This window comes from Pseudophryne corroboree, chromosome 4 (assembly GCF_028390025.1).
Source record: "Pseudophryne corroboree isolate aPseCor3 chromosome 4, aPseCor3.hap2, whole genome shotgun sequence".
Lineage (NCBI taxonomy): Eukaryota > Metazoa > Chordata > Amphibia > Anura > Myobatrachidae > Pseudophryne > Pseudophryne corroboree.
The window spans coordinates 733,652,695-733,875,650 of record NC_086447.1 but is presented as its reverse complement, the minus strand read 5'-3'; the positions used below and the strand labels follow the sequence as shown (position 1 = coordinate 733,875,650).

The 222,956-nt window shown below is 46.9% G+C and overlaps 1 protein-coding gene and 2 pseudogenes across 4 annotated transcripts; 2 read left to right on the top strand and 1 right to left on the bottom strand.

Annotated features, from left to right (window-relative positions):
* Positions 1-14,825: 14,825 nt before the first annotated feature.
* LOC134912863 (5S ribosomal RNA) lies at positions 14,826-14,944 on the bottom strand (annotated as a pseudogene).
* An 18,027-nt stretch (positions 14,945-32,971) lies between these two features.
* Positions 32,972-33,090, top strand: LOC134912862 (5S ribosomal RNA; annotated as a pseudogene).
* Positions 33,091-40,727: 7,637 nt separating this feature from the next.
* On the top strand, positions 40,728-179,878 carry BUB1 (BUB1 mitotic checkpoint serine/threonine kinase). 4 transcript variants are annotated; one of them, XM_063918086.1, is made up of 25 exons: positions 40,728-40,940; positions 43,712-43,771; positions 44,077-44,218; positions 44,371-44,567; positions 46,124-46,170; positions 52,323-52,414; positions 52,932-53,002; positions 67,042-67,235; positions 80,114-80,250; positions 80,939-81,123; positions 81,204-81,256; positions 81,714-81,848; positions 114,715-114,828; positions 115,865-115,964; positions 134,753-134,816; positions 148,485-148,662; positions 149,487-149,583; positions 150,517-150,782; positions 151,003-151,149; positions 171,077-171,189; positions 171,283-171,444; positions 171,960-172,117; positions 177,501-177,678; positions 178,734-178,840; positions 178,965-179,878. In XM_063918086.1, the coding sequence occupies exons 1-25, from the start codon at positions 40,918-40,920 to the stop codon at positions 179,158-179,160; spliced, it is 3,216 nt and encodes a 1,071-aa protein (XP_063774156.1). In that variant the 5' UTR covers positions 40,728-40,917; the 3' UTR covers positions 179,161-179,878. The 4 variants fall into 4 exon arrangements, with proteins under 4 accessions (XP_063774156.1, XP_063774154.1, XP_063774155.1 ...); XM_063918084.1 differs by having other exon boundaries at positions 80,717-81,123; XM_063918085.1 differs by having other exon boundaries at positions 80,114-80,256.
* Positions 179,879-222,956: the final 43,078 nt, after the last annotated feature.

Genomic DNA, 222,956 nt, shown 5'->3' with positions numbered 1-222,956 from the left:
AGTTTGTAAGCCATTGGCGGTGGCAGCAAGCAGCGGCTCAGGGCAAGTAGCGGGCATTGGCTCGGCGGCGGTAGGGGCCATCGGCAGGATTCGGCGGACATTATGGCTATAGTGCCTCACCAGCCACTGACCTCACCGCACGCCACTGATATATTAAAAGAATTTAGTAGCTGGTAAGTATTCTTCTCATGGGGTAATTCAAATGTCACTGTTGAAAAATGACATCCAAGAAAGTAAGGTGCTTCTGGGGGAGCTAAATAGAGTGTGTAGAAGCAAGTGGAACCCACTCCAACGTCTAATCCACTTATACTGTTCTTGTGGCTTGGATAGCCAGACCCATGCAGCTAAGCTGGCTGGAGGCAAGCCAGAAAGCAATATTGTGTTGGTGGAAGGACCTGGAAAATAGTGAATTGATCAGGGCTAATGATCCAGCTTAGAAGGGAGCTTCACAAGGGCAAAATGTATACTGACCACCAGCAATCACAGGTGGATGGACAGTGCAGCAGGAGTAGGTCAACCAGAGGATTCTCTGCAAGTAGGGAGCATACTCCGATCATAGGCACAGGAGACTATCAGTAGGTAGTGCACTTCGAACTGCTGACCGCGAGTAAAATGAGCAGTCTGGAGGCCACATGAACTGGCAACGGAGAGAAGTGTCCCTAGATGCATTCTCCATCTAGCATACAAATGCTGGGACGGCCCGTTGTAACAGTAAACACTACCTCGGAGTCTCAGGTGGTTAATTTGCCAGCCAGCGGTGGGCACCCGGAAGTACCTGCCAGTCAGAACAGATGACAGTTTCTGGTTTGCGTTCCACAAATTCCAGAAGCCTTATGAATTGCTCCAAGAGAGCAGAGGGGAGTATGTGACCAGCCAAGCGGGTACCTTCCCACTTTCCCGGCGGACCAATCCATCCCTGCACTGCAGGCATATTTAATATGTTGGGATGTGTGCATGTATATAGATAAACAGATGGAAAGAGATGATACAGCAGATATCCTGTATTATAAAAAGCTAACGCTGCTCCTCACCTCTCTGGGGGGGGGTGGGGGTCATTCAAGTGTTTTGAGTGTCAGCGGCCACTAGATAGCACCAGACAGAACAATTCAATTGTTGCTCCATTCGGCAATGCACAGCCGCCGGAGCTGACATTACTGTTATGGTGTTCCTTCGGTTGGTAACAGATAGATAGATAGATAGATAGATAGATAGATAGATAGATAGATAGATAGATAGATAGATAGATAGATAGATAGATTCACCGATCAGCATGCTGACAGCCATTCACTGTCTGGCTGCACGTTGGGAGGGAGGTAGAGAATGCTGTGACCACCACCCACCACTGCTTAAAGGCCCCTAGAACTGTGGAGCTCTGGGCCGGGGTGTAGCCAGAACTTTGTGGGCCCCATAGCAACATTTTGAAGGGGACCCTGTCCCAATGCTTCTAGAGAGACACTAGCAGCAGTTAATTGTATGCACTATAATAGTGCTCTAGTTCATTTTCTGAACCATAGTAGAACTTTATTTAATAAGTTCACTCTATGTCACATTTCAGAGCTGCCAGTACACATTATGCCGCACAGTACCCCAATTCACATTATGATATATAGTGCTCCCTGTGTCAGGCCTCGGAGCCTTACCTCCGGCGGGTGCTCCCATGGGTCACCGTCCCGCTGCTTGGCGTGGCTGCGGCGGCAGGGAGTTGCTGGCGGCTGTCCTTCTGGACGGATGTGCGGCTGCCAAGGGCCGGGGGCCGAGGGTCTGGAGAGCCGGGCGCTGCGGCGGGGATCACTGCGGTAAGGTCCTCTAGTGGTGACACAGTATAGTGTGTCAGAGACAGAAGCTGGCTAAAGCTGTGTGCTAGCAGCTAAGTATGTCTCCTGTGCTGGGGGAGCCATGTTGGAGACCAGAGTATTACCAATGAAGTTCCCAATGTGTGTCCAGCCAATCCTGCGTGTTCTCCCCTTACAAAAGGGGGCTGGCTCAGAGGGAGAGTGCCAGCGCTTCAAGTTGCCTCCTTATGTAAGGTTCTCCAGCTCTGTGCTCCCAGGTTACTTCTGGTTCCCGGGTCCTGGTTGCTCTCATCCATCGGTTACCTAAACGCTGCTGCAGTCCTGCTGTCTAAGTCCGTTGCCACTCGTGGAAGTGCTCACGGGGTCCCAGGTCGTAGAGGAGCTCCAGGTGCTAACGGCGGTTCCCGCAGACGTCTTCATTTCTTCAAAGTCCAAATTCTTCAACCTCGCCTTTCAATCACAAATCACAGTCTTCATTTCTTCAAAGTCCAAGTTCTTCAGCCTTGTCTTTCAATCACAAACACAGTCTTCATTTCTTCAAAGTCCAAGTTCTTCAGCCTTGTCTTTCAATCACAAACCACAGTCTTCATTTCTTCAAAGTCCAAGTTCTTCAGCCTCATCTTTCAATCACAAACCAATCTTCATTTCTTCAAAGTCCAAGTACTACAGCCTCGTCTTTCAATCACAAACCACAGTCTTTAGTTCTTCTTTACCGGAGTTCTTCAGCTTCACTCTTCAAGTCATTTAACCATAGACTTTAATTCTTCCAGTTTCTTCAATTTCTCCAATATTCGTGTACAGCCTGATTATTAATTAAAACTACAGTTATCTTCCTACGAAGTCCTCCTTTTCTTTACGCCCTCCGGCCAACGTTAACACTTAGTTTGGCTTCCACCCCATGAGGAGGAATTACATTCAGCCACCTCGTTTACTCTCCTCACAGGTAGCTGTCCCTTCAGCCAAAACTCGGTTGTCGGAACCCCAACTTACGCCGAGTGTGACACCCTGTTCCTATTGTGCCTCATTACAGTGCCCCAGTTCATATTATATAACATTAAAATGCCCTCCAGATCATTTTATATCACACTACAATGAGCAGGTCCAGGGGCTAACCCAGATATATTGCAAGCCCCAAGGAAAATCATACGTACCACTGAATGATGAAAAAATAAGATTTTACTTACCGGTAAATCTATTTCTCGTAGTCCGTAGAGGATGCTGGGGACTCCGTAAGGACCATGGGGATAGACAGGCTCCGCAGGAGACATGGGCACTTTAAGAAAGAATTTAGTTCCTGGTGTGCACTGGCTCCTCCCTCTATGCCCCTCCTCCAGACCTCAGTTAGAGAAACTGTGCCCAGAGGAGATAAACAGTACGAGGAAAGGATTTTGTTAATCCAAGGGCAAGATTCATACCAGCCACACCAATCACACCGTATAACTTGTGATAACTACCCAGTTAACAGTATGAAAACAACATATCATCAGTTCAAGACCGATGCAACTATAACATAACCCTTATTGAAGCAATAACTATATACAAGTATTGCAGAAGAAGTCCGCACTTGGGACGGGCGCCCAGCATCCTCTACGGACTACGAGAAATAGATTTACCGGTAAGTAAAATCTTATTTTCTCTAACGTCCTAGAGGATGCTTGGGACTCCGTAAGGACCATGGGGATTATACCAAAGCTCCCAAACGGGCGGGAGAGTGCGGATGACTCTGCAGCACCGATTGAGCAAACATGAGGTCCTCCTCGGCCAGGGTATCAAACTTGTAGAATTTTGCAAAAGTGTTTGAACCCGACCAAGTAGCAGCTCGACACAGCTGTAGTGCCGAGACCCCCCCAGGCAGCCGCCCAAGAAGAGCCCACCTTCCTAGTTGAATGGGCCTTGACCGATTTTGGTAGCGGCAAACCAGCCGTAGAATGCGCTTGCTGAATCGTGTTACAAATCAAGCGAGAAATAGTTTGCTTTGAAGCAGGGGCACCAATCTTGTTGGATGCATACAGGACAAACAGCGCTTCAGTTTTCCTGTCTCTAGCCGTTCTGGCTACGTAAATTTTCAAAGCCCTGACCACATCAAGTAACTTGGAATCCTCCAAGTCACGTGTAGCCACAGGCACCACAATAGGTTGGTTCATATGAAAAGATGAAACTACTTTTGGCAGAAATTGCGAACGGGTCCGCAATTCTGCTCTATCCATATTGAAAACCAAATAGGGGCTTTTATGTGACAAAGCCGCTAATTCAGGCACTTGCCTAGCCGACGCCAAGGCTAATAACATGACCACCTTCCACGTGAGATATTTCAACTCCACCGTTTTAAGTGGTTCAAACCAGTGTGACTTTAGGAAACTTAACACCATGTTAAGATCCCAAGGTGCCACCGGAGGCACAAAAGGAGGCTGAATATGCAGCACTCCCTTTACAAAAGTCTGAAATTCTGGGAGAAAAGCCAATTCTTTTTGAAAGAAAATGGATAGGGCCAAAATCTGGACCTTAATGGAACCTAATTTAAGGACCAAATTCACTCCAGTTTGTAGGAAGTGAAGGAAACGACCCAAATGGAATTCTTCCGTAGGAGCATTCTTGGTCTCACACCAAGAAACATATTTTCGTCATATACGGTGATAATGTTTTGCTGTTACTTCCTTCCTAGCCTTTATCAGCGTAGGGATAACCTCAACCGGAATGCATTTTTCTGCTAGGATCCGGCGTTCAACCGCCATGCCGTCAAACGCAGCTGCGGTAAGTCTTGGAACAGACAGGGTCCCTGTTGCAACAGGTCCTGTCTTAGAGGAAGAGGCCACGGATCTTCTGTGAGCAGTTCCTGCAGATCTGGATACCAGGCCCGTCTTGGCCAATCTGGAACAATGAGGATTGTTCTCACTCCTTTTCTTCTTACTATCCTCAACACCTTTGGTATGAGAGGAAGAGGAGGAAATACATAGACTGACCGGAACACCCACGGTGTCACTAGGGCGTCTACCGCTACTGCTTGAGGGTCTCTTGACCTGGCGCAAAACCTCTGTAGCTTTTTGTTGAGGCGGGACGCCATCATGTCTATCTGTGGCAGTTCCCACCGACTCACAATCTGTGCGAAGACTTCTGGATGAAGTCCCCACTCTCCCGGGTGTAGGTCGTGTATGCTGAGGAAGTCTGCTTCCCAGTTGTCCACTCCCCGGAATGAACACTGCTGACAGTGTGCTTACATGATTCTCCGCCCAGCGAAGAATTCTGGTGGCTTCCTCCATTGCCACTCTGCTCCTTGTGCCGCCTTGGCGGTTTACATGAGCCACTGCGGTGATGTTGTCTGACTGGATCAGAACTGGTCGGTCGCGAAGTAAGGTCTCCGCTTGACGTAGGGCGTTGTATATGGCCCTTAGCTCCAGGATGTTGATGTGAAGACAAGTCTCTTGACTTGACCAAAGACCCTGGAAATTTCTTCCCTGTGTGACTGCTCCTCAACCTCGGAGGCTTGCATCCGTGGTCACCAGGATTCAGTGCTGAATGCCGAATCTGCGGCCCTCGAGAAGGTGAGCATTCTGCAGCCACCACAGTAGTGACACCCTGGCCCTGGGGGACAGGGTGATCAACAGATGCATCTGAAGATGTGACCCGGACCACTTGTCCAGTAGGTCCCATTGGAAAGTCCTCGCATGGAACCTGCCGAAGGGAATGGCCTCGTATGACGCCACCATCTTTCCCAGGACTCGAGTGCAATGATGCACTGACACCTGTTTTGGTTTCAATAGGTTCTTGACCAGAGTCATGAGTTCCTGGGCCTTCTCTATCGGGAGATAAACCCTCTTCTGGCCCGTGTCCAGAATCATGCCCAAGAAGGGCAGACGAGTCGTAGGAACCAACTGCGACTTTGGAATATTGAGAATCCAGCCGTGTTGCTGTAACACTTTCAGTGAAAGAGATACGCTGTTCAGCAACTGCTCTCTTGATCTCGCTTTTATGAGGAGATCGTCCAAGTACGGAATAATTGTGACACCTTGCTTCCGCAGGAGCACCATCATTTCCGCCATTACCTTGGTGAAAATCCTCGGGGCCGTTGAGAGACCAAACGGCAACGTCTGAAATTGGTAATGACAATCCTGTACCGCAAATCTTAGGTACGCCTGATGAGGTGGATAAATGGGGACATGAAGGTACGCATCCTTTATGTTCAGTGACACCATAAAATCCCCCCCTTCCAGGCTTGCGATGACCGCTCTTAGCGATTCCATCTTGAACTTGAACCTTTTCAAGTATAGGTTCAGAGATTTTAAATTCAATATGGGTCTGACCGAACCGTCCGGTTTCGGGACTACAAACATGGTCAAATAATAACCCCTTCCCTGTAGAAGGAGGGGAACCTTGACCACCACCTGCTGAAGATACAAATTTTGTATTGCGTTTAACACTATTTTCCTCTCTTGGGGGGAAGATGGTAGGGCCGATTTGAAATACCGGCGAGGAGGCACCTCTTCGAATTCCAGCTTGTAACCCTGAGACACAATTTCTATTGCCCAAGGATCCACATGGGAGTGAACCCACATGTGGCTGAAATTCCGAAGACGTGTCCCCACAGGGCCCGGCTCCGCCAGTGGAGCCCCAGCGTCATGTGGTGGATTTTGTAGAGGCCGGTGAGGACTTCTGTTCCTGAGAACTAGCTGCGTTGTGCAGCTTCTTTCCTCTGCCCCTACCTCTGGCAAGAAAGGACGCACCTCGGACTTTCTTGTTTCTTTGTGAACGAAAGGACTGCATTTGATAATGCGGTGCTCTCTTAGGCTGTGAGGGAACATAAGGCAAAAAATTTGACTTTCCAGCTGTAGCTGTGGAGACCAGGTCCGAGAGACCTTCCCCGAACAATTCCTCACCCTTGTAAGGTAAAACCTCCATATGCCTTTTTGAGTCCACAGGACCCTTCTGGCAGAAATCGACATAGCGTTTATTCTAGAACCCAGTAGACTAATGTCTCTTTGAGCATCTCTCATATATAGGACAACGTCTTTTATATGCCCCAGGGTCAATAATACAGTATCCTTATCTAGGGTATCCAATTCCTCAGATAAGGTATCCGTCCATGCCGCTACAGCACTACACACCCAGGCCGACGCAATTGCCGGTCTTAGTAAGGTACCCGAATGTGTATAAATGGACTTTAGGGTAACCTCCTGTTTGCGATCAGCAGCATCTTTGAGGGTAGCCGTATCCTGGGACGGCAGGGCTACCTTTTTGGATAAGCGTGTTAAAGCTTTGTCCACCCTAGGGGAGGATTCCCATTGTAACCTATCCGTTGGCGGGAAAGGATACGCCATAAGAATCCGTTTGGAAATCTGCAGTTTTTTATCTGGAGATTCCCAAGCTTTTTCACATAACTCATTCAGTTCGTGTGAGGGGGGAAAAGTAACCTCAGGCTTCTTTCCCTTATACATATACACCCTCTTGTCAGGGACAGGGGTTTCCTCTGTGATGTGCAAAACATCCTTTATTGCTATAATCATATATCGAAGGGATTTAGCCAATTTTGGCTGTAACTTTGCATCATCGTAATCGACACTGGAGTCAGAATCCATGTCGGTATCTGTGTCAACAATTTGGGATAGTGGGCGCTTATGAGACCCTGACGGTCCCTGCGACATAGGGTCAGGCATGGGTTGAGACCCTGACTGCCCCAATGCATCAGCCTTGTCAAATCTTTTATGCAAGGAATTAACATTGTCATTTAAAACCTACCACATATCCATCCAATCAGGTGTTGGCGGAGACACCACATTCATTTGCTCCCGCTCCTCTCCCACATAGCCTTCCTCATCAGACATGTCGACACAAGCGTACCGACACACCACACACACAGGGAATGTCCTTTCTGAAGACAGTTCCCCCACCAGGCCCTTTGGAGAGACAGAGAGAGAGAGTATGCCAGCACACACCCCAGCGCTATAATATCCCAGGAATAACACAGTAACTTAATGTTAACCAGGTAGCTGCTGTATGTTATAGTTTTTGCGCCTAATTATGTGCCCCCCCTCTCTTTTCAACCCTCTTCTACCGTGTATCAGCAGGGGAGAGCCCGGGGAGCTTCCTCTCAGCGGTGCTGTGGAGAAAAATGGCGCTGGTGAGTGCTGAGGGAGAAGCCCCGCCCCTTCGGTGGCGGGCTTCTGTCCCGCTTAAACAGTAATTTTGGCAGGGGCTCATACATATATACAGTGCCCAGCTGTATATATGTGTTCTTTTTGCCAACATGAGGTCCCAAATGCTGCCCAGGGCACCCCCCCCCCCCCCCCCTTGCGCCCTGCACCCTTACAGTGACCGGAGTATGTGTGTGGAGCAATGGCGCACAGCTGCAGTGCTGTGCGTTACCTCTAGTGAAGATCATGAAGTCTTCTGCCGCCTGTGATGTCTTCTTTTCTTGTCATACTCACCCGGCTTCTGTCTTCCGGCTCTGCGAGGGGGACGGCGGCGCGGCTCTGGGACGGACGGCGAGGGTGAGATCCTGCGTACCAATCCCTCTTGAGCTAATGGTGTCCAGTAGCCTAAGAAGCAGGACCTAGCTTCAGAGAGTAGGGCTGCTTCTCTTCCCTCAGTCCCTCGATGCAGGGAGTCTGTTGCCAGCAGAGCTCCCTGAAAATAAAAAACCTAACAAAATACTTTCTATCAGTAAACTCAGGAGAGCTCACTGAAAAGCACCCAGCTCCTCTGGGCACAGTATCAAACTGAGGTCTGGAGGAGGGGCATAGAGGGAGGAGCCAGTGCACACCAGGAACTAAATTCTTTCTTAAAGTGCCCATGTCTCCTGCGGAGCCCGTCTATCCCCATGGTCCTTACGGAGTCCCCAGCATCCTCTAGGACGTTAGAGAAATGTATATAATAGAGATGAGCGGGTTCGGTTTCTCTGAATCCGAACCCGCACGAACTTCATGTTTTTTTTCACGGGTCCGAGCGACTCGGATCTTCCCGCCTTGCTCGGTTAACCCGAGCGCGCCCGAACGTCATCATGACGCTGTCGGATTCTCGCGAGACTCGGATTCTATATAAGGAGCCGCGCGTCGCCGCCATTTTCACACGTGCATTGAGATTGATAGGGAGAGGACGTGGCTGGCGTCCTCTCCATTTAGATTAGAAGAGAGAGAGAGAGAGAGATTGACCTGATTTACTGGAGATTAGGAGTACTGTAGAACTGTAGAGAGTGCAGAGTTTACTAGTGACTGACCACAAGACAGTGCAGTTTTATTTAATATATCCGTTCTCTGCCTGAAAAAAACGATACACAGTGACTCAGTCACATACCATATCTGTGTGCACTGCTCAGCCCAGTGTGCTGCATCATCTATGTATATATCTGACTGTGCTCAGCTCACACATCTTATAATTGTGGGGGAGACTGGGGAGCACTGCAGTGCCAGTTATAGGTTATAGCAGGAGCCAGGAGTACATATTATTATTAAAATTAAACAGTGCACACTTTTGCTGCAGGAGTGCCACTGCCAGTGTGACTGACCAGTGACCTGACCACACTGACCACCAGTATAGTTAGTAGTATAGTATACTATATTGTGATTGCCTGAAAAAGTTAAACACTCGTATCTGACTGTGCTCAGCTCACACATCTTATAATTGTGGGGGAGACTGGGGAGCACTGCAGTGCCAGTTATAGGTTATAGCAGGAGCCAGGAGTACATATTATTATTAAAATTAAACAGTGCACACTTTTGCTGCAGGAGTGCCACTGCCAGTGTGACTGACCAGTGACCTGACCACACTGACCACCAGTATAGTTAGTAGTATAGTATACTATATTGTGATTGCCTGAAAAAGTTAAACACTCGTCGTGTGACTTCACTTGTGTGGTGTTTTTTTTTTTATTCTATAAAAAACTCATTCTGCTGACAGACAGTGTCCAGCAGGTCCGTCATTATATAATATATACCTGTCCGGCTGCAGTAGTGATATATATATATTTTTTATATCATTATTTATCATCCAGTCGCAGCAGACACAGTACGGTAGTTCACGGCTGTAGCTACCTCTGTGTCGGCACTCGGCAGTCCGTCCATAATTGTATACCACCTACCCGTGGTTTTTTTTTCTTTCTTCTTTATACATACATACTACTACTACATCTCTTTATCAACCAGTCTATATTAGCAGCAGACACAGTACAGTACGGTAGTCCACGGCTGTAGCTACCTCTGTGTCGGCACTCGGCAGTCCGTCCATAATTGTATACCACCTACCCGTGGTTTTTTTTTCTTTCTTCTTTATACATACATACTACTACTACTACATCTCCTTATCAACCAGTCTATATTAGCAGCAGACACAGTACAGTACGGTAGTCCACGGCTGTAGCTACCTCTGTGTCGGCACTGGGCAGTCCGTCCATAATTGTATACCACCTACCCGTGGTTTTTTTTTCTTTCTTCTTTATACATACATACTACTACTACTACATCTCTTTATCAACCAGTCTATATTAGCAGCAGACACAGTACAGTACGGTAGTCCATGGCTGTAGCTACCTCTGTGTCGGCACTGGGCAGTCCGTCCATAATTGTATACCACCTACCCGTGGTTTTTTTTTTCTTCTTCTTTATACATACATACTACTACTACTACATCTCTTTATCAACCAGTCTATATTAGCAGCAGACACAGTACAGTACGGTAGTCCACGGCTGTAGCTACCTCTGTGTCGGCACTGGGCAGTCCGTCCATAATTGTATACCTGACAAGGACCTGACAACGATTACGGACATGTCGTCTACTGTCACTGCATATGATTCTCTCAACATTGAAAGAATGGTGGAGGATTATATGAGTGACCGCATCCAAGTAGGCACGTCACACAGTCCGTACTTATACTGGCAGGAAAAAGAGGCAATTTGGAGGCCCTTGCACAAACTGGCTTTATTCTACCTAAGTTGCCCTCCCACAAGTGTGTACTCCGAAAGAGTGTTTAGTGCCGCCGCTCACCTTGTCAGCAATCGGCGTACGAGGTTACATCCAGAAAATGTGGAGAAGATGATGTTCATTAAAATGAATTATAATCAATTCCTCCGCGGAGACATTGACCAGCAGCAATTGCCTCCACAAAGTACACAGGGAGCTGAGATGGTGGATTCCAGTGGGGACGAATTGATAATCTGTGAGGAGGGGGATGTACACGGTGATATATCGGAGGATGATGATGAGGTGGACATCTTGCCTCTGTAGAGCCAGTTTGTGCAAGGAGAGATTAATTGCTTCTTTTTTTGGGGGGGTCCAAACCAACCCGTCATATCAGTCACAGTCGTGTGGCAGACCCTGTCACTGAAATGATGGGTTGGTTAAAGTGTGCATGTCCTGTTTTGTTTATACAACATAAGGGTGGGTGGGAGGGCCCAAGGACAATTCCATCTTGCACCTCTTTTTTCTTTTATTTTTCTTTGCGTCATGTGCTGTTTGGGGAGGGTTTTTTGGAAGGGACATCCTGCGTGACACTGCAGTGCCACTCCTAAATGGGCCCGGTGTTTGTGTCGGCCACTAGGGTCGCTTATCTTACTCACACAGTCAGCTACCTCATTGCGCCTCTTTTTTTCTTTGCGTCATGTGCTGTTTGGGGAGGGTTTTTTGGAAGGGACATCCTGCGTGACACTGCAGTGCCACTCCTAAATGGGCCCGGTGTTTGTGTCGGCCACTACGGTCGCTAATCTTACTCACACAGCTACCTCATTGCGCCTCTTTTTTTCTTTGCGTCATGTGCTGTTTGGGGAGGGTTTTTTGGAAGGGACATCCTGCGTGACACTGCAGTGCCACTCCTAAATGGGCCCGGTGTTTGTGTCGGCCACTAGGGTCGCTTATCTTACTCACACAGTCAGCTACCTCATTGCGCCTCTTTTTTTCTTTGCGTCATGTGCTGTTTGGGGAGTGTTTTTTGGAAGGGCCATCCTGCGTGACACTGCAGTGCCACTCCTAGATGGGCCCGGTGTTTGTGTCGGCCACTAGGGTCGCTAATCTTACTCACACAGCTACCTCATTGCGCCTCTTTTTTTCTTTGCGTCATGTGCTGTTTGGGGAGGGTTTTTTGGAAGGGACATCCTGCATGACACTGCAGTGCCACTCCTAAATGGGCCCGGTGTTTGTGTCGGCCACTAGGGTCGCTAATCTTACTCACACAGCTACCTCATTGCGCCTCTTTTTTTCTTTGCGTCATGTGCTGTTTGGGGAGGGTTTTTTGGAAGGGACATCCTGCGTGACACTGCAGTGCCACTCCTAGATGGGCCAGGTGTTTGTGTCGGCCACTAGGGTCGCTTAGCTTAGTCATCCAGCGACCTCGGTGCAAATTTTAGGACTAAAAATAATATTGTGAGGTGTGAGGTATTCAGAATAGACTGAAAATGAGTGGAAATTATGGTTTTTGAGGTTAATAATAATATGGGATCAAAATGACCCCCAAATTCTATGATTTAAGCTGTTTTTTAGGGTTTTTTGAAAAAAACACCCGAATCCAAAACACACCCGAATCCGACAAAAAAAATTCGGTGAGGTTTTGCCAAAACGCGGTCGAACCCAAAACACGGCCGCGGAACCGAACCCAAAACCAAAACACAAAACCCGAAAAATTTCAGGCGCTCATCTCTAGTATATAACACATGTAACTTTGACAGGGAAGGTGGCCCCTCAGCTCTGGGCCCCATAGCAGCTGCACTGCCTGCACCTATGGTAGCTACGCCCTTGGCTCTGGGCAGCGTCGTAGTGTGCCTATATCTTAAAATGGCCCTGGCAGGGCATTGGAAAGCTTCTGAAGACTGGCGACCAACAAGATTGGCAAATACTTAAAATCGGGAACATCGATGGTTGATAACCATTGGCTCCTGCTGTTAATCTCTAGGCCAGACTAGGAGGGGGGAATCAAGGAGGAGGAGAGGAGGCAGTCACTGGGGGGAGGGGGGGGGGGGCACAGCTTTAATTAATCGATTTGGATTGAGTCTGATGAGAGGCCGCAAAACAACACCATTTCTACATAGTGATTTCTCATCACTCAGAGAGCACCGCAGCAATTTGTATATGGAGTATTAGGAGTGCCAGGCTCACTTGGACTATATATATATATATATATATATATATATATATATATATATATATATTAGCTGTTCTATCCGTTCTTTGCACTGGAGTTTCTGATTTTCATGGTTGTAAATATAACTGAGTAACTGAGTTTTAAAAATTTGGTAAATCTATAGAGCTGTAAATTTCAGACGTCTTAATGTAAGTAAATATTAATCCATCGTTATTGGTGTTACCCGAGGAGCACCCGTAGCAGATACTGTAAAAAGTGACAGGACCATTTTTGTAGTTTACTAAATTCTACACACTGGAGGTGCAATCTACATATTGATCCGATTGTCTGTTTGGGCGTTATCTCTCCTGCAACGCAAGTCACACATTGGTAATGATGTCATTATGTCAACACCCTTTTAATCCTTTTAGGGGAGGTTTTTGAAAATTCTTATTACTATTTCCCACCTGAAGAATTCCTAGGTTAAATTTCATCTTCATAACATATCGGAAAGTAAGAGATTTAGTGATGAGTGAGTGAGGGCTTTCGCATTTATATATATATATATATATAGTAGGGGGATAAGGGTACCGGCGACTATTGTTGTGTGAGTACGCAAAAGGTTACTGTTAAAAGGTATGATTCATGAGCCAAAAAATATAAAATTTGAACAAACAGTTTTAATAGCACATATAGATAAGATGTTTAAAAAGGTCATAAAACATCCAAAGACAAGTAAAAAAGGTAAAAAGGTAAGGACTTAGCTTTTTAAAATAGGCAAGGGGGTCACTGCAGGGAACCCAATGCGTTTCATCACATCAGACTTCTTCAAAGGGTAGGGACAGAGTGAAATGGCATGCCTATTTATAGCCCCAGTGGTAACTGATATGGGTGTGTGATGACATCATCGGTCATGTGGTCAGAAAAAAGCAATCAAGGATATTTAACATAAGTATAATCAGGACATTATATCAGAACATGGCCCCAGATAGTGTGGGTCACAGTAGCCAAGTTTATGTGGAAAACGAGTGTTCAAAGTTGTTCAAAACGTTTCAGAAAGACTTTAAAACAGTAAATTGTGGCACTTCCGCCACACTTCCGGTGACGGAGGTAGCGCGTCACGTGACCTCCGATACTTCCGCCCCACTTCCGGTTCGCTAGTGCGCATGCGTCGGCGGCGATTCGTGTATGTTCAGGCATGTGCCTGTTGTCTTGTTTAGGATGGCAGCAGACGATCTTCTTGAGCTCAGGGATAAAACTGTATGTCCATCAACCGGCGCATCATAGCGGCCATTTTGCTGGGGATATGTTCCATAGAATATACATGTATTACGGCGGCCATCTTTCCGGAGTTTGAGGAGGCTCAATACTTGTAATTTTGCGGTATCCATGGCAATAGTCATATGTTCATAGAACAAGAGAGAACACGGTGAAATCCATGTAGTGGTCTTTTCTCATTGATATACAACTTATTAGTTTGAATAGTTTAGATAGCCACACATATAATCGTGCAAGATCTGAATCATAATTTGATAACAATTAGTGAGGAGATGAGGAATGCAGGATATAGTATGGGAAGTGCAAAAAGTGAACCATGTGCAAAGTGAGACTTCATACTGTGTGAATACATACTTATTTGGTCCGGTATCTAAATAATAATAAAAATAATAAAAATAAAAATAAATATAAAAATAAAAATAAATAAAAATAAAAATAGTAATAAAAATAAAAATAAAAATAAATATAAATAATAATAATAATAAAAATAATAATAAAAATAAAAATAAAAATAAAAATAATAAAAATAAATAAAAATGATAAAAATAATTATGAAAATATATAACCTAATATGGTGATTATTTTTCGGAATAACTATTAACTAAGGGAAGAGTGTGTCCTCCCTAGTTAAGGTGGTAAAGTGACATGTGCAATATGAGACATTATATGTGTCAGGTGATGATAGACCGGTTACTGGTTGGCTTGACGTCATTTGTCAGTCCTTACAGTACCCGATCTTCCCGGATGGTCACCCTCTCTGGTACTGATCGGGCCCAGACACTGCTTAGCTTCCAAGGTCGGACGAGATTGGGCGTGCCAGTGTGGTTTGACTGTACACACCGGTAGACGTCGTAACACCAGCACAAGATCGCATAACACCTGAAGCATATCTTTATTCGTGATTATGGATGCAGGCAACACAAACACAAGGGGGGGGGGGGTTTAAAAAGAAGATACGGCACCTCATAAGAAGGGTGCAATCTCATATCCCTCGTTCAGACCCCTTGGTTGCAGGGTCTGTAGCTGGAATATCCAATACATCTCCCTCCTTGAAAGTTTATTCGCAAGGTCACCTCCTCTTTCTCCCAAGCAGACAGGCTCGATGGCCTTGAATGTGAGATCTTCAGGATTGGAGTTGTGCCGTGCCGTAAAATGTCTTGAAACAGTGTGGCTCTCCACCTTGTTCTTGATGTTTCGTATGTGTTCCTGGATCCTTGTTTTTAGTGATCTTTTCGTCTTTCCCACATATCTCTTTTTGCAGGGGCATTCAAGTAAGTAGATCACTGACGTACTATTGCAATTCATGAAGTCTTTTATGGTGTATTGTTTCTTGTCATCTGTGTCGCTGAATGTTTTCCGGTTAGGATGCAGGTATTTACAGATGTAAGGACTGACAAATGACGTCAAGCCAACCAGTAACCGGTCTATCATCACCTGACACATATAATGTCTCATATTGCACATGTCACTTTACCACCTTAACTAGGGAGGACACACTCTTCCCTTAGTTAATAGTTATTCCGAAAAATAATCACCATATTAGGTTATATATTTTCATAATTATTTTTATCATTTTTATTTATTTTTATTATTTTTATTTTTATTTTTATTATTATTTTTATTATTATTATTATTTTTATTTATATTTATTTTTATTTTTATTTTTATTACTATTTTTATTTTTATTCATTTTTATTTTTATATTTATTTTTATTTTTATTATTTTTATTATTATTTAGATACCGGACCAAATAAGTATGTATTCACACAGTATGAAGTCTCACTTTGCACATGGTTCACTTTTTGCACTTCCCATACTATATCCTGCATTCCTCATCTCCTCACTAATTGTTATCAAATTATGATTCAGATCTTGCACGATTATATGTGTGGCTATCTAAACTATTCAAACTAATAAGTTGTATATCAATGAGAAAAGACCACTACATAGATTTCACCGCGTTCTCTCTTGTTCTATTTACATATGACTATTGCCATGGATACCGCAAAATTACAAGTATTGAGCCTCCTCAAACTCCGGAAAGATGGCCGCCGTAATACATGTATATTCTATGGAACATATCCCCTGCAAAATGGCCGCTATGATGCGCCGGTTGATGGACATACAGTTTTTTCCCTGAGTTCAAGAAGATCGTCTGCTGCCATCCTAAACAAGACAACAGGCACATGCGCGGTGTACACGAATCGCCGCCGACGCATGCGCACTAGCGAACCGGAAGTGGGGCGGAAGAATCGGAGGTCACGTGACGCGCTACCTCCGTCACCGGAAGTGTGGCGGAAGTGCCACAATTTACTGTTTTAAAGTCTTTCTGAAACGTTTTGAACAACTTTGAACACTCGTTTTCCACATAAACTTGGCTACTGTGACCCACACTATCTGGGGCCATGTTCTGATATAATGTCCTGATTATACTTATGTTAAATATCCTTGATTGCTTTTTTCTGACCACATGACCGATGATGTCATCACACACCCATATCAGTTACCACTGGGGCTATAAATAGGCATGCCATTTCACTCTGTCCCTACCCTTTGAAGAAGTCTGATGTGACGAAACGCGTTGGGTTCCCTGCAGTGACCCCCTTGCCTATTTTAAAAAGCTAAGTCCTTACCTTTTTACCTTTTTTACTTGTCTTTGGATGTTTTATGACCTTTTTAAACATCTTATCTATATGTGCTATTAAAACTGTTTGTTCAAATTTTATATTTTTTGGCTCATGAATCATACCTTTTAACAGTAACCTTTTGCGTACTCACACAACAATAGTCGCCGGTACCCTTATCCCCCTACTATATATCCTTTAGGCAGCATTGTACTAGTGTTGCAACCTTAAGGGGTGGCAGACACCTTTAACAAGGTGGTTGTGTTTTTAATTAATTTTTTAGCATACGATTTTCATCACTGAGATTTTAATCCACAAGTGGCGCTGTATCATCCTTCGCATTACTATTCTTTTTTGGTACATTGATATAGCAGCCTGGTGAACATAATATCCAGTACTGAACTCATAGATCAGAATGTTTAGAAACACTGACCGCACGGACAAAAGAAATGATTTATGCCAAAAAATATTCAATGAAAACAAGCAGGTGGACGCTCCTGCACCCACACAAGACCTTGATGACTTATTCTGGGGCATGGAGAAACTTCTTATTAAAGAAGTAAAAGCCTGGTGGGATGTGAAAGGACTCGAACACTACATTTCAGTCAACCGAGTACCCAGGGGCTTAAGATTACTCAAACAACCCACGTCAGGTACGATGGACACAGCCTTCATAGATGAATGGGACTCCATCCTACACAGGTGTTCAATAGACCTCATGAAACTCCTCATCCGCAAAAAGAAGGCTGTTCTGGCGGAATTAGAGGTTGAAATAAAGGCAAAAGAATCTGAGTTGGTCGAGTTCAAGGATAAAGAGGATTACATCATTAATGAAAAGGTACTTAACAAGAAATTAGAGCATATAGAAGGGGATGTCATCAAAGGGAAAGAAAAGAAGTTTCTTCGGGACAAAAACGACTACATTCAAGGACATATGAAAAATTGGAGCAGATTCAAGGCCCCAGGCCATCCACCTAATGGAACAGTGAAATATCAATGGAAAATGATACCGAACAAAGGGAAGAGACCCAGGATCAATAGTGAGGACTCCCCATCCAATCCACATGTGAGAACTACGAACAGATTCTCAACTTTACAAAGAAGAGACTCCACGGGGGACCAGGATTTTTTATCAGTAAGGACGGGCGCAAGAGCCAAAGACATGATAAGAAACGCAGTGAGGGAAGACAGCAGACAGGCTTCACCTATGAAAAGAAGACTAACAGAGGAAGAGGAAAACGGGGCGGTAGGAGGAAGAGACCAGAAAAGAAGAAACCTGCAATAGCCGGACCAAGGGATAAAGGTATATTCAACTTGTCTAAACACGTTCTAACAGACCCAGAGCTAACATTACTCAGCAGAGGTTTGTCTTTCGCACCCACGAGCGGTTTGAATAAATTCGAGACTTTCATTGACCTTAACAAGTTTGTGAGAAAACTTACACTAAAGAGACACTTCCTGCGCAAAGAAGACGCCATCATTAGCAACTATGAGGAACGTTCCAAGTCAGGCCTGAAACCAATATCAAAATACTATCCCTTAGAATCCAAGGGAACGAATGTCAGTTTTTTTTACGACATGGTGAAGAAGGACCTGTGTGAAACTGAACAGAAACCGGCTGAGGGAAAGAACTTGGGGAACCGTGAATGCGAAGCACTGAAAAAACTGCAGAAAAATAACAACATAGTCATAAAACCGGCTGACAAAGGGGGGGGATTGGTTATCATGGACCATGACCTCTATACCAAGGAGGCATTAAGACTGCTGGGAGATACTAACTCATACATGCCACTACAGGGCGACCCGAAGGAACCATTCGTGGAAGAGTTGAGGACCAAACTCTTGCATGGCCTTCGTAATAATGTGATAACTAAGGAGGAATACCAGTATCTCTTACAATCCAATCCCATTACCCCCATTTTTTACTTCTTACCGAAGGTCCATAAATCCATGACGAACCCGCCGGGGAGACCGATAGTGGCAGGCATAGGTTCTCTGACCTCCAATCTATCGGAATATGTGGATATTTTTTTGAAGAAACATGTAACAGCGTTGTCATCATATCTTAAGGACACGACATCGATACTTAACGCACTCAGTACGGTAGAATGGAAGGACACATACCTGTGGGCGACTGTGGATGTCCAATCTTTATATACCTGCATCGAACACTCTAAGGGCATAGCTGCATGCAGGGAATACTTGGACGATGACCCAGATTTGACCCCCGTCCACCGAGATTTTATTTGTGATCTTATGCTTTTTATCCTCAGCCGCAATTATTTTAAGTTTCTTAACCAGTTTTACCTACAACGCTGTGGCACAGCTATGGGGACTATTTTTGCCCCGAGCTTTGCTAATTTGTTTATGGGACGTTGGGAAGAGACACACGTCTATAACTCCAGTGCTTTTAAGAATGTGATATTATATAAACGCTATATCGATGACATTTTAATTATTTGGAACGGCTCTGCAGAATCTTTTAATGAGTTTTTAAACACTATGGGAAGCAATGACCTCAACTTAACTTTCACCTCAAAACATGATGCTAAATCTGTTGAATACCTGGACCTGATTCTTACCGGTGAAGATGGAAGGATCACCACTAAGAACTTTATCAAAGAGGTGGATATGAACAGCTATTTGCATTTCCAGAGCAACCACCTCCGGAAGTGGAAGGATAACATACCAGCATCACAATTTTCAAGGGTGAAAAGGAATTGCACGAATCCCAAGGATTGTGAGGACCAATTGGAGATCTATAGCAAAAGGTTCAAGGACAAGGAGTATCCGGGACCCATTATAGAGGAAGCCCTAGCAAAGACAAGGAGAGCGGACAGAAAGGACCTCCTGAAATATAAACAAAGAAATACCAACATGAATTCCGTTGCCTTCATTGCCACCTATAGCCAACATGAGAAGACCATCAGGAACTCGCTTAGGAACCACTGGAATATCCTCCTCATGGACCCGGTACTCAAGGACATCCTACCGCCCGAACCTGTTCTTATTTTTAAGAAATCCAGAAACCTTAAAGACCACCTTGCTCCAAGTCTTTTGAAGGAGAACCAGACCAGGAACAACATGATGCCCAAATGTGTGGGGTCCTTTAAATGTGGGAAATGTAACATCTGTAAATACCTGCATCCTAACCGGAAAACATTCAGCGACACAGATGACAAGAAACAATACACCATAAAAGACTTCATGAATTGCAATAGTACGTCAGTGATCTACTTACTTGAATGCCCCTGCAAAAAGAGATATGTGGGAAAGACGAAAAGATCACTAAAAACAAGGATCCAGGAACACTGACAATGCTAAATTCCTTTGTCGTATAACAACCCTTTATGAAGTCTAAGAACACTGTACGCTGTTTACTTAAGAAGTTCCGTAATGGTACGCTATTTGCGTAACGATCGCTCAGCAGTAAGCGAGACGCTCAAGCGTCACGTTCGCTCACGGCCCAGTGATCACAGGACACGTTATTGGCTATGACTAGGGGAATGATTCGCTGTAGCGTAGCGTGCGCTCGAGACCACGAGGAGGTCACCAGCGATGCAGACGCTCACAACACTATACCTTTATGATAAAACCTTATACCAATGAAATACACTGAATACCTTAATGTGAGTACAGGGTGTAAGTGCAACCTTGTGTAACCTGACTAACTACAAAGCTGCTTGAGCGTCACCGACGCTCAAGTGAACACTTAACACTATAGGAAATACACAGATGCTGGTTTAGGTTCCAAAGCCTATTAACTGTATTATATCTAATATACTTGTAAAAGGGGATAACAGTACAAATGATACACTACAATATAACAGAGACTTCCTAACCACAGAACTAAACAATAAATACAAAAAGACAATACTACACTGACCTAAATGCAATACAATACAATACTATCTAATACAATACAATACTAGCCTAGTCTAGGGGAGATATGAGAGAACAGAACAGAGAGAGAGAGAGAGAGAGAGAGAGAGAGATGAGATGAGAGAAATTGGCTCACAGAAAGACAATGATTACGGAGAGAAACTTACGCACAAAGGGTATGATCGCCTGCGCCTCGATATCCAGCTCCCGGCTATCAGCAGATAACCGTTGATGAGAGAGTGAGAGCTGGATGTGGTCGGCCTGCCTATTTATGCCCCACACACAATGCAATCTCCTGGTCCTACAATCCCATTGTCCATTGGCCGAAGGAATTCGGCCCTGCATCATAACAAAAGGTCATAGGGTGATTCATACAGGTGGGCTGTGACGATTTCCAACAGCTCAGGTGGGTGGGAAACTGGGTTTCCCGCCGCATACCTGAGTATGTGTAAATAATAGAAATGGACATAAACTTCTTATGTCCATAACTATTCGCACGAGCGATTAATACGCTCCAAACCAACACCGGAATATTGCTAATTAAATACTCTTCCGATGGGTACCAAACACTGCTGTATGATTCCTGTTAGACCCTTCGTACGATATAAAGAGGGATTCCTCAGCTCTGGGACATTGTATTTTAACCAAACTTTCAGAATCTATCAAAGGGACCATGATCTATAAACTACATTAATTGTGAAAATATGTAACGAATGAGTCGCACGCTACGACTACATAAACTCTACCGTAAATACGCATACCGCGCCTGCGAGTGCACGCTATTGCGGGTATGCGCCTCCACGGGAGAGCGTACGCACGCGCAGCGCGGACCAGTGTGCGGTGCAAATATGGCAACGTGCATTGAGACATTTTTCTGACTTTGACAGTCCACCCTTTGGCAGTCAATAATAACTGCCACAAAACATTTAAGGAGAAAAATGTAAGTCAGGGGTTAATTGATTTCCATGGTGGGGTAAGGAAGAAGAGAGGAGTAGGTGTGAAAAGGGTATGACCTAGTGAGAAAGTAGAAGCATGTGTGTATGAGTCCATGTTTGGAGGGTCATGTATCATCGTGCCGTACGTGTGGTAAATCAAGCTTCGAGGTATTGCGAAGTATACATTTGAATTCCTTCTTATCCCGTACTAAGGGTCTGTGGATGGGCTGTCAAACTCTACCGAGCTCATTTCGGCTGTGGTTGCAACAAAATGGGGATGCACATTTTAGTTGATGATACATGAATGGGGGAGGTATGTGGTTGCTGATATCTGTGCCTGTATTCCCTATCGTCTATGTGTGTTATTACCTGAGGGTTGTAGAGATGAAGATAAAGAACACTTATGGAAAAATGCAATGATATTCTATGTCAGGGAAATGTACATCTGTCGTCGAAGTTGTGTTCGGTATCTGTTGAGAGTCGTCTTCTTTGCGCTGTATTGCTCCTTAGGCATGAGCAAATAGCTTTGTCTGAGCCATCAGATTTACAAAAAAATGTTGGGCTAGCGTGAGTTTAAAAGTACTAGGGAAACTGGGGATCCATGGCAAAGTTCATCAAGTGTCCATTTCTCAAGTGGTCAAAAGCTTCATCTTTGGTCTTGTCTGTTGTCTTGTCTGTATACCGTCTCGTCAACTTCCTCGTCCAAGGGGTCTTTGTATCTTGGAGAAAAGCAGAAAAACAGGTGAAAGAAACGGACCGTATAATCGCATTTTCATCACATTCTGGTTTCTATCATTGGGTCATAAATCAAATCCAGGTTAATTACGGTTTCCTCGCTCCTCAAGCTCATCACTTTTGTACTTTGTTTGCACCTCATTAAAGCCTGCCCGCATCTAAATATCAATCCAATAAATATAACAACACCCAAAATACATAGGAGAAACTTTCCAACATCCATTATGACTCCTTGAGCCCAGTCTCCTAAACCGGAGAACCAATTTCGCGGGTTCAACCATGACACCCAACCAGTCAGCTCATTACCTACAGCAGCAAGGGTGAGATTGTGTTTTCGACGAAATTCCCACTTTAATTGGAGAATATCATCCATCTTTTGGTCTATGACCTCTACCGGATCCTCGGTGCTATTTGTGATGTACGTGCAACACTTTATGCCGTACTGTGTTGCCAATGTAACACAATATCCGCCTGTTACTGCTGTAAGATAATTAAGAACCATCCTATGCTGAACTAGTTCTGTTTTGTAAGCTTGAAGTTCTCTTCCAGTGTATCTAAACGTGTCATCATACATTTCAGTGATATTATCTAACAAATTGGCGAGTGCGGAAATGTATTTATAATTCATCACACCTCGAGCGGTGCGAGTGAAATCTAACGCTACCAGAACCTGAATCCCGGTGGATTCATGGATAAGATCAGAGGCCGGATGCTCTAACCTTTCTGACAGTTGTCTTTTAACTCGGTGCTCGTAATGAGTGTGAGTATAAGGAGCTTGGGCACCACGGTGTATGTCCTTCATTTTGTCATGTGTAACAGTCATCACTTCAGGCAATACTTTTCCAATATAACACAATCCTTCAGAGTTTGGGGCAAGCCACTTGTACGCCTTTCTCCCGCATATGAAATATGCATCATCGGGGAGAACATAAGGTACGGAGAAGGACATGACCATGTTACAAACCTTCCAGGTGAAATCTCCTGACCCTAATTCTTCCATCTGCCTAATGCACGTATCACTTTGTACGATATGTGCACAGTATCCTGGTGATACCTCTCCAACTCTAGTAATCCTATTTCCTAAGGTATATCGATACCGAAAAGATTTTCCTCTACTGGCTATATGGCGTACGAGCTCTGTATCTGTAGGCATTCTATCTGCTCTGTGTGAAAAGGTCATGGTAAGGTTGCTCCACGACACTTCCCAATTTCCCGGTTTTCTGGGATTGGAGATGTTGAAACATAAGAGGGACCTATCCACATGGTATTGGTGGAGCTTCAAACTAGGAGGGCTGGAGATGTTAAACCTCCGATCCACCGGTCTCCCACCACTTAGCTCAAGTACCTCCCCTAACGTTAAAGGAAATGGTACTAGCCCTGATTTGCTGTGACCCTGAGGTACTTGAGAGCATACCCAACAATCTGTTTGGTTTAACACGTTACCCACTAAGGAGTGATAGTCACTCAATGGATGCCGGTCTATATGGATATTAAAACTAGATTGGCATTTCTTTATGCATCCATCTTCAACCAGATTATCACAGAGCCTACAGATACAATTTTCTTCAGCTAACAATCCATCACAATTTCTTCTATCGGATCGTTTTCTGATACTCGCCTTTGCTTGTTGGTTTGGTTGATCTTGGAAAACTACGCCTCCATCATCATAATCGGAACCCATTCCAGAACCTCTCTCGACCTCTATGGTACTCTCGCCGGAACAGACTGCTCTGGTCAACATCATGGTTAACATCAAAATCCGGATCACAGTCTCTTGGGGCAAGTCCATCTTTGAGGAGGAAATAGAGAAGAATGAGAAGGGGGAAAAAGAAATTTTAAGGGAGAGGGGCTGGGAAGTGGAGAAAAACAATAAAAGGGAGAAGGGAGTCGACAACTGCTTTCGGTCTTCAAGGCTCAGGTGCCGCCTCAGTCCTCCTGGAACAGACACTCCAGTGATACAACCTCTACCGTCTGTTCCTTATCACGGGACTTCTCTGGATCGGCAACCTTTTTGCAGTGGGATGAATGGACCCAAGTCTCTCTCTCAGCAACCTTCAATGCTGTGGTGCTAGTCAATAAGACCTGGTATGGTCCTTCCCATCTATCAATAAGACAACCTGAGCGTAGAAAATTTCGTATCATTACATAATTCCCAGGTTCAATGTCATGACAATTACTATCTGGTAAATCAGGAATCACCAACTTCAGATTATCATTTTGATTCCTCAACTGTTTACTCATGTTAATTAAGTATTTTACAGTTACTTCATTGTTACATTTCAAATCATCCTGAGGGTTAATCATGACATGCGGTTGTCGACCAAACAAGATTTCAAAAGGAGACAGATTAAGGGGGGACCTGGGAGTGGTTCTGATGCTATACAAAACAATGGGTAAAGCTTCTGGCCACGTCAATCCTGTCTCTGTCATTACTTTACTCAATTTATTTTTAATAGTGCTGTTCACTCTTTCGACCTTCGCACTCGCCTGTGGACGGTACGGAGTGTGCAGCTTACTATCAATTCCCATCAACTTACACATTCCTTGAAAGACATCACCTGTAAAATGGGTACCCCTATCACTTTCAATGATTCTAGGGATACCATATCTACATACAAATTCCTGCACAATTTTCTTAGCTGTAAACATAGCGGTATTTGTAGCTGCTGGAAAAGCTTCGACCCAATTCGAGAAAACATCTATACAGACAAGTACATATTTCAAATTTCGACATGGGGGTAATTGAATGAAGTCAATTTGTATTACCTGAAAAGGGCCGCCGGCAGGTGGGATATGGGATGGTTCTGTAGGTATTGCTTTTCCAATATTCTTTCTCAGACAGGTAAGGCATGACATTGCTCTTTTACCCGCATGAGAGGAGAATCCTGGGGCGCACCAGTATGCTCTTACCAATTTGCACATCCCCTCCTTGCCTAGATGAGTCAGCCCGTGAGCTGCTTCAGCCAGACATGGAAGGTATGCCCTGGGGGCCACTGGTTTACCATGTCCATCCGTCCAGAGCCCTGAGGACTCCTGGCCATATCCCTTTGCCCTCCAGACTGCTCTTTCCTGTGTGGAACACAAATTCTGCATCTCACACAACTTCTGTGTGTTGATGGTATTAAATACCATCAACTGTGTGGTGTTTGTCCGTGTGGGGGTAGCAGCTGCAAGCTTTGCGGCTTCGTCTGCTCGGCTGTTACCAAGGGATACTGGGTCTTGGCTATATGTATGTGCTTTACATTTGATAACAGCCACTCTGTCGGGTTCCTGTATCGCTGTTAGAAGCCTTTTTATGTGAGCTGCATGCGCTATCGGTGTACCAGCTGCCGTCATGAAATTTCTGAGACGCCATAGCGCTCCGAAATCATGTACTACCCCGAACGCGTATCTAGAATCGGTGTAGATATTGGCAGACTTACCCTTAGCCAATTCACATGCTCTGGTTAGGGCGACCAGTTCAGCAACCTGGGCTGAGTGAGGTGGGCCTAGCGGTTCCGCTTCTATGGTGTCTTGGTCATCTACGACTGCGTATCCAGTACACAAGTCTCCCGAGTCTGACTGTCTGTGACAACTACCGTCCGTGTAGAACGTGAGTTCTGCATCTTCCAGTGGATTGTCACTGATGTCAGGCCTTGCGGTAAAATTTTGGGTCAAATATTCCATACAATCATGTGTATCTTCCTTTGCATTAAATCCTCCTTCCCCATCACTCTCACCTTCCACCCTTTGTGTCTGACCAGGCACACCTGGGAGAAATGTTGCAGGGTTTAATGCACTGCATCTCCTTATGGTGATGTTTACGGGGGCCATTAATGCCAATTCCCATCTTGTAAACCTTGCTGATGAGACGTGTCTGGTTTGGGCAGAATTCAATAAGGCAGATACCGCATGCGGTGTATGGATTGTGAGGTTGTGGCCTAGCACAACATCTTCGCTTTTTGTCACTAGCAATGCTATCGCCGCAACGCTACGCAAGCATGTGGGGAGGGATCGCGCTACCGTGTCTAGCTGAGCGCTGTAGTATGCAATTGGCCTGCTGGCATCACCGTGTTTTTGTGTTAGTACACCTGCTGCGCACCCAGCACTTTCTGTTCCGTATAGTTCAAAGGGTTTCCCATAGTCTGGCACACCTAGTGCTGGTGCCTGCGTTAGACACTGTTTGAGTCTCTCAAATGCTGTTTCGGATTCGTCTGTATGCGAAATCCGATCAGGTTTGTTTGAGGAGACCATTTCCTGCAAAGGTAGCGCCAATATGGAAAACCCTGGGATCCAATTACGGCAATACCCACACATTCCTAGAAACGTCCTGATCTGTTGTTGGGTTTGTGGCAGTGTCATGTCTCTAATGGCTTGGATTCTATCAGCGGTCAGGTGTCTCAGTCCTTGTGTTAGACAGTGTCCCAAATATTTTACCTTAGCTTGGCATAATTGCAACTTGTCTTTGGAAACCTTGTGACCTGTGTCTGAAAGATGAAACAGGAGCTGTTTCGTATCCTTCAGAGATGCTTCCAGTGAATCTGAACACAGTAATAAATCGTCCACATACTGTATCAATACTGATCCACTGTCTGGTTGGAAAGACTGTAAACAATCATGCAAAGCCTGAGAAAATATACTTGGACTGTCTATGAAACCTTGGGGTAACCGAGTCCACGTGTATTGGACTCCTCTGTATGTGAATGCAAACAAATATTGGCTGTCAGGGTGCAGAGGTACCGAAAAGAAAGCGGAGCAGAGGTCAATAACAGTGAAAAATTTGGCAGTGGGAGGAATTTGCATTAGGATGACAGCTGGATTAGGCACTACGGGGAACTGACTCTCAACTATTTTGTTAATCCCCCTTAGATCCTGCACTAGCCTGTAACCCCTCCCCCCACTCTTTTTAACAGGGAAGATGGGACTATTTGCTGTGCTGGACGTTCTTACTAGAATGCCCTGTTGTAGCAAGCGCTCTATCACTGGGAAAACTCCTAACTCCACCTCTGGCTTCAGAGGATACTGTGGGATTTTTGGAGCTATCCTACCATCTTTTACTTGTACAACTACTGGAGCTACATTTGCCATTAATCCAGTGTCCTGTCCATCTTTTGTCCAAAGTGACTCTGGTATCTGAGATGTCATCTCTTCTACTTGGGATGGATTCCTATTTGTCATAATGGTGTGTGACATTAATTTTGATGGGGAGTCTAGCATGTCTCGTACTTCCTGAGCGTGATTCTCAGGTATGTCCAAGAATACACCTTCAGGAGTACAATAAATGACGCAACCCATTTTACATAGTAAGTCTCTTCCCAGGAGATTAGTTGGTGCCGATGCAGCCAGCAAAAAGGAATGCTTGGTATGCAAAGGCCCTATTGTAATCTCGGCTGGTTTGCTAACAGGGTAGTGCTGGACTACTCCTGTTACTCCCATGGCTGGAATTGTCCTACCAGTGGTTCTCATGCCCACTGTCGAATTTATCACTGACTTGGCCGCCCCTGTGTCTACAAGAAAGTTTAAAGTTTTACCAGCCACATTGATTGCAATCTCTGGTTCGCTTCCAAGACTGGCAATCAACTTAACTGGCTGCAGATTACAGGTATGGCCACACCCCTATTGGGTATGCTGACCTCCCTGAATCCCATTGGCAGCGACTATTTGTGGGGGAGTTAGCTGGGAACTACCAGAGGCATGCCAGTCTCTGTTCGGGGGATATCTTTTTGTTTCCCCTGTATGTGGCTCAAAACTCCGCCTCTGTGGACCCTGCTCCCAATGTCGTGTGTTGTGTTGTTGTCTAGGGGGTTGAAAAGATCTTTGTACATTCTTTGTTCTACATTCTCGTGCAAAGTGTCCCGGTCTGTTACAAGAAAAACATGTTATTACACTTGCCTTACCCACAGGATTCGGTGGTACATACGCAGGCTGCCTTGTGGTCAGCGCCTGTATACTTACTGACATCAACTTATCACTTTGCGACTCCCTGTGCCTAGTGATGTTTCTGTCGTGATCAATAGCAGCCTCTCTCAATGTGGACACTGACAGACCTCGCCAACATGGTTGTGTGGTCTGTACCCTAGCTTTTAATGTTTCTTTCAAACCATCCATCAGTACAGATACTGCTACTTCTCGATGGTTTGGGTTGGTCTTAATGTCTTCTATACCAGTGTACTTTGCCATTTCTAATAGTGCCCGGTGAAAATATTCTGTTGCCGTTTCGGACTCCTTTTGCTTAATGGAAAATATTTTATTCCATTTAACAACGGCTGGGAAATACTCCTTTAGCTGTAAATTTATCCTTTTTACATTATCCTTGTTGTACACGTCTGTAAGCGGTACATCTTTATCCAATGCACAGTCAGCTAAAAATTGAGTTGTGTCAACATTGGAAGGTAAACAAGCTCTTAGCAGTATCTGCCAATCCTTGTTGTTGGGTTCTACAGTGTTACCTAGATCCCTGATGTATTTTTGGCTAGCAACTAAGTCCTTTCTGGGGTCAGGAAATTCGGACACTATTGTTCTTAATTCCATTCTGGAAAATGGAGTGTACATGGCAATGTTCCTTATGGGAGTGGCTCCAGACACATCTGTTTTTCCATTGGGAACTGCTATTACCCTTACAGGAGCAATTCTAACAGCCTCTTCCTGTGTAGATTCTACAGCTTGTTGTGGTACAATTGTTTCAGTGTAGTGCATGGTGCCGTACTTACCCGTTGACACGACCTCACCTATCCCTCCGCTAGGGGCTTTCACTAATCTCGTGGGTGTCGCTGTGCCTACTGTGGTCTCTGCTATGGTGGCCGCAAGAGAGAGAGCTGAAATTGTTGCCGAATCTTCTTCTTGATCACACTCCTGAGGAAGGTTCAAAACAGGGTACAACTTGCACGGGTTAATACTTGCATGAGTTATTTGGTTAACATCATTAACATTTACAGTGTTACTAAGAGTTTGTGTTTTACAACCCAGTGCGTTTCTCTCCGCAATCAACTTCTCTCCTGCAATGTATGGTGGAGGAGGAGCTGTGGCAATCAACTTCCTGACTGCCCCAGATCCTGCCGCCAGAGCCAAACCTCTCTGTATCTCACCTTCCTGGTGCCATAACTGTAAACAATCATGATGTTGAATTCGTCTCTTTGTTGATTTTACGAGACATATCCTCCTCCTTAAATTTTGTAACACTTCTGGACTAAAGCTACCTATTCTTGGGAATTTGTCCCTGTCTTGTACAGTCATTCTCTCCCATTCATCACATAAAACCTCTGTGTGACTACCGTATTTTTCACACATTACATATCGTGCCGACCCAACTGGTCGGTTCTCTGAATCAACCCGAACCGAGGTTGATCGCCCCCTACCTGAACAAATGGCCCCCATAATCTGCAGGCGTTGCTTATTCCTCCTTGGATCTTTATCTCAAGGTTTTCAGCTAACCCTTACAAACAAACCAAGATGTCCTTGGGCAGGCCGGCGGTGGTGGTTTATCAAGTACCCCACTTACTTCTCGCCCACGTTGGCCAGTACTGCAATCACTGTAACCAGAGCTGCTGTACCCAACCTAGGGCCCCTGTGAACCTTTATTTACTGGGGCGCGTTCCCCAGCAAGTATCGGTTGTTGGATAGTTCCTGAGTGACCAGCGAACTTCCCTTCCAAAAATAAAAAATTACACAAATCACGTCAGAATGTACAAATAGCGTTTGTGACCACTTTACTCCAATGGTATTAGGTCAGATTACTAACTACTGCACACAATTACGTGCGGTCCAATCGTTCAGTACACAAGCACTACTTGTTATGTACTGAAAGATCAATGGAATCGATGTTTCCGGCCGCGATTCCTTCAGCAAGAGCTTATGGCCTATATGGGTTCTGCACCAACACCCCAGGCGTTGTGCCACTGGACTTTTATAGCGGACCTTTTACCTTACGACCTCCTGGTCTTGTTACCTTATGGTCCGCTATATTCTAATGCTCAAATATTATTTAACCAGGGATGCCTCCCTAGCCACCGTATATGTCACTTACACGTATGTCCCTTGACGAGTACCCGGCTTTCCTTTTGGTTCCACCTTAAAGTTATATAAACTTTTGTATACAAAACACACTCACTCAACACATGTACACTTTTGTTTCTATATCTATTTCTGCGCAGAAATTGTCTTCAGTCCAACAGTGTTACCAATTAGGAGCAGGATCTGTTAAACTAAATTTCAGATTTTTTTTTTTTCCAAAAATAGATTTGCGTTGTTTACCGCTTCGCGTTATCTACCGCTGTGCGTTAATTATCGCCTTTGCGTTACTTCACTTTATCACAACTTGAGCTACGTGGGCGTAACCGGACGCTACGTTGCGTAATGTACGCTGCGTGCGTCTGCCTTTTGGATTGCGTACGCTAGTCTTTGTTAGCGACACGTGTACGCAATGCAAAGGATCCTCCGTAACACAATATATACTTTTATCAATGTAAATGATCCCTGATCATCTACCGCAATCCACACTGACTGCCTTGTCTCCTAGACAAATCGTGTGTTGTTCTATACTTTAACTATTACCTTTACTATGAAATAACAGCAAATCTCTTTTTAGCACTTTCTATCAACTATAAAAATTGGCAAACAGGAATAGTGATATACGAAATTGAAAAAGAAATGCAGATAAATGTATGCGTGCGTGTATACGCAAGACAGAAGAGAAATAAAACAGTTTTTAAAAGACACAAGCGTTTTGTTCTTACTTCCGGTTCCCGGATTCCTTCAGCACTCTTTATCTAAGCGAAGCAGACGCTTATCCCGTCAGCACTGGGAGACAACCTCCCACCCTTTGCTGGGGGATAATGTCTGCTGATCTACCTAGTGCAGATATGAGAAGGATAGGACGAGTCCCCAATTGACAATGCTAAATTCCTTTGTCGTATAACAACCCTTTATGAAGTCTAAGAACACTGTACGCTGTTTACTTAAGAAGTACCGTAATGGTACGCTATTTGCGTAACGATCGCTCAGCAGTAAGCGAGACGCTCAAGCGTCACGTTCGCTCACGGCCCAGTGATCACAGGACACGTTATTGGCTATGACTAGGGGAATGATTCGCTGTAGCGTAGCGTGCGCTCGAGACCACGAGGAGGTCACCAGCGATGCAGACGCTCACAACACTATACCTTTATGATAAAACCTTATACCAATGAAATACACTGAATACCTTAATGTGAGTACAGGGTGTAAGTGCAACCTTGTGTAACCTGACTAACTACAAAGCTGCTTGAGCGTCACCGACGCTCAAGTGAACACTTAACACTATAGGAAATACACAGATGCTGGTTTAGGTTCCAAAGCCTATTAACTGTATTATATCTAATATACTTGTAAAAGGGGATAACAGTACAAATGATACACTACAATATAACAGAGACTTCCTAACCACAGAACTAAACAATAAATACAAAAAGACAATACTACACTGACCTAAATGCAATACAATACAATACTATCTAATACAATACAATACTAGCCTAGTCTAGGGGAGATATGAGAGAACAGAACAGAGAGAGAGAGAGAGAGAGAGAGAGAGAGAGATGAGATGAGAGAAATTGGCTCACAGAAAGACAATGATTACGGAGAGAAACTTACGCACAAAGGGTATGATCGCCTGCGCCTCGATATCCAGCTCCCGGCTATCAGCAGATAACCGTTGATGAGAGAGTGAGAGCTGGATGTGGTCGGCCTGCCTATTTATGCCCCACACACAATGCAATCTCCTGGTCCTACAATCCCATTGTCCATTGGCCGAAGGAATTCGGCCCTGCATCATAACAAAAGGTCATAGGGTGATTCATACAGGTGGGCTGTGACGATTTCCAACAGCTCAGGTGGGTGGGAAACTGGGTTTCCCGCCGCATACCTGAGTATGTGTAAATAATAGAAATGGACATAAACTTCTTATGTCCATAACTATTCGCACGAGCGATTAATACGCTCCAAACCAACACCGGAATATTGCTAATTAAATACTCTTCCGATGGGTACCAAACACTGCTGTATGATTCCTGTTAGACCCTTCGTACGATATAAAGAGGGATTCCTCAGCTCTGGGACATTGTATTTTAACCAAACTTTCAGAATCTATCAAAGGGACCATGATCTATAAACTACATTAATTGTGAAAATATGTAACGAATGAGTCGCACGCTACGACTACATAAACTCTACCGTAAATACGCATACCGCGCCTGCGAGTGCACGCTATTGCGGGTATGCGCCTCCACGGGAGAGCGTACGCACGCGCAGCGCGGACCAGTGTGCGGTGCAAATATGGCAACGTGCATTGAGACATTTTTCTGACTTTGACAACACATACGAAACATCAAGAACAAGGTGGAGAGCCACACTGTTTCAAGACATTTTACGGCACGGCACAACTCCAATCCTGAAGATCTCACATTCAAGGCCATCGAGCATGTCTGCTTGGGAGAAAGAGGAGGTGACCTTGCGAATAAACTTTCAAGGAGGGAGATGTATTGGATATTCCAGCTACAGACCCTGCAACCAAGGGGTCTGAACGAGGGATATGAGATTGCACCCTTCTTATGAGGTGCCGTATCTTCTTTTTAAAACCCCCCCCCCCTTGTGTTTGTGTTGCCTGCATCCATAATCACGAATAAAGATATGCTTCAGGTGTTATGCGATCTTGTGCTGGTGTTACGACGTCTACCGGTGTGTACAGTCAAACCACACTGGCACGCCCAATCTCGTCCGACCTTGGAAGCTAAGCAGTGTCTGGGCCCGATCAGTACCAGAGAGGGTGACCATCCGGGAAGATCGGGTACTGTAAGGACTGACAAATGACGTCAAGCCAACCAGTAACCGGTCTATCATCACCTGACACATATAATGTCTCATATTGCACATGTCACTTTACCACCTTAACTAGGGAGGACACACTCTTCCCTTAGTTAATAGTTATTCCGAAAAATAATCACCATATTAGGTTATATATTTTCATAATTATTTTTATCATTTTTATTTATTTTTATTATTTTTATTTTTATTTTTATTTTTATTATTATTTTTATTTATATTTATATTTATTTTTATTTTTATTTTTATTACTATTTTTATTTTTATTTATTTTTATTTTTATATTTATTTTTATTTTTATTATTTTTATTATTATTTAGATACCGGACCAAATAAGTATGTATTCACACAGTATGAAGTCTCACTTTGCACATGGTTCACTTTTTGCACTTCCCATACTATATCCTGCATTCCTCATCTCCTCACTAATTGTTATCAAATTATGATTCAGATCTTGCACGATTATATGTGTGGCTATCTAAACTATTCAAACTAATAAGTTGTATATCAATGAGAAAAGACCACTACATAGATTTCACCGCGTTCTCTCTTGTTCTATTTACATATGACTATTGCCATGGATACCGCAAAATTACAAGTATTGAGCCTCCTCAAACTCCGGAAAGATGGCCGCCGTAATACATGTATATTCTATGGAACATATCCCCTGCAAAATGGCCGCTATGATGCGCCGGTTGATGGACATACAGTTTTTTCCCTGAGCTCAAGAAGATCGTCTGCTGCCATCCTAAACAAGACAACAGGCACATGCGCGGTGTACACGAATCGCCGCCGACGCATGCGCACTAGCGAACCGGAAGTGGGGCGGAAGTATCGGAGGTCACGTGACGCGCTACCTCCGTCACCGGAAGTGTGGCGGAAGTGCCACAATTTACTGTTTTAAAGTCTTTCTGAAACGTTTTGAACAACTTTGAACACTCGTTTTCCACATAAACTTGGCTACTGTGACCCACACTATCTGGGGCCATGTTCTGATATAATGTCCTGATTATACTTATGTTAAATATCCTTGATTGCTTTTTTCTGACCACATGACCGATGATGTCATCACACACCCATATCAGTTACCACTGGGGCTATAAATAGGCATGCCATTTCACTCTGTCCCTACCCTTTGAAGAAGTCTGATGTGACGAAACGCGTTGGGTTCCCTGCAGTGACCCCCTTGCCTATTTTAAAAAGCTAAGTCCTTACCTTTTTACCTTTTTTACTTGTCTTTGGATGTTTTATGACCTTTTTAAACATCTTATCTATATGTGCTATTAAAACTGTTTGTTCAAATTTTATATTTTTTGGCTCATGAATCATACCTTTTAACAGTAACCTTTTGCGTACTCACACAACAATAGTCGCCGGTACCCTTATCCCCCTACTATATATCCTTTAGGCAGCATTGTACTAGTGTTGCAACCTTAAGGGGTGGCAGACACCTTTAACAAGGTGGTTGTGTTTTTAATTAATTTTTTAGCATACGATTTTCATCACTGAGATTTTAATCCACAAGTGGCGCTGTATCATCCTTCGCATTATTATATATATATATATATATATATATACAGTGCTCGAAGTGGGGCGGTATACAACGGTCCCCAGCAGCACAGACAAGCTCCATCTGCAGCGGCTACTCTGCCTACTTGTGGCACTGGGAGTGACGCTCCCGGACCTCAGCACCCAGCACTGCTCAGTGAGCCAGCTAGCGCAGTCCCCTTGTGTGCGGCACACTCAGGCTGCAGCGGGTCCGCCTGCCACTGCACTGGGAGCCGTGTGTCAGGCTCTGTGTAGTTTGTGTTCCCGGAGAGGGCACTAGTGGGTCAGTGGAGATGGGATGTAGAAAACGATGAGGCTGGATAAGATTCCTGCGCATGTGCACTATGTTGTTTATTTAGCAATTGATTCAAACAATATGGCAGCAGGAATACTGATGACATCAGAAGATATGCAATTGTGGGCTGAAAGTCTATGGCAAAGTCTGTGACGTGAGCAACAATCGATCAGGGGACCGATGTATCGGTATGGGAACCGATGGTTCCTGGATCGTGGAGCACAGCAGGGATGATGGTGGGAATAGCGAGCCAGATAACTGTTTGCAGGAGACAGGAACAAGTGGTTTAAATCCTCAGTGCAGGTTGGAATAACACTGGCAGCTTGCAGGCTGACGAACAGGTGTAGGTTAACAAGATGCACCTGGAGGAGAGTCTCTACTGCAGAGGCCTGGAGCACACTGTAGCTGGATAAGGTGTGAAGCTGATCACAGGTACCCGGGTTGCTGGTGCTTGTGGTTCCACGGCAGTGCAGGACCAGACTGGAAGGCAGAGCAGGTACAAAGAGGAACTAGAGAATGGAGCCAGAGACACAGGTCAGAGGAATGACACGAAGTCCAAGGCAAGGAGTGACTCACCCTGCTGCTCCTGATATACCCCCCGGTCTGCAGGTATTGGTTGTGAGTGAATGGGAGGTGCGGCCAGGCTCTGGATTGGCTGATGTGGAAGAGCTGATGGGGACTGTCATGGCGGCGCCCATGCCGTGGTTTGGCGGGAATGCGGCGTGCGTGCACGCCTGCTGACAACAGGAGTGTTCTTAGGCTCAGAATGGCATTTAGCGACAAGGTGACCAGTGGCAGCGAGACATGGGAGCCTCAGACGGAGGTTGCTTCGGCGGACAGCTGCAGCGGATTTGGGACCAGGCCAGCTTTATCTTTGCTGTCCCGGTCTTTGTGTCGTGAATCGGCCTGCCAGTGTTGGTAGAGCGGTACAGGGACAGGGTGGTCCGGGCCTTTGTTACGTCACCGGGTGTCTGCCTACAGGAGGAAGAGTTTCTCTTCAAGAATTGATCCATGAGACAATCAGCCGCATGCTGCCCGGGCAGCAGCAGCAGCGTGAGGAGAAGGCCGGCCAGCCCAGCCAGCAGCTGCTTCTTCCATAGCCAAGCGGCAGCAGCAGCAGGTATTTTTCTATGGGAGATCATCACTAATCAACCTGTTGAGGAAAGCTGGGTGTTGCTGTCCCCTCCCTCCCATTCATCCACGCTGCGGTGTGTTGCTGCTGAAAATGACAGCCCTGCTTTGTGTCAGGGTAATTTGTTTATCTACTGCGTGCAGCCCCCACCACTTCCTCCTCTCTGTCCTGCTGCTGCCGTTTCCCCCTCTCTCCCCATCCTCCTCACGCAGGAGGCCTACATGGCAGCCCGAGTCCCTCAGTACCCTCTCCCGCGGCTGCGCCTCGCCGCCTTATCTCATCGCTGCTCCGGAGAGCCGCGGACACGCAGCTAGTGAAGGTAGCAGTACATGGCGCTGCCCCGGCTTCTGGTGACATCTTTCCTGCAATTTTCCCGCAGATCATGCTTACTGTCACACACACGGAAAGTGACGGACGTGGGACATACAGTATATAGGTGACTGATGTGGGCTGACTCTGCTGCGGACAGTGGCTGTGGGCTACACTACTAGGGGAAGTGTCAGCTCCACTTGGACCACAGCAGGATCCTTGTGTGCCCTTGGAATGGAACTCTATGACCTTTCAGTGCGACCGATGGAGTCCAACTAGGGAAAAGGTGAATAACTGGGCGACAGTTACTTTATCTGTTAATGATTTTTTGATTATTTTACAGTGTAACCACGCAGGGTGAAGAGCAAAGGCCTCTCACGGAGATGTCATTGGGACAGTTGTTTCTATAGTGTCAGCTCCACAGAGGGAGACATCCTCAATGCTCAGAGGTAACTGTACCTTGTACCCTGTACCCCATGCTGGCCTCCATTGTGTCACTTAGACTGTCTGTTTTGGGGGAACTAGTGACATCATGTAACCGTGGATAGCACTACCATTAGGTGGAACTAGGCAGTTGTATTGGGCACAGATACCACACAGATACCACTTGGTCACATAAACCACTAATGTCACTCATCTAGTTATTTAATTGCATCCTACATAAAAGAGATGCAGCTCCTCATGGTCAGTTTTATGCTGGTTGTGTTGCACTTGGCTCTGATATAACGTGCCCCATTGCCATGTCTGGCATGTCACGTGGAACTAACCCCTGACAATGAGCATGAAACCCCTGACAATGAGCATGAAACCGCTGGCAACGAGCATGAAACCGCTGGCAACGAGCATGAAACCCAGGGCATGAAACCATTGGCAATGAGCATGAGACACCTGGCAACGAGCATGAGCCCCTGGCAATGAGCAGGTAATTTAAAAATAATTAGAGGCCTTACTGCGGGCATAATTTGTATGAGACATTGTGTGGAGCATAAAATGGTGTCAGGGGCATAACTGTATGTGGCATAATGTGTAATGGGCATTCCAGTGTGTGGCATAATATGGAATGGGCATTACGGTGTGTGGAATAAAGTGGAATGGGCATTATGTTGTGTGGCATAATATGTAAGGGGCATTACTATAAGGAGCAAAAATTACAAATAATGTAAAGGGCCTGCATGAATCAGTTTTTTTGTCCTGTGTTTTTGTTTTTCCTGTGTTGTATAGGGGCTCTACGTGGCGTAATGTGTAAGGGGTACTGCTGTGTGGTGTAATGTGACTGATGGACACTACTGTGCAGTGTAATGTAAATTGGTACTATTCTGTGGTCACGCCCCTTTCCCATGAAACCACACACCTATTATTTTTGCGCGCCTTTTTAGCGAACTAACCTTTTCCTTTTTCCTTTTTCCATACCCCTATTCAAAATTTCCACTTCGACCACTGTGTGTGTGTGTGTGTGTGTGTATATATATAATATATAGCAAAGTCCATGTCCACCTGAGACATAACAAGGTCCAGAAAAATACGGATAGCCAGCACACCAATTAATATGCACTTAAAAAAGTTTTAATTCCATGTGAAGCAGAAATGCATAGACATCATGATTATAAAAATCAGAGAAATGCAGTCAATATTTTGGTCATAGCATATTCACCCATTCCTTCAAAGTATGCAATTTGAAGCAAACATCAGTCAACGAATCTGTTTCGGTGGTATCAGCCACCTTCATCCAGGACTGCCTGTCTTAAACTGCCAGCAAAGCCTCTATATACCTGCACCAGATGCACTTCCAGCCATTCAGGATCAAGCAATTAAACATTTAACTTGTGTGCTCAATTAGCTCTCCATATATGGACTTCCACAACACATACCTCAACATCACGTGACCACCTCTCGTAACGTCATCGCCCATACACAGCTGTGCCAGATACTCCATATGAGCATCACCTCTATGTTACAGAAATGACATGTCCGCAATCAGGACGGAGCTCACGGCACTGAGGCGCATGACGCGGCGCGCGTCACCGGAAGACACGCGTCCATGTGGTCACTTGGTTTTCGGAAGTCTGCATGTTGCCAACCACTCGCGTCACACAGGCACAAACGGGGACAGCTGTTCACAGCAGCCCCGCTGCGTCCGCTACCGCGGGTAGTGCAACATGACAGCCAGGCACATATAGTGAAGGTATACACACAGCAGCAAAAAAATACAAATAAAGACATTAGCTATATGATTGATAAGACAACAATACTTACCTTTTCAACTGCATGAGGCCTGTTTGATGGAAAATATTGTCTAGAAACATTGCCTTAGGAACACATTTTTGATGAAGATACACCCCTGATGAAGTCTATCTGACGAAATGCGTTGGATATTGTTATGTTTAGATGTCACCTCCAACCTGTATCATTGGAAGGAGGATCTCAAGAAAGAAGCAATCTGTTCATCTATGAGAAATCAAACCTCCATGTTCTGTGAGGAGGTTGTCATCTGTTAATGCATCTATGGATATAAGGACATAATTGATATTTTAACAATGTCTTAATAAAAAATCTGTATATTGGAACTCACTGTGTATTTTATGCTCTTTGTAAGATATATTGAAAAAGATACTAACATAAGAGGGGTCAGGAGTATACCTTCCCTAGGGCGCCAATTTCACTATTGTGTTTTAGATATATATATCTATCTATGGGATACGTTTAATTTGCCAGCTGGCGGGATCCCATACGGACGCTGGAATCCTGATAGACGACAACCGGTATACCAGGGGCTATTCCCACTTGTAGGTGTCCACGACACCCATAGAGTGAGAATAGATTCTGTGGGTAGTGCAGTGCTGACAGATACTGACAGCCAACATCCCGTCCGCTGGCAAATCATATGTAAACCATCTATCTATCTATCTATCTATCTATCTATCTATCTATCTATCTATCTATCTATCTATCTATCTATCTATCTATCTATTTAACATAACCTTAATTCTTTTTTATCCTACAGAGTCACATTTAATTGTAGCATGCCTGCACAGTTTTTCCTCCTTCCAAGTTAGGAGATAAGTGTAATACTATCAAATTTCTGGAGTAATTTCATTCATTTATTAGACCTGCTGCGCGCACTGCTTGATTCGTAAATTTTCACAAATTTCAAAATCAAAATGTTTATGTAGTACTTCAATTGGTGTAACTATTGTACACTATGTACTGCAGCTATATACAAAAGTTAAGATAATAACATTTATTATATACAGAGGCGTATCTAGGGTAGGGCGAGTGGGGCACGTGCCCTGGGCGCCTTGGCAGGCCCAGGAGAGGGGGGCGCCGCCGGCGACCAGGGCATCATGCCCCACTTGCCCCCGTCAACCCTAAATGTGAGGGGAGGAGAGCACAGCGTCTCTCCCACCCCTCACCGCCGCTGCCAGCACTAGCAGCGCTGCTGTGTCCGGTCTCCGGCGCTAGCCAATCAGAGCTTGCGGACTGGCTCCTGATTGGCTGCCGGTCCGCGAGCTCTGATTGGCTAGCGAACCGGCGCCAGACAGCCGCCGGAGACCTGGAGCGGTGAGGGGAAGGAGAGGCGCTGCGCTGCACTCTCCTCCCCTCACATAGAGCAAGCGGTATGTGACGGGGGGGGGGGGGGGGGGCGGCGGGCTTGGCGGCACAGTGGGGCATGTATCTGGCACCAAATGGGGCATATGTAACTGGCACTGAGTGGGGCCTGGCACTGTGGGGCATGTAACTGGCACTGTGGGGCATGTAACTGGCACTGTGGGGCAATGTAACTGGCATTGTGGGGCATGTAACTGGCACTGTGGGGCATGTAACTGGCACTGTGGGGCATTGTATCTGGCACTGTGGGGCAATGTAACTGGCACTGTGGTCCATTTTCACTGGCCACACCCCTTCGGGGCGCGCACATACTTCTTTTGCTATGTTTTTTTTGGGGGGGGCGCCATTTTATATCTTGCCCTGGGCTCCAAAAACCCTGATTATATATATAAAAAAAATATTCAAAATGCCGTTTCCACGAGCTATATTAAAGTTTCCTATTACTAAGTTGCATGAAAAGCCGTCTTAAACTATAAGAAAACAACCACAAAGAGCAATGTTGAATGTTTTCATGCAAGATTTTTTTATTAGATGATCTGGCAGTTTCAGTGAATGTTTTCTTCCCTGCGTCAATGTAGTCAAAAGGTCGGTGAACTGAAGAACCCTCCTTATCGCAGTTGCCAAACAAGTACTCATTTTTTGCCCTTAACAAACATGGCAGCGGCCGCCGATCACGTGTAATCTGTAGTTTTTTTATTTCCTCCTTTCACTTCCGTCTTGTTTCGCTTTGAATGTCATTGGCTGGAAGCAATAGCGTGTAGACCAATGGCTGCCGCACATTTCAAACTGACGCTTGCGAGGATAATTTGAATGTATTGAATGTGCTGCAGAGGAAGAGAACGAAGAAGTGGCGGTGGAAGTCCGTGTATGTACGTAGCGCTGCTCATCGGAGCCGGGATCGCCCAGCAGCAAACATGGAGATCCAAAACTGTATGCAGTAAGTGTCCGGATTCTGCTCCGTGCAGCAGGCAGACTGGTTATACCGTTATTGAGGCACCCTTTCAGTGCTTTCACTTGCTGGCCCTTGTAGTCCCACATCACCGTTGTGGGACGTCTTACTCCTGTATATGATGTAATGTGTGTATTGTTGGAACCACCTAGGTACCTTATACAGCACTTGTAGGCAGTATTCTTAATTTATACAGCTACTGTCAAGTCTCCATCAGCCTTCCTGTAAATGAATCCTATGGAAATTCATTTCCCTCTGAGCATAGTTGAGCTATATGAAAGCCCTTCAGTTTACCTGGTATATCCCCCACAATTAGGCATCTGGGTAATAAACTGCTTCACATCTCCCAACTGGTAAGATTATTATTATTATTACTACCAGTTATTTATATAGTGCACACATATTCTGTAGCGCTTTACAGAGAAGATTTGGCCTTTCACATCAGTCCCTGTCCCAGTGGAGCTTACAATCTATGGGGTACATTTACTAAGCAGTGATAAGAGCGGAGAAGTGAGCCAGTGGAGATATTTCCCCATCAACCAATCAGCAGCTCTGTATCATTTTATAGTAAGCAAATTATAGATGTTACTTTAGTGCTGATTGGTTGCCATGGGCACTTCTCCACTGGCTCACTTCTCCACTCTTATCACTGCTTAGTAAATGTACCCCTATATTCCCTATCACATCTTCACATCTACACACACATTCACGCTAGAGTTAATGTTGTTGGGAGCCAATTAACCTACTGTACCAGCATATTTTTGGATTGTGGGAGGAAACTTGGAGTACTCGGAGGAAACCCACGCAAGTACAGGGAGAATACACAAACTCCACACAGTTAGGGCCATGGTGAGAATCAAACCCATGACCTCAGTGCTGTGAGGCAGTAATGCTAACCATTACACCATCCGTGCTGCCCTTTCTTTATTAATACATGTTCTTATATCCCCTGCATTAAGTATATGTGGAGTCTGTGCTTAGTGTATTATCAGAAAGGGTTCTGATAAAGTCTCGCAACCACTCCATAGTATATGGACACTATACTGCAATAACACAATACACTGCAGTGATACAACGTTCTGAGTTCCAATCAATTAATAATACCAAATACTGTTTGCCTATTTACAGTAGTGCGGTATCACTGTGATATTTGCAAATATGTCATAGGTGTCTATTCATGAAGCAGTGAAAAGATGGAGAAGTTGCCCATGGCAGCCAGTCAACTTTGAAGTCCCATATTGTGTCCCTCTAGGACAGGGGTGGGGAACCTCCGGCCCGCGGGCCGTATAAGGCCCACGAAGCCATTTGGTCCGGCACACCCGCTCCTCTCAGTGAGACACGCCGCCGCACAGTCCGGCGGCAGCGTGTCTCAGCTGTCACCACACGGAGGAGAGCGCGGCTATTGTCGGCTGCCGGTCCGCGAGCTCTGATTGGCTCTCGAACCGGCAACTGGTTTCAAGTCTTACACGCCGCCGCCCAACATAGCCGCGCTCTCCGTGTCCCCGCCGAAAGGAGCGGGACGGGGGGGGGGGGGGGGCGGCATCTGTATACCTGGCACTGTGGGGGTCATCTGTATACCTGGCACTGTGGGGGGCATCTGTATACCTGGCACTGTGGGGACATCTGTATACCTGGCACTGTGGGGGGCATCTGTATACCTGGCACTGTGGGGGGCATCTGTATACCTGGCACTGTGAGGGGCATCTGTATACCTGGCACTGTGAGGGGCATTTGTATACCTGGCACTGTGAGGGGCATTTGTATACCTGGCACTGTGAGGGGCATTTGTATACCTGGCACTGTGAGGGGCATTTGTATACCTGGCACTGTGGGGGCATTTGTATACCTGGCACTGTGGGGGGCATTTGTATAACTGGCACTGTGGGGGCATCTGTATACCTGGCACTGTGGGGGCATCTGTATACCTGGCACTGTGGGGGCATCTGTATACCTGGCACTGTGAGGGGCATCTGTATACCTGGCACTGTGAGGGGCATTTGTATACCTGGCACTGTGGGGGCAATTGTGGATCTGGCACTGCACTATTGGGGGCATATGTGTATCACGTCCCATTTTAACTGGCCACACCCATTTTTTTGGCACGCGCGGGGCAGACTTGTATGGCCCCTGAAGGATTTTATAAATATCCAAATGGCCCTCGGTAGAAAAAAGGTTTCCCACCCCTGCCCTAGGACTACATAGCATTGTTACAGTGGTCTGTCTCCAATGTCACTCACTGGCTAAGCCACAGTTCTCTGTTGTGGGATGATCTACATTACAAACAAGTATTGTAGTAGTTTGAGAGCCAAAGCCTGTGTAGCACCTTCTATATACTGGGTGATTACTAGTGTGTCCCCCCCCCAAAAAAAACCCAACCAAACAAAAAAACAACAACAATACATTGAGTACAGGATTCAACCCTAAGGTTGAGATGTATTAATCAGTGAAAAGAGTGTACAAATTGCCCATGGCAACCAGTCAGTTGCTCTGTATAATTTTATAGTAAATTCTAAATGTCACTTCAGTGCTGATTGGGTGCCATGGGAGACTTATCCCCTCTTTTCACTGCTTAGCACATCTCCCCCTAAATCCTGCATAAAAACACTATTTTTCTCATCTTCAGTCTGATCTTCTGAAATGTCATGTCTGTGTGCAGATGACAGCATTGTCTCAATATTGTGATACTTTAGAGAGCTGAATTCTGCTACGAAAGCACAGATACACTGCATACGTATTGGTAACTTTGTTTTCTATTACAGAATGTTTGAAGCATACATTCAGGGATATAAAGGCGATGACCCTCTGGATCAATGGGACAGGTCAGCTGTCAACGCATCAGCATTTTATATGGAGCAATGATAAATGACTAATGGGGTTTCCACCAAATCTATATAACAAAACCACTTTCTTTGCCAATCATAGTACTTTTATTGGGTTTAGTCCACAGGTTCCAACTTCTACCAATATTCACTATAATAAAGAGGATCCTGGGACCTCTATATAACACATACTGTACTGTAAGAAAGTTATAGAATCAGTTGCATTTTTTTAAATGGAACCCGCCATTTAAGATTTATACACAAGAACAACAGCTATCACAGTTATGTATATTCTGCTTTTCCAGGTATGTTGTGTGGGCAGAAGAGACTCTCCCGCCACAGGAAAAGCGGCACATCCTGTCATTATTGGAACGCTTGGTTCGGAACTTTATAGATGATAAGAAGTACTGCAATGATGAGCGTTACATCAAACACTGCATCCGATTTGTAAGTTATCCTTCTGTAATCCTCCGCTTTGCTGCTAAAAATCTTCAGGAGATTTTAGCTCCTTATTCAATTTCTAGATCCTAGCTTGTGGCTTTTGTGGAAGAATAATCTTTATTTGCCTTGCTGATGGCCTCTTTTATCCTCCTCTGCAGGCTGAAACTATCAGTGAGCCTATACAGTTCTTTGATTACCTGTACAACCAAGGAATAGGTAACCATTCTGCTGCTCTGTATATAGTCTGGGCTCAGCAGCTGGAAGCTAAGGGAGATATGGACAATGCAAGAGTCCTCTACCATAAGGCGTTTGAAAGCTCTGCACATCCTAAGGATCTGCTGGAACATAACTACAGGTTAGAGTGTAAAACATTTTTTGTTGTCCCTACAATTAAATAAAATTGTCACACATGCCTGTGCACACGTCATTTCTCCAGCGCTTGATCCCGGGAATCCACTGTTCCGCTCAAATGTGTGCTGCTCAAATTAATGCAGACTTCTATGTGGTGCTAATAAGTTTCCTCCGAATGCTGCCGTATGTTGCCTTGAGTTCTTCTATTAGTGACACTTATAATGTAATTGAACTGTTTAACGATTATCTGTTTACTGTTTACCATGATACATTCCTTCATAATTCCATTGTTGATCTGTTCTTCAACTGATACCATCACTTGCCTGCTTTGGGTAGTATACACAAAGGGGGGGATACTGAGGCTATGGCTGTGTCTAGCAGGCAGACAGTGAGAGCTTGAAGTGGGCAGGGCCTCACTGCTGCTCACTATTGAGTCTGTGCTAGAGTGACGGTAGCAGAATTATATAATAGATAAATACAGATATTGGTCATAGCTGATTTAATATAAGAAAATAGAACATTGATCAGCACCTGAATTGTTTTTTTTTTGAGTCACAAATACTGTGTTATTTCTGAGGATTCGGTTCTCAAAGTGAAATAACTTTCTTGTCCTGTTTAAATGGGCTCGTTATGCATCTCTGACTATTGTCTATATTTAGTAAGGACCAGTGTTTCGGTGGGGGGGGGGGTGTTCTGAAATTATAGTGCTGGTGACCTCTCTATCGCTGACTTTGTCAAAAGTGCTATTGGCAAAAAAGGATGTGGGAGACTAACTTGGCACTTCCTGAAAATGTTCTGTCTATGAATCCCTCATATATAGGTCCTGCATTTATATATTGAAAAACAAAAAACTGTGTTAGGTAGAGTTTTATGGCTAGCTCTGTGCTCGCTCTCCTTGTTCTGACTGCTCTGTGCTCGCTCTCCTTGTTCTGACTGCTCTGTGCTTGCTCTCCTTGTTCTGACTGCTCTGTGCTTGCTCTCCTTGTTCTGACAGCTCTGTGCTTGCTCTCCTTGTTCTGACAGCTCTGTGCTCGCTCTCCTTGTTCTGACAGCTCTGTGCTTGCTCTCCTTGTTCTGACAGCTCTGTGCTCGCTCTCCTTGTTCTGACTGCTCTGTGCTCGCTCTCCTTGTTCTGACTGCTCTGTGCTCGCTCTCCTTGTTCTGACTGCTCTGTGCTCGCTCTCCTTGTTCTGACTGCTCTGTGCTCGCTCTCCTTGTTCTGACTGCTCTGTGCTCGCTCTCCTTGTTCTGACTGCCGTTCCCTGCAGATTCTTGCAAAAATGACCTCTCATGTTTAGAAACTTCTGAAATTAGCTGTAACTGTTTTGCGCTTTGTAACATCTCTTCACCATTCTGTCTTTTCTGCACTGCTAAATATTCTTCTTTGCCCCTGTAGGACTGTTTCAGTTATATCACTGTCTGTGTGCTTACATGTTGTTGTTGTTGTGTGATAGAGATATATATATATATATATATATATATATATATATATATATATATATATATATATATATATATATATATATATAAATAATTTTTTTTTTTTTTTTAATGTAATAGAGATTTTCAGATGAGGATTGCTCAAAAGAATCCACCAGATCGAGGAGGTAAGGTGCAATAGTGCTGAATGACTTGTCAATAAATCACACATTTTTATATAGATACTTGTGATTTCTCTTTACTGAAAGTAAACCCTAAAACATGAATGTAATAAAAGCATAACCTATTTATAGGTAAATTGAAAGAACAATAAGACAATAATATTGTAGACTGTCCAGGTCTTGAGTGCTTCTTTCGTATTCACTGCGTCCCATTTGCTGTTGCCGAACACCATAAAACCGCTTTTTGCTAGAAGAAACCTTAATGTGCTCCAGTGTCTGTGCTTTATCAGATGCAGGCAGTTCTGTTTGACTGTTCCCAGGATGCACCGCACCGCCTCCTCTATAACCCCGCCTCTGTGCACAGGAGCTCAGTTTTAAAGTTGGTTCCTGCTTTGCAGGTCACTAACAGGGAAGGCTGCGTTAGGCAGCCCTGATGAAAAGAAGAATAAAGCTTTGTGGAAGATACTTAATGGTCCGCCTCCCCACTGCAGCGCTGGGGCCTGGTTCCCGACGCTGGCGGCCTGGTTTCCGGGTATTTACAGCGGAGACGCACCGGTTTTCTGGCACATTGCCGCTGCACATCTCCAGGATCGCGTGCCTGCAGGACACGGGAAGGAGGTAAGAGGGTCCCCCAGGTGGGACCCGCCGGGCTAAATCGCGATACCGCGCGGTCTCCAGGAGACGGACCGTGCGGCTAGCGTGGACACTGTCCGCCATGGCAGCCAGAGCGCAGGTAGGTTTTCTTGAAAAACCGTTAGATAAAGGCTCCATAAGTACAGGTGGTGAAGTCCAGCGTGAGGTAATAAGTCGCTGACCTGTAGCCCCTCCCCCCAGCTCTGCCATCTTCCACAGGTGTTCCCGAGCTGGAGCTGCTTTCACTTTCTCCCTCACTCCCTGCAGAGGTCTGGCGCCATTTCTATAGCAAGGGCTGCTCTGCATATACATATCTATTGTCATTTGTAATTTGACTGTCCAGTGCAGTATTATTGTTATGCACTTTATATCTGCATTGTATTTGTGACTGAGTGTTCCTATAGCTGCTGTGTGTTTTCATTTAGTGTATCACACCCTTGCTATCACTATATTCTGTGCCCTGAGAGAATAAGTGCGTCGGGATATATCTACACAGTCTATACAGCTCAGTGTATTTTCTGTGTATTTCAGTCACCCCATACTGACTTAATTCTCTGTTTGTGTCCTGATTTTATTAGCACATAAATCAGGGGATTGTTATACGGTATTCTTATTGTCTGGCTATATTGTACTGTGTGCCCCACGGCTACATTCCTCATTATGTCTGACACACAGGGCGGGAATTCTGTGGACGCTCCTGCCTCAGGCAGTGCTGATCCCACGGATTTACCAGGGGGGAAACTGCTGCTGGGGACGTGGGTGCTGGGTCCCATACCTCTCCCATTCCACCTGTAGCTCCTGGGCTACCTTCTCCTGTATGTTAAATACATTGGTAACACGTCTTACGCCCCCTGTGGGACTACCTGTGCCATTACAGCCATAAATTGTCCCTGTAGCAAATCCGCCTTGGGCAGACACTCTGTCTGCCCAGATACAGATTTTGAATAAATCTTTGGTTAAACAGAAGCCTACACCTCAGCCCTCTGGGTTCAAAGGGCACTCCAAGCGTGTGGTTTCCTCCTCCCAATCCACTCATGTTTCGGATACTTCTAGTGATGATGGGACTTATACTGATCCGACTGACTCGGACTCAGCGGCCTTTGACGGGGAGCCTGTAACTCAGGTTGATGTCCCTGACTTAGTGGAAGCTATCAAAATGGTTCTCCAGATTGACGATGAAACAGATCCCACTACTGTGTCCAAGAAACCTGATAAATTCAAGCGTCAGAAGGTGGTTAAAGTTGTTTTCCCTCACTCTGACAGTTTAATTGACATACGTCAGGAGGCATGGGCTTCACCAGGGAAGAAATTCTCCCTCTCTAAGAAGATGCTAGCTCACTATCCTATCTCTACGGAGTTGAGTACCAAGTGGGAAACTCCACCTCCGGTAGACTCTCATGTCGCACGATTGTGGTGTCCTCTTCTCTGCCTGTCACCTCCTTGAAGGAACCGACAGATAAGCATGTGGAGGGATGCCTGATGTGTATTTTTTCACTAAATGGGGCGATACATGGACTATTGCAGCCTCCTGGGCTGCAAATGGTATCGAAGCATGGGTCCAGGTATTGGAGGATGAGCTACCTTCGGATATTTCTGACATTGCCAGACAGTGCCCGTCTCACATTACCACCGCCTCCCACTATATTCAGGAGGCGTCCTCTGAGACGGGCATCATGGCATCCAAAGCGGCCACTACGTCTGTTTTGGCTCGCCGTATTCTCTGGTTGCGGTCCTGGATTCCAAGAAGACTCTGGAGGTGCTCCCTTTTAAGGGAGACATCCTTTTTGGAGAAGATCTAAACAAGATCGTGACTGACTTAGCCTCTGCGAAGACTGCGTCCCTTTCTAACACTACTCCTTCTGCTCCCAAAGGCAAAAGTACTACTTTTCATTCCTTTCTGACTAAAGGAAAATCAAAGGGTCAGGTGTACTCAAGACAGCCTTGTGCTTCCAAGACCAGTTAGCCCAAATCTAAACAATCCTGGGCTGCCAGTCAGCCTGCTTCCAAGCAGGACAAGCCTGCAGCATGACTGGACAGGTCTCCCCCTGGGGGACCCCAGGGTGGGAGGCCAACCTCTGCAGTTCACCCAGGTCTGGTTAAGGACCACTTCAGACGTGTGGGTAAAGGAAGTTGTCTCTCACGGTTACGTGGTCTCCTTCAAGAGACGTCCACCTTGCCAGTTCTGCACAACAGTCATCCCATTGGACCCGTTGAAGGCGCAAGCTCTACACTTGGTTGTACAATACCTCCTGGAGACAGGTGTGGTGGTGCCAGTGCCTATCTCTCAAAAAGGAAGGGGCTACTACTCGACCCTGTTTCTAGTTCCGAAACCCAATGGTTCTTTCCGGCCTATTCTCAACCTCAAGTCACTGAAGAAATTTGTGAGAGTTTCCAAGTTCTGTATGGAAACACTGCGCTCCATTATAACGCCAAGGAACCTGGGGAGTACATGGTATCCCTGGATATACGGGATGCTTACCTGCATATACCTATTGCCATTTTACATCAGCAATATCTGCGGTTTGCTATTGGCAACCTCCATTATCAATTCAGGGCTCTGTCGTTTGGACTAACCACAGCCCCTCAGATTTTCACGAAGGTCATGGCTGTGATGACAGCTCATCTCCGTCAACAGGGAATCGGGATCCTGCCGTATCTGGACGACCTGCTGATCCTGGCAAGCTAATTCCTCACAGCCCACGGGTGGCTGATCAATTGGAAAAAGTCCTCCCTGGTCCCTGCGTGGCGCATGGTGCACCTGGGGGCTCTACTGGATACACACAGCCAGAGGCTGTTTCTCCGGAGAAGGTCCAGAGGCTTCAGGACAGGATCAGATACTTCCTCTCTCGCCCAAGAGTGTCCCTTCACTCGGGGATGCAAGTACTAGGCCTGATGGTGTCGACTTTCGACATGGTGGAGTATGCTCAATTCCATTCTCATCCTCGCCAACGGTTAATCCTCTCCAGGTGGGACAGTCTACCTCAGCGGATAAGGTCTCAAATGATATACCTGACTCCGGAGGTCCGCTTGTCTCTAGCCTGGTGGCTCCAGGATCAACAGTTGAGCAGGGGCTGTCCCTTCTGGATTCTTCACTGGGTCCTCTTGACTATGGATATCCGTCTCAGGGGCTGCGGCGCGGTGTTCGAGCAACATTCTGTTCAGGGTTGCTGGACTAAGGAAGGAGTCTCTCCTCTCCATCAACATTCTGGTACTGCGGGCAGTGTTCAATGCATTGACGCTGGCCCTGCCTCTGATAAGGAACAGGCCTGTTCAAGTACAATCGGATAACGCAACTGTGGTGGCTTACATAAATCATCAAGGCGGCCCTCGAAGCCGCACTGCAATGATGGAAGTGTCAAGAATTCTTCGTTGGGCGGAACGCTATCTGCCAGCAATATCGGCAGTGTTCATTACGGGTGTCTTCAACTGGGAAGCTGATTTCCTCAGTGGTCAAGACGTACACGTCGGAGAATGGAGCCTTCATCAGGAGTTCTTTTCAAATCCTAGTGGACAGGTGGGGCCTACCAGATGTAGACCTGATGGCGTCTCGACACAATCACGAGGTTCCGGTCTTCGGAGCAAGGACAAGGGATCCACAAGCAGCGTTCGTGGACGCACTAGCAATTCCATGGGAATTTCAGCTGCCGTACGTGTTCCCTCCCAGTGTCTCTCCTGCCCAGGGTACTGCAGATGTTCAGGCAAGGAGGAGTCCTGCTTCTGGTCACTCCGGCGTGGCCCAGACGGTTTTGGTTCTCAGACCTGCAGGGTCTATCGATGGAATGTCCTCTACTTCTTCCTCAACGCCCAGACCTCCTTGTTCAGGGTCCCTGTGTCTACCCAGACCTGGCCAGACTGGCTTTGACGGCATGGCTCTTGAAGTATCAGTCCTGAGGGAAAAAGGATTCTTTGAGGCGGTCATCCAAACTATGCTGAAGGCCCATAAACCAGCTTCGGCTCGGATTTACTACAGGGTCTGGAACTCTTAATTCACCTGGTGTGCTGCTAAGAACTACGATGTCTATAAGTTCAGAACGTAATGGCTTCTGGCTTTTCTGCAACAAGACCCGGACTTAGGCCTTTGTCTGTCCTCCCTCAAGGTTCATATTTGTGCCTTGTCTGTGTGGTTTCAGAGGAAGATTGCGTCTATTCCTGACGTTCATACCTTTTACTCAGGGAGGTTGTATCCGCATAACACCCTATGTCCCTGCTGTGGCTCCATGGGATCTGTCTGTTGTTCTTAACGCCCTGCAAGAGTCTCCATTTGAACCTCTTGAGTCTGTGGACCTGAAATGGCTTACGATTTAAGGTCCTGTTTCTCTTGGCTATATCCTCTGCTAGGAGGGGGTCGGACCTAGGCACTTGTCCTGTCGTTCACCCTTTCTGATATTTCACCATGACTGGGCAGCTCTTCGAACTCGCCCTGGTTATTTGCCTAAGGTGGTGTCGTCTTTCCACCTTAATAAAGACATTGTGGTTCCGGCCTTTATCTCTCCTGGTTTGTCCTCCAAAGAGTGGTCTTTGGATGTGGTACGGTCTCTCTGTATATATGTGGAGAGGACTGCTCTATCAGGAGGTCAGATTCCCTCTTCGTGCTGTTTGGTTTTTACTAACGTGGCTGGCCTGCAAACAAGTAAACCTTGGCCAGATGGATTAGAATGGTGATTACACAATCTTATGTGCAGGCTGGTCTCCCAGCTCCTGCTGCTATCAAGGCCCATTCTACTCGGTCTGTTGGACCTTCTTGGGCGGCCCGCCATGGCGTGCCGTTGAACAATTGTGCAAGGCGGCTACGTGGTCCTCTGTGAACACGTTCATCAGGTTCTATGCATTTGATACTTCCGCCTCCCAGGATGCTTCCTTTGGATGCAGTGTTCTTGTGCCCACTACAGTGCGTCCCCTCCCATGAGGAACTGCTTTAGGACAACCCCGATGTTATTCCCTGTGGAATCCCAGTGTACCCCGCTGCAGAAAAGGAGATTTGGTAAGACTTACCATGGTTAAATCTTTCTGCGAGGTACACTTGATTCCACAGGGCGCCCACCCTGACGCCCTTAGCTTCTTTGGGTTTGTATGGCATTAGCCGCTGGTCCCTTCTCCTGTTGTGAGAACGTGGTTCTATGTGACTAACATCTACCGTCTCTTTACCTGCTACTGCATTGGACTGGTTAACAGAACTGAGCTCCTGTGCATGGAGGCGGGGTTATAGAGGAGGCGGTGCGGTGCATCCTGGGAACAGTTGAAGCTTTTAGCCTGTTGGTGACTCGGATCAAGATCCAACTCTACACCCCGATGTTATTCCCTGTGGAATCCAGTGTACCTCACAGAAAGAGATTTAACAAAGGTAAGTTCTTACTATAAATCTCCTTTTTGCTTCACACCCTTGACTTACTGAGTCGTGTACCTTCAAATTGAAATTGTATACAACATTTATAAATTGTGTGTAAATATAAATGTTCATTTCATTGTATCTGTGTAGACATTTTGCCTATTCTAATTGATGTTTCTTCTCTTTCTCACTCCCTTAGCTCTTTCTGTGCAGCCGCTAAGAGATTCCCAGATTATAAATCAGATGGCACCGGCATCTGATACAGAATCCTTGTCACATGGCAAATGTCAGGTAACTAATGATTTCATAACCCCTTGTAAGGGTCACTCAGGCAATGTTTGACTAGTTGTATAATGTTAATTGTGAAGTCCTCTATGAGAAGTTTAATGAGGCAAACCAATCACATATAACATCTGTATTTAGCAACTGCAGATGAGATCACCCTGTGACAATCTGCAGATAGATGGTTATGTATCCAATGATCGTCAACATGTTGGAAATCTTCGATTCGCAGTTTTCAGACCCAAAATTGAATGGAAGCAGCGAGTCGGGGATTTCTAACATGTTGGATTTTGATAATCGCCCATCTGGGTTTTTCCCAATTGATACTGAATATGGGTCCCATAATTTGCTGACATGTTTTGTACAAGTCAATCTATTGTTGTGGTGTGTATAACTGTAAACTGCATTTATTGTGTACCTTGTATGGATGCGTAAAGACTAATAAAGAGGTAAAGAGTTTAATTATGCAATATGTATTGTAATGCTTTTCTGTTTGTTACTCCTTTCTTTCCTTCACACCATCTAGAACACTACAGGAATTCCGAATCCAATTGTGAAACCATCTGAAGTGCCCCTCTGTTCATTTGAGTCCAGGATGTAAGTGCTCTGTCCTCATTTCTGTTGATCATTCTTATCAGGAAACACTTAAAGTCCTTTTCTTTCTGTGCTGGTTGTTCTAAAATGAGCTTTTATGTACGGAATGTTCAGCTGCATTTTTAAAAATACTCAAATGTACAGTATATGGGAAAAGTAATAGTCTGCTACTTGCAGACATCAGCAAGATCATGGAGAGTGCCCAGTTTTTAAAGTGGCAATTATTTAAAAGGCAAACCCACCGTGGATTTGCCATGTAAATAACTGCCACCTTAAAACATTTGGCAGAATTTCCAGGATCTCGCTGATGTCTGCAAGTCGTATCCTATTACATTTCTACCATAGTATGAAGGTTTCACCTTTTTTTTTTTTGTGTGTTATTTGCTGGTTTTTGTTGTGTTCACACAGAGAATGTAATATAAAATGTGTGAATGCAGCAATCTCTAATGATGCATAATAAAGAGTGGCAACATAAGTTACATTGTGTTCTATGCATGTACTCTATATTGTCCCTATGTAACTGATAAACCAATACTTAGATGCATGAATACTGTATGTGTAGCACTAACATAAGTTATGGTTATCCCATTGGCCACTGTCTCTGTTCAAAACTTCATGGGAAAAAAAGAGGATTTTGGTACTTACCGATAAATCCATTTCTCTGAATCCTCTAGGGGACATTGGAGTCCTATACAGTAGGGGTGTGAAGCCTTGAACCGGAGGTGTGGCACAATCTAAAATTAACATTGTCTGCACAGCCAGCTCCTCCCCCTTCACATCCCTCCTCTCTCAGTTTGAAAAATTTGACTGAGAGAATAGGACATGACACTATAGCACATGGCGAGGAACCGAACCGTACAACATATCAAACAGCGGCCAAGAACTCTTAACCGAATAAGGAACGCTGTTTGTACGAACTGTTTAAAACAAGAACTTTGAACACAGCAGGTTGACAGCACCGAGGCGGACGTCCAGTGTCCCCTAGAGGATTCAGAGAAATGGATTGATCGGTAAGTACCAAAATCCTCTCTTCTCTTTCATCCACTAGGGGACACTGGAGTCCTATACAGTAGGGGACGTCCCAAAGTTTTCCCCCAGGGAGGGAGTGCTGTCGGTGGCCTGCAAAACTAAACGTCCGAACTTAGATTCTCCGGACGCAAAAGTATCAAACTTGTAAAATTTCGCGAACGTGTGGGCTGAAGACCACGTCGCCGCTCTGCAAAGTTGAGTAGTGGAAGCACCCCTGGCAGCCGCCCACGAGGCACCCACTGATCGGGTAGTATGAGCACCCGTCTGAACCGGAACCTGTTTGCCACAGGAAATATAAGCTTGCCGAATGGCAAGTCTAATCCATCTAGACAAAGACTGCTTAGATGCCGGCCAACCCTTCTTTGGCCCATCATAAAGAACAAACAAATGGTCCGACTTTCTGAAAGACGACGTAACCTGTACGTATACCCGTAAAGCTCGGACAACATCCAATGACACGTCCTCATCTGTGAGACCCTGGAAAGATGGGACCACTATTGGCTGGTTTACGTGAAACCCCGAAACCACCTTCGGAAGGAAGTCTGCTCTTGTACGGAGTTCCGCCCTATCCTCATGAAAAACTAAGAAAGGACTCTTACAGGATAAGGCTCCCAACTCAGAAACCCGCCTAGCCGAAGCCAAGGCAAGTAATAACGTGACCTTCCAAGAGAGCTATTTCAGGTCTGTTCTTGTCAACGGCTCAAAAGTCGGTGACTTCAAATATTCTAACACCAAATTTAAGTCCCATGGTGCCGTGGGAGGACGAAAAGGGGGTTGAATCCTCAGATCCCCCTGTAAAATGGTTTGAATCTCTGGCAAGGATGCTAGCCGCTGTTGAAAAAGGATGGAGAGAGACGAAATCTGAACCTTCAGAGAGCCCAGTCTGAGCCCTCCCTCTAGACCGGCCTGAAGGTAAAGTAGAAGTCGAGAAAAATGGAAGTTCGTTGAATTCCATCCCCGTTCCTGACACCAAGCCATGTACCGTCTCCAAATCCTGTAGTAGTGCCTGGCTGTGACCGGCTTCCTAGCGGCAATCATTGTAGGAATGGCCGTTCGTGGAATCCCTCTGTTTCTTAAGATCCGGGTTTCAATAGCCACGCTGTCAAACGCACCTTTGATAAAGCTGCCAAGTGACAGTGAAACGTATTAGGGGGGCCACATCTCCGACCAGGGCGTTCCTGAGGATTCCTGCAGGCGTTATACAGGACTTTGCCTTTCATCAGGAGATTCCAGTCCCTTCAGTGTGGGCATTAATAAAGGGAGAACCACGATCTTCACTGCGTGGGATAGAGAGATCACTCCAGAACCCCGCTAGGTGGGATACCCGGCTGAATTACCACCAGGGACTTGGTAACTATTCTTCACTACCTGGACGCCATTCCATTTATACAAACGCATGTGTTGCAGGACTTTTTCCATCTTCCAGTAATCAGTGGCATATGCCGGCAATTTTGCACAAAGACTGCCCTGAGTGAATAATTGTTGTCAGAGAGTGGCTTATTAAGGCTCAGTTTCAATATAAATTTTTTGGCATCATTAGTGCCGCATTATTTTAATATGTGTATGTGTATTTGTGCAATTGATTTTAATTAATATAAAAATTGAATTTATATGTCAGCGCAGTTGGTATTTCTTGTTTTGCTCATATTTACGCCGTCAAACGCAGCCTGTTCAGGTCGGGGTGTAGGAACGGTCCCTGAGATAGCAGGTCCTCTCTCTGAGGTAACCTCCAAGGATCTTCCGCAAGTAACCCCCGCAGGTCTGAGTACCAACTCCTGCGGGGCCAATCTGGTGCGATTAGAATGGCCCACGCTCGTTCCTGCTTTACCCTCTTCAGAACCCTGGGTATGAGTGGGAATGGTGGAAATATGTAAACCCTCCTGTAACACCAAGGAAGTGTTAATGCGTCCACTCCTTCTGCTGCTGGATCTCAAGTCCTTGACACATATCTGGGCAGCTGATGGTTTTGTCGAGACGCCATTAGGTCCACCTGAGGCAGACCCCATCTTCTCACAACCATGTTGAAAATCGTGGATGTAGGCACCACTCTCCCGGATAAACAAAGGTGTAAGACCCCAGTGTAGTGCGCTAAAGAGAGAACAATATGCAGCCAGATCAGAAATACCAACAACTAGAGGATTCCTCCAACCCCCACCACAAAACGTGTACAAAGGAAAAAAATGGGTATAACTTATCCAGCGCTGTTGTTTTAAATGTAGATTATATACAAGCAATTCTGGTATAGCTTTTCTTATGGCAATATCCAATGATTCAAACGATATATGAGGAAGAGAAAAAGGTATAATATAGTGAAGTACAATTTTATATGTTTTTAATGACTTAAAAAAATTCTCGCTCCATACAATGCATATACAGCAGTGTGTCCAGCACAGGTATAGTGAATGTAATTACCAGAGTCCTTTGAACTGAGCAAACAGTTCAAATCAGCATGTACAGAGCGAGTCCCGGGCACCCTTGATGTTAGGCAATGCTGCAGTGGATACTCCGGCGTCACAGTCACACATCCGTCCTGGGCGTTCTTTGCTGTCACCTCCAACGCGTTTCCACCCCCTGCACTGGGGTCTTTTTCAAGGAGTTTGTGTATGGAGCTTCCAGAACCATGAGTATTTAAAAGACCTCTAACCAATCAGAGCACTCTAATAACAGCTGGTCTCTATTACAATAATTCCCTAATTGTCCCACGACCAGCTGTACCCGTGGTGCGTTCCTATGGTTACATAACATCACTACCGGTCGCTGCCTTTAATGCACTACATTTCCCATAGTGCCTTGCTAGTCAGCTGCTGCCGTCCGTGTATTTCTATAGTGACGTGACGTCACTTCCGGTCGCTATCTTCAAAGCACTTCATTTCCCCTGGTGCCTCGTCAGTACACTGCGGCCGTCAATGTGTTGCCATGGTCACTTTATCACACTTCCGCTGACGGGCTACAGGGACACTACATCTCCCACAATGCTCCCAGTAGTGAATGTCCGTTTCTATGGTGATCTGCTACGTCACTTCCGTTCCGCGACTCCCTTATTAAAAACTAAATGTTTTATGTTTAATATCCTTGGAGCCGTGGTATTTTAACCCTTAGCAGTGTAGGCGGATGATCCCAGAAGCTGTTTTTGATAAAACATACAGTATGTAAGCGGGCAATATAGGTAAATAAGAACATATATTAAAATATACATTGCGGATATCAATTAAACCCTCCATTAAAAACATTCCCCACATAATATAGTGTAATCCATAATACAAAGTAACAGTGCTTATGGTAAAGTGCAAGTGCTCCATAATACTGGTGTCAATAAAACTGGTGTCAATAAAAAGGGGGGCGGGGAGGACATGTTGTACTGATGTCCTCCCATGGTGTCAGTGAAAAGAGGGCAGGGAGGACATGTTATATAAATGTCTAACCCTGGTTCAAGGTATTTATAAAAACCATTTAATTTCAAAATCGGAGTTGAGGCCCCCAGGTTTTAAAGTCCCCAACTCAAAAATTAATTTCATTTCGGCCTTCGCTAATTGGGCCGCCAGGTCCCTTTGTCTACGATGACCCTGTATGTGCCTTAAACCAAAAAATCTCCTAATTTCAGACGTTTTACTGTTGTGCTTCAGTCTGAAATCTTCGGATAGGGCGTGGGTTTGTAGGCCCTTCTTTACATTACGGAGATGCTCGCCTATTCTTACTTTAAGCGGTCTTGATGTGCGGCCTATATAATATAGACCGCAAGAACATTCTATCCCGTAAATTACATTCTTGATGTTGCATGTGATGAATTCATTGATTTTCTCTGTCTTGTTATTAATAGTTACTTCTACAAGTTTTTTATTATCTCCTTTCACTTCTTTGCATCCAATACAGGATCCACATCTGTAGAAACCTTTTGATTTTATGGAACCCGGTCTGGTTTTGTCTGATGGAAGTAGACTTTTGACGACCTTAGATCCAATAGTGGGCGCCCTTCTATAGATACATTTTGGTCTGGTGGGCAGAAGTTTCCCAATCACGGGGTCCTTCCTTAAGATCCCCCAATGTTTTGATAGAATCCTTTCCAGATATTTGTATTGGCTATTGTAGGTAGTGATGAAAGCCCAATTCTGGAATGATGGGTTGTCTTTTGATTTTAGTTTTTTCGTGAGTAGAGATTTCCTATCTATTTTTTCTACTTGGTGAGAAGCTTCCTCAATGACATTCTCCTTATATCCCGAGGCTGTAAATTTATCCTTCATGGATTCTGCCTGTTGGATGTAATTTTTCATTTTTTGAGCAGTTGCGTTTCAATCGTCTAAGTTGTCCCCCAGGGATTGATCCCAGCCAATTCGGGTGATGGCAACTCATTGCCTGGAGAAATGTGCCCGAATCAGTCGGTTTAGTGAAACACTTTGTCTGGATATGGCCATCTTCTATATACAGTGTGATATCCAGAAAATCGACTGTGGTTTCGCTGCTATTAAATGAAAATTCGATGTTAAAATCATTGGAGTTAAGGTAGAGGAAGAACTCCTCAAGGGATTCTTTACCGCCTTTCCATGTAAAAAACACGTCATCTATATAACGTGACCAGGACACCAGGTTCGCTTCGAAAGGGTTATTGTTCCATATCCTTTCATTTTCCCAATACCCCATAAAGATATTAGCATAGCTCGGAGCGAACCTGGTGCCCATGGTGGTGCCCACCTTTTGTACATAAAAATCATCATCATAAAGGAAATAATTGTTAGTTAAAATGAAGTGGACTCCTTCACTGATGAATTCCTGTAATTTAATGTCTAGTGGACTTCTTTCTAGGAAGTTTTTCACCGCTCTTTCTCCTCTTTCGTGGTCAATGATTGAATATAAGGAGCGGACATCCGCTGTTACCATGATGAGGCCTTCTTCCCAAGTGATAGTCTCTAAAGAATTTAAAAACTCTGTGGTGTCTTTAAGATGGGATTTATTTTCTAAAACCAAGGGCTGTAAATAAAAGTCAATGAATTCGGATAAATTGGCAGTGACCGAATTGATGCCTGAAACTATCGGTCTCCCCGGTGGGTGCGTGGGGTTTTTATGGATTTTTGGGAGGATATATAATACCGGGGTCATAGGTTCACTTTGAAATAAGAATTTGAATTCTTTCTCCCCTAATACCTTTATCTTCCGATTATTTGTCCATCAAGATCTCCAAGTTTTCGTGCCGATCCCACCGAAGGTATACTTAACAACTTGGAGATCTTGCTGGACAAATATCGGAAGATAAAGGTATTAGGGGAGAAAGAATTCAAATTCTTATTTCAAAGTGAACCTATGACCCCGGTATTATATATCCTCCCAAAAATCCATAAAAACCCCACGCACCCACCGGGGAGACCGATAGTTTCAGGCATCAATTCGGTCACTGCCAATTTATCCGAATTCATTGACTTTTATTTACAGCCCTTGGTTTTAAAAAATAAATCCCATCTTAAAGACACCACAGAGTTTTTAAATTCTTTAGAGACTATCACTTGGGAAGAAGGCCTCATCATGGTAACAGCGGATGTCCGCTCCTTATATTCAATCATTGACCACGAAAGAGGAGAAAGAGCGGTGAAAAACTTCCTAGAAAGAAGTCCACTAGACATTAAATTACAGGAATTCATCAGTGAAGGAGTCCACTTCATTTTAACTAACAATTATTTCCTTTATGATGATGATTTTTATGTACAAAAGGTGGGCACCACCATGGGCACCAGGTTCGCTCCGAGCTATGCCAATATCTTTATGGGGTATTGGGAAAATGAAAGGATATGGAACAATAACCCTTTCGAAGCGAACCTGGTGTCCTGGTCACGTTATATAGATGACGTGTTTTTTACATGGAAAGGCGGTAAAGAATCCCTTGAGGAGTTCTTCCTCTACCTTAACTCCAATGATTTTAACATCGAATTTTCATTTAATAGCAGCGAAACCACAGTCGATTTTCTGGATATCACACTGTATATAGAAGATGGCCATATCCAGACAAAGTGTTTCACTAAACCGACTGATTCGGGCACATTTCTCCAGGCAATGAGTTGCCATCACCCGAATTGGCTGGGATCAATCCCTGGGGGACAACTTAGACGATTGAAACGCAACTGCTCAAAAAATGAAAATTACATCCAACAGGCAGAATCCATGAAGGATAAATTTACAGCCTCGGGATATAAGGAGAATGTCATTGAGGAAGCTTCTCACCAAGTAGAAAAAATAGATAGGAAATCTCTACTCACGAAAAAACTAAAATCAAAAGACAACCCATCATTCCAGAATTGGGCTTTCATCACTACCTACAATAGCCAATACAAATATCTGGAAAGGATTCTATCAAAACATTGGGGGATCTTAAGGAAGGACCCCGTGATTGGGAAACTTCTGCCCACCAGACCAAAATGTATCTATAGAAGGGCGCCCACTATTGGATCTAAGGTCGTCAAAAGTCTACTTCCATCAGACAAAACCAGACCGGGTTCCATAAAATCAAAAGGTTTCTACAGATGTGGATCCTGTATTGGATGCAAAGAAGTGAAAGGAGATAATAAAAAACTTGTAGAAGTAACTATTAATAACAAGACAGAGAAAATCAATGAATTCATCACATGCAACATCAAGAATGTAATTTACGGGATAGAATGTTCTTGCGGTCTATATTATATAGGCCGCACATCAAGACCGCTTAAAGTAAGAATAGGCGAGCATCTCCGTAATGTAAAGAAAGGCCTACAAACCCACGCCCTATCCGAACATTTCAGACTGAAGCACAACAGTAAAACGTCTGAAATTAGGAGATTTTTTGGTTTAAGGCACATACAGGGTCATCGTAGACAAAGGGACCTGGCGGCCCAATTAGCGAAGGCCGAAATGAAATTAATTTTTGAGTTGGGGACTTTAAAACCTGGGGGCCTCAACTCCGATTTTGAAATTAAATGGTTTTTATAAATACCTTGAACCAGGGTTAGACATTTATATAACATGTCCTCCCTGCCCTCTTTTCACTGACACCATGGGAGGACATCAGTACAACATGTCCTCCCCGCCCCCCTTTTTATTGACACCAGTTTTATTGACACCAGTATTATGGAGCACTTGCACTTTACCATAAGCACTGTTACTTTGTATTATGGATTACACTATATTATGTGGGGAATGTTTTTAATGGAGGGTTTAATTGATATCCGCAATGTATATTTTAATATATGTTCTTATTTACCTATATTGCCCGCTTACATACTGTATGTTTTATCAAAAACAGCTTCTGGGATCATCCGCCTACACTGCTAAGGGTTAAAATACCACGGCTCCAAGGATATTAAACATAACATTTAGTTTTTAATAAGGGAGTCGCGGAACGGAAGTGACGTAGCAGATCACCATAGAAACGGACATTCACTACTGGGAGCATTGTGGGAGATGTAGTGTCCCTGTAGCCCGTCAGCGGAAGTGTGATAAAGTGACCATGGCAACACATTGACGGCCGCAGTGTACTGACGAGGCACCAGGGGAAATGAAGTGCTTTGAAGATAGCGACCGGAAGTGACGTCACGTCACTATAGAAATACACGGACGGCAGCAGCTGACTAGCAAGGCACTATGGGAAATGTAGTGCATTAAAGGCAGCGACCGGTAGTGATGTTATGTAACCATAGGAACGCACCACGGGTACAGCTGGTCGTGGGACAATTAGGGAATTATTGTAATAGAGACCAGCTGTTATTAGAGTGCTCTGATTGGTTAGAGGTCTTTTAAATACTCATGGTTCTGGAAGCTCCATACACAAACTCCTTGAAAAAGACCCCAGTGCAGGGGGTGGAAACGCGTTGGAGGTGACAGCAAAGAACGCCCAGGACGGATGTGTGACTGTGACGCCGGAGTATCCACTGCAGCATTGCCTAACATCAAGGGTGCCCGGGACTCGCTCTGTACATGCTGATTTGAACTGTTTGCTCAGTTCAAAGGACTCTGGTAATTACATTCACTATACCTGTGCTGGACACACTGCTGTATATGCATTGTATGGAGCGAGAATTTTTTTAAGTCATTAAAAACATATAAAATTGTACTTCACTATATTATACCTTTTTCTCTTCCTCATATATCGTTTGAATCATTGGATATTGCCATAAGAAAAGCTATACCAGAATTGCTTGTATATAATCTACATTTAAAACAACAGCGCTGGATAAGTTATACCCATTTTTTTCCTTTGTCCACTGTCCCGGATGCATGTCCTGGCGACCGAGGTAATCTGCTTCCCAGTTCTCCACACCTGGAATGAACACTGACGAGAGAATGATGTCTCGTCTTTCTGCCCACAACAAGATCTTTGTGGCTTCCTTTAACGCCATCCTGCTCTTTGTTCCTCCTTGACTGTTTATGTAAGCCATCGTCGTGACATTGTCTGACTGAATCCTGATGTGTTGATTCATGACTAGGTCTTCTGCTAAGAGAAGTGCATTGTAAACTGCTCTTAGTTCGAGGATATTTATGGGTAGTTTGCTCTCCTGTAGCGTCCACCGTCCTTGAAACTGATGGTCCTCTAGGACGGCTCCCCAATCTCTGAGACTGGCGTCCGTCGTCAGGATCCTCCAATCCCAAATGCCGCATTTCTTGCCGGCTGCAAGGTTCTTGTGTAACGACCACCATATCAAGGAGACCCAAACTTGTGGTTGAAGTCGGATTCTCCGATGGAGAAGCCAGTGCGAGCCTGCTCCCTGAGCAATGAGGTTTATTTGGAATGGTCGGGAATGAAGTCTGCCGTACTGGAGAGCTTTGAACGACGCCACCATCTCCCCGAGAAGTTGCACACAGAGGTGCAGAGAAACTGTTTGCGTCCTCAGTACCTGAGCCACTAATCTCTGTAGGTCCTGGACCTTGTTCTCTGGTAGGAACACGCGTAATAGGACCGTGTCCAAGATGAGACCGAGGAATTGAATCCGTTGAGTCGGTATGTGGTTGGACTTTTGGAAATTGACAATCCATCCATGTTGAATTAGAAATTGATGGGATGTCTGAACATCCTTGAGCAGTCGATTCTGAGATGGAGCCTTGATCAGTAAATCGTCCAGATAAGGTATAATCGTGACCCCCAACAGTCTCAGTCCTGCAACCATGATCGCCATGATCTTTGTGAAAATTCTTGGGGCTGATGCTAGACCAAACGGCAAGGCCCGGAATTGGTAGTGATCCGCCACCAGTGCGAACCTTAAGTAAGCCTGGTGAGGAGTCCAGATTGGAATATGCAGATATGCATCCTTTATGTCCATGGATACCATGAACTCGCCCTGTTCTAAGCCTGCAATGACTGATTGGATTGATGCCATCTTGAATTTGTAGACCCTTAAAAACTGGTTGAAAACTTTTAAATTGAGTATTGGTCTGACCGTCCCGTCTGGCTTTGGCACGACAAAAAGATTGGAATAGAACCCCGTTCCTCTCTGAGAAGCGGGAACCGGAATAATGACCTCTGCTTGTAGCAATTTTAGAATTGCTGCCCGTAGTGCCCTTGCTTTTTGAGGGCACTGAGGCAATCCTGTTGTAAAAAAACTGACTGTGAGGCCTCTGTTGAAATTCCAGTTTGTATCCATGAGAGATTAAGTTGTTCACCCAAAGTTCTGGTGAGGTTTTGTCCCAGATGTCCTGAAAACCTTCCAGTCGGCCGCCCACCAAGGGGGACCCCAGGTGAGCTGGGAGGCCGTCATGCCACGGTCTTGTCAGCAGGTTTATCCTGCTTTCTGGTTGCTGCCTGCGAGCGGCCTCTGCCCCCACGTGCTTGTGTACCGAAACCCCTACCTCGGGCTCGAAAGGACTGTGATCTAAATGAAGTAAACGCTGGTCCCGAATAACCTCTCCTAGTTCGTGGAGCGGTTCTCGTATAAGGAGTAGGCAGAAAAGTGGACTTCCCCGCTGTAGCCTGCGAAATCCACTTGTCCTACTCTGGTCCGAACAGCATTTCACCCCCAAAGGGGATGGATTCTACCGCCTTCTTGGTGTCAGAGTCTCCTTGCCATTCTCTGAGCCATAAAATCCTTCTAGCCGATATGGCCGATGCAGATATGCGCGATGCTATTCTGCTAATATCCTTAGAAGCTTGACACAAGTATGAAGCAGATTCTCGAATGTGTTCAGCCAGTTGGGTAATCTCTTCTAAGCTATTTTCCTCCTCAATAGCTTGTACAATACGGTCGGACCATGCACCCATGGCCTTGTTGACCCAAGCACAGACGATCGCAGGTCTCTGCGCTGCACCTGCTGCTACAAAGATTGATTTTAACGCAGTGTCAACTTTATGGTCTGACGCATCCTTTAAAGTAGTTACGTTAGGAATTGGCATGATTGTCTTCTTTGACAACCTTCCTAGGGAAGCATCCACTACCGGCGGAGACTCCCACTTATCCAGAACACCCTTAGGTAGGGGGTAAGTTACCTGAAACCATTTCGGAAATTGAAAGTGTTTTTCAGGTTGTTTCCAAGCCTCCTCCATCTGAGATTGGAGGGATTTAGGAATGGGGAACACTGCTGAACGCGGCTTTTGGGATTCGAACAAATCGAAATCTTCCGGCTCCCGGATTTCCTCTTCCTTAAAGCTGAGGATGTCCTTTACCGCGTCAATTAAGGAGTCCAGACCCGAGATTGCCTAGTCCTCTTCAGGAAAATCGGCGTCTAGGTTAGGTTCAATTAACTCACCTTCTTCCGTATCCAGAAGAAAACCCTCTTCCTCCTCAGATTCTGGTATAATAGGAAGAATTCTTTTAACAGCCTTGCGCACACTCGTTTCTGCGTGTGCGGGCGGCGTTAACCTGATGAGAAATTCCTCTATCGTCTTTGAGAATCCCGCAGCCCATTCCGATTGCTGCTTGCGCGATTCTGCCATCTCCTTGGAGATTCTATTAGCAAGGTTGTCTTCCCATGCCTTAGCCAGAGCACTGTTCCCGGGTGGAGCGTCCTTGTCTAAGCAGGAGTCGCACACCCCGGAGCTGCCAACCCGCGTGCTCTTCTTGTTACATTTCGTACAAACATAGCAGGTCTTTGAGGTCTTGGTTGCCTTAGACATGTTTTTTTTTTAGTTTAAACCCTTTACCAGAGTAGCACGCAGCGCTTTCACCCTTTAAACTAGGAAGAGAAAGACTGGGAGATGATGGAAGCGAAGGTATTGGATCCGGCTGGAATTACCTGTCCTTTTTTTTAATAAAAGGAACAGGCCAACAAAATTAAAATAAAACACCAGCCGACTCGCAACCCTCACACCCCAACTGTAAATCAGCTATGATGTTAGAGTTGGCTTGCTTCCGTGTATTTTCTCCGGGATCTTTGAAACAGAAGTCCCTTGAAAACAGAATTTGTAAAGTTTGATTACTTTTCAGGAGATCCTCATATATTGTATATATACATTACACCAGCAGAGGGAGTTGTTACCTAACGATCCCTCTCCTATATTAATGCATGCACTATCCAGGCAGTGCAGCAGGGGGAGCTAATTCTTTTCTCCTATATGAATGCATGCACTATCCAGGCAGTGCAGCAGGGGGAGCTAATTCTTTTATAAAAAAAAACAAAAAAAAAAACTTTCCCCTATGTACACTACTGAGGGGGGGAGGGGGAGGACCCATCCCTTACCTCAGCCTGGCGCCAAAACGAAGAAACATGGCCCCCACTAAATGTAAGTTTTAGAAAAAGAGCCAGCAGCACTGTTATGATTGGGCTTTGCGCATACCTTCCTTGTCTATGCGCTGCTTTAGTGCGTCCAGTCCTGATGCTTTTCTGACCCCCTCACGCTGGCCGCTGGTGCGCGCCGAGTTCTCTATTCGGCGCGCTCCGGACCCGCTGGCCGGCGCGCGCCGGGACCGTCTCCCGTAGCGGCGCCTGTGCTCTGCTCCACCTGTGGGTCTACTCGTCCGCTGTGCAGCTCGCCGCTCTGCCGTCCCCCCCACCCCCCCCTGCTCACAGGGAAGACAGGCTGAGCCCTGCGCCGCACCAAGGCTCCCACACGCCGCCCACCGTCGCTCTGCCGTCCCTCCCTGATTAGCTTTATCAAAGGGAGTTTTAAACTGCATTAGATTAAAGTTCTAAGAGAGAAAGAGGGGAAAAATATATATATATATACTATCTGGAAGACCCTAGCCTAAGCTATGCGACCAGTACTCACTATTAGTTGTTTTTGGAGGATCTCCTGTGGAGAGATGCAGGTCCCTTCAATAGGGATCTTTGTCTCTCCGATATAAGGTAGGCTTGTCCCCCTTTTGTTAGGTTGACGCAGCCCTTTACAGATTTTTAGTCAGGAGCTCAGTGCTCCACGTGCTGTACCTACAGCACAATTTTTCAAACTGAGGGAGGAGGGATGTGATGGGGGAGGAGCCGGCTGTGCAGACAATGTTAATTTTAGATTGTGCCACACCTCCGGTTCAAGGCTTCACACCCCTACTGTATAGGACTCCAGTGTCCCCTAGTGGATGAAAGAGAAAAATCCTTTTAGCTTTGGGACTTTTTACAATATGATAATTTATATGAGCAGTGGGGATCATTGATCCTTATGTCGCATCTTAGTTTGTTATTTGTACATGGTCAGTGAATGTATCACATGTCAGGCATATAACACAAGACATGTGAATATGTCCATACAAAACTTTTCCCTGTTCTGCTAATAGCAGACTATGAGGCAGATGTGTTAAGCCTGGAGAAGTGATAAAGCAGTGATAAGTGCAAGGTGATAACGCACCAGCCAATCAGCTCCTAACTGTCATTTTTTACATTCGTAATGATTGGCTGGTGCTTTATCACCTCCCACTTATCACTGATTTATCACTTATCCAGACTTAATACATCTGCCTCTATAAGAGAGCTGCTGGATGCTGAATCCATGATCATCTGCATTGTCTACTGTATTAGCAGATCATTTACATTATAATCTATACTGCTTCCATGTGAAATCTCATTTAAGTGTTTACATTACATTAACTAAAGGATATATACGTGGCTTGCATTCTTACAGTTGTGTGTGTTCTATTTGCTAGGAATAAATTGGTCACCATCTCCAAGTCGGCAGTAGTGCCTCACCCTGCCTCATCTTCATCCTCCGAATTCAAGCAGGTTACCATGTACTGTAAGGACAAACTCTTCTGTGGGGATTCTGAGCTTTCACTGGAGGAGTTCAGAGCAAGTATCTACAGAAAGAAATATGAGCAGCGCAGGAAGATCCAGCAGTTGGGTAATGCTCATCCTTTTTTAGTGTTGTGTTTTTATATATTTCTGTAACGTCCTAGAGGATGCTGGGGACTCCGTAAGGACCATGGGGAATAGACGGGCTCCGCAGGAGATAGGGCACTTTAAGAAAGCTTTAATTCTGGGTGTGCACTGGCTCCTCCCTCTATGCCCCTCCTCCAGACCTCGGTTTTACACTGTGCCCAGAGGAGAATGGGTGCACTGCAGGGAGCTCCCCTGAGTTCTCTGCCTAGAAAGCATTTTTGTTGGGATTTTTTCTGTATTTTTACAGGGAGCACTGCGGGCAACAGGCTCCCTGCATCGAGGGACTGAGGAGAGAGGGGCAGACCTACTTAAATGATAGGCTCTGCTTCCTCGGCTAATGGACACCATTAGCTCCAGAGGGGGTGAACACATGTTCGTCCTGGGCGTTCACTCCCAGAGCCGCGCCGCCGTTCTCCTCACAGACCCAGAAGAAACGAAGTCAGAAGACGTCTCAGGCGGCAGAAGCCTTCAGAGCTTCACTGAGGTAACGCACAGCACTGCAGCTGTGCGTCATTGCTCCACACACCTCACACACTCCGGTCACTGTAAGGGCGCAGGGGGGGGCGCCCTAGGCAGCAATATAAACACCTCTTATGGCAAAAGACTATATACATGTACAGGTGGGCACTGTACATGTATATAAAAGAGCCCCCGCCATATTTTAGTAAGTTTGAGCGGGACAGAAGCCCGCCGCCGAGGGGGCGGGGCTTCTCCCTCAGCACTCACCAGCGCCATTTTTTCTCCACAGCACCGCTGAGAGGAAGCTCCCCGAACTCTCCCCTGCTTGACACACGGTGAAAGAGGGTTTTAAAGTAGAGGGGGGGCACATATTTGGCGATTATAAATTACACCAGCGCTACTGGGTAAACATTGTGTTTTTTCCTGGGTCATATAGCGCTGGGGTGTGTGCTGGCATACTCTCTCTCTGTCTCTCCAAAGGGCCTAAGGGGGAACCTGTCTTCAGATAAGAGATTCCCTGTGTGTGTATGTGGAGTGTGTCGGTACATGTGTGTCGACATGTTTGCGGTAAAAGGCTCTCCTAAGGAAGAGATGAAGCAAATGTGTGTGTGTGTGGTGTCTCCGTCGACAACGCCGACACCTGATTGGATATGTGAAATTAAGTGCTAAGATGAATTTATTACAAAAGATTAGAGAACAGACAGGGAATCTACCCATGTCTGTCCCTATGTCACAGAGATTTTCAGAGTCTCACAACGCTCACTATCCAAAATAATAGACACTGATATCGACACGGAGTCTGACTCCAGTGTCGACTACGATGATGCAAAGTACTGCCAAGACTGGCAGAAAAGTATTCAATATATGATTATTGTAATAAAAGATGTTTTGCATATCACTGATGACTCATCTGTCCCTGACACGAGGGTACACATGTTTAAGGGGAAGAAAGCTGAGGTAAATTTCCCTCCTCTCATGAAGAAAAAGAGCGGGAATCTCCAGACAAGAAGCTGCAGCTTCCCAAAAAGAATTCTCAGGGAGTATCCTTTCCCTAATGGGGCCAGGATACGATGGGAATCTTCCCCTACAGTGTACAAGGCATTGACACGCTTACCCAAAAAGGTAGCGCTGACTTAACAGCTATCCTCATGGATCCTGCAGATAGCATGCAGTAAAAGTACTTTGAAGTCCATTTACACACATTCTGGTACACTACTCAGACAGGCGATTGTGTCGGCATGGGTTTATAGCGCTGTAGCAGCGTAGAGAGATACCTTATCAGCAGAGATTGAAACCCTAGATAAGGATGCCATGTTATTGTCCCTAGTGTGTATGTATGTGTATGTGTGTGTGTGTGTGTGTGTGTGTGTGTATGTATGTATATGTAATATATATATATATATATATATATATATATATATATATATATATATATATATATGTGTAAAAGATGTTGATATATAGATAGATATAGATATATATATATATATATATATTAGACATGCCCATAGAGACGTTAGTCTACTGGGTTCTAGAGTCAACGCTATGTAGATTTCTCCTAGACGTGTCCTGTGGAACATGCAATGGACAGGTGATGCCGACTAAAAGAGGCATATGGAGGGTTTACCTTACAAGGCTGAGGAATTGTGTGGAGAAGGGCTCTCGGACCTGGTCTCCACAGCTATAGCTGGTAATTCTGATCTTTTGCCTTATATTCCCTCACAGACTAAGAAAGCACGACATTATCAAATGCAGTCCTTTCGGTCGCAGAATAGCAAGAAAGTATGAGGAGCGTCCTTTCTTACCAGAGGTAAGGGCACGGAGCACAGCTAGTTCCCAGGAACAGAAGTCCTCCCCCGCCTCTACTACATCCACTGCATGACGCGGGAGCTCCGCTAAGGGAGTCCGCCCCAGGGGGAGCACGTCTTCGACTCTTCAGCCACATCTGAGTTCACTCACAGGTGGATCACGGGGCAATAAAAATTGTTCTCAGGATTACAAAGGAATTCGAAAGGTGCCTCCTCGCCTGTTTTCCTTATCGGACCTACCGGCTTCTCCCCCAGAAGGGGAGATTATATTGTATCTCCAACAGGTGGTGCTCAAGGTTCCCCTCCTGCAACAAGGAAGGGGATATTACTCAACCTTGGCTGTAGTCCCGAATTCGTACGGTTCGGTCAGACCTATTTAAAATTAAAATCTCTGAACCTATACTGGAAATGGTTCAAATTTAAAGTGGAATCGCTCAGAGCGATCATGGCCAGCCTGAAAAGCAGGGATTTGATGGTGTATCTAGACATTAAAGGCTGCATACCTTCATGTTCCCATTTATCCACCCCATCAGGCGTACCTGAGAATTGCGGTACAGTATTGTCATTACCAATTTCAGGGTAATTGGCGGAAATGATGGTGCTCCTACGCAAGCAAGGAGTCAGTTATCCCATACCTGGACGATCTCCTATAAGGGCGAGATCAAAAGAGCAGTTGTTGAACAGCGTGTCACTTTCGCTGAAGGTGTCGCAGCAACACGGCTGGATTCTCAATATCCCGAAGTCACAGTTGGTTCCTATGACTAGTCTGCCCTTCTTGGGTATGATTCTGGATACGGACCAGAAAGGGGTTTACCTTCAGATAGAGAAGGCCCAGGAACTCATGACTCTGGTCAGGAACTTATTGAAACCAAGACAGGTGTCGGGGCATCACTGCACCCGACTCCGGGGAAAATCATTCCCTTCGGCAGGTTCCATGCGAGGACTTCAAATGGGACCTACTGGGCAAGTGGTCCGGGTCACATCTACAGATTCATCAGTTGATCACCCTCTCCCCCAGGGCCAAGGTATCTCTCCTGTGGTGGCTGCAGGGTGCTCACCTTCTATAGGGCCGCAGGTTCGGCATTCAGGACTGGATCCTGGTGACCACGGACGTGAGCCTCTGAGGTTGGGGAGCAGTCACACAGGGAAAAATAAAATTTCCAAGGTTTTTGGTCAAGTCAAGAGACTTGTCTTCACATCTTTGAACTAAGGGCCATATACAATGCCCTACGTCAGGCGGAGACCCTACTTCGCGACCAACCGGTTCTGATCCAGTCAGACAACGTCACCGCAGTAGCTCATGTAAACCGCCAAGGCGGCACAAGGAGCAGAGTGGTGATGGCGGAAGCCACCAGAATTCTTCGCTGGGCGGAGAATCATGTAAGCGCACTGTCAGCAGTGTTCATTCCGGGAGTGGACGACTGGGAAGCAGACTTCCTCAGCGGACACGACCTATGTCCTGGAGAGTGGGGACTTCATCAGGAAGTCTTAGCACAGATTGCAATTCGGTGGAGACTGCCACTGATAGACATGATGGTGTCCCGCCTCAACACAAAGCCGCAGAGTTATTGCGCCAGGTCAAGAGACCCTCAGGCAGTAGCTGTGGATGCTCTAGTGACACCGTGGGTGTTCCAGTCGGTCTATGTGTTTACTCCTCTTCCTCTCATACCCAAGGTGTTGAGGATAATAAGAAGAAGAGGAGTGAGAACAATTCTCAATGTTCCAGAGTGGTGGTCCACTCAGGACGGTATCCAGATCTACAGGAAATGCTCACAGAGAATCCGTGGCCTATTCCTCTAAGACAGGACCTACTGCAGCAGGGGCCCTGTCTGTTCCAATACTTACCGCGGCTGCGTTTGATGGCATGGCGGTTGAACGCAGGATCCTAGCGGAAAAGGGTATTCCGGAGGAGGTCATTCCTACCCTAATTAAGGCTAGGAAGGAAGTGACATCGAAACATTATCACCGAATATGGCAAAAATGTGTTTCCTGGTGTGAGGCCAGGAATGCTCCTACGGAGGAATTCCTTTTGGGCCGTCTGCTTCACTACCTTCATACAGAAGTGAATTTGGGCCTGAAATTAGGATCGATAAAGGTTCAGATTTCGGCCTTATCCATTTTCTTCCAGAAAGAATTGGCTTCTCTTCCTGAAGTACAAACGTTTGTGAAGGGAGTACTGCATATTCAGCCTCCTTTCTCTGACGTCCTAGTGGATGCTGGGGACTCCGTAAGGACCATGGGGAATAGCGGCTCCGCAGGAGACTGGGCACAAAAGTAAAGCTTTAGAACTACCTGGTGTGCACTGGCTCCTCCCCCTATGACCCTCCTCCAAGCCTCAGTTAGATTTTTGTGCCCGAACGAGAAGGGTGCACACTAGGTGGCTCTCCTGAGCTGCTTAGTGAAAAGTTTAGTTTTAGGTTTTTTATGTTCAGTGAGACCTGCTGGCAACAGGCTCACTGCATCGAGGGACTAAGGGGAGAAGAAGCGAACTCACCTGCGTGCAGAGTGGATTGGGCTTCTTAGGCTACTGGACATTAGCTCCAGAGGGACCGATCACAGGCCCAGCCATGGATAGGTCCCAGAGCCGCGCCGCCGGCCCCCTTACAGAGCCAGAAGACAGAAGAGGTCCGGAAAATCGTCGGCAGAAGACGTCCTGTCTTCAACAAGGTAGCGCACAGCACTGCAGCTGTGCGCCATTGCTCTCAGCACACTTCACACTTCGGTCACTGAGGGTGCCGGGCGCTGGGGGGGGGGGCGCCCTGAGACGCAATAAAAACACCTTGGATGGCAAAAAATGCATCACATATAGCTCCTGGGCTATATGGATGAATTTAACCCCTGCCAGAATACACAGGAAAAAAACGGGAGATAGGCTCCGCCCCCTTCTCGGCGGCCTTATTTCCTCAGCACACTGGCGCCATTTTCCCTCACAGCTCCGTTGGAGGGAAGCTCCCTGGCTCTCCCCTGCAGTCACTACACTACAGAAAGGGTTAAAAAGGAGAGGGGGGCACTAATTACGCGCAGTATTAAAAATACAGCAGCTATAAGGGGAAAAACACTTCTATAAGGTTATCCCTGTGTATATATATAGCGCTCTGGTGTGTGCTGGCAAACTCTCCCTCTGTCTCCCCAAAGGGCTAGTGGGGTCCTGTCCTCTATCAGAGCATTCCCTGTGTGTGTGCTGTGTGTCGGTACGTTTGTGTCGACATGTATGAGGAGAAAAATGATGTGGAGACCGAGCAGATTGCCTGTAATAGTGATGTCACCCCCTAGGGGGTCGACACCTGAGTGGATGAACTGTTGGAAGGAATTACGTGACAGTGTCAGCTCTGTATAAAAGACAGTGGTTGACATGAGACAGCCGGCTACTCAGCTTGTGCCTGTCCAGACGTCTCATAGGCCGTCAGGGGCTCTAAAGCGCCCGTTACCTCAGATGGCAGATATAGACGCCGACACGGATACTGACTCCAGTGTCGACGGTTAAGAGACAAATGTGACTTCCAGTGGGGCCACACGTTACATGATTGAGGCAATGAAAAATGTTTTACACATTTCTGATAATACGAGTACCACCAAAAAGGGGTACAGGTTGAGTATCCCTTATCCAAAATGCTTGGGACCAGAGGTATTTTGGATATCGGATTTTTCCGTATTTTGGAATAATTGCATACCATAATGAGATATCATGGCGATGGGACCTAAATCTAAGCACAGAATTCATTTATGTTTCATATACACCTTATACACACAGCCTGAAGGTAATTTTAGCCAATATTTTTTATAACTTTGCGCATTAAACAAAGTGTATCTACATTCACACAATTAATTTGTTTCATATACACCTTATACACACAGCCTAAAGGTCATTTAATACAATATTTTTAATAACTTTGTGTATTAAACAAAGGTTGTGTACATTGAGCCATCAAAAAACAAAGGTTTCACTATTTCACTCTCACTCAAAAAAGTCCGTATTTCGGAATATTCCGTATTTTGGAATATTTGGATATGGGATACTCAACCTGTATTATGTTCGGTGAGGAAAAACTACCTGTAGTTTTCCTGAATCTGAGAAATTAAATGAGGTGTGTGATGATGCGTGGGTTTCCCCCGATAACAACTGATAATTTCTAAAATGTTATTGGCATTATATCCTTTCCCGCCAGAGGTTAGGGTGCGTTGGGAAACACCCCCTAGGGTGGATAAAGCGCTCACACGCTTGTAAGAACAAGGGCTCTACCCTCTCCTGAGATGGCCGCCCTTAAGGATCCTGCTGATAGAAAGCAGGAGGGTATCCTAAAATGTATTTACACACATACTGGTGTTATACTGCGACCAGCAATCGCCTCAGCCTGGATGTGCAGTGCTGGGTTGGCGTGGTCGGATTCCCTGACTGAAAATATTGATACCCTAGATAGGGACAGTATATTATTGCCTATAGAGCATTTAAAAGATGCATTTCTATATATGCGTGATGCACAGCGGAATATTTGCCGACTGGCATCAAGTCTAAGTGCGTTGTCCATTTCTGCCAGTAGAGGGTTATGGACACGACAGTGGTCAGGTGATGCGGATTCCAAACGGCATTTGGAAGTATTGCCTTATTAAGGGGAGGAGTTATTTGGGGTCGGTCTTTCAGACCTGGTGGCCACGGCAACAGCTGGGAAATCCACGTTTGTACCCCAGGTCGCCTCTCAACATAAGAAGACGCCGTATTATCAGGCGCAGTCTTTTCGTGGTCAAGCGGGCAAAAGGTTCCTCATTTCTGCCCCGTGACAGAGGGAGAGGAAAAAGGCTGCAGAAATCAGCCAGTTCCCAGGAACAGAAGCCCTCTCCCGCCTCTGCCAAGCCCTCAGTATGACGCTGGGGCTCTACAAGCAGAATCAGGCACGGTGGGGGCCCGTCTCAATGAATTTCAGCGCGCAGTGGGCTCACTCGCAAGTAGACCCCTGGATCCTTCAGGTGATATCTCAGGGGTACAAATTGGAATTCGAGACGTCTCCCCCTCGCCGTTTCCTAAAGTCGGCTTTACCGATGTCTCCTTCTGACAGGGAGGCTGTTTTGGAAGCCATTCACAAGCTGTATTCCCAGCAGGTGATAATCAAGGTACTCCTCCTGCAACAGGGAACGGGGTATTATTCCACACTGTTGTGGTACCGAAGCCGGACGGCTCGGTGAGACCGATTCTAAATCTAAAATCTTGAACACTTACATACGGAGGTTCAAATTCAAGATTGAGTCACTCAGAGCAGTGATTGCGAACCTGGAAGAAGGGGACTACATGATGTCTCGGGACATCAAGGATGCTTACCTTCATGTCCCAATTTACCCTTCTCACCAAGTGTACCTCAGTTTTATGGTACAGAACTGTCACTATCAGTTTCAGACGCTGCCGTATGGATGGTCCACGGCACCCCGGGTCTTTACCAAGGTAATGGCCGAAATGATGATACTCCTTCGAAGGAAGGGAATTTTAGTTATCCCTTACTTGGACGATTCCCTGATAAGGGTAAGATCCAGGGAACAGTTGGAGGTCGGTGTAGCACTATCTCAGGTAGTGTTGCGGCAGCACGATTGGATTCTCAATATTCCAAAATCGCAGCTGATTCCGACGACTCGTCGTCTGTTCCTAGGGATGATCCTGGACACAGTCCAGAAAAAGGTGTTTCTCCCGGAGGAGAAAGTCAGGGAGTTATCCGAGCTAGTCGGGAACCTCCTATAACCGAGCCAAGTCTCAGTACATCAATGAAAGGGTTCTGGGAAAAATGGTGGCTTCCTACGAAGCAATCCCATTCGGCAGATTACACGCAAGAACTTTCCAGTGGGACCTGCTGGACAAATGGTCCGGGTCGCATCTTCAGATGCATCAGCGGATAACCCTGTCACCAAGCACAAGGGTGTCTCTCCTGTGGTGGTTGCAGAGTGCTCATCTTCTAGAGGGCCGCAGATTTGACATTCAGGACTGGGTCCTGGTGACCACGGATGCCAGCCTGCGAGGCTGGGGAGCAGTCACACAGGGAAGGAATTTCCAGAGCTTATGGTCAAGCCTGGAGACATCACTTCACATAAATATCCTGAAGCTAAGGGCCATTTACAATGCTCTAAGCTCAGCAAGACCTCTGCTTCAAGGTCACCCGGAGTTGATCCATTCGGACAACATCATGGCAGTCACCCACGTAAACAGACAGGGTGACACAAGAAGCAGGAGGGCAATGGCAGAAGCTGCAAGGATTCTTCGCTGGGCGGAAAATCATGTGATAGCACTGTCAGCAAGTGGGGACTTCACCCAGAAGTCTTCCACATGTTTATAAAACTCGACAAGTATTGCTCCGGGTCAAGGGACCCTCCGGCAATAGCTGTAGACGCTCTGGTAACACAGTGGGTGTACCAGTCAGTGTATGTGTTCCCTCCTCTGCCTCTCATACCCAAGGTACTGAGAATTATAAGATGGAGAGGAGTAAGCACTATATTCGGGCTCCGGATTGGCCAAGAAGGACTTGGTAACCGGAACTTCAAGAGATGCTCACGGAAGGATCCGTGGCCTCTACCTCTAAGAAGGGACCTGCTCCAGCAAGGACCCTGTCTGTTCCAAGACTTACCGCGACTGCGTTTGACGGCATGGCGGTTGAACGCCGGATCCTGAAGGAGAAAGGCATTCCGGATGAAGTCATTCCTATCCTGATCAAAGCCAGGAAAGATATAACCGCAAAACATTATCACCGCATTTGGCGAAAATATGTTGCGTGGTGCGAGGCCAGTAAGGCCCCGACGGAGGAATTTTCAACTAGGTCGATTCCTACGTTTCCTGCAAACAGGAGTGTCTATGGGCCTGAAATGGGGGTCCATTAAGGTTCAAATTTCGGCCCTGTCAATTTTCTTCCAAAAAGAACTAGCTTCAGTCCCTGAAGTTCAGACGTTTGTGAAAGGGGTACTGTATATACAGCCTCCTTTTGTGCCTCCAGTGGCACCTTGGGATCTAAATGTAGTTTTTGGGTTCCAAAAGTCACATTGGTTTGAACCACTTAAATATGTGGAGTTAAAATATCTCACATGGAAAGTGGTCATGCTGTTGGCCCTGGCCTGGGCCAGGTGCATGTCAGAATTGGCGGCTTTATCCTGTAAAAGCCCTCATCTGATTTTCCATTCGGACAGGGCGGAATTGAGGACTTGTCCTCAGTTTCTCCCTAAGGTGGTTTTCAGCGTTTCACCTGAATCAACCTATTGTGGTGCCTGCGGCTACTAGGGACTTGGAGGACTCCAAGTTGCTAGACGTTGTCAGGGCCCTGGAAATATAGGTTTCCAGGACGGCTGGAGTCAGAAAATCTGACTCGTTGTTTATTCTGTATGCACCCAACAAGCTGGGTGCTCCTGCTTCTAAGCAGACTATTGCTCGTTGGATTTGTAGTACAATTCAGCTTGCACATTCTGTGGCAGGCCTGCCACAGACAAAATCTGTAAAAGCCCATTCCACAAGGAAGGTGGGCTCATCTTGGGCGGCTGCCCGAGGGGTCTCGGCTTTACAACTTTGCCAAGCAGCTACTTGGTCAGGAGCAAATACGTTTGTAAAATTCTACAAATTTGATACCCTGGCTGAGGAGGACCTGGAGTTCTCATTTGGTGCTGCAGAGTCATCCGCACTCTCCTGCCCGTTTGGGAGCTTTGGTATAATCCCCATGGTCCTTACGGAGTCCCCAGCATCCACTAGGACGTCAGAGAAAATAAGAATTTACTTACCGATAATTCTATTTCTCGTAGTCCGTAGTGGATGCTGGGCGCCCATCCCAAGTGCGGATTGTCTGCAATACTGGTACATAGTTATTGTTACCAAAAAAAATCGGGTTATTGCTGTAGTGAGCCATCTTTTCTAGAGGCTCCTCTGTTATCATGCTGTTAACTGGGTTTAGATCACAAGTTATATGGTGTGATTGGTGTGGCTGGTATGAGTCTTAACCGGGATTCAAAATCCTTCCTTATTGTGTACGCTCGTCCGGGCACAGTATCCTAACTGAGGCTTGGAGGAGGGTCATAGGGGGAGGAGCCAGTGCACACCAGGTAGTTCTAAAGCTTTACTTTTGTGCCCAGTCTCCTGCGGAGCCGCTATTCCCCATGGTCCTTACGGAGTCCCCAGCATCCACTACGGACTACGAGAAATAGAATTATCGGTAAGTAAATTCTTATTTTTGTACCGCCGGTGGCGCCTTGGGACCTTAACGTGGTGTTACGGTTCCTTAAGTCACATTGGTTTGAACCACTTAAGACGGTGGAGTTGAAATATCTCACCTGGAAGGTGGTCATGTTGTTAACCTTGGCTTCGGCTAGGCGAATTGCGGAATTGGCGGCTTTATCACCTAAAAGCCCCTATCTGATTTTCCATATGGATAGAGCGATATTGCGGACCCGTCCTCAATTCCTGCCTAAGGTGGTCTCATCCTTTCATATGAACCAACCTATTGTCGTGCCTGTGGCTACGCGTGACTTGGAGGATTCCGAGTCCCTTGATGTGGTCAGGGCTTTGAAAATTTACGTGGCCAGAACGGCTAGGATCTGACGAACAGAAGCACTGTTTTGTCCTGTAAGCAGCCCAACAGGGTTGGCGTCCCTGCTTCTAAGCAGACTATTGCTCGCTGGATCTGTAACACGATTCAGCAGGCGCATTCTACGGCAGGATTGCCGTTACCTAAATCGATCAAGGCCCATTCCACTAGGAAGGTGGGCTCTTCTTGGGCGGCTGCCCGAGGGGTCTCTGCACTACAGCTGTGCCGAGCTGCTACTTGGTCGGGGTCAAATACCTTTGCAAAGTTCTATAAGTTTGATACCCTGGCTGAGGAGGACCTCCTGTTTGCTCAATTGGTGCTGAGGAGTCATCCGCACTCTCCCGCCCGTTTGGGAGCTTCGGTATAATCCCCATGGTCCTTACGGAGTCCCCAGCATCCTCTAGGACGTTAGAGAAAATAAGATTTTACTTACCGGTAAATCTCTTTCTCGTAGTCCGTAGAGGATGCTGGGCGCCCGTCCCAAGTGCGGACTTCTTCTGCATGACTTGTATTTAGTTATTGCTTACATAAGGGTTATGTTGTAGTTTCATCGGTTTGGCCGAGACTATATTGTTTGTTCATACTGTTAACTGTGTAGTTATCACAAGTTATACGGTGTGATTGGTGTGGCTGGTATGAATCTCGCCCTTAGATTTACAAAAATCCTTCCTCGTACTGTCCATCTCCTCTGGGCACAGTTTCCCTAACGGAGGTCTGGAGGAGGGGCATAGAGGGAGGAGCCAGTGCACACCCAGAATCCAAAGCTTTCTTAAAGTGCCCTATCTCCTGCGGAGCCCGTCTATTCCCCATGGTCCTTACGGAGTCCCCAGCATCCTCTACGGACTACGAGAAATAGATTTACCGGTAAGTAAAATCTTATTATTTTTTTTTATATAATTTTTTTTTTCAATTGACAGCTTATTTAAGGACAACCTAACCCTATGTTTTCCCTTTTATATTTGTCGAATGTAAATACTGCATTATAGAATTAATGTGTAATGTATGTTTTTAGTTTATTAGTAAATAAATAGATAATACAATTTTTTTATTTTTTATTTGCCTTCATATTAGGTCATTTTAGAGCTGCTTGGCTAAATATTTATCCTGTATATGCCCCAATATTTGTCCCAGGTTCTGTCCCCACCATTTGTTCCCTGTGTGATCCATCTGTCCATCCATCATCTGGCCTGAGTTTAATGGTTTCTTCTGACTTGACCATGCGTATGCATAGGTGTATGGACAGTTTGTAACGTGAAGTATGCACTTGGCAGTGCAGCCAATTGGGTAGGTCACGCTGTGGGGTCTATTCATGAGTGGGAAGAAGAGCCCTAAATCTTTTCACCACACATAGAGCTTTTCCCTATTAACTAGCCTCGCAGCAGGCATTGGCAATGGTTACACAAAGGAAACTATGCTTTACTATTAAAATGAAGTTTGTGGGCTCTTTCCATTACCAATTATAATAAACTTGTGGGGGGGGGTAATTTTATTATTATATTTTTTTTTTGTTTTTTTATAAGTTCCTTAACGTTACTGTTTCTACCTATGAAAACTGCTACTGGTAGCCCTAGTCAGGGCCTCCTGGGCATGTGTGACAGAGGCAGCCTGTTCTTCCTGGCGATATTGGGTGGCAACAATGAGCATCAGCTGCCCTGGAAATTAATAATTTGTTTTTTCATTTTTTTTTTTTTTAGTTACACGAATAGAAGTTGAGTGGCGTAACATATATTCTATCTGTATTTTGGTGTATTGATCCCTGTGTATGGCCACCTTAAGCCTGCTTACACAGTTTAGCTTATCTCTCCAGAAGTCCGCACTTTGGATTCTGCACCATGGTAGTACTCTTATTATATTTATAATATTAGAGCTACTACTGACTTCAGTTTAATGACTATGAAACAGAAAATCGCCTCTTATTACACCAGTAAATTTGTATCCTCATCACCAGTGCTTAGTGTCTGACTGGTTCAGATGGTGTTAGGGAGGATCTCATCTTTGGAGTGCGGAATATCATGCAATTTCTGTTTATCCTTAATTAGAGGAAGAAGAGAAGAAAGCTAGAAAGGTCAAAGAAGAAGCCGCTCTCCATGAACATATGTTAAAGCAGAAGATGGAGCAACTGAGCAGCCTGTTAAATGTACAGGGAGCTGCATGTCAGCATGCTCCAGATCACAAGGTAATTGTAAGTGTGATCCAATAACCATACTGCAAGATTCTATTGTTATTTTAACTTCTCTTGTGTAATGTACTGTAACTAATCATTTTATGGGGTGCAGGGACCACATTCTACCAAATATACAGTGATATGGGATGCAGGCTTGCTAAACTTTCTGGATATGTAAAATTGTTAGGGTGAGCTGCTCAGGTGTCTGTCCGTCCCATCCCTAGCCATAGAACAGACCTATCCAGAAACTGCTTAGTGGGATTGCATTTAGCCATCATGGTGTAAGAGGCATATAGATCTTGAAACACTTAAATTACACACAGCTTGGAGTTTTTACTTTGCATGTAAACTGATTGTATTGCAACTATGCAGTATGTATAGTTAACTCGATTAATTTGTGCTTTGATGTATATGACATATTTAAACCCTGTGTAAGTGTAATGCAATTTCATAACAAATCCGGATCTTTTAATTAAAGATACAAGCCATTCCTACAGAGCTGAAAATGTTGTCATCATTGGGACTAGACACCCAAGGTCTTCTGATACAAAGTGCTCAAGATGTGGATCGGTCACATATGAGTGCATCTGGTGATCACATTCCTATTGGGATGTCTGCTCCTTCTCTGCTGCAGTCCTCATCTTCTCTTGAAATTGACTTGAGTACCAGTCAGTCCAAACCTGCTCTCGCTGTTCGCCAGGTGACTCCTCTCGCTGTCCCGGGACTGGATCAGCATGCCCACTCCATAGCGATTCCCAGACCTGATACAGAATCATGCCGTATCCAGCCCATTCTACCAATAGTGTCACACAATGATGTGTTCATCAAACCAGTGTCTGTGCCGGAGAAATCAGCATCTTCCTTCCCGGATGCCCCCAAACCTTTGTAAGTTTAACAAGTTACTACCTTGGCACAAAGTACATTGTCTTCTGTTGGTAAATTCAAACAGTGTTTCATTTTTCTAGAGCCCTGAACTCTAGTGGCCATGTGGTGAAATTACAACCTGGGATTAAAGAAGGTAATCATCTATATATTCTCACATTTCGTTTACACAATTGTTACTATATCCTCTATTATCACCATCCACTATATAATCCAGTAAGCAAAATGCACCTGGTAACTTTAACAATGGTTAAATGCATATAAATGTGGGTGTTTGTTTTTGTGTGGGAAGAGAGAGGTTCTTCAGCAATTCTGTTGGTTAATAAATTTAGGGGGACATGTACTAAGTAGTGATAAAAGTGGAGAAGTGAGCCAGTGGAGAAGTTGCCTATGGCAACCAATCAGCTGCTCTGTATACTTTTATAGTATGCAGATTATAAATGTTACGTCAATGCTGATTGGCTGACATGGGCAACTTCTCCACTGGCTCACTTCTCCACTTTTATCACTGCTTAGTACATGTCCCCCTTAGTCACTTATTTCCAGTCTAGGTTTTTATGGGTTTTAACTGAAATTCTTTGTCTCCATTGCAGTGACTGTAGTTGGAAACTCATCTGGTTATTTAGCAAATACATCTCATGTTACTCCAAACACATCAATGGGATTCATGCAAGCAACGCCCTCAAAAGTCCTCCCTTCACCAACAGTCAACACAAGGGAAGCACTGGGTAAGGTGTGGCTTATGAGGGGTCTGATGTGCAGCTGCTAGAATACTAAAGTCTGCTAACAAATTCAGATGTTGATTTAGAGTTTGGAGTTTTCATAGGTTTCAGATACTTACTGCTTCTTTCAGTTCTGGAGACAGACTTAGGATGCCCAGGGTGTGTGTGTAGCAGACTAAGGATGCCCCGTGTGTGTGTGTGTGTGTGTGTGTGTGTGTGTGTGTGTGTTCAATCCACTTTGAAGGAAGCCTTTATCAAGTACAATCTATAAAATGTAAGGGAGATGCCGATTGGTTGCTATGGGCAACTTCTCCACTAGTCTGTTTCTCCACTCTTTTCACTGCTTCATGAATAGACCCCTAAGGATGCCAAGGGTGTGTGTGTGTGTGTGTGTGTGTGTGTGTGTGTGTGTGTGGCATACTAAGGATGCCCAGGGTGTGTATGAACTAACCAACTCTAAATCAGCCACTTAGGGTCTATTTTTGCTTTCAGGGCCATTTGACTTTTATATGCTTTTGGCCTTTTCTAAGTTCAGCAGTGTTGTAGGTTTTTTTTTTTTTTTTTTTTCAAATATATTTATTGGATTTTTTTTCCAGAGAAGACAGTGAGACAATTATCACAAAATGTACATAGGTAAACAATACAGCATCCCGTGAAAGAGAAGAGTCGTGAATGCATAGAAAATAGCATATCATAATCCGCTACCTCTTATACATAATATCCGAACATCTCATTAGGCATATTGATCCCCATGTAACAGTAACAGATTATCCAAGAAAACCATGCTTATCTCCTATCACACTGGTTATTTTCTAATAGGAACATACAAAAACAATAACCGTACAAATACAAAAGTAAATAACAAGAGTATGAAAGAAAAGGAAAAAGAGAGGGGGGGGGGGGGTTGACAATGCTTAAGTGCTTACAATAATCATCATCTGATCCGGTGGTGCATAAATAGTGCAGGTTACCTAGTAGAGTTGAGTTGAAACAACTCTCAGTACCATGGGTAGGACAGCTCGGGTTAACCGTACAAAGGACAACTCTCACATATTGGACCCATCCAGTTTCCAGAGACATTAACTATTAGACCCCCTATCTATACACCGATATGCCCACCAATTTGTTTTGTCAAACAGTTTAAAAACTCGCGTTTGGGTAACAGCATCTAGGGTGTCTATATATGAACCCTATTTTCTCTAACGTCCTAGTGGATGCTGGGAACTCCGTAAGGACCATGGGGAATAGCGGGCTCCGAAGGAGGCTGGGCACTCTAGAAAGATCTTAGACTACCTGGTGTGCACTGGCTCCTCCCACTATGACCCTCCTCCAAGCCTCAGTTAGATTTCGTGCCCGGCCGAGGTTGGATGCACACTAGGGGCTCTCCTGAGCTCTTAGAAAGTTATAGTCTTAGAATTTGTTATTTTCAGTGAGACCTGCTGGCAACAGGCTCACTGCAGCGAGGGACTAAGGGGAGAAGAAGCGAACTCGCCTGCTTGCAGCCGGATTGGGCTTCTTAGGCTACTGGACACCATTAGCTCCAGAGGGATCGACCGCAGGCCCAGCCTTGATGTTCGGTCCCGGAGCCGCGCCGCCGTCCCCCTTACAGAGCCAGAAGCAAGAAGATGGTCCGGAAAATCGGCGGCATGAAGACTCTGTCTTCACCAAGGTAGCGCACAGCACTGCAGCTGTGCGCCATTGCTCCTCTCACACACTTCACACTCCGGTCACTGAGGGTGCAGGGCGCTGGGGGGGGCGCCCTGAGGCAGCAATAAAAACACCTTGGCTGGCTAAAATACCTCAATATATGGCCCCAGGGGCTATATATGAGGTAAATACCCCTGCCAGAATTCCATAAAAAACGGGAGAATAGGCCGCGAAAAAGGGGCGGAGCCTATCTCCTCAGCACACTGGCGCCATTTTTCCTTCACAGCTCGGCTGGAGGGAAGCTCCCTGGCTCTTCCCTGCAATTCTACAGTACAGTAAGAGGGAAAAGAGAGGGGGGGCATTAAAATTGGCACTGTATACAGTATATTATATAAAAGCTATTAGGGACATAACTCAGTTAGTCCCTGTATATATATAGCGCTCTGGTGTGTGCTGGCATACTCTTACTCTGTCCCCCCAAAGGGCTTTTGTGGGTCCTGTCCTCGTTTAGAGCATTCCCTGTGTGTCTGCGGTGTGTCGGTACGGCTGTGTCGACATGTTGAATGAGGAGGCTTATATGGTGACAGAACAGAGGCCGATATATGTGATGTCGCCCCCTGTGGGGCCGACACCAGAGTGGATGGATAGGTGAAAGGTATTAACCGACAGTGTCAACTCCTTACATAAAAGGGTGGATGACGTAACAGCTGTGGGACAGCCGGCTTCGCAGCCCGCGCCTGCCCAGGCGTCTCAAAGGCCATCAGGGGCTCAAAAACGCCCGCTCTCTCAGATGGCAGACACAGATGTCGACACGGAGTCTGACTCCAGTGTCGACAAGGTGGAGACATATACACAATCCACTAGGAACATCCGTGACGTGATCCCGGCAATAAAAAATGTGTTTTAGGTTTGGGGAGAAAAAACAGGCAGTGTTTTGTTCCCCCATCAGATGAATAAATGAAGTGTGTGAAAGCGTGGGTTCCCCCGTTAAGAAACTGGTAATTTATAAAAAGTTACTGATGGCGTACCCTTTCCCGCCAGGTGGATAAGTTACGCTGGGAGATATCCCCTAGGGTGGATAAGGCGCTCACACGTTTGTCAAAAAAGGTGGCACTGCCGTCTTAGGATACGGCCACTTTAATAGGTACCTGTTGATAAAAAACAGGAGGCTATCCTGAAGTCTGTATTTACACACTCAGGTACTAGACTGAGACCTGCAGATAGTGCTGCTGCAGTGTGGTCGGTGACCCTGTCAAACAGGGATACTAGTTGGCAAACATAAAAACATATTAAAGACGTTGTCTTATATATGGGGGATGCACAGAGGGATATTTTGCCGGCTGGCATCCAAAATAAATGTAATGTCCATTCTGTCAGGAGGGTATTAGAGACCTGTCACTGGACAGGTGATGCTGACTTAAAAAGCGCATAGAGAGCCTTATAAGGGTGAGGAATTATTTGGGGATGGTCTCTGGGACCTCGTATCCACAGCAACTGCTGGGAAGAAATAATTTTACCTCAGGTTTCCTCACAGACAAAGGTACAGTCCTTTCGGCTTCAGAAAAGCAAGCGGGTCAAATGGCGCTTCCTTTCTGTACAGAGACAAGGGTAGAGGGAAAAAAGCTGCACCAGTCAGCCTGTTCCCAGAATCAAGATTCTTCCCCCGCCTCCTGTGAGGCCACACCATGACGCCGGTGCTCCACTGGTGTAGCCAGGTACGGTGGGGGGCCGTCTCAAAAAATTTCAGCAATTAGTGGGCTCGCTCACAGGTGGATCCCTGTTTCTTTCAAGTAGTATTTCAGGGGTACAAGCTGGAATTCGAGATGTCTCCCCCCAGCCGTTTCCTAAAATATGCCTTGCTGACAACTCCCTCAGGCAGGGAGGCTGTGCTAGAGGCAATTAATAAGCGGTATTCCCAGCAGGTAATACTCAAGGTGCCCCTACTTCAACAAGGACGGGGTTACTATTCCACACGGGTTGGGGTACCGAAACCGCATGGTTCGGTGTGACCCATTTTATATTTAAAATCCTTGAACACAAAAATTCAAGTTCAAGATGGAATCGCTCAGGGCGGTTATTCCAAGCCTGGACGAGGGGGATTACATGGTATCCTGGGACATCAAGGATGCTTACCTGCATGTCCCCATTTACCATCCTCGCCAGGAGTACCTCAGATTTGTGGTACAGGATTACCATTACCAAGTCCAGACACTGCCGTTTGGACTGTACATGGCACCGAGGGTGTTTTATCAAGGTAATGGCCGAAATGTTGATACTCCTTCAAAAAAAGGGAGTTGTAATTATCCCGTACTTGGACAATCTCGTTATAAGGGCGAGGTCCAAGGAGCAGTTGGTAGTCGGGGTAGCACTATTTTGGAAAGTGCTACAACAGCATGGTTGGATTCTAAACAGTCCAAAGTCACAGCTGGTTCCTATGACACGTCTACTGTTCCTGGGGATGGTTCTGGACATAAACCAGAAATAGTGTTTCTCCCGGAGGAGAAAGCCAAGGAGTTGTCAGAGACCTCCTGAAGCCAAAATAGGTAGCGGTGCATCATTGCACGCGAGTCCTGGGAAAAATGGTAGCTTCCTACGAAGCAATCCCATTAGGCAGGTTCCATACAAGAACTTTTCAGAGGGACCTGTTGGACAAGTGGTCCGGATCGCATCTTCCGATGCATAGGCTGATAACCCTGTCTCCAAGGACCAGGGTATCTCTACTGTGGTGGCTGCAGAGTGCCCATCTTCAACAGGGCCGCAGGTTCGGCATACAGGACTAGGTCCTAGTGACCATGGATTCCAGCCTTTGAGGCTGGGAGGCAGTCACACAGGGAAAAAACTTCCAGGGACTTTGGTCAAGTCAGGTTATTTCCCTACACATAAATATTCTGGACCTGAGGGCCATTTACAATGCCCTGAGGCCGGCAAGGCCTCTGCTTCAAAACCAGCCGGTACTGATCCAATCAGACAACATCACGGCAGTCGCCCATGTAAACCAACAGGGCGGCACAAGAAGCAGGATGGCGATGGCAGAAGCCACAAGGATTCTCCGATAGGCGGAAAATCATGTGTTAGCACTGTCAGCAGTGTTCATTCCCAGAGTGGACAACTGGGAAGCAGATCTTCTCAACAGACACGACCTCCACCCGGGAGAATGGGGACTTCCTCCAGAAGTCTTCCAATAGGATTGTACACCATTGGGAAAGGCCACAGGTGGACATGATGGCGTCCCGCCTCAACAAAAAGCTATAAAAGATATTGCACCGGGTCAAGGGACCCTCAGGCGATAGCTATGGACGCTCTGGTAACACCGTGGGTGTACCAGTCGGTTTATGTGTTCTCCCCTCTGCCTCTCATACCAAAGGTACTGAGAATAATAAGAAGGCGAGGAGTAAGAACGATACTCGTGGATGGCCAAGAAGAGCTTGGTACCCAGAACTTCAAGAATTTATATCAGAGGACCCATGGCCTCTGCCACTCAGACAGGACCTGCGGCAGCAGGGGCCCTGTCTGTTCCAAGACTTACCGCGGCTGCGTTTGTCGGCATGGCGGTTGAACGCCGGATCCTGAAGGAAAAGGGCATTCCGGAGGAAGTCATTCCTACGCTTACTAAAGCCAGGAAAGAGGTTACAGCAACTCATTATCACCGCATATGGCGAAAATATGTTGCATGGTGTGAGGCCGAAAGGGCCCCAACAGAGGAATTTCAACTAGGTCGATTTCTGCATTTCCTGCAAGCAGGAGTGACTATAAGCCTTAAATTGGGTTCCATTAAGGTACAGATCTCGGCTCTGTCGATTTTCTTTCAAAAAGAACTAGCTTCAGTACCTGAAGTTCAGACATTTATAAAAGGAGTGCTGCAGAGTCAGCCCCCGTTTGTGCCTCCTGTGGCACCTTGGGATCTCAACGTGGTGTTGAGTTTCTTAAAATCACATTGGTTTGAACCACTAAAAACCGTGGATCTGAAATATCTCACGTGGAAGGTGGTTATGTTATTGGCCTTGGCTTCTGCCAGGCGAGTATCAAAGTTGGCGGCTTTGTCTTGTAAAAGCCCTTATTTGATTTTCCATATGGATAGGGCAGAATTGAGGACTCGTCCCCAGTTTCTCCCAAAGGTGGTGTCAGCGTTTCACCTGAACCAGCCTATTGTGGTGCCTAGGCTACTAGGGACTTGGAGGACTCCAAGTTGCTAGACGTTGTCAGGGCACTGAAAATATATGTTTCCAGAACGGCTAGAGTCAGAAAATCTGACTCGCTGTTTATCCTATATGCACCTAACAAGCTGGGTGCTCCTGCTTCTAAGCAGACTATTGCTCGTTGGATTTGTAGTACAATTCAGCTTGCACATACTGTGGCAGGCCTGCCACAGCCAAAAATCTGTCAATGCCCATTCCACAAGGAAGGTGGGCTCATCTTGGGCGGCTGCCCGAGAGGTCTCGGCTTTACAACTTTGCCGAGCAGCTACTTGGTCAGGGGCAAACACGTTTGCAAAATTCTACAAATTTGATACCCTGGCTGAGGAGGACCTGGAGTTCTCTCATTCAGTGCTGCAGAGTCATCCGCACTCTCCCGCCCGTTTGGGAGCTTTGGTATAATCCCCATGGTCCTTACGGAGTTCCCAGCATCCACTAGGACGTTAGAGAAAATAAGAATTTACTCACCGGTAATTCTATTTCTCGTAGTCCGTAGTGGATGCTGGGCGCCCATCCCAAGTGCGGTTTATCTGCAATACTTGTACATAGTTATTGTTAACTAAATCGGGTTATTGTTGAGCCATCTGTTGAGAGGCTCTATTGTTTCATACTGTTAACTGTGTTTCATATCACGAGTTGTATGGTGTGATTGGTGTGGCTGGTATGAGTCTTACCCGGGATTCAAAATCCTTCCTTATTGTGTACGCTCGTCCGGGCACAGTACCTAACTGAGGCTTGGAGGAGGGTCATAGTGGGAGGATCCAGTGCACACCAGGTAGTCTAAGATCTTTCTAGAGTGCCCAGCCTCCTTCGGAGCCCGCTATTCCCCATGGTCCTTACGGAGTTCCCAGCATCCACTACGGACTACGAGAAATAGAATTACCGGTGAGTAAATTCTTATTTTTTGTAAAAAGAAATAGCCCCTTTTTCTAGGTCAGGTAAAGCTGTTTATCCATATATAACGTTTTCAAGAGCAGCGTCTTAAGTTCTGCTACAGAAGAAGTCTTTGTGATCCAATGTGACAAAATTATTTTCTTTGCAATAGTAATTATATTGACCATGACGGGTACCACTGCCTTCGACATACCTTCAGTAACCCATTCAGTATAATTAGCAAAGAGTAAAGGCAGCGGCAATAAAGATATATTAAGTCCAAAAGTACTATTTATAAATCTTAAAACTTTATTCCAAAATTTCTTTATGACGCCACATCCCCAAAACTGATGTATAAAGTCAGTAGTGGATCCCTTACATTTTAGACAATGAACATTGGAATCAGGATGGAGTTTATAATAAATAGCTTGAGAGGCATAGGCTCTATGTACCGTCTTAAAATGTACTTCCTGCAAATAAGAAGATTTTAAGTGTTTCAATGTCATGTCATAAAAAAATAAAACCTGTGCATGAAAATCAGTAACAGAAAGATCCCGTGGCCATGATTTTTCTAATCTACTCCATATTTTAGGAGATGATTTTTTTAAGGAGATCCTCATAGAGGTATTTCGTTTTGTATGGGACAGACTTAAGTAGATCAATAAGTACCGATAACGAATCCGGGGCAGATCGGGCAACAGAAGGTGGGGACAACGAGAGAACATAATGCCTAATTTGAAAGTATGCAAAAGAAGTATTGGCTGAAAGTCCGTATTTCTCTTTTAATTCCAAATAATCATACATCCTACCTCCGGGATCAAAGACATCCGCCGTAGAGCGTATGCCTCTGTGTCTAAGTCTGAGAAGTGTGGTCTCCGTCATACCAGGCAGAAATAACGGGTTTCCCCATAATGCAATATGTTTAGAATAACCTGAGTGTCTCCCAAATTTCTTGTTACTCGCCTGCCATACTCTAGAAGTGTCATAAAATAACGGATTCCTCAAGCATTGAGGAGTCAAGTGAGTTTTAGGGGTGTGAAGCAAAGCATTTGGAGAATACGGCGCTAATAAAGTGCAGTCCAAGTCATACATGACAAAAGTACTCCGCTCATATAACCAGTCTACGATATAGCGGAAGAAAAAGGCCTGGGAATACAACTTAAAATCTGGGAGACCCAAACCCCCCTGTTTCCGATTAAGACACTTCTTGGCTCTCACCACTCTAAGCTTCCTCCACAGAAACCTACCAATCATCGATTCAAGCCGCTTTATATCTGTATTGGATAGCATAATTGGCAACAACTGTATTGTATATGAGATCTTAGGAAATATTATGGACTTTATCACTGCAACCCTGCCAAATAATGAGAGGGGCAGCAAGTGCCAAGCCTCAAGTAATTTAGAAACGGCCAAAATAAGAGGGGGGAAATTTACTTTATACAATGAAGACAAGGTTATCGGTATGTGTATCCCCAGGTATTTAAAATGAGTCCGCACTATTTTAATTGATCTAAGGTCACTAACATCGTATAGGAAGGCGAGATCACCAGATAATTGCATTATTTCAGACTTATCTTTATCCTTTATCCAGATAACATATCAAACCTATCAATTATGTCAAAAACGATTGGCAGAGAATGGGAGGGGTCAGAGAGAAAAAGCAACATATCGTCTGCAAACAAAGCCACACGTAGATCTATATCTCCTATCACTATACCTTGAAATAAAGGGGATTGACGCAAAGAAAGGGCCAAAGGTTCTAACGCCAGTGCGAAGAGGAGCGGAGACAGTGGGCATCCCTGTCTAGTACCACGTTTAATGCTAAATGGTTGTGATAAATAGCCATTGCATGATATCTGAGTATAAGGGTCAGTATACAACGTGGATATATATCCTATGTACTCAGCAGGGAATCCAAATTTCGACATGGTGTCATAGAGATGATTCCATAACAACACCATGTTGAAAGCCTTCTCGGCATCCAAGGACACTATCGCTCTATCAACTTGAACATCAGGGCGGGAAGAGTCATAAATTGCTGATAGTACTCGTCTAATATTTAGTTATAGAAGTCCTACCCATTATGAACCCAGTCTGATCACTGTGTATAATGCCCGGGAGAATCTGCTTCAGGCGATTGGCCAAAATTTTTGGGAGTAACTTAGTCGGTGTTAAGTAGGGAAATGGGTCTATACGACCCCAGATTACTGAGGTTCCGACCCGGTTTTGGCAATACTTTGATTATAGCCAAGTTAAAGTGTAAAGGCATCCGACCGGAGCTCAATATATCATTAAACAATATCGTGAGTACTGGTGTAATACGTTCAGCAAGAAGTTGGTAATATTCTGCCGTCTGGACCAGGGGCTTTTCCCAGTTTTAAGAGTTTAATTGCCTGACGGACCTCCGCTTCCGTAATTGGAGAGATTAGGGACACCACCTCCAGAGTTGGCAGCTGAGGGACATCCAACCCCTCCCAAAAATCCTGCACAGTAATAGCTGTGGGTCGGCTATCCGAACATGCATAAAGCTTCCCATAAAAGTCTTGCATGATCTCTGCAATCTGTGCACTAGAGGTAGTCTTAGTACCATCAGGCAATCTTAAAGGATGAACCACCATGTGGGGATTTTGGCCTCGTAACAGGTTTGAAAGCAGCTTACCTGTTTTATTTCCAAATTTAAAGCGACCAGCGTCCCTTTTAAAAGAATAAACCCCCTCTAATTTAGTAACTATTGCTTCAAAGTGTGCCTTTGCCGCGAGATATGATTGTTTTTTGGCAGTGGTTTGATGTGTATAATGGGTATGATAAGTAGACGTTAATTTCTGCTGTGCCTCCGATATACTCCTGGGACAGAGCCTTCCTCTTAGCCGATGTCCAAGATATTATAGACCCCCTAAGAACTGCCTTTGATGCCTGCCAATATATTGCCGGGTCATCCTCCAGCATGCCTGAGTTGTGCATTTTATAAGATTCCCACACCCCCTCCACCATCCTGAAAATCTGACATAAGCGATAAACCAGCGGGATATCTCCATTGTCTCTATGGACCAGTATCAGTTCCTGACGGCAACACCGCCCGCAATAAAGCATGATCTGATAGACCTATCGGTTCCATCTACACCTGTTTCAGTTTGGGAAATAAGGAAGCAGATGCCATGATATAATCTATCCTGGAGAGGGTATGATGTGCTGCGGAAAGACCGGAAAATACCTTTTCAGTCGGATGGAAGGAGCGCCATATATCTAACAGCTGCAGGCGCCTCAAGAAGGCAGGAATACAAAACCTCGGGAGGCGTCGGCATTTATTCGGCACAATCTGTCTGTCTAATGAGGATGAAGAGATCAGATTGAAATCACCACAAACTAAATTAGGTTGATTACTAAACAAGTGTAGTTCTGCTATAAGCGATTGGAAGAAGTTTACAGAATATACACTGGGAGCATACACAGCACACAGTAGACATCTAGTACCAGCTACTTCTGCATCACAGAGACAATATCGGCCCTCAGGATCAGCTTTAGTGGCAAACACTTCGCACGAAACATTTCTCTTAATTGGGATTGCCACGCCTCTTTCTTCTGACGTGTATGAGGTTGAGCTGAGTACCGACCAGCCCAGCATAGAAAATCGAATAACATCTTGTTCAAGTAGGTGTGTTTCCTGAAGAAAAATTAAATCAATTTTTTGTTTTTAAGATATAATAGTATTTCTCTATCGTCCTAGTGGATGCTGGGGTTCCTGAAAGGACCATGGGGAATAGCGGCTCCGCAGGAGACAGGGCACAAAAAGTAAAGCTTTTCCAGATCAGGTGGTGTGCACTGGCTCCTCCCCCCATGACCCTCCTCCAGACCCCAGTTAGATTTTTGTACCCGGCCGAGAAGGGTGCAATCTAGGTGGCTCTCCTAAAGAGCTGCTTAGAAAAAGTTTAGCTAGGTTTTTTATTTTACAGTGATTCCTGCTGGCAACAGGATCACTGCAGCGAGGGACTGAGGGGAGAAGGAGTCAACTCACCTGCGTGCAGGATGGATTGGCTTCTTGGCTACTGGACATCAAGCTCCAGAGGGACGATCACAGGTACAGCCTGGATGGTCACCGGAGCCGCGCCGCCGGCCCCCTTGCAGATGCTGAAGTCAGAAGAGGTCCAGAATCGGCGGCTGAAGACTCCTGCAGTCTTCTAAAGGTAGCGCACAGCACTGCAGCTGTGCGCCATTTTCCTCTCAGCACACTTCACACGGCAGTCACTGAGGGTGCAGGGCGCTGGGAGGGGGGCGCCCTGGGAGGCAAATGTAACCTATATAAAGGCTAAAAATACCTCACATATAGCCCCAGAGGCTATATGGAGATATTTAACCCCTGCCTGATTTCTCTAAATAGCGGGAGACGAGCCCGCCAGAAAAGGGGCGGGGCCTATCTCCTCAGCACACGGCGCCATTTCCTCTCACAGCTCCGCTGGTCAGGACGGCTCCCAAGTCTCTCCCCTGCACTGCACTACAGAAACAGGGTAAAACAGAGAGGGGGGGCAAATTTATGGCGATATTTTGATATAACAAAGCAGCTATAAGGGAGCACTTATTATAAGGCTATCCCTGATATATATATATATATATATATAGCGCTTTTGGTGTGTGCTGGCAAACTCTCCCTCTGTCTCCCCAAAGGGCTAGTGGGTCCTGTCTTCGTTAGGAGCATTCCCTGTGTGTCTGCTGTGTCGGTACGTGTGTGTCGACATGTATGAGGACGATATTGGCGTGGAGGCGGAGCAATTGCCAAATATGAGGATGTCACCCCCTAGGGAGTCGACACCAGAATGGATGCCTTTATTTATGGAACTACGGGATAGTGTCAACACGCTAAAGCAGTCGTTTGACGACATGAGACGGCCGGACAATCAATTAGTGCCTGTCCAGGCGACTCAAACACCGTCAGGGGCTGTGAAACGCCCTTTGCCTCAGTCGGTCGACACAGACCCAGACACAGGCGATGACTCCAGTGGTGACGGTGACGAATCAACCGTATTTTCCAGTAGGGCCACACCTTATATGATTTTGGCAATGAAGGAGGCGTTACATTTAGCTGATACTACAGGTACCACTACACAGGGTATTATGTGGGGTGTGAAAAAACTACCTATAGTTTTTCCTGAATCAGAAGAACTAAATGACGTGTGTAATGAAGCGTGGGTTGCCCCTGATAAAAAGCTGATAATTTCAAAGAAATTACTGGCATTATACCCTTTCCCGCCAGAGGTTAGGGAGCGCTGGGAAACACCTCCTAGGGTGGACAAGGCGCTAACACGCTTATCTAAACAAGTGGCGTTACCCTCTCCTGAGACGGCTGCACTTAAAGATCCATCAGATAGGAGGATGGAAAATATCCAAAAAAGTATATACACACATGCAGGTGTTATACTACGACCAGCTATAGCGACTGCCTGGATGTGCAGTGCTGGGGTAGTTTGGTCAGAGTCCCTGATTGAAAATATTGATACCCTGGACAGGGACAATATTTTACTGTCGTTAGAACAAATAAAGGATGCATTTCTTTATATGCGTGATGCACAGAGGGATATCTGCACACTGGCATCACGGGTAAGTGCTATGTCCATTTCGGCCAGAAGAGCTTTATGGACGCGACAGTGGACAGGCGATGCGGATTCAAAACGGCATATGGAAGTTTTGCAGTATAAAGGGGAGGAGTTATTTGGAGTCGGTCTATCAGATTTGGTGGCCACGGCTACAGCCGGGAAATCCACCTTTCTACCTCAAGTCACTCCCCAACAGAAAAAGGCACCGACCTTTCAACCGCAGCCCTTTCGTTCCTTTAAAAATAAGAGAGCAAAGGGCTATTCATATCTGCCACGAGGCAGAGGTCGAGGGAAGAGACAGCAACAGGCAGCTCCTTCCCAGGATCAGAAGCCCTCCCCGGCTTCTACAAAAGCCTCAGCATGACGCTGGGGCTTCTCAAGCGGACTCGGGGACGGTGGGGGGTCGTCTCAAAAATTACAGCGCGCAGTGGGCTCACTCGCAAGTAGATCCCTGGATCCTGCAGATAATATCTCAGGGGTACAGGTTGGAATTAGAGACAGATCCACCTCGCCGTTTCCTGAAGTCTGTTTTACCAACGTCCCCCTCCGAAAGGGAGACGGTTTTGGAAGCCATTCACAAGCTGTACTCTCAGCAGGTGATAGTCAAGGTACCTCTTCTGCAACAAGGGAAGGGGTATTATTCCACTCTTTTTGTGGTACCGAAGCCGGATGGCTCGGTAAGGCCTATTCTAAATCTGAAGTCCTTGAACCTGTACATAAAGAAGTTCAAGTTCAAGATGGAGTCACTCAGAGCAGTGATAGCGAACCTGGAAGAGGGGGACTTTATGGTATCCTTGGACATCAAGGATGCGTATCTCCACGTTCCAATTTACCCCTCACACCAGGGGTACCTCAGGTTCGTTGTACAAAACTGTCACTATCAGTTTCAGACGCTGCCGTTCGGATTGTCCACGGCACCTCGGGTCTTTACAAAGGTAATGGCCGAGATGATGATTCTTCTTCGAAGAAAAGGCGTATTAATTATCCCATACTTGGACGATCTCCTAATAAGGGCAAGGTCCAGAGAACAGCTAGAGATGGGATTAGCACTGTCTCAAGAAGTGCTGAAACAGCACGGGTGGATTCTGAATATTCCAAAATCCCAGTTAATGCCGACAACTCGTCTGCTGTTCCTAGGGATGATTCTGGACATGGTTCAGAAAAAGGTTTTTCTCCCGGAGGAAAAAGCCAAGGAGTTATCCGAGCTTGTCAGGAACCTCCTAAAACCAGGAAAGGTGTCTGTACATCAATGCACAAGAGTCCTGGGAAAAATGGTGGCTTCTTACGAAGCAATTCCATTCGGCAGATTCCACGCAAGAATTTTCCAAAGGGATCTGTTGGACAAATGGTCAGGGTCGCATCTTCAGATGCACCTACGGATAACCCTGTCTCCAAGGACAAGGGTGTCTCTTCTGTGGTGGTTGCAGAGTCCTCATCTATTGGAGGGCCGCAGATTCGGCATACAGGATTGGATCCTGGTGACCACGGACGCCAGCCTGAGAGGCTGGGGAGCAGTCACACAAGGAAGAAACTTCCAGGGAGTATGGACGAGCCTGGAAACGTCTCTTCACATAAACATTCTGGAACTAAGAGCAATATACAATGCTCTAAGCCAGGCAGAACCTCTGCTTCAAGGAAAACCGGTGTTGATCCAGTCGGACAACATCACGGCAGTCGCCCATGTGAACAGACAGGGAGGCACAAGAAGCAGGAGTGCAATGGCAGAAGCTGCAAGGATTCTTCGCTGGGCAGAGAATCATGTGATAGCACTGTCAGCAGTGTTCATCCCGGGAGTGGACAACTGGGAAGCAGACTTCCTCAGCAGACACGATCTTCACCCGGGAGAGTGGGGACTTCATCCAGAAGTCTTCCACATGCTGGTAGCCCGTTGGGAAAGACCAATGGTGGACATGATGGCGTCTCGCCTCAACAAAAAACTGGACAGGTATTGCGCCAGGTCAAGAGATCCGCAGGCAATAGCTGTGGACGCGCTGGTAACGCCTTGGGTGTACCAGTCGGTGTATGTGTTTCCTCCTCTGCCTCTCATACCAAAAGTATTGAGAATTATACGGCAAAGAGGCGTGAGAACGATACTAGTGGTTCCGGATTGGCCAAGAAGGACTTGGTACCCGGAACTTCAAGAGATGATCACGGAAGATCCGTGGCCTCTACCTCTAAGGAGGGACTTGCTTCAGCAGGGTCCCTGTCTGTTTCAAGACTTACCGCGGCTGCGTTTGACGGCATGGCGGTTGAACGCCGGATCCTAAAGGAAAAAGGCATGCCGGAAGAAGTCATTCCTACTTTGATTAAAGCAAGGAAGGAAGTAACCGTGCAACATTATCACCGAATTTGGCGAAAATATGTTGCGTGGTGCGAAGATCGGAGTGCTCCGACGGAGGAATTTCAACTGGGTCGATTCCTACATTTCCTGCAATCAGGATTGTCTATGGGTCTCAAATTGGGATCTATTAAGGTTCAAATTTCGGCCCTGTCGATTTTCTTTCAAAAAGAATTGGCTTCAGTCCCTGAAGTCCAGACCTTTGTTAAGGGAGTGCTGCATATACAGCCTCCTGTGGTGCCTCCAGTGGCACCGTGGGATCTCAATGTGGTTTTGGACTTCCTAAAATCTCATTGGTTTGAACCACTAAAAAAGGTGGATTTGAAATATCTCACATGGAAAGTGACCATGCTTCTAGCCCTGGCTTCGGCCAGGAGAGTGTCAGAACTGGCAGCTTTATCTTACAAAAGCCCATATCTGATTTTCCATTCGGACAGGACAGAACTGCGGACTCGTCCGCATTTTCTCCCTAAGGTGGTGTCAGCATTTCATCTGAACCAGCCTATTGTAGTGCCTGCGGCTACAAGTGACTTGGAGGACTCCAAGTTACTGGACGTTGTCAGAGCATTAAAAATATATATTGCAAGGACAGCTGGAGTCAGAAAATCTGACTCGTTGTTTATATTGTATGCACCCAACAAGATGGGTGCTCCTGCGTCTAAGCAGACGATTGCTCGTTGGATCTGTAGCACAATCCAACTTGCACATTCTGTGGCAGGCCTGCCACAGCCTAAATCTGTAAAGGCCCACTCCACAAGGAAGGTGGGCTCATCTTGGGCGGCTGCCCGAGGGGTCTCGGCATTACAACTCTGCCGAGCAGCTACGTGGTCAGGGGAGAACACGTTTGTAAAATTTTACAAATTTGATACTCTGGCTAAGGAGGACCTGGAGTTCTCTCATTCGGTGCTGCAGAGTCATCCGCACTCTCCCGCCCGTTTGGGAGCTTTGGTATAATCCCCATGGTCCTTTCAGGAACCCCAGCATCCACTAGGACGATAGAGAAAATAAGATTTTACTTACCGATAAATCTATTTCTCGGAGTCCGTAGTGGATGCTGGGCGCCCATCCCAAGTGCGGATTATCTGCAATAATTGTACATAGTTATTGTTAACTAATTCGGGTTATTGTTGAAGGAAGCCATCTTTCAGAGGCTCCGCTGTTATCATACTGTTAACTGGGTTTAGATCACAAGTTGTACGGTGTGATTGGTGTGGCTGGTATGAGTCTTACCCGGGATTCAAAATCCTCCCTTATTGTGTACGCTCGTCCGGGCACAGTACCTAACTGGAGTCTGGAGGAGGGTCATGGGGGGAGGAGCCAGTGCACACCACCTGATCTGGAAAAGCTTTACTTTTTGTGCCCTGTCTCCTGCGGAGCCGCTATTCCCCATGGTCCTTTCAGGAACCCCAGCATCCACTACGGACTCCGAGAAATAGATTTATCGGTAAGTAAAATCTTATTTTTTCTACGTTTTTGTGGGGTGTTTGCTCCCCCTATGTTCCATGACCCAATTTTAAGAACAGTCATTGCAACTTAATAAGAATGTAACAAGGCAGTAGCACACACAGAAACCCTGACAATATATGCACTCACATTGTAACCTAAAAATAAGCACCACCGGATCACAGGGAATCAGAGAGAGAGAGTAGAAAAAGGAAGAAAAAAGAACAGAACAAATAACATGAAAATAAAAGCAACCAATTAACATAGAACTCGCATGTCTCCTAATCGGGGGAGCAGAGGACCCGCCACGGTCCAATGGAGCCCCCGAAACAGCGCAATACAGACTTCCCGGGATTGCCAGCAGCATGGCCAGCAATACTCAGCGTGATGGGCCCGTCAGCCGGCCACACACCGCCATATCAGAAATTACATTAGAACAAACTAACTAAACCCCAAATATAAATGTATGTAGACTCAGTCCTCCCCCACATCAGAGGGTATGTTATCGGGACGTGATTCTATGGCAGCTTGCTGAAAATAGGCGTCTGCATCCTGCACAGTGGTACAGTCAACATGTGAATTCCCGTCATACAGTCGTAGAAGTGCAGGGTAAAGCAATGCGAACTTCTGACCCTTTACCACTAATTGAGAGCATAATGGTGAAAATTCCTTTCTAGCCCTAGTCAGCTCAGCCGAATAGTCCTGGAAAAGCATTATCTTTTGGCCTTGCCGCGTTAGGCCGCAATGTCGTCGGAAGGCCCACCAAATGGCATCTTTGTGTAAGTAGTTAAGTGTCTTAAATATGACCACTCTGGGTCTAGAATCAGGCTTTCGCTCTGGACCAATCCTGTGTGCACGTTCTATCACCATATCAGTACAGGACTCAGCAATATTCAAAAGTGAAGGCAAGGTAACTTTTAAAAAACGTAACAACTCTGCGCCTTTAAGAGATTCTGGTATGGCTACCAGCCTCAAATTATTACAACGTGATCGATTTTCAAGATCGTCGATCTTCATCCAAATCTGCTGCTGTGCTTTAGCTTGTTTAGCTTGAGAGACTTGCAAATCAGAAACATCCCCAAATAAAGCACCAACTTGGCACTCAGATTTATGAATCCGCTTTGTATGGGTATCAATCTGCTTGGCTATATCAGCTGTCTGTGCAGCCAAGAGGGGGGCTATAGCAGCCCGTATTGCAGCTACCATGTCACCATATGTCACTGGCGTGGTGGGTAATGGGAGAGTAGTGTCCGTGTGTAAGGTATGCACAGTGGGTGAAGGTGCAGCATGCTCACTCCCAGACATCTCCAGTGATCTCTCTGAGCCCAGAGCAGAGGCACAGGTACTTCCAGCATGCTCTCTTAGAATGTGAGTCTCCGCTGCACCCGGCGCCATTGCGGGCGTCATCTTGGATTCCCCTCTCCCAGCCTTCTTCTTATTGCGGCGCAGAGAAACTTCTCCATGCGGTTCCCCTTGCTCAACGGGGGTTCCGCTGCAGGTGGGGGTAGTTTATGGAGGCTCTATGAGCCTTGAAATAGCTGTCGGCGGCGGCGTGTGGCAGGAGCTGACCCGCGGCGCTGCTCACATGCCAGAGACGGAAGCAGAAGTCGTGTTGTAGGTTTTAGATCAGAACCGGTTTATTGTTTGTTATTTCTATTTAAAATCTGTGTCTTTTGAATGTAGGCAGCTGTGTTCGGCTGGTTCCGGTGTGACAGGCAAAAACTTGTGCAAGCTGAACATAGCTACCAGTATGGGCAAAGTGCTAGCTCCACCTTTAAACAGCATAAGGGGGTAGATTTATTCAATGCCGGTATGGGGGTTAACACCCGAGCCGGCTGGGGGTGAGACACCGCACATCAGCACTAGGCTGGTGTGCTGTTGGGGGTTTGACAGGGATTGCCGGAGGGGGGGGATACATTTTTGCGCTCCTGCTTCGCCTCTGTAAAGAGGTGAATTAGGAAATGCTATTTCTATAACGTCCTAGTGGATGCTGGGGACTCCGTAAGGACCATGGGATAGACGGGCTCCGCAGGAGACATGGGCACTTTAAGAAAGAATTTAGGTTCTGGTGTGCACTGGCTCCTCCCTCTATGCCTCTCCTCCAGACCTCAGTTTGATACTGTGCCCAGACGAGCTGGGTGCTTTTCAGTGAGCTCTCCTGAGTTTGCTGAGAGAAAGTATTTTATTAGGTTTTTTATTTTAAGGGAGCTCTGCTGGCAACAGACTCCCTGCATCGTGGGACTGAGGGGAGAGAAGCAGCCCTACTCTCTGAAGCTAGGTCCTGCTTCTCAGGCTACTGGACACCATTAGCTCCAGAGGGATCGTACGCAGGATCTCACCCTCGACGTCCGATCCCAGAGCCGCGCCGCCGTTCCCCTCGCAGAGCCGGAAGACAGAAGCCGGGTGAGTATGAGAAGCAAAGAAGACTTCACAGGCAGCAGAAGACTCCGTTCTTCACTGAGGTAACGCACAGCACTGCTGCTGTGCGCCATTGCTCCCACACACCTCACATACTCCGGTCACTGTAAGGGCGCAGGGGGGGGCGCCCTGGGCAGCATTTGGGACCTCTGTTGGCAAAAGTTAAACGTATATACAGCTGGGCACTGTATATATGTATGAACCCCCGCCAAAAATTGCATATTTAAGCGGGACAGAAGCCCGCCGCCGAGGGGGTGGGGCTTCTTCCTCAGCACTCACCAGCGCCATTTTTTCTCCACAGCTCCGCTGAGAGGAAGCTCCCAAGGCTCTCCCCTGCAGATACACGGTAGAAGAGGGTAAAAAGAAAGGGGGGGGGGGGCACATAATTAGGCGCAAAAAACAATATATAAACAGCAGCTACTGGGTTAACGTTAAGTTACTGTGTTATTTCTGGGTTTATAGCGCTGGGGTGTGTGCTGGCATACTCTCTCTGTCTCTCCTAAGGGCCTTGTGGGGGAACTGTCTTCAAAAAGCGCATTCCCTGTGTGTGTGGTGTCGGTACGCTTGTGTCGACATGTCTGATGAGGAAGGCTATGTGGAAGCAGAGCGGGAGCAAATGAATGTGGTGTCTCCGCCGACGGCGCCGACACCTGATTGGATGGATATGTGGAAGGTTTTAAATGATGATGTTAATTCCTTGCATAAAAGGTTAGTAAAAGCTGAAGCCTCAGGACAGTCAGGGTCCCAACCCGTGCCTGATCCTATGTCGCAGAGGCCGTCGGGGTCTCAGAAGCGCACACTATCCCAAATTGTTGACACAGATACCGACATGGATTCTGACTCCAGTGTCGATTACGATGATGCAAAGTTACAGCCAAAATTGGCTAAATCCATCCGTTATATGATTATAGCAATTAAGGATGTGTTGCACATCACAGAGGAAATCCCAGTCCCTGACAAGAGGGTACATATGTATGGGGAAAAGAAGGCGGAGTTTACCTTTCCCCCTTCACACGAGCTAAATGAGTTATGTGAAAAGGCTTGGGAATCTCCAGATAAAAAACTGCAGATTTCCAAAAGGATTCTTATGGCGTATCCTTTCCCGCCAACGGACAGGTTACGCTGGGAATCCTCCCCTAAGGTGGACAAAGCTTTAACACGCTTATCCAAGAAGGTAGCCCTACCGTCACAGGATATGGCTACCCTCAAAGATGCTGCGGATCGCAAACAGGAGGTTACACTGAAGTCCATTTATACACATTCAGGTACCTTACTGAGACCGGCGATCGCGTCGGCCTGGGTGTGTAGTGCTGTAGCAGCATGGACGGATACCGTGTCTGAGGAAATTGATACCTTAGACAAGGATACTATATTGTTGACCTTGGGGCATATTAAAGACGCTGTCCTATATATGAGAGATGCTCAAAGAGACATTAGTCTACTGGGTTCTAGAATAAATGCTATGTCAATTTCTGCCAGAAGGGTCCTGTGGACTCTGCAATGGACAGGTGATGCCGACTCAAAAAGGCATATGGAGGTTTTACCTTACAAGGTTGAGGAATTGTTTGGGGAGGGTCTCTCGGACCTGGTCTCCACAGCTACTGCTGGAAAGTCAAATTTTTTGCCATATGTTTCCTCACAGCCTAAGAGAGCACCGTATTATCAAATGCAGTCCTTTCGATCACAGAAAAACAAGAAAGTCCGAGGTGCGTCCTTTCTTGCCAGAGACAGGGGCAGAGGAAAGAAGCTGCACAACACAGCTAGTTCCCTGGAACAGAAGTCCTCCCCGGCCTCTACAAAATCCACCGCATGACGCTGGGGCTCCACAGGCGGAGCTAGGCCCGGTGGGGGCACGTCTTCGAAATTTCAGCCACAAGTGGGTTCACTCCCAGTTGGATCCCTGGGCAATAGATATTGTGTCTCAGGGATACAAGCTGGAATTCGAGGAGATGCCCCCTCGCCGATACCTCAAATCGGCCCTGCCAGCTTCCCCCCTCGAGAGGGAAATAGTGTTAACTGCAATTCACAAATTGTATCTTCAACAGGTGGTGGTCAAGGTTCCCCTCCTTCAACAAGGAAGGGGTTATTATTCGACCATGTTTGTAGTCCCGAAACCGGACGGTTCGGTCAGACCCATATTGAATTTAAAATCCCTGAACATATACCTGAAAAGGTTCAAGTTCAAGATGGAATCGCTGAGAGCGGTCATCGCAAGCCTGGAAGGGGGGGATTTTATGGTGTCTCTGGACATAAAGGATGCATACCTTCATGTCCCCATTTATCCACCTCATCACGCGTACCTCAGATTTGTGGTACAGGATTGTCATTACCAATTTCAGACGTTGCCGTTTGGTCTCTCCACGGCACCGAGAATATTTACCAAGGTAATGGCGGAAATGATGGTACTCCTGCGGAAGCAAGGAGTCACAATTATCCCATACTTGGATGATCTCATAAAAGCGAGATCAAGAGAGCAGTTGATGATCAGCGTAGCACTTTCTCTGGAAGTGTTACGGCAACACGGCTGGATTCTAAATATTCCAAAGTCGCAGTTGGTTCCTACGACTCGTCTGCCTTTCCTGGGCATGATTCTAGACACAGACCAGAAAAGGGTTTATCTCCCGATGGAGAAAGCTCAGGAACTCATGACACTGGTCAGGAACCTTTTAAAACCAAAACAGGTGTCAGTGCATCACTGCACTCGTGTCCTGGGAAAGATGGTGGCATCATACGAGGCCATTCCCTTCGGCAGGTTCCATGCGAGGACTTTTCAATGGGACTTACTGGACAAGTGGTCTGGATCACATCTTCAGATGCATCGGTTAATGACCCTATCCCCCAGGGCCAGGGTGTCACTCCTGTGGTGGCTGCAGAGCGCTCACCTTCTCGAGGGCCGCAGATTCGGCATTCAGGACTGGGTCCTGGTGACCACGGACGCAAGCCTCCGAGGTTGGGGTGCAGTCACAAAGGGAAGAAATTTCCAAAGTCTGTGGTCAAGTCAAGAGACTTGCCTTCACATCAACATCCTTGAACTAAGGGCCATATACAACGCCCTACGTCAAGCGGAGACCCTGCTTCGCGACCAACCGGTTCTGATTCAGTCAGACAACATCACTGCAGTGGCTCATGTAAACCGCCAAGGCGGCACAAGGAGCAGAGTGGCGATGGCGGAAGCCACCAGAATTCTTCGCTGGGCGGAGAATCACGTAAGCGCACTGTCAGCAGTGTTCATCCCGGGAGTGGACAACTGGGAAGCAGACTTCCTCAGCAGACACGACCTCCACCCGGGAGAGTGGGGACTTCATCAGGAAGTCTTCGCACAGATTACAAGTCGGTGGGAACTGCCACAGGTGGACATGATGGCATCCCGCCTCAACAAAAAGCTACAGAGGTATTGCGCCAGGTCAAGAGACCCTCAGGCGATAGCTGTAGACTAGAGAGGCCAATCCTGGGATCGGGATCGGCGGGATCCCGGGATTTGGGCCCAAAAATGCCGGGATTTGAATCCCGGGATTGGAGCTTCCAATCCCGGGATTCAAGGGATTACAGTGCGCATGTGCGGGAGGGTGGGTGTAAGTAATGACACTTACTACTAGGCGGGCGGCCGCGGCAGCCATGGACTCACTGAACGCGGGAGCACTTCAAATGTAGCGCCGGCCGCCAGCCAATCAGAGCTGGCGGCTCGGCAGCCAATCAGGGAAGTGGTCGCAGCAGTGGCTCCTGATTGGCTGACGCTGCTGCAGCAATCAGGAGCCACTGCTGCGACCGCTTCCCTGATTGGCTGCCGGTCCGCCAGCTCTGGTTGGCTGGCGGCCGGCGCTTCATTTGAAATGCTCCCGCGTTCAGTGAGTCCATGGCTGCCGTGGCCGCCCGCCTAATAGTAAGTGTCATTACTTACACCCACCCTCCCTCTCGCGCCGCTACCAACCCTTCCGCGCCGCTACCTACATCCTCCCTCCCGCACCACTACCTACACCCACCCTCCCGCACTGCTACCTACCCCCTCCCTACCTCCCGCACCGCTACCTACCCCCTCCCTACCTCCCGCAACGCTACCTACCCCCTCCCTACCTCCCGCACCGCTACCTACACCCTCCCTACCTCCCGCACCACTACCTACACCCTCCCTCCAGCACTGGTCCCTACAACCTTCACTGGTCCCTACTGCAATCCCGGGATCCCGGGAATCCAGGGATTGACCGATTTTCAATCCCGAATCCGGGGATTGAAAAAACGGCCCGGGATTGAAAAAACGGCCCGGGATTGGCCTCCCTACTGTAGACGCCCTGGTGACACCGTGGGTATTCCAGTCGGTCTATGTATTTCCTCCTCTTCCTCTCATACCCAAGGTGCTGAGGATAATAAGAAAAAGAGGAGTGAGCACAATACTCATTGTTCCAGATTGGCCAAGAAGGACTTGGTATCCAGATCTGCAAGAAATGCTCACAGAGGACCCGTGGCCTCTTCCTCTAAGACAGGACTTGTTGCAACAGGGGCCCTGTCTGTTCCAAGACTTACCGCGGCTGCGTTTGACGGCATGGCGGTTGAACGCCGAATTCTAGCAGAGAAAGGCATTCCGGATGAGGTCATTCCTACGCTGATAAAGGCTAGGAAGGACGTGACAGCTCAACATTATCACCGTATATGGCGAAAATATGTTGCTTGGTGTGAGGCCAGGAATGCTCCTACGGAGGAATTCCAGCTGGGCCGTTTCCTTCACTTCCTACAGTCCGGAGTGAATTTGGGCCTAAAATTGGGTTCCTTTAGGGTCCAGATTTCGGCCCTATCCATTTTCTTTCAAATGGAGTTGGCTTCTCTACCTGAAGTTCAGACGTTTGTAAAGGGAGTGCTGCATATTCAGCCCCCTTTTGTGCCTCCAGTGGCACCTTGGGATCTTAACGTGGTGTTGAGTTTCCTGAAATCCCACTGGTTTGAACCACTCAAAACGGTGGAGTTGAAATATTTCACGTGGAAGGTGGTCATGCTATTAGCCTTGGCTTCGGCTAGGCGTGTGTCAGAGTTGGCGGCTTTGTCACATAAAAGCCCCTATCTGGTTTTCCATGTGGATAGAGCAGAATTGCGGACCCGTCCACAATTTCTGCCGAAAGTGGTTTCATCCTTTCATATTAACCAACCTATTGTGGTGCCTATGGCTACTACTGACTTGGAGGATTCCGAGTTACTTGATGTGGTCAGGGCTTTGAAGGTTTATGTAGCCAGAACGGCTAGGTTCAGGAAAACAGAGTCTTTGTTTATACTGTATGCTTCCAACAAGCTTGGTGCTCCTGCTTCAAAGCAAACTATTGCTCGCTGGATCTGTAACACGATTCAGCAGGCTCATTCTGCGGCTGGATTGCCGCTGCCAAAATCAGTTAAGGCCCATTCCACTAGGAAGGTGGGCTCTTCTTGGGCGGCTGCCCGAGGGGTCTCGGCATTACAGCTTTGCCGAGCGGCTACTTGGTCAGGTTCAAACACTTTTGCAAAGTTCTACAAGTTTGATACCCTGGCTGAGGAGGACCTTGTGTTTGCTCAATCGGTGCTGCAGAGTCATCCGCACTCTCCCGCCTGTTTGGGAGCTTTGGTATAATCCCCATGGTCCTTACAAAGTCCCCAGCATCCACTAGGACGTTGGAGAAAATAAGATTTTACTTACCGGTAAATCTATTTCTCGTAGTCCGTAGTGGATGCTGGGCGCCCGTCCCAAGTGCGGACTTCTTCTGCAATACTTGTATATAGTTATTGCTTCAATAAGGGTTAAGTTATGGTTGCATCAGGGTTTGACCTGATGCTCTGTTATTTGTCATACTGTTAACTGGTTGTTATCACATGTTATACGGTGTGATTGGTGTGGCTGGTATGAATCTTGCCCTGGATTACCAAAATCCTTTCCTTGTACTGTCAGCTCTTCTGGGCACAGTTTCTCTAACTGAGGTCTGGAGGAGGGGCATAGAGGGAGGAGCCAGTGCACACCAGAACCTAAATTCTTTCTTAAAGTGCCCATGTCTCCTGCGGAGCCCGTCTATCCCATGGTCCTTAGGAAGTCCCCAGCATCCACTACGGACTACGAGAAATAGATTTACCGGTAAGTAAAATCTTATTTTCTCTTGCGTCCTAGAGGATGCTGGGAACTCCGTAAGGACCATGGGGTATAGACAGGCTCCGCAGGAGACATGGGCACTCTAAAGACTTTAGATGGGTGTGCACTGGCTCCTCCCTCTATGCCCCTCCTCCAGACCTCAGTTAGATCCTGTGCCCAGAGGAGACTGGGTGCACTGCAGGGGAGCTCTACTGAGTTTCTCTGAAAAAGACTTTTGTTAGGTTTTTTATTTTCAGGGAGCACTGCTGGCTACAGGCTCCCTGCATCGTGGGACTGAGGGGAGAGAAGCAGACCTACTTAAATGATAGGCTCTGCTTCTTAGGCTACTGGACACCATTAGCTCCAGAGGGTTGGAACGCAGGTCTCATCCTCTCTGTTAGTCCCAGAGCCGCGCCGCCGTCCTCACAGAGCCGGAAGATAGAAGCCGGGTGAGTATAAGACGAAAGATGACTTCAAAGGCGGCAGAAGACTTCAGATCTTCACTGAGGTACCGCGCAGCGGTAACGCTGCGCGCCACTGCTCCCACATTCACACACACTGTCTGCGGGTGCAGGGCGCAGGGGGGGCGCCCTGGGCAGCAATAATAAACCTCAAGGCACACTGGCTGACATATATACTGCGGAGGCAGTATATTAAATAAACCCCCGCCAGTATAAAGAATTTGAGCGGGACCGAAGCCTGCCGTTGAGGGGGCGGAGCTTGATCCTCCAGCACTAACCAGCGCCATTTTCTCCGCAGCATGCTGCAGAAAAGCTGCTCCCCGGACTCTCCCCTGCTGAACACAAGTACAGAGGGCAAAAAGGAGGGAGGGGGGGGCACATTTATTTGACGCAGTGAGTGTATTATTGATATATAAAGCGCTGTACAGACTGGGATTTTGTTCCAGTGTCCAGTGACGCTGGGTGTGTGCTGGCATACTCTCTCCAAAGGGCCTTATTGGGGGACTGTATATGTATGTGTATGTGTGTGTGTGTGTGTGTGTGTATGTATATATATATATATATATATGTGTGTATATATATATATATATGTATATATATGTGTGTGTGTATGTATGTATGTATGTATATGTATATATATATATATATATATATATATATATATATAATATGTGTGTGTGTGTGTGTGTATATATATATATATCTATCTATCCCAGTGTGTGTGGGTGTGTCGGTACGTGTGTGTCGACATGTCTGAAGCGGAAGGCTCGTCTAAGGAGGAGGCAGAGCAGATGATTGTGGTGTCTCCGTCGGCACAGTCGACACCTGATTGGATGGATATGTGGAATGTTTTAAATGCAAATGTGTCTTTATTACATTAAAGATTGGACAAAGCAGAGTCCAGAGAAAAAGCAGGGAGTCAATCCATGGCTTTGACTGTGTCACAAGGCCCTTCTGGGTCTCATAAACGTCCCCTGTCCCAGGTAGCAGACACTGATACCGACACGGATTCTGACTCCAGTGTCGACTACGATGATGCGAGGTTACACCCAAGGGTGGCCAAAAGTATTCATTATATGATTATTGCAATAAAAGATGTTTTACATATCACAGAGGACCCCTTGGTGCCTGACACGAGGGTATGCATGTTTAAGGAGAAGAAAACTGAGGTAACCTTTCCCCCATCTCATGAGCTGAACGCTTTATTTGAAAAAGCTTGGGAAACTCCAGACAAGAAACTGCAGATTCCCAAGAGAATTCTTTATGGCGTATCCTTTCCCCGCACAGGACAGGTTACGGTGGGAATCCTCGCCCAGGGTGGACAAGGCTTTGACGCGCTTGTCCAAAAAGGTGGCGCTATCGTCTTCAGACACGGCAGCCCTCAAGGATCCTGCGGATTGCAGACAGGAGACTACCTTAAAATCAATTTATACACACACGGGGGCCTTGCTCAGACCAGCAGTAGCGTCGGCATGGGTATGTAGCGCAATAGCAGCATGGGCAGATAACTTGTCATCTGACATTGACACCCTAGATAAGGATAGCATTTTATTGACCTTGTGTCATATAAAAGATGCAGCGTTATATATGAGAGACGCTGCGAGAGACGTTGGGCTGTTGGGTTCAAGAGCCAATGCCATGGCAATTTCTGCTAGGCAAGCCCTGTGGACCCGCCAATGGATGGGTGATACCGATTCAAAGAGACATATAGAAACTTTGCCTTACAAAGGTGAGGTTTTATTTGGGGAGGGCCTCGCGGACCTGGTTTCCACAGTTACCGTGGGTAAATCTTCTTCTTTTTTGCCTTATGTTCAACCACAGCAAAAGAAAACACCACAATATCAGATGCAGTCCTTTCGGTCGCTTAAGTCCAGAAGGGGCCGGGGCTCTTCCTTCCTCGCCAGAGGTAAGGGTAGAGGGAAAAGAATGCCTGCTACAGCTAGTTCCCAGGAACAGAAGTCCTCCCCGGCTTCTACAAAATCCACTGCATGACGCTGGGGCTCCACTGCGGGAGTCCGCGCCGGTGGGGGCACGTCTTCGACTCTTCAGTCAGATCTGGGTTCTGTCAGATGTGGATCCTTGGGCGATAGAAATTGTATCCCAAGGCTACAAACTGGAATTCGAAGAAGTGCCTCCTCGCCGATTTTTCAAGGTTGCTTTGCCAGCCTCTCCCCCAGAGAGGAAAATAGTTATAGCTGCGATACAAAAGCTGTGTCAACAGCAAGTGATTATCAAGGTTCCCCTAGTGCAACAGGGGAAGAGGTACTATTCAACTCTATTTGTGGTCCCGAAACCGGATGACTCGGTCAGACCCATTCTGAATCTAAAATCCCTAAACCTGTATCTAAAAAAGTTCAAATTCAAGATGGAATCTCTCTGGGCAGTGATTTCCAGCCTGGAAGGGAGGGATTTTATGGTGTCACTAGACATAAAGGATGCATACCTTCATGTCCCCATATATCCCCCTCATCAGGCGTACCAGAGATTCGCTGTACAGGACTGTCATTACCAGTTTCAGACGTGCCGTTTGGGCTTTCCACGGCCCTGAGGATTTTCACCAAGGTAATGGCGGAAATGATGGTGCTCCTACGCAGGCAAGGAGTCACAATTATCCCATACTTAGACGATCTCCTGATAAAAGCGAGATCGAGAGATCAGTTGCTGAAAAGCGTGTCACTCTCCCTGAGAGTGCTGCAGCAACACGGCTGGATCCTAAATCTGCCAAAATCGCAGTTGATTCCAACGACTCTGCTATCATTTTTAGGCATGATTCTGGACACAGAAAAGAAGAGGGTTTTTCTCCCAACGGAAAAAGCCCAGGAACTTCAGAGCATGGTCAGAGACCTGTTAAAGCCAAAAAGAGTGTCAGTTCATCAATGCAGTCGAGTACTGGGAAAAATGGTGGTGGCCTACGAGGCCATACCCTTCGGCAGGTTCCATGCGAGGACATTTCAGTGGGACCTTCTGGACAAATGGTCGGGGTCCCATCTACAAATACATCAGATAAGACTGTCCCCCAGGGCCAGGGTGTCTCTCCTGTGGTGGCTGCAGAGTGCTCACCTTCTAGAGGGTCGCAGGTTCGGCATTCAAGACTGGGTTCTGGTAACCACGGACGCGAGCCTCCGAGGATGGGGAGCAGTCCCACAAGGAAGAAATTTTCAGGGACTGTGGTCGAGCCAGGAGGCTTGTCTACATATCAACGTGCTGGAATTTAAGGGCCATATACAACAGCCTACGACAAGCGGAGACTCTTCTTCGCGACCTACCTGTTCTGATTCAATCAGGCAACGTCACAGCAGTAGCTCATGTAAACCGCCAAGGCGGGACAAGGAGCAGAGTTGCAATGGCGGAAGCCACCAGGATTCTCCGCTGGGCGGAAAATCACGTAAACACGCTGTCAGCAGTCTTCATTCCGGGAGTGGACAACTGGGAAGCAGACTTCCTCAGCAGGCACGACCTCCATCCAGGAGAGTGGGGTCTTCATCAAGAAGTTTTTGCAGAGATAACAAGTCGTTGGGGGCTTCCTCAAATAGACATGATGGCGTCACGCCTCAACAAGAAACTTCGGAGGTATTGTTCCAGGTCAAGGGACCCCCAGGCCGTAGCGGTAGACGCCCTGGTGACACCATGGATGATTCCGTCAGTCTATGTCTTTCCTCCTCTACCACTCACCTCAAAAATACTGAGAATCATAAGATGAAAAAGAGTCCAGACAATACTCATTGTTCCAGATTGGCCTCGAAGGGCCTGGTATTCAGATCTTCAGGAAATGCTCACAGAAGATCCATGGCCTCTTCCACTCAGGGAGGACCTGTTGCAGCAGGGGCCCTGCGTGTTCCAAGACTTACCGCGGTTACGTTTGACGGCATGGCGGTTGAACGCCAAATCCTAGCTAGGAAAGGTATTCCGGGGGAGGTAATCCCTACTCTGATAAGAGCTAGGAAGGAGGTGACGGCGAAACATTATCACCGTATCTGGAGGAAATATGTATCTTGGTGTGAAGCCAAGAATGCTCCTACGGTAGATTTTCACTTAAGCCGTTTTCTCCACTTTCTGCAGACAGGAGTGGATATGGGCCTAAAGTTAGGCTCTATTAAGGTACAGATTTCGGCCCTGTCAATATTCTTTCAGAAGGAATTGGCTTCTCTCCCAGAAGTCCAGACTTTTTTAAAGGGAGTGCTGCACATCCAGCCTCCTTTTGTGCCCCCAGTGACACCATGGGACCTTAACATGGTGTTATAGTTCCTTAAGTCACACTGGTTTGAACCTCTTCAAACAGTGGAGTTGAAATTTCTAACTTGGAAAGTGGTCATGTTGTTAGCCTTGGCATCTGCGAGGCGGGTGTCCGAATTGGCGGCTTTGTCTCACAAGAGCCCCTATCTGATTTTCCATGTGGATAGAGCAGAGTTGAGGACTCGTCCTCAATTTCTGCCTAAGGTGATTTCATATGAACCAACCTATTGTGGTGCCTGTGGCTACGGGGGACTTGGAGGAATCCAAGTCTCTTGATGTAGTCAGGGCCTTAAAGGTTTATGTAGCCAGGACGGCTCGGGTTAGGAAAACAGAGGCACTGTTTGTCCTGTATGCAGCCAACAAGGTTGGCTCCCCTGCTTCTAAGCAGACTATTGCCCGCTGGATCTGTAACACGATTCAGCAGGCTCATTCTACGGCTGGATTGCCGGTACCAAATTCGGTAAAGGCCCATTCAAGTAGGAAGGTGGGCTCTTCTTGGGCGCCTGCCCGAGGTGTCTCGGCGCGGCTACTTGGTCGGGGTCAAACACTTTTGCTAAATTCTACAAGTTTGATACCTTGGCTGCGGAGGGCCTCATGTTTGCTCAATCGGTGCTGCAGAGTCATCCGCACTCTCCCACCCGGTCTGGAGCTTTGGTATAATCCCCATGGTCCTTACGGAGTCCCCAGCATCCTCTAGGACGTAAGAGAAAATAAGATTTTAAACCTATTGGTAAATCTTTTTCTCCTAGTCCGTAGAGGATGCTGGGTGCCCGTCCCAGTGCGGACAAAATTCTGCAAGACTTGTATATAGTTATTGCTTACATAAGGGTTATGTTACAGTTTTCATCAGTCTCTGGCTGATGCTGTTTTGTTTCATACTGTTAACTGGTTCGTATGTTCCAAGTTGTATGGTGTGGGCTGGTATGTATCTTGGCCCTTAGATTAACAAAAATCCTTTCCTCGTACTGTCCGTCTACTCTGGGCACAGTTCTTTAACTGAGGTCTGGAGGAGGGGCATAGAGGGAGGAGCCAGTGCACACCCATACTAAAAGTTCTTTATAGGTGCCCATGTCTCCTGTGGAGCCCGTCTATACCCCATGGTCCTTACGGAGTCCCCAGCATCCTGTACAGACTAGGAGAAAAAGATTTACCGGTAGGTTTAAAATCTTTTCTCTTGCGGGGGTGTTGATCGTTGGGTTGACAGTAACAAGGTCAACAGTCATTATGTCAACACTGTCAGGTTGACATGGTAAAAGGGCGAAGTGAGTTTTTTTTTTTCTCTTGCGTCCTAGAGGATGCTGTGGTCCACATTAGTACCATGGGGTATAGACTGGTCCATTAGGAGCTATGGACACTTTAAGAGATCAATAGTGTGAGCTGGCTCCTCCCTCTATGCCCCTCCTACCAGACTCAGTCTAGAAACTGCGCCCGAGGAGACGGACATACTTCGAGAGAAGGAAATACACAAATAGTGGTGAGATTCACACCAGCTCACACTTACAACAAAACGAAAGTCACGCTAACCAACTTGGAACAATTCAGCAACGGCTGAACTAACAAACTGAACCATGTAACAATGCAGGAAAATGAACTACTGGGCGGGCGCCCAGCATCGTCTACGGACTACGAGAAAAGGAATTACCGGTAGGTAATTAAAATCCTATTTTCTCTTACGTCATAGAGGATGCTGGGGTCCACATACAATTCAGACTCCCGAACCTGCGGCCTTTGAGTAGGTGAGACATTTGTAGCCACCAGAGGAGCGAAATTCTGGCTTTCGGCGACAGGAGTATCCGCCGGTGCATGTGAAGGTGTGATCCCGACAAATTGTCCAGGAGATCCAGTTGGAAGAACCTTGCATGGAAACTTCCGTACTGAAGAGCCTCGTAGGAGGTAGCCATCTTCCCCAGAAGACTAATGCACTGATGAACCGATAGCCTGGCCGGTTTCAGGAGTTCCCGGACCATTGATTGGATCACCAACGCTTTCTCCACCAGTAGAAACACCCTCTGTACTTCCGTATAGAGTATCATTCCCAGGAAGGGCAGTCTCTTTGTCGGCTCCAAATCTGACTTTGGAAGGTTCAGGCTCCACCCATGCTCTACGGACTACGAGAAAAGGATTTACTGTAATTACAAATCAATTTTTTTTTAAAATAGGGATTCTTCGTGAAGTGACCGGGAACCCCAATTAGTGCACCCTGTCCCCTTACATGGCTCGCTTTGCTCAACATTCTTTGGGCAAGGTGCTTTGCTGCGCTTGGTACATGTTACCATTCCCAATCGTAGTCCACGTGGATCATAAACTATGAAAAAGTAATAAAAAAAACGCATGTTGACCTTTCCATGTGTCGACCTAGTGACCAAGACAACTAATTGTGGTCGGCGTAAGTCGACCTAAATACCGTATACCCTCTTGCAGGTATAATACATTTTCCCCCGAGTACGTACATAGGTGGTCATTCCGAGTTGATCGCAGCCAGCAACTTTTTGCTGCTGCTGCGATCAACTAGTACACGCCTATGGGGGAGTGTCTTTTAGCTTAGCAGGGCTGCGATCGCTTGTGCAGCCCTGCTAAGCTAAAAAATGTTCAAGCAGAAGACCAGCCCTATACTTAACCTGTGCGATGATCCCTGCGATGCTGAAGCTGCATCTGACGTCAGACATCCGCCCCCCGTTGTTCTGGACACGTCTGCGTTTTCCATACCACTCCCTGAAAACGGCAGCCAAAGATCCGGATCCGCCCTGGAACGTCTTCTTCCTGTCAATCTTCTTTGCGGTCGGCTCTGCGACCGCCTCCTTCGGTAGATGCGACGTAACCCAGCGACCCCTGTCGCTGGGCAACGTCGCGCACGTGCACTGCGGCCGCCGCGCATGCACATTTCGTACCCGTTTGCACCGCAGCGATAAACCGCTGCTTGCGAACGGTTCTGAATGACCCCCCTAGTGCATTTCACAAGTACCCTTTCTACCAGAGTTTTAGCCAGGGTTTGTGGCTTGAATCGGGACTCAACTATTTGTGAACTGACCCAGGTGTTCCGTGTCCGTGATTATACTTGTTACCAGGGTTATTCCCAGTGAACTACCCCAGTTGCCTTTTGTCTGAAAAGCATGACCAGGGTGATGTATAAAAAGGAGTTCATAGGCGGGGACAGTAGCGCATGGAGATGACATCAACTCCAAGCATCCACTGTCAGACGTAAGACACTGGTCCGGTGTGAACGGCGACCCGGGTCTGTCACCCAGGTGTGAAATGGGGTAAGTACTGAAACCTGTGCTTCAACCTGTGCTTTGTGTCCAGGGTCCGAGCCGGGTTAAAGCGTGGTTTATGTATGAAAGGGGTATAATAAACAAACAGCAAATATGGATCTGTTGACAGGGTTTTCTTAAGTGTTGACCTTACTGTATGAGCTAAAACTGTCTGGGTGCAAGTCCAAGAACATATTTTGCGTACACCTATTTCTTAGCTATTTTTATACATTTATTTGGTACAGCTATACAATATCATAAATATTTTTAGAAAATGAGAACTTATTTAGAATTGATATACTGCTACTTGTTATCTGGTAGACTTGGGAAATAATAATAATACAATTTTGCATGCAGGTTTTATAATGGACATATTCCAGACATCTACCCCCCTGGAAGATGAGGGTGCCAACTTGTCTGAAACAGCTGACCCAAATAATCTAGATATTGAGGCTTTCTGCCGAAATGACAGTAAGCTCTTCTTTTTTTTTTTTTTTTTACTTTGGAAATATTTTCTTAATTCTAATATATTTTACTTTTGTAAGCACAAATTGCAGAGCCTTAAGATTTAGGGACAATTTGTGAACTAAAGGCCCATACACACTTGACGATAAAATGAGCGGGACGTTAAAGGCCCTCGCTTATCTGTGGAGCATGTATGCTCAATTTCCACTATGGTCGTTACCGACCAGAGACGTCGTTGAATGTGTATGGTGTGAACGACCAACGACCAAGCCACTGTTCACCAGCCCTGTTCCCAGCTCATTATTTTAATAAACTGTTCAGCTTGGATGCTTCAACGATGAATGGTCTTTGGTCGTTGGTCTTTGGTCGTTGGTAGTGTGTATGCTCATGTCGTTTGCTCAGCTGTTCAAGGGAAGTTCAAGGGAAGTCGTTAACGACGTGTGCATCGTCAAGTGTGTATGGGCCTTAAGCCCCAAATACAATGAGTTAAGGCTGACCCTTTATTTATTTATTTATTTTTAACTCTTAAATTACCACTACTTAAAATGTATGACACTTCCATTTTAAAATTGTTCAAAAAGTAAAGGTTTTGTTTTTTTTGTGTTATGAAGTGGTTTCTTAAATAAGTCTCCCCTTGCAAAGCCATGGATGAGCTTTCTGTGCTAGTATTCAATAATAAGGACAAATTCATGGAACATTCCTAATAAAGAGACTCGATTTATTACGATTTAGTATGTCACATATTAAACAGGATGAACTGTTTTTCTTGGTCTGTAACCAAAACTGTGTTATTGGCACAACTTCCAATATTACATTTCACACATCGGCTTTTCTCCATTATACCAGTATGTTTTTAAAAAAAATGTTTACATTTTTTTTACGTATATCTCTTTGAGATAAGGTAACCATAACTGCAGTGGTTACCTTAGGTCTGTGACACGTGAAGCTCATCCTGGCATAATGCTGGCTTAAGTTTACTATTAAAAGTTGCTTTATGTTCTATTATGTTTCTAAATATTTACAATCCTTTTTTTTTTTATAGATGATACAAATGCAGGGGGCTTCTTTGGCGTACAAGCAGCCGCTCCTGCAGCGTCCAGCGCCTTCTGTATCTTTGAGGATGATGCAAATAAAGTAAATGGGTAAGTGCCTGCCTAGCTGTCTGTCTGTGGCATTCCTTCATAGTCCTACAGCTAGCCTCAGTATGACTTACGGAGTGTTGGAAGCTTATGGAGTGTTCTGAATAGAGCTATACCACTCTGTGCAGCATTTACTGTTTTGAGCCCCCACTAATCTCTACCTCGGAGGTCTCTGTGCTCACATTCTAGCAGGCAATATAAATGCAGATTCCTGCCAATAACCTTTGCAAATAATATTGCCATTCGTGTTCTGGGAGTGTCCCCACTGCTGTAGTACAGAGACTCGTGTAGTGTTGGAAATAACGCAAATTGTTTTTCTCTTACGTCCTAGAGGATGCTGGGGTCCACATTAGTACCATGGGGTATAGACGGGTCTACTAGGAGCCATTGGCATTAAGAGTTTGAGTGTGGGCTGGCTCCTCCCTCTATGCCCCTCCTACCAGAGAGTTTAGAAAATGTGCCCGGAGGAGCCGGTCACAGCTAGGGGAGCTCTACAGAGCTTCTCTGCTTCGTGGGACTAAGGGGGGGGGGGGGGGGGGACTAGTGTTCTCCCTGCGGGGTCTGAGCCACTATCTCCGCTGACAGGACATTGAGCTCCTGAGGGGATTAAACGTTCCCCGCCACAGGGGATCGCTCACCCCAGCAGCATGCCGCCACCCCTTTACAGAGCCAGAAGATCTGTGGCGAGTTAGTCACTGGCCCACCTAGCAAGCTGGAGGCCGGTGTGAAGATGGCGGCAACAGGGTATGGAGCGCAGTACTAACTGCGCTGCGGGGCTCAGCAGTACATAGTCCGGCGCTGTGAGGGGCGCCCTGAGCCAGCGCCTCCACTGGCCTCCAAGCCTGTCAGGGTCCCAGAAATTCCTCAGGCTAGTATAATCTCCAGAAGAGCAGGAAGACAGCGCCATGAAGAGGGCGGAGCTTCTCCTCAGAGCAGACCCAGCAGCGTTCAGCGCCATTTTCCTGCCTGCAGAAGCGCTGTCAGTGAGAGCTGTCCCTCCAATTCAATTCCAGCTATCTCTTACGGTACCAGGGGTTGTAGAAGGGAGTGGTGGGGGGGGGAGGCTGTAAAGACTGTGTAACCTATTAAGGTGCACAGTCAGCGCTGGTTGGGGGTCTCCCTATACCTTAAAAGCGCTGTGTGTGGGTTGGCTCCAATCTCTGTGTGTCTCATGCCATTCTTGGGGGTGAAACTGTCTGTCCTCCCCTGTGTGTTTGTGGAGTGTCTGTGGTCTCCATTAAGCTATGTCCAGGGACTCTGTGTCATATGCTGCAGAGGATATGTCCTCTCAGGATGATCCCATTACATGTAATCATGATTGCACTGTCCTAGCGCAGATACCAGAAAGGGAGCCGGAATGGTTATCCTCTCTTAAAACTAGGATTTCTCTAACGTCCTAAGTGGATGCTGGGGACTCCGTCAGGACCATGGGGAATAGCGGCTCCGCAGGAGACAGGGCACAAAAATAAAGCTTTAGGATCAGGTGGTGTGTACTGGCTCCTCCCCCTTTGACCCTCCTCCAAGCCTCAGTTAGGTTTTTGTGCCCGTCCGAGCAGGGTGCAATCTAGGTGGCTCTCTTAAAGAGCTGCTTAGAAAAAGTTTTCTAGGTTTTTTATTTTCAGTGAGTCCTGCTGGCAACAGGCTCACTGCATCGAGGGACTTAGGGGAGAGAATTTCAACTCACCTGCGTGCAGGATGGATTGGATTCTTAGGCTACTGGACACCATTAGCTCCAGAGGGAGTCGGAACGCAGGTCTCGCCCTGGGGTTCGTCCCGGAGCCGCGCCGCCGACCCCCCTTACAGATGCTGAAGATTGAAGGTCCGGAAACAGGCGGCAGAAGGCTTTTCAGTCTTCATGAAGGTAGCGCACAGCACTGCAGCTGTGCGCCATTGTTGTCACACACTTCACACCAAGCGGTCACGGAGGGTGCAGGGCGCTGCTGGGGGCGCCCTGGGCAGCAATATTTTATTACCTTAAGGCAAAAGAATACATCACATATAGCCATTAAGGCTATATGTATGTATTTAACCCATGCCACTTATCTAAATCCACGGGAGGAAAGCCCGCCGAAATAGGGGGCGGGGCTTATTCTCCTCAGCACACAGCGCCATTTTCCTGCTCAGCTCCGCTGTGAGGAAGGCTCCCAGGACTCTCCCCTGCACTGCACTACAGAAACAGGGTAAAACAGAGAGGGGGGGCATTTTTTGGCGATATACTGGATATATTTAAGCTGCTATAAGGAACAACACTTATATAAGGTTGTTCCCATATATATTATAGCGCTTGGGTGTGTGCTGGCAAACTCTCCCTCTGTCTCCCCAAAGGGCTAGTGGGGTCCTGTCTTCGATAAGAGCATTCCCTGTGTGTCTGCTGTGTGTCGGTACGTGTGTGTCGACATGTATGAGGACGATGTTGGCGTGGAGGCAGAGCAATTGCCGATAATGGTGATGTCACCCCCCAGGGAGTCGACACCGGAATGGATGGCTTTGTTTATGGAATTACGTGATAATGTCAGCACATTACAAAAATCAGTTGACGACATGAGACGGCCGGCAAACCAGTTAGTACCTGCCCAGGCGTCTCAGACACCGTCAGGGGCTGTAAAGCGCCCTTTACCTCAGTCGGTCGACACAGACCCAGACACAGACACTGAATCTAGTGTCGACGGTGATGAAACAAACGTATTTTCAAGTAGGGCCACACGTTATATGATCACGGCAATGAAGAAGGCTTTGCATATCTCTGATGCTGCAAGTACCACAAAAAGGGGTATTATGTGGGGGGGTGAAAAAACTACCTGTAGTTTTTCCTGAATCAGAGGAATTAAATGATGTATGTGATGAAGCGTGGGTTAACCCAGATAGAAAAATGCTAATTTCAAAAAAGTTATTAGCATTATACCCTTTCCCGCCAGAGGTTAGGGCGCGCTGGGAAACACCCCCTAGGGTGGATAAGGCGCTCACACGCTTATCAAAACAAGTGGCGTTACCGTCTCCGGATACGGCCGCCCTCAAGGATCCAGCAGATAGGAGACTGGAAACTACCCTAAAGAGTATATACACACATACTGGCGTTATACTGCGACCGGCCATCGCCTCAGCCTGGATGTGCAGTGCTGGGGTCGTCTGGTTGGATTCCCTGACTGAAAATATTGATACCCTGGATAGGGACAGTATTTTATTGACTATAGAGCAATTAAAGGATGCTTTCCTTTATATGCGAGATGCGCAGAGAGATATTTGCACTCTGGCATCGAGAGTAAATGCGATGTCCATATCTGCCGGAAGGAGTTTATGGACGCGACAGTGGTCAGGTGATGCGGATTCCAAACGACATATGGAAGTATTGCCGTATAAAGGGGAGGAATTATTTGGCGTCGGTCTATCGGATCTGGTGGCCACGGCAACTGCCGGAAAATCCACCTTTTTACCTCAGACCCCCTCCCAACAGAAAAAGACACCGTCTTTTCAGCCGCAGTCCTTTCGGTCCTATAAGAACAAGCGGACAAAAGGACAGTCATATCTGCCTAGGGGCAGAGGAAGGGGTAAGAGAGGGCAGCAAGCAGCCCCTGCCCAGGAACAGAAGCCCTCCCAGGGTTCTGCAAAGCCCTCAGCATGACGCTGGGGCCTTACAAGCGGACTCAGGAACGGTGGGGGGTCGACTCAAGAATTTCAGCGCACAGTGGGCTTGCTCACAGGTGGACCCCTGGATTCTGCAGGTAGTATCTCAGGGTTACAGGTTGGAATTCGAGAAGTCTCCCCCTCGCCGGTTCCTAAAGTCTGCTTTGCCAATGTCTCCCTCAGACAGGGAGACTGTATTGGAAGCCATTCACAAGCTGTTTGCTCAGCAGGTGATAGTCAAGGTACCCCTCCTACAACAGGGAAAGGGGTATTACTCCACGCTATTTGTGGTACCGAAGCCGGACGGCTCGGTAAGACCTATTCTAAATGTCAGGAACCTCCTAAAACCAGGGACAGTGTCTGTACATCAATGCACAAGAGTCCTGGGAAAGATGGTGGCTTCTTACGAAGCGATTCCATTCGGCAGATTCCACGCACGAACTTTTCAGTGGGATCTGCTGGACAAATGGTCCGGATCGCATCTGCAGATGCATCAGCGGATAACCTTATCGCCACGGACAAGGGTGTCTCTTCTGTGGTGGTTGCAGAGTGCTCATCTGTTAGAGGGCCGCAGATTCGGCATACAGGACTGGGTCCTGGTGACCACGGATGCCAGTCTGAGAGGCTGGGGAGCGGTCACACAAGGAAGAAATTTCCAGGGAGTATGGTCAAGCCTGGAGATGTCTCTTCACATAAATATACTGGAGCTAAGAGCGATTTACAATGCTCTAAGTCTGGCAAAACCCCTGCTTCAGGGTCAGCCGGTGTTGATCCAGTCGGACAACATCACGGCAGTCGCCCACGTAAACAGACAGGGCGGCACAAGAAGCAGGACAGCAATGGCAGAAGCTGCAAGGATTCTTCGCTGGGCGGAAGATCATGTGATAGCACTGTCAGCAGTATTCATTCCGGGAGTGGACAACTGGGAAGCAGACTTCCTCAGCAGACACGATCTACACCCGGGAGAGTGGGGACTTCATCCAGAAGTCTTCCACATGATTGTGAACCGTTGGGAAAAACCAATGGTGGATATGATGGCGTCCCGCCTCAACAAAAAACTGGACAGGTATTGCGCCAGGTCAAGAGATCCTCAGGCAATAGCTGTGGACGCTCTGGTAACACCGTGGGTGTTCCAGTCAGTGTATGTATTCCCTCCTCTGCCTCTCATACCAAAAGTACTGAGAATTATACGGCAGAAGGGAGTAAGAACGATACTAGTGGCTCCGGATTGGCCAAGAAGAACTTGGTACCCGGAACTTCAAGAGATGCTCACGGAGGATCCGTGGCCTCTACCTCTAAGACGGGACCTGCTTCAGCAGGGACCGTGTCTATTCCAAGACTTACCGCGGCTGCGTTTGACGGCATGGCGGTTGAACGCCGAATTCTAAAGGAAAAAGGCATTCCGGAAGAGGTCATTCCTACACTGGTAAAAGCCAGGAAGGAGGTGACTGCACAACATTATCACCGCATTTGGAGAAAATATGTTGCGTGGTGTGAGGCCAGGAAGGCCCCCACGGAGGAATTTCAACTGGGTCGATTCCTACATTTCCTGCAAACAGGATTGTCTATGGGCCTCAAATTGGGGTCCATTAAGGTTCAAATTTCGGCCCTGTCGATTTTCTTCCAGAAAGAATTGGCTTCAGTTCCTGAAGTCCAGACTTTTGTAAAAGGAGTACTACATATACAGCCCCCGGTTGTGCCCCCAGTGGCACCGTGGGATCTTAATGTAGTCTTGGATTTTCTCAAATCCCATTGGTTTGAGCCGCTCAAATCGGTGGAGCTGAAGTATCTCACATGGAAAGTAACCATGCTACTGGCCCTGGCTTCAGCCAGGAGAGTATCAGAATTGGCGGCTTTATCATATAAGAGCCCATATCTGATTTTCCATACGGACAGGGCAGAACTGCGGACGCGTCCTCATTTTCTGCCTAAGGTGGTGTCAGCGTTTCACCTGAACCAGCCTATTGTGGTGCCTGCGGCTACTAACGAGTTGGAGGATTCCAAGTTGTTGGACGTGGTCCGGGCATTGAAAATATATATTTCAAGAACGGCGGGAGTCAGAAAGTCTGACTCACTGCTTATATTGTATGCACCCAACAAGATGGGTGCTCCTGCTTCTAAGCAGACGATTGCTCGTTGGATTTGTAGCACAATTCAACTTGCACATTCTGTGGCAGGCTTGCCACAACCTAAATCTGTCAAGGCCCATTCCACAAGGAAAGTGGGCTCATCCTGGGCGGCTGCCCGGGGAGTCTCGGCATTACAACTCTGCCGAGCTGCTACTTGGTCAGGGGCAAATACGTTTGCAAAATTCTACAAATTTGATACCCTGGCTGAGGAGGACCTTGAGTTCTCTCATTCGGTGCTGCAGAGTCATCTGCACTCTCCCTCCCGTTTGGGAGCTTTGGTATAATCCCCATGGTCCTGACGGAGTCCCCAGCATCCACTTAGGACGTTAGAGAAAATAAGAATTTACTTACCGATAATTCTATTTCTCGTAGTCCGTAGTGGATGCTGGGCGCCCATCCCAAGTGCGGATTGTCTGCAATACTTGTACATAGTTATTGTTACAAAAAAATCGGGTTGTTATTTGTTGTGAGCCGTCTGTTCAGAGGCTCCTACGTTTGTCATACTGTTAACTGGGTTCAGATCACAAGTTATACGGTGTGATTGGTGTGGCTGGTATGAGTCTTACCCGGGGTTCAATATCCTTCCTTATTGTGTACGCTCGTCCGGGCACAGTATCCTAACTGAGGCTTGGAGGAGGGTCATAGGGGGAGGAGCCAGTACACACCACCTGATCCTAAAGCTTTATTTTTGTGCCCTGTCTCCTGCGGAGCCGCTATTCCCCATGGTCCTGACGGAGTCCCCAGCATCCACTACGGACTACGAGAAATAGAATTATCGGTAAGTAAATTCTTATTTTCTCAGATTTCTACTAGGGTGGCACAGAATGAATCTGCAACTGAGGTTTTACAGAACTCTATGGCAGTTTGGCCCGGTTCTGTTACCTCTGGACCCCCTACTGTATGTTCCCACAAACATGCTCTTGCCCAGTTTATGCAAGATGATACTGATTCTGACACGGCAGACTGTGAGGGGGATGTTCTGCGGGGGCGGCATCTCTTGCAAAAGGGGTGCAGTTGATGTTAGAGGCCATTAGAGATGTGTTGAATATTGCTGATACAACACCTGAGCAGGTTGAGGAGGCTTACTTCACTGACAATAAGAAAGCCTCGCTAACCTTCCCTGCGTCTAAAGAATGAAATCCTATTTCTCTTTCATCCATCTGGGGGACGCTGCGCCGTTACTTGTGGGGTTAGAGGTGTGTGGTTGTGGAGTTTGGCACAGAACTATTAGAATCTAACTCCTCCCCCCTCTAACCCCTCCCATCTCCTTCCTGCCTAGCCAGTACCTCAGTCTTAGTTTTGTGCCTGTGGAGTACAGACACAGTTCTTTTCTTTCTCCTTAGATAGTGAGGTTTTTATTATTTTTAGACTTTTCTGAAGTACCTAGTCCCTGTTTACGGGTGGCAGGTACTGCTGGAGTGGATTTAGTTAGTTTTGTTCCACTCTGCACTGCCGCTGGAGGCCACCACACTCCGGTCACTGGGACCTCGTTTTACTCTACACAGGATGCGGCAGGGATAAGGTACACAGCCACAATCTGTCACTGACAGTATTGGGCTGTCCGCTCTATTACTATATATATTTGTACCTTTGTCAGCCTCCCTATACACTACTACCACGCGCGCCCCCCTCCCCCTTCCACCTTCTCTCCTCCAACACGGGACTCGTTCCGGGGCTGGACAGTCAACTTTATTTGGGGGTTTACTGTCAGGGGCTGTGGTAGTGATACTGCTCAGGGGCCGGGAGAGTGGTGTCGCGCTCCCCGGGGCTTCCATTCAGTTGCCGTACAAGCCACAAGCCGCTCTGTACAGCGGCTCGCGGGAGAGACTGACTTCCGGTTAGTAGTCTCTCCCTGTAAGCAGCCGCGGCTTTTACATAATTGTACAGGGACGGCTTCCCGCCCTGCTCTGCAGCTCGCGCGCTCCCCTCCAGCGTACAGAGGGCTCCGGGCGCCATCTTCTTCTACTGCTGACAGGGGACGCTGTGCTGCGCAACACGGAGAGAAGTTTCTATAAGAAACAACAGCACTTCTCACTTTGTCTTCTCAAATGGGGATAAGCTAACTGCAAGTATATTTGTGGTTTTTTTGTTTCTCTAGCCATAGTGTGAGCTAATAGTCATCACCTTAGGTGTCACTAGCATTATGGGTTCACTGCTAGGTCACTGTTATAGGGGATTTATAGTGCATTTATAGTCCTATTAAAGATTGGTTTATTTTTCTTGTTCAAGGGACACTACCCTCCATTTCTGAATTGCGTCAGTCTAGATCGGTGACTGAGTCCGGTCAGACTCGGGTGGAGCCTCTGTGGGCTCAGATTATGGGCAAGACGGATTATGGGCGGACGCGGATACCCTCTGTGCTTCATGCTCTGGTGCATCTGTGGTGGACCAACAGAGAGGTTCCGTGGATCAGACTATGTCTTCTAGGCCAGGAACATCCGGTGTGGACTCAAAATCTGGACAGATGTCTTGCTGATTTAACTCAATCCCTAAACAAGTTTGTAAACTCTGCCGGCAGTTCTTCTGCTACAAAAAAAAAAAAAAAACCCGACACAGACGTTGCCCGCTATAACTTTCTGGGGGAGGAGTTGGAGTAATTCCCGTTGGAGAATGGGGAACTAGATAGGATGAGGTTTCGGTCTGGGAGGATGATTTTTCTGCTAGCTTAGGTGTTAGATAGACACCATCCTTCAGACTCTTAATAACAGGGATATTTTAAAAGAAGCCCTGACTTAAGCCGGATTCCCGTTTCCAAGCCTTTTGCAGAGGAGGCTATGAGATTTTGGGAAACAGCCCAAAAGGTAGACGCTCCCATTTCACATTTAGCAGGAGCTACGGTTATTTCTTCTATACTGTCTGTGACGTTGAAAGATCCTACAGATGGGAAGATTGATACAATGCCTAAATCTGTTTTCTTTATCACAATTCTAGCTGGCGCTTGGGTCCTCGAGGCCGCAGACGACTGACTAGCACAGGTCATAACTGGAATGCAGTCTGACGATCCATCGGACATTCAATTAGCAGAACAGATTTCGGAAGCTCTTACTTATGTGGGTAAGACCTTGGTTGATCCTACAATCCCGTATTTCTGCCTTGACCGTGACAGGAAGACGGTCTCTTTGGCTTCGGGTTTGGAATGCCGATTTTGACTCCAAACAGACCTCTTTGGCGGTACCCTTTAAAGGTGAGTTCTCTTGGGGTCGGAATCAAGAAGATTATTTCAGATACTACAGGAGGGCAAGAGCCCTTTCTTCCAGTTGCTCCAACGAAACCGAATGCTATAAGGTTTCGGTCCTTTCGTATACAAGGAAAAAGGTAGTTTCCATTCCTTTCGTGTTTTTTCCAGATACCCACGAAGAGAGGCATTCAGAGGTAGAAGTAAACCTGCCGACAAACCTACTGCATGACTGTTCAGGATCTCCGGAGGGATCAGTGATGGTTGGGGCTCGGTTACTACAGTTCAAAGAAGTGTGGCTCCTGTCGAAACCAGATCGGTGGGTGACGGAGGTCATATCCAGAGGATATCTGTTAGATCTCGAGGAACCAGTCCCATATCGTGTGTTCATCACTCCTCTTCCAAGCGGTCCCTCCAGACGTCGAGCTCTTCGTCATGCAACAGCCACTCTTTTATGAAATGAAGAAATTCTTCTAGTTCTCGCTCAGCAGAGGGGTCGGGGATTTTACTCGTGGACAACCTGGACGGTTCATTTCAACCCAAAAGTTCAAGATGGAATCCATCCGCTTGATTATCGTCACCATGGAACCAAGGTGATATTTGGCCTCTTAAGACATAAGACGCCTATCTGCTTGTCTCTATTTGGACGGGCCATCAATCTCTTCTGAGATTCGCAGTCGGCCTTGACATTTTCAGTTCAGGCTCTTCCCTTGGGTCTATTCACGACTCCTCGGGTATTCACAAAGGTCATGGGCCATGTGCTGGCAGTTTTGCAGTGTCAGGGAGTCGTCATGACTATATATTTGGATGATCTGTTGATCAAGGCCCCGTCAGAGTTAATTCTTCACAAGAGCTTGCGTTTCACAAGAGAGACTCTACAGTCATTGGGATGAATAATAAATTGTTCGAAGTCTTCTTTGCTTCTTTCCCAGAAAATGATGTTTCTGGGACATTTATTCGACGCCAACAACCAGAAAGTGGTTCTTCCTTAGGACAAGATTCAGGACATACAGTCCAGAATTCGAGCATGGCTGCATTTACCGGTGGTTTCGGTTCTCCGGTGCATGCAGGTATTAGGCAAGATGGTGGCAACCTTCGAGGCAGTTCCATATGCCAAGTTTCATGCTCGACCCCCTTCAGGCTCCGGTTTCTCAACTGTTGGACTCTGATAGGGCCTCATTTCGAAATGCAGCTGGTCCGCTTGTCTATACAGAATCATCAGTCGCGTCGCTGGTGGCTTCACAGTTCCAATGTGACCAAAAGCTGTTCCTTTCACAATTTGGTCTTGGGTGATGGTCACTACAGACGCCAGCCTCAGAGGTTGGGGGCAGTGTTTCAGACTCATCAATTCCAGGGCTCTGGACTAGTCAACAGTCAAAGTTGCAGATCAACATCTCACAGTTGAGGACAATCCGGTGGGCGCTTCTTCGGATTCGAACCATGGTTCAGGGTCATCCAGTGCGGATTCAGTCCGACAACGCCACGGCAGTGGCTTACATAAACAAGCAAGGCGGCACTCGAGGCTACTCCGCAAGGAAAGAATTCTCACAGGGGCGGAACATTGGGTTCCGACCATATCCGCGATTCACATTCCAGGAATCGAGAACTGGGAAGCGGTTTCTTAAGCCGTCACACAGTGCTTCCGGAAGAGTGGGAGTTTCACCAGGAGGTGTTTCTGACTCTAGTAGCCCGGTGGGGGATGCCCGATGTAGATCGGATGGCGTCTCGCCTCAACAACAAACTTCCTCTCTACGGGTCGTGTACTCAGGACCCTCCAGCAGTTCTAATCGATGCACTGTCAGCGCCGTGGCACTTTCAACTGGGATATGTGTGTCCACCGTTGCCATTGTTTCCACGTCTGCTTCAACGCATTCAGAGAGACGGTCTTCCTATCATCCTGGTGGCCCCAGATTGGCCACGCTGACAGTGGTACACTCTTCTGCGCAAGATGGTCATCAAGGAGCCATTCCGACTCCCTCTGCGACCAGATCTTCTGATTCTGGGACCATGTCACCACCCAGGTTTGGTCGGCTGGCTTTGACGGCTTGGTTTTTTAATCCAACTTTTAAGGGAAAAGAGGTTTTTTTCTCGCTCTGTTGGGTAAACGATGATTTAGGCTAAAAAGCCAGTGACTTATGGAATTTACCACAGAGTGTGGCGTATTACATTGCTTGGTGTGAAAAGAGTGGTTTAACACCGGATTTGTTTAGAGTCCCTCGTTTGTTACCCTTCCTTCGGGAGGGTCTCAATAAAGGTCTGAGACTTTCTTCACTGGAGGGTCAAGTTTCTGCCTTGTCGGTTCTTTTTCAAATCTATCATTCCAGAAGTTCAGACGTTCCTTCAGGGAAGTTCTTCGGATTCAGCCACCTTTTGTTCCTCCGGTTCCTCTCTGGGAATGTCACTTAGTCCTTACGGCTCTTCAGAAGTCTCCATTTGATACCTTTGGAATCTGTAGAATAGCGGTATCTAACGTTAAAAAAGTTGTTTTCCTATTGGCAATTGCCTCCGCAAGACGAGGATCTCAATTGGCAGCTTTTTCCCTTTTTTATTGCAGACCACCCTTGTTGGTGTTTCATGATGACCGGGTGGTTCTGCGAACAAGACCGTCCTTCCAGCGTTTAATCCTTCTCCTTCCGTGGAGGATCCCCATTTGGTTCTTTTAGATATGCTTAGGGCCTTACGGTTTAATTATCTCGTACGGATCATATCTGTCGTACGGATGCATTGTTGGTTTTTAATTGATGCGTCCAAACGAGATTGGCCGGCTTCCAAGAACACAGTGGCTCGTTGGGTGACTTCGACCATCAAACAGTCTTCTGATGTTTCAGTTCCTGACTCAATTCCAGCTCATTCGAGTTGGAGCTTCTTGGGCTGCTCGCGGGGGTGCATCTATTGAGCAGCTGTGTAGGGCGACGACCTGGTCGTCTGTGCATACGTTTAAAAAAAATAAAAAAAATTTTTTTACCGTTTTCATACCTTTGGTTTGGAGACTGCCTCTGTTGGGCGTCAGATGTTACGGACGGCTATGCCGTCTACTTCTCCCTCCTCTCATTAGCTTGCTTTGGGAAATCCCACAAGTAACGGCGCAGCGTCCCCCAGATGGATGAAAGAGAAATAGGGATTTTTGTTTACTTACCGTAAAATCTCTTTCTCTGATTCCATCTGGGGGACGCTGCGATCCCTCCCATATGTTTGTCTGGTTTAACCAGTTAATTCTTTTCGGTCTATCTCCTTTGGCTTGGCTAAACGTTAACTGAGGTACTGGCTAGGCAGGAAGGAGATGGGAGGGGTTAGAGGGGGGAGGAGTTAGATTCTAATAGTTCTGTGCCAAACTCCACAACCACACACCTCTAACCCCACAAGTAACGGCGCAGCGTCCCCCAGATGGAATCAGAGAAAGAGATTTTACGGTAAGTAAACAAAAATCCCTATATTTGAGAAAGCATGGGAAAACACGGAGAAAAAATTCCAGATCCCTAGGAGGGTTCTGGTTGCTTTCCCCTTCCCTGAGGAGGATAGGAAAAAATGGGAAAACCCACCGATTGTTGACGCGTCTGTATCCAGACTCTCAAAAAAGGTGGTTTTACCTGTTCCAGGATCTACCGCCTTAAAAGTGCCGGCTGATCGTAAAATCAACACTACGCTCAAATCCATACAGACTGCTTCGGGGGCGATACTACGTCCTACTGTTGCCTGTGCATGGATTTCCAAAGCTATAATAAAGTGGTCAGGCACGTTGTTTGAGGATTTGCATACAATGGATAAAAGTGATGTTGAATTGTTTTTACGTAACATTCAGGATTCTGCAGGATTTATGGTGGAATCCATGAAAGACCTGGGTTCCATGGCTGCTTGGATATCTTCCATGTCTGTCTCAGCTTGTAGGGGACTTTGGCTGCGCTAGTGGTCTGCCGACGCGGAATCCAGGAGAGGTGTGGAGACCCTACCCTACACAGGTCAGGCTCTCTTTGGGGAAGCGTTTGATGCGTGGATTTCCACGGCTAGAGCGGGTAAGTCTCCTTTTCTTCCCTCAGCTGCACCTGCTATGAAGAAACCCTTTTCTTCAGCTGCATCTCAGTCCTTTCGGACTGCCAAAACAAGAAAGGCCAAGCTGTCTAACACCTTCTTTAGAGGAGGTCGGCCAAGATCCAAGAAACCTGCTGCGGCGGGTTCACAGGAACAGAAAAAACCTACTTTGGGTACGCCAAAGTCCTCAGCATGACGGTGGACCGTGCGGCCTGGAGGTGGGACCGTTGGGGGCGAGACTCAGGCCTTTCAGTCACGTCTGGGTGTCGTCCGGTCTGGATCCCTGGGTGCAAGATATTGTGTCCCAGGGGTACAGGCTGGAATTTCAAGATCTCCCTCCTCACCGGTCCTTCAAATCAGGCTTGCCAACTTTGCTGGCAGACAGGACTATCCTACAGGAAGCCATCCAGAAGTTGGTGGAGGCACAGGTTATTGTACCAGTTCCTCCCCATATGCAAAACAAAGGTTACTATTCGAACCTTTTCGTGGTACCGAAACCGGATGGTTCGGTCAGGCCCATTCTGAACTTAAAATCGCTAAACCCCTGAGGGAGTTCAAGTTCAAAATGGAGTCTCTAAGGGCGGTGATATCAGGTCTGGAGGAGGGGGAATTCCTGGTATCCCTGGATATCAAGGATGCGTACCCCCACATTCCAATTTGGCAGCCCCATTAGGCTTATCTCTGATTTGCACTGTTAGACAGTCACTTTCAGTTCCAGGCACTGCCATTCGGTCTCTCCACAGCACCGAGGGTGTTCACCTAGGTGATGGCAGAGATGATGGTTCTCCTGCGCAGGCATGGTGTGAACATAATTCCGTATCTGGACGATCTGCTGATACAGGCAGATTCAACGGAGAAGTTGTTGCAGTTCATTGCTGTGACGACTCGACTGCTCGGGATCACTGTTGGATCCTGAACCTTCCAAAATGGCATTTGGAGCCGACAAGGAGGATGATCCTCGACACGGAAGTGCAGAGGGTGTTAATTCCACTGGAGAAAGTGTTAGTGATACAATCCATGGTCCGGGATGTCTTGAAGCCTGCCTGGGTATCGGTTCATCAGTGCATTTGTTTTCTGTGGAAGATGGTTGCCTCCTATGAGGCTCTGCAGTTCGGAAGATTCCATGCTCAACCCTTCCAGCTGGATCTCCTAGACAAATGGTCGGGATCTCATCTTCACATGCACCAGAGGATACGTCTCTCACCGAGGGCAAGGATTTCGCTCCCCTGGTGGCTGCAAATGCCTCACCTTCTCGAGGGCCGCAGGATCGGAATTCAGAACTGGATCCTTCTGACCACGGATGCAAGTCTCAGAGATTGGGGAGCGGTCACCCAGGGGGAAACCTTCCAATGAAGATGGTCAAATCGGGAATCAATTCTTCCAATAAACATTCTGGAATTAAGAGCCATGTACAACGGTTTTCTCCAAGCGGCTCATCTTCTACAAGATCTGGCCATTCAAGTACAGTCGGACAATGTAACGACAGCGGCCTACATAAACCGACAGGGAGGTACAACAAAGAGCCGAGCTGCAATGTCAGAGGTGACAAGAATCCTCCACTGGGTAGAAAGGCACGCGTTGGCTCTGTCAGCGATCTTCCTCCCAGGAGTGGACAACTGGGAAGCAAACTTCCTCAGCAGACACTATCTCCATCCAGGAGAATGGGGCCTCCATCCGGAGGTGTTCGCAGGCGTGACCAGTCATTGGGGCGTGCCTCAAATAGACATGATGGCCTCATGTCTCAACAAGAAGCTTCGGAGGTACTGTTCCAGGTCGAGAGACCCTCAAGCAGTGGCTGTGGATGCCCTGATAACTCCGTGGCTGTTCAAGTCGGTGTACGTGTTCCCTCCACTTCCACTCATTCCAAGAATTCTAAAGCTCATAAAGAGAACAAGGGTTCAGGCAATTCTCATTGCTCCGGACTGGCCAAGGCGAACTTGGTATGCGGATCTTCTGGACCTACTGCTAGAAGAACCGTGGCCTCTTCCTCTTCGCGAGGACCTTCTGCAACAGGGGCCGTTCGCTTATTAGGACTTAACACGGCTACTTTTGACGCCATGGCGGTTGAATGCCAGATCTTAGCCCGAAAGGGTATTCCAAGCAAGGTTATTTTTACCCTGATACAGGCTAGGAAAGGGGTAACATCTACACATTACTATAGCATTTGGAAAAAATGTGTCTTGGTGTGTATCTAAGAAATTTCCTACGGTGTAGTTTCAACTTGGACGTTTTCTCCTCTTCCTGCAAGCAGGTGTGGATATGGGTCTGCGTTTTGGGATCCATAAAGGTCCAGATTTCGGCCTTATCCATTTTCTTCCAGAAACAGTTGGCTGCCCTCCCTGAGGTTCAGACCTTTTTGAAAGGTGTTCTACACATCCAGCCTCCCTTTGTGGCGCCGACGGCACCCTGGGATCTTAACGTGGTGTTGCAGTTCCTGCAATCGGATTGGTTTGAGCCTTTACAGGAGGCTGAGGTTAAGTTTCTCACGTGGAAGGCTGTCACTTTGTTGGCCTTAGATTCTGCTAGACGTGTGTTGGAATTGGGGGCTTTGTCCTGTAAAAGCCCCTACTTAATTTTCCATGAGGATAGAGCTGAGCTCAGGACGCGTCAGCAGTTCCTTCCAAAGGTTGGGTCTGCTTTTCATATCAACCAACCTATTGTGGCGCCAGTTGCTACTGACTCCTCAATTGCATCAAAGTCCTTGGATGTTGTGAGGGCTTTGAGAATCTATGTGAAGAGGACTGCTCGTCCCAGAAAATCGGACTCTGTTTGTACTGTATGATCCCAAGAAAATTGGGTGTCCTGCTTCAAAGCAGACTATTTCTCGCTGGATCAGGTTCACTATCCAGCATGCATATTCTACGGCGGGATTGACGTGTCCGAAATTGGTTAGGGCCCACTCTACTCGTAAGGTGGGGTCTTCCTGGGCGGCTTCCCAGGGTGTCTCGGCTTTACAGCTTTCCTGAGCGGCTACTTGGTCAGGGTGAAACACGTTTGCTAAGTTCTACAAGTTTGATACTTTGACTAAATTTTAGGTCCTCAGAGGCCAATCAGTTCTGCAGGAGCCTTCGCGCTCTCCCTCCCGTTCTGGGAGCTTTGGTACATCCCCATGGTACTAATGTGGACCCCAGCATCCTCTAGGACTTAAGAGAAAATAGGATTTGAATTACCTAATGGTAATTCCTTTTCTCGTAGTCTGTAGAGGATGCTGGGCACCCGCCCAGCGCTTCGTTATCCTGCAATGGTTATCTGGTTCAGTACGACTTTGTCCTTAGTTGCGTACTGCCTTGTTACTTGGTTAAGTATTGTTTCAGCTGTTGCTGAGTTTCAAGCTAGTTAGCCTGGTTTGCCTTATATGTGTGAGCTGGTATGAATCTCGCCACTATCTGTGTATAATCCGTTTCTCGAAGATGTCCGTCTCCTCTGGCACAGTTTCTAGACTGAGTCTGGTAGGAGGGGCATAGAGGGAGGAGCCAGCCCACACTATTAATATCTTAAAGTGCCAATGGCTTCTGGTGGACCCGTCTATACCCCATGGTACTAATGTGGACCCCAACATCCTCTACGGACTACGAGAAAAGGATTTACCGGTAGGTAATTAAAATCCTATTTTCTCGTTGTCCGTAAGGGATATTGGGCGCCCGCCTCAGTCTGTTGACTTTTCTGCAGGTTCTTGTTCTATAGTTACCTGTTCAGTTGTTGTTGTTGTTGTTGTTGTTGTTGTTGTTGTTGTTGTTGTCAGCCGTTGCTGGTTGTTCTATGTTAGTGGTGTGCTGGTATGTAAATCTCACCACCTTTTGTTATCATGTTCCTTCTCTCATATATGTTCTTTCTCCTTCGGGCACATTTTTATCTATAACTGCCTGTGGGAGGGAGCATAGAGCGGAGGAGCCAGCACACCCAGTTGAAGAAATGTTAAAGTGCACTGGCTCCTTTGGGCCCCATCTATACCCCATCATACTAGTTTCCCCCAATATCCCTTATGGACTACGAGAAAAGGATTTACCGGTAGGTATTAAAGTCCTATTTTCTTTACCCATACCTACCTAGTCCCAATCCCTGAAACTTGCACCCAAGATAAGTGGCTAGTTACTGGTCTTACACGAGATCTACCAGTGCCCATTTTAGACTCAACACACTCTCTCCCTTGCAAGCCCCAAGCAGGTGTTGCTGAATCAGAAGGGGAAGGCCTCTCATCCAGCACCACCTTTCCTTCTATGTACTACTCCTGTCTAATAGGCCCTACACATGGGCGATATCACTCAAAGATATGAACGATCTCGTTACCGTTCATATCTTTGAATGTGGAGGCACAAGCGATGAATGATGCGCGGCCCCGCGCTCGTTAATCGCTGGTGCCCCGTCGGCTGTGCATGCAGGCCAAAATGGAAGATCTCGTCCATATTTGCCTGCACTTCTATAGAGCCGGGTGACAGGGGGGAGTGAAGAAACTTCACTCCCCCCATCACTGGCCCCCCTGCCGCCGTATCCGCCGTCGAGGAAAGCTCGTCGGCAGATCGGTCAATGTGTAGGGCCCTTAACTGTCTGTTCTGTCAGATATTGAGAGAAGAAAAGAAACGTCCAACCTGCTGTGCACAAATAATTAACAATCATTAAGATGTAACCTTTTATTTGTATTTTAATAAAAGCATTTGTTTTAAAAAGCGAAAATTGATTTTTAAGAATAAAGAGGTGTTGAAAAGAATGAAATGTGTATTAAAAATATGCTATATGTGAAATGGCTCCTTTGTGTTCTTCCATAAATTATTTAAAGAAGAGAGTCTGTACCTTATGTTATTTTCTATTATTGATATAAATTATCGGATATTAAACACAAGGGTATCTCAGATTTGTAGTACCACAGTACTCTCTGATGAACAATTTATATTGTCCCCATATCTTTGTAACATATCATCAATGTCTGGCGCCACAAATATAACATGCCCAATATACTGAATTATTTAAATTGCTCTCGTCTTCTCCAGCTGGGGAATTAGCAGTCACCTTATTTCCTGGAGAGTATCGTATTTTGTCATTTGTAATTTCTACTTCCCTACAGGGATTATATCCATTTTTATACCAATGGGGGGGGGTAAGGTGTTTGTGAGCTACCCCCAATTTTCACATGTTATCAGTACAATGAGGGATTGAAATATTACAACATATGTGACTATTAATCTGTCCCTTATTAGGGAAGCTGAGTGGTGCTTATATAAAAAAAAAAAAAAAAATGATTGAGTCCATTTATTTTAGGACTAAATTTAAAACCCACAATTTATGGTTTCATTCATAGGTGTATTATATTCATATTGTACTGATGCATGGATTATGGGATATGCATATGTAATTACTATAGTTCTATTGCAGTCTGTCTCTGCTTCTGCAGGACAGATGATCACAGAATACACCTAAAGTTGTGAGCATAGATATGTTTCATATGGTTCATTGTCAGATTAATAATGCTTTATTATGATATGGAGCACATGATTGTCACCTAAGCAAGAGTGACCTAACGCGGCATTTTCGCTAGTTCAGCTTCGTCAGAGGCAAATTTCTAGAATCACTAACTGTCAATTCTCCCTGTTCAATCTTTTTATTGCCTTTTTGAAACGGCTGAGTTTTCAGTTTGGACATTTCTATAATTTCAAAGTAGTGCTCTTATTTTACAAAGGAATTGTGTGCCTGTGTGCCTATGCTGTTGCTGACTTCCTCGAGAATAGATTAAAGAAGGGAAAAACTAATGAAATCAATGAAGTAAAAGAACATATGTGTGTATTTTTACTGAGAAAGTTTACGTTCAAGCCGTGGCCCTTATTTTTCCCCCCCCCCATACCTTTCAGAGTCAGACCATTAGAAGTGAACACCTTGGGAGACCGTCCCACACTAAGAAGAACGCTTAAAAGTGTAAGTGTAATTCGACTTGTAAAATGATCGCTTAATCGATTTCTCCAGCGCCTGCATATCTATTCCTCATGAGGGGATGGAGTGCACCTTGTTTGTGTCTTTGGATGCAGCCAAGGCGTCTGTGGAGTGTCTGTATTTGTGGGAGGTTTGGGGTGGGTCATGGGTTCCTGCAGCTTTCCTCCTTCCTGCTGCTAAGGCCTGTGTGAATGGTTTGGTTTTGTCACTGGTTCATTTACATTTGGTAGAGGCACTAGAAAGGAATGCTCGCTAACCCTTATATTTACCATTGCCATAGAGCTGTTAGCTTGTGCAGTCAGGGCAAGCCCTGCAATCTGTGGATTGATGGTCTCTGGTTGTGAGGAGAGAATCCCTCTGTATACACAGTGTGGGAGAGATTTCCCCACTATATCGGAGTTCCCTGTATTCCTTTTGGTCCGAGCTCTCTCTAACGGGGGGTGTCTAGATTTTTGATATATTCTTCAATGTTACTGCCTTAAGAGGGGTACTCACGGAGCAATCGCTGCTTAAAATCTAAGCAATCTGACTAGATTGCTTAGATTTTAAGCAGCGATCACTCCGTGTGTACCCCCCACAGCGATAGCGATGCACAGCCCCGCGCATCGCTATCGCTGGTGCTAGATTGGCCTGCATGCAGGCCAATCTAGCAGGTCGCTCACTTCACCCGCTGGGTGAAATGAGCGGCTCCCCCCGCACGCTCAGCACACATAGTGCTGTGCTGAGCGGTTCACTCAGCACACATCTCTCCCTAGATCTAAGGTAATTGTGAGACATACAATATCACAAGAGAGCGCTAGATATCTATTATTACTATAAAGACATTTTATTCAATCACATAAATTAAGAGCATATAAAATGCAATGCATACTTTCTTAAAAGAATAGTTCTCACTGCTATTATTTACACGCTGCCATATGCTGTATCCCAGTTATATATTGCATAAATGTCCACAGTTAAAAGACCAGTATAACTGGTTCGCTCCAAAGCAGAGCGGTCGGGGGAGGTAGTAGCATAGCGCCAATCTACTATACAGCTGAACACTTATCAAGTGAACATTATCTATTTTCCCCAAAACAATCTGGGACTTTATATTCTGCTTTGGAGCGAACCAGTTATACTGGTCTTTTGGCTGTATGCATTGCATTTTTTATGCTCTTAATTTATGTGATTGAATAAAATGTCTTTATAGTAATAATAGATATCTAGCGCTCTCTTGTGTTTTGTATGTCTCACAATTACCTTGTATCTATTTGAGTACCGCAGAATACTCATATGGGAGCAGCTTTAAATCTATAGATATCAGTATATCAATTTTATTATATATTGGGTGACCAATAGCTTTTATTCTTGTACCGTATATCAGAGCGCCTGATCTGATAATTTTAGGAGTTATAATTGTCAAACATTATAGTATATCTCCCTAGATCTGCCCGTGAATACGGGCCTTTAGGCTTCAATAGGAGATGAACCTGGGCATTCTGTTTACATAGTTTACTGGACCCGTTTGATACGGTAGGTTTGGACAGTTGACTTCTGATTCCTGTCCTACATGTGGAGCCTCTGGGGCTGATTTCTGGTCACTTTCTACCATTTGCAGTGGTGTTTATTTGTAAGTAAAGTTCTTTATATTCCCTCTTTACTACTAGTACAGGGTTACCTATAGGAAGGTTTCCGTTAACATTTCTTTAACTTCCAGCAGCAATCCTTTTCTCTGACGTCCTAGTGGATGCTGGGAACTCCGTAAGGACCATGGGGAATAGACGGGCTCCGCAGGAGACTGGGCACTATAAGAAAGAATTAGATCTACTGGTGTGCACTGGCTCCTCCCTCTATGCCCCTCCTCCAGACCCCAGTTAGAATCTGTGCCCAGCTCGAGCTGGTTGCACACTAGGGGCTCTCCTGAGCTCTTGGTAAAGAAAGTATTTATTAGGTTTTTTATTTTCAGTGAGATCTGCTGGCAAGAGACTCACTGCTACGAGGGACTTAGGGGAGAGAAGTGAACCTACCTGCTTGCAGCTAGCTTGGGCTTCTAGGCTACTGGACACCATTAGCTCCAGAGGGATCGAACACAGGCCCAGCCTCGGTCGTCCGGTCCCGGAGCCGCGCCGCCGTCCCCCTTGCAGAGCCAGAAGACGGAAGATTCCGAGGAGAAAATCGGCGGCTGAAGACTCAGGTCTTCATTAAGGTAGCGCACAGCACTGCAGCTGTGCGCCATTGCTCCCCATGCACACCACATACTCCGGTCACTGATGGGTGCAGGGCGCTGGGGGGGGGGGGGGGGGGCGGCGGCGCCCTGGGCTGCAATTAGATTACCTTAAAAAGGCAAAAAACACATAATATAGTCTCATAAACTATATATGTGTAAAAATCCCCTGCCTTAATATTGATATAAAGAGCGGGAGTAGCCAGCCGAAAAAGGGGCGGGGCTATCTCCCTCAGCACACTAGCGCCATTTTCTCTTCACAGCTCCACTGGAAGGACTCTCCCCTGCAGTTTCCAGGCTCAATAGGGTAAAAAAGAGAGGGGGGGCACTCAATTTAGGCGCAATTCTGTGTATTATAGCTGCTATAGGGAAAATCACTTTGTGTAGTGTAAATCCCTGTTTCTCTGACGTCCTAAGTGGATGCTGGGACTCCGTAAGGACCATGGGGAATAGCGGCTCCGCAGGAGACTGGGCACAACTAAAAGAAAGCTTTAGACTACTGGTGTGCACTGGCTCCTCCCACTATGACCCTCCTCCAGACTTCAGTTAGAATCTTGTGCCCGGCTGAGCTGGATGCACACTAGGGGCTCTCCTGAGCTCCTAGAAAGAAAGTATATTTTAGGTTTTTTATTTTACAGTGAGATCTGCTGGCAACAGACTCACTGCAGCGAGGGACTAAGGGGAGAAGAAGCGAACCTACCTAACTGGTGGTAGTTTGGGCTTCTTAGGCTACTGGACACCATTAGCTCCAGAGGGATCGACCGCAGGACCTGACCTTGGTGTTCGTTCCCGGAGCCGCGCCGCCGGCCCCCTTACAGAGCCAGAAGCAAGAAGTGTTCCGGAAAATCGGCGGCAGAAGACTTCTGTCTTCAACAAGGTAGCGCACTGCACTGCAGCTGTGCGCCATTGCTCCTCATGCACACCTCACACTTCGGTCACTGATGGGTGCAGGGCGCTGGGGGGGGGAGCGCCCTGAGGGCAATATAAGACACCTTGGCTCGCAAATCTACACCATATATAGTCAGGAAGGCTATATAGGTGTAAAAATACCCCTGCCAGAATTCCAGAAAAAGCGGGAGAAGTCCGCCGGAAAAGGGGCGGGGCCATCTCCCTCAGCACACTGGCGCCATTTTTCCCTCACAGCTCCGCTGGAAGGACGCTCCCTGGCTCTCCCCTGCAGTGTCAAGCTACATAAGGGTAAAAAAGAGAGGGGGGGGGGACTAAATTTAGGCGCAGTATATATAATATAAGCAGCTATAAGGGAAAAACACTCATTTATAGTGGGATCCCTGTGTTATATAGCGCTCTGGTGTGTGCTGGCATACTCTCTCTCCCCAAAGGGCTTTGTGGGGTCCTGTCCTCTGTCAGAGCATTCCCTGTGTGTATGCGGTGTGTCGGTACGACTGTGTCGACATGTTTGATGAGGAGGCTTATGTGGAGGCGGAGCAGATGCCGATAAATGTGATGTCACCCCCTGCGGGGTCGACACCAGAGTGGATGGTGCTGTGGAAGGAATTACGCGACCGTGTCGACTCCTTGCATAAAAGGTTTGACGACATACCAAATGTGGGACAGCCGGCTTCTCAGCCTGTGCCTGCCCAGGCGTCTCAAAAGCCATCAGGGGCTCTAAAACGCCCGCTACCTCAGATGGCAGACACAGTGTCGACGACGATGAGACTAATGTAACTTCCAGTAGGGCCACACGTTACATGATTGAGGCAATAAAAAATGTGTTGCACATTTCTGATGTTACCCCCGGTACCACAAAAAAAAGTATTATGTTTGGAGAGAAAAAACTACCAGTAGCTTTTCCTCCATCTGAAGAGTTAAATGAAGTGTGTGAAGAAGCGTGGGCTTCCCCTGATAAGAAACTGGTAATTTCTAAGAGGTTACTAATGGCGTACCCTTTCCCGCCAGAGGATAGGTCACGTTGGGAAACATCCCCTAGGGTGGATAAAATGCTCACACGCTTGTCAAAGAAGGTGGCACTACCGTCTCCGGATAGAAAGCAGGAGGCTATCCTGAAGTCTATATATACACACACAGGTGTTATACTGAGACCAGCTATTGCTTCAGCATGGATGTGCAGTGCTGCAGCTGCGTGGTCAGATTCCCTGTCGGAAAGTATTGATACCCTAGACAGGGACACTATATTGCTAACCGTAGAGCATATTAAAGACGCACTTTTATACATGAGGGATGAACAGAGGGATATTTGCCGGCTGGCATCTAAAATAAGTGCAATGTCCATTTCTGCCAGGAGAGGGTTATGGACAGGAGATGCAGATTCTAAAAGGCACATGGAAGTTCTGCCTTATAAGGGTGAGGAGTTGTTCGGGGATGGTCTCTCGGACCTAGTTTCCACAGCAACAGCTTGGAAGTATACATTTTTACCCCATGTTCCCTCACAGCCAAAGAAAGCACCGTATTATCAGGTACAGTCCTTTCGGCCCAATAGGGGCAAGCGGGTTAGGGGCGCGTCCTTTCTGCCCAGAGGCAGAGGTAGAGGGAAAAAGCTGCAGCATACAGCCAGTTCCCAGGAGCAAAAGTCCTCCCCCGCTTCCTCTAAGTCCACAGCATGACGCTGGGGCTCCACAGGCGGAGCCAGGTACGGTGGGGGCCCGTCTCAAATATTTCAGCAATCAGTGGGCTCGCTCACGGGTGGATCCCTGGATCTTTCAAGTAGTATCTCAGGGGTACAAGCTGGAATTCGAGACGTCTCCCCCCCCCCCGCCGTTTCCTCAAATCTGCCTTACCAACCACTCCCTCAGGCAGGGAGGCAGTGCTACAGGCAATTCACAAGCTGTATTCACAACAGGTGATAGTAAAGGTGCCCCTACTTCAACAAGGACGGGGTTACTATTCCACAATGTTTGTGGTACCGAAACCGGACGGTTCGGTGAGACCCATTTTAAATTTGAAATCCTTGAACACATATATAAAAAAATTCAAGTTCAAGATGGAATCGCTCAGGGCGGTTATTGCAAGCCTGGACGAGGGGGATTACATGGTATCACTGGACATCAAGGATGCTTACCTGCATGTCCCCATTTACCATCCTCACCAGGAGTACCTCAGATTTGTGGTACAGGATTGTCATTACCAATTCCAGACGTTGCCGTTCGGTCTATCCAGGTCTCCAAGGGTCTTTACCAAGGTAATGGCCGAAATGATGATACTCCTTCGAAAGAAGGGAGTTTTAATTATCCCGTACTTGGACGATCTCCTGATAAAGGCGAGGTCCAGGGAGCAGTTGTTGGTCGGGGTAGCACTATCTCGGGAGGTGCTACAACAGCACGGCTGGATTCTAAATATTCCAAAGTCACAGCTGGTCCCTACGACACGTCTACTGTTCCTGGGGATGGTTCTGGACACAGAACAGAAAAAAGTGTTTCTCCCGGAGGAGAAGGCCAAGGAGCTGTCATCTCTAGTCAGAGGCCTCCTAAAACCAAAACAGGTGTCGGTGCATCACTGTACGCGGATCCTAGGAAAGATGGTAGCTTCCTACGAAGCAATTCCATTCGGCAGGTTCCATGCAAGAACCTTTCAGTGGGCCCTGTTGGACAAGTGGTCCGGATCGCATCTTCAGATGCATCGGCTGATAACCCTGTCTCCAAGGACCAGGGTGTCTCTGCTGTGGTGGCTGCAGAGTGCTCATCTTCAAGAGGGCCGCAGATTCGGCATACAGGACTGGGTCCTGGTGACCACGGATGCCAGCCTTCGAGGCTGGGGGGCAGTCACACAGGGAAGAAACTTCCAAGGACTATGGTCAAGTCAGGAGACTTCCCTGCACATAAATATTCTGGAACTGAGGGCCATTTACAATGCCCTAACTCAGGCAAAACCCCTGCTTCAAAACCAGCCGGTACTGATCCAGTCAGACAACATCACGGCGGTCGCCCATGTAAACCGACAGGGCGGCACGAGAAGCAGGACGGCGATGGCAGAAGCCACAAGGATTCTCCGATGGGCGGAAAATCACGTGTTAGCACTGTCAGCAGTGTTCATTCCGGGAGTGGACAACTGGGAAGCAGACTTCCTCAGCAGGCACGACCTCCACCCGGGAGAGTGGGGACTTCATCCAGAAGTCTTCCAACTGATTGTAAACCGTTGGGAAAGGCCACAGGTGGACATGATGGCGTCCCGCCTAAACAAAAAGCTAGAAAAGTATTGCGCCAGGTCGAGAGACCCGCAGGCGATAGCTGTGGACGCTCTAGTGACACCGTGGGTGTACCGGTCGGTTTATGTGTTCCCTCCTCTTCCTCTCATACCAAAGGTACTGAGGATAATAAGGAGAAGAGGAGTAAGAACTATACTCATTGTTCCGGATTGGCCAAGAAGGACTTGGTACCCGGAACTTCAAGAAATGATCTCAGAGGACCCTTGGCCTCTGCCGCTCAGACAGGACCTGCTGCAGCAGGGGCCCTGTCTGTTCCAAGACTTACCGCGGCTGCGTTTGACGGCATGGCGGTTGAACACCGGATCCTGAAGGAAAAGGGCATTCCGGAGGAAGTCATTCCTACGCTGATTAAAGCTAGGAAAGAAGTAACCGCAAACCATTATCACCGCATATGGCGAAAATATGTTGCGTGGTGTGAGGCCAGGAAGGCCCCAACGGAAGAATTTCAGCTGGGCCGTTTCCTGCACTTCCTACAGTCAGGGGTGACTATGGGCCTAAAATTGGGTTCCATTAAGGTCCAGATTTCGGCTCTATCGATTTTCTTCCAGAGAGAACTGGCTTCACTACCTGAAGTTCAAACTTTTGTTAAGGGAGTGCTGCATATTCAGCCCCCTTTTGTGCCTCCAGTGGCACCTTGGGATCTCAACGTGGTGTTGGATTTCCTAAAGTCACATTGGTTTGAGCCACTTAAGACCGTGGAATTGAAATATCTCACGTGGAAAGTGGTCATGTTGTTGGCCTTGGCTTCGGCCAGGCGTGTATCAGAATTGGCGGCTTTGTCATGTAAAAGCACTTATCTGATTTTCCATATGGATAGGGCAGAATTGAGGACTCGTCCCCAATTTCTCCCTAAGGTGGTATCAGCCTTTCATCTGAACCAACCTATCGTGGTGCCTGCGGCTACTAAAGACTTGGAGGCTTCCAAGTTGTTGGACGTAGTCGGGGCCCTGAAAATTTATGTTTTCAGGACAGCTGGAGTCAGAAAAACTGACTCGCTATTTATCCTGTATGCGCCCAACAAGCTGGGTGCTCCTGCTTCAAAGCAGACTACTGCTCGCTGGATCTGTAGTACGATTCAGCTTGCACATTCTGCTGCTGGACTGCCGCATCCTAAATCAGTGAAAGCCCATTCCACGAGGAAGGTGGGCTCTTCTTGTGCCGCTGCCCGAGGGGTCTCGGCTCTTCAACTTTGCCGAGCAGCTACTTGGTCGGGGTCAAACACGTTTGCAAAATTCTATAAGTTTGACACCCTGGCTGTGGAGGACCTTGAGTTTGCCCATTCGGTGCTGCAGAGTCATCCGCACTCTCCCGCCCGTTTGGGAGCTTTGGTATAATCCCCATGGTCCTTACGGAGTCCCAGCATCCACTTAGGACGTCAGAGAAAATAAGAATTTACTCACCGGTAAAACTATTTCTCGTAGTCCGTAGTGGATGCTGGGCGCCCATCCCAAGTGCGGATTGTCTGCAATACTTGTATATAGGCCCTCATTCCGAGTTGATCGGTCGCAAGGCGATTTTAGCAGAGTTACACACGCTAAGCCGCCGCCTACTGGGAGTGAATCTTAGCTTCTTAAAATTGCGACCGATGTATTCGCAATATTGCGATTACTAACTACTTAGCAGTTTCAGAGTAGCTCCAGACTTACTCTGCCTGTGCGATCATTTCAGTGCTTGTCGTTCCTGGTTGACGTCACAAACACACCCAGCGTTCGCCCAGGCACTCCCACCGTTTCCCCGGCCACTCCTGCGTTTTTTCCGGAAACGGTAGCGTTTTCAGCCACACGCCCCTGAAACGCCGTGTTTCCGCCCAGTAACACCCATTTCCTGTCAATCACATTACGATCGCCGGAGCGAAGAAAAAGCCGTGAGTAAAAATACTTTCTTCATAGTAAAGTTACTTGGCGCAGTCGCAGTGCGAACATTGCGCATGCGTACTAAGCGGATTTTCACTGCGATGCGATGAAAAAGAACGAGCGAACAACTCGGAATGAGGGCCATAGTTATTGCTTAACTAAAGGGTTATTGTTGAGCCATCTGTTGAGAGGCTCAGTTGTTATCATACTGTTAACTGGGTATTGTATCACGAGTTATACGGTGTGATTGGTGTGGCTGGTATGAGTCTTACCCGGGATTCAAAATCCTTCCTTATTGTGTCAGCTCTTCCGGGCACAGTGTCCTAACTGAGGCTTGGAGGAGGGTCATAGTGGGAGGAGCCAGTGCACACCAGTAGTCTAAAGCTTTCTTTTAGTTGTGCCCAGTCTCCTGCGGAGCCGCTATTCCCCATGGTCCTTACGGAGTCCCAGCATCCACTACGGACTACGAGAAATAGAATTACTGGTGAGTAAATTTTTATTTTATATAGCGCTGTGGTGTGTGCTGGCATACTCTCTCTCTGTCTCCCCAAAGGACTTTGTGGGGTCCTGTCCTCAGTCAGAGCATTCCCTGTGTGTGTGCGGTGTGTCGGTACGGCTGTGTCGACATGTTTGATGAGGAGGCTTATGTGGAGGCGGAGCAGATGCCGATAAATGTGATGTCACCCCCTGCGGGGTCGACACCAGAGTGGATGGATATGTGGAAGGTATTAACCGACAGTGTCAACTCCTTACATAAAAGGCTGGATGACGTAACAGCCGTGGGACAGCCGGCTTCTCAGCCCGTGCCTGCCCAGGCGTCTCAAAGGCCATCAGGGGCTCAAAAACGCCCGCTACCTTAGATGGCAGACACAGATGTCGACACGGATACTGACTTCAGTGTCGACGACGACGAGACTAATGTACATTCCACTAGGGCTATCCGTTGCATGATTACGGCAATGAAAAATGTGTTGCACATTTCTGACATTAACCTAAGTACCACTAAAAAGGGTATTATGTTTGGGGAGAAAAAACAACCAGTGGTTTTTCCCCCTTCAGATGAGTTAAATGAAGTGTGTGAAGAAGCGTGGGCTTCCCCTGATAAAAAACTAGTGATTTCTAAAAAGTTACTAATGGCGTACCCTTTCCCGCCAGAGGACAGGGTACGTTGGGAAACATCCCCGAGGGTGGATAAAGCGCTCACACGCTTGTCAAAAAAGGTGGCACTACCGTCTCAGGATACGGCCGCCTTAAAGGAGCCTGCGGATAGAAAGCAGGAGGCTATCCTGAAGTCTGTATATACACACTCAGGTACTATACTGAGACCTGCTATTGCTTCAGCATGGATGTGCAGTGCTGCAGCTGCGTGGTCTGATTCCCTGTCTGATAATATTGATTCCCTTGACAGGGACACTATATTGCTAACCATAGAGCATATTAAAGACGTAGTCTTATACATGAGAGATGCACAGAGGGATATTTGCCGGCTGGCATCTAGAATAAATGCAATGTCCATTTCTGCCAGGAGAGTATTATGGACTCGGCAGTGGACAGGTGATGCGGATTCTAAAAGGCACATGGAGGTTTTGCCTTACAAGGGTGAGGAATTGTTTGGGGATGGTCTCTCGGACCTCGTTTCCACAGCGACAGCTGGGAAGTCGACATTTTTAGCCCAGGTTCCATCACAGCCAAAGAAAGCACCGTATTATCAGGTACAGTCCTTTCGGCCCCAGAAAGGCAAGCGGGTTAAAGGCGCGTCCTTTCTGCCCAGAGGCAGGGGTAGAGGGAAAAAGCTGCACCATACAGCCAGTTCCCAAGAACAGAAATCCTCCTCTGCTTCCACTAAATCCACCGCATGACGCTGGGGCTCCACTGGTGGAGCCAGGTGCGGTGGGGGCCCGTCTCTGGAACTTCAGCGACCGGTGGGTTTGCTCACAGGTGGATCCCTGGGTTCTACAAGTGGTATCTCAGGGATACAAGCTGGAATTCGAGACGTCTCCCCCTCACCGTTACCTCAAATCAGCCTTGCCAGCTACTCCCCCGGACAGGGAGGTTGTACTGGCGGCAATTCACAAGCTGTACCTCCAGCAGGTGATAATCAAAGTTCCCCTCCTTCAACAGGGACGGGGTTACTATTCCACAATGTTTGTGGTACCAAAACCAGACGGTTCGGTGAGACCCATTCTAAATTTAAAATCCTTGAACACTTATATAAGAAGGTTCAAGTTCAAAATGGAATCGCTCAGGGCGGTTATTGCAAGCCTGGAAGAAGGGGATTACATGGTATCACTGGACATCAAGGATGCGTACCTGCATGTCCCCATTTATCCACCTCACCAGGTGTACATCCGTTTTGTGGTACAAGACTGCCATTACCAATTTCAGACGTTGCCGTTTGGTCTGTCCACGGCACCGAGGGTATTTACCAAGGTAATGGCCGAAATGATACTCCTTCGAAAGAAGGGAGTTATAATTATCCCATACTTGGACGATCTCCTTATAAAGGCGAGGTCCAGGGAGCAGTTGTTGGTCGGAGTAGCTCTATCTCAGGAAGTGCTACAACAGCACGGCTGGATTCTGAATATTCCAAAGTCGCAGCTGGTTCCTACGACGCGTCTGCTGTTCCTGGGTATGATTCTGGACACAGAACAGAAGAAGGTGTTTCTCCCGGAGGAGAAGGCCAAGGAGTTGTCATCTCTGGTCAGAGACCTCCTAAAACCAAAACAGGTGTCGGTGCATCACTGCACGCGAGTCCTGGGAAAGATGGTAGCTTCTTACGAAGCAATTCCATTCGGCAGGTTCCATGCAAGGATATTTCAGTGGGATCTGTTAGACAAGTGGTCCGGATCGCATCTTCAGATGCATCGGCTGATCACCCTGTCCCCGAGGGCCAGGGTGTCTCTGCTGTGGTGGCTACAGAGTGCTCATCTACTCGAGGGCCGCAGATTCGGCATACAGGACTGGGTCCTGGTGACCACGGATGCAAGCCTCCGAGGTTGGGGGGCAGTCACTCAGGGAAGAAACTTCCAAGGACAATGGTCGAGTCAGGAGGCTTCCCTACACATAAATATTCTGGAACTAAGGGCCATTTACAATGCCCTAAGTCAGGCAAGACCCCTGCTTCAAAACCTGCCAGTGCTGATTCAGACAGACAACATCACGGCGGTCGCCCATGTAAACCGACAGGGCGGCACAAGAATCAGGATGGCGATGGCAGAAGCCACAAGGATTCTCCGATGGGCGGAAAATCACGTGTTAGCACTATCAGCAGTGTTCATTCCGGGAGTGGACAACTGGGAAGTTACTTCCTCAGCGGGCACGACCTCCACCCGGGAGAGTGGGGACTTCATCCAGAAGTCTTCCAACTGATTGTAAACCGTTGGGGAAGGCCACAGGTGGACATGATGGCGTCCCGCCTTAACAAAAAGCTAAAAAGATATTGCGCCAGGTCAAGGGACCCTCAGGCGATAGCTGTGGACGCTCTAGTGACACCGTGGGTGTACCAGTCGGTTTCTGTGTTCCCTCCTCTTCCTCTCATACCAAAGGTGCTGAGGATAATAAGAAAGAGAGGAGTAAGAACTATACTCATCGTTCCGGATTGGCCAAGAAAGACTTGGTACCCGGAACTGCAAGAAATTATCTCAGAGGACCCTTGGCCTCTGCCTCTCAGACAGGACCTGCTACAGCAGGGGCCCTGTCTGTTCCAAGACTTACCGCGGCTGCGTTTGACGGCATGGCGGTTGAACGCCGGATCCTGATGGAAAAGGGCATTCCGGTTGAAGTCATTCCTACGCTGATAAAAGCTAGGAAAGATGTGACAGCAAAGCATTATCACCGTATATGGCGAAAATATGTTGCTTGGTGTGAGGCTATGAAGGCCCCCACAGAAGAATTTCAGCTGGGTAGATTTCTGCACTTCCTACAGTCAGGAGTGACTATGGGCCTAAAATTGGGATCCATTAAAGTCCAGATTTCAGCCCTGTCTATTTTCTTTCAAAAAGAACTGGCTTCACTGCCTGAAGTTCAGACGTTTGTTAAGGGAGTGCTGCATATTCAGCCCCCTTTTGTGCCCCAGTGGCACCTTGGGATCTCAACGTTGTGTTGGATTTCCTAAAATCACATTGGTTTGAGCCACTTCAAACCGTGGATTTAAAATATCTCACGTGGAAAGTGGTCATGCTTTTGGCCTTGGCTTCGGCTAGGCGTGTGTCAGAATTGGCGGCTTTGTCCTGTAAAAGCCCCTATCTGATCTTCCATATGGACAGAGCAGAATTGAGGACGCGTCCCCAATTCCTCCCTAAGGTGGTATCAGCGTTTCATTTGAACCAACCTATAGTGGTGCCTGCGGCTACTCGGGACTTGGAGGCTTCCAAGTTGCTGGACGTAGTCCGGGCCCTGAAAATCTATGTCTCCAGGACAGCTAGAGTCAGAAAAACTGACTCGCTGTTTATCCTGCATGCACCCAACAAGCTGGGTGCTCCTGCTTCTAAGCAGACTATTGCTCGCTGGATCTGCTCCACGATTCAACTTGCACATTCTGCGGCTGGACTGCCGCATCCTAAATCAGTCAAAGCCCATTCCACGAGGAAAGTGGGCTCTTCTTGGGCGGCTGCCCGAGGGGTCTCGGCTTTACAACTTTGCCGAGCTGCTACCTGGTCGGGATCAAACACGTTTGCAAAATTCTACAAGTTTGATACCCTGGCTGAGGAGGACCTTGAGTTTGCTCATTCGGTGCTGCAGAGTCATCCGCACTCTCCCGCCCGTTTGGGAGCTTTGGTATAATCCCCATGGTCCTTACGGAGTTCCCAGCATCCACTAGGACGTCAGAGAAAATAAGATTTTACTCACCGGTAAATCTATTTCTCGTAGTCCGTAGTGGATGCTGGGCGCCCATCCCAAGTGCGGATTGTCTGCAATACTTGTATATAGTTATTGCCTAACTAAAGGGTTATTGTTATGAGCCATCTGTTCGTGAGGCTCAGTTGTTATTCATACTGTTAACTGGGTATAGTATCACGAGTTGTACGGTGTGATTGGTGTGGCTGGTATGAGTCTTACCCGGGATTCCAAATCCTTTCCTTATTGTGTCAGCTCTTCCGGGCACAGTTTCCCTAGCTGGGGTCTGGAGGAGGGGCATAGAGGGAGGAGCCAGTGCACACCAGTAGATCTAATTCTTTCTTAAAGTGCCCAGTCTCCTGCGGAGCCCGTCTATTCCCCATGGTCCTTACGGAGTTCCCAGCATCCACTACGGACTACGAGAAATAGATTTACCGGTGAGTAAAATCTTATTTTTGGTGGCTATTTTTTGTTTTGTTTTTTTAAATGTGTATTCAAGACCATAGGTCTGATGCCTGAACAATGTATTCTGGGAAGGAATCGCAAATGCACATAAGATATATGTTAACTCTTAACAGGAGGGCCAAGGAACTGAATCGCAGGTAGAGGATTTGACCATTTGGGGTGAGCGCTGTAACAAAACTTTGGCCCCAAGCCCAAACAGCACAGGAGACTTTGCACTGGCGGCTCGACTTGCATCTACTCCTTCCAACAGCAAACCACCTGATCAATCCTGGGAGGTCCTGGAGAATAAAGGTAGAAAGTCAATGCTTTGATGTCTTCCAAGACAGGGGGTACATCCAATTACATGCAACTTCATTGCGGTTAGTTTTGAGTAAGTGCTGCACTTATGGTTCAGCAGCGAGGCCAGGGTGAGATCGGGCCATGAGAGAAAGGGGGTGAATTGCAGTGCTGTTGCTTGCATATGTACGTCACGGCAATTCCCCCTTTTGTTAGTAATTGGATTGTCCACCATATAGTTTAATTGATTATACAACGTTTTGTACTGCTTGAGTTTTCTGAAGTACTATAATTTGCATGCAAAATCTACAATACATACTCTGAAAAGAGGTGAAACGGGAAGCATTATACCTGCATAATAAGTGCGGGTATAATACATTTTATCCCTGAGTCCCTTTAAAGGTTCAGGTCTCCAGAAGAGCTTCTTACTCTTCCTGGTATTGCAGACTTATTCAGAGGGGGTGGCACATTTGTGACCACTATATAGTCGTTCATTGCAGTGATGACTGCATTTCTTTATCATCCATATCGTCCATTTGAACCTCTTGAGTCAATGGCCCAGAGTGTGTTGAAACAGGAGGCTCTTCTTGTGTTACAAGTCTCCCAATCTGGTTTTTCATGCGCATAGGGCTGTTCTATGTATAAGTGCTAAAGTCCTAATGGAGTCTCTGTATCCCCATGGTCCATTGTCTCACAATATGTTCAGAGAAAAGGCTTTAACAGAAGTATAAATATCAAGTTATATTCACAAGTACATTTTAACAGCAAATTCTGCTATGTATGCTACCAATGCTACGGTTTTTATTTGCTTTAATTCCCATGTTTATTGTCCTTATTAGAAAACGTAGTTGCTACAGGTCAAGACGATGGCTGTCATATAGGTTTTGACTTTTCCGAGGATAAAATCGTGCAGGCATCTAAAATCCGGAAACTCAGGTATTGTATGCTGGGTACATAGTAGTAATTTCCAACCATTATATTCTTCTGTTACTATTTCAGTACTATGGGTCATATTCAATTGTCTGCTGTAAAAAAAAATTCCCACCAGCAACTGGGCTTTTGTTATTCGATTGGATTAGAGAAATTTAGCCACAGTCATTTCAATAAACTTTAACACGCCTATTTTTCTTTAGGACAGTAATAGATACAGGTTGAGTCTTCCTTATCCAAAATGCTTGGGACCAGAGGTATTTTGGATATGGGATTTTTCCGTATTTTGGAATAATTGCATACCATAATGAGATATCATGGTGATGGGACCTAAATCTAAGCACATAATGCATTTATGTTACATATACACCTTATACACACAGCCTGAAGGTCATTTTAGCCAATATTTTTTATAACTTTGTGCATTAAACAAAGTGTGTCTACATTCACACAATTCATTTATGTTTCATATACACCTTACACACAGAGCCTGAAGGTCATTTAATACAATATTTTTAATAACTTTGTGTATTAAACAAAGTTTGTGTACATTGAGCCATCAGAAAACAAAGGTTTCACTATCTCAATCTCACTCAAAAAAGTCCGTATTTTGGAATATTCCGTATTTCGGAATATTTGGATATGGGATACTCAACCTGTATTAATATTAACCAATATTAAATTGTCTTTTTGTTTCTTTTAATTTCCTGCAGGTTGTTAAAGTAAATATTATTGCACCCAATTTATTTTTTTATTGGATAGCACAAGTATTGGGAGTATGCATAGCCGAGGTAATAGGAAGGTGGGTGTGATACGAGCATATTTAATTGGTCGCAGATATAAACGTGCCTTTGTTTTATAGTACTATACATATCTGTTGACGTTGTTGTGCATAAATGATTGTTTTTTTTTTTTTGTGTGTATCTTTCATACTGGTAGTCCTATCCAAGAGCAAAGCCCAGAACAATCTAAAATACCAGAGAATGTCCCAGCAGCTTCCTCGTACAGTGCGTTTCCCTCACAGAGTCCAGAGGCTATGTTGCAGTCTGAGGTGGAACTCACTGGGAAGCGCCTAGAAGCATGTAAACTCTCAGACACATTGCACTGCATTGCACCTAACATTGAGGATCCCTGGGGTGTGACCACACAACCATTCAGTATATGTGTGGAGGAAGACGAGCCAGAGGTGACCATTCAGAAACCCGGTATGGATTTTGGTGTTTTATGGAAGTTTATGGTTAGACATTTAGTAGTTTCCTCTTCATTTTCCCTGTCATGTATATTGAAAAGTGCTAAAATGAGTTAAGTAATGAATCAGTGGGGAGATAGTGTAATTGATTGTTTAGCTTTGTGGAATCTCTATGCAATTATAATGATCAATAACATTTGTAAATAGTAAAACCATGATCTCTTTCATTTCTGCAGAACAAGTAATAGTTAGCAATGCTTGGGATGACAAGCTGGTTGCCGATCTTCTGTCTGCATTGCCAACACCACTTAGCTCCCTGAGCAATTACCACCAGTGGCATACCAATGTGCCATCTCTAAGGCCCAAGGTGGACACAAAGCTGGGTAAGGCAAACTGTTGTCTATATTATTCATGTGCATACACTAAAGGCAATATGCTTTCTGGTCGTACCTGTTGTAAAATAGATATATACACTACAGACAAATTCCTACATCTCCCAACAACATTCAGATATGAATAGGTCTCACATTTAATGTAACCTTTAATGCAAATATAGAAACGTTAAGTGTACGTAGTTTGTACAAAATGTGCAACACAGGCTGGATTATGTCGAACAAAACAAAAATTCGGCGCTAGGGCTAATCACAACTGTGTATGAATTTTCTGCCAATGCTAATTAATACACCAATCTTAAAGCAGCTGTTAAAAAGGGAATACTCAACCCTTGAGAGAGCGCAACACAAACAAACATCAAAACAGCGCAAAATTGAAAGTGTGTATTTTTTTATAAAATAGATAAAAAAAGAATATAATCAGTGTATACCGGTACCGGAAACTATTGCACATAAAACCCTATATGCATATCAATTCCAACTTAATTGTTAGGATAACTGATTAGTAATCATGCACAAATGGTAAATTAGTCCAATTAATAGGAACTTCATGCAGTTAGAGTCAGCTGAGATGGTAACTTTTTTCAGTGCACTGAAGTAAATGGTTCCTTGTCCGATTTAAAAGTTAGAGCAATGTTCGTTTAGGAAAAAAACTTGGACAGGAACTGTGATCAAAGATGTTTAAAACGGTGAAGCACATCGGTATTTAGTATCACCTTTTTTAAATATATATATATATATATATATATATATATATATATATATATATATATATATATATATATATATATATAGCCCAACTCCCAACAGGGGGCAATTTTGGGAACTCCCGGCTCCTGGTGTCTTCAACACATTGGTGGTGCCATATCCGGAGGATCCAAACAGGGGGCTTTGCAAGGGTAGATTAACCGAGTGAACAGTGCCAGTACCGAACACCGTAAATGACGTCTTATGCGTTTCTCCGCCTTCAATCGCGTCAGCGGCTTCTTCAGAGACGATTATGTCTAATCATAGACCAGGCTTTTACTTGCGTAATGTGTATAGTAAGGCAATTGGTTGCATAGTACATTATAATTTTCATTTCTCTATCATCCATAAGGAATACTGGGGACACTTAGTACGATGGGGTCAAAAGGAGCTGGTGCACTTTAAATTCTTCAAACAAGGTGTGCTGCCTCCTCCCATCTATTCCCTCCCCCACAGCCCAGTTTAGAAAAATGTCCTCTCAGCAGAGGATGCACACTGTGGAGCTCCAGAGGATTTTTTCTACAATTTATTTTAAAAGTTTATTTTCAGGTAGGCTGTTAGGCCACAGCCTACCTGCACACAGGGACGCCTGGGTAGGGGGGGTCCGGCACCGGCCTCCTGGAGATGCTGAGTCGGATCCCACTGACATGACAACGGTCCTGAGGGACAGTGTACCACAGGCACTCTCGCGCACACACCCGCAGCACGCCGCACAGAGCCTGTAGATTAGAATGTGGTAAGTGTTGCCGGGGGTCCTGCTAGCAGGTTCTCCCCGGTTCTTAGTGCAGGGCGGGCATACGGACTCCCTCTGGGGTGATTCAATAGCCCCCCTGTGCAGACTGGCAGCAGTCGTGTAATTAAGTGTTGGTAACTCATTTTGCACAGTATAGGGGACATTGCCAGTATAAATAAGCATGTAGCTCCAGCGCCATTACAGGGGGCGGAGCTACCTCAGAGCGGGGCTGGCGGCTTCCTGGCTCCATTTCTTGCATTCTCAGAGCTGCAGCAGGACAGCCAGCTCCTCCAGTGGATACTCCATGGCCAGACACTGGTACAGGGGTGTAGTTAAGGGGGAGATCCCGCTGTGGAGACCTTTCTACTGGGCTCCTCACACATTATACAACCATATTTCCTGACTTCTATATTCTAAATTGTTAGTACAGGCTGGTGCTGGTCCCTCCTCTGAGTCTCTCCACACATACTGGGCTGGACAGACCTGCTTGTACCTGTGTCTCTGTGTGTGGGTGTAAATGTTTCCTGTCAGCATGGTGAAGAAAGCTGTGTGTAATGTCTGTCACTCCAGGTTTTCTTGCTCCCCTGCAGATTCTCTCATATGCGAGCAATGCAGTCAGCCTTCACAGGATAGTGGGGCTTCTGGGGGTGATTTACAGGAACCTGATTGGCTGAGTTCTATTAAAACTATGATGGCTGACATGTCCAATGAGTTAAATACTGCTAGACAGGAAAGGCATCAGTTACAACAGTCTATGGCTGCTCTGACTAAAGATAGGACAGAGGACAGACATGTAACCCCTCTATCACATCCATTACCCCAAAAATGGGGGCTACCTGATATCTTCTCAAAATACGAGGAGGAGGTACCAGAAGTGGAAGAGTGGGAGGAGCTGGAATCTACTACTGAGGCGGAAGATTCCTCTCCAGCACAGGGCGTAGAGTCACTTACCTTGCTATAAGAGATGTTTTGCATGTTCCTGGGAATGAAGCAGATGTACAGCAATCCTTTTTGTCTGCACAGAAAAAAGTGCTGGTCACGTTTCCTGATTCAAAGGAACTGGATGATCTTTTCAGGGAGCCATGGGCTACTCCTGACCAGAAATTCAAGGTGACAAAGAAATTGGTTGCCGCTTTTCCTTTTGCTCATGAGGGGTTGAAAATCTGGGAGAGACTACCTGATGTAGATGCTTCGGTATCACGCCACAGTACTTCCTGTATCGGGGCCTACTGCCTTAAAGGAACATTTGGACAGAAAAACAGAAACCACTTTGAAATCTATTTATGTTGCTGCTGGAGCCTCCCAAAATCCTGTTATTGCAGGCTGTTGAGTCACTCACGCCTCTCATACCTGGGCAGGTAACCCTCAGGAGGGCCTAACTGGGGATAAGTCCCTGGCTGAAACGGCGACACTGATTCAGCACATCCAGGAATCTGCCCGTTTCCTCCGTGAAACAATAAAAGGCATTGGCATTATAAATGCTTGTACCTCTACCATGGCGGTTTCTGTACGCAGGGCGTTGTGGCTACATCAGTGGGTGGCAGATGAAGTCAGAGGATTGTGGAGGCATTACCCTTCACCGGAGATTGGCTGTTTGGAGGCGAGTTAGACACTTGGATTTCGAAGGCTACCGTTGGAAAATCCACGTACCTCCTGTCTTCAGCTCCACCGGCTAGACGCTCTTACACGGGACTTTCACTGTAGTCCTTTCGGACTGCAATGTTTAAGGGAAAAGCCAGAGGTGCCTTAAATGCGGCAAGAGGCTCCAGAGGTAAGTCACGTAAGCCTGCCACCACAGGATCTCAGGACCAGGGCGTCGGCTCTGTCTCCTTAAAACCCTTAGCATGACGGTGTGCCTCCGTCCTTGGGGGATCTCAGGGTGGGAGCTTGTCTGAGATTCTTCAGCCTCATTTGGAGAAGCTCCTGCCATGATGCTTGGGGAGTTCTTAGTCTTCTATCCCGATATGGCCGCTTCACCAAACCTACCTCAGGTTTGCTCTGCTGGATGATCACTACCAGTTCCAGGCGCTACCCTTCAACCTATCCATGGCTCCAAGGGTCTTTACAAAAGTGATGGCGGAAATGATGTTCCAACTCATGATTCAGAGCGTGAACATTGTCCCCTACCTGGACGATCTGTTGATAAAAGCTAGATCAAAGAAACAACTGCTGGACAGCATCTGCCGCACGATATCCCTGCTGTCAAGGCTGGATTCTAAACTTCTAAAAATACCACCTCAAGCCGGCTCAGCGTCTCTAGTTCCTAAGGATGATCCTGGACACTGTGGCTCAGAAGGTCTTCCTTCCTGCGGACAAGGCAAGGACGCTTCAGGGGTTAGTTCGAGCGGGCCTGCAGCCAACCGGGTTTCTTCTCCTGAAGAAATGGTCGGGTTCGCATCTGCAGATGCACCAGGTCATACGTCTCTCACCACAGGCCAAGATTTCTCTCCTGTGGTGGTTGCAACCTTCCAACCTCCTGAAGGGTCGGAGCTTCGGGATCCAGGATTGGATTCTCTTGGCCACGGACGCGAGCCTTCAATGTTTGGGAGCTGTCGCCCAAGGGGCACAGTTCAGGGCCTGGTGGCCAAGCCTCAAAGCCGTTCTTCCAATAAACGTACTGGAACTCATGGCGATATACAATGCTCTGCTACAGGAGTCTACTCTGTTTCAAGGTCAAGCCATTCAGGTTTACGGCTGGGGCGTACGTCAATCGGCAGGGAGGGACAAAAATCAGGGCCTGCATTCGGGAGGTATCCAAGATACTCCTGTGGGTAGAAAGGAATGCAAGGGCAGTATCAGCTGTATTCATTCCAGGAGTAGAGAACTGGGAGGCGGACTTTGTAAGTTGTCACCCAGGAGAGTTGGGTCTCCATCCGCAGGTATTTATACTAATTACTGATCAGTGGAGCTGTCCGCAGATCGATCTGATGGCCTCTCAACAACAAGCTTCGGTGTTATTATTCCAGGACGAGGGGCCATCTGGCGGCGGCAGTGGACACGCTGACAACGCCGTGGGTTTACTGGTTGGTGTACCTGTTTCCTCTGATTCCGTTACTCCCCAGGGTTCTAAAAAAAATCAGAAGAGAGGGAGTTCAGGCAATTCTCACTGCCTCTGATTGGCCTCGAAGAGTTTGGTATACGTATCTTCTAACCATGGCAATAGAAGACCCCTGGCCTCTACCACTGCGGGTGGACCTTCTTCAGCAAGAGCCGTCCGTCTACCCGGGCTTACAGCGGCTTCGTTTAACGGCATGGCGGTTGAGCAGTATCTTCTAGCTGACAAGGGGATTCTGGGTAAGGTTATTGCAACCATGATTCAGATATAACATGTGCAGAGAGCAATCTATTCTAAAAGTTTTGGCTTTTTATCACGGTGCCATTTGTGTTGAGAACACCTCAGTCCTGATCACATACACAGTATTTATTTCTTCGTACAGACGAAGATCAATAACTGAAATTTGGAAAACCTGCGACTGTGGTGTATGTATATGTGTGTGTGTGTGTGTGTGTATGTATGTATGTATATATATATATGTATATGTATATGTGTGTGTATATATATATATATATATATATATATATATATATTTATATTTATTTATTTATTTATTTTATCCAATGCAGAGCCCGGCACACCTAAAGTCCCAAAAGTTGAATGCTGCGGTGCCTTCCAAGTGATATGGGATCACTATACAAAGATACAGGAAATACGGAGGCACTCGTCAGACTAGAATTCACTATTTATTTCTCTAACGTCCTAAGTGGATGCTGGGAACTCCGTAAGGACCATGGGGAATAGCGGCTCAGCAGGAGACTGGGCACAACTAAAGAAAGCTTTAGGACTACCTGGTGTGCACTGGCTCCTCCCTCTATGACCCTCCTCCAGACCTCAGTTAGAATTTTGTGCCCGGCCGAGCTGGATGCACACTAGGGGCTCTCCTGAGCTCTTAGAAAGAAAGTAATATTTAGGTTTTTTATTTTCAGTGAGATCTGCTGGCAACAGACTCACTGCTACGAGGGACCTAGGGGAGAGAAGCGAACCTACCTGCTTGCAGCTAGCTTGGGCTTCTAGGCTACTGGACACCATTAGCTCCAGAGGGATCGAACACAGGCCCAGCCTCGGTCGTCCGGTCCCGGAGCCGCGCCGCCGTCCCCCTAGCAGAGCCAGAAGCAAGAAGACGTTCCTGGAAATCGGCGGCAGAAGACTTCGGTCTTCCTTAAGGTAGCGCACAGCACTGCAGCTGTGCGCCATTGCTCCCCAGGCACACCACATACTCCGGTCACTGATGGGTTCAGGGCGCTGGGGGGGGGGGGGCGCCCTGGGCTGCAATATAAGTACCTTACTTGGCAAATTAACACATAATATAGCCTTTAAGACTATATATGTGTAAAATCCCCTGCCATAACTGTATAAAAAAAAAGCGGGAGAAGGCCGCCGGAAAAGGGGCGGGGCTATCTCCCTCAGCACACTGGCGCCATTTTCCCTCACAGCTCCGCTGGAAGGATCGCTCCCCAGGCTCTCCCCTGCAGTTCCAGACTACATAGGGTAAAAAAGAGAGGGGGGGCACTAAATTTAGGCGCAATCTGTGATTATAAGCAGCTATAAGGGGTAAAATCACTGTGTAGTGTGTATCCCTGTTTTATATAGTGCTCTGGTGTGTGCTGGCATACTCTCTCTCTCTGTCTCCCCAAAGGGCTTTGTGGGGTCCTGTCCTCAGTCAGAGCATTCCCTGTGTGTGTGCGGTGTGTCGGTACGGCTGTGTCGACATGTTTGATGAGGAGGCTTATGTGGAGGCGGAGCAGGTGCCGATAAATGTGATGTCACCCCCTGCGGGGTCGACACCTGAGTGGATGGATATGTGGAAGGAATTACGCGACAGTGTCAACTCCTTACATAAAAGGTTTGACGACATATCAGATGTGGGACAGCCGGCTTCTCAGCCCGTGCCTGCCCAGACGTCTCAAAAGCCATCAGGGGCTCTAAAACGCCCGCTACCTCAGATGGCAGACACAGATGTCGACACAGATACTGACTCCAGTGTCGACGATGATGAGACTAGTGTACATTCCAATAGAGCCACACGTTACATGATTACGACAATGAAAAATGTGTTACACATTTCTGATATTACCCCAGGTACCACAAAAAAGGGTATTATGTTTGGAGAGAAAAAACTACCAGTGGTTTTTCCCCCTTCTGATGAATTAAGTGAAGTGTGTGAAGAAGCGTGGGCTTCCCCCGATAAGAAACTAGTAATTTCTAAAAAGTTACTAATGGCGTACCCTTTCCCGCCAGAGGATAGGTCACGTTGGGAGACATCCCCTAGGGTAGATAAAGCGCTCACACGCCTGTCAAAGAAGGTGGCACTACCGTCTCCGGACACGGCCGCCCTAAAGGAGCCTGCTGATAGGAAGCAGGAAGCTATCCTGAAGTCTGTTTATACACACTCAGGTATTATACTGAGACCAGCTATTGCTTCAGCATGGATGTGCAGTGCTGCAGCTGCGTGGTCAGATTCCCTGTCAGAAAATATTGATACCTTAGACAGGGACACTATATTGCTAACCATAGAGCATATTAAAGACGCAGTCTTTATACATGAGAGATGCACAGAGGGATATTTGTCGGCTGGCATCTAAAATAAGTGCAATGTCCATTTCTGCCAGGAGGGGTTTATGGACTCTGCAGTGGACAGGGGATGCAGATTCTAAAAGGCACATGGAAGTTTTGCCTTACAAGGGTGAGGAGTTGTTTGGGGATGGTCTCTCAGACCTCGTTTCCACAGCGACAGCTGGGAAGTCAGCATTTTTACCCCATGTTCCCTCACAGCCAAAGAAAGCACCGTATTATCAGGTACAGTCCTTTCGGCCCCAGAAAGGCAAGCGGGTTAAAGGCGTGTCCTTTCTGCCCAGAGGCAGAGGTAGGGGAAAAAAGCTGCAGCATACAGCCAGTTCCCAGGAACAAAAGCCCTCCCCCGCTTCCTCTAAGTCCACCGCATGACGCTGGGGCTCCACAGGCGGAGCCAGGTACGGTGGGGGCCCGTCTCAAGAACTTCAGCGACCAGTGGGCTCGCTCACGGGTGGATCCCTGGATTCTACAAGTAGTATCTCAGGGGTACAAGCTGGAATTCGAGACGTCTCCCCCTCGCCGTTTCCTCAAATCTGCCTTGCCAACAGCTCCCCCGGACAGGGAGGCAGTGCTGGAGGCAATTCACAAGCTGTATTCGCAGCAGGTGATAGTCAAGGTACCCCTCCTTCAACAAGGAAGGGGTTACTATTCCACAATGTTTGTGGTACCGAAACCGGACGGTTCGGTGAGACCCATTTTAAATTTGAAATCCTTGAACACCTATATAAAAAGGTTCAAGTTCAAGATGGAATCGCTCAGGGCGGTTATTGCAAGCCTTGAGGAAGGGGATTACATGGTATCACTGGACATCAAGGATGCTTACCTACGTGTCCCCATTTACCTTCCTCACCAGGAGTACCTCAGATTTGTGGTACAGGACTGTCATTACCAATTCCAGACGTTGCCGTTTGGTCTGTCCACGGCATTGAGGGTATTTACCAAGGTAATGGCCGAAATGATGATACTCCTTCGAAAAAAGGGAGTTTTAATTATCCCATACTTGGACGATCTCCTTATAAAGGCGAGGTCCAGGGAGCAGTTGTTGGTCGGGGTAGCACTATCTCGGGAGGTGCTACAACAGCACGGTTGGATTCTGAATATTCCAAAGTCACAGCTGGTTCCTACGACACGTCTACTGTTTCTGGGGATGGTTCTGGACACAGACCAGAAAAGGGTGTTTCTCCCGGAGGAGAAAGCCAAGGAGTTGTGGTCTCTAGTCAGAGATCTCCTGAAACCAAAACAGGTCTCGGTGCATCACTGCATGCGAGTCCAGGGAAAAATGGTAGCTTCCTACGAAGCAATTCCATTCGGCAGGTTCCATGCAAGAATCTTTCAGTGGGATCTGTTGGACAAGTGGTCCGGATCCCATCTTCAGATGCATCGGCTGATAACCCTGTCTCCAAGGACCAGGGTGTCTCTGCTGTGGTGGCTGCAGAGTGCTCATCTTCTAGAGGGCCGCAGATTCGGCATACAGGACTGGGTCCTGGTGACCACGGATGCCAGCCTTCGAGGCTGGGGGGCAGTCACACAGGGAAGAAACTTCCAAGGGCTATGGTCAAGCCAGGAGATTTCCCTACACATAAATATTCTGGAACTAAGGGCCATCTACAATGCCCTAAGTCAGGCAAGACCCCTGCTTCAAAACCAGCCGGTACTGATTCAGTAAGACAACATCACGGCGGTCGCCCATGTAAACCGACAGAGCGGCACGAGAAGCAGGACGGCGATGGCAGAAGCTACAAGGATTCTCCGATGGGCGGAAAATCACGTGTTAGCACTGTCAGCAGTGTTCATTCCGGGAGTGGACAACTGGGAAGCAGACTTCCTCAGCAGGCACGACCTCCACCCGGGAGAGTGGGGACTTCATCCAGAAGTCTTTCAGCTGATTGTAAATCGTTGGGAACGGCCACAGGTGGACATGATGGCGTCCCGCCTCAACAAAAAGCTAGAAAGATATTGCGCCAGGTCGAGAGACTCTCAGGCAATAGCTGTGGACGCTCTAGTGACACCGTGGGTGTACCAGTCGGTTTGTGTTCCCTCCTCTTCCTCTCATACCCAAGGTACTGAGGATAATAAGACGAAGAGGAGTAAGAACTATACTCATTGTTCCGGATTGGCCAAGAAGAGCTTGGTACCCAGAACTTCAAGAGGTGATCTTAGAGGACCCATGGCCTCTGCCGCTCAGACAGGACCTGCTGCAGCAGGGGCCCTGTCTGTTCCAAGACTTACCGCGGCTGCGTTTGACGGCATGGCGGTTGAACGCCGGATCCTGAAGGAAAAGGGCATTCCGGAGGAAGTCATCCCTACGCTGATTAAAGCTAGGAAAGAAGTGACCGCAAACCATTATCACCGCATATGGCGAAAATATGTTGCGTGGTGTGAGGCCAGGAAGGCCCCAACGGAGGAATTTCAGCTGGGCCGTTTTCTGCACTTCCTACAGTCAGGGGTGACTATGGGCCTAAAATTGGGTTCCATTAAGGTCCAGATTTCTGCTCTATCGGTTTTTTTCCAGAAAGAACTGGCTTCACTACCTGAAGTTCAGACATTTGTTAAGGGAGTGCTGCATATTCAGCCCCCTTTTGTGCCCCCAGTGGCACCTTGGGATCTCAACGTGGTGTTGAATTTCCTAAAGTCACATTGGTTTGAACCACTTAAAACCGTGGATTTAAAATATCTCACGTGGAAAGTGGTCATGCTGTTGGCCTTGGCTTCGGCCTGGCGTGTGTCAGAATTGGCGGCTTTATCATGTAAAAGCCCTTATCTGATTTTCCATATGGATAGGGCGGAATTGAGGACTCGTCCCCAATTTCTCCCAAAGGTGGTTTCAGCTTTTCATTTGAACCAGCCTATTGTGGTGCCTGCGGCTACTCGTGACTTGGAGGATTCCAAGTTGCTGGACGTAGTCCGGGCCCTAAAAATCTATGTTTCCAGGACAGTTGGAGTCAGAAAGACTGACTTGCTATTTATCCTGCATGCACCCAACAAGTTGGGTGCGCCTGCTTCAAAGCAGACTATTGCTCGCTGGATCTGTAGCACGATTCAACTTGCACATTCTGCGGCTGGACTGCCGCATCCTAAATCTGTAAAAGCCCATTCCACGAGGAAGGTGGGCTCTTCTTGGGCGGCTGCCCGAGGGGTCTCGGCTTTACAACTTTTCCGAGCAGCTACTTGGTCGGGGTCAAACACATTTGCTAAATTCTACAAGTTTGATACCCTGGCTGAGGAGGACCTAGAGTTCGCTCATTCGGTGCTGCAGAGTCATCCGCACTCTCCCGCCCGTTTGGGAGCTTTGGTATAATCCCCATGGTCCTTACGGAGTTCCCAGCATCCACTTAGGACGTTAGAGAAAATAAGATTTTACTCACCGGTAAATCTATTTCTCGTAGTCCGTAGTGGATGCTGGGCGCCCGTCCCAAGTGCGGATTGTCTGCAATACTTGTATATAGTTATTGGTTAACTAAAGGGTTATTGTTGAGCCATCTGTTGAGAGGCTCAGTTATATTTCATACTGTTAACTGGGTATAGTATCACGAGTTATACGGTGTGATTGGTGTGGCTGGTATGAGTCTTACCCGGGATTCCAAATCCTTTCCTTATTGTGTCAGCTCTTCTGGGCACAGTATCCTAACTGAGGTCTGGAGGAGGGTCATAGAGGGAGGAGCCAGTGCACACCAGGTAGTCCTAAAGCTTTCTTTAGTTGTGCCCAGTCTCCTGCGGAGCCACTATTCCCCATGGTCCTTACGGAGTTCCCAGCATCCACTACGGACTACGAGAAATAGATTTACCGGTGAGTAAAATCTTATTTTCTTTCCAGAGGTAAGGGCAGAGGGAAAAAGCTGCCTACCACAGCTAGTTCCCAGGAGCAGAAATCCTCCCCGGCCTCTACGAAATCCACCGCATGACGCTGGGGCTCCGCTGAGGGAGTCCGCCCCAGTGGGGGCACGTCTTCGACTTTTCAGCCACATCTGGGTTCATTCACAGGTGGATCCCTGGGCAATAGAAATTGTTTCCCAGGGTTACAAGCTGGAATTCGAAGAGGTGCCTCCTCGCCTGTTTTTCAAATCGGCCCTACCAGCCTCTCCCCCAGAAAGGGAGATGGTTTTAAATGCAATTCACAAATTGTGTCTTCAACAGGTGGTGGTCAAAGTTCCCCTGCTTCAACAAGGGAGTGGGTATTACTCCACCCTATTTGTAGTCCCGAAACCGGATGGTTCGGTCAGACCCGTTTTAAATTTAAAATCCTTGAACCTATACTTATAAAGGTTCAAGTTCAAGATGGAATCGCTCAGAGCGGTCATCGCCAGCCTAGAAGAGCGGGATTTTATGATATCCCTGGACATAAAGGATGCATACCTTCTTGTTCCCATATATCCGCCTCATCAGGCGTACCTGAGATTTGCGGTACAGGATTGTCATTACCAATTTCAGACGTTGCCGTTTGGGCTTTCCACGGCCCCGAGTATTTTCACCAAGGTAATGGCGGAAATGATGGTGCTCCTGCGCAAGCAGGGTGTCACAATTATCCCGTACTTGGTCGATCTCATAAAAGCGAGATCACGGGAGCAGTTGTTGAACAGCGTGTCACTTCACTGAAGGTGTTAAAGCAACACGGCTGGATTCTCAATATCCCAAAGTCAGTTAGTTCCTACGACTCGTTTGACCTTCTTAGGCATGATTCTGGATACGAACCAGAAAAGGGTTTATCTTCCGATAGAAAAGGCCCAGGAACTCATGACTCTGGTCAGGGACCTATTGAAGCCAAAACAGGTGTCAGTGCATCATTGCACTCGAGTCCTCGGAAAGATGGTGGCATCTTACGAGGCCATTCCCTTCGGCAGGTTCCATGCGAGGACTTTCCAATGGGACCTACTGGACAAGTGGTTCGGGTCACATCTACAGATTCACCAGTTGATCACCCTGTCCCCCAGGGCCAGGGTGTCTCTCCTGAGCTACAGAGTGCTCACCTTCTAGAGGGTCGCAGGTTCGCCATTCAGGACTGGATTCTGGTAACCACGGACGCGAGCCTCCGAGGTTGGGGAGCAGTCACACAGGGAAGAAACTTCCAAGGTCTTTGGTCAAGTCAAGAGACTTGTCTTCACATCAATGTCCTGGAGCTGAGGGCCATATACAACGCCCTTCGTCAAGCGGAGACTTTGCTTCGCGACCTACCGGTTCTGATCCAGTCAGACAACATCACCGCAGTGGCTCATGTAAACCGCCAAGGCGGCACAAGGAGCAGAGTGGCAATGGCGGAAGCCGCCAGGATTCGTCGCTGGGCGGAAAATCATGTAGGCGCACTGTCAGCAGTGTTCATTCTGGGAGTGGACAACTGGGAAGCAGACTTCCTCAGCAGACACGATCTACATCCTGGAGAGTGGGGACTTCATCAGGAAGTCTTCGTACAGATTGCAAGTCAGTGGAGACTGCCCCAGATAGACATGATGGCGTCCCGCCTCAACAAAAAACTACAGAGGTATTGCGCCTGGTCAAGAGACCCTCAGGCGGTGGCAGTGGACGCCCTCGTGACACCGTGGGTGTTCCAGTCGGTCTATGTGTTTCCTCCTCTTCCTCTCATCCCCAAGGTGTTGAGAATAATAAGAAAAAGAGTAGTACAGGCAATTCTCATTGCTCCAGATTGGCCACGAAGGGCCTGGTATCCGGATCTGCAGGAAATGCTCACAGAAGATCCGTGGCCTCTTCCTCTAAGACAGGACCTGTTTACAACAGGGGCCCTGTCTGTTCCAAGACTTACAGCGGCTGCGTTTGACGGCATGGCGGTTGAACGCCGGATCCTAGCGGAAAAGGGCATTCCAGATGAGGTCATTCCTACTCTGATAAAGGCTAGGAAGGACGTGACAGCTAAACATTATCACCGTATATGGCGGAAGTATGTTTCTTGGTGTGAGGCCGGGAATGCTCCTACGGAAGAATTCCATCTGGTCTGTTTCCTTCACTTCCTACAAACTGGAGTGAATTTGGGCCTAAAATTAGGCGCCATTAAGGTTCAGATTTCGGCCCTATCCATTTTCTTTCAGAAGGAATTGGCTTCTCTCCCAGAAGTACAGACTTTTGTGAAGGGAGTGCTGCATATTCAGCCTCCTTTTGTACCTCCAGTGGCACCTTGGTACCTAAACGTGGTGTTGAGTTTCCTTAAGTCACACTGCTTTGAACCACTTAAAACGGTGGAGTTAAAATATTTCACTTGGAAAGTGGTCATGTTGTTGGCCTTGGCTTCGGCTAGGCGAGTGTCGGGGTTGGCGGCTTTGTCTCATAAAAGCCCCTATTTAGTTTTTCCATATGGATAGAGAGGAATTGCGGACCCGTCCTCAATTCTTGCCTAAGGTGGTTTCGTCTTTTCATATGAACCAACCTATTGTGGTGCCTGTGGCTACGCGAGACTTGGAGGATTCTGAGTCCCTTGATGTGGTCAGGGCTTTGAAAATTTACGTGGCCAGAACGGCTAGGGTCAGGAAAACAGAAGCACTGTTTATCCTGTATGCAGCCAACAAGGTTGGCGCTCCTGCTTCCAAGCAGACTATTGCTCGCTGGATCTGTAACATGATTCAGCAGGCTCATTCTACGGCTGGATTGCAGTTACCAAAATCAATAAAGGCCATTCCACCAGGAAAGTGGGCTCTTCTTGGGCGGCTGCCCGAGGGGTCTCGGCATTACAGCTGTGCCGAGCTGCTACTTGGTCGGGTTCAAACACTTTTGCAAAATTCTACAAGTTTGATACCCTGGCTGAGGAGGACCTCATGTTTGCTCAATCGGTGCTGCAGAGTCATCCGCACTCTCCCGCCCGTTTGGGAGCTTTGGTGTAATCCCCATGGTCCTTACGGAGTCCCCAGCATCCTCTAGGACGTAAGAAAATAAGATTTTAAACCAAATCCATTGCTCGTTGCTTCAGGTTGACTATTCAACAGGCCTATACTTTGGCGGCTCTGCCTTCGACGAGGTCTGTGGGCTCTTCCTGGGCAGCTGCCCGGGGTGTCTTGGCCTTACAGTTGTGCCGAGCTGCTACGTGGTCTGGTTCGAACACTTTTGTGAAATGTTATCGGTTCGACACCATGGCCAAGAATGACCTACATTTTAGTCAGGCAGTGTTACAGGGGTCTTGGCACTCTCCCACCCGTTTGGGAGCTTTGGGACTTCCCCATGGTACTAAAGTACAGAACCCCAGTATCCACTAGGATGTTAGAGAAAATAGGAATTTGATACCTACCGGTAATTTATTTTCTCATTGTCAATGGTTGGATACTGGGCCGCCGCCTCAGTGCTTCGATTCCTGCTTACCTTTGTAAGTGTTTGGTTGGCCCACTGTTGCGGTCCCCTTATGATGTTGGGATAGCTGTGCTATCCTAGTTGGGTTGGTGTTGCTATCCCCTGTTCTGGTTGGTGCCCTCTTTTTGGTTATGGTTGTGTGTTGGCTTTTTGCCTCACCGCTGTTGTCTTTATTCCTTCTCTTATGGTATGTCCGTCTGCTTGGACACCGTTTTCCTAGACTGAGTCTGATAGAAGGGGCATAGAGCGGAGTAGCCAGCACACACATACACACACATACACACACTAAAGGTTTTAAAGTGCCAGGCTCCAGTGGACCTGATCTATACCCCATGGTACTAAATTACAGATCCCCAGTATCCACTACGGACTAGGAGAAAAGGAATTACTGTTTTATCTGGGAATTCTATTTCCGGTGTCAGTGGCGCTGGGTGTGTGCTGGCATACTCTCTCTCTGTCTTTCCAAAGGGCCTTATTGGGGATCTGTCTCCATATAAATATCCCTGTGTGTGTGGGGTTGTGTCAGTACATGTGTCGGCATGTCTGAAGCGGAAGGCTCATCTAAGGAGGAGGTGGAGCAGATGATTGTGGTGTCTCCGTCGGCAACGCCGACACATGATTGGTTGGACATGTGGAATGTTTTAAATGCAAATGTAAATTTATTACATAAGAGATTGGACAAAGCAGAGTCCAAGGATTTGACTGTGTCACAGGGCCCTTCAGGGTCTCAAAAACGTCCCCTGTCCCAAATAGTAGACACTGATACCGACACGGATTCTGACTCCAGTGTCGACTATGATGATGCAAGGTTACACCCAAGGGTGGCAAAAAGTATTCATTATTTGATTATTGCAATAAAAGATGTTTTGCATATCACAGATGACCCCTCTGTCCCTGACACGAGGGAATACAGGTTTAAGGTAAAGAAACCTGAGGTAACGTTTCCTCCATCTTATGAACTGAACGCATTATTTGAAAAAGCTTGGGAAACTCCAGACAAAAAACTGCAGATTCCCAAAATAATTATTATGGCGTATCGTTTCCCCTCAAAGGACAGGTTACGGTGGGAATCATCACCCACAGTCGACAAGGCCTTAACGCGCTTGTCCAAAAAGGTGGCCCTACCGTCCCCGGACACGGCGACACTAAAAGGTCCTGCGGATCGCAGGCAGGAAACTACCTTAAAATCAATTTAAACACATACGGGGGCTTTGCTCAGACCGGCAATAGCATCGTCTTGGGTTTGTAGAGCGGTAGCAGCTTGGACAGATACCTTGTCAGCTGATACTGATACCCTAGATAGGGATACCATTTTATTGACCTTAGGTCACATCAAAGACGCAGTCTTATATATGCTGTGGACCCGCCAATGGACGGGTGATGCCGACTCAAAGAGGCATATGGAAATTTTGCCTTACAAGGGTGAGCTTTTAATTGGGGAAGGTCTCGCGGACCTGGTTTCAACAGCTACCGCTGGTAAATCTACCTTTTTTGCCTTATGTTCCCCCACAGTAAAAGAAAACGCAGCAGTATCAGATGCAGTCCTCTCGGTCGCATAAGTCCAGAAGAGGTCGGGGCTCTTCCTTCCTCGCCAGAGGTAAGGGTAGAGGGAAAGAGAATGCCTGCTACGGCCAGTTCTCAGGAACAGAAGTCCTCCCCGGCTTCTACTAAATCCACCGCATGACGCTGGGGCTCCACTGAGGGAGTCCGCTCCGGCGGGGTCACGTCTTCGACTCTTCAGCCACGTCTGGGTTCAGTCGGATGTGGATCCTTGGGCGATGGAAATTGTGTCCCAAGGTTACAAGCTGGAATTCAAAGACGTGCCTCCCCGCCGATTCTTCAAATCGGCTTTACCAACGTCTCCCCCAGAGAGGGAGATAGTGTGGGCTGCAATTCGAAAGCTGTGTCTACAGCAAGTGATTATCAGGGTTCCCTTAATGCAACAGGGAAAAGGGTACTATTCAACCCTATTTGGGGCAACCAAAACCGGATGGCTCGGTCAGACCCATTCTGAACTTAAAATCCCTGAACCTGTACTTAAAAAGGTTCAAGTTCAAGATGGAATCACTCAGGGCAGTGATCTACAGCCTGGAAGGGGGGGATTTTATGGTGTCACTAGAAATAAAGGATGCATACCTTCATGTCCCCATTTATACTCCTCATCAAGCATACCTGAGATTCGCTGTACAGGCCTGTCATTTCCAATTTCAGATGTTGCCGTTTGGGCTTTCCACGGCCCCAAGGGTTTTCACCAAGGTAATGGCGGAAGTGATGGTACTCCTGCGCAGGCAAGGAATCACAATTATCCCGTACTTGGACGATCTCTTGATAAAAGCGAGATCAAAGGAACAGTTGCAGAAAAGCGTGTCGCTCTCCCTGAGAGTGCTGCAGCAACATGGCTGGATTCTAAATCTACCAAAGTCACAGTTGGTTTCATCAACTCGGCTGTCTTTCTTAGGCATGATTCTGGACACAGAACAGAAGGGGTTTTTCTCCCAATGGAAAAAGCCCAGGAACTCCAGAACAAGGTCAGAGACCTGTTAAAACAAAAAAGAGTGTCAGTCCATCAATGCACTCGAGTACTGGAGAAAATGGTGGCGTCCTACGAGGTCATCCCCTTCGGCAGGTTTCAGGCGAGGACTTTTCAGTGGGACCTTCTGGACAAGTGGTCCGGGTCTCACCTTCCAATACATCAGAAGATAACCCTGTCCCCCAGGGCCAGGGTATCTCTCCTGTGGTGGCTGCAGAGTGCTCATCTTCTAGAAGGTCGCAGGTTCGGCATTCAGGACTGGGTTCTGGTGACCACGGACGCGAGCCTCCGAGGATGGGGAGCAGTCACACAAGGAAGGAATTTTCAGGGACTGTGGTCAAGCCAAGAGGCTTCCCTACACATCTACATACTGGAATTAAGGGTCGTTTACAACGGCCTACGACAAGCGGAGAATCTTCTTCGCGACCTACCGGTTCTGATTCAATCAGACAATGTCACAGCTGTGGCTCATGTAAACCGCCAAGGCGGTACAAAGAGCAGAGTGGCAATGGCGGAAGCCACCAGGATTCTGCGGTGGGAAGAAAATCACGTAAGCGCTCTGTCAGCGATATTCATTCCGGGAGTGGACAACTGGGAAGCAGTCTTCCTCAGCAGACACGATCTACATCCAGGAGAGTGGGGACGTCATCAAGAAGTCTGCAGAGATAACAAGTCGTTGGGAGCTTCCTCAAATAGACATAATGGCATCACGCCTCAACAAGAAGCTTTGGAGGTATTGCGCCAGGTCAAGGGACACTCAGGCAGTAGCGGTGGACGCCCTAGTGACACCATGGGTGTTTCAGTCGGTCTATGTGTTTCCTCCTCTTCCTCTCATCTCAAAAATATTGGGAATATTAGATGGAAAAGAGTACTGACCATACTCATTGTTGCAGATTGGCCTCGAAGGGCCTGGTATTAAAATCTTCAGGGGATGCCCACAGAAGTTCCGTGGCCTCTTCCTCTCAGAGGACCTGTTGCAGCAGGGGCCCTGCGTGTTCCAAGACTTACCGCGGGTACGTTTGACGGCATGGCGGTTGAACACCGAATCCTAGCGGAGTAGGGTATTCTGGAAGAAGTCATCCCTACTCTGATAAAGGCTAGGAAGGAAGTGACGGCGAAACATTATCACCTTATCTGGAGAAAGTATGTATCTTGGTGTGAAGCCAAGAATGCTCCTACGGAAGATTTCCATCTGGGCCGTTTTCTCCACTTTCTACAGACAGGAGTGGATATGGGCCTAAAGTTAGGCTCCATTAAGGTACAGATTTCGGCCCTGTCTATATTCTTCCAGAAGGAATTGGCTTCTCTCCCAGAAGTCCAAACTTTTGTAAAGGGAGTGCTACACATCCAGCCTCCTTTTGTGCCCCCAGTAGCACCATGGGACCTTAACGTAGTGTTACAGTTCCTTAAATCGCACTGGTTTGAGCCTTTTCAAACAGTTGAATTTAAATTTCTCACTTGGAAAGTGATCATGTTATTGGCCTTGGCATCTGCAAGGCTGGTGTCCGAATTGGCGGCTTTGTCTCACAAGAGCCCCTATCTAATTTTCCAGGTGGATAGAGCGGAATGGAGGACTCGTCCTCAATTTCTACCTAAGGTGGTTTCGTCTTTTCACATGAACCAACCTATTGTGGTGCCTGTGGCTACGGGGGACTTGGAGGACTCCAAGTCCCTGGATGTAGTCAGGGCCTTAAAAATGTATGTAGCCAGGACGGCTAGGGTTAGGAAAACAGAGGTTCTGTTTGTCCTGTATGCAGCCAACAAGGTTGGCGCTCCTGCTTCTAAGCAGACTATTGCTCGCTGGATCTGTAACACGTTTCAGCAGGTTCATTCTACGGCTGGATTGCCATTACCAAATTCGGTAAAGGCCCATTCCACTAGGAAGGTGGGCTCTTCTTGTGCGGCTGCCCGAGGCGTCTCGGCATTACAGCTTTGCTGAGCAGCCACTTGGTCGGGTTCAAACACTTTTGCAAACTTCTACCAGTTTGATACCCTGGCTGATGAGGACCTCATGTTTGCTCAATCGGTGCTGCAGAGTCATCCGCACTCTCCCGCCCGGTTTGGAGCTTTGGTATAATCCCCATGGTCCTTACGAAGTCCCCAGCATCCTCTAGGACGTGAGAGAAAATAAGATTTTAAACCTACCGGTAAATCTTTTTCTCCTAGTCCGTAGAGGATTCTGGGCGCCCGTCCCAGTGCGGACTAAATCTGCAAGACTTGTATATAGTTGTTGCTTACATAAGGGTTATGTTACAGTTGGAATCGGTCTTTGACTGATACTGTTTTTTGTTCATACTGTTAACTGGTTGCGTATATTCCAGGTTATATGGTATGATTGGTGTGGGCTGGTATGAATCTTGCCCTTAGATTAACAAAATCCTTTCCTCATATTGTCCATCTCCTCTGGGCACAGTTCTCTAACTGAGGTCTGGAGGAGGGGCATAAAGGGAGGAGCCAGTGCACACCCATACTAAAAGTTCTTTATAGTGCCCATGTTTCCTGCGGAGCCCGTCTATACCCATGGTCCTTATGGAGTCCCCAGCATCCTCTACGGACTAGGAGAAAAAGATTTACCGGTAGGTTTAAAATCTTGTTTTTTTTTTTTTTGTTTTTTTTACAGTTTAGTCCTAGTGTACTTGTTGTTAGTAGTTATGAATGAGTGCCAGGTTTACATCGGTGAAGCTTTGGCTATTTCTGAACAGCGGTGCATACTTTTGTTCCTGCTCCTCCCCAGGGATATTATACCCTAACCCTCCTAGGCCTCATTGCCAATGCCCTTTGATTTTCAATTGAGTAAACCATGGAATTAGGTCAGTTGACGCTGAAGTGCAATTCAGCTATGTTCAGGGCTGCCACAATGGCTTGTCGGATACCTGTTCAACAGATTTGCATCATCTGATTGTTTGTAACTACACTTCACCACCTCCTTCCTCTTGACATGCATAAAGTTGTACATACCATGATGACTGATCATGGCTTGATTTTTTTTCTGTTACAGGTTCCCAGCTATTTCATGTTGATCATCTGCTTGGAGAAGGTGCTTTTGCACATGTGTATCAAGCATCCACATCGGATATTGCAATACACAACAATAGACAAGTTATTCTGAAGGTAAATATCAGACTCCTTATTGTGGCCATGTAGTGACGTGTGAGAAAGGAAGTTTTGGGCTACTGATATCCTAAATGGAGTTTCTATTACTAGGTCCAGAAGCCGGCAAAGCCATGGGAGTTCTACATCGGAACACAGATTACACAGAGAATGAATCCAGAGCTGAGGCATCTCTACATCAATTTCCACTCTGCACACATCTTCCAGAATGGGAGTGTACTGGTGGGAGATCTTTTCAGCTTAGGGTCGCTATTGGTAAGATACAACCTTTACTGGTTTATGGGCTATTTACTGTCATTGTCTCAGTAAATATCTGTGATATGAATCTTATTAGGAGTTATTTAATATTATATTAATAATGAAAGGGATTTTTTCTAATGGGAGGGGGAGATTAACATACATATGTTATATATTGCTTCTCCCAAATTCTGAGCCACCTGCTACAGAAATTCCTCAGGCGGACCAAGCAGGAGATCCTCTCACCTGCTCAGGACAAGGGTTTTTGTTACGGCCTCATAGTGCAGTTGTCAAGGCCCCTTCCTTGGGAGCTAGCTATTCATCTGAAGCTCATAGGGTCGTAACTGCTAGGACTGTTCGCAGGGTTGGACAACTGGATTATCATTATATATATATATATATATATATATATATATATATATATATATATATATATTTAAAATAGGTGAATGTTTCTGATTTTAATTAATACTTTAAGACATTTTATCCATTCTGTTAATATTGTCCTGGTTTGATTGTTCTTGGTTCTCTAGAATGTCATCAATCTCTACAAGAAGCTGATTGATAAAGTGATGCCTGTGCCGCTAGTAATGTATTTTGCCATCAACTTACTATACATAGTCGAACAACTCCATAACATTGGTATCATCCACGGGGACATCAAGCCTGATAACTTTGCTTTGGGAGAAAAGTAAGTGTTGGATGTGCTGGGTGTTAAATCTGCATGCTTTGCTGTTTATCTGTTGCAGTTTGTAGAAAAGGAGAATGTAATCGCGTATATAACTTGTGTTAATGAAGCCAGTTATACCACATGAGTAATTCTTACTGTAGAGAAGACTGCCATTCCATTGTATCAGAAATTTGCTAACTATTCTGCCTCTGAAATATGAACAACCTGTTCCTGCTGCTGTCAGGCGCCCTGGGTAGCATATAAACCTCTTTTCTGGCAAAAATAGTATATACACAGCTGGCCACTATGTATGTATGTATGTATGTGTGTATGTGTATATATATGTGTATGTATGTATATATATATATATATATATATATATATATATATGCCCCCGCCAGTTTTCAGTATATTTGAGCGGGACAGAAGCCCGCCGCTGAGGGGGTGGGGCTTCTCCCTCAGCACTCACCAGCGCCATTTTCTCCACAGCACAGCTGAGAGGAAGCTTCCCGGACTCTCCCCTGCTTATACCACGGTTAGAGGGTTTTAAAGAAGAGGGGGGGGGGGGGGGGGGCACATAATTAGGCGCATATATACATTTATACACAGCGCTACTGGGTAAACATATGTTTATTGTGTTTTTTCCTGGGTCATATAGCGCTGGGGGGTGTGCTGGCATACTCTCTCTCTCTGTCTTTCCAAAGGGCATTGTGGGGGAACTGTCTTCAGATAAGAGGATTCCCTGAGTGTGTGGTGTGTCGGTACGTGTGTGTCGACATGTCTGAGGTAAAAGGCTCTCCTAGGGAGGAGGGGGAACAAATGAATGTGGTGTCTCCGTCGACGACGCCGACACCTGACTGGATGGATATGTGGAATGTTTTAAGTGCTAATGTAAATTTATTGCACAAATGATGAGAAGGGACAGCCAGGGAGTCAACCCATGTCTGTCCCTATGTCGCAGGGGCCTTCAGGGGATCAAAAGCGCCCACTATCCCAAATAATAGTCACAGATACCGACACGGATTCTGACTCCAGTGTCGACTACGATGATGCAAAGTTACAGCCAAAATTGGCTAAAAGTATTAAATATATGATTATTGTAATAAAAGATGATTTGCATATCAAACCCCCTGTCCCTGACACGAGGGTACACGTATAGGGAAAAGAAACCTGAGGTAAACTTTCCCCCATCTCATGAACAAGTTATTGAAAAGGCTTGGAAATCTCCAGACAAGAAACTGCAGATTCCCAAAAATGGATTCTTAGGGCGTATCCTTTCCCGACTAAGGACAGGATACGGTAAGAATCTTCCCCAAGAGGGAAAAAAGCTTGGACACGCTTATCCAAAAAAGGTAGCGCTGCCATTATGGCTACCCTCAGGGATCCTGCTGATCGCAGACAACAGGCTACCTGGAAGTCCATTTACACAATCAAGTACCTTACTCAACCCGGCGTTAGTGTCGGCTTGGGATTGTAGCGCTGTAGCAGCAAGGATAGGTACCTTATCGACGGAAATTAATACCCTGGATAAGGATACCGGTTTATAGACCCTGGATCATATTAAAGATGCTGTGTTATATATGGGAAATGCTCAAAGAGACATTGGCCTACTGAGTTCTAGAAATCACCGCTATGTCGATTTCTGCTAGACGAGTCCTATGGACCTGGCAATGGACAGAAGGCATATGGAGGTTTTACCTTACAAGGGTGAGGAATGGGTTGGGGAAGGTCTCTCGGACCTGGTCTCCACAACTACTGCAACTGAATAAAATTTTTGCCATGTATTTCCTCACAGCCTAAGAAAGCACCACATTAACACATGCGGTCCTTTCAGTTATATAAAAACAAGAGAGTACGAAGATAGTCTTTTCTTGCCAGAGGTAAGGTCAGGGAAAACAAGCTGCCAACCACGGCTAGTTCCCAGGAGCAGAAGTCCTCCCCGGCCTCTATAAAATCCACAGCGTGATGCAGGAACTCCGCTGAGGGAGTCCACCACAGGGGGGGCACGTCTTCGACTGGTCAGCCACATCTGGGTTCACTCACGGGTGGATCCCGGGGCAATAGAAATTTCCCAGGGTTACAAGCTGGAGTTCGAACAAGTGTCTCCTCGCCGGTTTCTCAAATCGGCCATAACAGCTTCTCCCCCAGAAAGGGAGCAACTGTTAAATGCAATTCACAAGTGGTATCATCAACAGGTGGTGGTCAATGTTCCCCTACTTCTACATGAGAAGGGGTAGTAAATCAACCCTGTTAGTAGTCCCGATACCGGACGGTTCGGTCAGACCCATTTTACATTTAAAATCCTTGAACCTATAATTGAAAAGGTTCCAGTTCAAGGTGCAATCGCTCAGAGCGGTCATCGCCAGCCTAGAAAGGGGGGGATTTTATGGTATCCCTGGACATAAAGGATGCATACCTTCATGTTCCCATATATCCACCTCATCAGGCGTACCTAAGATTTGCGGTACAGGTTGTCATTACCAGGGTTTTCCGAGGATTTTCACCAAGGTAATGGCGGAAATGATGGTGCTCCTGCGCAAGCAGGATGTCGCAATTAGTATCACTTTCACTGAAGGTGTTACAGCAACACAGCTGTTTTCTCAATATCCCGAAGTCGCAGTTGATTCCTACAACTGGTCTGACTTTCTTGGGCATGATTCTGGATACGGTCCAGAAAAGGGTTTATCTGCAGATAGAAAAGGCTCAGGAACTCCTGACTCTGGTCAGGAACCTATTGAAGCCAAAACAGATGTCAGTGCATTACTGCACTCGAGTCCTGGAAAAGATGGTGGCATCATACAAAGTCTTCCAATGGGACCTACTGGCAAGTAGTCCGAATCAAATCTACAGATTCATCAGTTGATCGCCCTGTCCCCCAGGGCCAGGGTACCTCTCCTGTGAGGGTGCTCACCTTCTAGGGGGCCGCAGGTTCGGCATTCAGGACTGGATTCTGGTGAACACGGACGCGAGCCTCCGAGTTTGGGGAGCAGTCACACAGGAGAAAAACTTCCAGGGTCTTGGGTCAAGTCAAGAGACTTGTCTTCACATCAACGTCCTGGAGCGGAGGGCCATATACAACGCCCTTCGTCAAGCGGAGACCTTGCTTCCCGACCTTCCAGTTCTGATCCAATCAGACATCACCGCAGTGGCTCATGTAAACCGCCAGGGCGGCACAAGGAGCAGAGTGGCAAGCCGCCACCAGGATTCTTCGCTGGGCGAAAACTCATGTAAGCGCACTGTCAGCAGTGTTCATTCCAGGAGTGGACAACTAAGAAGCAGACTTCCTCAGCAGACACGACCTGCATCCAGGAGTGGGGACTTCATCAGGAAGTCTTCACACAGATTGCAAGTCAGTAGGGACTGCCCCAAATAGACATGAGGACGTCCCGCCTCAACAAAAAGCTGAAAAGATATTGCGCCAGGTCAATAGACCCTCAGACGGTAGCTGTGGACGCCCTAGTGACACCGTGGGTGTTCCAGTCGGTCTATGTGTTTCCTCCTCTTCCTCTCATCCCAAAGGTGTTGAGAATAATAAGAAAAAGAGGAGTGCAGACAATTCTCATTGTTCCAGATTGGCCACGAAGGGCCCGATATCCGGATCTGCAGGAGAATGCTCACAGAAGATCAGTGGCATCTTTCTCTAAGACAGGACCTGTTGCAACAGGGGCCCGGTCTGTTCCAAGACTTACCGCGGCTGTGTTTGACGGCATGGTGGTTGAACGCCGGATCCTAGCGTAAAAGGGCATTCCGGATGAGGTCATTCCTACGCTGATAAAGGCTGGGAAAGACGTGACAACTAAACATCACCGTATATGGCGAAAATATGTTTCTTGGGGTGAGGCCAGGAATACTCCTACGGAAGAATTCCATCCTGACCGTTTTCCTTCACTTCCTATAAACTGGAGTGAATTTGGGCCTAGAATTAGGCTCTATTAAGGTTCAGATTTCGGCCTTATCCAATTTCTTTAAAAAAGAATTGGCTTCTCTCCCAGAAGTACAGACTTTTGTGAAGGGAGTGCTGCATATTCAGCCTCCTTTTGTACCTCCGGTGGCGCCTTGGGACCTTAACGTGGTGTTGAGTTTCCTTAAGGCGCACTGTTTTGAACCACTTAAAATGGTGGAGTGAAAATATCTCACTTGAAAGGTGATCATGTTGTTAGCTTTGGCTAGGCGAGTGTCGGAATTGGCGGCTTTGTCTCATGAAAGTCCCTATCTGGTATTTTTCCATATGGATAGAACGGAATTGCGGAACCGTCCTGAATTCTTGCCTAAGGTGGTGTCATCTTTTCATATGAACCAACCTATTGTGGTGCCTGTGGCTACGCGTGACTTGGAGGATTCCGAGTCCCTTGGTGTAGTCAGGGTTTTGAAAACTTACGTAGCCAGAACGGCTAGAGTCAGAAAAAACAGAAGCACTGTTTGTCCTGTATGCAGCCAACAAGGTTGGTGCTTCTGCTTCAAAGCAGACTATTGCTTACTGGATCTGTAACACGATTCAGCGTGAAACGGCTGGATTGCCGTTACCTAAATTGGTCAAGGCCCATTCCACTAGGAAGGTGGGCTCTACTTGGGCGGCTGTCCGAGGGGTCTCGGCTCTACAGCTGGGCCGAGTGGTTTCTTGGTCGGGTTCAAACACCTTGTGAGGTTTTATAAGTTTGATACCCTGGCTTAGGAGGACCTCCTGTTTGCTCAATCGGTGCTGCAGAGACATCCGCACTCTCCCGACCGTATTTGGAGCTTTGGTATAATCCCCATGGTCCTTATGGAGTCCCCAGCATCCTCTAGGACGTAAGAGAAAATAAGATTTTAAACCTACCGGTAAATCTTTTTCTCGTAATCCGTAGAGGATGCTGGGCGCCCGTCCCAAGTGCGGACTACTCCTGCAAGACTTGTCTATAGTTTTGCTTACATAAGGGTTAGGTTATAATTTTAATTGGTCTTGGACTGATGCTATGTTGTTTTCATACCGTTAACTGGGTAGTATATCACAAGTTATACGGTGTGATTGGTGTGGCTAGTATGAATCTTGCCCTTGGATTAACAAAAATCCTTTCCTCGTACTGTCCGTCTCCTCTGGGCACAGTTTCTCTAACTGAGGTCTGGAGGAGGGGCATAGAGGGAGGAGCCAGTGCACACCCAGACCTAAAGTCTTTCTTAAGGTGCCCATGTCTCCTGCAGAGCCCGTCTATCCCCATGGTCCTTACGGAGTCCCCAGCATACGGACTACGAGAAAAAGTTTTACCGGTAGGTTTAAAATCTTATTTTTTCCTTAAATTTGTGGCTGTAGCAGGCATTTACCAGGAAAGAAGTGTAACATGAAGGATACTATAACATGTAGAACCAGATTATTAGCTTGTTATACTGATTATACTTAAAGATGATTATTTTCTTTTTCTTTTCCCAGGTTTCTTGATAATGATTCCCCCAAGCTGGACCTTGTGTCACATGGGCTGGCACTAATAGATTTTGGTCAGAGTATAGATATGACTCTCTTTCCCAAGGGAACAGCATTCACAGCAAAATGTGATACATCAGGGTTCCAGTGTGTTGAAATGCTCACCAGTAAACCATGGAACTACCAGGTATATAGCAGTCAACTCAGGTTATAGTCCTAACTTCCATAAAAAATCCATAGAATTCCATTTTTTTTTTTTTTTTATCCAGCAGCATTTGGTCCACACCCTGTTATATCAGAAAGGCATCAGTCTTTTAAGAGATACTTTATAAATGCTACTTGTGTAACATGAGCTGTGCAAAACATAACCCTTTCCTTATTCTTTAAGAAGCCATGTTTTGAAGCACCTGACTTCGGTCTTGTAAAAGAAAAGGCTCAGCCAGACTGGAGATGAGTAATGTGGGAATAAGTTATGCAATTTAAAGGCAGGATTTGTCTGGCCTCACTCCCTATATTTATTGTAATATTTATACAGGGATCCAATGCTGATTGTGCTATTTACAGACCCTGTGCAATGCCAATCTAACCTCTCTGCTCCCGCAAAGTAGTAAATGTGGTAGGTCTATAGATTTGTTCTCGTGCAACTTTCATGCCTCTCTAATTCACCGTAATAATCGTATTTCATAGTACATTTTCCTGTAGCTTTGCACTATAGTATATAAGGAATATAGGGGGTAATACCAAGTTGATCGCAGCAGGAATTTTTTTAGCAGTTGGGCAAAACCATGTGCACTGCAGGTGTTGCAGATATAACATGTGCAGAGAGAGTTAGATTTGGGTGGGTTATTTTGTTTCTGTGCAGGGTAATGCTGGCTGCTTTATTTTTACACTTCAAATTAGATTGCAGATTGAACTCACCACACCCAAATCTAACTCTCTCTGCACATGTTATATCTGCCCCCCCGGAAGTGCACATGGTTTTGACCAACTGCTAAAAAATGTCCTGCTGCGATCAACTTGGAATTACCCCCATAGTACAGTGTCTTAGAGAGGCAGTAGCACTGCATGGAAACACAAATGTAGTGTGAAGTATGTTGCCAAGCAGACAGGAACGCGATGTCCAGTTTCTGCACACCAGGTGATACTATGTCTGTAAGAAATACTAAATAATGTCAGTTCTAGATGCTGTTGCTTAGTAACTTGGCTCTAAATAGCTTTATAATTTAAATACAATGCTTCCAGACGGATTACTTTGGAGTGGCCGGCACAGTCTACTGCATGTTGTTTGGTACCTATATGAAGGTCCGGGAAGAATATGGAGTCTGGAGGACAGAGGGCAATTTTAAACGGTGAGTTTTACAGAAATAAAAACCTCTCAACTATATATTTAACTACTTTATGCACATAATATGCTTATAGCAGATTTCCTGCGTCTATGGCTACAGTCTAATTATATTTTCTTGATCATTTTAGATTGCCAAATGGAGAATTGTGGTTGGACTTTTTCCATACTCTGCTGAATATTCCAGATTGTCACAGCTCATCTCCCCTTGGAGATTTACAGAAGGATCTGACATCATCATTCATGACCATCTACTCAAACAAGCTAAAATCCCTGCTTAAAAGGCTTGCTGTTCTACTCTTAGAGAACAAGTCTTCAAGAAAATAATATTCTACCCACTGAAACAACCCCCATCGCCCATCAGAAACTTATTTTTAATGGAAAATTAACAGAAACTCTGGTGATAATTTCCATGTTTTAAGCCAAGGACAATCTTTATGTGCTTTCAGAATATTTTATTAAAATGTTGCATAAACTTTGTAATGAATATGTTGAAGATAACATATCACTGGAGTCTTCAAGTTCCACAGGAACATCAAGTATAAAGCTGAAGAAGTAATTTTAAACAGATTCGGCTTTATAAGAGTCTAGACTGAAACAACTAATGCACATTTCTTCTAAACACCTGTTATACATTGTTACAGTATGTACATAATATTGGTTACCTTTCTTGCTCATCCGGACTTGCATCTGCTGTACCTGTACAATACACATTATTTTTAGGTCTACTGTTGTGAGAAATATTTTGTATTACTGAGGTATATTGTACACTGATGTTATTGAGTGACAAATATGGGGCTGCTGTGCCATAAAAAAGCACAACCGTAGCTGCCGCGGTGATTGTCCTGCAGCCAATACTGTGTCCTGGATGACCATGGTTTTTGATGAGGAAAACCTACAGTATAAATTTTAATGGATGACTAGGTTCCATTGCTATGGTTATGTGATAAAACACAGTCCATTGATTCCTACACATTCTATTAGATTTGGTCATCTAGGGTGAGATTTATCAAGGCTTGTAAAGATGAAGTACTGTACCAACCAATCGGGTCCTGTCATTTTTGTCAACACATACTGTAAAATGACAGCTAGCAGCTGATTGGTGAATACTTTATCAAAGCTTAGAACTTTAGGGGGGATATTCACCGCTCTCTAAGTGATTTAGAAATACCAGGCTTGGGATATGCAAGTATAAAATTTGCAACCCCTCATATCACTCTTTCCTGCCCTTCAAGTGTTGCCAAGAGCCCCACCAAAAAACAACAACAATGTATCACTTTTATTCATGTTTGTTCAGCTGTTTAATAAGTTTAATAAACTTAAGTAATTTGTAGTAAAATAATTGCTTAACATACTAAAGGTTGGATGAGTCCCCTCCTCTTTACACCTGGGGAAACATTTATCAACCAGCTTGTTTTTGGAAAGCATTTGTTGATAAATCACGCCATTTACTTTAACTCGCCAGCTTGAATGCTTTGACGGGTTTGTAATGAGCATGCATTTGTGACACCTGTAGTGTTAACTTGATAGTTTAAGCAGGGTACACACTGGAGAGATCTCGGCCCGATATGTTGTTCCGTCCGTATCACTCAGTGTGTATGCCAAATCTGCATGCTTCTGCAGTTGCATGCGATATTGTCTGGACAGCCACGCTGCACGGCCAACCGGATGATATAGCATACAAGGTAATGAAGGATGGAACGAGGGATCGTTCTGTTTTACATTACAACTTTCTGGTGTATACCGCGGTAACAATAGGTCAGCCGCCATATCGTCTGACTACACATCGCTCCAGTTTACAGCAGGCTTTACCCCCTTTTCTCTGACGTCCTAAGTGGATGCTGGGACTCCGTAAGGACCATGGGGAATAGCGGCTCCGCAGGAGACTGGGCACAACTAAAGAAAGCTTTAGGACTACCTGGTGTGCACTGGCTCCTCCCTCTATGACCCTCCTCCAGACCTCAGTTAGAATCTTGTGCCCGGCTGAGCTGGATGCACACTAGGAGCTCTCCTGAGCTCCTAGAAAAAGAGAGTTTATTTTAGGTTTTTTATTTTCAGTGAGATCTGCTGGCAACAGACTCACTGCTACGAGGGACTAAGGGGAGAAGAAGCGAACCTACCTGCTTGCAGCTAGCTTGGGCTTCTTAGGCTACTAGACACCATTAGCTCCAGAGGGATCGAACACAGGGCCCGACCTCGATCGTCCGGAGCCGCGCCGCCGTCCCCCTTACAGAGCCAGAAACAAGAAGATGGTCCTGAAAATCGGTGGCAGAAGACTTCGGTCTTCAACAAGGTAGCGCACAGCACTGCAGCTGTGCGCCATTGCTCCTCATGCACACCTCACACTTCGGTCACTGATGGGTGCAGGGCGCTGGGGGGGGGGCGCCCTGAGCAGCAATATTAACACCTTGTCTGGCAAAATAATCACAATATATAGTACTAGAGGCTATATATGTGTAAAATACCCCTGCCAGGATCCATAAAAAAGCGGGAGAAAGTCCGCCGAAAAAGGGGCGGGGCTATCTCCCTCAGCACACTGGCGCCATTTTCTCTAAACAGTGCAGCTGGAAGACAGCTGCCCAGGCTCTCCCCTGTAGTTTTCAGGCTGAAAGGGTTAAAAAGAGAGGGGGGGCACTAAATTTAGGCGCAAATCTGTGTATTATAGCAGCTATAAGGGAAAAATCACTGTGGGTAGTGTGAATCCCTGCATTATATAGCGCTCTGGTGTGTGCTGGCATACTCTCTCTCTGTCTCCCCAAAGGACTTTGTGGGGTCCTGTCCTCAGTCAGCATTCCCTGTGTGTGTGCGGTGTGTCGGTACGGCTGTGTCGACATGGTTGATGAGGAGGCTTATGTGGAGGCGGAGCAGATTCCGATAAATGTGATGTCGCCCCCTGTGGGGCCGACACCAGAGTGGATGGATAGGTGGGAGGTATTAACCGACAGTGTCAACTCCTTACATAAAAGGCTGGATGACGTAACAGCTGTGGGATAGCCGGCTTCTCAGCCCGCACCTGCCCAGGCGTCTCAAAGGCCATCAGGGGCTCAAAAACGCCCGCTACCTCAGATGGCAGACACATGTCGACACGGAGTCTGACTCCAATGTCGACGAGGTTGAGACATATACACAATCCACTAGGAACATCCGTTGCATGATCTCGGCAATGAAAAATGTGTTACACATTTCTGACATTAACCCAGGTACCACATAAAAAGGGGTTTTATGTTTGGGGAGAAAAAGCAGACCGTGTTTTGTTCCCCCATCAGATGAGTGAATGAAGTGTGTGAAGAAGCGTGGGTTCCCCCAATAAGAAACGGGTAATTTCTAAAAAGTTACTGATGGCGTACCCTTTCCCGCCAGAGGATAGGTCACGTTGGGAGATATCCCCTAGGGTGGATAAGGCGCTCACACGTTTGTCAAAAAGGTGGCACTGCCGTCTTAGAATACGGCCACTTTGAAGGAGCCTGCTGATAAAAAGCAGGAGGCTATCCTGAAGTCTGTATATACACACTCAGGTACTATACTGAGACCTGCAATTGCCTTCAGCATGGATAGTGCTGCTGCAGCGTGGTCTATTACCCTGTCAGGACGGGGATACTATTTGCTAACCATAGAGCATATTAAAGACGACGTCTTATATATGAGGGATGCACAGAGGGATATTTGCCGGCTGGCATCCGGAATTAATGCAATGTCCATTCTGCCAGGAGGGTATTAGGGACCCGGCAGTGGACAGGCGATGCTGACTTTAGAAGGCACATGAAGATTTTGCCTTATAAGGGTGAGGAATTGTTTGGGAATGGTCTCTGGGACCTCGTATCCACAGCAACAGCTGGGAAGGAAAATATTTACCCCAAGTTTCCTCACAGCCTGAGAAAGCACCGTATTACAAGGTACAGTCCTTTCGGCTTCAGAAAAGCAAGCGGGTCAAAGGCACTTCCTTTCTGCACAGAGACAAGGGAAGAGGGAAAAAACTGCACCAGACAGCCAGTTCCCAGGATCAAAAATCTTCCCCCGCTTCCTCTGAGTCCACCGCATGACGCTGGGGCTCCACAGGTGGAGCCAGGTGCAGTGGGGGCGCGTCTCGGGATCTTCAGCGACCAGTGGGCTCGCTCACAGGTGGATCCCTGGGTTCTGCAAGTAGTATCACAGGGATACAAGCTGGAGTTCGAGGCGACTCCCCCTCGCCGTTACCTCAAATCAACCTTGCCTGCTGCCCTCGAGGAGAGGTAGTACTGGAGGCAATTCACAAGCTGTACTTCAAGCAGGTGATAATCAAGGTACCCCTCCTTCAACATGGACGGGGTTACTATTCCACAATGTTTGTGGTACCGAAACCAGACGGTTCGGTGAGACCCATTCTAAAATTGAAATCCTTAAACACTTCTATACGAAGGTTCAAGTTCAAAATGGAATTGCTCAGGGCGGTTATTGCAAGCCTGGACGAAGGGGATTATATGGTATCACTGGACATCAAGGATGCTTGCCTGCATGTCCCCATTTACCCTCCTCACCAGGAGTACCTCAAAATTGTGGTACAGGACTGTCATTACCAATTCCAGACGTTGCCGTTGGTCTGTCCCCGGCACCGAGGGTATTTACCAAGGTAATGGCCGAAATGATGATACTCCTTCGAAAAAAGGGAGTTATAATTATCCCGTACTTGGACGATATCCTTATAAAGGCGAGGTCCAGGGAGCAGTTGTTCGTCGGAGTAGCACTATCTCGGGAAGTGCTACAACAGCACGGCTGGATTCTGAATAGTCCAAAGTCGCAGCTGGTTCCTACGACGCGTCTACTGTTCCTGGGTATGGTTCTGGACACAGAACAGGAAAAAGGGTTTCTCTCGGAGGAGAAGGCCAAGGAGTTGTCATCTCTAGTCAGAGACCTCCTAATACAAATACAGGTGTCGGTGCATCAATGCACGCGAGTCCTGGGAAAGATGGTAGCTTCTTACGAAGAAATTCCATTCGGCAGGTTCCATGCAAGGATCTTCCAGTGGGATCTGTTGGACAAGTGGTCCGGGTCGCATCTTCAGATGCATCGGCTGATAACCCTGTCTCCAAGGGCCAGGGTGTCGCTGTTGTGGTGGCTGCAGAGTGCTCATCTTCTAGAGAGCCGCAGATTCGGCATACAGGACTGGGTCCTGGTGACCACGGATGCCAGCCTTCGAGGCTGGGGGGCAGTCACACAGGGAAGAAACTTCCAAGGACTATGGTCAAGTCAGGAGACTTCCCTACACATAAATATTCTGGGACTAAGGGCCATTCACAATGCCCTAAGTCAGGCTAGACCCCTGCTTCAACACCAGCCGGTGCTGATCCAGTCAGACAACATCACGGCGGTCGCCCATGTAAACCAGCAGGGCGGCTCAAGAAGCAGGATGGAGATGGCAGAAGCCACAAGGATTTTCCGATGGGCGGAAAATCATGTGTTAGCACTGTCAGCAGTGTTCATTCCCGGAGTGGACAACTGGGAAGCAGACTTTCTCAGCAGGCACGACCTCCACCCGGGAGAGTGGGGACTTCATCCAGAAGTCTTCAAAATGATTGTACACCGTTGGGAAAGGCCACAGGTGGACATGATGGCGTCCCGCCTCAACAAAAGGCTAAAAAGATATTGCGCCAGGTCAAGGGACCCTCAGGCGATAGCTGTGGACGCTCTGGTAACACAGTGGGTGTACCAGTCGGTGTATGTGTTCCTTCCTTTGCCTCTCATACCCAAGGTACTGAGAATACTAAGAAGGAGATGAGTAAGAACTATACTCGTGGTTCCGGATTGGCCAAGAAGAGCTTGGTACCCAGAACTTCAAGAAATGATCTCAGAGGACCCATGGCCTCTGCCGCTCAGACAGGACCTGCTGCAGCAGGGGCCCTGCCTGTTCCAAGACTTACCACGGCTGTGTTTGACGGCATGGCGGTTGAACACCGGATCCTAAAGGAAAAAGGCTTTCCAGAGGAAGTCATTCCTACGCTGATTAAGGCTAGGAAAGATGTGATCGCAAAATATTATCACCGCATATGGCAAAAATATGTTGCTTGGTGTGAGGCCAGGAAGGCCCCAACTGAGGAATTTCAACTGGGTCGATTTCTGCACTTCCTACAGTCAGGAGTGACTACGGGCCTAAAATTGGGTTCCATTAAGGTCCAGATTTCGGCTCTGTACATTTTCTTCCAAAAAGAACTGGCTTCACTGCCTGAAGTTCAGACTTTTGTTAAGGGAGTACTGCATATTCAGCCCTGTTTGTGCCTCTAGTGGCACCGTGGGATCTCAACGTGGTGTTGGATTTCCTGAAGTCGCATTGGTTTGAGCCACTAAAAACCGTGGATTTGAATTATCTCACGTGGAAAGTGGTCATGCTGTTGGCCTTGGCTTCGGCCAGGCGTGTGTCAGAATTGGCGGCTTTGTCATATAAAAGCCTTATCTGATTTTCCATATGAATAGGGCAGAATTGAGGACTCGTCCCCAGTTTCTCCCTAAGGTGGTATCAGCTTTTCATTTGAACCAACCTATGTAGTGCCTGCGGCTACTAAGGACTTGGAGGATTCCAAGTTGTTGGACGTAGTCAGGGCCCTGAAAATTTATGTTTCCAGGACAGCTAGTGTCAGGAAAACTGACTCGCTATTTATTCTGTATGCACCCAACAAGCTGGGTGCTCCTGCTTCAAAGCAGACTATTGCTCGCTGGTTTTGTAGTACGATTCAGCTTGCACATTCTGCGGCTGGACTGCCGCATTCTAGATCAGTGAAAGCCCATTCCACGAGGAAGGTGGGCTCTTCTTGGGCGGCTGCCCGAGGGGTCTCGGCTTTACAACTTTGCCGAGCAGCTACTTGGTCGGGGTCAAACACATTGCTATATTTTACAAGTTTGATACCCTTTCTGAGGAGGACCTAGAGTTTGCTCATTCGGTGCTGCAGAGTCATCTGCACTCTCCCGCCCGTTTGGGAGCTTTGGTATAATCCCCATGGTCCTTACGGAGTCCCAGCATCCACTTAGGACGTCAGAGAAAATAAGATTTTACTCACCGGTAAATCTATTTCTCGTAGTCCGTAGTGGATGCTGGGCGCCCATCCCAAGTGCGGATTGTCTGCAATACTTGTATATAGTTATTGTTAACTAAAGGGTTATTGTTGAGCCATCCGTTGAGAGGCTCAGTTATATTTCATACTGTTAACTGGGTATAGTATCACGAGTTATACGGTGTGATTGGTGTGGCTGGTATGAGTCTTACCTGGGATTCAAAATCCTTCCTTATTGTGTCAGCTCTTCCGGGCACAGTATCCTAACTGAGGTCTGCAGGAGGGTCATAGAGGGAGGAGCCAGTGCACACCAGGTAGTCCTAAAGCTTTCTTTAGTTGTGCCCAGTCTCCTGCGGAGCCGCTATTCCCCATGGTCCTTACGGAGTCCCAGCATCCACTACGGACTACGAGAAATAGATTTACCGGTGAGTAAAATCTTATTTTCTAGAAATCTGACACATTTTCCACAGAACACCGCCCCCCCCCCAATAATTAATCTTGTGAGGAAAATTCTTTCTATTACGTCCTAGAGGATGCTGGGGTCCACATTAGTACCATGGGGTATAGACGAGTCCACCAGGAACCATTGGCACTTTAAGAGTTTGAGAGTGTGGGCTGGCTCCTCCCTCTATGCCCCTCCTACAAGACTCCTCCCTCTATGCCCCTCCTACCGGAGGAGCCGGTCACAGCTAGGGCAGCTCTCCAGAGTTTTTCTAGAAAAAAGTTTTTTCTTTTTCATCCACTAGGGGTCACTGGAGTACTCTTGTGATATGGACGGCTTTAGCAGGACAGGCACTGAATATTTAAATTTAGTAACTTTCCTCCCCTCCATACTCCCAGAATACCTCAGTGTTTTTTCGGTGCTCACAGGAGTGACAAGCACGGGTGGTTCTTCCACACATTCTTAATTATTATTATTTTTTTTTTTTTATTGTTATTCATTTTTACAACATCCCTTCCCAGCTTAACAAGAAGCTTGGTCCGGGATAGTACACGCTGCAAGAAGCAGCTCCCGGTGTGTCGGCCCTCATTCAAGGAGCGCCCTCACGGCCACAAGCAGCTCATTCTCGGAGCTGCAGAAAGGCTGGACGGAGCTTACAGCAGAAGCCCCGTCATAGCCGCACTTCTACAGGACACAGGTATGCTGGGGTAGACAGGGTGGTCAGCTCATGCTGCTGCCCCGCTGTGTGGGGGAAACGCGCTGACTTGTATGCACCGCCGCCTGCCTGCCAGAGCCGCCCGCCGCCACTCACAGCAGCCACACACAGCTCCCCGCACCGCAGTCCGTTCCGCCGCTCATAGTTCTCTGCACGCCGCTTTTCAGCGCCCGCTACGCACCCGCAGCTCCCCGGCCGCTGATAGACGCAGGGAGCAGTGTGTGTGTGTGTGGGGGGGGGGGAGTCTGAAGCCGTTGATTACCAGACCGTGGACAGCGCTCACTGCTGCCGCGTTCTGTTCCCATACCAGGCAGCGCTGCTGCAGGGCGGGGAGACTATGCACATAGCAGCGGAATTTTATAGCAACGCTGCATGGGTTTAAAGGGAGTTTGCAGATAGGCTGTTAAGCCTATATTAACAGGTTGTTAGGGGTTGTAAATATACCTGGGCACATAATTATACCCTGGACTGTTACTATGTCTGTAAGCATGGCATGGGGTCCATTTTTAGCTTCCTGTTTCTCCTTCCAGAACGTTCCTGTCCTACAACACTACTCCACTGGATGGCGCAGGGGTGTTAGTGGGAATTTTGGATCAGGTTTCTTATAGTAATGGCCACGTGCTCTGCACTTCGGTCATATATAGACACACCTTAGTAATACTTTTACTGAGTCGTGCAAGCTGTCTGTCTTGTCTATTTGTGTTGTCTGTCTGCATAATGGCCCTCATTCCGAGTTGATCGGTCGCAAGGCGATTTTAGCAGAGTTGCTCACGCTAAGCCTACGCCTACTGGGAGTGTATCTTAGCTTCTTAAAATTGCGACCGATGTATTCGCAATATTGCGATTACAAACTACTTAGCAGTTTTAGAGTAGCACCACACTTACTCTGCCTGTGCGATCAGTTCAGTGCTTGTCGTTCCTGGATTGACGTCAGAAACACACCCAGCGTTCGCTCAGACACTCCCCCCGTTTCTCCGGCCACTCCTGCGTTTTTTCCGGAAACGGTAGCGTTTTCATCCACACGCCCCTAAAACGCTGTGTTTCCGCCCAGTAACACCCATTTCCTGTCAATCACACTACGATCGCCGGAGCGAAGAAAAAGCCGTGAGTAAAAATCCTATCTTCCTAGCAAAGTTACTTGGCGCAGTCGCAGTGCGACTATTGCGCATGTGCACTAAGCGAAATTTCACTGCGATGCGATGAAAAATAACGAACGATCAACTCGGAATGAGGGCCAATGAGTAAGGCACCAGCAAAAACAAAAAAGCAGTTTCACTGCGATGTCTGTAAGAGTGTGTTACCGGATGGTTCTACCACATGCACAGTATGTTTTGCAAATTCAGCTACAAATACGATTTCTAATCCGATTTCATCCCCGTATCCTCAGTGGGCAATATTAGCGGATATAATGGCTGGGTTGCAATCAGAATTGGCCGCCGCTCTCCACGAGCGGGAGGTGGCAAGATCTGAGTCTCGGGTGAGTCCGCCACAGATACCAGAAGGTTCTCAGCCTTTGCCAAGGTCCAAGTCCACTTCAGGTAGAAAGGATAGTTTTCATTTATCTTATAATTTACCAGTTTCTGCTATGTTGCATTCTGACGATTCTATGCCAGACCTCACTGCACAAGATGAGTATGAGGAGGGCGAATTGGACCAGCAGTCAGATAGTGAGGATATTGACAGCCCAGGCATTGATAATCTCATCAGGGCGGTGCGTCAGTCTCTGAAGTTTACAGAGACTGAAGAACCTCTGACAAATGATGAGGTAGTATTTACTAAACTACAGAGATCTCCAGTGTGTTTTCCTTTTTCGGAATCTCTTAATAAGATGTCAATAGAAACACGAAAGAATCCGGATAAACGGTTTTCTATACCTCGCCGATTTAAGTCTAGTTACCCGTTTCCAGAGTCTGTGACATCTACATGGGAGAATCCGCCAATGGTGGATTCGTCTGTGTCAAAACTTACTAAAAAATTAACCATTCCAGTACCAACTGCTGCTACGCTTAAAGACCCTTCAGAGCCTAAACTAGAAGCTATGCTAAAGTCCATGTATACAGCAGCAGGAGTGTTGCTTAGACCTGGTTTGGTTGGCATTTGGGTAACTAAGGCGCTAATTGTATGGATAACAGAACTCAAGTCTGCCCTACAGGACGATCACCTTATACTTCTCGCTGATCAAATCTGTGAAGCTGCTGATCATCTTTGTACAGCTTCTACTGACGTCTGTCAGGTCAGTTCTCGCCTTTCATCGTCACTAGTTACGGCACGACGAGCACTCTGGCTGCGTTCTTGGCAGGCGGCGGCAGAGGTCAAGAGAAGAATAGAAGCGTTACCTTACGGTGGCGAGAAGTTGTTTGGTCCTGAATTGGACAAATGGATTTCTGAGGCCACGGGGGGGGGGGGGGGGTGGGGGGGTGGCGAGTCTGTTTTCCTACCATTGCCTCCAACGGTACCTAGACGGAAATACTCTGGACCAGCGTTCAAATCCTTTAGACCTCAGCCCTTTCGAGGCCGTGGTAGAGGAACAACCACACCTGGTAGACTAGGTCGAGGACGTGGTTTTCAACAAACCACCACCAGTCGTCCGGACGCTAAGGTCATCGACAAGCCAGTGGCATGACGGGCTCCCAGCCCATCTCGGATCTCCAGTTGTGGGGGCACGCCTTCAGACGTTCCATTTGGCGTGGTTCCAGACATCCACAGATGGGTGGATCCGCAATTTAGTGTTCAAAGGTTACAAAATAGAGTTCGACTGTCTCCCGCCACTGCGGTTTTTCAAGACAGGATTGCCTGTGTCGGAAGACAAGAGGGCGGTTCTGCAAATTGCCATTCAGTCTTTGCTGGATTCAGCAGTTTTGATTCCGGTCCCTGTTCACCAACAAGGTCAGGGTTATTATTCCAGTCTTTTTGTAGTACCAAAGCCGGATTGCTCGGTCAGACCAATATTGAACTTAAAGGGTCTCAATCAGTAAGTCACTTACTACAGATTCAAGATGGAATTCCTGCGGTCAGTAATTGCAGGTTTAGAGCCACAGGAATTCATGATTGCGCTAAATCTCAAGGATGCGTACTTACACATTCCAATTTGGCCACCTCATCAGAGGTTCTTACGGTTTGCGGTACGGCAAAACCATTACCAGTTTCAGGCTCTACCGTTTGGTGAATACCCGAGGCGCTGACGAGAGGCCAAAGTGATGTCTGTGATGATAGCTCATCTCAGATTCCTGGGAGTGATAACAGTCCCGTACTTGGACGATCTACTCATCAAAGCTCAGTCTCAACAGATTCTCCTCCAACATGCGTTGCTAACATACAATGTGCTAGTTCAGCACGGTTGGATTGTCAACTTCAAGAAATCGAATCTGATTCCATCTCAACGACTTCAGTTCCTAGGAATGATTCTCGATACGGTGAATCAAAGAATTTACCTACCAGAACAGAAAGTACAGAGTATTCGTCATCTGGTACAGTTCGTGCTCAAGCCACGCACAGTCTCGGTACATTTGTGCATTCGACTGGAGGGGAAAATGGTGGCGGCTTTTGAAGCGCTTCAGTTCGGAAGATTTCACTCACGTCCTTTTCAACTGGATGTGCTCGCACAGTGGTCGGGCTCGCATCTGCAAATTCACCAGATGGTGCGGTTGTCTCCATGGGCCAGAGTATCTCTACTCTGGTGGCTCAAAGTACACAATCTCACCGCAGGGAAAAGGTTCGGCGTCTGGAATTGGATAATTCTAACGACGAACGCGAGTCTCAGAGGTTGGGGAGCTGTGGTTCAAAACTGTCAGCTCCAGGGTCTCTGGGCGGATCACGAAAGATTGCTGTCTATAAATGTCCTGGAACTCCGGGCAATTTACAATGCACTACGACAAGCAGTGCACATGCTCCAGTCTCAGACTGTCCAGCTGCAGTCAGACAACGTGACGGTGGTCGCGTACATCAACAAACAAGGAGGAACGAGAAGCCGCATCACCAAGTGATATTGTCGGCAGTGTTCATTCCGGGAGTGGACAACTGGGAGGCGGATTATCTCAGCCGTCGGGATTTTCATCCAGGAGAATGGGCATTAAATCCAGAAGTGTTTCACATGTTGGTCCAGAGGTGGGGTTACCCACAAGTGGACCTGATGGCATCTCGCCACAATCACCAAACGCCCCAGTATGTGTCCAGAACGCAAGATCCAGTGGCAGTGGATGCTCTCACAATTGCGTGGCCGTACAGCCTCGTGTATCTGTTTCCACCGTTTCCGCTGCTCCCTCTGTTGCTAAAACGGATCAAACGAGAGTCCACCACAGTCATACTAGTGGCGCCTCATTGGCCTCAGAGAGCATGGTTCTCGGATCTCCGCGGACTGCTCGCAGACGATCCTTGGCCGCTCCCGCTACGTCCGGACTTGTTACAACAGGGTCCATTCCTTTACCCTGATTTAGCGCGGCTGCGTTTGATGGGGTGGCTGTTGAGACCGCCCTCTTAATAAGAGAAGGTATTCCGGAATCGGTTATACCAACCATGTTACGTGCTAGAAAGCCGGTTACGGCAGCTCATTATCACAGAATTTGGCGTGCCTATATCGGTTGGTGTGAAGCTCGGAAATTTCCGATATTGTCTTTCAAGTTATCCCGTCTTTTGTTATTTCTACAGATGGGGTTTGATGGAGGACTACGTTTGTCTACACTAAAGGTGCAGGTTTCTGCCTTGTATATTTACTTTCAAAGACGTTTGGCTCTTTTCCCATCTGTACACACCTTCCTGCAAGGTGTCCTCAGAGTACAGCCTCCATTTATACCACCTACAGCGCCATGGGACTTGAATCTGGTTTTAGATTTTTTACAGTCTTCATATTTTGAACCCTTACAACAAGTGGATGTTAAGTTTCTCACTTGGAAAACAATTTCTCTGACGTCCTAGTGGATGCTGGGAACTCCGCAAGGACCATGGGGAATAGACGGGCTCCGCAGGAGACTAGGCACTCTAAGAAAGAATTAGGACTACTGGTGTGCACTGGCTCCTCCCTCTATGCCCCTCCTCCAGACCCCAGTTAGAATCTGTGCCCGGCTCGAGCTGGTTGCACACTAGGGGCTCTCCTGAGCTCCTAGTAAAGAAAGTATTTATTAGGTTTTTTTATTTTCAGTGAGATCTGCTGGCAACAGACTCACTGCTACGATGGACTTAGGGGAGAGAAGCGAACCTACCTGCTTGCAGCTAGCTTGGGCTTCTAGGTTACTGGACACCATTAGCTCCAGAGGGATCGAACACAGGCCCAGCCTCTGTCGTCCGGTCCCGGAGCCGCGCCGCCGTCCCCCTTGCAGAGCCAGAAGACGGAAGATTCCGAGGAGAAAATCGGCGGCTGAAGACTCCGGTCTTCATTAAGGTAGCGCACAGCACTGCAGCTGTGCGCCATTGCTCCCCATGCACACCACATACTCCGGTCACTGATGGGTGCTGGGGGGGGATGGTGCCCTGGGCTGCAATTAGATTACCTTAAAAATTGCAAAAAAACACATAATATAGTCTAATAAACTATATATGTGTAAAAATCCCCTGCCATAATATTAATATAAAGAGCGGGAGAAGTCCGCCGAAAAAGGGGCGGGGCTATCTCCCTCAGCACACTGGCGCCATTTCTTCTTCACAGCTCCGCTGGAAGGACGCTCCCCAGGCTCTCCCCTGCAGTTTCCAGGCTCAATAGGGTAAAAAAGAGAGGGGGGGCACTAAATTTAGGCGCAATACTGTGTATTATAGCTGCTATAGGGAAATCACTTTGTGTAGTGTAAAATCCCTGTGTTATATAGCGCTCTGGTGTGTGCTGGCATACTCTCTCTCTGTCTCCCCAAAGGACTTTGTGGGGTCCTGTCCTCAGTCAGAGCATTCCCTGTGTGTGTGCGGTGTGTCGGTACGGCTGTGTCGACATTTTTGATGAGGAGGCTTATGTGGAGGCGGAGCAGGTGCCGATAAATGTGATGTCACCCCCTGCGGGGTCGACACCAGAGTGGATGGATATGTGGAAGGTATTAACCGACAGTGTCAACTCCTTACATAAAAGGTTTGATGACATAACAGCTGTGGGACAGCCGGCTTCTCAGCCAGTGCCTGCCCAGGCGTCTCAAAGGCCATCAGGGGCTCAAAAACGCCCGCTACCTCAGATGGCAGACACAGATGTCGACACGGAGTCTGACTCCAGTGTCGACGAAGACGAGACTAATGTACATTCCACTAAGGCTATCCGTTGCATGATTACGGCAATGAAAAATGTGTTGCACATTTCTGACATTAACCCAGGTACCACTAAAAAGGGTATTATGTTTGGGGAGAAAAAGCAACCAGTGGTTTTTCCCCCTTCAGATGAGTTAAATGAAGTGTGTGAAGAAGCGTGGGCATCCCCTGATAAAAAATTAGTGATTTCTAAAAAGTTACTAATGGCGTACCCTTTCCCGCCAGAGGACAGGGTACGTTGGGAGACATCCCCGAGGGTGGATAAAGCGCTCACACGCTTGTCAAAAAAGGTGGCACTACCGTCTCAGGATACGGCTGCCTTAAAGGAGCCTGCGGATAGAAAGCAGGAGGCTATCCTGAAGTCTGTATATACACACTCAGGTACTATACTGAGACCTGCTATTGCTTCAGCATGGATGTGCAGTGCTGCTGCAGCAGCGTGGTCTGATTCCCTGTCTGATAATATTGATTCCCTTGACAGGGACACTATATTGCTAACCATAGAGCATATTAAAGATGTAGTCTTATACATGAGAGATGCACAGAGGGATATTTGCCGGCTGGCATCTAGAATAAATGCAATTTCCATTTCTGCCAGGAGAGTATTATGGACTCGGCAGTGGACAGGTGATGCGGATTCTAAAAGGCACATGGAGGTTTTGCCTTACAAGGGTGAGGAATTGTTTGGGGATGGTCTCTCGGACCTCCCTTCCACAGAGACAGCTGGGAAGTCGACATTTTTACCCCAGGTTCCCTCACAGCCAAAAAAGCACCGTATTATCAGGTACAGTCCTTTCGGCCCCAGAAAGGCAAGCGGGTTAAAGGCGCGTCCTTTCTGCCCAGAGGCAGGGGTAGAGGGAAAAAGCTGCACCATACAGCCAGTTCCCAAGAACAGAAATCCTCCCCTGCTTCCACTAAATCCACCGCATGACGCTGGGGCTCCACTGGTGGAGCCAGGTGCGGTGGGGGCCCGTCTCCGGAACTTCAACGACCGGTGGGTTCGCTCACAGGTGGATCCCTGGGTTCTACAAGTGGTATCTCAGGGATACAATCTGGAATTCGAGACGTCTCCCCCTCGCCGTTACCTCAAATCAGCCTTGCCAACTACTCCCCCGGACAGGGAGGTAGTGCTGGCGGCAATTCACAAGCTGTTCCTCCAGCAGGTGATAATAAAAGTTCCCCTCCTTCAACAGGGACGGGGTTACTATTCCACAATGTTTGTGGTACCGAAACCAGACGGTTCGGTGAGACCCATTCTAAATTTAAAATCCTTGAACACTTATATAAGAAGGTTCAAGTTCAAAATGGAATCGCTCAGGGCGGTTATTGCAAGCCTGGAAGAAGGGGATTACATGGTATCACTGGACATCAAGGATGCGTACCTGCATGTCCCCATTTACCCACCTCACCAGGTGTACCTCCGTTTTGTGGTACAAGACTGCCATTACCAATTCCAGACGTTGCCGTTTGGTCTGTCCACGGCACCGAGGGTATTTACCAAGGTAATGGCCAAAATGATGATACTCCTTCGAAAGAAGGGAGTTATAATTATCCCATACTTGGACGATCTCCTTATAAAGGCGAGGTCCAGGGAGCAGTTGTTGGTCGGAGTAGCACTATCTCAGGAAGTGCTTCAACAGCACGGCTGGATTCTGAATATTCCAAAGTCGCAGCTGGTTCCTACGACGCGTCTGCTGTTCCTGGGTATGATTCTGGACACAGAACAGAAGAAGGTGTTTCTCCCGGAGGAGAAGGCCAAGGAGTTGTCATCTCTGGTCAGAGACCTCCTGAAACCAAAACAGGTGTCGGTGCATCACTGCACGCGAGTCCGGGGAAAGATGGTAGCTTCTTACGAGGCAATTCCATTCGGCAGGTTCCATGCAAGGATCTTTCAGTGGGATCTGTTAGACAAGTGGTCCGGATCGCATCTTCAGATGCATCGGCTGATCACCCTGTCCCCGAGGGCCAGGGTGTCTCTGCTGTGGTGGCTGCAGAGTGCTCATCTTCTAGAGGGCTGCAGATTCGGCATACAGGACTGGGTCCTGGTGACCATGGATGCAAGCCTCCGAGGTTGGGGGGCAGTCACTCAGGGAAGAAACTTCCAAGGACAATGGTCGAGTAAGGAGGCTTCCCTACACATAAATATTCTGGAACTAAGGGCCATTTACAATGCCCTAAGTCAGGCAAGACCCCTGCTTCAAAACCAGCCGGTGCTGATTCAGTCAGACAACATCACGGCGGTCGCCCATGTAAACCGACAGGGCGGCACAAGAAGCAGGATCGCGATGGCAGAAGCCACAAGGATTCTCCGATGGGCAGAAAATCACGTGATAGCACTGTCAGCAGTGTTCATTCCGGGAGTGGACAACTGGGAAGCAGACTTCCTCAGCAGGCACGACCTCCACTCGGGAGAGTGGGGACTTCATCCAGAAGTCTTCCAACTGATTGTAAACCGTTGGGAAAGGCCACAGGTGGACATGATGGCGTCCCGCCTAAACAAAAAGCTAAAAAGATATTGCGCCAGGTCAAGGGACCCTCAGGCGATAGCTGTGGATGCTCTAGTGACACCGTGGGTGTACCAGTCGGTTTATGTGTTCCCTCCTCTTCCTCTCATACCAAAGGTGCTGAGGATAATAAGAAAGAGAGGAGTAAGAACTATACTCATCGTTCCGGATTGGCCAAGAAGGACTTGGTACCCGGAACTGCAAGAAATGATCTCAGAGGACAATTGGCCTCTGCCTATCAGACAGGAACTGCTACAGCAGGGGCCCTGTCTGTTCCCACACTTACCGCGGCTGCGTTTGACGGCATGGCGGTTGAACACCGGATCCTGATGGAAAAGGGCATTCCGGTTGAAGTCATTCCTACGCTGATAAAAGCTAGGAAAGATGTGACAGCAAAGCATTATCACCGCATATGGCGAAAATATGTTGCTTGGTGTGAGGCTATGAAGGCCCCCACAGAAGAATTTCAGCTGGGTCGATTTCTGCACTTCCTACAGTCAGGAGTGACTATGGGCCTAAAATTGGGTTCCATTAAAGTCCAGATTTCGGCCCTGTCTATTTTCTTTCAAAAAGAACTGGCTTCACTGCCTGAAGTTCAGACGTTTGTTAAGGGAGTACTGCATATTCAGCCCCCTTTTGTGCCCCCAGTGGCACCTTGGGATCTCAACGTTGTGTTGGATTTCCTAAAATCACATTGGTTTGAGCCACTTCAGACCGTGGAATTAAAATATCTCACGTGGAAAGTGGTCATGCTTTTGGCCTAGGCTTCGGCTAGGCGGGTGTCAGAATTGGCGGCTTTGTCCTGTAAAAGCCCCTATCTGATCTTCCATATGGACAGAGCAGAATTGAGGACGCGTCCCCAATTCCTCCCTAAGGTGGTATCAGCGTTTCATTTGAACCAACCTATTGTGGTGCCTGCGGCTACTCGGGACTTGGAGGCCTCCAAGTTGCTGGACGTAGTCCGGGCCCTGAAAATCTATGTTTCCAGGACGGCTAGAGTCAGAAAAACTGACTCGCTGTTTATCCTGCATGCACCCAACAAGCTGGGTGCTCCTGCTTCTAAGCAGACTATTGCTCGCTGGATCTGCTCCACGATTCAGCTTGCACATTCTGCGGCTGGACTGCCGCATCCTAAATCAGTAAAGGCCCATTCCACGAGGAAGGTGGGCTCTTCTTGGGCGGCTGCCCGAGGGGTCTCGGCTTTACAACTTTGCCAAGCTGCTACCTGGTCGGGATCAAACACGTTTGCAAAATTCGACAAGTTTGATACCCTGGCTGAGGAGGACCTTGAGTTTGCTCATTCGGTGCTGCAGAGTCATCCGCACTCTCCCGCCCGTTTGGGAGCTTTGGTATAATCCCCATGGTCCTTACGGAGTTCCCAGCATCCACTAGGACGTCAGAGAAAATAAGAATTTACTCACCGGTAATTCTATTTCTCGTAGTCCGTAGTGGATGCTGGGCGCCCATCCCAAGTGCGGATTGTCTGCAATACTTGTATATAGTTATTGCCTAACTAAAGAGTTATTGTTATGAGCCATCTGTTCGTGAGGCTCAGTTATTATTCATACTGTTAACTGGGTATAGTATCTCGAGTTGTACGGTGTGATTGGTGTGGCTGGTATGAGTCTTACCCGGGATTCCAAATCCTTTCCTTATTGTGTCAGCTCTTCCGGGCACAGTTTCCCTAACTGAGGTCTGGAGGAGGGGCATAGAGGGAGGAGCCAGTGCACACCAGTAGTCCTAATTCTGTCTTAGAGTGCCCAGTCTCCTGCGGAGCCCGTCTATTCCCCATGGTCCTTACGGAGTTCCCAGCATCCACTACGGACTACGAGAAATAGAATTACCGGTGAGTAAATTCTTATTTTTTCTCCTAGCCTTAGCTTCGCCAAGGCGTGTTTCAGATTTGGGTGCCTTGTCATGCAAGCCACCGTATTTGGTGTTTCATGATGACAGAGCGGAACTTCGGACGAATCCCGCTTTCTTGCCAAAGGTAGTGTCATCTTTTCACATCAATCAACCAATAGTAGTTCCTGTGTTAACAGATGATTCAGGAACTTTGGATGTGGTACGCGCACTACGCGTTTATGTAGCCCGAACGTCTACAGTTCGTAAGACGGATACATTGTTTGTTCTCTATGATGCTGCCAAGATGGGTTGGCCAGCTTTCAAGCAGACCATATCCAGATGGATTAAACTGACCATACGTCAGGCTTACCTTCATGCTAGGTTACAGCCACCTACATCAGTAACAGCTCATTCCACACGTTCTGTGGGAACTTCATGGGCAGCTGGTCGTGGGGCTTCTACGACGCAGCTTTGCCGTGCGGCTACATGGTCATCAGTGCACACGTTTGTGCGCTTTTACAAGTTTGATATGTTTGCGGCATCAGCTTCTAGCTTTGGCCGTCTAGTGTTACAGGTGCCAAACAGCACTCCCGCCCAAGGGGGAATCTTTGGTACGTCCCAAGAGTACTCCAGCGACCCCTAGTGGATGAAAAAGAAAATAGGATTTTGGTACTTACCAGGTAAATCCTTTTCTTTGAATCCATAGGGGGCACTGGACGCCCACCCAGAGCAGTTTTACCTGTCTTGTGGTAAGTTCAGTGGATCTTATGGTAACACATTCTCACAAAAATGTTCAAAGGTTCAAGTTATATCAGTTATGGTGTCAGCTGTTTAGTTGTCCAGTACGTTATGTGTCAACTTTATTGTTGTCCGTAATGTTATATGTAATTCTCCATTGTTCATCCTCTCTATCGCTCCTGGTCGACTCAGTAAAAAACACTGAGGTATTCTGGGAGTATGGAGTGGAGGAGAGTTACTAAATTTAAATATTCAGTGCCTGTCCTGCTAAAGCCGTCCATATCCCAAGAGTACTCCAGTGCCCCCTATGGATTCAAAGAAAAGGATTTACTTGGTAAGTACCAAAATCCTATTTTTAGAGTTTTTTTTATTTTACAGGGAGGCTGCTGGCAAGAGGGAGGGAGGGAGAGTAGTGTCCGCCCTGCGGGGTCTGAACCACTTACTCCGCTGACCGGACACTGAGCTCCTGAGGGGATAGATCGCTCACCCCAGCAGCATGCCGCCACCCCCTTACAAAGCTGTAGATTGTGGTGAGTAAGACACCGACCCCCCTTGCAAGCTGGGGTCTGGTATGAAGATGGCGGCAGCAGGGTAGGAGCGCAATATTAACTGCTCTTGGGGATGCTCAGCGGTATATAGTGCGTCGCGTTGAGGAGCGCCTTGGGCCAGTGCTTACAGCCTACACTGGTCACAAAGCCTGTTGGGGTCCCAGGATCTCAGCCAGCATCAATGCTCCGGCCAGTATAATCAGATGAAGAGCGGGAAGACAGCGCCATTTTGGGGTCGGAGCTTCTCAGAGCGGACCCAGCAGCGTTCAGCACCATTTTACTGCCTGCACAGCACTGATCAGGAGAAAGAAGGTCCCTCCACAGCAACTCCAGCTATCACGGTACCAGGGGGTTGTAGAAGGGGGGAGGCTGCAATACGACTGTGTATCCTATTACGGTGCACAGTCAGAGCTGACAAGGGGTCTCACTTTGGTTAAAAGCGCTGTGTGTGGGTTGGCTCCAATCTCTGTGTCTCTCTTGCCATTCTTGGGGGTGAAACTCTGTCTGCCCTCCCCTGTGTGTGTTTGTTGGGTGATTTGTGGTCTCCTTTAGCTATGTCCAGGGACACTATGTCATATGCTGCTGAGGATATGTCCTCCCAGGATGATCCCATTCCATGTAATCAGGATAGCACTGGTTTAGCACAGATTCCAGCAAGGGAACCTAAGTGGTTTTCCTCTATCAAATCTTGGATTTCTCAGATTTCAGATAGGGTTGCAACTAAGTAATGAATCCACAACCCAGGTATTACAAAACTCTATGGCAGTATGGCCCGATTCTGGTACCTCAGGACGCTCCGCTATATACCCCCACAAACGTGCACTTGTTCATGTCATGCAAGATGATACAGATACCAATTCTGATATCACAGACGGTACTGGGGATGTGTTGCAGGGGTCTGCCTCTCTTGCAAAGGGGGTGCAATTGATGATAGAGGCTGTCAGGGATGTATTGAATATTAATGATACTACACCTGAGCAAGTTGAGGAGGCTATTTTCACTGAAAATAAGAAAGCCTAGATAACCTTTCCTGCATCAAAGGAATTAAATGCTATATTTGAGAAAGCATGGGAAAACCCTGAGAAAAAAATCCCAGATCCCTAAAAGGGTCCAGGTGGCGTTTCCTTTCCCTGAGGAGGATAGGAAAAAATGGGAAAGCCTGCCAATTGTTGATGCATCTGTGTCCAGACTCTCCAAAAAGGTGGTTTTACCTGTTCCAGGATCTACCGCCTTAAAAGAGCCGGCTGATCGAAAAATTGATAATACACTTAAATCAATGTACACCGCTTCGGGGGCCATATTACGTCCCACTATTGCTAGTGCATGGATTGCAAAAGCTATAGTAACATGGTCAGGCACCTTACTTGAGGATTTGGATACAATGGATAAGGGTGATGTTGAATTGTTTTTGCGGAACATTCACGATTCAGCAGGTTTTATGGTAGAATCCATGCAAGACCTGGGTTCCATGGCTGCGGGGATCTCATCCATGTCTGTTTCAGCTTGTCGGGGACTGTGGCTGCGCCAGTGGTTGGCCGACGCGGAATCCAGGAAAAGTGTGGTGTCCCTACCCTACACAGGTCAGGCTCTCTTTGGGGAAGCTTTGGATGCGTGAATATCCACGGCTACAGCGGGTAAGTCTCCGTTCCTTCCCTCAGCTGCACCTGCTCCGAAGAAATCCTTCTCTTCATCAACATCACAGTCTTTTCGGTCTAACAAGCCTAGAAAGGCCAAATCGTCCAATACCTTCTTTAGGGGAGGTCGAGCTAAATCCAAGAAACCTGGTGCCGCAGGTTCCCAGGAAACGAAGCCTGCTTCCAGTACGCCGAAGTCCTCTGCTTGACGGTGGACCGCGCGGCCTGGAGGTGGGGCAAGAGGGAGCGAGGCTCAGACAGTTCAGTCACATCTGGGTATCCCTGGGTGACAGATATTATGTCCCAGGGATAGAGGTTGGAATTTGAAAATCTCCCTCCTCACCGATTTTTCAATTCAGGCTTGCCAGTTCTGCTGGCGGACAGGACTGTCCTACAAGCAGCGGTCCAGAAGTTAGTGGAGGCACAGGTCATTGTGCCAGTACCTCCTCAATTACAAGCCACGGGTTACTATTCGATACTTTTCGTGGTACCGAAACCGGATGGTTCGGTCAGGCCCATTTTGAACCTAAAATTACTGAACCCTTTTCTGAAGGAGTTCAAGTTCAAAATGGAGCCTCCCAGGGCAGTGATATCAGGTCTGGAAGAGGGGGAATTCCTAGTATCCCTGGATATCAAGGATGCGTACCTCCACATTCCGATTTGGCTACCGCATCAGGCTTATCTCCGTTTTGCATTACTGGACTGTCCTTTCCAGTTCCAGGCCCTGCCATTTGGCCTCTCTACAGCACCAAGGGTGTTTACCAAGGTGATGAGGGAGATGATGGTTCTACTCCGAAAATGGGGTAAACATCATTCCGTATCTGGATGATCTACTGATAAAGGCATCATCCAAGGAGAAGCTGTTGCAGTCCATTGTACTCACAACCCACCTACTCAGAGTCCACGGTTGGATTCTGAACCTTCCAAAATCATATTTGGAACCAACCCGGAGGTTGTCTTTTCTGGGGATGATTCTCGACACGGAAGTGCAGAGGGTGTTTCTTCCACAGGAAAAGGCGTTGGTGATACAAACAATGGTCCGGGATGTCCTGAAGCCAGCCCGGGTGTCGGTTCATCAATGCATTCGCCTGTTGGGAAAGATGGTGGCCTCTTACGAGGCTCTCCAGTATGGGAGGTTCAATGCTCGGGCCTTCCAACTGGATCTCCTGGACAGGCCAGGATCTCATCTACACATGCACCAGAGAATTCGTCTGTCTCCAAAGGCCGGGATTTCACTCCGCTGGTGGCTCCAATTGCCTCACCTTCTGGAGGGACGCAGATTCGGGATTCAGAACTGGGTCCTTCTAACCACGGATGTGAGCCTCTGGGGCTGGGGCGCAGTCACTCAAGGGGAAACCTTCCAAGGAAAGAGGTCAAGTCTGGAAACTGGCCTGCCGATCAACATCCTGGAACTAAGTGTTAGGCGCCGGGGTCCGCTCGGCCGTGCGGCCCGGCGCCTAGCAACCAGGGACGCCGTGCGCGTTCAGCCGCCGGCTCCCTGGCAACGCTAAGACGCCGGGCGCACGGAGCCGCTCTGACCTTAGCAACGGGGACGCCACGTTCAGCCGCGTTCCCCGTTGCTGGGTCTATTCTCATTACCCTGATTATGTGCTGGCCGTGCAGCATGCAAGCTGCACGGCATTTCTATTTGATTGTCCTGTCTGGACCCTGATTGGAGGGTGCCTGAATAAAGGCACCCTCAGGACTTCTTACAGACGCCGGTGATAGCTTCCTGTTTGCCTGTGTCTGCTGCAGAGAGTTCCCAGTCCCGGTCTTTTCGGTTGTTCCTGTCCTCAGAGATCCTGTACTCGGAAGTTACCATCTGTTCCTGGAGTCTGACCGAGCACCTTTAACATCTGGTGGTGTTCGTGAGTCGCGGCGCAGCCGTGTGTTGCGGCTTGTCCGCTTCTGTTTATTATTTTGTTTAATTGTGTTCTGGAGCTTTGCGGAGGATTCCGCTTCCACAGATCCACTCTGGTGTCCGGCGGTGCCGGATAGGAGTGTCGGATCAGTGGATCCTTGGTTGTCCTTTTTCCTGGCGGCTAGTCCGCACATACCTTTTGATTTAGTTAGTTAGCTTGTAACCCCTGGCCTGGTTGCTTAGTCAGAGGGCCCCTTGTTATCACCCTGTCTCGGACTTCCCCTTGTCTCCCATTAAGACCTGCGGGGGCATCGGGGTTGGGCAGACATAATCCGCCCTTCGAACGCGGCTGCCATGGGCTCAAGCAACCATAGTCTCGCAGGGGATTTCTGATAACACGGGCGAGACAACGGAGTTAGGGCGCCAGGGGTTACTAGGCTATCCAGCTCCCACAACCAGCTTATTTTCCTGTACTCAGATCCCTGCCATAAGATCTCCTCCGGTCTGGAGTACAGGAATCATAACATTATCACCGGCCTACAAAAGAAAAGATTTAACTTACAGTAAATTTTTTCACTTTTTAGTTGGGAGATTTTTGTCGGCCTTATGAATCCCACCGGTGTTGGGCCAAACCCTGGCCAGCTTCTTGTTAGTCAGATTCAGGAACTTACTCAGATGGTTCAGGATCTGTCCCTCCGGGTGAGGTCACAGGAAGATCTGTTACGGACTTCCCCGAGGGTCATCCCTGAACCAAAAATGCATCTGCCTGACCGTTTTTCTGGGGATAGAAAACAGTTTTTTAATTTTAAAGAATCTTGCAAACTGTATTTTCGTTTAAGACCAGTTACCTCAGGTACAGAGGCTCAGCGGGTTGGGATTATTATTTCTCTACTTCAGGGGGATCCTCAGACCTGGGCTTTTGGTTTAAAGACAGACGATCCGGCCTTATCGTCTGTAGACGCCTTTTTAAAATCTTTAGGGCTATTGTATGACGACCCTGATAGAGAGGCGTCCGCAGAAAGTCAGTTGCGTGCTCTTAGACAGGGTAGGAATCCCGCAGAGAATTATTGTACGGAGTTTCGCCGTTGGTCGAACGACTGTGGCTGGAATGACCCAGCCCTGCGCAGTCAGTTTCGCCTCGGCTTATCGGAATCTATAAAAGACAGTCTCCTCCAGTATCCCGCTCCTGAGACCCTCGATAACCTCATGGAGCTATCTATTAAAATAGATCGTCGGCTCAGAGAGCGGAGGGCTGAAAAAGGGGCATCTGTCGGGTCCTCTCCCTGGGTTCCTTCCATTCCTGTAGACATAGAGGAGCCTATGCAGATTGGTCTCTCCAAATTGTCTCCGGAAGAAAGAACCAGGAGGCAAAATTATGGTCTGTGTTTATACTGCGGAGGTAAGGGACATTTTGCCCGTAGTTGTCCAAACAAGTTGGGAAACTTCCTGACCAAGTGAATTGTGAGGGGGTTCACTTTGGTCTGCAGCTCATCTCCTCAAATAATTCACTGTTGGTTCCTGCTAAAGTTTCCTATGGCAGCCTCTGTTCCTCGGTCTCTGCTTTTGTGGACAGTGGAGCTGCAGGAAACTTTATGGATTTAACATGGGCCAAGGCCTTAGGTATTCCTCAGCTAACCTTAGGTAGGTGTATCACCATGCATGGTTTAGATGGGAGTCCTTTATCCAATGGGGTTATTTCTCTATGTACACCTCCTGTTTTGCTCTCGGTGGGAGCTCTGCATTCTGAAAAATTGAGTTTTTCCTTACCCATTGTCCAGCAGTTCCTGTGGTTCTGGGTCATCCTTGGCTGGCCTTTCATAATCCCGTCATTGATTGGCAGTCTGGGGAGATCCTACAATGGGGTACCATCTGTGATAAAGAATGTATTACGCTTCCTATCCGAGTAGCTGCCGCCAGTTCCGCACATATTCCTGGGGAATACCAGGATTTTGTTGATGTGTTTTCCAAGGGCAATGCGGATATTTTGCCTCCTCATAGGCCTTATGATTGTGCCATTGAGTTAATTCCTGGTGCCACGTTGCCTAAAGGAAGGTTATATGCATTGTCTGGTCCTGAAACTGTGGCCATGAATGAGTATGTGAAAGAAAGCCTTGGGAAAGGGTTTATCAGGCCATCTTAATCCCCTTTAAGTGCAGGTTTCTTCTTCGTAGAGAAGAAGGATGGTTCACTCAGACCCTGCATTGACTTTAGAGCTTTGAATAAAATCTCAGTAAAGAATACTTACCCTCTGCCGCTGATCTCTGTCCTCTTTGATCAGCTACGTTCGGCTGTTATTTTTTCTAAGATTGATCTTAGAGGAGCATATAACCTCATCAGAATCAGGTCAGGGGATGAGTGGAAAACGGCATTTAGTACTCAGTCGGGCCACTATGAGTATCTGGTCATGCCATTCGGCCTATCTAACGCTCCGGCAGTTTTCCAGGATCTCATTAATGATGTGCTCCGTGAGTTTCTGGGAAGATTCGTCGTGGTCTATTTAGACGATATTTTGATATATTCTGACTCCGTGGAACAACATGTTACCCAGGTGCGTCAGGTGCTAAAGAGATTACGTGAAAATCACTTATATGCCAAGCTGGAGAAGTGTGAATTTCATGTCACGGAAGTATCCTTTTTAGGGTACATTATTTCCCCTCGGGGATTCCGAATGGAACCAAAAAAGCTCCAAGCCATCCTTAGTTGGGCGCAACCCACCAATTTAAAAGCAATTCAGCGCTTTTTAGGGTTTGCAAACTACTATAGAAGATTTATTCACTCTTTCTCTGACCTAGTTGCTCCCATTGTGGCACTTACTAAGAAGGGAGCAGATCCTACCAATTGGTCATGTGAAGCGGAGTTATCTTTTCAGGCCTTAAAACAAGCCTTTGTCTCAGCCCCTGTCCTTAGACATCCCAACCCAGAATTCATTATTGAGGTGGATGCCTCGGAGGTTGGAGTAGGGGCTATCCTTTCTCAGAAGGATCCAGATTCCCTTGAGTTACATCCTTGTGCCTTTATGTCCAGGAAATTCTCATCTGCAGAATCCAACTACGATGTTGGTAACCGGGAATTGCTGGCTATTAAATGGGCTTTCGAGGAGTGGAGACATTGGCTTGAAGGAGCTACCCACACCATTTCAGTTTTGACTGATCACAAAAATCTTCAATACATTGAATCGGCTAAACGACTGAATGCCCGACAGGCTCGTTGGGCTTTATTTTTTACTCGTTTCAAATTCATTATCACCTTCAGACCAGGTTCCAAGAATACCAAGGCAGATGCCCTGTCACGCAGTTTCCTTCCGGTTCAAGACAACAGTCCTGTTACTCCCATACTTCCGCCTTCAGTCATTCAGGCAGGTCTCACACAGGATGTATTTTCCCAATTAAAGCTGCTTCAACATCAAGCTCCGGGAAATACTCCTACTAGTCGTCTTTTTGTTCCTGAGTTTTTGAGAGCAACTGTTTTGGCGGAATTTCATGATAGCAAAGTTGCAGGGCATCCGGGAATCGCTAAGACTTTGGAATTAGTATCCCGCTCAGTATGGTGGCCTGGTCTTTCCAAAGACATTAAAGAGTTTGTTTTTTCGTGTCAGGTCTGTGCACAGCATAAAGTTCCCCGTTCTTTGCCTATTGGTCAACTTATGCCCTTGAAAGTTCCTCTTAGGCCATGGTCGCATATCTCCATGGATTTTGTGGTGGATCTCCCTCTGTCAGCCGGATGCCGAGTCATATGGGTGGTAGTGGACCGTTTTAGCAAGATGGCCCATTTTATTGCTCTTCCCCGATTGCCATCTGCCCAGGGATTGGCAGTCTTGTTCCTCCGTCATGTTTTCAGACTCCATGGGTTACCCACTGATATTGTTTCTGACAGGGGTCCACAATTCATTGCGCAATTTTGGAAGTCTTTTTGTGCTTCATTAAAGATGAAATTATCATTAACCTCCGGCTATCATCCACAATCCAATGGACAGACTGAGCGAGTTAACCAATCTCTAAAACAATATTTGCGTTTGTACTCGGCCAAACTCCAAAATGACTGGTCTGAGTTTCTTCCATTGGCGGAGTTTGCTTATAATAATGCCTGTCATTCCTCCACCAATGTGTCTCCATTTTTTGCAGTTTTTGGTTTCCACCCCAGAGCTAATTCATTTTTTCAACATTCCTCTGTCTCCTCTCTGGCCCTGACCTCTCATCTTAAACTTATTTGGAAAAAAGTGCACCTGGCTCTCAGAAAAGCAGCTTTCCGGGAAAAAAAATTTTCTGACAGGCTCCGGCGGCCGTGCACTTTTAAAGTAGGAGACAGGGTGTGGTTGTCGACTCGCAACATCAAACTTCGACAAACCTCAGCCAGATTGGGTCCTAGATATATTGGACCATTTCTCATTATCAAAAAAGTCAATCCAGTTGCTTTCCGGTTACGTTTACCAAAAACTTTACGGATCGGAAATACCTTCCATTGCTCATTGCTTAAACCATATGTTTCGTCCAGCAGATTTCCTCGTAAAAAATCTCAGGGGAGATCACCAGTTAATGTACAGGGTCAGCAAGAGTTCTTGGTTGAGAAGGTTCTCGATTCCAAGTTGTCCCGGGGTCGGCTTTATTTTTTGGTGCATTGGAGAGGTTATGGGCCAGAGGAAAGGTCGTGGGTCCGGGATGAAGACCTTCATGCCCCAAAGCTCAAAAGGGCATTTTTTCGTGAATTTCCTCGGAAACCTGGCTTTAGGGGTTCCTTGACCCCTCCTCAAGGGGGGGGTACTGTTAGGCGCCGGGGTCCGCTCGGCCGTGCGGCCCGGCGCCTAGCAACCAGGGACGCCGTGCGCGTTCAGCCGCCGGCTCCCTGGCAACGCTAAGACGCCGGGCGCACGGAGCTGCTCTGACCTTAGCAACGGGGACGCCACGTTCAGCCGCGTTCCCCGTTGCTGGGTCTATTCTCATTACCCTGATTATGTGCTGGCCGTGCAGCATGCAAGCTGCACGGCATTTCTATTTGATTGTCCTGTCTGGATCCTGATTGGAGGGTGCCTGAATAAAGGCACCCTCAGGACTTCTTACAGACGCCGGTGATAGCTTCCTGTTTGCCTGTGTCTGCTGCAGAGAGTTCCCAGTCCCGGTCTTTTCGGTTGTTCCTGTCCTCAGAGATCCTGTACTCGGAAGTTACCATCTGTTCCTGGAGTCTGACCGAGCACCTTTAACATCTGGTGGTGTTCGTGAGTCGCGGCGCAGCCGTGTGTTGCGGCTTGTCCGCTTCTGTTTATTATTTTGTTTAATTGTGTTCTGGAGCTTTGCGGAGGATTCCGCTTCCACAGATCCACTCTGGTGTCCGGCGGTGCCGGATAGGAGTGTCGGATCAGTGGATCCTTGGTTGTCCTTTTTCCTGGCGGCTAGTCCGCACATACCTTTTGATTTAGTTAGTTAGCTTGTAACCCCTGGCCTGGTTGCTTAGTCAGAGGGCCCCTTGTTATCACCCTGTCTCGGACTTCCCCTTGTCTCCCATTAAGACCTGCGGGGGCATCGGGGTTGGGCAGACATAATCCGCCCTTCGAACGCGGCTGCCAAGGGCTCAAGCAACCATAGTCTCGCAGGGGATTTCTGATAACACGGGCGAGACAACAGAGTTAGGGCGCCAGGGGTTACTAGGCTATCCAGCTCCCACAACCAGCTTATTTTCCTGTACTCAGATCCCTGCCATAAGATCTCCTCCGGTCTGGAGTACAGGAATCATAACACTAAGAGCCATCTACAACGGTCTTCTTCAGGCGGCCCATCTTCTAAGAAATCGTCCCATTCAAGTACAGTCGGACAATGTAACGACGGTGGCTTACATAAACCGACAGGGCCGAACGAAAAGTAGAGCTGTGATGTCAGAGGTGACCAGAAATCTTCTGGGCAGAAAAACACGCGTTGGCAATCTCTGCAATCTTCATTCCGGGAGTGGACAACTGGGAAGCAGACTTCCTCAGCAGACTTGATCTCCATCCGGGGGAGTGGGGTCTCCATCCGGAGGTGTTCAAGGAAATAACAGTCCTTTGGGGGTTACCCCAAATAGACATGATGGCCTCTCGTCTCAATAAGAAGCTTCGACGCTATTGTTCCAGGTCGAGGGACCCACAAGCAGTGGCAGTGGATGCCCTGGTGTCTCCGTGGGTGTTCCAGTTGGTGTATGTGTTTCCACTACTCCCACTCTTTCCAAGAGTTCTAAAGCTCGTAAGGAGAACAAGAGTTCAAGCGATCCTCATTGCTCTAGACTGGCCAAGGCGGGCTTGGTACGCGGACCTTCTGAATCTCTTGCAGGAAGAGCCGAGGCCTCTTCCTCTTCGGGAGGACCTGCTTCACCAGGGCCGTTCGCCTATCAAAACTTACCGCGGCTACACTTGACGGCATGGAGGTTGAACGCCTGATACTAGAAGGGCATTCCAAAGACGGTCATTCCTACGCTGATACAGGCTAGGAAAGGGGTAACGTCTAAACATTACCATCGTATTTGGAAGAAATGTCTCTTGGTGTGAGTCCAAGAAGTTTCCTGCGGTAGAGTTTCAACTTGGACGTTTTCTCCTCTTCCTGCAAGCAGGTGTGGATATGGGCCTGAGGTTGGGATCTGTGAAGGTCCAGATTTCGTCCCTTTGTCCTGTAAAAGCCCTTACTTGATATTCCACGAAGATAGAGCTAAGCTCCGGACACGTCGGCAGTTTCTTCCAAAGGTTGTGTCGGCATTTCATATCAACCAACCTTTTGTGGTGCCAGTGGCTACTGACTCCTCAATTTCGTCAAAGTCCTTGGATGTTGTGAGGGCTTTGAGAATCTATGTGAAGGGGACTGCTCGTCACAGGTAATCGGACTCTTTGTTTGTCCTGTATGATCCCAAGAAAATTGGGTGTCCTGCTTCAAAGCAGACTATGTCTCGCTGGATCAGGTTCACTATCCAGCATGCTTATTCTACGGCAGGATTGCCTTGTCCAAAAGCTGTTAAGGCCCACTCTACTCGTAAGGTGGGTCCTTCCTGGGCGGCTGCCCGGGGTGTCTCGGCGTTACAACTTTGCTGAGTGGCAACTTGGTCGGGGTCGAACACGTTTGCTAATTTCTACAAGTTCAATCCTTTGGTCTATGATGATCTGAAGTTCAGTCAATCAGTTCTGCAGGAGCCTCCGCGCTCTCCCTCCCGTTCTGGGAGCTTTGGTACATCCCCATGGTACTAATGTGGACCCCAGCATCCTCTAGGACAGAAGAGAAAATAGGATTTTGGTTACCTACCGGTCAATCCTTTTCTCTTAATCCGCAGAGGATGCTGGGCACCCGCCCAGCATCGTTTTCCTTCGTTTTCTTGCAGCCGTTATCTGGTTCAGTACAACTTTGTTTAGTTATGTACTGCATTGTTACTTGGTAAGTAATTTTCCAGCAGTTGCTGCGTTTCAAGCTACTAGATGTGCCTTGTATGTGTGAGCTGGTATGAATCTCGCCACTATCTGTGTTAAATCCTTCTCTCGAAAATGTCCGTCTCCTTGGGCACAGATTCTAGACTTAGTCTGGTAGGAGGGGCATAGAGGGAGGAGCCAGCCCACACTCTCAAACTCCATAAAGTGCCAATGGCTCCTGGTGGACCAGTCTATACCCCATGGTACAAATGTGGACCCCAGCATCCTCTACGGACTACGAGAAAAGGATTTATTTTAGTAATAAAATAAAAAGTTTGGTTCGGTAGACTATATCAATGTCTGACTGGGTCATGAAAGGAGAATTGACGGAATGTATTCCGGAGGCCTGGCTACCCATTACAGAATGCATAGTCTGTGTCCTTTTATAAGTGTTTATAGATAGATAGAGAGATATATATGTATATATATATATATATATATATATAAAATTTACAGAATAACATGCAGTTGCAACTTAATGTATGTGGGGAAAACTAAAAGGAATGTTAAACTCAGAATACAAGAGCATATACGAGGAATAAAAAATAAGGTGAATAACCACAGCTTACCAAGACATTTTTTAGAGACACATAAGTCCAACCCTAAAGACCTTAAGTTCACTATTCTGGAAGCAGTTAAATTGGGACCAAGAGGGGGGAACAGAGAACTATTGTTATCCAGTAGGGAATCCTTCTGGATCTTTACTCTCAATACCCTTTTCCCCAAAGGTCTCAACGAAAATATAGACATTGTGTCATTTTTATAAACACAATGTCTATAAACTTGGTGTCTCAAACTGAGTAGTCAACTATGCAGCTAAATCTTTCCAGTTACAAATCAATTATGTAGTTATAAGTAAATTATTTTACACCTAGCACGAAGGTATTTAAGTACAATCATGTTTATAATAAAATATGTTTGTAATAAAACAATATAATTATGTTCACTAATAAAATTTATAACAACACAAACACAATCTGGAATTATGTAATAGCCACTAAGTAGTTACCAAACCACAAATCACACAGACAGATAGTAGCCACTTATTTAAGATATCATATATATATATTTCATGATTTTTTTTTATCACAATCACGCACAATATTAGGGTACTAATCTGAGTAGGGGGAGAATAATGAATGGAGATATAAAATTCTCTGTCAATTTTTGCTGTCTAAGGATAATATAGATTGGAAAGTTTTTTGGTGTAATAGATCTGTAATTGATTCAGTTGCTATGATTATAAGTGTAATGTTATTACATTAGGGGTCTATCACGTTATGTGAAATTGCAGCCTTGTAATACAAATGTTAATGTCTCTTCGGTGGAACGCAGGCAATTCCGGTATGCGTTCCACCTGATATACATATCCCTTGGGGACCTCCCCTTTCTAGAAATAGTTATTGGCAGCTTCGAGACACCCCCTGGTGACGTAGCGCAACCAATGGACAAATCCGCGGGGCAGTCCGAGCTCTGGAGGCGGTGCCGTGAGCTAGGGTCTCTGACGCGAGCGACGTCGGAGACGCGAAGCCCGGCGCGCTGACAGAGTCCGTGACGCCAGCGCGGCCTCCGCTGGTGGGCACAGTCAGGAGGGGAGACGTCAACACATTCCTCGCCGGTGGGCGCGGTCAGGAGGGGCTTCAATATAACATTCCCCACATTCAATGAAAGTAGGTGTGTAGTATACACACGTGATGCGTTCCAGGTGGAACGCATACCGGAACAAGCAGTTCTTACACACCTGCAATCAATCCTTGTGTGTTTTAAGTGTAAATCAAGGATTTCAGTTAAAATGTCTTTGGTTTGGCTATTCCGAATTATTTGTATAAACCAAGTGGGTCGTGCAGCCACATTACAAACAGTTTATAGATACTTACAACTCCCAGAAGGAATATATAATTTATTAATTGAAGGAAGTGATGTAATCACACTGTGAGCTTAAATAGCAGCCAGAGTGAGAAACATTCCATTCTGAAACTTGCTAACACATGGTTGCAGTCTGAGAAATTCTCTGGGTAAGTCCACCACTCATCTTTGCTATGTTTGTGTTTAAAGGCTGCAATAATGTTGGAGGATTGTATATATATATATATATATATATATATATATATATATATATATATATATATATATATATATATATATATATATATATATATACATATAATGATGGTCAAATTGTTTTTTTTTTACTTTAAGATACAACTGTGGTTCCTCTTTGGGAGTTCCAGCACTTTATTACAATTATTGATCTTTGTCTCTGGATATATTTTTTGGTATGTACCTTTTTGTATCTTTGGTATTTTATGTAAACTGCAGTGGCTGATACACTCTATGCCAATTAGATTGTAACCCCCCTTTTTTTAGACACTTCTGTACACATTCATAAAAATTCCAAATTCAGCGTACTGAACTATCCCATTTTGTTCAGGTATGTGTCTTCATTTTTACTATAAAATTATATACTCATTTATATGTGTATGTGTGTATCACACACTAAAGACATAGAGGCTCTAAATACGGTCTGATTAAGAAGTCATTCTTAAGAACTACTTTTTACATGAAGAGCCTATTTATATAAAAGGTATTTTATTTAATTTTACTCTCATGTTTTTTCTAATTATATAGAGGACACAACTCTTCAATAGATTTTGTTTCTCTACCCAGGTGGCTTAGAAGACCAATTATACAGATTTATTGATATAAGATCTATCCCTACTAAAAAAAAAAATCTTTTGGTAGGTATATAATAATATTTACTTCCTATTAAAATCAAATTTTAAGTAATTTTTACGAATTATAATAAGAATTTACTTACCAGTAATTCTATTTCTCGTAGTCCGTAGTGGATGCTGGGGACTCCGTAAGGACCATGGGGAATAGCGGGCTCCGCAGGAGACTGGGCACTCTAAAGAAAGATTTAGTACTATCTGGTGTGCACTGGCTCCTCCCTCTATGCCCCTCCTCCAGACCTCAGTTAAGGAAACTGTGCCCGGAAGAGCTGACATTACAAGGAAAGGATTTTGGAATCCAGGGTAAGACTCATACCAGCCACACCAATCACACCGTATAACTTGTGATAAATATACCCAGTTAACAGTATGAACAAACAATAGAGCATCAACTAATGGATGCCAACATAACATAACCCTTCATTAAGCAATAACTATATACACGTATTGCAGAAAGTCCGCACTAGGGACGGGCGCCCAGCATCCACTACGGACTACGAGAAATAGAATTACCGGTAAGTAAATTCTTATTTTCTCTAACGTCCTAGTGGATGCTGGAGACTCCGTAAGGACCATGGGGATTATACCAAAGCTCCCACACGGGCGGGAGAGTGCGGATGACTCTGCAGCACCGAATGGGCAAACACCAGGTCCTCCTCAGCCAGGGTATCAAACTTGTAGAACTTTGCAAATGTGTTTGAACCCGACCAAGTAGCAGCTCGGCAAAGCTGTAATGCCGAGACCCCTCGGGCAGCCGCCCAAGAAGAGCCCACCTTCCTTGTGGAATGGGCTTTTACTGATTTTGGATGCGGCAATCCAGCCGCAGAATGAGCCTGCTGAATCGTGTTACAGATCCAGCAAGCAATGGTTTGCTTTGAAGCAGGAGCACCCAGCTTGTTGGATGCATACAGGATAAACAGCGAGTCAGTCTTCCTGACTCCAGCCATCCTGGCAACATAGATCTTCAAAGCCCTGACTACATCAAGCAACTTGGAATCCTCCAAGTCACGAGTAGCCGCAGGCACCACAATGGGTTGGTTCAGATGAAAAGATGACACCACCTTTGGCAGAAACTGCGGACGAGTTCGCAATTCTGTCCTGTCCATATCGAAAACCAGATAGGGGCTTTTACATGACAAAGCCACCAATTCTGACACACGCCTAGCTGATGCTAGGGCCAACAGCATGACCACTTTCAATGTGAGATACTTTAGCTCCACCGTCTTAAGTGGCTCAAACCAATGGGATTTCAGGAAAGCCAAAACCACGTTAAGATCCCAAGGTGCCACTGGTGGCACAAAAGGAGGCTGAATATGCAGCACTCCCTTAACAAACGTCTGAACCTCAGGCAGTGAAGCCAGTTCTTTTTGAAAGAAAATGGATAGGGCCGAAATCTGGACTTTTATGGACCCTAATTTCAGGCCCATAGTCACACCCGACTGTAGGAAGTGCAGGAATCGACCCAGTTGGAATTCCTCTGTAGGGGCCTTCCTGGCCTCACACCAAGCAACATATTTTCGCCATATACGGTGATAATGTTTCGCTGTCACGTCCTTCCTAGCCTTAATCAGCGTAGGAATAACTGCTTCCGGAATGCCCTTTTCTGCTAGGATCCGGTGTTCAACCGCCATGCCGTCAAACGCAGCAGCGGTAAGTCTTGGAACAGACAGGGCCCCTGTTGTAACAGGTCCTGTCTGAGAGGCAGAGGCCATGGGTCCTCTGTGAGCATTTCTTGCAATTCCGGGTACCAAGTCCGTCTTGGCCAATCCGGAACAATGAGTATTGTTCTCGCTCCTCTTTTTCTTACAATTCTCAGCACCTTTGGTATGAGAGGAAGAGGAGGAAACACATAGACCGACTGGAACACCCACGGTGTTACCAGTGCGTCCACAGCTATCGCCTGAGGGTCCCTGGACCTGGCGCAATATCTTTTTAGCTTTTTGTTGAGACGGGACGCCATCATGTCCACCTGTGGCAGTTCCCATCGATTTGCAATCTGCGTGAAGACTTCTTGATGAAGTCCCCACTCTCCCGGGTGGAGGTCATGTCTGCTGAGGAAGTCTGCTTCCCAGTTGTCCACTCCCGGAATGAACACTGCTGACAGTGCTAGTACGTGATTCTCCGCCCACCGAAGAATCCTGGTGGCTTCTGCCATTGCCACCCTGCTTCTTGTGCCGCCCTGGCAGTTTACATGGGCCACTGCCGTGATGTTGTCTGACTGAATCAGCACCGGTTGGTTTCGAAGCAGAGGCTCCGCTTGACTCAGGGCATTGTATATGGCCCTTAGTTCCAGGATATTGATGTGCAGACAAGTCTCCTGACTTGACCACAACCCTTGGAAGTTTCTTCCTTGAGTGATTGCCCCCCACCCTCGGAGGCTTGCATCCGTGGTCACCAGGACCCAGTCCTGTATGCCGAATCTGCGGCCCTCGAGGAGGTGAGCACCTTGTAGCCACCACAGAAGAGACACCCTGGCCCTGGGGGACAGGGTGATCATCCGAAGCATCTGAAGATGCGATCCGGACCACTTGTCCAGCAGATCCCACTGAAAGATCCTCGCATGGAACCTGCCGAAGGGAATGGCTTCGTAAGACGCCACCATCTTTCCCAAGACTCGTGTGCAGTGATGCACCGACACCTGTTTTGGCTTTAGGAGGTCTCTGACCAGAGTCACGAGCTCCTGAGCCTTCTCCACCGGGAGAAACACCTTCTTCTGGTCTGTGTCCAGAATCATGCCCAGGAAGGGCAGACGCGTCGCAGGAATCAGCTGCGACTTTGGAATGTTCAGAATCCAGCCGTGCTGACGCAACACTTCCTGAGAGTGTGCTGCACTGATCAGCAACTGCTCCCTGGACCTCGCCTTTATGAGGAGATCGTACAAGTATGGGATAATTGTAACCCCTTGCTTCCGAAGGAGCACCATCATCTCCGCCATCACTTTGGTAAAAACTCTCGGTGCCGTGGACAGGCCAAACGGCAACGTCTGGAATTGGTAATGACAGTCCCGTACCACAAACCTGAGGTACTCCTGATGAGGCGGATAAATGTGGACATGCAAGTAAGCATCCTTGATGTTCAGAGACACCATAAAATCCCCTTCCTCCAGGCTTGCAATGACCGCTCTGAGCGATTCCATTTTGAACTTGAATGTCTTCAGATAAAAGTTCAGGGATTTTAAATTTTAAAATGGGTCTGACCGAACCGTCTGGTTTCGGTACCACAAACATAGTGGAATAGTAGCCCCTTCCCCGTTGAAGGGGGTGGGACCTCTACCACCACTTTCTGGAGAAAAAGTTTGTGAATTGCCTCCACCACTATCTCCCTTTCCATGGGGGAAGCTGGTAAGGCCGATTTTAGGTAACGGTGAGGGGGCATCACCTAGAATTCCAGCTTGTATCCCTGAGACACAATTTGTATAGCCCAAGGATCCACCTGTGAGCGAACCCACTGGTGGCTGATATGTCAGAGACGCGCCCCCACAGCTCCTGGCTCCGCCTGTGGAGCCCCAGCGTCATGCGGTGGATTTAGTGGAAGCCAGGGAAGACTTTTTGTTCCTGGGAACTAGCTGCGTGGTGCAGCTTTTTTCCTCTACCCCTGCCTCTGGCAAGAAAGGACGCACCTCTGACCTTCTTGCTCCTCTGAGAACGAAAGGACTGCATTTGATAATACGGTGCTTTCTTAGGTTGTGGAGGGACATAAGGCAAGAAATTTGACTTCCCAGCCGTAGCTGTGGAAACTAGGTCCGAGAGACCGTCCCCAAACAATTCCTCACCCTTATAAGGTAAAACCTCCATGTGTTTTTTAGAGTCGGTATCCCCTGTCCATTGCCGAGTCCATAAGACCCTTCTGGCAGAAATGGACATAGCGTTAACTCTAGAGCCCAGCAGGCAAATGTCCCTCTGGGCATCCCGCATATATAGGACCGCGTCCTTGATATGTGCCAGGGTCAGTAGAACAGTGTCCCTGTCCAGGGTATCCAACTCCTCAGACAGAGAATCCACCCATGCAGCTACCGCACTACACATCCAGGCCGAAGCAATTGCTGGCCTCAGCAGTGTGCCAGAATGTGTATAAACTGACTTCAGGATAGCTTCCTGCTTTCTATCCGCAGGATCCTTTAGGGTGGCCGTATCCGGAGACGGCAGGGCCACCTTCTTAGACAAGCGTGTCAACGCCTTGTCTACCCTAGGGGAGGATTCCCAGCGTAACCTGTCTGTTGGCGGGAAAGGATACGCCATAAGTAATCTCTTGGAAACTATCACCTTCCTGTCAGGGGAATCCCACGCTTTTTCACATAATTCATTTAATTCATGTGAAGGGGGAAAAGTCACTTCATGCTTTTTCTCCCCATACATATAAATCCTCTTGTCAGGGACAGGATTTTCCTCAGAAATGTGTAATACATCCTTCATAGCTACAATCATGTAGCGTATGGCTTTAGTCATTTTAGGCTGCAACTTTGCCTCATCGACACTGGAGTCAGATTCCATGTCGACATCTGTGTCAACTATCTGGGATAGTGTGCGCTTTTGGGACCCTGACGGCCTCTGCGCTGTAGGATCAGGCACGGGTTGAGACCCTGCCTGTCCCCCGGTTACAGTTTTATCCAATCTGTTATGCAAGGAGTTACATTATCATTTAACACCTTCCACATATTTATCCAATCAGGTGTCGGCACCGTCGACGGCGACACCACACTCAGCTGCACTTGTTCTGCCTCCAAGTATCCTTCCTCATCAAACATGTCGACACAGGCGTACCGACACACAGCACACACAGGGAATGCTCTGACTGAGGACAGGACCCCACAAAGGCTTTTGGGGAGACAGAGAGAGAGTATGCCAGCACACACCCCAGCGCTATATAACCCAGGGATTACACTGTAACTTGGTGTTTACCCTGTAGCTGCTGTTAATATATATACTGCGCCTAAATTTAGTGCCCCCCCCCCCCCCCCCCCCCCCCTCTCTCTTTTTTTTTTTTTTTTTTTTACCCTCTATTGCACCTGTATGCTGCAGGGGAGAGCCCGGGGAGCGTCCTTCCAGCGGAGCTGTGAAGAGAAAATGGCGCTGGTGTGCTGAGGAAGAAGGCCCCGCCCCCTCGGGCTTCTGTCCCGCTTTAATGTGTAAAAAAAAGGCGGGGGCTCTGGCATATATACAGTCCCAGACTGTATATATGTTTCTTTTTGCCAAAAAAGGTATTTAATTGCTGCCCAGGGCGCCCCACCCTGCAGCCTACAGTGACCGGAGTGTGCGGTGTGCTGTGAAAACAATGGCGCACAGCTGCAGTGCTGTGCGCTACCTTAAGTGAAGACAGGAGTCTTCAGCCGCCGATTTCGATGTCTTCATGCTTCTGCTGCTTCTGTTCTTCTGGCTCTGCGAGGGGGACGGCGGCGCGGCTCCGGGAACGGACGATCAAGGTTAGGTACCTGTGTTCGATCCCTCTGGAGCTAATGGTGTCCAGTAGCCTAAGAAGCGCTACCTAGCTGCCGTGAGTAGGTTTGCTTCTCTCCCCTCAGTCCCTCGTAGCAGAGAGTCTGTTGCCAGCAGAAGCTCTCTGAAAACAAAAAACCTAACAAAATACTTTCTAATCTAGCAAGCTCAGGAGAGCCCACTAGGAGCACCCAGCTCGGCCGGGCACAGATTCTAACTGAGGTCTGGAGGAGGGGCATAGAGGGAGGAGCCAGTGCACACCAGATTGTACTAAATCTTTCTTTAGAGTGCCCAGTCTCCTGCGGGGCTCGCTATTCCCCATGGTCCTTACGGAGTCCCCAGCATCCACTAGGACGTTAGAGAAAAAGAGTTTCTCTATGTTCCCAAACAAGTTACCCCTGATGAAGTCTAACAGACGAAACGCGTTGGGTTTGTCAGCCATTGGTCAGGGATCCGGTCTGTGGAAATACTCCCTTTGTTGAACTCACACCTTTTTGAAGGTGAGGGAGTATACATATCTACATCACTTACCGGACACTCTTTTCACTGATGGAATTATGAAGAAATTGTCTATGTATAAAATTTTTGAAAGATCTTATGTAAATGATTTTTTATGAATATTTTGTTATTAAATATTTTATTCTAATTGGCCTTGGGCCATTTGTTTGGGTGACTTTCTGGTGAGGGGTTATCCATTTTAGGAACCCAGAAAATCCTGCACAGTATAAGATATACCCATTGGGAAGGACTTTCGTCAAATCTATACAATCAATACAGCGCACTCAGGAATTGTGTTTTCTGGTCTATGTTAATCTGAGATTTGGCAACGGTGATCTCACCTGTAGTGCTGCTTTTCTTTTGAGCGCAAGATAAAGATGGGTGTGTGTGTGGGGGGGGTGTGTGTGTGTGTGTGTGTGTGTGTGTGTGTGTGTGTGTGTGTGTGTGTGTGTGTGTGTGTGTGTGTGTGTGTGTGTGTATATATATATATATATATATATATATATATATATATATAAATTTATTTATTATGGAAATTCTCATGGGAGCTGAACCACCTCAGATGTCACATAAAGATGTATTTATTCTTAAAATTTGACAGTAAATACTGCAACAATACATAAAAACATCAATAAAACAAGTAAATAACTTTATACCATAAATGAACAATACAGATTGAAAATCATCTGACAAATTATGTATTGGTGATATCTACAATTGAATCGAATGTCAATTCTTCCACCAAAGCGTTCAGAAGTATGTTTAAATTCACAAATGCGTGAATGCGTGAACATACTTCTGAACGCTTTGGTGGAAGAATTGACATTCGATTCAATTGTAGATATCACCAATACATAATTCGTCAGATGATTTTCAATCTGTATTGTTCATGTCAAAGTCAGAAAAATGTCTCTATGCACGTTGCCATATTTGCACCGCACACTGGTCCGCGCTGCGCATGCGTACGCTCTCCCGTGAAGACGCATACCCGCAATAGCGTGCACCCGCGGGCGCACGGTATGCGTATTTACGGTAGAGTTTATGTAGTCGTAGCGTGCGACTCATTCGTTACATATTTTCACAATTAATGTAGTTTGTAGATCATGGTCCCTTTGATAGATTCTGAAAGTTTGGTTAATATAGAATGTCCCTGAGCAGAGGAATCCCTCTTTGTATTGTACGAAGGGTCTAACAGGAATCATACAGCAGTGTTTGGTACCCATCGGAAGAGTATTTAATTAGCGATATTCCGGTGTTGGTTTGGAGCGTATTAATCGCTCGTGCGAATAGTTATGGACATAAGAAGTTATGTCCATTTTATTTGTTCTTACTTAGTCATGTATCTGAACAGTTGGAGACAGGCATCAGTGGGTCTCAAATGGCTCTTTGACCTCAGAGATCCCCCAAACAATAGTTTGCATGTTAAGAGGGCCTCATATCTACACATGCATAAGGTAAACACAGGAATAGTAATTGAAGATCAATTGTACTCCAAATCAGTATCTTTCCCGCAGACGGAGTGCAATAGCCTTTAATTACACTGAGCTTTGAGACTCAATGAAGAAGGCCAACACCTGTGTTTACAAATGGGGCTGGATTTGTATACAGGAAAATAAGGGCTGAGACGTCATTGTCTCAACTGAAAGTGGACATCATGAATATAGAACAGAACCCAGACAGGATTCTGTTTTGTATTCGCCAAACAATAGCTCTCCAGAAGACAGGAATGTGTTAGTTATCACCCATTGTTTTGCATAACCAAGACCACTGATACAGTTTACCTGTATGAATCAACCTATGACCTTTGTTATAATGCGAAGCCGAGTTCCTGCGTCCAATGGACAGTGAGACTGTAGGGACCATTAGATTGCATTGTGTGAGTAGCATAAAAGACGGGTCTGTGACATCCAGCTTTCACTTCTCTTCAAATGGTTCTCATTGCTGATAATCAGGAAGCTGGATGTCCAGAGGCGCTTGCGATCGTTTCCCCTTGTGCGTAAGTTTCTCTCCGTAATCATTGTCTTACTGTGAGCCAATCTCTCTCTCTCTCTCTCTCCTTTCTCTTTTCTCTCACATCTCCCCTAGACTAGTATTGTATTGTATTAGATAGTATTGTATTTTGGTTAGGAAGTCTCTGTTATATTGTAGTGTATCATTTGTACTGTTATTCTCTTTTTACAAGTATATTAGACATAATACAGTTAATAGGCTTTGGACCCTAAACCAGCATCTGTGTATTTCCTATAGTGTTAAGTGTTCACTTGAGCGTCGGTAACGCTCAAGCAGCTTTGTAGTTAGTCAGGTTACACAAGGTTGCACTTACACCCTGTATTCACATTAAGGTATTCTGTGTATTTCATTGGTATAAGGTTTAGACATAAAGGTATAGCGTTGTGAGCGTCTGCGCCGCTGGTGATCTCCTCGTGGTCTCGAGCGAACCGCTACGCCATAGCGAATCATTCTGTCCTGTGATCTCTGGGCCGTGAGCGAACGTGACGCTTGAGCGTCTCGCCTACGGCTGAGCGATCGTTACGCAACCAGCGTACCCTTACGGTACTTCTTAAGTAAACAGCGTACAGTGTTCTTAGACTTCATAAAGGGTTGTAAATACATAAAAGAATTCTGCTTTGTTATTCATTTATGGTATAAAGTTATTTACTTGTTTTATTGATGTTTTTATGTATTGTTGCAGTATTTACTGTCAAATTTTAAGAATAAATACATCTTTATGTGACATCTGAGGTGGTTCAGCTCCCATGAGAATTTCCTTTTTTCTATTCCTTAATTAGTGCCTTGTCTGACAGGAGGCATTTCTCAGTGGTACGAGCTAAATTGTGTATTAGCGCAAAAAAGGGTTCTTTATTTTTATATATATATATATATATATATATATATATATATATATATATATATCATACATACACACACACACACACACACACACACACACACACACACACACACACACACACACACACACACACACACACACACAAACGTGGGGCCCGGCACTCTCCGCATAAATGTCTGTTACTTTCTCTGGTGCCCTCCGTATTAGAGGGGTATAGCAACTCCCCAACAATAGAACAACGTGGATGGCGGCACTCAGAAATAAAGACACTGCACGTGAAACTTGTAGCCAACGTTTCAAAGCAAACTGCTTTTTCGTCAGGGCATATACAATACAAAAAACACTCGCCATTTATAAGTGCTCACCATCACCACGCAGCTTCCCGCCTCCGGCTTCCTCCGCTCAGCCGTGCGTGGGTCAATGACGTCACCTGTGCGCCCATCACCATAGTAACAGCTATACACCAATATAATAAAATACAGCAACATTTTAGTGCATAGTCCACACACTGTATCATAAGTATATGATCGAAAGTAGCAGCATAATATATAATAAACACTGATGAGACTGGTAACAGCGCAACATAAATTCGCGCTTAGATTATAAAAAGCTGTGCATCCCACTATTTTCATTAAGCCCCTTAGGACTAAGAGTATCCAACAAAAATATCCATTTTGCCTCTCGCTGTCTGAGTAATTTAGATCTATTCCCACCCCTAACTGATAGTGGGACATGATCTATGATTTTATGTTTCAATTACGTGGGAGAAAGTCTCGCCACCGCGAAATGCCGGGCTACCGGCTGTTCACTTTTCCCAGAAAGAATGGCTTCCCTGGTGGCAAATCTATGCTGGCCCATCCTGATTTTGAATTCACAGTCCGTCTTACCAACGTAATATTTGCCACACGGGCAAATTAACACATAAATGACAAATTTGGACGAACAAGTGAGGTGATGATTGATTTTGAATGTTCTGTTGGAAAAGGGATGTTTGATCATATCCCCCGTAAGCATATAGCTGCATGTTACACAGCCCAAACATTTAAAACAACCAACCTTCCTATTGCCCAAAAACGTAGATGGTACCATACATTTTCCTAAGTCTGTTATATCAGTGTGTACAATGAAGTCTAGGATATTCCTACCTCGTGAATGGCAACACATGATACTTTTGTCCTGCAGGCCTACTAGATTTTTATCTGACGTAACTATGGGCCAATATGTTTTAACAGCCCTTCTAAATTTATCACTGGCCGTGTTAAATCTGCTTGGCCAGATGATTTTACGGGTTGCAGACTTTGGGCTTTTACTTTTGAGAGTAGTCTCTCTTGGAATTGCCAATACTTTACGTTTGACCTCTAATAATACTTTTTTTTGTCATAGCCCCTATTCACAAATTTGTCAACCATACGGTCAAGGGTTAACCTGGCCTCATCTTCATCACTACATATGCGACGTACACGTAAAAATTGGGAAAACGGTAATCCCCTAGAGACCGGCATAGGATGATGGCTGGATGCCTGCAACAGAGTATTACGATCTGTGGGTTTCACAAATAAAGATGTCCTCAGACCCCCCCCCACATCTCTGTATTCTGACATCTAAAAAGTCTACACTAAAGGGATCTGTTTTACATACCAGCTTAATAGGGCTATTGCTCAGGTTGTGTGCATAAAT

Bases quoted from the DNA above. Each gene is read 5' to 3' on its own strand.
- BUB1 (XM_063918083.1), top strand. From the start codon at position 40,918: ATGGAGATCCAAAACTGTATGCA. The intron at 40,941-43,711 runs GTAAGTGTCCGG...TTTCTATTACAG, and splicing joins GAGATCCAAAACTGTATGCA to AATGTTTGAAGCATACATTC. The intron at 53,003-67,041 runs GTAAGTGCTCTG...TCTATTTGCTAG, and splicing joins TGTTCATTTGAGTCCAGGAT to GAATAAATTGGTCACCATCT.